General features: G+C 33.5%; 1 protein-coding gene across 1 annotated transcript; it reads right to left on the minus strand.

Moving 5' to 3' along the window:
- Nucleotides 1-5,847: 5,847 nt before the first annotated feature.
- Nucleotides 5,848-235,135, minus strand: KLHL1 (kelch like family member 1). The gene is made up of 10 exons (XM_004282153.3): nucleotides 234,958-235,135; nucleotides 223,092-223,228; nucleotides 194,428-194,624; nucleotides 141,631-141,843; nucleotides 103,657-103,843; nucleotides 75,331-75,555; nucleotides 42,793-42,955; nucleotides 26,660-26,872; nucleotides 17,778-17,949; nucleotides 5,848-6,938 (listed from the first exon to the last, which is right to left on the minus strand). The coding sequence occupies exons 1-10, from the start codon at nucleotides 235,032-235,034 to the stop codon at nucleotides 6,879-6,881; spliced, it is 1,644 nt and encodes a 547-aa protein (XP_004282201.2). The 5' UTR covers nucleotides 235,035-235,135; the 3' UTR covers nucleotides 5,848-6,878.
- Nucleotides 235,136-288,358: the final 53,223 nt, after the last annotated feature.

The following is a 288,358-nucleotide window of genomic DNA, read 5'->3' on the forward strand; positions in this document are numbered from 1 at the left end:
GCTATAGCCAATCAAATAATTCCCTTTCTTTGCTTCTGCACCTCCTCTATATGTCTTTCTCTTAGCTCCTATTGGCTGAGCACTCCTAACTACTTCCAGTTTGGGCCTGCTTGCTTGGAATCAATTTTTGCTGAAATAATTTCTTAAAGTTTTTATTATGCCTCAATTTATCTGTTAACTACACAAACATTTTAATTGTATCCCTCAGTTTAATACAAAAGGTGTTGATGCTGTGGGTTTGATTTTCTCCATCATTTATATACCAATTCTAAATCTAACTCATTTTGAAAATTTAAGTTTCTCAGTAAGCAGGGGAAGAGGTTTGATCTTCTAAGTGTTAAAAAGAAAACCATAGGCCCAAAATGGCATCATTTGTGCTAAAGCCCATGATACCAAACCTAGACTTAATACCTAACCTAACTGTCATATTCACCTTCTTCAGAAATGTAATTTTAATCAAACAGTTTGGAATTTTCTGGTCATCACAAATGAGGTAATCTGTCAGGTAAGCCTTTACATCATCTCCCAGGGAAAGAAGAGGCAATCTGCATGATAAAACCTGCGCTGTTCCCTTCCCCAAAAAAGAAGACATCCTGGATTAAAAATAATTATTTCCCTTCTTTTGTTAATATCTCCCTTGCCCTACCTTCTTCCTATAAAGCCCTTCCATTTTGTACAACCCCATTCTGAACTCCCCTCTAGTTGATAAATGGGGTGCTGCCCAATTCATGAATCATTGAATAAAGTCAATTAGATCTTCAAATTTACTAGGTTGACTTTGTTTTGTTTGTTTGTTTTTTTTCGGGGAAGATGTTCCTAGAGCAATGCTGTTTATTTACTTTTTTATTTTCTTTAATTTTTAAAAAAATTTATTTTGTATTTTTTTTTTTTACATCTTTATTGGAGTATAATTGCTTTACAATGGTGTGTTAGTTTCTGCTTTATAACAAAGTGAATCGTTTATATATATACATATGTTTCCATATCTGTTCCCTCTTGCATCTCCCTCCCTCCCACCCTCCCTATCCCACCCCTCTAGGTGGTCACAAAGCACCGAGTTAATCTCCCTGTGTTATGCAGTTTCTTCCCACCAGCTATCTATTTTACGTTTCGTAGTGTACATATGTCCATGCCACTCTCTCGCTTTGTCACAGCTCACCCTTCCTCCTCCCCATATCCTCAAGTCCATGCTCTAGTAGGTCTGTGTCTTTATTCCTGTCTTACCCCTAGGTTCTTTATGACATTTTTTTTTTTAAATTCCATATATATGTTTTAGCATACGGTACTAGACTTTCTCTTTCTGACTTACTTCACTCTGTATGACAGACTCTAGGTCCATCCACCTCATTACAAATAGCTCAATTTCGTTTCTTTTTATGGTTGAGTAATATTCCATTGTATATATGTGACACATTTTTTTTTAACATCTCTATTGGAGTATAATTGCTTTACAATGGTGTGTTAGTTTCTGCTTTACAACAAAATGAATCAGTTATATATATACATATGTTCCCATATCTGTTCCCTCTTGCATCTCCCTCCCTCCCACCCTCCCTATCCCACCCCTCCAGGCGGTCACAAAGCACCGAGCTGAGCTCCCTGTGCTATGCAGCTGCTTCCCACTAGCTATCTACCTTACATTTTGTAGTGTATATATGTCCATACCCCTCTCTCACTCTGTCACAGCTTACCCTTCCCCCTCCCCATATCCTCAAGTCCATTCTCTAGTAGGTCTGTGTCTTTATTCCTGTCTTACCCCTAGGTTCTTCATGACATTTTTTTTTTCTTAAATTCCATATATATGTGTTAGCATATGGTATTTGTCTCTCTCTTTCTGACTTACTTCACTCTGTATGACAGACTCTAGGTCTATCCACCTCATTACAAATAGCTCAATTTTGTTTCTTTTTATGGCTGAGTAATATTCCATTGTATATATGTGCCACATCTTCTTTATCCATTCATCCGATGATGGACACTTAGGTTGTTTCCATCTCTGGGCTATTGTAAATAGAGCTGCAATGAATATTTTGGTACATGACTCCTTTTGAATTATGGTTTTCTCAGGGTATATGCCCAGTAGTGGGATTGCTGGGTCATATGGTAGTTCTATTTGTAGTTTTTTAAGGAACCTCCATACTGTTCTCCACAGTGGCTGTATCAATTTACATTCCCACCAACAGTGCAAGAGAGCTCCCTTTTCTCCACACCCTCTCCAGCATTACTGTTTCTAAATGTTTTGATGATGGTCATTCCGACTGGTGTGAGATGATATCTCATTGTAGTTTTGATTTGCATTTCTCTAATGATTAATGATGTTGAGCATTCTTTCATGTGTTTGTTTGCAGTCTGTATATCTTCTTTGGAGAAATGTCTATTTAGGTCTTCTGCCCATTTTTGGATTGGGTTGTTTGTTTTTCTGTTATTAAGCTGCATGAGCTGCTTATAAATTTTGGAGATTAATCCTTTGTCAGTTGCTTCATTTGAAAATATTTTCTCCCATTCTGAGGGCCAGCTAGCTGGGGGTTACTTCCCAAGCAAACTTGAATTTGTCATCTCAAGAGAATTGAGGTGAATAAGAATCACTGATTGATTGTAAGCCAGAAATTTGGCTGCTACTTGAGTCCAGGAATTACTTCTCTTCTCTCCAGTCTCAGTAAGACTGAAACAGATTACAAAATAATGGGCATAGTATGAACATATACTTTCCCTCGCATCTTCCTTTTTAAAAATTGTAGGTCTTCGTAATTGGAACTCTCTGCTTATCATATATGCATTTCACCTAGCTAACTGTTTTTCTGCTGGGGCTTGGAGGGAATCGAATGAGTAGCACCCTCCTCCTCATCTAGTTTCTGAACCCATTAAAAAATTAGACAAAGTGAAAGCAGATGAGAACTAAAACATTACTTCTATTCCTGATAAAATTTATCCTGGAGTACATGGATTAAATATGAGAACTAGATAGGATTGCTAACTCCCTAGTTGGTGCCCTTATTGAGAAAACCAGAGAGGGAAATAGAGTTTGCAGAGAAATAGTGACTGAAGTTGGTGTTTCTCAAGGTTTAACAAGTCACATTAGGTATTTTGTTAAAAAACAGGATCTCATTTAGCAGCTCTGGATGGGTTTCAGATTTAGCTTTTCTAACAAACTCCTAAGTGATAGTAAAGTTGCTTATCCGGGAAATATACTATGTCTCCTAATGTTAGATAGAAAAACAACTGGAGGGAAAATACACTAATATCAATCATTAGGACAAATACAATGAAAACTAAGAAGCTTAATTCTCCCTGTTGAAATAAGGGAAGAGATTTTCTTCCCTTTTTTTTTCTCAGAGCATTTACTTTAGAAAACTTGTAATTCTGAGTACTTTCTCCTCTCTTTGAAATGTTTATAAATCCTCTTAAAAACTAGATAGGACTTTTGTCAGCATTATGACTTAAGGATGTCTTTCTCAAGAGCCTGGAAGCCATTTCTTTGAAATGTAATCCTCAAGGAAGACAGCACCCTTATTGCACAGCTCCTGTGGGAGGGGAGGAGTCTATCTAGTGGGACCTTAATCCAAGTTGCAAAATTACCTACTGTCACAAAGTTTTGAGAAGTGTGCTTTTCCCCCCTCTGGATAAAACTAATTAGTTAACTCAGATGGTCACGCCAACTACTGGGTAAAGTAAGGATGAACTTGTGTGACAAATAGTGCTGTTCAGTCCTCTTACTTAAGAAGTAGATATTGATTACCTGGAAAAAATATGTCTAATGAGTTGTATCTGCTTGGCTGCATGGAAGGGTGAGATTTCTCTCTATCTTTGCAATCTCTTAGTATGTTGCCTGTGATGTGTATTAGATTCTGGTTTCATGCTTATTCAATAATAAAAAAAAGTTTTTTCTAGTACTTTTGTGGAGAGGTTTTCTGGATTGTAGAAGTTTTTTTGTTTGTTTTTAATTTATTTTCCCAACATTGTCACCCATCTACTGCAATACTACTGGTTCACTATCATTTCAATAAATACAGTACTACACAGTCTGAGGTTGGTGGCACACACAGATGTGAAGCACTGACTATGGGACTTGAACATCTACAGACTTTGGTATCCAGGGCAGGTCCTGGAACAATATCCCCATGGATACGGAGGGGCAATTGTATATTATATATTCCTATTATCATTAATAGTCATCTTTAACATTGAAAATATTTGTAGATTATTCTAAGATTATATAGAAGTATTTATAAAAATAAGTTATATTCTAGAGATATCAATGCAGTAAAAAACCTGAACAGTAACTTAGAAAAACTATCCTCATTGATGGTATTTTCTATAAGTCTTTTATTTAAGTATGCCTTATTAATTAAACAGCCAAATAGTAAATCCTGTCTTTAGCAGAAATTTTACCCCAAAGGGCAGTCTTTAGCATAGCTGAATAAGGACCTGCATAAATTTCATGCTATGCATCTTTTAACTACATTTAAAAAATCACTGATACTTCCTTAAAACCTTAACAGTTGACAAAGTTTCAAGAATCCTGGATTGGAGTCATGGCAGGGTAAATGGTAAGTCCTGGAACTCATGTGAACTTGGTGGACAATATACTTTTCAGTAAATGGTACGGTAATATCCCTTCTTCCTATCTCATATAAGCTTAGAGTTTATTGCCCAAACTGCTTTTCAATGTCCTTGTATGGTAAATTGGGTGTGTACACTCATGGTATGAAATATAAGAGGCAGCAGGCTAATATGATAAACATATAGAAAATGGTTGAATGCAGCAAATTTGGGGAAAATTCCTTCTAAGGAAAAAAAAAGTTTGTAAAAATATTGATAAATTTATTAACCAAGTTTTAAGTATGACCACCACAAAGCTTTACTGATTAAAAAATAGATATACACCATTTTATCTTTCCCTCTATTTAACATTTCAGAAATAAATTGTCCACCTCAGTTAAATAATATTATCCGTATGTTCTATGCATTGAAGTAAATATGTGGGCAAAGAAGTTGAATATACTTAACAATTCTAAACTGTACAATTAGAAATGGCTAAAATGATAAATTTCATGCTATTCATCTTTTAACTATGATTAAAAAATCACTGATACTTCCTTAATATCTTATATCATTTTTCTGAAATGTGACTAATAAATTTGATCACATATACATGTTGGGAAATTTTAGATTTCCTAATATTTCCTTGACATAAACTATCAATATTTTCCATGGATATTAATTTCAAATATTTTTCCACTACCCAGTAATAAAACTCAATTTCATGTTTTACATTGACTCAAAAAGAGGGATTTTCTTGACTTTTCTAGCCCCTGCATGATTATCAGCACTTTCATTATGGGATGGGCATTTTCTAAGCACTATTGTTAGCTGTCTCAAGTGAGTGACTATAAAAGAAAACAATAATTAAAGATCACGTTTGCGGGCTTCCCTGGTGGCGCAGTGGTTGAGAGTCCGCCTGTCGATGCAGCGGACACGGGTTCGTGCCCCGGTCCGGGAAGATCCCACATGCCGCGGAGCGGCTGGGCCCGTGAGCCATGGCCGCTGAGCCTGCGCATCCGGAGCCTGTGCTCCGCAACGGAAGAGGCCACAACAGTGAGAGACCCACGTACCGAAAAAAAAAAAAAAAAGATTGCATTTGCTGTCAGCATAGTATTTAGGAAGAAATAAACCTGTGTTTTGATGAAAATATATACTTCTTGATTTTTGAAAAGTCGAGCAATAAAACGACTATTTCTTGTCAATTTTTTACTCAGTTCTGAATTAAAATTTATTGAAAAAAATACACTGATAAAAGTAAATTTTCTATTATTTATTAATTATATTTAAAATTTACATGGACTATTAAGGACATTGTGTAATGTTTCTACTATATGCTTTAAACAATTACAAATATTGGCATAAAATAATGTGCATATCAATGTAACAAGTTTGAAAAGTGGGGAATGAGAATCTGAAGTCTGCCTTCCTTCTAACAATGATGATTAACACTCCAAATGAATGGATCATAGATTTCTCTCTCAAATTTCTAAGATTCTTTATGAACAAAATTCTAAAGGACTTCAACATGCAATGGAGATATATATATATATATATATAAAACATTCAGAATAACTAACTTCCATGCTTACACTGAACTCATCATAAGGCAAAAGCCTATAATTGTACTAATTCTTTGGCTCAGTGTGTTCAAAAAGCAAAGCAATGTGGTAAGCTTAATGAAAAAGATCCTTTGTGTTTTCCAGCTTCAAATTGCTTATACAGTTGCAATAAAATCCAACCATCCTCTCAGATTATATATGCAGCTCTGATTTGTTTTCTGAATGCAAGAGACAAGCATGAATCTGTTTCTCTAGTTCATAGTTTAGGAAAATTAGGAAGAAGCATGTTTGTTTTAATAAACATCATTCCACCTCCTGGTATGATCACATCTGAGTAGGAAAATAGTAAATTGATCAAATTCTGTCCGATGAAATATCATGTCTTCTACTCTTGGCAACCTCTTGGTATCTCCACAGATTATAAAACAATTGAATGAACTGTGGTCATGAAATTATCCATGTCACAAATCTCGGTTTCTCCTTTTAATTGCTTAAGAAAAACAAGCCTTTGGTAACGCTAGTTACTGTATGCTACAATACAAAACAAATTACCAATAACCATTCCTGAACTAATACATGACCAGATAGTGTTCCCAGAGCAGTTTGTTTTCTTGTTTCCCATAATTCTGTTTGATCTTTTATTTCTTTTGACATCAGTAGGTAAATCTACCAAAATCTTTGTTCTTGAAGAATTTTCATCTCAGGAAGTTCTCATTCTTGCCCTCTGATATAAAAATAACCACTCCAGCAATTAAAATACATCCAAATAAAAATAAGTCAAGGTTGCTTGATGACTACTACACAGGCACCTGCTCTCCCAATATTCAAGGAAGCCATCTGTTGAAAAAGATGAAACACAATTTAAGACAAATTTTACTGTCTTAAAATATACAAATTATAATGTATTTAAACCACTCATTCATATGCATGAAAATCATTAATAAATGTGCTTATCTTTTCCCAATTTATCCACAAGTAATACAATATAAATGGAAACAATGAAAATGACATTTACATAAACGAATAATATGTATATTGAATTTTTTTAAACCTGCAATCGTTTACAGAATTTTTAATGAAACTAGTAAATTCTTTAATGATTTTTAGTGAAATGAAGCTGTTTAAGAAAAGTTTCCAGCAAAGATTTATTCTAGAGCTTGCATGGACACATTTATGATGATATTTCATAGTGACAGCTTGGAGTATATTTTAGATGAAATAGCTATTTCACTATTGAAGTCATTGTGAAGTTATTTCCCAAGATTTTATACTGAATTAAATGTGTTATTCATTCATTCTAAACAGAGACATACAGTGATATAGCTTCAATATTTTGTTATTAATAGGCCATAATTACAATTGCTACAGGGTCTATTTTTTTAAAAGTCTACATTATGCTTGTCATTGAAATGAGAACTGAGATTTTTAAAATAATCCTGAATATGAAATTGGTTAGAAATATATTAAAACAATAATTTTTACAAAGTTTGTAATGAAAATTTATTCCATAGAGGTAAACTAAGATTTTAGTAATTTGAACTTTTTCATATCAATGATTTTTATTACAGTTTTCTAAGAATAATTTATGCACATAAAAATATTAGGTAGATGAGAAATTACAGGATATTATTTCAAAGAGAAAGGAATAAAATGTAACAAATAAAATAGCTATGAGCAAGATAACCTCAGATCACATACATTATCTTATTGATTGAGAAAGGACATGGTCTCACTCTCTAAATATGAAAATTACCATCATTATCTAATTATCTGTTAGTTCTTTTAACTGTGCTTATTGTTACCTGCCATCCCCCTTGCAGGTTAAAAATAAAAACAGAAACAAAAGCAAAACACCTTCCCATGTGACTTTTTTTTATTCCTTTCATTTAATATCCTAGTTTTTAAAAAGCTAATATAACATCTCTTGTCTTTTTCATAGATATTTGCTCAAAATGAGTAGTTAAAAGGGGCATGTGATATATTGATAGCATATTGTGTGTTAAGAATAATTTTTATATATCACTGTCACCTTTATAATCCCATCATATGTTGTCTTCTCTGTATGACAGGCATGTGAATGGAGTGTCAAGAGACAATATGTAAATCTGGTAACATCAATGTCTACAATCTGAAATATTTCTGACTCCAAAATGCACAGTTTCCATTGCCGCTCTTTTAGTTTCCAATGATTTTGAAACATTGTTTCACATCAGAATCATCTAAGGGACTTTTACAAAGTATAAGTACTCAAGGCCCACCATTCAATAGGAATGGGATGAGTATTGGGTAGATGTATTTTTGAAGTTTCCCAAATACTCTCTGACATTCATTCAGTACTGAAAACTACTATGCATAGTTTCTAGGTGAAGTACAATGTACATACTTTCACTTTATGTCTGTATCTACATTTGCATCTATAATTCTATACATGCTTGTATGTGTGTGTAAAAATGAATATCTGCTTTTTTCCCCTGAGTTTACTATTCCTCCTGTATTTCTTTTACCAGTGAATGCCACCACTTTCTACCCAGTTGCTCAAGACAGGAACCTAGAGCACATCCATGACCCTTAATTTTACCTCCCTCAACCTTGCAGGTAAATAACCATCAAGTCCTATAAGTATCTCTCCAACGAACTTAATTATACCCATTCGTACTGTCTTCAACCTAGTTCAGGTTACAGTTTCACCTTGAGTGTGAAGGGGAGCAGAATATGCCACTCTAGGGTATCCCACTTTGGCATATTGATTATTTTGAACTAAAGGTACTTGAGAGATGCCGGACACAGGAGGGACACTCTGACCCTCCTTTGATCCCTTAAAGTAGGAGATAAATCTCCCATGTGAAATGGTACCCTCATCTACCAGGAGGGTAGAGGCATATTGATCACCAGACATAGGGAATTTAGGGCCAAGAAGGCTGTGTAAACAAACCTTGTAACTTCACCAATTTCCTACCTCAGTCTCAAACCACTTTGTCTACTCAGTTCTTCATGAATTTACTGTTTCTTTGTCTAAAAAGTATCAAAACTTCCTGCTTTGGTCACTTCTTTGAGTCTCATGTATTTATGGGGTTTCCATATGTACAAAATTAAATTTGTTTTTCTCCCGTTAATCTGTTTTATGTCAATTTAATTATTTCATTAGCTGAAGAAACAAGAAGGAAAGAAGGAAAAATTTTCCACCCCTACAGTGGATTAATAAAATATGTCCTAATAAATTTCTGACTCTGATCTTGCTTTCTCCTAATCGTTTTTCACTTCTCATCAAGTGCAATCATTTTAAAGCACAATTCTGATGACTTACTTTCCCTGTCTAAAATCCTTCATTAGCTCTCCTTTAGGTTTATGGTAAAGTCAAGATTCTATAACATGGTTTCAGGTCCTATATGATATAGACACAATTTATCTCTCCAAACTTACTGCTCACCTCTTTATTTATTGCCGAATGAAACATGCTATGTGTTCTCCTTCCTGCGGCTCTTTAAAAATTCTCTTCCTTAAACCAAACCACTCCCTATATTTTTATCTGTTTAACTATTACTCATTTTCTATGCTTCACTCTACATATCATTTTCTGAAAGATTTCTCTATCCAACACACTTAAGTTCTATCATAGTATTAAGTATTCCCCTTACCCCAGCATTTATCATTCTATTTTAAACATTTGATATATTCTACAAAAATATATTTTAAATATTTGAGACCTCTTCCCCTTTTCCCCCTTGGTCCAGTTTTATCTTATTTAATACATATTTTAAACAATCTGTCCTGTTCTCTCTCCAGGGTTATACCTTTCAGCCTTAGTATGATAACCTAAAAAGGTTGGCATGAAACCAATTATTAAACAGCAACTGAAAATTTAAATATCTCACCAGGCTTCTCTGAAACTCATTCTAAGCATCTTACATATCTATTATATGCAAATAAACTAAATCCACACACAACAGAGTAAACTGAATTGCAAAAATAATTCACAATAAATTTATTTAAGAAACATTCACATATCTCTCACCCCATGCCAGCAACTATGTCAGGTTTTGGAGATATGACAGTAAATGACACACTATCACTGTTTCTTTACAGCTGCAGGTCAATGCAACAAGACAGCACTACAACATTGTGAAAGGGTGATTTTAGCCAGGCTAGGGGAAATGGAAGTAAATTTTTCTTTCTATGTCTTGAAGCACATATTCTTTTTTCAAATCAAATGCAAAAACACAAAATAACAATGTTAAATGACAAAGTCAAATTTATTTAAAACACAAACAAACACACACACCTGCAAGCATGCATGGGTTTGTTCTCTGTGTAACTATTAAGACATGAATCTGACAAATACTCTCTAATCTATTTACATTATTTCCAATTCTAGCTAGCTTGGGAAATTTTCCAAACATACATTGTTATATATTTTAATATATTTGCTTATTCATTCTAATGCTTGGCCATTTTATGGTGCCAGTAGTAAATGAAATAACCAGATGATATTGTCCATTTATGGGGTATGTGAAGGGAAGGTGACAGGCATTATCCAGCAAATACCAGAACTTTCTCTAGTGGCCTGGAATTTCAAAGGGATTTTGTGTGGATTTGCTGATGGTCCCTTGAGAGTCTTAAAAATACAAATAATGATAAGATATGGATGTAAAATCTTAAAGTAATTAAGAGCTTTAAAATTAATGTTTATTGTACTAAAATAAAGTTGTTATAAAACATTTTATATATATATATATTTTTTTTAATGCAGCAGGTTACTATTAGTCATCAATTTTACATACATCAGTGTATACATGTCAATTCCAATCGCCCAGTTCATCACACCACCATTCCCACCACCCCACAGCTTTCTCCCCTTAGTGTCCATACTTTTGTTCTCTACATCTGTGTCTCAACTTCTGCCCGGCAAACTGGTTCATCTGTTCCATTTTTGTAGGTTCCATATACACGCGTTAACATACGATATTTGTTTTCCTCTTTCTGACTTACTTCACTCTGTATGACAGTCATAGATCCATCCACGTCTCAACAAATGACCCAATTTTGTTCCTTTTTATGGTGGAGTAATATCGCATTGTATATATGTACCACAACTTCTTTATCCATTCATCTGTTGATGGGCATTTAGTTTGCTTTCATGACTTGGCTATTACAAATAGTGCTGCAATGAACATTGGGGTGCGTGTGTCTTTTTGAATTATGGTGTTCTCTGGGTATATACCCAGTAGTGGGATTGCTGGATCATATGGTAATTCTATTTTTAGTATTTTAAGGAACGTCCATACTGTTCTCCATAGTGGCTGTATCAATTTACATTCCCACCAACAGTGTAAGAGGGTTCCCCTTTCTACACACCCTCTCCAGCATTTGCTGTTTGTAGATTTTCTGATGGTGCTCATTCTAACTGGTGTGAGGTAATACCTCATTGTAGTTTTGATTTGCATTTCTCTAATAATTAGTGATATTGAGCAGCTTTTCATGTGCTTCTTGGCCATCAGTATGTCTTCTTTGGAGAAATGTCTATTTAAGTCTTCTGACTATTTTTGGATTGGGTTGATTGTTTCTTTAATATTGACCTGCATGAGCTGTTTATATATTTTGGAGATTAATCATTTGTCCATTGATTCATTTGCAAATATTTTCTCCCATTCTAAGGGGTGTCTCTTCATCTTGGTTATGGTTTCCTTTGCTGTGCAAAAGCTTAGAAGTTTCATTAGGTCCCATTTGTTTATTTTTGTTTTTATTTCCAATACTCAAGGAGGTGGATCAAAAAAATCTTGCTGTGATTTATGTCAAAGAGTGTTCTTCCTAGGTTTTCCTCTAAGAGTTTTATAGTGTCTGGTCTTACTTTAGGTCTCTAATCCATTTTCAGTTTATTTTTGAGTATGGTGTTAGGGAGTGTTCTAATTTCATTTTTTTACATGTAGCAGTCCAGTTTTCCCAAAACCACTTATTGAAGAGACTGTCTTTTCTCCATTGTATATTCTTGCCTCCTGTGTCAGGGATTAGTTGACCATAGGTGTGTGGGTTTATCTCTGGGCTTTCTATCTTGTTCCATTGATCAATATTTCTGTTTTTGTGCCAGTACCATACTGTCTTGATTACTGTAGCTTTGTAGTATAGTCTGAAGTCAGGGAGTCTGATTCTTCCTGCTCCGTTTTTTTTTTCCCTCAAGACTGCTTTGGCTATTCGGGATTTTTTGTGTCTCCATACAAATTTTAAGATTTTTTGTTCTAGTTCCACAAAAAATGACATTGGTAATTTGATAGGGATTGCATTGAATCTATAGATTGCTTTGGGTAGTAGAGTCATTTTCACAATATTGATTCTTCCAATTCAAGAATGTGGTATATCTCTCCATCTGTTGGTATCATCTTTAATTTCTTTCTTCAGTGTCTTATAGTTTTCTGCATAGAGGTCTTTTGTCTCCCTAGGTAGGTTTATTCCTAGGTATTTTATTCTTTTTGTTGCAATGGTAAATGGGAGTGTTTCCTTAATTTCTCTTTCAGATTTTTCATCATTAGTGTATAGGAATGCAAGAGATTTATGTGCATTAAGTTTGTATCCTGCAACTCTACCAAATTCATTGATTAGCTCTAATAGTTTTCTGGTGCCATTTTTAGCATTCTCTATGTATAGTATTATGTCATCTGAAAACAGTGACAGTTTTACTTCTTCTTTTCCAATTTATATTCCTTTTATTTCTTTTTCTTCTCTGATTGCCATGGCTAGGACTTCCAAAATTATGTTGAATAATAATGGTGAGAGTGGACATCCTTGTCTTGTTCCTGATCTTAGAGGAAATGCTTTCACTTTTTCACCATTGAGAATGATGTTTGCTGTGGGTTTGTCGTATGTGGCCTTTATTATGTTGAGGTAGGTTCCCTCTATGCCCACTTTCTGGAGAGTTTTTATCATAAATGGGTGTTGAATTTTGTCAAAAGCTTTTTCTGCATCTATTGAGATGATCATATGGTTTTTATTCTTCAATTTGTTAATATGGTGTATCACATTAATTGATTTGCATATAATGAAGAATCCTTGGATCCCTGGGATAAATCACACTTGATCATGGTATATGATCCTTTAATGTGCTGTTGGAGTCTGTTTGCTAGTATTTGGTTGAGGATTTTTGCATCTATATTCATCAGTGTTATTGGTCTGTAATTTTCTTTTTTTTTTAGTATCTTTGTCTGGTTTTGTTTTCAGGGTGATGGTGGCCTGATAGAATGAGTTTGGTAGTGTTCCTTCCCCTGCAATTTTTTGGAAGAGTTTGAGAAGGATGGGTGTTAGCTCTTCTCTTAATGTTTGATACAATTCACCTGTGAAGCCATCCGGTCCTGGACTTTTGTTTGTTGGAAGATTTTTAATCACAGCTTCAATTTCATTACTTGTGATTGGTATGTTCATATTTTCTATTTCTTCCTGGTTCAGTCTTGGAAGGTTATACCTTTCTAAGAACTTGTCCATTTCTTCCAGGTTGTCCATTTTTCTGTCATAGAGTTGCCTGTAGTAGTCTTTTAGGATGCTTTGCATTTCTGCAGTGTCCATTGTAACTTCTCCTTTTTCATTTCTAATTTTATTGATTTGAGTCCTATCCCTCTTTTTCTTGATGAGTCTGGCTAAAGGTTTATCAATTTTATTTATCTTCTCAAAGAACCAGCTTTTAGTTTTATTGTTGTTTGCTATTGTTTTGTTAATTTCTATCTCATTTATTTCTGCTCTGATCTTTATGATTTATTTCCTTCTGCTAACTTTGGGTTTTGTTTGTTCTTCTTTCTCTAGTTTCTTTAGGTGTAAGGTTAAATTGTTTATTTGAGATTTTTCTTGTTTCTTGAGGTAGGCTTGTATAGCTATAAACTTCCCTCTTAGAACTGCTTTTGCTGCATCCCATAGGTTATGGATCATTGTGTTTTCATTGTCATTTGTCTCTAGGTGTTTCTTTATTTCCTCTTTGAGTTCTTCAGTGATCTCTTGGTTACTTAGTAAGGTATTGTTTAGCTTCCATGTGTTTGTGTTTTTTACATTTTTTTCCCCTGTAATTTATTTCTAATCTCATAGCATTGTGGTCAGAAAAGATGCTTGATATGATTTCAATTTTCTTAAATTTACTGAGGCTTGATTTGTGACCCAAGGTGTGATCTATCCTGGAGAATCTTCCGTGCACACTTGAGAAGAAAGTGTAATCTGCTGTTTTTGGATGGAATGTCCTATAAATATCAGTTAAATCTATGTGGTCTATTGTGTCATTTAAAGCTTCTGTTTCTTATTTATTTTCATTTTGGGTGATCTGTCCATTGGTGTAAGTGAGGTGTTAAAGTCCCCCACTATGATTGTGTAACTGTCGATTTCCTCTTTTATTGCTGTTATCAGTTGCCTTGTGTATTGAGGTGCTCCTATGTTGGGTGCATATATATTTATAATTGTTGTAACTTCTTCTTGGATCGATCCCTTGATCATTATGTAGTGTCCTTCCTTGTCTCCTGTAACATTCTTTATTTTAAAGTTTATTTTATCTGCTATGAATATTCCTACTCCAGCTTTCTTTTGATTTCCATTTGCATGGAATATCTTTTTCCATCCCCTCACTTTCAGTCTGTATGTGTCATTAGGTCTGAAGTGGGTCTCTTGTAGACAGCATCTGTATGGGTCTTGTTTTTGTATCCATTCAGTAAGCCTGTGTCTTTTGGTTGGAGCATTTAATCCATTCACATTTAAGGTAATTATCATTATGTATGTTCCTATGACCATTTTCTTAATTGTTTTGGGTTTGTTTCTCTAGGTCCTTTTCTTCTCTTTTGTTTCGCACTTAGAGAAGTTCCTTTAGTATTTGCTGTAGAGCTGGTTTGGTGGTGCTGAATTTTCTTAGCTTTTGCTTGTCTGTAAAGCTTTTGATTTCTCCATCTAATCTGAATGAGATCCTTGCCCAGTAGAGTAATCTTGATTGTAGGTTTTTCCCGTTCACCACTTTAAGTATATCATGCCACTTCCTTCTTGTAGAGTTTCCGTTGAGAAATCAGCTGTTAACCTTATGGGAGTTCCCTTGTATGTTATTTGTCATTTTTCACTTGCTGCTTTCAATAATTTTTCTTTTTCTTTAATTTTTGCCAATTTTATTACTATGTGTCTCGGCATGTTTCTCCTTGGGTTTATCCTGCCTGGGACTCACTGCCCTTCCTGGACTTGGGTGGCTATTTCCTTTCCCATGTTAGGGAAGTTTTCAACTGTAGTCTCTTAAAATATTTTCTCGGTCCTTTCTCTCTCTCTTCTCCTTCTGGGACCCCTATAATGCAAATGTTGTTGTGTTTAATGTTGTCCCAGAGGTCTCTTAGTCTGTCTTCATTTCTTTTCATTCTTTTTTCTTCATTCTGTTCCACAGCAGTGAATTCACCATTCTGTCTTTCAGGTCACTTATCTGTTCTTCTGCCTCAGTTATTCTGCTATTGATTCCTTCTTGTGTAGTTTTCATTTCAGTTATTGTATTGTTCATCTCTGTTTGTTTGTTCTTTAATTCTTTAGGTCTTTGTTAAACATTCCTTACATCTTCTCCATCTTTGCATCCATTGTTTTTCCGAGGTCCTGGATCATCTTCACTATCATTATTCTGAATTCTTTTTCTGGAAGGTTGCCTATCTCCACTTCATTTAGTTGTTTTTCTGACATTTTATCTTGTTCCTTCATGTGGTACATACCCCTCTGCCTTTTCATCTTTTCTATGTTTCTGTGAATGTGTTTTTTTGTTCCACAGGCTACAGGATTGTATTTCTTCTTGTTTCTGCTGTCTGCCTTCTGGTGGGTGAACGTTATAAAACATTTTAAATACCACTTTGCTCTTTGTAAGATAATTTATGATCCAAAAGAGTGTAATAAAATACAGGTGAGGGAAAATGGCCTTTAGGACGGTTTTACCCATTACTACTACATTCATTATTTTACTTTCAATTTTAGAGGAATTATAAGCATAATGGCTCATTTCTATAAATATGTAATGAAGATATTATATCATTTATATGCCCATAAATTTCCTTTATTTAATGTTCATTTGTAAAAGTAGCACATTTAAAATATATATCACTGAACTGGTACATTTCCTTAGCAAGTCAACAGTCATAGCAGTGCTCCTTTTGTAAACACTAGGGACCTAGGAAGGTAAGGAATTAAAATATATCTTCTAAAATCTCAGTGCAATAATTACAGCTTATTTTATATTTGCTGCTCTCTGGATAAGGAATGCTTCTTTCTCACAATTAAAGTAAAAAATAGAATATCACAGGACCTAGTTCTCCAAATTCTTGCTGTTTGTTCCTCCATTCCACCTTTTTTCTTCCTTCTTAGCCAAATGCCTCTTCATTGGAATCAAAGGATTTTCCCTTGGGGAAGAGTAAGGTTCATAGGCAGATACCTTAGTCTGATCATGTGGAGTCTGGTTTTGTACTTCAAAGTCAGCCTATTTAATATTGTAGTTGAACACATATCACCAAAACTGGCACAATCAAGGAAGTTATGTATCTTTAAAAGTAAACATTTTTTCCAAGAAATTTACTTCAATCAAATTTTAGTTAATTTCTATGACCAAAAATAAAGCCTTCTATACATTAAGGAATAAGAGGAGATGAGGTTATTATCCTGCTTCAACTAAGTAAGACTTTGGAATTTAACTGCATCCATTGATGGAAAATTGGTCTGTTTGTTTGTTTAAATTGTTTCTCATTTTTAAGTTTCTGATAAAGGAGTGAAATAAGAAATATTGAAAGATTTGGCAAAGAAAGAAAGAAAGGAGAAATTGAATATAATGACAAAAGTCTGAAAATATACCCATTCTCTTCATTACAAGCAAGGCTATAGTAACTGTACAGCATAAGTTATTTTCCACCATAATTAAGTTGTCCTCCTCTCATCTTTCCCCACCACTCACACACACCCCAACACAAATAGTCCAGATCTTCGACCAGATTGGGAGCTTCTCTGAGCATGATCCTAAATCTCTAACTACAGTGTATGTTTAAAGGCTAACCTAAGATCAGCCAATTATTTCACTCCATCTTCTTGGCCAAAGTGTTTGTCCAGGAATGAGTGCTTTATACGACAGACCATTCAGAGCTCTTTGCTGTTTGTTTTTGGGTTTCTTTTGAACAAAGAATTCTTTTATTTTCTGATTATGGCTGTGAGGATTCCCACTTGGAGTTTCCAGCAGCACCACCCCATGGAAAATTCTCTCTGCAGTGAGTAACAATCAACCTAACAAAGATAGTCAAGCAAAAATGGGAGGCAGAAAGTTGATTTCTGCAGGTTTCCATTCTCTTATTTTTGTTATCTCTAAAACCAAATATTTTAAAGATGAGTTTTTGTGAACCAATATATTCCACTTTCATTTTTTGCTTCAGCTAATTAAAATTCAGTTCCTGTCTCTTGTTATAACATAATAAAGTGGAAATCTCACTGAAGCATGAATGTAACTTTCTAATATAAATTTTATTGAAGTATAGAATACACAAGAGAAAAGTACACAAAAACATATGATTTAATAAACTTTTTACAAAATGAAAATGGACAAAATCAATCATTTTGAGTTCAGAGTAATTTGACTAGATACATTGCTGTATGTACCCCTCTCCTCCAAAGGAAGTAAGTGAAATAAGTTCTTATATGTGAAGTAACTTATGCTGGCAACAATCTTACCTGGGTCCATTCATTAGTTTGTGGATCATAGGATTCCATAGTGTTGAGGTAAGTCTGCCCATCATAGCCACCAACAGCGTATAGTCTGTCACCAAGGAGACAGACACCAACAGCATCTCTGGGCATACTCAAAGGAGCCACCATGGTCCATGTATCTGTTTTAGGATCATATCTAAAATGTAAGGATAAAGGACATAACATACTCTAGTCACATTGAACTTTTACTATATTAATGATGCCCTTTCAAAACAAGCCATGGAAAAGAAAACTTAACTTTTTTTCCTAAAAACTCAATATTTAAGCAGGTTTTCAGGAACCAATATCCACAATGTCTGGCTTTCTATAGTTTAAGGTATTTTAAAAACATACCTAGACTCTTAATTGGATGGATGCTGAGTCATCTTACAAAAATGAATATCATGATTTCTTTCCACAAGGAAGTCAGATATGTAAATAACTATTATTCCACAGTAGAATGAGGTTCTTTAAAACAGGTACAAGAAAGTGTTATGGTCATGAAACAGAAGTAATGGTTAAAAATCTGGGACAATTATGAAATACTTCACATTTGAAGTCTCCTTTAAATGAGATCTGAAAATCTATCCTAAATTTGCTAGAAAGAAAGAGATATTTTTACAAAGGAACACAAGTGTTAATAAAACTGCATGGCCAGCTTTGTGGAAAGTAGGTGTGCAGTGTGGCCAGGTTCAAGGGTATGAGAAGAAGCAATGCTTAAAAAGGTGGTTTTTGGGCTTCCCTGGTGGCGGAGTGGTTGAGAGTCCACCTGCCGATGCAGGGGACATGGGTTCGTGCCCCGGTCCGGGAACATCCCACATGCCGCGGAGCGGCTGGGCCCGTGAGCCATGGCCGCTGAACCTGCGCGTCCGGAGGCTGTGCTCTGCAACGGGAGAGGCCACAGCGGTGAGAGGCCCGTGTACCGCAAAAAAAAAAAAGGTGGTTTTTGATCAGCTCATGAATTGCTTGATTCCCAGAGTAAGAAAGTATTTTGTGCTTACTCAATAGGAAAATAGGGAACCACTGAAACTTGAGGAAATAGGTACAACATGAACAGAGCTATCTTTTAGTGATTATTACTCAGGATTCACTGGAAGAGAGAGATTGGTAAATCAAGAGATTGAAGCAGAGGGTCCAAGTATTATTATTGAATTTTAACCAAAAATAATTAAATTTCCAGAAAGTCTGATTACCATACATTACATACAGATATTTTATGTGTTGGATGGTAAGACACCAAAGAATTCCTTGGTGAGTGTGCTTTACTTCAGCTAAGAAGGAATGATTAAGCCACCTCTTTGCCTTTAACCTACAACTGCAGGTTCAGATACGAAAACATCTAGTAAGAGTCCAGTAGAGGAAATATAAAAGAAGACTAGATGACAGCAAATTTATTCCTAGTTCGTTTTTCTACTCCAATCTTGTTATGAAATTTTAATGAAAAAAATAAACAAACACAAACAAGCCAAAAAACCCACATACAGTTTATTGAAAATAAAGAAGGTTGTTACAAAAAAAATGACTGGAAGGACCCCAAGGATCTGGAATTTATATTTTGGAGAGAATATTTCTCCAAGGACATTACATGCATTTACACACCATGTCTGGAGGAGTTGTGACAGTCAAGATGATATATGTGAGATGAGAGATTGATTGAATGCCTGAAAATCAGGACCACCTTAAAGCACAGGCTGTCAGGCAAATAAAAAAGTAATTTTATATGCTATAGTTAATAAGTGTAAAACATCACAAATAGGTACAGGCACACATAGACACAAATGCAAATATGCAATCCATGCTATCAAATCTTTAAGATATTTAAACTTCTACAATGAATATTTTGAAATGTATAAACATAAAAACAGAGGACAAAAAAAAGGAAAGATGAGAAAAGAAAAGACACCACAAGGAATCATATTGTACAATCCACAAAGTGGAACATTTTGTAAGATACCTGACTGAAGTTTTCAGGTAAAAAAAACCCAGTAATAAAATGAATTACTAAGAAGAAGTAGCTGTTCTAAATTAAATGTGACTTTAAAATGTAACAAAATAAAGTGAATGAAACTTACTTGGATACCAATTTATAGACCAACTATTAAAAGATGTTTAAGGCATTTTGGAAATTTTAATTCTGGGTATCAGATTAAAATAAGAGATTTTTAAAATTTTTATTACTTGTGATAATGACATTGTGATTATGCTAAAAATGTAAAGTTCTGATCATTTTCCATTGTTTGTTTCTGGGATGAATTCATAAGGGTTTTGAGCTAAAGTAAAGAATTACTTTAAAACACTTCAGGAAAAAAAATACTGTAAAGGTGAATGGATGAAGTAATTTGGTGATGGTTGTTGAATCTGGGTAATGAATACGGGGAGTTGTTTTTTACTTTTCTGTCAGGAAATTTTTGTCATAAAAATAACTTTAAAAGGAAGAATGTATAATACTCCTAATTTCAGTGAAACATGAACGTTCTTTATATTTTATTCATTTTCCAATAGAAGCTAGTCTGCCTTTTGTCACAATCACTTCACTTAAATAGCTTTTCCTAAAGTCCTATTTTAGTCCCTATGTAATTATTATTGAGCTCTATAGGATTTTTTTCAACTATTGTCTACATAGCAGACTTTATCACTTTGCAAAAAGGCAGAAGAACTGAGAAAAAAGCTAACAGTAACAGCACTAAAGAATAATAAATGCATTTCTGAAGGCTTCTGAAATTTTAAATGAAGCTCATATAATGAAGATATTCTCATATACTCATACTTCAGGGAAAATTAAGAAAACACTAGTATGTCCTATATCTAGGTACACATTTAAAATAATATCCTACACTTTGAAATAGATATCATTCTTTTCACATTTTACAAAATTCCTGAAGAAAAGTTAAAAAATTTAGTGCATTCTCCTAGAAGATCCAAATCTTTGAATTAAATATACCTGTTTTCAGTGGTAGGTAACATATTTCATGTGTTTAATAGCAATCTTTTAATTTATATCTGGCAATGGTGATGATATTTAAACATATATATTGCTAGAAAATCAAATCAAACCAAACCAAAAGAAAAACTGAGTCCAAACTACCCCCTCCTACACACACACTCACACACACTCTCTCTCTCTCTCTCTCTCTCAGATATTTATGCAGTAATCACACTAATTCAAAATTACCCAGTAATGGTTATCCTTGTCCTCACATTAATGAATCTAAATTGATTTTTCTGTATTTAGAACTCCGTGGATTTACCTCTCAGCTTGGGGATACACATAATTGTTACCCCCCAAATGAAATAAACAGCATTTTTTAGCTTAGGGAAAGATCCACAGATGTATAAGCTCTTTCCAAACAATTACTAACAGCGAACTTTATCATTATCTGTTCATGTTTTTGACAAAATTTTGTTCTAAGCATTCTTTTTTGCCTCAGGTTGCCTGTTTATAAAAAGAAAGAAAGAAAAGAAAAAGCAGGTGCGGGGTGGCTGCTGTCTTTTTGCATTTAGGCTGTCTGCCTTTCCTACGTCTCACCTTGGCCTTCATGGTCAGAATGTGAGCTCTGCATCAGGGACTCTATTAAAGTTTCCAGCCCTCAGGAAAGAGACGCATCCGTATATAGTGGCTAAAATTGGCTGTAAAATGAAAACTTGCCAAAGGCATATGACAACCACAGAACAAAGTTAGTTTCTCATTGAAACTCCCGCTTGAGGTACCATTACTTTTTCAAGTATTGTTATTTCCACAATTAGAAGATAAAAAATTATCTTATGTTTAATGGACAATATAACTAGATTTCTGCTCCCCCTTTCAACAGTTTTTGCTTATTTTTATACAAACATATTTTTAAAAGTTAATTTGATTTAAACTTTTCTATGAAGGTGTATGAAAAACTCTATTTTGATTAGGTCATATTCCATTACATCTACTCTTCAAGGTTGAGGGGAGGAGAGATGAGCTGGTGACAGAACCGGAGAAAGCAAGGACCCACTAAGCAACTCCGACTCCTCTCAGGTGTAGCTTTCTCATTAAAGTTTTAAAAATTATTTAAGCTATTGTCAATCAACAGAACATGGAGCATACACAGAAGATCTTAATGCTAGTAAAAACTCACTTTTAAAATATATATCTTTAACAGTTCAAAACTAAGGAAAATAGATTCTTTATGTAATTATTTTCTCTACTCATATAATAGAAAAATTTACTAGTGCTGTGAGTCCAAATTATGTATTTTTAAATACCTTTCTCAATGTGAAAATGAATTTCAGAGTTCGATACCAGCGTTGATAACCTTCCATCTACATACGCCATCACATGTTTCATCTTTTCATGTACATCTACCTTCCACAGAATTGTTCTCCTTCCTCCAAAATTTGCAGATAAATTACCATGATGTCAGCATTCCAGACAGAATATCCAAGAACAACAGATTACTCTGTCACTCCCTGTGTCCAGCTGACCACTTCAAAGATAACACTTGCCTCATAAGCTACTGAGGCAAATATTAATCACAAATATAAATTAGTGTGGCTATGGTATAGGTTAATAATTTTTGCATCTACTTATAAAACAAGGGCTTTATATACATAGACTGGATCTCCATCTGTTGTATATATTTCTACCAGAAATTTGAACATAATTTGTTATCAAAGAAGTAGCAAAGATTATGCATGCACAATAATAGAAAAACAAAGGCAAAAAAAAATATTTTCATGCTGCACTCATTTGGCTGGTTCCAACAGTAAGATCTTAAGAAGAATAAAAAGAAATATTTATTATAAAGTAAAATAGTGCCTACCTAACATTTTAACTTTAAACAATTCAAGGAATTACATTTTTGTAGAAAATTTAGGATCTCACGTATCAAAAATGTGAATTAATATATTAATGTGCTACTTAAGGCCTAGGATAGCATCCATAATTTAAATAAAAAGTAAGTCTCTCCTTTATCATCTCTCTTCAGTGTTCAGAAATTCTTGGATTATGTCTAAACCAAAAGGATGAAATGAGAAATTAAGAGAAATGAAAGAATCCAAAATTCCATACTTGCTCTATATATTAATGTTTATGGTAATCTGAAAAGAATTATTAAAGTAGATAATGTAGTTATCCCTGTATGTCAGACAGCATATCTTAAATTATTTCATTTTTAACAAAGATCTAAAGATGATAAAAATAGAGCCATACCCTGACAGTAATAAGTTAAATACTGTTATTTTAGATGACTTTTTCTGTTATGACTGGAGTATATTTTGGTAGAGTTTGAACAAAAGTTGTACATTTATTATAAGTTATATATCAAAATTGTGATTATTGTTAATAGTGTTTGGTTGATAAGATATGATGATATAATTTTCAACAAATATATGATTAATTGCTTAATATTTTAGTCTCAATCAAAAATTTTCTGTCTGTTGAAGATATGCCTGAAGTATATGTAAATCATGAATCCTCAGCCAATGATGATGGAAATGGGTGTTCACATGCAAATAGAGAAGAAATAAATCAATATCTATCTACATATCTTTCCATCAGTCCATCCAAACATCCATCCATCCATCCATCTCTCCATTTATCCCTTTTAAAACCTGTCTATCTTTCCTTCAATCCATCTGAACATTCATCCATCCCTCTATTATTCCTCTTAAAATCTCTATCTATCTATCTATCTAACTATCTATTTATCTATCTATCTATCTATCTATTTATCTACCTACCTACCTATTTACAGTATACCTCATAATGTTTTCCTTGTGAGAAATTTGACACCTCTTTTTCTTGTTGTCTGACTGATTTAATAAATGCTTGTTAAGTGCTTACTCAGTGCCAGGAATTGAGCCAAGTGGAGGTGTATAGGCATAGATAAGACAATCTTGGCCATCACATAGAATCTAGTTTAGTGGAAAAATTGATGTAAAACAAATAATTTTTTCATTATGTTGATAATTCGTACAAAGGAAAACTCCATTGCACTTTCAGGTCAAATCTGTATTATGAAAAGTTTCCTCAGGCTACTCTAAGGGGAAAAGATTGGAGGAAGCAAGAGTGGATATTACAAAGGCAGGTTTAGGAGTTTCCTTTAATGTTGACATCTCTTTCCTATCAGGTCTCATTACTGGGATGTAGATTCAAGGGCAAAGGTGGTCCTGATCTCTTATTAGCCAGCAGTGGTACTGATGGCTTTGAGCATATTTTCTGATCCATTGCGTGATTTCCAGCTTTGTGATCTCAAAGTTCTAATTATTTATTTCTTTATCTCTTTTTTTCTAATACATTTTAAGCTCTATTTAGTACAGTGAAAGCACACACAGAACAGTATTTATTGAGTAAGTGAATAGATGAATGTGCTTTTTCTAATGAATTGCACCTTCTGGGTCTAAATTCTGCTAGAACTTACTGCATTTTTGCACACTGCTTTTGTCCACTAAGATTCTCTCACTAGGGTGAGGCTTGGTTACAAAATTAGCTTTTACTGTTCCAGCAACTATTCTAAACTTCATGTTCTTACTCAGTCTCTGCTTTCTTATCTGTTCTGATATGAAGTACCAATGTTCCTTGCATTTAAGAAAGCCTGACTTTACAATTTTTGATAGGTGCTATATAACTGTACTTTGCTACTTTATAATACCTTTATACTTCTATAAGAAATCATTGTCATATAACAACATTTGTCTATCTACTTATCTGTCTATAAAACATAACATTGTACACTACCTGCTATTCCTAATGATTTGTTTGCCTATGATTATATACTAAGAAACATTCCTTACATTACACATGCAAGGTAATTCTACAGGGGTACCATTATGTAAAATCATCAATATAGAATATATCTTATAGAAATTGTAAAAAATGCTGTTATCTGACACATGGTATGAGCTCAGATAAGAATCATGATGATGCTGTGCTTCTGCATTACCTAAGTTGTTCATCCCCACTGCACTCCTATAACTTAAAATAGTTATGCTTAATTAAATACAATTTTGCACCATAAATGTATTCCTAGACTGAATTCTTTATGCCTCTGTTCATAAACAACATTTTAATGCATTAGAGAGTAAACTTAGAAAATAATGTGTATGAAATATCATTTTATTAGTGGCATTTATATATTTGCCATAAAAGTAGCAGCCTCATCATATTCACTTTCTTTGTCATTGTTTCCCAAGAATTTAGCAAAGGAAAATGTGAATAACCTGCCATTCTAGTAACAGTATTTTTTAAATAAACGGTTGCATGTTTGTGTTTATAAAAGTATACACTTATTAATTTGGACTCTGACCACTGTCCTCACTATAGCACCTATAGTTCCTAATTTCAATGGACAAGAGAACGTTGAATTGCAACTGTGGTAAGCTTAATGCCATCCTCTATGTATATATAGCCATAAATCTACAGTCCATTTCACAGAGTAGCAATATCGTTAAACATTTCTGTATTTTATCCTAGAAGTGGCTTCAGTTTGAACAGAGCCTGTTCACTAAAAGCTATCTCTTGCCAATGGCCTTATTCTCAGTAAAAATGTTCACGTATCCTGAGAATAAATTATCATAAATGAGAGACAGCCCCTTTCTTCCAATGACTCTTCCACTATCAAGCATGGATATAAAGGATTTGGTTTCTTGATATTAAGAGGAAAATTGCTGTGGTCATCAGTGTGATCCTCCAGACACCTGTTCCTCTCCCAGGTACCAGGTCAGATACTGTCTTTCCACACTCTGAAGTTTTCTGTGGCCATGTGACTAAGTTGTCATCAAAGTATCAACAAAGGAGAATTATATTACTTGAAGGTTGAATCTTTAGGAATGCATAAACAATGTAGTACTATTCTCTGGCTTTTCCCTTCTGACATGGAGACCAGCGATGTCCATATTTTAGCTTATATGTCCTTTTCGGTACTAGAGTAATAATATCACATGGACACACAGCATGAGAAAAAAGAGCATTATAGTATTAAGTCACTAAAACTTTTGAAGTTATTCATTAAGGTAGAATTACTTATCCTATCCCAGGTGATAAAAAATATTATCCTCAATACTTCCTAATCTCACTTCCTCATGTATCAGCATGTTTCCTTATGTAATAGAAAATATCACTATAAGTTTCTCTAACTCTCTAATCCTTAATTCACATGACATAAAAGTGCTAAGAGATCCACATCCACTAAAGAGAATTCAGCCATAACCATGCCAGGAGGTGTGTGGATAGTTGGACCAAGACTGAAGCCAAGGTAAATTTTCGCTCCAGCCTCTGTGCACCTGACATTTTTAGGAAGGAATAAAAAGAAAATCTATACTTCTTCTATACACCAGGATAATACGCAATATAGTTCTAATACGCTTGTCTTACATTAAGAAAGGTATGGCATAAAACAAAGTTCATAATTCACCTTTACGAATTTGAAGAGAGTAGTAGAACAAATAAGACAGGATGAATAGAACAGATAAATAATATATCCAATTTTTAAACAAAAGAATTATCAGACATTCATGCATTTTAAAAATTATTTAAAACTGTATTTTAATTGACCTTTTAAAACATATTAATGGGAAGTTTAAAGATAACTTTAGAATTATGTGAAAATAAATTGTAGGGTTTTAAAAAATATTAGTTGAAAAGAATGGAAAAAAAGAAAGAAGGAAGGAGGGAGGGAGGATGAGGAAAGAAAAAATAAGGTAAGGCATAAAGTGGTGTGTGTGTGTGTGTGTGCATGCACGTGGGCACGCGCACGAGTGAGAGAAAGAGAGAGACTAATAAAGCAGCTCTAGGAGTTGAATTTACTTTCCTAAATTATGCAGATTTTATAATCGCTTGCATTAGGTATCAATGTAATTCGCATTCTTTCTTTCACTATAACCGTGCCTTGGGGTCTTACCTTTCTACGTAATCTAGCAGCCGAGAACAGTGGTTTGAAGCAGGAGCATCATGACCTCCTACTGCATAAAGAAAACCATCACATGTGGCCACTCCAACACCCCCTCTTCGTTTACACATTGGAGCACACATGTTCCACTTATTTGTGTGAGGATCATAATATTCCATTGAACTCAAACAGGAACTTCCATCACGACCTCCAACTGAATACAACCTAAAAACACAATTGGACAAACATGATTTAGTATTACAGTCTGTATGACCAAATGAAGGAAAGGAAAAGTCCTTTACAAATAAATTTTCAATCACAGCATGATCCTCAAATGTGTTCAAAATATATTACTTCACATGGAAGTTTTTGTTAAAGGAACATTATAACTAATTAAGTATACCTGAATCCCATGATTTTAATAAGCTATATACTAGATGAAATTAAAATGATAATTTTCTAACCTCTTTATTTCTAGAATGTTAGATTAAAACTATTTTTGTGTAAATAATTAAATCATCTAATACATTATTTTAATAAATATCGAGGAATGCCTATTTTAAAATAAGATATATTTATCTTCAATTTTTCTTAAAAATGAGCATAATCAGAAGAAAATCGATTATCTTACTTGTTGTTCAGCAATTGATTTTGCTATTGATTTTGCCAGTAGGTAAAACATGCCTACTTCTTGTGTTCTGTATTCACAGTTTAGAACACTAAATAAATAGAATAATTTAAACACATACTGTCATAACACTAGCTTTCATAATCAGAGCCTATACTATAGCTAATGTGTTATCTGGATAGACAAAACTTTATAGGAAACAATAGTACAATGATATTAGCCTGATTGAATATTGCTAAAACTTACTTGATACACTTATTTTGCTGTTTCATTACTGAGAAGTATGATAGGAACCCAGGAAAAGACATATTACAGCACACATGGTACTTAAAATACATTCATAGAATACAAAAGCAGAAATACATCATCTATTCCTAGTAAAAACATTCTTGCTTATTTAATAATAGCCATGAAGATTGTATCACAGAAAGGTACAGAGTTGAATTTATTTATTTACTCATTTATTCAACACATAACTTTGAATGCCTAGTATATGTCACACACCATCCCAAATTTTGTGAATATATCCATGAACAAAACATTAAACAATTCCTTGCACTCAATTCTACTAGGAGCGATATAGACATAATACACACAGTAAACACATGTATTATATACTACTAAGGGCTGTAGTCACATAGAGCAGGGAAGTGGGGTCAGGAGTGCAAATGGTGGGAGTGGGAGTTGTAGTTACAAATTTAAATATATGATCAAAAAAGGTCTCATTGAGAAGGTGATGTTTGCCCCAAATCTTGAAGAAGATGGTAGTGTTTGGAGGTGAGTTCAGGAATTTCTCTGGGGGAGAAGATTTGAGGTCGATTGAACAGGTTAGTGCAAAGTTCCAGGGGCAGCAAGGAAGCCAGAACAGCAAGAGCAGAGATAGTGGACGGGGTAGCAGAGGAGATGATGGGTGGGGGTAAAGGGTAGGCCTCACACAGGTGTTTAGATATTTCTCTAATGTCTAAAGCAAATGTAGACATTTTCCCTAAGTGAAACAGGAAGCCATGGGAGGATTTTGAGTAGAGCAATGTTATAACTTGTTTATGGTTTAATAAGATTAGATGTCATGAAATTTTTGCTTTACTAGTGGACATTATGCTTAATATATTGGTAAACAGACTTAATTCTAACTAAGTAAATGCATAGGAAGACATTATTACTTAGTATATAAAATAGTTTAGGCCTTAGATTTAAAAATTCCTCCTCTAATATTCTTTAGTAAGTCTAAAATATGATGTTTAAACTGACTTCAAATCCTGGAGATATTTTTAAGATGTTTATGTTTCTCTCAATGCCTGCCATGAAAAAATACTTTTGATTGCCCAAGTGTTCCCATTATGGATGTAATGTTTCTTTGCTTGATTACTCACAAGTTGTCTGGCTGGCTCTCAGTCTTGCAATATGCTGAAATTAACCAATAGGAGCAATTTAAAGGACAAGTATTGGACAATTTAGCTTGCAAAGTCACCCAGAAGTAAAATGATTATTCACTCGGAAGTTTTTATCATCCTAAAAACTTGTTCATGCTTCACGAAATCTGAACTTTATTTGTGTTTCATTTAAATTGAAGATCTAACTCAAAAGAAGTATGCTATAATATTGAGATATTGTTATTAAAACTTAGCAAAATAACTTTTTGCAGAGATTTTATTTATTGGTTAAGTATCTTCATGAAGGGCACCTAGCACAGTCCCTGGTACATAGGTTACATATAAGAAAGGTATTCCCCTTTTTATTTTCTATTGTTTTAATGGAATGGTTGACTTCAAGCTACTGTGTTTATTCATACACATTATAGTGACAAATTATACTGTTGCTTTATCTGAACCCAGCATTGCTGATACTAAAATAATTCTATACAATACTTTATCACACTTTTTTGAAATTATTAAAGAATCCTTACATATACAAATATATAGCTAAATGTGTATTAAAATAATGATAATTAATTAAACATATTGCTCACATTATAGAAGTCAAATGTCGAGCCTATTAGCATAGCCTTGTACTTGAAAAGAAAATGTAACTTAAATTTCACAAGTTACAACATCATTGACTTTTTAATATAATTATATATATATATTATAAACCACTATTTATTCAATCTCTCTGCCTTTTGTGTGAACCCTCTCCTAATAAAACTCAGTAACACATGGGTTTATACAAAAGAAATTTATGTAACACCTCTATAAAAATGATATAATATCTGACAGTTTTTTTGTAAAATAAATGTTTGATACATCATAGCTCTTATTTTATAAATTATTTACTAAAGCCTAAGCTAGGTTATCAGGGTTTTATTTCATTTGGTAAATGTCCCTTTTAATGTTCTTCCTATTATATAGTCTACAGATTAACAATGAAATTATTGTAATTTTGATAATGTAATATAAATTATTAATACTAGAGCAAAATTGGTTGAAAATAATAAATACACTACAATTTTTTCCTCAAAAAAAGCTTTGCAAAAGAAATGAGAAAATTGTAATTGTATAGAATAGATAATAGTGTCCTTTGGGGCTGCTTTATGGAGTAATTATTAAAACCAACAGATGCATTTCAATACTTGAAAATATTTTGCAGCTAGAATAAATGTTGCAATGTACACACAAAAATTCATGGACAATTATCCAAGGTTATCTTCTCAGATCTCCTCTTAATATCTATTTAATCATAGTTTAGACTGATTCCCTGTTTTGTTTTACTACAATGACAAATTAGATGTTGAGAATATGAAGAGCAGAGAAGGATCTGTTACTAGAAGTAAATGCACTGACAACATAAGAAGTGACAGCTGACAGTTTCATGGCAAGAAAGGAGCCATGATATTTTAACTTAGAGTTGAAAGATGAGTAGAAATTTGTAAGATGAAGAAATAGGGGAAAGCATTACATACAGGGAAAGCATTATGTGTAAAGACAAGAGACATGAAAGGTCATAGCCAGTGAGTGGCAAGTATGTCATATTGGTGGAACAGGTGGTAGTAAAGGAGGGGAAGAAGAGAGATGGCTGGTAGGATGAAAAGGTTAGACTGAGAATGAAGGGGATTGTATGCCATGCTATGGAGCTGGAATTTCATTCAGAGACAATGAGAAAAGGGCAGAAAAATAACATTCTTAGGAGACATCACTATCATAGGTCAGGTTGCTGTGAACATTGACCTGTATATCCTTCCTTGCATGCCAAAAATTGGCAGGAGGTCAGAAATACCCCTGACTTAAGTAAATGCTTCTAGAATTTTGCTGAGAATGAATGAGTCTTCCCTACCCCTTTCATTAACTTATGTGTTTATTCAGCCTACAGAAAAGTTTTATATAAAGTTTAGCAACAAAGTCTTCCTGTTTTGAGATCTAGTTGCCAGGTGCCCATCTCAGCACCATGTATTTTATATTCTAGTACAGGTATACTTCATTTTATTTATGCATGATTTATGCATTTATTGAATTTGATTGTGCTTCACCTTATTGAGTTTTGCAGGTATTGCCTTTTTCTTTTTTTAACAAATCGAAGTTTTATGGTAATCCTGCATTGTCAGATGATGGTTAGTACTTTTTGGCAATAAAGTATTTTTTAAATTAAGGTATGCAGATTGTTTTTAAAAACATAATGCTATTGCACACAATGAACTATGATATAGTGTAAACATATCTTTTATATGCACTGGGAAACCAAAAACTCCATGTGACTCCCTTTATTGCAATATATACTTTATTGTGGTGGTCTGGAATCAAACATTCAATGTCTTCGGGGATGCCTGTCCGTACAATATGGCAGTAGGAAGAAATAAATTCTGTATTAGTTAAGATATGGGTTCAAATGTATGTAAAGTGGCTTTACAGGTAGGAGCTGAGACCCAGGCTGCTTCCAACTTTCAACCTATCATCTGTAGGATAAGACCCTTTTTCAAAAACTGTGAAGAGTGAAATTTTCCCAGGCCTGAAAGCTAACAAATTAGCCTACCACAGTTTCATAGATGCTGGTAAAAGACACAAGATTCTGGGATCAGAAAGAAATGACTTTGTTTCTCATGCACAACAGATAGAATGAGCTCTATGTTCACATGGGTTTCCCCTGTCCCTCCAAATCCCACCAGGGTGATACAGAGAGATTCATGTGAATGCTTATTTACATAGAGGACTTTTCTCACATCTGGAGTTTAGGAACTGCTAATCCTTAAAGGGGCTGCCAGCAAACCTGTCCAATCATTGCTCTGAAGGTAGATATTATCTTTATTATTGTGTTCCTGCTCTCTCAAGGAACAAACCTGCTCTCTGCCCAAAAGAAAGGCACTATCTCTACCTTCCAAAGCTGTTCGATTTACAAATATCCTTGAAAAGATGGTGAAAAACGTTGCTAATATTTTTGCTTGGAAAATGTGCAGGAATGTTAAAAGTCCATGGAGAATTGTCTACAAACCCTCTGGTCCTGAAGGTGGAGTCCTAGCTATCACAGTCACAGTTCAAACAGAAGGATGAAGGAAAAGTGGAAGAAGGAGTGCATCCTCTCCCTTTAAGAATCAATCTTTTAAGTTTCACTACTCACTTTTTACATCCAGTTGGCCAGAACTTAGTTACATGACAATACCCGACTGATCAGGTGCTGGGAAATGTTATCTTTATTTTAGGTGGCCACTTGCCTAGCTAACAGTGCTGTGCATGCTGTCATATAAAAAGGAATGAATGACTATTAAGAGCCAATTATAACCTTCTGCCACAGCACTAGATCTTTTCCAGCCCTGTGTGCCACTGTGCATTCTGTCCTAAGTACCTTGTTACTATATAGGGTGGGTTACTCTTCATTCATCGCTCATTAATCAATTCAGGTATGTCTCCACTAGAAAGTTTTTTTGATCCCACTTTGTCTTTTCCCCAGAAATTTAATGTTATTTATAATCGGTACACTAGGGAAATTTATTTAATATGTGGCATATCTTATCATTGGTACATAACTTCAGGAATGGCTATAGAAAGTGCAGTATAACACATTTGATGCAAATCTCTAGATCCAGAACTTTGTTTGATCCTTTATTTCCTAATTGATGGAGAACTCTTTCATCTGATCCCATGATAAGGCTTGTCATTCCTGCTATCAAAATACTCCTGCATGTACCTTTCAGTGAATAATTTCCATGAGAGGTACTAGTTGAGTGCCTGAGAGTACAGTGAGTGGGATTTCAGTAAGCTTACACATCAGGCTGCTTTTGTTCCCACTTACTAAGAAATGTTGGTACATGTAGCAAACTCAGTCTGAGACTCTGTTATTGTGTGTTGGTTTGCCATGGTTTCAAATTCACTTATTTATGACCAAAAAAAAAAAATGAAGTTGTTTTTAGAAGTAAAGTTGTTTTGATATAAGAATGAAGTAACTTGTGTCTGGATGTCATCATCTCATCTGCCCTTGATTGATAAGCACTTAGTAGCTCAGCTGCTGAGGGGCCCAGCTGGGGGCTTTTCAATAAAAACTTGTGGAGAAGCAACTCTGGCAAAGGGAACATTTAGACTATAAATACAGAGAGTTTGCGAAGGCTATCCCAGAGTTTCAGTCTGGACAAAGCTACCCTTTGCTAATTTAGCTCTCGGAAGATCTTGGGCATTAGTTTCTGCTATGATAAAGGAGACTTCTTTATCAGCCAGTGGTGATCCCCAGGATTATCAGCCTGTCTGTCAACACCACTGCCATCGTTCCCTAGCAACATGTTCTAGCAACTGAGGGACTTTTAATTTTCCACTGGCAGCTGCACATCAGCTCTTGGTTGGCAAAACCAAACCGCCTCTTCCAGAAACCAAAACTCATAGAAAGAGTACACTTCAAGTAAATTTGGACTTTATTTCTATCTTCTCTCCTTGCCTGGAACAATAGTGTATTTAATCTATCATGGGTGTCTTATTTCTTTATTAGCTTATTAAGAGACATGACCCTGTATGCTATTGGTTTGTGAAATTCCTACAGTGAAGCTGTGTTTAAACTACTGGCAAAGACAATCTCAGTCCCTGAGCATAATTTGCTGCCCCAAACAAAACGGACTTGCTGTCATTATAGCATATGTTTAACAGAACACACTTACCTTTATTTATTAGAATGTGCCTATATTTCCTAAGAAATCTCTGACAATTATAAATACAGAAATTAATTTAGGTTAATGAATTTCATCCCACCCAACTTAGTAGGATTTACTAACCCAAAACCTGGTAGAAATGGTCACTTCAATTTTAATCCCTCCATGTTTCCTTGCCAACTCCCACTCTACACCTATTACAATTCTGAATTTCTTTCTTTTGATGTTTCTTATTTCCCTTATTAATATAATGTAAGCTCTCTGAGGGCAGATTTGATTTATTTTCTCTGATATATCATCATAGCAAGTACCTATTTGTAAATTTTTAAAAAATGAATGAAGCAAGCACTCATATCCAATTCTTGAAAAAGAATGATGTATGAATGGAAGTTGTCAAAGAAAAGGCACCTGTTTAAGTTCCGCTGAAATAAGATATTGACATATTGCAGAGAAAAGTATCAATCCTGTGTCTTGGGAACGCAAAAGACGGAACGATTATTTTTAAATTGGTGAATTTTAAAAGGGTTAATAGAAAAGGTACAGATTAAACTAGGCTTTGGGTGATGGAGATATTACAAATAATTTCATTTAGGTTTTATTTAAAGGCACATCTTAATATATTTTTAATGCTTTTTTACACTATTGTTCTCAAGTACAATAAACTGAATTATTTTTGTACCAGTCTTGCCACATGGAATTTAACACACATAGAGATCTAGAGTTGTGTTAGGCTGTCACTCCAGAGAGTTTTCAAATGTATCCAAAGACCAGATGAAAATCTGGGGAGAGAAACTAAATGGACAGTGGACAGTCACAAGTTATTAAGAAAAAAATGGAAGGGAAATATGGGGAGAGAGATGAGTATGTAAAAATGCAGAAGAGTGTGAACATCAAGCCGTTCTTTATGTTTGGGACATAGGGTGGCTGTAAGGCAGGTGGTTAAGAGAGAAGACTGGAGAAGGAAAGAGAGGTCTGTTTCATAAAACCACTGAATTCTAAATTAAGGATTTTGGCAGTAGTTATGCTCAAGTAGGGAGCCAAAATGAATTGTCTTCTTGAGATAGGCTGGGTCTTGAGACCATTGCTGCAGTGCTTGCACCTGGACAAATGTCTCCTCTAGCAGCAAAATACAAAGAAAGTATAAGGGACTAAAAATAACTGCATACATGTACGGTTGGGGCAAATTATGAACAAGAAGATACAAAAAAACAAAAAAAACAGGGTGTTGGGAGAAAAAGCAGGGTACTGCATATACATCTTGCACATAGCACCACCATGGGGGTGGGCAGACCACCCAAGCCACCTCTCCGGCCCAATCCTTGACCCACCCATATCCCATATAAAGAAGCAGCTTGCCCTGCCTCATGGAGCAAGCAAGGAAAATTGTTACTTGTTTTCACTCCCTCCTGCTGCAGCAAGAACCCCAATAAAGCCTTGCCTGAATTTCTTGCCTGGCCTCTTATCAATTTCTATTGATTGAGGGGGCCAAGAACCCTGGTCAGTAACATTCTGTTGCTATACATTTTAATTCTGAGGCATGATTTACCAAGTAATCCCTATGAACCACTGGAATGCATCTCAGCCAATCTACTTTTGTGATGAGATTCTAATAATTTTTTAGTTTCCTTGAGCAATTATAAATTATTCTTCAGCCAGAGTGATTTTTACAAAATTGAAATACAACCATGTTGCTGCCCTTTTTTAAACCTTTTATAATATTTTTACCTTAGCCAAGTTGCTATGACCTAGAGGCTGGCTTTCTATCCAATCTATTGGGGCCACTATTCCTCATTATATTTCAGCTAAACTCAACTTTTCCACCTTTTGTTTGCAATTCACACTCAGGAACTGAACACAGCTTGTTCCTTCTCATTGCAGTTCTTCCTCACTTTCTGCAAATCTGGTAAATCAATCCAGTTCCAGCTTAGAAATCATTTCTTCCAGAAGGCAAATCACAAATCTCCTAAGCCTATTAACAGCTCTCAGTGAGACTCAGCAAACAAGTGATTTTTTTTTAAATGTGTGACTCTAAAATAATACAATTTTAATACAAACTGCTTGTAATAGGGAAGAACAAATCTGACTCCATATTAAATCTGTTTCTATTACTTTAACCTTTGTATTCTATTGCTTTTGCTTGAGTTAAGAATGTTGCCTATAGCTTGAAATATATGAATTGGCCCATTTTCAAAGCTCTGACCTTTAAGGGTATGACACTTTTCCATTCATATAGAGATAAAATGTTGCAGAACAGAGATTAACATTTGTCTTGCTGGTGGTTTACAGGAACATCTTGGCCTGACCTATGTGGAAAACTGCAAGAACAAAGGATTCCTGTACCAAGAAGTGCGCAACAACCAACAATGCCCCTTCCTCACCTTGCCTTTAAAAATTCATTGCTGATATCCTTCAGGGATTTGGGGGTTTTGGGGGGCATTAACTACCCATCTCCTTGCATAGCCCTGCAATAAACGTTTCTCTGCTCTTAACTCTGATGTTTTGGTTTGTTTGGCCTCACTGCCTCAGGCACATGAACTTGCATTTGGTGACATGTTTATCATAGGAAATCTTTTACAATTTGGGGTTCATTTTTAAGAAAAAGAATGTCAAAGTTTGGATACAAAAATAGAAATGGTCTTAGAGAGCACCACGTAAGTGGCAGAGCTTGAGGCATAATAAGATACAGTGCTAGATATTGGGATGTACTGGAGAAAACAATAGACATGACTCCTGTTCTCATGATATTTCAAACTGTATAAACTTCAGACTGCACAGAAATAGCAGCTTCTTCATGTGTATTATTAACATGAGGTTTTGAATGACTGAGTAAATCAGTTTTGCCATGGTGAATCATGAAACAAACACAGTTTTTTAAATCTGTTTTGCAGATTCTCCAAGGACCAGAGCATACATTTATTAAAATTCAGGACTATTTATGGATGTGCTCAGGCAGTATGAGTATCTGCTTTTTGAGCTTACTCAGGAAATAAAGGGAAACAAACCGGAAAGACCTTTTAGTTACAAAGTAAAGCTTGAAAGAACAAAGCTAAGGCACAGAGCAAATAAGAAACAAAAATAGTTACTAGTGTAGATATTATTTGGAGAGTCTGAGGTTTTATATGGTCACTCTCCACACCAGAATGTCTATTTACTGTTTTGTTGTATTCCCTTTATGCATCAAGTAAGTCTGTGGCTGTGCTGGCCTAAGATGATATATCTACGACTTAGGTTAATCTGTCTCATTGGATGACTGACCAAAATGTTCCATAAAATTGATATAATTTTGCTCTTGAATACACCAGAATATGCTCATTAATTTTAAGCCATGAACCAATGCCTTGTTTTTCCACAATAAAGGTATCATGAATGATCTAAACTCAAGAAGGCTGTTCACCGGCTTTTATTAGCCTTAATTGGGAAAATTATTCAAAATAATATTCAGAGAAGCAACAGTCAGGTTAGAATGACACATTAGTGAGAGGTGAAAATTAAACAAGAGGTAAAAAAAGTCATGTCAGTAGAGGTAAATAAAGTCATGTCAGTACAGGTGAGAGAAAAATAAACAACTGTTTATTGAATGTTGAAACAATTTTCTGATGTGGGTCTGAAGTGAAAGGTCACTTTCTAGTGATTATGTTTTTCTCTGAGTAAAACAGGAAAAGCAACCAGACATTAAGAGAAAGTCATTAAACCACAGAATTTAGAGGCCATTAAATCACACTCAAGGGAATTAAAAAATAACCCAAATGAGGTCTATACTATTCTGATTTAAAGGAGAAAGATTATTTGAAGTAAAAATGAAATAATTCCAAACATTTTCATAAAATAGGGTTAAAATTTGGGAAAATGTACTTAATTAAAATGTAAACAATTTTAAGAACAAAAACTTTAAATACTCTCACACTCTGATATTTGGTATGAAGAATGTTGTTAGAGTAAAACATGATTTCTTAGGATATTAAATATCCTAGCTGACCAAAAAGATACAAGGACCACAAAATGATACAAATGATGAATTCCATATAAAGCTAATTTAAAAGGGAAGAAACTGGATTAAAAAATTCAGTTATAATAACATGTGAAAATTTGCTACAAGACTATCCATTAAATATTATATTTATTAAATTTTTTATTCCATTTATTTCTGATTAAGTTTGGAGATTTGTAACAAAACACACACACACACACACACACACACACACATATATATATATATATAAAGATATTTCACAGTAGAATATTAAGGAAGGGTCACAAAAATATAATGCAAAGTAATTATAAAAAATCTAGAATAAGATAAGTAATATATTAAAACTTTAAAATAAGTGTGTGTGTCTTGGGTGTGTTGTGTGTGTTGTGTGTGTATGTATGCCTTCTCATTACAGAATAATGTAACAAATGAATAATATAAGGAAAGGGTAAAGATGTTTCTCATCTTTGTTGAGCAAATTTGCTGTCAATGAGATACCCATTTCCTAAAGGATATAAGAGATGAATCTATATATTAGCATCAGTGTAAGTGGTGAGGAAAAGTCACTAAATGTACTCTCAAAAGCAATTTAAGAAAATATACATTTAGTGATTCAAGAGATTTTTAAGGTAAAACAATAAGAGAGTATCCTCAATTGAAATAAGATGAACATGAGGCAGAGAGGAAAGAGAGCTGTCAAATAAGTATATCATATATGGAAAATTAAAATAAAGATTATGTCTTCACTGGAAACAGTAAAATTCATAAGCAAAATGGCAATGATTAACAATAAAATATAGAAAAAATTTCCCAAGTTAAATGGAAAAGAAATAAAATGACTGAGGAGAAAAACTGTTTATGGGAAAGAAATCAGTGCTCAAAGACACACAATCATTAACATAAATACATACTAAAATATATATCCCAAAACCAAAGAACTAGAATAATGGAAAAGGAATCAAACAAAAACCAATCCTCAGTAGATAAAAACTTTCCTTAGTAAAATAAAGACATGATTGAGATTGTTCAAATGAATCTCCAAATAGTAAGTTAAAAGAATGAAAAGGAGCCATCAGGTTATACCCTGGTAAACATTTTGAAATTGGAGAAGAACATGCCAGTAGTTAAGCTCTTATCTCGCAGCCCCACATTCTCTCTCCTGTACTCTGATTTTTGATATGGGGGCTGGAACTCTGAAAACCACGTTTCTGCTTTGCCACCTGGTTCCTTCTTTTAGGATGTGACATTAATGGATGCTAGAGGGAGACTGAAAGACTAGAGGAGGAAGGGTCTTGCTCCTTTCTGCTCATTTCCTGTTCCTGTGTCACCCCATCTTTTTTTCCTGCATTCAATTGCATCCAATTGCCATTTTGCAGAACTTGCAAAATTGGCCTTATTGAGACCACTCAGAGCCATCAACACTAGCAGACTGGCACCACTTCCTCAGAGCTTCGGGTCCCAGGCCAAGGGGCCCCTCTTTCATGTCAGAGATGCCAACTCTGGCTAAGCAGAGCTCCAATCACAAATATCTGGATTTCATCTGCATAGGGGCTCTCCTCTGATTTTCTAAATCTTAATAACTACAATCCCTTCTTTTGTTTTCCAACACTAAGGGTGGTAGCTCTTTCTTTTAGTTGATACATTTATGATATAGTGTTCTCTTGTTGACTTTTTGGTTAACTAGTTAATTTTTATATCTACTTAACAAATCTTTATATTAGATTATCTTTATATAGAATCACTGATAAATAGCTGGAGTGGTTTCTGTCTCTTGACTGTACCCTAACTGATAGAAATATAGTCAAAACATCTATAAGAATGAGATATAAAAACATATTAAAGATGAAAAACTACTGGACTTACCACACATCTCCCTAAAAAAAAAAAATGAAAGAAGATAAGTAAGTATATAATATCTACTTAACAATAATGATACAAGGCTGTGACATTAAATTACTCAAGTCAATTTACAATAAATGTGTGAAAACATAGGAAAATTCCTTTTAGACATAAAGTTTCATAAATTATATAATCAACATATCCTTCCTGGAAAATAATAGTAGTAGTAATAGTAATATACTACTAATAATAAAGTGAGATACATTTACCTAGAAATAATTTCTAGAACATAAGAAGAACTCTACAAGGCAAAATGAAAAAGACGGAAACCCAAATGGAAACAGGAAAAAGACTTTAATATATACTTCAGCCAGAAGATATAAAATTGTTAATAAGTATATAAAAGGTGCACAATCTCAGTCATTAACTGAATGTGATAGCATTATCCACCAGAATAGATAAAACCATAAAAGATAAAAACTGGCGTTACCAAATCAGTAGATGCATAGTATCTAGATCTCTAGTACAGTGTGAATATGTACAAAAATTAGGAAAACACTTTCAAAATCTTCTGGGAATTATCCCTTAAGGCTGAGCACAAGAATACCATACAGCCTAGCAATTGCAGTTCCAGGTCTACACTCAGCTAAAATTTGTACGCATGCTCACAAAGGACATATATAAGTGAGGATGTTCACAGCCAAACTATTCTTAATAAGCAAGAAATGGAAACAATTAAAATGATAATTTTGATATATTAAAGAAGAATAAACTGCAAAGACAATTATTAATACTATATTTTGTTAAATTCTGAATTTCAAGACATATTAAATAAAACTGAGCCAAGTATAAATTAATGAATAAGAAAAGAAGAGGGAAAACAAGTATAACTTCACTCTATGCACACATTTGATTAAAGATAAAAACAAAATCAAATAATGATACTGACAAAACCTAAGATAAGGCAAAATTAGTAATAATGCTAACACCTAAAAATAACAAATTAGGAGGTTAATAACAATACAAAAGAAAATATAACAATACAAAATAGATTATTATTAATAGTCATAGGGTTACAAGTAAGGTACAACTGTCTTCTGCTAAATTTTAAAATCTCAGTAAAATGTAACTTTTAAAGGGAATATATATGATAATATACATATAATTTTTTCTATCATTTGTCATGTTCAAGAATATATACTTCCCATATTTGTAGATACTTATAGCAGATAAATTGTAGAAATCTTCTCAATTCATGTTATGATTTTATTATGATAAGAAAAGCTTCATATCGTAATGGAAAATATTATGAAATGTTTTTCAAAAGATACGTAGATCAAACATAGATGAAAAATCATAGACTATAGAATGCAACAAATTACTAAATGAATAATGCAACATGGATAAGTTGGTTTTATTTTAAGTATGCAATAATGATTTACAATTATAATATTTATGTAAATCACCATATTAATAGATCAAATAAGAAAAATATAATTTTATACATTTTTAGAAAGAATTTAATAAAACATTATACCAAGGTTGATTTTTTTAAATAAAATATCCATTAGTGAAACTACAGGTAATGACAAGATCTTGCCCTTGACACCACATGGTATAAGTATCTCAAATAGCAACTAATATCACACAGACTATAAAGTATTAAAGTCTTTCCAATTAAAAGACATAAACGAGGTCACCCAATATCACTACTATTTATGTCACTATTCTAAAAATAAAAGCAATACAATAAAAAGGAAATAAACATAAACATTAAGAAGGAAGAGACAAAGTTTCGTTATTAGTTTACCATATTTATCTTCCTAGAAAATCTATTATTATAAATCAAAAAAACTGATACATGGGGCTTCCCTGGTGACGCAGTGGTTGGGAGTCTGCCTGCCGATGCAGGGGACGCAGGTTCGTGCCCCGGTCCGGGATGATCGCACATGCCACGGAGCGGCTGGGCCGGTGAGCCATGGCTGCTGGACCTGTGCGTCCAGAGTCTGTGCTCCACAACGGGAGAGGCCACAGCAGTGAGAGGCCCACATACCACAAAAAAAAAAAAAAAAAAACCCTGATACATGCATTTAGTAAAATGGTTATCATAAATATAGATACTTAAACTTTCTTCTCCAGTGTACTATAAATGTATAATTATTAATACATACAAATATATAAACCAAAATATAATATCTAAAATGTTCAAAAATACAAATAAGTGTAAATAAAACTCAGAAAGAAAATACTAAACCTATACCTAAATTAAAACCACTAAAATACATAGCGACTAATTTTAAGAGATAAAAGTAAGATCACATTTTCAGATGAAAAGATTTCAAATGTATAGATCTAACATTTTCCCTAATTAATATGTAAACATTTATTTCCAGGAAAAATCCTAAATGAATTCTCAGGAAGTATACATGACACTAAGAATATAATTTTAGACATCAAATAAACCTAAATGAAAATTGAAGCCCAACATTCATTAAACATGTATATCTAGTGAAAAGAGAAAACAGTAATGTATGTAATTTTAAGAACAGTAAGCAGTTTGGGATAGTGTGCAGAGTGGTTTAATTTAATAAGATTAATAGTAAATAACTTTCTTTGTGGACAAATTTTGAGATGAAACCTGAAAAATGAGAAAAACCCAAGCACGTGATGGTGGGTAGGAACAGCATCTCAGACAAAGAAAAGAGCACATTCAAAGGGACTGAGTTTGGTTAGAGCTGCTATATTTGAAGCAAAGATAAAAGGGCAATTTGGCTGACATACAGAGAAAAAATGTAGAATAGGCAGAAATAAGATCCAGTAGGTCCCTTTAGGTAAAGATAGGCATTGTGTTCTAATTGTAAAGAGAAGTTCTTGAAGAGGACTGAAATATTACTTGCATTTGTTAAGCAGCTGTGGCAGCTTTAGCAAATGGACTTCAGGGGAAAGAGAAGTAAACAGATTGGAAGCTTTTGCTGTTGTTCAAACCAGGGGTGTTATTAGCTTTTTTAGGGCAGAGTTTCTCATGGCAGTGAGAGGGAGTGTATTTTGCCATCCCAGAGGGTATATTAGGCAATGTCTGGAGACTTTTTTGATTACCACATTGGGCAGGGTGTTGCAGTTGGTATCTAGTAGATAAAAGCCAGTCTGCTGCTAAACACTGTACAATGCACAGGACAGAGCCCTGCACCAAACAAAGATTTATCTGACTCAAAATATCAACAGTGTTGTGTTTGAAAATTCCCCATTTAGGGTGATAGGAGTGGAAAAGGAGAAAAGTGAAGAGACATACAATCATGCAAAAAAATATACTAAGTACCAAATTTTTAGTAGTCTTTTGCAGGCTCCTCAGACTATTTTACCAGAAAGGATATAAATATGCAGATCTTTAGTTCACATAATTCTCATGAAATATATGTGATACTTAAAAAAAAACAGTTATTGTAAAGAAGTTTTGGTTTTTATTTTATAAGAAAGGACAATCAGAAAAATATGCAGTCTTGATCTGTCAATGATCCATGAAGACTAAACTTAAAAAAAAATCAAAAACCAAAGATTTAAATATTTTATCGAAACAGTTTACTAAATGTTATTTTTAAAACAATATTCACTCAAAAACTTTTTTTTTTTCAAATAAAAAAGGAAAGTCTACTCACTTGCCATTCAATGCTGCCACACCAACTGTGCTTCGGGCAATTGACATACTAGCTACAAATGTCCACTGCTGACTCTGAGGATCCCACCTCTCCACTGTGTTCAGATAGCTCCAGCCATCATGGCCTCCCACGGCATAGATAGGGCCTTCTAGTACCGTCACACCTAAAACATGGAAGAAATGAAAACTGAATGGATTTATTCCACAGTGAGGTTCTAAAATCAAATTAATAGTAAAAATTATGATGCCATTCAGAATAGGTTCTAGCAGTTAAGAAACATTTGCAACTCCCTCTTGTGAGAGCACCGGAATCACAGCTAACTGCTGAACAATCATTGACAGGAAGTCACTGGAACTCACCAAAAAAGATACCCTACATCCAAAGACAAAGGAAAAGCCACACTGAGACAGAAGGAGGGGTGCAATCACAATAAAATCAAATCTCAAAATTCCTGGGTTGGTGACTCACAAACTGGAGAACAATTATATCACAGAAGTCCACCCACTGGAGTGAAGGTTCTGAGGCACATGTCAGGCTTCCCAACTTGGGAATCTGGCAACAAGAGGAGGAATTCACAGAGAGTCAGATTTTGAAAGCTAGCAGGATTTGACTACAGGGCTTCAACAGTACTGGGGGAAACAGAGACTCCACTCTTGGAGGGCACACACAAAGTAGTGTGCCCATCAGGACCCAAGAGGAAGGGGCAGTGACCCCATAGGAGACTGAAACAGACCTACCTCCTAGTGTTAGAGGGTCTCCTGCAGAGTCAGGTTGTGGCTGTGGCTCACCGTGGGGACAAGGACACTGGCAGCAGAAGTTCTGGGAAGTATTCCTTGGTGTGAGTTCTACTGGAGTCAACCACTAACCCTGCCAAAAAGCCTGTAGGCACCAGTGCTGGGTGGTCCCAGGCCAAACAAACAACATGGAGGGAACTCAGCCCCACCCATCAGCAGACAAGTGAATTAAAGTTTTACAGAGCTCTGCCCACCAGAGCAACACCCAACTCTACCCACCACTAGTCTCTCCTATCAGGAAGCTTGCACAAGCCTCTTAGATAACCTCATCCACCAGAGGACAGATAGCAGAAGCAAGAAGAGCTACAAACCTGCAGCCTGTGGAACAAAAACCACATTCACAGAAAGACAAAATGAAAAGGCAGAGGACTAGGTACCAGATGAAGCAACAAGATAAAACCCCAAAAAACAAATAAATGAAGTGGAGATAGGCAACCTTTCAGAAAAAGAATTCAGAATAATGATAGTGAAGATGATCCAGGACCCCAGAAAAAAAATGGAGGAAAAGATCAAGAAGATGCAAGAAATGTTTAACAAAGACCTAGAAGAATTAAAGAACAAACAAACAGAGATAAACAATACAATAACTGAAATGAAAAATACACTAGAAGGAATCAATAGCAGAATAACTGAGGCAGAAGAACGGGTAAATGATCTGGAAGACAGAATGGTGGAATTCACTGCTGTGGAACAGAATAAAGAAAAAAGAATGAAAACCAATGAAGACAGCCTAAGAGACCTCTGAGACAACATTAAATGCACCAATATTTTCATTATAGGGGTCCCAGAAGGAGAAGAGAAAGAGAAAGGGTCAAAGGAAATATTTGAAGAGATTAGAGTTGAAAACTTCCTTAACATAGGGAAGGAAATAGCCACAAAAGTCCAGGCAGGATAAACCCAAGGAGAAACACACTAAGACACAAAGTAATCAAATTGACAAAAATTAAAGACAAAGAAAAATTATTAAAACTAACAAGGGAAAAATGACAAATAACATACAAGGGAACTCTCATAACATCTGACTTCTCAGAAGAAACTCTACAAGCCAGAAGGGAGTGGCATGAAATATTTAAAGTGAGGAAAGGGAAGAAACTACAACCAAGATTACTGTACCCAGCAAGGATCTCATTCAGATTCGATGGAGAAATCAAAAGCTTTAAGACAAGCAAATACTAAAAGAATTCAGCACCACCAGACCAGCTCTACAACAAATGATGAAGGAATTTCTCCAAGTGGGAAACACAAGGGAAGAAAAGGACCTACAAAAACAAACCCAAAACAATTAAGAAAATGGTAATGGAAACATATATATCAATACTTACCTCAAATGTGAATGACGTGAATGAATTAAATGCTCCAACCAAAAGAAACAGGCTTGTTGAATGGATACAAAAACAAAACCCATATATATGCTGTGTACAAGAGACCCACTTCAGACCTAGGGACACATACAGACTGAAAGTGAGGGGATGGAAAAAGATATTCCATGCAAATGGAAATCAAAAGAAAGTTTGAATAGCACTACTCATATCAGATAAAATAGACTTTAAAATAAAGAATGTTACCAAAGACAAAGAAGGACACTACATAATGATCAAGGGATCAACTGAAGAAGATATAGTAATTATAAATATGTATGCACCCAACACAGGAGCACCTCAATGTATAAGGCAAATGCTAACAGCTATAAAAGAGGAAATTGACAGTAACACAGTAATCGTGTGGGACTTTAAAACCTTCCTTTCACCAATGGACAGATTAACCAGTCAGAAAATTAACAAGGAAACACAAGCTTTAAATGACACAATAGACCAAATAGATTTAATTGATATTTATAGGACATTCCATTTGAAAACAGCAGATTGCACTTTCTTCTCAAGTGCACATGGAACAATGACATCTTGGGTCATAAATCAAGCCTCAGTAAATTTAAGAAAATTGAAATCATATCAAGCATCATTTGCAACCACAATGTTATGAGATTAGAAATAAATTACAGGGGAAAAAAAGGAAACAACACAAACACATGGAGGCTAAACAATATGTTACTAAATAACCAAGAAATCACTGTAGAAATCAAAAATAAAATAAAAAAATACCTAGAAACAAATGACAATGAGAATATGACTACCCAAAACCTATGGGATGCAGTAAAAGCAGTTTAAGAGGGATGTTTACAACAATATAATCCTACCTCAAGAAACAAGAATAATCTCAAATTAACAATCTAACATTACACCTAAAGGAACTAGAGAAAGAACAAACAAAGCCCAAAGTTAGTACAAGGAAAGAAATCATAAAGATCAGAGCAGAAATAAATGAAATAGAAATTAACAAAACAATAGCAAATATCAATAAAACTAAAAGCTGGTTCTTTGAGAAGATAAACAAAATTGATAAACTTTTAGCCAAACTCATCAAGAAAAAGAGGGAGAGGACTCAAATCAATAAAATTAGAAATGAAAAAGGAGAAGTTACAATGGACACTGCAGAAATACAAAGCATCCTAAGAGACTACTAAAAGCAACTCTATGCCAATAAAATGGACAACCAGGAAGAAATGGACAAATTCTTAGAAAGGTATAACTCTCCAAGACTGTACCAGGAAGAAATAGAAAATATGAGCATACAAATCACAAGTAATGAAATTGAAACTCTGATTAAAAATCTTCCAACAAACAAAGTTCAGGACCAGATGGCTTCACAAGTGAATTCTATAAAATATTTAGAGGAGAGCTAAAACCCATGCTTCTCAAACTCTTCCAAAATATTGCAGAGGAAAGAACACTCCCAAACTCATTCTACAAGGCCACCATCACACTGATACCAACATCAGACAAAGATACTACAAAAAGAAAATTACAGACCAATATATCTGATGAATATAGTTGCAAAAATCCTCAACAAAATAATAGCAGACAGAATCCAACAGCACATTAAAAGGATCATACACCATGATCAAGTGGGATTTATCCCAGGGATGCAAGGATTCTTCAATATACACAAATCAATCAATGTGATACACTATATTAACAAATTAAAGAATAAAAACCATATGATCACCTCAATAGATGCAGAAAAAGCTTTTGACAAAATTGAACACCACTTATGATAAAAACTCTCCAGAAATGGGCAAAGAAAGAAAATACTTCAACAGAATAAAGGTAATATAAAACAAACGCACAGCAAACATCATTCTCAATGGTGAAAAACCAAAAGCATTTCCTCAAAGATGAGGAAGAAGACAAGGATATCCGCTCTCGCCACTCTTATTCAACATAGTTTTGAAAGTTCTAGTCACGGCAATTAGAGAAGACAAAAAAATTAAAGGAATACAAATTGGAAAGGAAGTAAAACTCTCACTGTTTGCAGATGACATGATATATACATAGATAATCCTAAAGATGCCACCAGAAAGCTACTAGAGCTAATCAATGAATTTGGAAAAGTAGCAGGATAAAAAATTAATGCACAGAAATCTCTCGCATTCCTATACACTAACAACTAAAGATCAAAAAGAAATTAAGGAAACAATCCCATTCACCCTTGCAACACAAAGAATAAAATACCTAGGAATAAACCTACCTAAGGAGGTAAAAGACCTGTACTCAGAAAACTATAAGACACTGATGAAAGAAATCAAAGATGACACAAACAGATGGAGAGATATACCATGTTCTTGGATTGGAAGAATCAATATTGTGAAAATGACTATACTATCCAAAGCAATCTACAGATTCAATGCAATTCCTATCAAATTACCAATGGCATTTTTTACAGAACAAGAGCAAAATATCTTAAAATTTGTATGGAGGCACAAAAGATCCCAAATATCCAAGGCAATCTTGAGGGAAAAAATTATGAGCTGGAGGAATCACACTCCCTAACTTCAGACTATACTACAAAGCTACAGTAATCAAGACAATATGGTACTGGCCCCAAAAGAGAAATATAGATCAATGGAACAGGATAGAAAGCCCAGAGATAAACCCACACACCTCTGGTCAACTAATCTATGACAAAGAAGGCAAGGATATCCAATGGAGAAAAGACAGTCTCTTCAATAAGTGGTGCTGGGAAAACTGGACAACTACATGTAAAAGAAAGAAATTAGAACACTCTCTAACACCATACACAAAAATAAACTCAAAATGGATTAACAACCTAAATGTAAGAGTGGACACTATAAAACTCTTAGAGGAAAACACAGGAAGAACACTCTTTGACAAAAATCACAGCAAGATCTTTTTTGACCCACCTCCTAGAATAATGGAAATAAGATTTAAAAGCTCTTGCACAGCAATGGAAAATATAAACAAAACAAAATGACAACCCTCAGAATGGGAGAAAATATTTGCAAACAAATCAATGGACAAAGGGTTAATCTCCAAAATGTATAAACAGCTCATGCAGCTCAATATTAAAAAAATAAACAACCCAATCAAAAAATGGGCAGAAGACCTAAATAGACATTGCTCCAATGAAGACATACAGATGGCCAAGAGGAACATGAAAATCTGCTCAACATCAATAATTATAGAGAAATGCAAATCAAAAGTACAATGAGGTATTATATCACACCGTTCAGAATGGGCATCATCAGAAAATCTACAAACAACAAATGTTGAAGAGAGTGTGGAGAAAAGGGAACCCTCTTGCACTGTTGGTGGGAATGTATATTGATACAGCCACTGTGGAGAATAGTGTGCAAGTTCCTTAAAATACTAAAAAAAGAATTATCATATGACCCAGCAATCCCACTACTGGACATATATCCAGAGAAAGCCATAATTCAAAAAGACACATGCACCCCAATGTTCATTTCAGCACTATTTACAATAGCCAAGCCATGAAACACCCTAAATGCCCATCGACATACAAATGGGTAAAGAAGATGTGGTACATATATAGAATAGGATATTACTCAGCCATAAAAAGGAATGAAATTGGGTCATCTGCAGAGATGTGGTTGGCCCTAGAGACTGTCATACAGAGTTAAGTAAGTCAGAAAGAGGAAAATAAATATTGTATATTAAAGCATATATGTGAAATCTAGAAAAATGGTACAGATGAACTGGTTTGCAAGGCAGAAATAGAAATGCAGATGTAGAGAAAAAATGTATGGATACCAAGGGGGGAAGGGGGAATTGGTGTTGGTGTTGGGATGAACTAGGAGATTGGGATTGACATATATATACTAATATGTATAAAATAGATAACTAATAAGAACCTGCTGTATAAAAAGAATAAATAAAATAAAATTCAAAAAAAAAAACCAATTACAATGAGGTAGAAACTCTTCACTATTAATTGAATTTTTTCATTCAAGTGAAAAAAATGGAATCCAACTAAATATTATGACCTAAATGCTTTATGAAAGATAATACATTTCCTTATTTATGACCATGTGAAGTAGCAAAATCTAAAAATCAGAGATGATGCATCTTGTGCCTCACATTTTGAAGATTATTTCTACACTGTTGTTTAAAGTACTTTATCGCTTTAAGCAATGCTGCATTAAGCAACTTAACATTATCAGTTTGAATTTGAGGTTAGGGTTCTCTGTGCTTTGGCTCCCCATCACTTCATAATAAACTTATCTAAAGCTTAGAAAATATGATGCCTCTTATAAACTGAAATCATTAAAAACTAGCAATTAAATTAATTATGAGTCATCAATGGGACAATATATACAACTTTTATATACTGTTTTTCCAGTCAATTCACTTCTTCATTAGATGGGTTTTCTTAGATCTTAAACAGTTGCTAAATATTTACATATTATGTTAATATTGATTGAAGTGATCTCATTCAGTCTCATTCAGTGTAGGGAAATTCTGGTGAATTTTCCCCAAAGTTCAAAATCTAATGTCAGATTGTTAAGAACTCTGAAGCATCTGTGACTTTATCCTATTTGCTAGCTGACAAGGTAAACTGCCACAAATGTATGTATATTGAGAGAAGACACAAGACTCCTGAGTCAAAGAGGAAAGGTAGTTATTACCCATAGCAACAGCAATAGTCAGAGAATCACCAATTTTTTTGACTGGTTCTTCAAGCCCCAATTCCCACAGGGTGATGCTAAGAGGGCTTTAACATTTCCTTCAGCTTGACCAAACTTTAGACAGGTTTCTCCTGCCTCTAGAGTCCTGACCTCACTTTCCTTAGAGAATTTACTTTGAACAACTTGTAATTGAAAATTATAAGTTCTCTGTCCCTTTGAGATGTAAATCTTTTTAAAAAACCTCTTGCCAGTGTTACAGCCACAGACGCTTTTTCTCAAGGACCTGGGAATATAATCTTCAAGAAAGATAGCATCCTCATCTCCCAGTTTCTGTGGGAGAGTAAGGGCTTAACTTCATCTGACACCTTGCTTCAAGTTGTAAGTCTACCTCTTGTCTGGAATGTAGAAAGTTTACTTTACCTTTAGGTAAGGTCAATTAGCAAACATAGATTGCCTATGATTCCCCCACTCACTCCAGGTCTCAAAAGCTCTCCCACCTTTGTTTTACTGGAGGTGAATTTAGCCTCAATTCTGGCCTTTCTTCCTTCTTGCAATAACCTTGAATAAAGTCTTTCTTGTCTGTTTAAATTTGTCTAATAAAATTTTTGCTTTGAAAAGCATCAGGTGAAACCTGTACATGCAATGGGTTGTAAGTAAAGTTGAAGTTGAAAGTTGTAAGTTGAAAGTAAATTAATTTATAATGGGCAATAAACTTACATGCCCTTTACTCTGGAAGGAGACATTATCTTCATGCTTTTAAGTATGCCTGACTTTCTCTTTGGAGATAGGAACTATCTTTATCTTCCTAGTATTTCTGTTAATAATTTGGTGGAGGGGCGGTCACTGCTTTGCTCAAAAGCTTTGCAGAAATATGAAAGATCCATGGAGAATTATGTCTCAACACTGATGTGAAAGTAAAATGATGCTTTTTAATTATTTAATTCATTCATTTAACTGCTATTTATTGAATGTCTATTATGTGTCAGGAATTTTTCTTACCACCAAAGACACAATGCCAAGAACACATAGGTGAACAAGACAAAGTCCCTACCCCCACTGAGCTTATATATATTTGTCAATGAATATTTAGCTAAAATGGATTAAGTACATTACTCACAAAAGACCTTACTTAGAGTGTTTCCAATATCAATTCCAAATCAATACAAGAAGAAAGAACAAAGGAGACAGAAAAGAAATGGTCAGATAGGTCGGAGGGTTTTCCAGAAACTTTTGGTATCTGGAAACTAAGCATGAAGAGTGATTCCAGGAGGGTGGGTCAATTATTTACCTGCATATTTCTGGCCAACTACAAATTTCTATTGGATCTGGAGAGACAAAAGTTACTGCTGACTTTGAAAGTAGGTTCTGGACCAGTACTGTACAAGTTTTAAATCATTCTGGTAACTACTTATTCAGTTATAACTCTAAAATATATTTGATTTGTGACTTATTTTAAAAATTTTTTGAGGTTATTTGATTTCATAAAAATCATTTACTCATAAAGTATAACATATACAAAATACAAAATTTATAAGATATTTTTTCACACGAACAACACCGCATACCCATCATCTACATTGTTTCCATACCAGAATACCAACTTCCAGTCACTAAACTCCATTAAAAGGTAATAATTTTTCTGATTTCTTTCCGCCTATAGTAAGTTTTTTCCCCCTATTTTAAATTTACAAATTAACACATTTAATATATTCTTTTTTGTGTGTCAAAGACTGAAAGTTCATGTCCCCTCAAAATTCACATGTTGAAATCCTAACCTCCAATGTGAGGTATTAAGAGGTGGGCCCTTTGGTAAGGGTGATGAGATCATGAGGGAGAGGCCCTCATGAATGGAATTAGTGCCCTTCTGAAAGAGATCCCTGAGAGCTCCCTCACTCCTTTTGCCATGTGAGGACACAGTTAGAAGATGGCTGTCTGTGAACCAAGAGCAGGTTCTCACCAAACACAGAATCTGACAGCACCTTGATCTTGGATTTCCCAACCTCCAGACTGTGAGAAATAAATTTCTGTTGTTTATGCTCAGTCTATGGCATTCTGTTATAGCAGCTGAAACTTAGACATTGTGTCTTCCTCCTTTCAAGTTATGTCTATGACATTGATTCAGGTTGTTAGGTGAGGCAATCATTTATTATTTTCCATTGCATATACTATTACATTATATGAATAAGAAACTTTTATAGGTCCATTTCATTTCTGATAGAAATTAGTATTGTCTCTAGTTTTGATATCTGCTTCTCAAGTCCTGGCTGCCTTGGTTTATCTCTGATGTCTTCAATAATTTGATATATGTATTTTATTCATCATTCACAGTTGTACATGTCTAGAAAGCTTACACAGACACTAGATACTCCTTCAAGGCCAGAAATTCAATGTGTATGTTTAAGACTTCTAACTTTATTTTTAGTGCACAAATTTAATAAAATAATGTAATCAAATATATTAATCTGTCATTAATATTTTGGCCTTGGTTTATACATGTGTTTTTAAGATTTTCCTCAAGCTCTACCACTTACATAGGTAAATTTCTTAATCTCTCTATATTGCAATTTTCTCATCTCTAAAGTGAGAATAGTTATAATAATGATTTTATTGTGTTGTGGTAAGGATTATATGCATTAATGTATATAAAGCACTTAGAACAGAATCTGATACATTATTGCCATTCAACTTTTGTAAGCTATTGTAATTGCTATTATTATCCTCATATTCAAGTCTTAGGAAGATATAAAAGGAAACTTATAGAAAAGGCTATATAAAAGTCCTATAAGCATATATGTTTGATATAAGTGGTAATCAGAATAATCAGGATATAAAAATAAAACATGTTTGAGAGAAAGTTTTTGACAACCATACTTTAATTTTTTTTTAATTTAAAAGTGTTTCAATATCGAACACTGTTAAGAATATTGGGAACTAATATTTTTATCATGAAATTGTCATTTAGGAATACCACTTTGGAGGGAAATTTACCAATACTTAGTGAAAGTATTATGATCTAGCCTTTACAAAAATTTGAAATATTTTATAATTTAAAGTTGTGATTATGAGAGAAAATAAAATATAGTAATTGAGGTATAAGAACTAGTAAATATTTCTTACAATAAGTTAAGAAAGATTTAGATAAGCAATTAATCTATTAACTTTCTCTAAAAAAATATTAGAATGTATCCATATCTGCTGCTGGAGATAAAATAGAGCTTACATTCTAATGTGGAATATAGAAAATAGGAACACAGACATAATTGAACGATTTTATATATTAATATTCTTTAAGTAATCAAGGTATTTTGGGTGAGAATATCAGGGCCAGGGGCAGTAAAAAAGGCAGAAGAGTGTTGGCAGCTCTGCCACTGGAGTGTAATTGCCTGGGCTCAAATCTCAGTCTATTTCTACCAGCTATGTGATACTGGGAAAAAAATACCTTAAGTTTCTTGTATATCAGTACCCTCATTCCCCAGGAGTACCTACCTCAATTATTTGTGGTGCTCAGCAAATAACAAGTTGTTAATAATTTTAGTTGTTATATAAATAGAATGGACACTATGGTCTCCCTTAGTATAAGTCATTAAAGCTGAGACGTTAAGAACTGCAAGCGGGATGACGGAGTAGTTGTAAGGTGTATCATCAGCCTCAAAACTTAAATTCATATCCCAAACATCTCTACTTATAACTTAACAGTTGAGCAAGTACTGTATACCCAGGATTGTGTGATTTTTTCCCTTGCAGAAGGATCTTATTAAGCAGAGTGAATAATTAGGCCAGAATAATTTCAAAATGATACTTTCAATTTCTTCATGTTTACTAAAAATATCTTTGCAAATGCAGTAAAACAAGATTAACAATGCAAAAATATTTTTCAGTAACAATATTAAACCTGCATTAAGAAAATAATAATCTAATAGAAGCAATGGAAATATTTAATGTTATTTTTTGTGTCTCAAGCCAAATAATTGCATGATTACTTCTAATAAAAAATTTTAAATATCTTTTTGATGTTTACTGTTACCAAAATGTTCTTTTTCCATACATATAATAATTTATATATGTTAAAGTCTAGCTCTTGCACATATTACTCCTTTTGAAAATTCTGCAGTAAAATATTAGAATTTTTATGTAATTTTTCTTCAAGATAGTTCAATGAAAGTAGAAAACCATTCTTAATTTTCAAGTAAGATAGCACAGTTAAAGCTGAACATTATCCATGTGGGTTTTAGAGCACAAATATATACAATGGACATTAAGACCTTTGAATATAGAGAGTAATCTTGGGAATGGTCATTTGGTCCATTTGGTCATTCCCCCAAATATTTTTACTTAAAAGCAAAATTTATTGCTTACATAATTTACCCCAAAATATTTGTTTTACTATTTCTGTATTAATAGAATCAGAATCTTAATTTGTTCTCCTGAGAAAGAAATTATCCTTTTTCTCTATCCTCATTAATATTATCCATTCAAACTATTGCTAAATTTATTCTAAACTCTCAGTCCTTCTGATTTATAGAGAATACATGTTGTAATTATGCAAAATAATTAAATCATGGAACTAATTTTTAGTATTGCTTTACTGTTTACATATTTACCATTAATTATATAATTTAAGAAGCACAAGCCTGTGAAATATCAGATTTCCTTTTGCCTAGGTGGAGAATATTTAGTTTTAAATGAATAGTAATGCATTTAAATTTATTTTGACTTAATCATTATGTTGAATAAATTACTATAATATTGCTAATTATGTTATGGAAGTCACAAAATATATCTAAATCATCAATGGCTTCACAATATGCATATGACCTTCTGGACATAACTTATTTTTGATTTCCTTTCTAAAATCATTTATTAAAGTCATCATCAAGGAAATAGTAGCACCAAGTAAATATTTATAACTAATGATTAGGATGACATTTCCACCGCCATCAAATAGTTTTACTTCAGAAGCAATGAATCACCAAGTAATAGTTCATAAAAATGAATATTTTACAGTTGTTCTGTGCAAAGAAATAAGCAAAAATAACTTTCATAATGGGAATGGGGAAATAGATAAGTAAAATTATATATGTTTTATACACATTACTCCATAAAATTTTCCCAAAGATATTAAATACATCTCTCTCTCTCTTTCTCTCTCTCTCTCTCTCTCTCTAGACATATATATGTAGATTTTTGCAATCCTACAAAATCATATATATAGAGAGAGAGATATATATTAAATACATCTTTCTTTCTCTCTCTCTCTCTCTCACTCTCTCTCTCTATATATAGAGAGAGAGAGAAAGAGGAGAAAGACCTTGTGAAAATTTCCCCAATATTATAAATGTATGTAATATACAATATATACAATACCTTCTATATGAATCTATATATATAATTATGATGTAAAATATAAATGGATTAATACAAATATGTTTTTAAAATGTTGACCACAGGTAGTACAAAATGGAATAAGTTACTAGGAATATTTTTCATGCAATCCTACAAAATCACTTAAGCTTAAAATATATATTATTTATTGGGGCTTCCCTGGTGGCTCAGTGGTTGAGAGTCTGCCTGCCGACATAGGGGACACGGGTTCGTGCCCCAGTCCGGGAAGATCCCACATGCCATGGAGCGGCTGGGCCCGTGAGCCATGGCTGCTGAGCCTGCGCGTACGGAGCCTGTGCTCCGCAACGGGAGAGGCCACAACAGTGAGAGGCCCGCGTACCACAAAAAAAAAAAAAAAAAAAAAGGGCTTAGGAATTTACCCATTGCCTGGGAAAACAGTTCTCCTCCGTATTTGCAAGGGATTGGTTCCAGGACTGACCCTTCTCATACCAAAATCAGAGGATACTCAAGTTCCTTATATAAAATGGCATAGTATTTGCAATAACCTACGTACATCATCCCATATACTTTAAACCATCTCTAGATTGTTTCTAATACCTAATACAATGTAAATGCTATGTAAATAGCTGTAAATACGATGTAAATGCTGTGTAAATAGTTGCCTGTTCACACAAATTCAAGTTTTGCTTTTTGGAACTTTCTAGAATTTTTTTCACATATTTTTCAGTCCTTGGTTGGTTGAATCTGCTGATGCAGAACCTGTGGATATGGAGGGTCCACTGTAGGTGACTGACATGAAGGTGATTTCCAAGCCATAACCTGAGCACAATATTAATAAAAAGTCACTGTTAGAGCATGGAATTAGGTGCAAAAAGTTTTGAGTATCTTTGTAAGAGTAAGTCAATTGCTTCATCTCTTTGAGCTCTTGTTTTCTAATCTGTAAAAATAGTGATAGTAATACTACTCATCTCAAGGAGCTGTTGTGGGAGTTAAACGAGAAAATGTACTTAAAATTCTTGGGAGGGTTTTTAGCACTTTTTTTAAAAATAAAAAGTAACTTAGTTTAATGTGATTTCATGTACCGAGGATCAAAAAACAGGGTCAAGGTCAAAACTTTGTCTAAGAACAAACATAGACATGGTCTGGATTCATATCAGTCCAATCGCTTTTTACACCATTTTTCTGATAGTTCTCCCTTTATTATTCTTAGTTATAAATTCTACCTAAAATATTGATATTTTACACTTATTTCTAATGTTTAGCAATTATTTCGATTCAACATCAAGTTAGTGCTTTAAGATGTTGAATAGTCACTATGTTTTTATTCATACTGATTTATGGAATATGCAACTATTTATATTTGTCACAAAAAAATAGGAAAATTGATTTTGATTGTACTGTATATAATTAACAGTCTTAATGAAACATAAAATTTTTATCATATAGATAAAACAAAATGATAGGCTGTATTTTAGGGAAAAAAATAATGGCTACTATTGTTTAAATAAAGATAAAAACCTTAAGAATAAAACCAATGTTATAGATCAAAGCATTTATCTTTTTATTGACAAACAGTGAGAGAATATATACATTTAACATGAGATAATGTATTAGCAACAATGTAAAGTTTTATTCATAAAAGTATAAAAGTTCTAATTATATTGTCCCTATTGTAGAATATGTCAACATATTGAATAAATGTATTTATCATATGGTTTTGCTTCAATCTTTATTGAGACCCACTAGTTAATATTTGAATTATTCTTATCTAAAATAAGGGTTGGAGAAGGGGCGGCAAAGAAGAGTGATTAGTTAGCATTTAAACAACTCTAATCAGAAGTTCAGATTCAGGTGTGGACTATTACAAGCACATCATCTATTTTAATCCTATACTATTTTTTCACATAATTGATAATAGAAATTTTCCGTCACTTAGTAAAATGAGTGGCCTTTAAGATATGTGGACTAAGAAGAAATACTTTGCAAATACTTCTGCCCTCATGTCAACATGTTATATGATTATAGAAGGTTATAAATTATAATTATAATACATTGTTCAGTAGCCTGTTCAAGGTCAAAGGCTTTTTCAAGTATGGTCAAATATGGGGATTTGATCGCTTAGTTTAAACCAGTTTTAGCTGTATTCCACTACAAAGAGCTGTACTTTGCTTAGCTTATAAATTAAGTGGTGTGTTTTTGTTAAGTGGTGTGTGTTTGTTTGTTTCTGCCTGATTTGTAAGAATTTGATTTAACACATTGTTTTTCTATTGACACAGAAAGTCTGTGGTAACAAAAATTACATTCCACAGCTACCTACAACTACTGAAGCCTACAGATAGCTACTAAAGAAACTCCAATATTTATATTCTAAAGTTAGGATACTTATAGAAACCATTTATATATAAATTAATTTGTATTCCCCTAGAGACAGACATCATTTTGTGCTATGGGCAAACATACATATTATGTGACACGGTTTTTATAGTAAATTTGTTACTTCTTTTTAAATTTGATAGCATAAAAATAAGCATATTTTTTATAGAAAAGTTTTAAAAACCTCAATAGTGTGGTGTACCTATAATAATAATGCACACATTTAATTTATAAATATAGTATTTCCCTTATTTAAGCAAACCCAAAGAGAAATTGTCCTAGAATCAAAGGTCAACAACTACTAGATAAATGGTTTTCTGTTACCTTGCTAAACCCAAAGCAATACGAAAGCAGGATAGTGTTTCTTCACAATTTTCTCTCTGGCACTCAAGAAAGTTTTTGGGAGTACATTTGTTGAATGAATAAAATTTAGTCTGAAAGTTTACATCTAATTTAATAAAACATCAAATTGAACTTAATTTATCTGTAAATGATGTAATAGACTCAATATTAATAGCTAATGGTTTTCCAAAAGTACAAGTGAGGCAAATATTTTTATTGCAAAAATAATAAAAATGTTAACTTTCATAAAGGAGTCTCTATCAAATAAAGGAAAAGCTTGTTGAGCACTCAAAAGAATAGTAACAATGCAGCCTTATTCTTTTTAGATACTTGGAGTCCTAATAATTAGGACCCTTCAGGCTAAGGATAAGGATTAATCATAATGTACTATTTTTTGGTAAAAATATATAAAACTTTTAGATATATATGGTTGCAAGATGTATCAAAATGTCTAATTAAGAGACCTTTAATCAAATTTTGACATGAGAGTACAAATATACAGTTACACAAGTATACTTATGGAGATATCTTAATCCGTTAAGATATACTTACAGATATATAGATATATATAGATATATATATATATAGAGATATATATATAGTGATCCACCTTCTTAAAATTCAAGACATTGTGTTTTTTGAGTAGTACATTAAACTGTTAATTATTCTGTATTTTTGTCATTCTTTAAGAATGTTAAATAGGGGGGATTCCCTGGTGGTCCAGTGGTTAGAACTCCCTGCACTCACAGCTGAGGGCCCAGGTTCAGTCCCTGGTGGGGGAACTAAGATCCCACAAGCCACACAGCGCTAAATAGCTCAATCTGGCAAAATAATGGAAATAATTTTTGCCTTATTTTCTCCCTTCTTCCAAGCATAAAATGTAGTATGAGTTATTTTTTGCATTGCCCCTTCTTTTATCCCAAAGTTTAAAGTACAATGTGACTCTAACTGATTAAAAATATATATACTAGCCTAACTCATTCCATTCGATTGTAACATATTAATGCTATAATATTTTCTCACATATTGACTTTTGAACCTGCTATCTCTCAGGAATCATTTAACTGAGGACCGTTGAATTATCTTTCATTGTAAAAGCCATCTTAGCATTAAAGTCACTTCCAAACACTATTTGAATTTCTACATTTAAAACTACCTTTTAGCTGAAACAATCAAGGAAGAGAAAGTTGCTGGGACATCATTTTTCATCTTTATTGTTTCTTTGAGCAGTGGTTTCATGTCCTGTGAAAAGGTAAAATGTTTTTGGAACGCACTTTTTTCTGTATTAAATCTGACAATCTATTCTCTGTCTTAAGCAAAGAAAAGAAAATACACAAAGGATTTGTATTTAAATGTTTTCCTGGTAGTGCTGAATGATGAAATAATCTCATGAAACTAATAGATAATTCAATACTAAGGGCACAAGTAGCTCCTTGTACTTGGCATTGCTAATGCACTCAAGCCTTAGTATTTGGTGTCTTAAAATGTTTGGTGTATTACACAAATGACATCAAAAGAGGCAGAGTGAGTCTACACTGTTGGTCAATTGCCATAAAAAAAGGTCATTTAAATGAAATATATTTTTTTGTATACCTAAAGATTACAGGCCAAAAACTCAAAATGTCCCCTTAGTAAAATAACAAATAAGAGCATGTTCTTAGTGTCAAAACATTGGCCATATAACATTTTTTTAAATAAATATTTGGTCTTAGAATAGCAGCAAATAATTCACAATCTCTGGACTTATATGAACAATGGTTCTAATGATTTAGGAATATTCTATTAAATCATCTAACAAATATCATATGCATGCATATCCACAGAATTTCAGTTGGATACTTATGTGTTCATTTAAAATATTTTAAGCCTTAATAAATTTATGGCTGGAATGTATAGTCTTTTCTACATTACATGAAAAAAGAAAACAATTTTTATAAAATTATAATCTATATACACACTTGAATGTGAAATGAATTTATATGTAATATAATCCCATTAGTAATTCCCATAAAAAAATCAATTTACAACATTTGTTTACTAAAGCAAAATATGACCTTAGAGTAAATGTTGATAATTCTCATTGAGAAAGGAATTCCAGTGAGGCTGTTGAAGCTTAAGGCTCAGGGCCCTTCCTTCTGTGGTCCAGAAAGGGGTTCTAACAATGTATTCAGGTGGTGATTACATTTTTCTTTCTTAAGGAAAGTCTCATCTTTAACCCCCACAAAACGTGGTTCACCCCGAGACTCATCATACTTACTGTGAAAAATAAAGTTGATTTATTCTAGAAATAGTACTATACAAATAATCAGAATGGGGTAGAAAATCAGGGCAAAAAACAAAGCAAAAGAAAACAAAACAAACCCCAAATCTGTGGAGAATTCCAAAGCAACCTTTGCTACTAGTAAGTTGAATAAACTTCAGCAAGCTACTTAATCTTTCTGGTCCTTGGTTTTCTCATTTGTAAAATTAAGATTCTGGAGTCTCTTAACTACTCTGTAGGTTTAAATATCTATTAGTCTATATAGTTTTTTTGTTTTGATTGCTTTAGTGTCCCATTACCACCAGCACATTGAGATGGAAATTATTAAAACTGAAGACATTTTTCTATTAAATGTGATTTTAACGTGAGTTTTAAATTGGAACATGGAAGATTAGTGTGATCATTCAGGTTGAAGACATATATAAAGAAAGATAAAACGTAAAGTAAAATAACCTCTCCAGACAAACCTACAAAAGAAAAAGCAAGCAATAAATTAGCAGTCATAACCAAAATAATAAGAACTGAACTGGTACATTTTCTGTAGTTGATTTAATATTTTTCCTTCTCAGTTATTAGCTCTTTCTGTGTGATTCACCTGAGTGACCAAATTGCCCTCTCTAAAAGAGAGTCCGATCTTATTAATTTTCTATTCAATATGAAAAAGATATAAGGTGAATTTATACCTTTATTATTTGAAAGTTTAGCTAAATTCAAATATACCAGGCCAATCATGAATGAGAAATTACTCAAAATAAATATTTCATTATTACATTTAAAATTCCAATTAAAACATCATTACAGTGTGGGATTGTAGAGGTCGTATAATGTATTCTCCTGCATCTCTTATACTTCAGCTTAAACTTAAAGGATATTTGTTATATTTTAAAATATATCCATGAGATAATCCAACATCATTGAAACCAATTTGTTTTCAAATAATTTTGTGGTTTACTACTCAAATATTCTATGCTTTCTTTTCACATTTGTGTTTTTACATATTTTACCTTGTTGCCTGAAATGTATTTTTTCTTCTTCAGTTTGACTGACTATTAATTATGGTTCAGTTTTGACATCATCTCTATTTAGAATCCTTTCCTAACTAACCTTCTGACTTAAAAGAGTTTGATCATAACACTCTTACTTACTGTACTTATAGCACTTCTTTTTAATTGTCTTTTAACTTTTTTGGTCTCCCTACTGAGGTGTAGGATCCTTCAGTACAATATCTCATTCATCTTTTTATTCTAACATGAGTATTGTAGTATGTAGTAGTACAATTTTAATGCTCCTTGAATGTTGGAATAATTTAACCAATGAACATTGTCACAAAACTCTTCTTGTATTTAACTAGACTAATTCTGATAGCCTTATATTTAACTTAATACCTCAACTTACTATTGAAAAATTAAGGTGATTCCAAAATTATATGAAATAGAGGGAGATATTTTACTAAAACTAAGTGCTAAAAAAGATAGCAAAACAAGCAAAGAAAGATAAAATAGAGGCAAATGTGAGATTGCTACAAAAAGTGCATACATGTTTGTTATATTAGACTGCAAAATTAATTCTAGACATTATAACATTTAATTCACAGAGGAAAACCTAGTTACATTATCTACAATATTCTTGGGATAAAAACTAACCAATTGCTCAGGAAGAGAAAATTAATACTCTGACTCAAATCAAACAGGTATATTTTTCAAGCTTTCTCAATAAAGAGGAAACTTAGTATTCAGATTCTAGTTTCAAGGATCAGTGTTCTAGAAGATCTTCTATTAGCCTTTAGCATTTATCAAAGTACAGTGTATTAAAGGGAATTCTTGCTACTCAGTCAGCAAATTTTGACACCATTGCCAAATACAATACCACGTAGAAGGATAATCTATGATTCTTGACTATCTAAGAGACAGGATATCCACAAATAACAGAGGAGCCATGTTGAAGATCAGTCACACATTTTGTGATATAAAATTTTACTTTCAGAAATGAGTAATAAAGTAAAAGATTATTACCTAACAAAGCACAGAATCACTGTGATTGGATAGATAATTTTTATTTGTAAGAGAACATCTGCAACTATTAATATAACTTGTATGTATAATACTGAAGGTAGTTCTTCTTTCTTACTCATCTCTTTTTCCTCAGCACAAATGGGATTCTTAGCACTAAAAAGTCTTCAGTAAGTGTTTATTCAAACAGAAACATATTTCATTGGAAAGACACCAGGGGATATCTAAGCTTAGAATTCAACAAGTGATAGGACCATAGAAGACTAAATGTATAATGAGGATATTTCACTGATACTTAGAGTTCATAAATCACAATATATAGGGTCATATTCTGTTGAGACAGGTCTTAGAATTTGTTGTTTCTTTTCTCTTCCTTCATCTTTCCTTCCTTCTTTTCTCCCTTCCTTTCTTTCTTTTTTTGCTGGCATTACTAATGTTTTGTATATGATATTTCCAAGAGGAACTGATAAAATGAAAGTAAAGGAATAAAAGTTCTAAAATATTCTTTAAAACTGTATACACATGTCTATGTCTATACCATATGTGCCTAAGTAATAAGAAAGTTGTCCTTATGACTTTCTGTTTACTCAAATATTAAACTTTCAAATGAAAATGGTAGCTATCTGCTCTAAAAACTTCTTGTTATGTCCTATATCTTGTTCAGAATTTCCCTATTTTTTCAATCAGATATGCAAAAGTATTTAAAATTGTGGGTCTGTGTATATATTTGTGTATGTGAGTATATATTATCAAAAGAGTTAAATATTTTATTTGTATCCTGAACTTACTCCATTATAATTTTTCCTCTCACAATACCTTTTTTTAAATCTGATACATAAAACTGAATGGGCAGTTTTGAATTTTGTTGACTTGTGAATATTGTATAACTTTTAAAGCAACCTAAGCCTTCCTGGTCTTGTGATGAAAGCTATTTTTTTAAGTAAAAGAGACATGAAGAAGACAAACATACTGATATAATTAAAGAAACAGAGGCTAAGTTGAAGCAAGTGTTCCTTCTAAGACAATGAAAGCTGACAGTTTCAAATGAGATATTCTAGTCTAATGGGTTATATCACAAATAAGTGGAAGGTTTTATTTGGCTGATATTTTCTTCAGTCCATTCATTACTTGTTGTTATAAGTCCTAAAAGCCAGGGAAAAGACTGATAATAAATGTCACTTTGGGTTCTCTTTCTTCATACATACATTCAAGAATTTTATTAAGTTAAATGCTTGATATTGTTTTGAAAATGTTCCTTAATATTTTAATTTTTACATCATATTTCTCCTGGTTGGTTTATGAACCTCATTTTTTTTTGTTTCCCTGGCAGGTGAGCATTTCTGGATGCATATAAACAGATTTCCCCTGCCACCTCCCACCCCATCCTCAGTTCTGACTGCAGTATCCTCAGATTGCTTTAGTAATTTTCCTTTAGTCAAGTATAACAAGCCAGAAGTGGAATTGAACTTCTTAGAAACAAGAAGGAGGACAATCCAGTACCATATATGGACGGCCCAAATCTTTGCATGTGGGAAACAGTCCTGTGTTTGCTCTTTGCAAAGAGACAATCTAATTACTTATTTTTTCCCATGAGGTCAAGAACTCTGTGAGTGTACAACAGTTTATTCTCTACCTTTCCTGACAGTGAAGGAGATCTTCGAATCCTAACATTAGAATACTAATTTGTCTTAAGACAGTCCTTTCTTTTTTCACTATCAAGTTTGTGAGAATAGATTTTGAGGTTCACATCCTTGCTGAAATCAACAGAACCAAAATGTCTGAAGATGCCCTTCTTTTCTCCCTTAATACTTGAGTAATAGTTTGACTTGACATAAGTTGAAAACCTTTGTCCATCAATAGCTATCAAAGGACACTATCAAGAAAGTTAAATTAGAACCCATAGAATGGCATAAAGTATTTGCAGATGTTATGTCTGACAGAGGACACATATATAGAATATAAAATGAAAAATTACAAATCAACAATAAAATAAAAAATAATCTAAACAAAGACTAGCTAAAATATTTGAATAAAAATTTATCCAAAGATACAAATGGCCAATAAACACATGAAAATTTTCTCAAAATTATTCATTAGAGAAATGTCTATAAAACCATGAAACACCACTTCATGTACACTAGAATCATTATAATAAAAGAAGAACGAATAGTAACATGTGTCAAGGATGTGGAAAAATCGGCACCTTCATAATTGCTGAGGAGATGGAAAATGGAGCAGCCATTCTGGAAAAAGCTTGGCAATTCTTCCAAAAGTTAAAGTTGGAGCTACCATATAATTCAACAATTTTACTCATATGTATATATCCAAGAGAATTGAAGATATATATTCATACAAAAAATACATATGTGAATGTTCAGAGCAGTTTTATTCATAATAACCCCAAAGTGAAAACAACCAAAATGTCCTTCTATTGATGATGTATAAATAAAATGTGGCAGGGAGACCTTCAAGATGGCAGAAGAGTAAGACGTGGAGATCAACTTCCTTCCCACAAATACATCAGAATTACATCCACATGTGCAAAAACTACTACAGAACACCTCCTGAATGCTGGCAGGAGACCTTAGACTTCCCAAAAGGTAAGAAACTCCCCCACGTATCTGGGTAGGGCAAAAGAAAAAAGAAGAAAACAGAGACAAAAGAATAGGGACGGGACCTGCACCAGTGGGAGGGAGCTGTGAAGGAGGAAAAGTTTCCACACACTAGGAATCCCCTTCACTGGCAGAGACAGGGGGTGGCTGGGGGGAAGCTTTGGAGCCACGGAGCAGAGCACAGCAACAGGGGTGCAGAGGGCAAAGCAGAGAGATCCCCACACAAAGGATCAGTGCCGACCAGCACTCACCAGCCTGAGAGGCTTGATTGCTCACCTTCCTGGGTGAGTGGGGGCTGGGAACTGAACCTCCAGCTTCGGAGGTCAGATCCCAGGGAGAGGACTGGGGTTGTCTGCGTGAACACAGCCTGAAGGGGGCTAATGTGTCACAGCTGGCTGAGAGGTAGTCTTGGACAAAGTCTGGACCTGCCTAAAAGGCAAGAGACCATTGTTTTGGGTTATGGCACGAGGAGAGGGGATTCAGAGCACTGCCTAAACGAGCTCCAGAGACAGGCGCGAGCCATGGCTATCAGTGCAGCCACCAGAGACAGGCACGAGATTCTAAGGCCGCCGCTGCAACCACCAAGAAGCCAGTGTGCAAGTACAGGTCACTATCCACACCTCCTCTCCCGGGAGCCTGTGCAGCCCACCACTGCCAGGGTCCCGTGACTCAGGGACAACTTCCCCAGGAGAACACACGGAGCCTCAGGCTGCTGCAATGTCACACTGACCTCTGCCACCGCAGGCTTGCCCCACATCCATACCCCTTCCTCCTCCTGGCCTGAGTGAACAAGGGCCCCTACTCAGCTGCTACTTTAACCCTATCCTGTCTGAGCGAAGAACAGATGCTCTCAGGCGATCTACACAGAGACGCAGGGCCAAATCCAAAGCTGAGCCCCTGTGAGCTGTGAAAACAAAGAAGACAAAGGGAAATCTCTCCCAGCAACCTCAGGAGCACTGGATTAAATCCCCACAAGCAGCTTGATGTACCCTGCATCTGTGGAATATCTGAATAGACAACAAATCATACCAAAATTGAGGCAGTGGACATTGGGAGCAATGATATACTTTTTTTTTTCCTTCTTCTCTTTTTGTGAGTGTGTATGTGTATGGTTCTCTGTGTTATTTTGTCTGTATAACTTTGCTTTTACCATTTGTCCTAGGGTTCTGTCTGTCAGTTTTTTTCTTTTTTCTTTTTACTTTTTATTTTTAGTGTACATTTTAGTGCTTGTTATAATTGGTGGATTTGTTTTTTGGTTTAGTTGCTCTCTTCTTTCATTCTTACTTTTTTTTCTTTGTTTTTTGTTACTTTTTAATTTTTTTAAAAAAATTAATAATTATTTTTATTTTAATAACTTTTCTTTTCTTTTTTCTTTCTTTCTTCAGTTTTTCTCCCTTTACTTCTGAGCATTGTGGCTGACAGTCTTGGTGCTTCAGGTGGGTGTCGGGCCTGTGCCTCTGAGGTGGGAGAGCTGAGTTCAGGACATGAGTCCACAAGGGATGTCCCAGGTTCACATAATATCAAATGGTGAAAGCTCTCCCAGAGATATCCATCTCAACACTAAGATCCCGCTCCACTCAGCGACCAGTAAGCTACAGCACTCGACACCCTATGCCAAACAACTAGCAAGACAGGAACACAACCCCACCCATTAGCAGATGGCTGCCTAAAATCATAATAAGGTCACAGACACCTCAAAACAAACCACCAGACACAGACTTGCCCACCAGAAAGACAAGATCCAACGTCATCCACCAGAAAGCAAGCACTGGTCCCCTCCACAAGGAAGCCTACACAGCTCACTGAAAGAACCTTAGCCACTCTGGCAGACCCCTAAAACAACAGGAACTGCAAACCTGCAGCCTGCAAAAAGGAGACCATAAACCCAGTAAGTTAAGCAAAATGAGAAGACAGAGAAACACACAGCAGATGAAGCAGCAAGGTAAAAACCCAATAGACCAAACAAACAAAGAGGAAATAGGCAGTCTACCTGAAAAAGGATTCAGAGTAATGATAATAAAGATGTTACAAAATCTTGGAAATAGAATGAAGAAAATAAAACAAACCTTTAACAAGGACCGGGAAGAACTAAACAGCAAACAAATAATGATGAACAACACAATAAATGAAATTAAGAATTCTCTAGAGGACTCAATAGCAGAAAAACTGAGGCAGAAGAATGGATAAGTGACCTGTAAGATAAAATAGTAGAAAAAACTACTGCAGAGCAGAATAAAGAAAAAAGAATGAAAAGAATTGAGGACTGTCTCAGATACTTCTGGGACATTAAATGCAACAACATTTGAATTATAGGGGTCACAGAAGAGAAAGAGAAAAAGAAAGGGACTGAGAAAATATTTCAAGAAGTTTTAGTTGAAAACTTCCTTAATATGGGAAAGGAAATAATTAGTCAAGACGAGTAAGTGCAGAAGTCCCACACAGGATAAATCCAAGGAGAAACATGCCAAGACACATATTAATGAAACTATCACATATTAAATGCAAAGAAAAAATATTAAAAGCAGCAAGGAAAAAAACAACAAATAACATACAAGAGAATCCCCATGAAGTTAATAACTGATCTTTCAGCAGAAACTGTGCAAGCCAGATGGGAGTGGCAGGACATATTTTAAATGATGATAGGGAAAAACCTACAACAAGTTTACTCTACCCAGCGAAGATCTCATTCAGATTTGATGGAGAAATTAAAACCTTTACAGACAAGCAAAAGCTAAGAGAATTCAGCACAACTAAACCAGCTTTACAACACATTCTAAAGGAACTTCTCTAGGCAGGAAACACAAGAAAAGGAAAAGACCTACAATAACAAACCCAAAACAATTAAGAAAACGGTAATAGGAACATACATATTAATAATACCATTTACCTCACATGTAAATGGATTAATGCTCCAACCAAAAGACATGGACTGACTGAATGGAAAAAAAAAAAACAAGACCCATATATATGCTGTCTACAAGAGACCCAGTTCAGACACAGGAACACATAAAGACTGAAAGTGAGGGGATGGAAAATATATTCCATGCAAATAGAAATCAAAAGAAAGCTGGAGTAGCAATTCTCATATCAGAAAAAATAGACTTTAAAATAAAGACTACTACAAGAGACAAAGAAGGACACTACATAAAGATAAAGGGATCAATCCAAGAAGAACATATAACAATTGTGAATATTTATATACCCAACATAGGAGTACCTCAATACATAAGGCAAATGCTAACAGCCATAAAAGGGGAAATCAACAGTAACACATTCAGAGTAGGGGATGTTAACACTCCAGTTTCACCAATGGGCAGATCATCCAAAATAAAAATAAATAAGGAAACACAAGCTTTAAATGATACATTAAACAAGATGTACTTAATCGATATTTATAGGACATTCCATCCGAAAACAACAGAATATACTTTCTTCTCAAGGGCTCATGGAACATCCTCCAGGACAGATCATATCTTGGGTCACAAATCAAACCTTGGTAAACTTAAGAAAACTGAAATTTTATCAAGTATTTTTTCCGACCAAAATGCTATGAGACTAGATATCAATTATGGGAAAATATTTGTAAAAAATACAAACACATGGAGGCAAAACAATACACTACTTAATAATCAAGAGATCACTGAAGAAATCAAAAAGGAAATCAAAAACTACCTAGAAACAAATGGCAATGAAAACATGACGACCCAAAGCCTATGGGATTCAGCAAAAGCAGTTCTAAGAGGGAAGTTTATAGCAATACAATCCTACCTCAAGAAAGAAGAAACATCTCAAATAAATAACCCAACCTTACACCTAAAAGGATTAGAGAAAAAAGAACAAAAATTTCCCAAACTTAGCAGAAGGAAAGAAATCATAAAGATCAGATCAGAAATAAATGAGAAAAAAAAATGAAGGAAACAATAGCAAAGATCAATAAAACTAAAAGATGGTTCTTTGAGAAGATAAACAAAATTGATAAACCATTAGTCAGACTCATCAAGAAAAAAAAGAAGACTCAAATCAACAGATTTAGAACTGAAAAAGGAGAAGTAACAACTGACACTGCAGAAATACAAAGGATCATGAGCGATTACTACAAGCAACTCTATGCCCATAAAATGGACAACCTGGAAGAAATGGACACATTCTTAGAAGAGCACAACCTTCCGAGACTGAACCAGGAAGAAATAGAAAATATAAACAGACCATTCACAAACACTGAAATTGAGACTGTGTTTAAAAATCTTCCAACAATCAAATGCCAAGGACAAGATGGCTTCCCAGGCAAATTCTGTCAAACATTTAGCAAAGAGCTAACACCTATCTTTCTCAAACTCTTCCAAAATTTAGCATAAGGAGAAACACTCCCAAACTCATTCTATGAGGCCACCATCACCCTGATACCAAAACCAGACAAAGATGTCCCAAAGAAAGAAAACTACAGGCCAATATCACTGATGAACATACATGCAAAAATCCTCAACAAAATACTAGCAAACATAATCCAAGAGCACATTAAAAGGATCATACCCCATGATCAACTGGGGTTTATCCCAGGAATGCAAGGATCCTTCAATATACTCAAATCAATCAATGTGATACACCATATTAACAAATTGAAAGATAAAAACCATATGATCATCTCAATAGGTGCAGAAAAAGTTTTTGACAGAATTAAACACCGATTTATGATAAAAACCCTCCAGAAAGTAGGCATAGAGGGAACTGTCCTCAACATGATAAAGGCCATATATAAGAAACCCACAGCCAAACTCATTCTCAAAGGTGAAAAGCTGAAACCATTTCTACTGATATCAGGAACAAGACAAGGTTGCCCACTCTCACCACTATTATTCAACATAGTTTGGAAGTTATAGACACAGCAATCAGAGGAGAAAAAGAAATAAAAGGAATCCAAATCAGAAAAGAAGAAGTAAAGCTGTCACTGTTTGCAGATGCCATGATACTACACATAGAGAATCCTGAAGATGTTACCAGAAAACTACTTGAGCTAATCAATAAATTTGGTAAAGTAGCAGGATGCAAAATTAATGCACAGAAATCTCTTGCATTCCTATACACTAATAATGAAAAATCTGAAAGAGGAATTAAGAAAACACTCCCATTTACCATTGCAACAAAAAGAATAAAATACCTCGGAACAAACCTACCTAAGGAGACAAAAGACCTGTATGCAGAAAATTATAAGACACTGATGAAAAAATTAAAGATGATACAAAGAGCTGGACAGATATACCATGTTCTTGGATTGAAAAAAATCAACATTGTGAAAATGACTATACTACTCAAAACTATCTACAGATTCAATGCAAGCCCTGTCAAACTACAAATGGCATTTTTCACAGAACTAGAACAAAAATTTTCAAAATTTGTATGGAATCTCAAAAGACCCCGAATAGCCAAAGCAATCTTGAGAAAGGAAAGTGAAGCTGGAGAAGTCAGGCTCCCTGACTTCAGACTATACTACAAACTACAGTAATCAAGACAGCGTGGTACTGGCACATTACAGAAATATAGATCAATGGAACAGGATAGAAAGCCCAGAGTCAAACCCATGCACATATGGTCACCTTATTTTTGATAAAGGAGGCAAGAATATACAATGGAGAAAAGACAACCTCTTCAATAAGTGATGCTGGGAAAACTGGACAGCTACATGTAAAAGAATGAAATTAGAACACTCTCTAACATCATACACAAAAATAAACTCAAAATGGATAAAAGACCTAAATGTAAGACCAGACACTGTAAAATTCTTAGAGGAAAAAAGAAGCAGAACACTCTACGACATAAATCACAGCAAGATCCTTTTTGACCCACCTCCTAGAGAAATGGAAATAAAAACAAAAATAAACAAATGATATGTAGTGAAATTTAAAAGCTTTTGCACAGCAATGGAAACTATAAACAAGATGAAAAGACAACCTTCAGAATGGGAGAAAATATTTGCAAATGAAGCAACTGACAAAGGATTAATCTCCAAAATATACAAGCAACACATGCAGCTCAATATCAAAAAAACAAGCAACCCAATCCAAAAGTGAGCAGAAGACTTAAATAGACATTTCTCCAAAGAAGATATACAGATTGCCAACAAACACATGACAGGATGTTCAACATCATTAATCATTAGAGAAATGAAAATCAAAACTACAATGAGGTATCACCTCACACCAGTCAGAATGGCCATCACCAAAACATCTACAAACAATAAATGCTGGAGAAGGTGTGGAGAAAAGGGAACCCTCTTGCACTGTTCGTGGGAATGTAAATTGATACCACCACTCTGGAGAACAGTATAGAGACCTTAAAAACCAAAAAATAGAACTACCATATAACCCAACAACCCCACTACTGGGCATATACCCTGAGAAAACCATAATTCAAAAAGAGACATGTACCACAATGTTCATTGCAGCTCTATTTACAATAGCCAGGACATGGAAGTAACCTAAGTGTCCATTGACAGACAAATGGATAAAGTAGATGTGGCACATATAAACAATGGAATATTACTCAGCCATAAAAAGAAATGATATTGCGTTATTTGTAGTGAGGTGGATGGACCTAGAGTCTGTCGTACAGAGTGAAGTAAATCAGAAAGAGAAAAACAAATATTGCATGCTAACACATATATATGGTATCTTAAAAAAAAAAAAAGGTTCTAAAGAACCTAGGGGCAGGACAGGAATAAATACGCAGATATATATAATGGGCTTGAGGACACAGAGAGGAGGAAGTGTAAACTGGGGCAAAGTGAAAGAGTGGCATGGACTTATATATACTACCAAATGTAAAATAGATAGCTAGTGGGAAGCAGCTGCATAGCACAGGTAGATCAGCTCGGTGCTTTGTGACTACCTAGAAGGGTGAGATAGGGAAGGTAAGAGGCTGGTGCAAGAGGGAGGAGATATGGAGATATATGTATATATATAGTTGAATTACTTTGTTATAAAGCAGAAATTAACACACCATTTTAAAGCAATTATACTCCAAAAAAGATGTTTAAAAAAAATGTGGCAAATCCTTACAGTGGAATATTATTCAATCAGAAAAGTAATGAAGTACTGATACACGATATGAAACTGATGAACCTTGAAAAACCTTACGTTATGTGAGAGAAACCATACACAAAAAGCCACAAAATATGATTCTGTTTATATGAAATGTCCAAAATTGGCAATTCCATAGAGACAGAAAATAAATTAATTTTTGCTAAGGGGTGTAGGGAGATGGGGCAATGACAAACGACTACTATTGGTTACAAGGTTGTTTTTCAGGATGATAAAAATGTTTTGGAATTTGATAGTGGTGATGGCTGCACAATTCTGTGAATAGACTCAAAAGTACTCAATTCTATACTTTAACACTTAATTTTATCTCAATTAAAAATTAAACAAACAAAAGTAAAACAACCCCTACCATATATTTATCATACAACATGGAGCATGGCATATAGAAAACCCATAATATACACTAGCTATATAACTGTTTTATCAATTTGTCTTAAAATGACAATTGCAAACAATGGATTGTAGTAATGTCTTTTTCAATTTTATACACTATAAAGTGTGGTGGGAAAGAATTATGTGTTCCAAAGACATAATGCTAAAATAAAAACTCAGCATATTGAGACAACTGTAGTCTTAATTATCTTCATTCTCTAGATAAATGCATTACTCCCTGATGTCACAGACTTAACATGAATAAAATTTTATATGCTATTTTATCCAGCACAAGAAGTGTTCTTCATTTACCGGTTGCTATGAAAAATTTTTGGCCACATATTCAACCTTAGCAACAGAAGAACTCACGTGGCTTTCTCGCATAATCACGTAAAGATTTTTTTTTTATTATTATTATTTTTTTGCGATATGAGGGCCTCTCACTGTTGTGGCCTCTCCCCTTGCGGAGCACAGGCTCTGGATGCACAGGCTCAGCGGCCATGGCTCATGGGCCCAGCCGCTCCGCGGCATGTGGGATCTTCCTGGACCAGGGCACGAACCTGTGTCCCCTGCAATGACAGGTGGACTCTCAACCACTGCGCCACCAGGGAAGCCCAGGATTTTTTTTTTTTTCAAAGAAATCAAGTTGGGGGAAAGCTATATAGGTCAAAGAAATTATTTTGAGTTTTTATTTTATATTTTAAAATTTTACTTTAGACTCTAGCTCCTTGTCACTTGAATGTATAATATGGGATACATAGACAATATTGCAATCTCACTGCATACCACAAGGTAGGTATTTTTTAACTATGGCAAATAAAAAGGTACATTCTAGTTTCTGAACAAATAAAAGACTAGTACCGATGGCTGTTGGTTTACACTCAAACCCAATATTGGTTATTACACTGAAGGAAGAGTCATTGTATAGTGATTAGAGAAACAGAGTCAGTTGTTACTTCCTGAGTGAGACAAAAATTCATGACACTGCCTTGGGGGAATAACTTGGAGGAAATTTTGATTTGTGTTCTTTTTCCTATGCCATATTGTTCTCTTCAAAAGAGCTATTGTATCTTGCATACTGCCAGGCAGTGAATCAGCTGTGTCCATGCAGATCTAGTCATAATTTTTTGATAACAAGACTTTGCTGTCAGTCTGGCTTCAACTAATTGGACCTTGGATTGGCATCCAAGTCAAAGGCAGTTTTCTATGTACTGGGCATTGCTAGCAATCTATGAGGCACTTTGAGCTGAGAATTGTCCCAAGAAATGATGCCCTATGCCATAATTTTACCTATTAATTCAATCAGGTATGACCTTGGGGAGTACTGTAGTAGAGAATTTAAAAAATACTGACAGGAAACAATAACCATTAGGAAGTAAATCACAGAGGAGTCAATGGCATGAGATATGGAGAAGAGGTGAGCTATTTGATAATGGAACTGAAGTAGAAGATAAACAAGAGAGGCTTAAGCAAGAAAATAGTGGACTACTAGAGTTGGTATTGGGTCACTAAAATTTGTGAGAAATGCTGTATTATATATCAGATGTGTTTGATACTTGGGTCGTATAATTTTCTATACAGCCTTACTTCCACAATGGATTCTTTACCAAATAAGACAGACTAAAAGACAGTATCTAAGATTACCATCTTGCTCAGCACTTGTTCCTAAAGGGTCAGCAGCCTATGTGATAGGATTTGAGGCAAACCATAAACTTATATACTTTAAACATCTAAAATTATACCACTTAAGGTGTATTTTTGGTGAAATGTTTTCAAGTATGTTCTCTTGATATACAAATATCCTACGTAATTGAACTCTAGAATTCCTTAATAGAAAGGAACTGAATTGTCTAAAAAAGGAAGAAAGACATTAAATTCCAAAAATTCCAATACAGTGTGTTTATTATCTATATTTCCCCCAAACAGGAACATAGGTAGTTATATAGCTTGCTAATAAAAGCAATACATAGAGCTTTTACATGGACACAAAAGCCAAAATTCTTCAATATATTTGAAAAAAATATATAAGAAAACTTTTATATAATATTACCTGGGAAAAATGATTTGCTGTTCATATTTTCCATATTATAATTGGGGACTATATGATTTAAAGTATTTATACAATTTTTATTTAAAACACAAACTTTTAGAGCTTGAAAAAGTTCCCAAACATTTATTACTATTTCTTAATTTTGCTAATGAGCAAACTGAAGAAAGAGGAGGTAAACCAGAAGAACAAAAAGGTAAGTTGCTTTAGTTCAGAGCTATTTTATTTATTTTCATTTAAGAAGTTTTCTTAGATGATGGCAGACAAGAATAAGAAATGCAGTGCTGAAGACCTCAAAGTTGAAGTATCAATATTTGTTTTTGAAATGCTCTATGATTTTGCTTACCTATGAATGTCTAAATCAGTACATTTGTAATTAAACTTCAATATCTTTCTAATGTGTATTTCTACATATATGAAAGGTACTTAGTCAACTATCTGGTCTATTTCAGGTCTTCAAAGAAACTAATTAGCACTTCTTACAATCCATATAATAAGAAGTACAAATTCAGGAACTATCTTTATTAAATTACTCTTTTTTTCAAATATTTGTATAGGACTTTACAATTTACAAGTGATTTCATATTCATTATCATCATCAGGAAATGGTGGCAAATCAGGAAATGGAGGCTCATAGTTTAACTGCTGGGCCCAATCATGACAATATCAAATGGTAGATTCAAAACTCACACCCAGAACTTCTGAATCCAAATATAGTTCTCCCCATCTCCAAGTTACTCCATAATAGAGATCGATTGAATCCTATCATATTGACCCCTGGTGCCTATTGATGTGTCACTCTTTTTCTAAACCTGTGTTGCCCGCTCTCCATGGACCTTTCAAGGTGGAATCAATTAAGTGCAAATATATAGCTCGATTTGTCTGTCCAGTAATGTGGGAGCGAGCCACCTTAATTAAGTTTTCCTCAATTCACATTAACTGTTTCTTCCTCTAGGCTGCATTACTCTGGTCTCTCCATGATAGTTCTGCATTGTTTTCTTCATACCAAATGAATTTTACATGTTGTATGAATATCATACTGTGAAAACTTTGAGAATAACTTGATATCTACTCATCTTGGTATATTTAACATCACTCTCAACAGTTTATTGCATATTGGTCAACACAGGAAAATATCAAGAATTAAAAATATATATATGCTCCAAATAAGCCCACAATTTACCTAAAATTAATGATAATTGATGACAGTAATACTATATTTTAGCATACACTTTTACTATCAATAAAATATTTTCTAAAAATAATATCAATAAAGTAAGAATCTTACCTAGACCATGCCTATGTGTTGACATTGGTGGTAAGACAGTCCAAGTCTTGGTTTTGGGGTTGTAACATTCAACACTGTTCAGTGTCTTTAAACCATCTCGACCTCCAATTACAAAGAGTTTGTCATCAATAACAGCCACACCAAACTGCAGTCTTCTGCCGTTCATCATCCCTGCCTGGATCCACAAATTTGTTCTGAGGTCATATTTCTCTATGGTTGTAGCTCCTGATAAAACATAAAATCACATAGTCACCATTTACTACTAATCCAAAAAAGAATCTTCCCAAGACACTGTACAAACTAGGATGCGAAAACATTCTTGTCATGTTCATTTTTCTTGAAGAAAAAAAATGGCAGAAAAAAGAAGTAATATAAGTCCTTTTTTTCTCTTCTTGGCAGACACTAATGATTAAAGTAGACACATATGTTCAGCTTGTTTGAATTACATAATGGTCTCATGCTAAACTATTGATTCAATAGAATCATTGTTGGGCATGACACAGTTCTGTGAGTAGATTTTACAACTTCCTTTTATCACTGTTTGCTATGAAAAATGCAACATAATCCTAGCTTGAAAAGACATTTATTAAAGCCCTTTTAAATAGCTAAGCTATGTATGTTATCTGTATAATTTCTTAAAGTGAAGAGAAGTTAATAAATTCTTTACCAAATTTCTCTTTAAATTTGTCTTATGCCTTAAATAGCAGAAGGGTTTAAAAGTCAATTTTAAGATATGTAAACAAATGTCAGCTGTGCTTTTTTTTAAACCTTATTTTTAAAAAATGCATTTGGGGAATAGCAATAGAATTTAGAGACATAAAATGATCTTCTATCCTTATCAACTCTTAGAATCTCTAAACAAAATAGCTTATCTTTCCTAAAAGCTTTTTATGTATAAATTTGAGAAATGTAGTAAATCTGACTAATAAAATAGAAATCAAAAGAATAAGCTAAATTGCTGATGAGGTATGTTTTAAGGGATTCAGTTAAACATTTCACATTAAAAACATTTACCTTGAACTAGTTCACAACTGTTTATATGATAAAATATAAACCAGCAAACACTGATCTTGCTTCAGTGTTTGATCTTAATGTTTACACTCACATTCAGCTATGTTTCATTTTCAGTGATTAAATATCCCTACATTTACAAGTCAACATTCTTGCGTACTTTCATTTATGCACTAAAGATCATTTTACTTGTAATGTATTACAAGTTTGCAAACTAGGGAAGACATTCCTCAGGGGACTTATTTATTTTGTAGAACATAACCAGCAATGAACCAAATAAATATAAACAACTTGGCAGGAAAAGTTTTGCTAATTGAAGTAAAATGGTATAATTTATGCTCAATTTTTATTCAAAAGTGACAAAGCTGTAATAATATAAATGCTGAGTTAGAATGAATTAAATCTGTTTTTTTGAAGTTATTAAATATATGAGCTAATTTTCATACAACTAAACATTAAGTATTATAAGACTATTATTATTTTTAGAGTAAAAATAAACTGGAATATTCATAAAAGTCATTTGATACTGTTTAGTAACATAAGATAAATTATTTAAACAAAAGTGCTTCTTTTATGCTTAAATGTATTTATGTTTTATTGATATGTTAAATGTTTTATTCAAATATGTACAAATTGAAATTCCAAGGTGAACTAAAGTGTTAAATAATTTCAAAGTCATGTGAATTCTCAAAGCTTGATAGCATTGGGATTCCATGAAATGCCTAACTAAAAATTAAGAGTTGTATGCAAATACCTCTCTCTTATGACTAACTCTTGACAAATCATGGCAAAAGAAATAGGGTAACCTAATACTAATTAACACAATCCCAAGAGACATGTATTTGCAGGTCTGGAATTAAATATCTTCCACTACTTTCTTCTCCAAAACCTTGGTCAAATTCTTTGCATGGTGTTTAAGGTACATTCATCCTTCTCAGAGAAAATCATTGAGAATGTGTGAGGTTAAGGGCCTCTAAGCAATAAAAGGTGTTGGTATTCAAAGGGGAAAGTGAGGACTTGATTTGAGTTTCAAAGTTTCATTGAAACAAGCTAGATGTGTTTTCAACCTCAACACATGGCAGGATTTTTTACTTTTACAGTGTTTTTCCTCTAGCTGCAGTTTTCAGAGGTGAACTATACATTTTATCCTAAAGTTGCTACATCAGAAATAGGAGTGCATTCCTGCTTTCCTTTTTTTTTTTTTTTTTAAATTTAGAAGCTGTGTTAATTTACTACGGCTGCTGAGAAAAATTATCTCAAATTTAGCAATTTAACAAACATGCATTTATTATCTTACAGTTCTGGAGGTCAGAAGTTCAAATTACATTTTGTGCTAAAATCAGGGTGTTGGCAGGGCTTTCTTTTCTTTCAGGAGGCTCTAAAGAAGATCTATTTTCACTCCACTCTTCAATTTTGCTTAGTCAAAAAAAGTTTCATAATAAAAAATAAAGATTTCTTGATTTGTAGAGCTTACTTATACTAATAAATAAGTTGATTATTTTCTTATTCAGACTGTAATATAAATGTTTTGTCTAGTTTTTAATGATCACAAACTTAAAAATATGCTTGCTCTTTTTCTAATGCAAGTTATTAGTGATAATATTCTTTAAGGTATTTTCTCACCAGCATACTTCATTAGTTGACTGTATAAACTTCCCAACTGTATTATACTTTTAAAAATGTATCAGTTTGTTTGTGAGTTCTGTTGTTTTCTTTTGCTTATAAGAGTGTATGTATTCCCTTGGTGGTTTCCTGAGTTAGAGGAAGGACAAAGCCATTCTCTCTGAGCAATGTTACTCTGAGCTGTTCCTTAAAGTAAAGGCAATATTTGTCATCACATAAATTAAAAACAGAATATGAACAAGAGTGGGCTACTGTGCTGGTAAGTAATACAGTTGAAAGAAATAAATAAGGAAAGTTTATTTTAAGACATAGTTACTCTCGGGTTCATGAAACCATCTCTAGTTATCTCAAATGCCTGCAAAGCAGAGGCACAACTCTAAAATGTGTGACTGCAGGCACAATAGCATCCAGATTGCTTTCATAAACTCTCTGTCAATAATCTGAATGACCTTGGAAGATGGCCTCCAGCTGCAGATGAGAACACAGCCTCGCCAACCCCTTGTTTTCAGCCTTTTGAGATCTTGAGCAGAGAATCCAGATGTGCTTTCCTGGACTTCTGACTTACTGTGAGCTAAAAGATGGCACTTGTTTTAATAAGGTCTTTATGGCAATGTGTTATAGCAGAAATAGAGTTTACTTTAATTTGCATTTTAAAAATTTATAAAGTATCTGTTTTCCAAGTTCAATAACATAACTAGAAGGTATTGATACAATATGACTACAAAAATGATTTCCTCACGACAAAACAAATAGCAGGCTCCTTTCTCAAAATATAAAACGGAGAATAAGTGCTCAAGATGTTATTAAAGTGTGGTTCTGGGTCTCTTTGGAGTTGTTCATTCATAGAGCCAAATGTGATTATTTGGAGAAGAAAAATAGGAATTAATACTTGCACGTTCTATTTTGGCATTACAGACAGCAGGACTTATTCCATATCTATAATTCAAATAATTAACAATCTTACTTATCTTGAACACAACACAGAATAAAATGATAGGAGTTTTCTGAACAGACACAACAGATGCCACAAAAATATCCAGTAAAGAAGGTAAAGCTCTTACTCAACTTAACAGAAAGGACCTCAGGTATTCTCACAGAGCCTTTTTACTATAATTTAAACACAATGTTAATAAGCTTAGTTACTTGATTTTCAAGACTTTTTACAAACCTACAAGTCAAAATGATCTGGGGGAGTTGAAAGAAGCAATAGCTGATAGTGAAGGAATAACCAGAAAAAAGAAATATTGTTTTAACTCAAATAGAACAATCATTTATAGCTGTTAAAAAAAAAAACACATTATATAATGACTAAAGAACATTTTGGCCCAATAATAATGGTGATCCTGGTGCCATCAAATCATTTGGAAAAAGTTAAATTAGTCAGATGTATCCTTTTTAAAAAAACAGTAAATATTGAGAAGGATTCTGAAAATTTTTTAAAGCAAAAGATATGTTTCATGATACTTAACATAAGACATCAAGCTTTAAAGAAGGTATTATTATAAAAATTACTTATTTCTTGAATTTTTCATAGAATAAAATTTTCATTGTCTTTCATGTATCTGCATACTTATGAAAAATATAACTTCGAGATAACATTCTTACACTTATATAAAAAAGTATTATTGCAGAGAAAATATTTTTCAAGCACAAATAAAAGTCTTTACTTTTTAGATAATTCGTTATATTTTATTAGGATGGCATTGTAGCATTTCATAATCATCAAAATACTTTCATGTGCACCAAATAAACAACCAATGAAATTCTACATCTCCCCAGTATAAATATTTGTAAAATGATAATAAACTGATAAATAGCTATGTACAGACACTCCCCGACTTTCAATGGTTTGACTTATGAATTCTCTGACTTATGATGGTGTGGAAGTGATATGTATTTGATCGAAATTGTAAGTCGAATTTTGAATTTTAATCTTTTCCCGGGCCAGCAATATGCAGTACAATACTCTCTTGTGAAGGGGGGCAGGACAGTGAGCCGCAGCTCGCAGTCAGCCATGTGATCACGAGAGTAAACAACTGATAACTCTTACAGCCATTCTGTTTTTCACTTTCAGACAGTATTCAAAAAACTACATAAGATTTCCAACACTATACTATAAAATAGGCTTTGTGTTAGATGATTCTGCCCAACGGTAAGCTAATGTAAGTGTTCTGAGAATGTTTACGGTGGGCTTGGCTAAGCTCTGATGTTCTGTAAGTTAGGTGTATTAAATGAATTTTCAACTTACTATACTTTAAACTTGCAATGGGGTTATCAACATGTAATCCCGTTGTAAGTTGAAGATTTGTATAGAGACATAAATGTATATATATCATTAAGCTTAATGCTAGATTTTGAAGTACGTATATACATCTCAAAACCCAAGCATTTTGTTTAGTTTATACTAATTTCACTAAAATCAAGAAATAAAAAAGGATGCCAACTTCTTGGCTCATAACCAAGGGAAACAAAAGTATGGAATATCATTTTAATTATTTGTATTTCATGTAACAGTCCACCTTAATAATTAAAAATTATTATCTTTAAAATCTTAGAAAAAAAATTAAAATTTCTGGAAGTTGGCAAATAAGTAAAATACAAAAATCCATGCAATTTTTAAAAATGAAAATAACCAGATTGTGTACAGAACAGAAGAACCTATTTAAATAGCACCACTAAAAGTAAATTATTTAAAAATAAAATCAGCAAAATAGGTTACAAATCTAGATAAAGAAAAAAAGTAAAACTCTGTTGAATAATATCAGTTTGAATGAATACAAAGAATCATACTAATTTTGAATGAGATGGTTTGTTATTGTGCGAATGATAATTATTATCTTATAATCACAATTTATATAATAATATTTGTACAAGGTATTTATAAAATTATACTTGTGTTTCTCTGGAAATTTGAAAGTCAAATATTAGGATATACATTTTTAAAAGCCAGACATTCTCCAATACAAAGGAATCTTGAGGAAATAATGGCCTACCAGATATTAAAAAGTATTGTGTAACTAGAGATTTTAAAAAGATGGCTTTATTATGAATGAAAATGGCTATATTAATAAATATGAAAAGAAAGCCAGAAATAACTCTAATACATGTGAGTGTAATATAGTAAAAATGGCTGTTCAAATCAGTGAAAAAACATTTTATTATTCAAATAAATAGTGTTAAGATAACCAATTGTCCTCTGGAGAAAAATAAATAACTAGAGTCCTGCCTTACTCGTTACACCAGAATGAGGTTTAGATGAGACAGGGCTAGAGCACAGCACACAGTGCCACAGAAATAGCGTATGTGTGGTTCTTTTCTCAGGGCTCCACATGCATTAACAGGGACGGGAATTTTAAGTAACCTGCCTTCGGTCACACTCTACTACAACCTTAAACATCCTAGAAGATGAAAACGTAGTTGATGAACTTTCACTTCTAGGTGGGCCTAAGATCAAAAGTCCATGAGGGAAAGCATTAGACCCAGAAATTTTAAAGTATATATATATATATGATCACTAACCACCTCAATATAAAATATAGTTACATCAAAGATAAACCAATTTAAAAAACCCAAAGACTGAGAACATTAACAACAAAAATGTTTTATAAATATAACAAGGAGTGAATTTCCTTGATATGTAAAAAGCTTATATAAATCAAGAAGTAAATTAGAAACATTAAAATAGGAATACACTAATGAAATTAGCAGGTAATTAATAGAAAATCAATATGAATACCATGTAAATGTTGAAAGATTTACTTAAGCTTTCCTAAAATTAAATAATAATTTTATTAAATAATCTTAATAATTTATTAATAATCTTAATAATCATTAAATTTACAAAAAATTTAGAAAATGTATAATTTTGATATTCACATCAAAACCAACTGGTTGATATTAAATCAATGCAACTATTATGGGAGGTGTGGAGTGTGTGCATGTGTGTGTAATAAAATACATGGAGCATTTAGGAAATGGAGGAAGTTGAATTTTTGATTTGTAACTTCCTATTTTAAAGAGTTTGCCATAAATACATCTTAGTTCTGTTATTAAGATACTAATTCATTATTTTTAAAAGCAGTTTTTGGTGTTGCTAAAGATGTCATAGGAAAGAGACTTTAAAAAAGTAACTCAAAGCTTGTAGTTATTATTTCTATCATTATTACTAAGCCACCTTTTTTACAGTAAAAAGCTCATGTATTAAAATAACTTTATAGCAAAAGAACACATTAAAACATTATTACAAGTATACTTTATTTTTTCATTTTCTTAATAACTGTTCACTGAACATAAACTCATACTACTTGAAATTTTCCAATTATTTATTTTTATAACTAACATTTGCATAAATTAAACCAAGCCCTTGTTATTTATATTATTATTAAAATACTCTTTTAAGATACTTCTTAAAAACCTTTTGAAAAGTTTAAAAACTTTTCAAAATACTTTCCATATAATATTTATTAGAATTTTTCTACCCTTTTTGAATGAAAGAAAATGTCAGCACTTGTGAATGAAAGGAAAAATGACTATTATGACAACTGAGTTCTAGTTGTAGTATTACTGAGTGTATGACACAAACAAAAGTCACTCAAATGCCTTTTCATCAGTATAGTAAAAAAACATGAGCGCTCATTGATCTCCACCTAAACTATAAACTCTTGGAAAGTACATTTTTGTCTTTTTCATAAATGAGCACCCACCCTTACAAAGATATATTAATTGAAGGCTCTCTATGACCTACTAAGGTTTATTAAAATTGAGGGTTTATATTAGTACCACATTAGGTGAAAATGCAGTGACTTCTACTTATGTCTAAATATTTTGTTTGTTTTTGCGGTACTCGGGCCTCTCACTGTTGTGGCCTCTCCTGCTGCGGAGCACAGGCTCGGGACACGCAGGCTCAGCGGCCATGGCTCACGTGCCCAGCCGTTCCGCAGCATGTGGGATCTTTCCGGACCGGGGCACGAACCCGTGTCCCCTGCACGTGTCCCCTGCAGTGGTTGAGAGGCGGACTCTCAACCACTGCACCACCAGGGAAGCCCATGTCTAAATCTTTTACTTCTCCTTCTCTGTGAGTTTCTATCATGGAAGTAAGCTGAGGTAGCCCTGCGAACTCTCTCTTTCTTTGACAGAGAAGAACCACGCATTGGAGGATTAAGATCTAGTACTTATGAAACATGCATAAACACACACAGGCTTTTTTCCCTGTGGGTTTGTAAAAGGAGACTTGATTTAGAAAAAGAATGTACTTATGTATTGAACATTCACTGGGAGATTGATCAAAAAGAATGTACTCACTAAAAAGAATTTATAATTATGATGGCATTTTATCATAATACACTAATTTATTACTCAATCCGCATTCATTGAAAGATGTACACAATGTACAGTTAAGTGGTGCAAATCCTTTGACCACTAAAAGGCAAAATAAAGTTTTTACTAGACTAAATTTTGAAGAATTTAACTTATAATTTTAACCCTGATCCATCCTCAGAAGAGACACTGGAAATGGTTACAGCCAAGATAGTCACTAAGCTTTGTGTCTTTCTAGTGAAGATGAGCCCATGAAAGAAAACTTCACTGACAAGCGATTCAATTTTTAACTGAGAGAACCTTCCTTCACTCTTTATTACAGAACATAGCTTCTAGGAGCTGAAAGTCCTTTGTCTGCAGACTCATTGAGAACAATGTAAACAACCAGAATTTAATTTAACACATGAGCATCTTTCCTGATTCTAAAGACTGTCAAGGAAGCAGTTACCTTGACTTTACTTTGTTCTTCCCCTGAGACCCTTGGGGAAGAGGTATGGTTCTTCCCTAAAATATCTCTTAGCAGCCTGATAAGTCAACACCTATTCCAGAAGAAAACTCTTTGTGTCTGTAAAACAAACTGGGTTTAGGCTGACATGACGTTATTCGTAATTTTGAGTTGTTTCTACAGCTTGGTGCAAACTGATGACCTTGAAATGGTAATCTCCAATGATATATTTCAAGTTCAATGAAAACGTACTGAAGTGGAACTAAAGTGACTGAATGGAGTTACTGAGGCAGACATTAAATAGTAGTCCTCAAAAGGGTAAATATGAAAGAATAAGTTTTCTTTTATTATATTGCTCTTCTTCAGAAAAAGTCATACAGTATTTTAAAGTTATTTCCCCCACCTAACTGCAAATGCTTAAATTTCTCTGGCACAGTATTGTAAGTGAATCATTTTATTAAAGCCATATGATGATCACTACTGAGCTAAATGCTTTAGAAATTATCCAGTTGTAGAACTGCAGTATGAAAAGCTGTTTTTTAAAAGTTCTTGATAGTGCAGTTTGTTCAGTTCAAGCCAAGGAGTAAAAATCAGGTCAAGATGGTTAATTCCACCTATCTATTTCAATTTCCATTTTTGCCTTTCAACAATACAGGCAATGATGGAAAGTGTGATGAGACAAATTCAGGATAAAATGATCTGGCCAAGTCCTTTGAATAGAAAGAGAGAAATATCAGTTCATCCCTACAGTTAGATAATTTAAAAATTTTACATTTATGAAAATCCAAGGTACCCATTAAATAGTCAAACATCATAATATGCTCAATAATATGCTCAATAATAAAATGATTCAATAAAATAATTTCAAGGAAATTTTTACTTCATAGTTAAGAATTAATGCTTTCTCTCCTTTTACATTTTTTTTCACCAAGATTCCTGTTATTGTTAACTATATTAAAATTTGCTTTGAGTTCACATGAAAGATGTAGAGCTGTCTGATCAGACACCTGGTTGTTAATGAAAATCAGTAATTGACATGTGGCTGCAAGAAGGCCATTAACAAGGAGGCAATGCAAACATGTAGAATAAAGGATGGTTTTAATTCTTTCTCCTGTCCACTCAGTCAATCACAATCTAAGGGAAGAGTCACTGCTATTGTTGTCTTGACATGCCATCAGCATGCTTGACGTATATCTTTAACTAGGCTCCAATTGGTGTTCACAGTTAGCATGCATAAGGTAAACAGAACGATGTAATGATACAGTTTTCTTATTTTTTTTCTGTTTTACCTCTAAAATTTATCAATTTGAAAGATTCTCAACTTTTAACTCTTTGTTAACTCTTTCTTTGGAACTAAATAGTCTCTTATAAATGCCTTAGTCTAAGCTTGAGGGACCCCTGCTTGCCTGCTGCCATGCTGGATGCAGGACAGCAGAGTGGGACTGCCTTGTGTCAAAAAGAGATCAGTGCCTCTCAGAATCTTGATTCCCCTTTAACCAAAGCCAAGGAGGGCTTCTTATTCATACACTTGTTCCTGTCAGTCTTCTACCCTAACATTCTAGTCCTCTTTCTCTGCAGTATGATCGTACAATATCTCCTCAAATATAGACGGTCCTAGCTTTGCATGGTTCTGGTGTGAATAAATTTCATTTACCATGGCTTAGTTAAATAAAACAGCCCCTCCCAATTTTAGTTACCACAGCATATTAACTGTGAATCACTGCATAAAATACAAACTTTGCTACTAGCTCTTCAGTCCACAAATCACTACTTAAACAACAGATGTACCTCATGATCAGTAACAAATCACCTCACTTTTTCCAAAGCCTGCAGGTGATTGGTCATTGAACTTCTGTTGCTGAGTTCATGCACAGACCCCTGTGTTGCTTTTTTGTCTCCTATGATAAACTCACTGTCATTTAAAAATAAAAAAAGATAATTGAAGAAAGTATTTGCCAACAAAGAAGTTAAGTGGAGCATATAAAGAAAAAGGTGAGAACACTGAAAGTGATATTACAGTAGATACACATACTTCCATACCCAGTTGGTTGAGGATAGCTCCTGGAGCTTTGTTTGCACAGTTGGGCTTCCTGTGTAAGGGTCATGCAGTCTGAGCTTGCTCCCAGCACCTCAAAGAATGCTCCTAAGAGGATAAACAGGTAGACCAGAAGGCTGCTTATGGTGGGACATTGTAAACATGTACAGAAACTGTCCACTCCAGCTGCCAATAAATTAGAGTTGGGTCAAGGGAATATACATTTGGCACCACAAGTTTCCTAGAAATATGATATGGAGATTTATTTTCTGCAGTAACAGAGGTTGGAAATTTTTTTTTTCCATGAAGGGCCAGATAGTAAAAAACAGAGCCTTTGTGGGTTTCCTTATGGGTCTCTTTGTTGCAACCATATGGGCATTATAGAGTGAAAGCAACTGTAGACAATAGGCAAACAAATGAGTGAGTCACAATTAAATTTTATGGGCATTGAAATTTGAATTTCACAAAATGCTAATATTCACTAAATTCACCATGAAGTATTATTCTTTGTTTGATTATTTTCAACTCTTATAATGTATAAACCAAAGCCATACAGAACAACCGGTGGGTTAGCTTTGGCTTTTAGTCCATTGTTTGCCAGTCCTTACTCTTAAAATACCAATAAAATATAAATATTTGGAGAAAAAGACACCCAACAAATGTTTATTGGTCATAATAAATCAAAGAACTCTTCCTTTTAGAAAAACATTTATTAAATTTTCATATAGCAATTTGTATATAAGATTTAACTAATCAGGGTGGCCTTTCTCAGCCAACCTTCATAAAAATAGCAGCACTGTTCCCTTATCCTGTTCTTCCCATCCCCCTTTTTTTACTTTTAGTTATATTTCTTGATAACTAGTCATTGCATAAACTAAACTAACTTGTATATTTGTTCTTAATCTGCTGAATATAATTTAAACTGCAACAGACCAGGGACTTTTGCTGTTTGGTTTACCAGCACTGAGAACAGTGACTGGAGATTAGTAGGTGTTCAGTGAATATTTGTAGCAGAATTAGATAATCCAAAAAGATGAATTAATAACCTGGGAACCCAAGAAATGCTGGGGAACTGGCAGTAGAATGGATACAATTGTAACCCAATTTCATAATTAGTACTTTCCAATTTGGGGGGCAGAGATTTAAAAAATCAACAAAATCTATTTTATTTTCCTAATTTTGGGAAAAAAGTAATATTAACAGAACAATCAGAAAGTCACATTTTCTGTTCAACACGTGAGTACCTATAAAAATTAGTTTAATTTAATAGAATTATAATTAGACTGCCAAACATATGAAACCATTATTATTCATGCCCGTGCTTCAAAGGTAGACCTAGGCAATGGTCACCCTTACAGATTCCTGTAAAGAAACCACTTAAAAGGAAATTGTAATTATGTACAACAAAAAATACCTCTGACTAGAATGTAATGACGATAGATCAAGTAAAGATTAAGAATAGTATAATATGTGAACATAATTTATTTGTATAATTGGTATAAAACATATTTATTTGATTATAGTAAAGAATAATAGCTGTTTTAAAATTCTTTTAATCTGATAAATATTAAATTGATACTGACATTGAAATTTTGATATATATAAAATGTAGAAAACAATGGTTAATATATAGGGTTAAAATATATATGTGCAAATCAGATGTGCAAAAGCATAACTATATTTTTTATAGGTATACACATGTTGTTCATTAACTTCCTTTCAAAAGGAACTTTGTCTAAAAGTCAAAAGCTTACTAATGAGACCTTTCTTGGCTGGATTTGTTCTGTGAACTGTAAAAGTCTTAACCCTGAAAACTAGAGTTTTAAATGTGAAAAAATTTGCCAGCACTGAATAATATGTAACATTTCAAAAGATTACCTCCACCATTATTTATTGAGTCAGCATTCAGTTAAGTTTTTTACATGTGTCCTTGTCTTGATATTTGTCATGGTATCTCAAAGAGGTATGTGATATTATTGTCATTATATATATGAGGAACACCAACATATGGAATACTTAATTATGTTGCTAAAGAATACAAGGCTCACACAGCTCTGTTATAATTTTACTAAAATAAGTAAACATCACTCATCAAGTGGTATTTGGGGTTGTTAGTGAGGAATTAGGCTTTAAAGTCTGTACACCAGCCAAAAGTCCTAAAATAACTAAAATTGTTTTCATTAAAATCCCTTACATTTCTACTGAATGCACATTAATATGGACTTAGACAAATATACACACAGATATATAGCTGTACTTTGAAAAGTTTAAATTTAGTATGGAAACATTCTTTGTTGGGTATTTCTTTGTTGTTGATACAAAATAAAATACCTAGTTTTCTTTTGTATAGTTTGTTCTTATATAAAATTAAAAGTAAGTAATTAAATGCATAATGGTACTCCCAGCACAACACAGATACTGGAACTTTCTGAGGCATCAGCATTTTCACTTCTCCCATCTCTTGCTTACTCCAGAGAAATTGAGGTTGACATCACACCTCATCATTGAAATGATTATCTCTATCTCTCTCAGCAGGTATGGTTGGATTCCTTGAGTAATATGTATAGTTAATATGACTCAAGTGTAATAGAGTAAATTAAATGTGCTTATTCCCTGTGATATTTATTCATGAATTTTGCTCTTGGTATTAAATCATCTCTTGATGGGTATATCATTATGTGTATAGATCATTATCTACAAGTCTACATGAGCATTTCTGAACCACATTAGTGCTGCATGATCTTAAAAGGAAATTTTAAAAGTCAGGCATCAAGACTACCTGAGTGTGAAACAGAAATAACATAAAATTCTTCAAAAGCTTTGACATTAAATAAAAATACATCTGATAATTCCAGTATATCAAAGAATATTTCATATGCATTAAAAAATCCCCAAAAGCCCAGGTTGTTATCCAACATGTGAAATGTTATTACTAGTAGAACAAAAAACATGAAGAAGCAAATAGGTTTAGTAATGAATAGCCATAGAGAAAACAGCATATTTTTGTGAATTATTTACTCATATATTTGTATGGTTTTCAAGAAGCAAGAAGATTTTTTTCATGATTTCTTTTCCACGCATATTTTTTGCAAGTCATGTTATAATGTCTATAACATTGGTTAATGTATCTCTTATTCATGAAAGTGCAGTGGTCACAAAATGTTACTTGTACATGATTGCTCACAGCAGTTTTACCTATAATAGCTAAAACTGGAAATATCCCAGGTGTTCATCAGCAGGAAGCTGGATAACCAGCTTACTATTAAGGAATTCAAAGGAAAGAATAAATTATTGATACACATAACACCATGGTAGAGTCACCAAAGTATGCTAGTTGACAGAAAGTTTAGATAAAGGCATATGAAATGTGTGATTGCATTCATATGAAGTTTAAGAATAGACCAAACTATTTTAAGCAGAAAGAAATTCAGAGAAATGGTTGTCTTGGAGATGTGGAAGCTGGGGACTAACTAGGAAGGGATATGAGGGAGCTTGCTGAGGTAATGGCAATGTTTTCTATCTTGTAAGGACTTTGAATTACATAAATATATGTATTTGTCAAAATTCATTTAAAAGTACATTTAAGATTTGTGCATTTCATTGTATGTTAATATTGTCCAAAAGCTCTAAAATAATATTGAAATCTAGTTAATAATATGATGATGTGTCCAGTATGAAGTGTACTTATGTCTACAACCTTGAAATGTATTAAAAATATGATAGATGAGTAGAGGAATAATAGTTGGATAAATATGTGTTAAAGCAAATGTAGCATAATTTTAACTGTAAAATCTAGCTGAGTATGTGGAAGTTAACTGAATGATTCTTTTAAGTTTTATATATGTTCAAAAATTTTGTATTATTTTGGGAAAATGAAAACAGATGTATTTAATATAACTGGATTGGTATAATAAAAGTGGCAAGAACACAATGCTAAGATATAGATGAGGGATAAATAAGGCTAACTGAGAAGCCATGGGTGAGAGAATATTACAATAGGGTTAGACAAGCAAAGAAAGAGGGATAAAAGGAAAAAGACACTGAAGCATCAGATAATATATATATGTGTGGGTAGTACTGCAACCAGTGTGGTGCTTCATATCTGAGGAAGTGAGTTGTGAAATTTGGTAAAGATTAAAAGTATCCTTCAAGACATTTATGGTGGAGAGAAAAATAGGAAAAAACTGCTGGTTAAATTTGTAATGATAGCTGGTGAAGGATAGATGTTGCACTGGTAAAGAATATTGGGCTCTTCCTGGGGGAAGGGGGCCTAATGAAGGTTTTTATTTTATTATTTTATTTATATCTTTGTGTTTTAATGATCATGCTAAAAGCTGTGATAAGTTACTTTGGAAATAATGAGCTGTATGAGTACGATTGGAGAGAGACTGGAGGTAGGGAGATCATTATCTAGTTTAGTAATGTGTTGTCAGGAAAAATGGTCCATTTGATAAACACATGAAATACCCCAGGTTTGCAGGCATAAGATGACAAAGCTTCAACTAAAGTAGTAGAAATGCTGATGTAAATCAGACAGTCCCTGATAACTGATTAACTATAGAGAGCAGAGTAATTCTGACAACTAAAATTTGAAGCCAAGTTAGATGGAAGTACTAATAGTAGGGTATAGTCTAGATATTAACAGGTTTTTTTATAGTAGGAAATATAATTACCTGTGTTGAATTATAGAACTTTTTATTTAATAAGTATACCATGTATTTCAGCCTAGAAATATTTAATCCCAGAAAAATAGGATTTTTATATTTCATATCTAAAAGTTGCTTTTTTCATATGGATAATTTTTCTTTGAGGAAATAATATACACATAAAAGTTAAATTTTAAAAAATGGGTATTTTAGAGCATATTTAATTTTTTCAATTACTTTCTTTTGTATTTCTTAAAATAATAAAATAAGGTTTATTTACCTGTCCTGGAATTTTTTCTTTATCCTGTACACTAGAGAACTAGTTCCAAACTTCAGTAAAATTATAAATAAAAATCACATATTAAGAATTAAAAGTATGTCGGAATTTTATGCTGATATTTAAAAAAGTCACTTTGAGCACATCTCATCATTAACAGGTTAAAGGTGGGAAAAAAGGGTAGAAGAAAGATCACCAATTTTGGAATTACACAGATACCTAGATTTAAAGTCTACCTTAATTTTAACTACTTACTAAAAGGTAAAAATAAGAAGTTTCTTAACCTCTGTCAAAATCAGAATGATCAAGAATATACTCTCAACCTAAATTTGCTGTAAAATGTAAATGAAATTTTGTATATAATGGTGCTTGGAAGTTAGTAAAGCACATGTTATTGGGGGGGTGTTGGGACAAGATGGCAGAATGGGAAGATCCTGGACTCCCCTCCTTCCACAGACACACCAAAATTACAACAACACATACAGCAACTATTTCTGAGAATGACCTGAAAACTATCAGAAAAGATTTTCCACAACTAAAGATAAAAAGAGGAAGCCACATTGAGATGGTCAGGAAGGGTGCAGATGCAGTCTGCCTGGGACCCACACCCCCAACACTGGAAACCAGGGACAGGAATGATATCACATTTGTGGTGGTCCTCCCTGAGAAACAAAGCCTCGAAACCCTACATGAATCTCCTGAACCCTGGGGACTTGCACTGGGAAGACAAGCTCCCACAATGTTAGAGTTTGAAAACAAGCAAGCTTATGTCCAGGAGAGGCAGAGGGGTATAGAAAACCAAAATTTGCTCTTAAAGGTGCATGCAAAACTCACTTTCTCTGAGACCCAACACAGAAAAAAGCACCTGAGTCATACTGAGGGGATTTATTGATTAATTTTAAGGTGTGTTTCTGAGGGACTGGGAGCTGTTAGAACTTTCTCTGGGTATAGAGGAACTGGCAAGGGCCAGTCATTTTTGTTTGTTTGTTTTTCCATCATCCTCTACCTAGCTGACCCTGTGCTGGTAGGTGTCATTTCTGACTCTCCCCACGTAACTTACTTGCACAATTCAACCCACCCCAGGTTCACCTGTGGACCTGACAAAGGCAGTGCTCCTCCAAAGTGGCCACCTACCAGACCCAATAACCACTTTCAGCTGGCAGCAGAGACCATCCAAAGCAGCTCCTTTCACCACCAGTCCTGGCAGGCACACTTGATTGGCAGTACAGCCTATCCAAGGTGGCTCTCCACCCTGACAGACTTGGCAGGTGCCCTTGACCAGCACTGATATTTCCCTGAAGGTGATCTCACACCAGGAGCCAGTCACACACAACAGAGTGCATGCAACATTTGTGACTAGGCCTTTCAGCCAGATGCATGGCAGGTCAGTCCCACACACTAGGTATATCCACAACAATCACAGCCCAACCACAACATGAGGGCACATGCAGCCCACACAGGAGAAAATCCTGGGTCACCTGGTTCTGGCAACCAGGCAGGACAGTGCTACTGGGTCTGATAGGACACCTCTACTCAAAACCACTCTTTCAAGACCAAGAGATGTAGCTGATCTACCTAACGCATAAGAACAAACACAAAGAGTTAGGAAAAATTAGACAAAGGAATATGTTGAAAATGAAAAAACAAGACAAAGCCTCAGAAAGAAAAAATAGCTAAATAGAATGGAGATAAACGATCTTCCAGGAAAAAGGGTTCAAAGTAATGGTCATAAAAATGTTCACTGAGCTCAGGAAAAGATGAAGGAACACAGTGAGAACTTCAATAAAGAGATAAAAATATATATAAAAAAAAACTATACTAGAGGGAGTCAACAGCAGATTAGATGTTGCAGAAGAATGGATCAGTGTAAAAGACCCAATCAGGATAGTAAAAAGAAAAAAGAAACCAAAAGATGAGGACAGTTTAAGGGAGCTCTGAGACAACACCAAGCATACTAACATTAGTATTATAAGCTTCCCAGAAGAAGAGAGAGAAAAAGGGACAGAAAAACTATTAGAAGAAATAATGGTGAAAACATCCCTAAACTGGTGCAAGAAAGAGACATTCAAGTCCAGGAAGCACAGAGAGTCTCACAGATGAACCTATACCATGACAAAATTATATAATCATCTCAATAGATGCAGAAAAAGCTTTTGACAAAATTCAACATTCATTTAACATACAAAAACTCTCAACAAAGTGAGTGTAAAGGGAACATACCTCAACATAATAAAAGTTATATGTGACAATCCCACAGAAGCATCATACTCAATGGTGAAAAGCCAAAAGTATTTACTCTAAGATCAGGAAGAAGATAAGGATGCCCACTCTTTCCAGTTCTATTCAAAATATTATTGAAAGTCCTAGCCACAGCAGTCACACAAGAAAAAAGAAATAAAAGGCATTCAAATTGAAAGGAAGTAAAACTGTCACTGTTTACAGATGACATGATACTATATTTAGAAAACCCTAAAGACTCCACCAAAAATATTGGAGCTTATGAATTCAGTGAAGTAGCAAGATATAAAATTAAAGTACAGAGATATGTAGTGTTTTCATACACTAATAATGTTCTATCAGAAAGATAAATGAAGAAAACAATGTCATTACAACAGAATCAAAAAGAATAAAATACCTAGAAAAATTTAAGCTAAAACATGAAAGATCTGTACTATGAAATCTATAAGACACTGATGAAATTGAAGACAATACAAAAAAATTGAAAGATATAATGTGCTCATGAATTGGAATAATTAATATTGTTAAAATGTCCATACTACCCAAAGCAATCTATGGATTCAATGAAATCCTTACCAAAATACCAATGGCATTTTTTCACAGAACTAGAACAAATAATCCTAAAGTTTGTAGGGAATCACAAAAGACCCAAATAGCCAAAATAATCCTAAGAAAGAAGAAAAAGACTGGAGGTATTATGCTCCCTGATTTCAAAGTATACTACAAAGTTATAGTCATCAAAACAGCATGGCAGTGGCATAAAAACAGAAACATAGATCAATGGAACTGGATAGAGAGCTCAGATATAAACTTACACTTATATGCTCAATTAGTCTATGACAAAGTAAACAAGAATATACCATGGGGAAAAGACAGCTTCTTCAACAAATGTCTTGGGAAACTGGGCAGCCATATGCAAAAGAATCAAACTGGATCATTTTCTTACACCATATACAAAAATAAACTCAAATTGTATTACAGACTAAAGTGTGAAACCTGAAACCATAAAATCCTAGATGAAAATGTGAGCAGTATGCTTTTTGACATCAATCTTAGCAATATTTTTTTTTTGTATATGTCTCCTCAGGCAAGGGAAACAACAGTAAAAATAAACAAAAGGGACCACGTCAAAGTGAAAAGCTTTTGCACAGGGAAGGAAACTATCAACAAAAAGAAAGACAACCTACTGAATGAGAGATGATACTTGCAAATGATATATTCAATAAGGAGTTAAAATCCAACCTACATGAATCCAAATCATAGAATTCAATATCAAAAACACAGCCTGGGCTTCCCTGGTGGTGCAGTGGTTGAGAGTCCGCCTGCCGATGCAGGGGACACGGGTTTGTGCCCCGGTCCGGGAAGATCCCACAAGCCACGGAGCAGCTGGGCCCATGAGCCATGGCTGCTGAGCCTGAGCGTCCAGAGCCTGTGCTCCCCAACAGGAGAGGCCACAACAGTAAGAGGCCCACGTACCACAAAAAAAAAAAAAAAAAAACCACACAGCCTGATTAAATAATGTGCAGAGGACCTGAACAGACATTTTTCCAAAGAAAACATATGAATGACCAGAAGACACATGAAACAATGTTCATATCACTAATCATCAGGGAAATGCAAATGAAACTCATGAGATTTTGAGATCTTACACCTGTCAGAATGGCTCTCATCTAAAATACAACAAATAACACATATTGGTGAGGATGTGGGGAAAAGGGAACCCTTGTATACTGTTTTGAGGAATGTAAATTGGTGCAGCTACTATGAAAAACAATATGGAGTTTCCTCAAAAAATTAAAAATAGAACTTCCATATTACTCAGCAATTTCACTTCTTGGTATTTACCTGAGGAAAATAAAAACACTAAATCAAAAAGATATATGCATCCCTATGTTCATTGCAGCATTATTTACAATAGCCAAGATATGGAAACAACTTAAGTGTCCACAGGTAGATGAATGAATACAGAAGATGCAGTATACATATACAACCGAATAATACTCATCCATAAAAAAATGAAACCTTGCCATTTCAAAAGCATTGATGAATCTAGAGGATAACAGGCTAAGTGAAGTAAGTCAGACAGAGGAAGACAAATATTCACTTATATGTTTACTCTAAGGAAAAAATCAAATGAACAAACAAAACAAAAACAGGCTCATAGATACAGAGAACAAATAGCTGGTTGCCAGAGGGGAGGGAAGTGGAGGGTTGGGCAACATAGGTGAAGAGAATTAAAAGGAAAAAACTTCAAGGTAAAATAAACATCACAGGGATGTAATATACTATATAAGGAATTTAGTCAATAATACTATAATAATATTGTATGGTTATATATGGTTACTAGAGTTAACTGCTGTCATCATTTCATAATGTGTTTAAATGTGAAATCACTATGTTGTACACCTGAAATTAATATAATATTGTACATCAACTATACTTCAATCAAAATATGTGTATAAATCATTGATGAAATAATTTTATCATTCCCAAATGATCAATTACTAAGGATAAATAACAGATTCACAATAATTCTTTTTTCTTGAGGAGTACTTCTGGGAAAGTTATTCAGGTAATGGCAATCTTTTGTTTACAGTTTCCCTTTAAAATCTTCCAAAGATTATAAATAAAGGAGAATTTCATAGTTATACAAAGTTTATATTGATAAATAGTATATATACACACACATACATGTGATTTTTCATTTTGGATATTTACTAAAATTAGCTAAATAGGTTGTAATTTAAGTATGGCAGATATTTACTGAAAGCCTACTCTAAATAACAATGCTTTCTGATGTTAAGAATGTAAAGTTCCTGTCTCCAAGTTGCTTATAATTTAGAAAAGGGAATTAATCTATTATATTAGAACAAATATGCTCATGAATTTATACTTGTAGTTCTGAATATTTGTTAACAATGCCTCAGATCCAAGATATGTATTGATTTCTATTTAAGCTCAGGCATGAATTTGAATTGTATTTGCTATGGGAAGAATATGTAAGGATTCAATCAAATTGTTAGTGAGTCATCATCTACATTGTAATCAGATTGCTCTAACTTATTACATGATATAATATAATACTTTGAGGTAGAATTATTATCTTCATTTTAGAGATGTGGAAGTTACATGTGAATATAGTATTACCAAATTTGTGAATATTCAAACACTGTCAAACCATGGAAACATCAATGGTATACTTTATAAATATGTAAAAAGTGGGGAAATGTCAGGTTTGCTAATAGTTTAATTCTAAACAAAATCCGTACTCTCCAAAAAGTATAGGGCATAAAACAAGTAAAATAATCTATGGAGGAAAAAATCAGGATACAAAAGAAAAAGGAGGCTTCTGCTTGATAGAGAATGGAAGACACTCCAAAGTGCCCTCTAATTAAAATACCAGTAAATCTGGGCAAATTGCAATAATAACATTAATTTTTTGCATTGCTGGACTTGAAAGTAAGAAAAAACTCCAAGAAAAAAACTTCAGCCAAATAGCTGAAGAACAGTGAGGTGAAACCTGGGATAGAGTTTGCTACCCGAGTACAAAAGATAGCATTTCCTTGGAGTGGATGTCCACACCTACAGTAAGATCTAGAGCATCTGCTTTGGGCCTAACATGAGGTGGGAGAATGATCCAGAGACTTTACATTAAGCCTGGAGCATTGAAGAGGACTGATAAAGCTGTATGTCACTGGTGGCCCTGGTTCTTTGTTAAAACTGACTTATGCTTGCTAGAGGAAAGTGTGAAAAGATTTTAATGTAAAATGGAACCCAAAAATATGAAATAGATAATCTCACGCATGCTCCCTGAGGGAGATAACACAAGAACCGAGAAACTGATTTCCCACAAATGCCTGATTTAAAGACCAAAATTTACCAATGACCGTCTGCCAAGAATCTCTCCCCATCCTCAAGCCAATAAACTAACTTCTTGGACTCTGGCTGGAGTCTGCCCTCTTTGCATTCCTTGCCCATAAATACAGCCTGCCCCAAACCCTCAGTGGATGAGCCTGTAGCTTGCTAGAGATTGCATCTCCAGAATTGCAATTCCTCTGCTATTCCTGGTGTCAGAAACAACAAACAATAGACTTAGACTCTCAAGCTTTTAGATGTTGGAGTTATTAGCTACAGAATATAAAATAAACCTGTGAAATATTTAAAGAAATAATAGATTAAAATTTTCAAAAAGCATGTAAGATGAGAACATCAGCAACATTATCATATATATCTCAAAAAAATTCGAAGAGAAGTTTCATAAATGGACAATGTTGAAATTACAAATTTGCAGGGGCCTCTGCTGTTAAGTATGGATTAGCTTGTATCAAATAAGCTATCTCCATAAGAATAACTATAAAGTGATAGTCTTAGAATACAAAATTTAGCTGTTTAAAGACATTAGAGATTAAAAAAAATGATATCAAACACTTAGGAAGACAAATCCCAGATAGAAGGGATGAGAATTGAAATGAGGCCAACATCCTTTGCCATTTTCCCCTTGGGAAATGGCTGATTCACAGGCAGCACTAGGCTGAGAGTCCTTGAAGCACTTGTTGGCCCAGGCTTGTTGGTAGCCTTATGCAGCTGGGGAGACACTAACTGTAGTTCAGGGCAACCAAGGTAGTCAGGACTTTAGACTCAGAAAAAAGAATGACAAGGCATTATTGCTTGTCTTCTGGGCACTTACTAATTTGTAAGACATATACAAGGAGAGACAGAAATCCAGGCAGAAAATGGAAGCTAAGATGCTAAAAAATTAGAACTGGTTCTTCTGAGGTGAAAATAAAATGGCATTCAGGGCCCAGTAAAGACCAATGACCTTGGTATACATACAGAAAGCAAACAAGGAGTAGGGCGACCCTCACAGATACTACATCTTAGCCTCAAATTATCTAATGCTTGTTTGGAAGAAGGTGTTTTGCTCTTACTTAAGTGTCTGTCAAAAGGAAAGTTATCTCTGAGAGAATTTAAGGTTGTCCATAGCCTCTATATATTCTCATACACAGTATTCATCATTTTCTCCAAAACTGCCAGGTATGCTATGCTACATACTAGATGTTTACAGCAAACTTGTAAAATATTTAATTATTCCTTATAAAATAGACAAAATGAGAAAAACACCTCAGAAGCTATTTCTATTGAACTTTATGCCAAATACTGTAGGCAATTAGTTCAAGAAACTGAAATAAAATATGTAATAATTGGAAAAATAGCAAACTAAAAAATATGTCACTCTTCAGCAGTATATTTGATGATTAAATACATAAAAAATTGAAATTACAAAAATATTCAATTTCATTACTAAAAGGAGAAATATAAATGTAATGACAAGAATACAGGGTTCATTATATTATTTTTTCTACTATTATGCTAAAATTTTTAATAATAAAAAGGGTTTTTAGACAGAAAATTTGTTGACAAGGCCCTAAAAATGGCACTATTTCCATAATTTAGTGCTACTATAAATTCTTAAAAATTTTCAAGAAAGAAATCAGCTCATATGTCACAAAAGCTTTACCTTCCCACCCAGTAATTTTCCAGCCAGTTATCTGTATAAACACTCAAAGCTTAGGAAAAACTCTTAACGTATGCAGATACTAGTGATGGTGTTATTTATAGAAAATAAAATGGATTATTCCACCAAAGTGTTTTATAATAGGATTAAGCTCAAGTAAACCGTGGCATTTTTAATGTGAATAAGAATTAGTAAGGTACTTGAAATGATGTATTTAAAAAATTTAATGAAATATAAATTTACACATATAATATAATTAATAAATAAAAGCAACAAAATAATAATTCTTAGGTATGTTAATAAATCTAAATATGCCTATATTTTGATACCAGAGAGAGATGAAGACAATTGTAAATAGGTAATCTCTGTATAAATGTAGATATAGAGTTATGTCTGTATACAAACATGTATACACACACACACACACACACACACACACACACACACACACACACATGCACATTTACAGAGAAATTTGGAAAAGAAAATATGCCACTCTGTTAACAATGGTAACAATGATTATATTTAAGTTATAAGCTCACAGTTGGTTTTCCTTTTCTTATCTATACTACTGTATATTTACCAGGTTTTCAATATATGTTCATAATTAGAATGAAATAAAATGAATCTTCAAAAAATACAATTTCTATGAGTACAAAACCAAATTATTTTTACTTGCATGGAATTTTCTAATAATCAACCAACATCAGAAAATAAATTCAATAGACTTTTTGATACAAATATTTTCCAGTAACCAATAGCACCAAATTTTATTTCATAGCTTACATGAATCATACATTAGTGTGAGACATTTCAAGCACTTGAGAATAAGCAATTAGTGTTTTACTTTTAACTCAACCTTCTAAAGGATTTATGATGATTCCTATGTGATTTGTAATAAAATTCTTACCAAAATGAAAGCATATTTATTGGTACAATTTACTGCATTGTTTTAAATCTGCATTTGATTTCAGTTGAAAACATTTAAAAAATTTGTCCTCCTAATAAAAATAGTTTTTAAAAATTCATTGACTTTTTCCGTATTTAATTTTATGTCCCCTCATTTTTCATTCATAGTAGAACAAACATTAATAAATATATTAATCATTTTAATTGTCCTTAAATATGCTATAAATTACTACATCGTTAAAAACTTATTTTTCAGTATTTTCCAGTATGGCAGCGAATTAAATCATACTTTCCAAGAGATACTGCTAACTTCATTTATGACTTGATTCTTTTCTCTCATACAATTCATGTGATTCCCAACTCTTAAATGTTGTTTGTATTGGTATAAAAGGCATTTAATTTCTACATAATGCTAATCATATAAATTCCACTGATATGAATATCTTGTTGTCCTATCTTCTTCCCTATGTCACATTACTATTATGTCATAGAACCACTATAGTCCATGCCTCCAAAATTCCTAGATGGCTTGGCCTTAGTCCATAATGTGATAAGGAAAGTCAGCCCAGGTTGCTGCTGAGTTCTCTGATGGTTTCTTTGGCACTGAACAAGCATGTTGGAATGCTGTGTATTAGTTTAGCCTCTTTACATTTAATCACTGTAATTGTTACAGAAACACAATACAGTATTGAGAAAAGATAAATTAGACTAGAGATTTTAAGTGACATTCATGGATTTGAACAGGCATCTCTCTGATCGCAAAGACTACTTTCTTCACTCGGAACATCACCTGCTTTCTATGATGTCTAGATTTCAATTCAGAATCTATCATTCTTATCCTTTCCCTGAAATCTGCTGTGTCTTTCCTCTACTACCATGTGGCTTTCATTTCTCCACTGGCTATATTTCAGCCATAAAGGATTTCTCTCCATTTTTAAAGATATCACTCTTCTTTAGCTGTAAACCCTCACATTTGATTTATCTCTAGTCTGGAATTCACCACCACACCTACTCTGCTGCTCCAGTAATGTGCTAAACTAATGCCTAATAATTCTTTAGATTTCAACTAAAAACAGCAACAACAACAAACACTTTCTCTGTACTTCTCTACTCTTCTAGACTAGGCTAGGTTGGCTCCCAAGCATTATACTGATTTCACTTGCAATTCCATTCCTGTAACACTCATTTTATTCACAAATATTTTGTTTACTATTTGCTTTCCTAGAGTAACTTGGAAGCTTTGTGAGGTAGGGGTAATATTCATAATGTTCACAAGTTCTTAACACAGAGCCGGCACAAAATAGATGTGCAAAAAGTGCATCATTATAGGATGCATGTATGTGTGGATATAAGAAGAAAGGAGGGGAAAGGAGAGAAAAATGCTCTGAATTTTCTTAATATTTACAGAAAATCTGCAAGAGTTGTACTCATAGTTTATCAATCCCATAAAATATCATACAAATCCCAGTAACTGTGGAGCTGAAGAGGAATTCAATAAAATGTTTACATAGCCTTATGAGGCACAATATGAATATGTAAATAATTCCAAAAAGCACACTAAATATTGCATATCATTGTATTGTATTGTAACATACTGTATTATATTGTATTGCATTATTTTTCAAATTAGTCATGCAAAGTAAATTCCAATGTTTTGCTATATTTTTTCTTTTGATTTCCCTGCCTCTTTTTACATTTTAATTTTCCTCATTACCTTTAAAGAAAAGAAAACACAATTTTAAGATAAAATCTTAATGCCTATTTAGAGAGAGCACAAGTTAATAAAGGTGTAGAAAACAGCTTTTAAGCAGTAAAAGCACAATGCAAATACAAGGGATTAACTTGAAAATGTCCTAGTTGTTCTTTAAATCTCTTGAAACTGGTAAAGTTTCTGCTGCAGCAGGAAAAGTAGGTTCTCTGAGGTTTGGTAATGTCAGATTTTTATCTAAGTTATGGGATATATTTAATATCCAATTCGTAGAGTGCAGAGGATATGGTAAGAATTCCTAAAATTTCCTTCAATTTTTTTTCTATTTTATTGCTGATTTAATCAGGAATATCTTTTTAAATCCCTTGTTTTGTCACACGCTTTTAATCTTCTGGACTACTGGATAAGTGGAACAATAGCTAAATAATTAGTAGTGTTCAATTATAAAATGAAAGATTCAAAATCCCTAATAAAGTTCAATTTCTTAAGAATTTCTTCAGCCTCAAAAGACTGCTGTGTAAAATTAGACAAATTCAAATGCTGACAAAGAGCTTAACTCAAAAGACCCCCCCATACTCGTATTATTTTATGCTATGGTAATTGTATTTAAAGTCGTTAAATTTAAAAATTTAAATTAGTCATGTCTTTTGGCTCTTCATAGCATAGTGATTTTTATACTAATGTTAATTTGTTGTTTATTGCTCAGTCCTAGTCACTGGCTGGCCTGATTTCATCAATGTTCTTTCTTTATTTTTTCAATGATATGTGCATATTTACAAATGGAATTTATCTTATACAGGCATTCATTCTGTAGAATGCAGTGTTCTTGAAAAGTAAATGTCATTCATTAGACCTTAAAATTTGATAAACATATATAACATCATTGTCCTTTTATTGATATTTACTTTTATAGGTAAAATGAACTTATTAAGATGTTACAATAGGGCTTCCCTGGTGGTGCAGTGGTTGAGAGTCTGCCCGCCGATGCAGGGGACATGGGTTTGTGCCCCAGTCCCGGAGGATCCCACATGCCGTGGAGTGGCTGGGCCCGTGAGCCATGGCTGCTGGACCTGAGCGTCTGGAGCCTGTGCTCCGCAATGGGAGAGGCCACAACAGTGAGAGGCCCGCGTACCGCAAAAATGTTACAATAAAGTTTGTATGCTTCTGCTCCAAGAGATGGCAAATTATATCACGTGCTGTGTGTTATTTAGTATTTATTACTCTCATAAGGACTACATGGATACAGGTTAATAGATTTGTTTTCTAAGCTTGAAAAACATTTTTGGGGACATTTCAATATAATTTCTGGCTATTTTTGAGAGAGATTTGTATCTAAGATATTTTGTTTCACCACTTTATAAAAGAGGGTGTTAAGCACTATATCATTTAGAGGGGAAATTTTTGACTTGGTCTCTTAAATAATAACATTAAAGAAAGAGCTAGAAGTGGAGAGAGACAGGGAAGGAGGGAGATTGATGCCATTTCCTTAGTTCTTAAAGTGTCAAGTCATTTACCCTTTTTAACTAATAGTTAAGCTCTTGAATATATATGTTAATATTTTAATGCTCGTTTAATCTGATAATCACTAGAAATCCATAGCCCAGCAAATAGGAGTAAATCTTCAAAAAATTAAACTAGTGAAAATCATTTTATAGCCACAGATATCTTCTTGGCAAATAAAAAATGGGAAATGTGTGTTGTTCTCTATTGATTACCTGAATTGTTTCCCTTTGCCTCCTATTTTGGGATCTCACTTCACAGTAGTTGAGGTAAGTTCTGTTGCTTCCTCCTGATTCTTTAACAACAGAGTTCCTTTAACAGAGCTTGAATATGTGGTCATACTCTATGTTTGCCAACTGTATTTTGTACATGTATAATAAATGTATTATGGATAATTATGTCACCTATTAGACGCAAACATAGGACACTTACATTATTTGTCTTGTGTACTTGTTCAGGAAAATTAAGACACATAAAAAAGGCTAAAGAGAACAAACATTCATGGAGATTTTCCCACTAACTATAGAAAAGTAAGAACAAAACCTTCGAATGTATGTATTTGGTCTTAAATCATTCACTTCCTTGTAAGAGTAAAAATGGTAAAAAAAAATTTAAATTTGTAAATGATACCTGCCATAGTCAGTACACCCATTTATAATTGTCTACTTCTTTGTCTGGCTTCTGTATGAGATTCTAAACCCCTCAAAAGCAGAGACTCGCTCCTTCATAATATTACTCTCAGCAAGCATGTGGCTGGCAGATTACATTTCCTTTACTTAGAATAGAAATACATGTTTCAATATATCCAACAAATTATTTGGCCCGTGTTTTCTAGGTACTTTTAATCTCTTTTTCATTTCATATGAAGTCTTGTACATAATGCATGAGATAAAACATTTAAAGATGAGTAAGAAGCAGAAGCAGCAACTACAGATTGAAAAAATGGAAAACTGAGAGGTGTCTTAACTTTTCCCTAAATCTTAAATCTTAATGAATAAAGCTGTGATTCTGTGAAGTTTGTTGGTATTACACAGGTTACAACCATAAAACCACGTCATGGTGTGATACAGTGTGTGTATTACTAAAGATCTAGAACTAAATACCTTTGTTGTTATCCATTCCTCCCACTGCATACAGAGTTCCAACTGTAGATTTTCTAGGTTTAGTTCTTGGACTTTGCATTAAAGTTCTTCTTTCTGGCAATAGATGGTATTTCATTGCTTCCAGAATCAGCTTTTGACATTCCAGATCATTCTTAAATAATGTATGGTTTTCTAGGTCAGCCAATATCTGTGAATAATGCACAATCACTGTTAATAATGATTTTTATAGAGATGAGCATAAGCTATCAAATGAAAAGTAGAAGAGGGATGTAAAATATAATAAGAATTAATTACACTGACAAATAAATATGAGTAAAATGCATGGCTTCCAAGAGAAACAGAACGGATATTATTTTTGATTCCATATTATTTATTATCATTTTACCACACAGAGTATAAAGGTACTTCTAAAGATCACATTTTCAATTCCCTTTCCTTTTCAAGAAAGCTGTTCACAAGTCAAATATAGTAGCCTATTTGGCCATAAACATGTCTGGTGAAGTAAATTAAAAAATAAAGTTCAACAAATTAAGTCCTAACAAGCCTATCATAAATATTCACATATTTACTTTAAGATGTTCCAAGTATAGTTTAAATCCCTTTCAAACCGAAAAAAATCTCAATAAAAATAAAAATTTATGCCCGTAACATCTTTTTAATTATGCAAGCAGTTGAAAAGCTGTACATCAGACAAAGTAATAGTTTCCAGCCATGAAACTAAAAAAAAATTTACCAAAAATGCAGCACCTGAGGGAATAATAGAGTGAGACCAGAGTTTTAAGTTCTATTATGTCTCCCTTTTACTACAGAAGGTTATCATCTCTACAAATTATTTTCTGTACATTTCTTTGAATGTAACCAAAGTATCTTTAATTTTCCTCTCTCTGTCCCTCTTTAGATTTTCTTTTTCCTTGACTGTTTCAGTATCACATTCTCTTCTTTTGTTCATGAATCCTGTTTTACTTCAAGTGAGTTAAATCTATCATATGGATTTACAAAATTAATAAGTAGAAAATTTAACATTGACTCACTGATCTTTTCGTCTACATTGATAAGACACTGTACCACATTGGTACACAAATTTATTGAGTGAATAAATTAATAAATGATAGCAGCATATAATTAATTGATTTTAACACTATAATTTGAATCTTAAATAAAGTTATTTAACCATTGTAATAAATAAATTACTGGTGGAGATGTCAGAAAGAATATAAAAACACATAAGATACTCATATATATAAGACGTGGGAAAGATAACAGAATGGCTCTGAGGCTGAATAAGGAGTATAACATATTAGAATTACCAGATACTTTGGAATATAGAAGGGAAGATGTTTAGTTAAAGTCTTGCTTATGCTTCTCTTCTTATATATTAAAACTTTAGTTGCCTTCCTACCCATTTCTTTCTTTTTTAAGGGACTACTATTTTACTTGTAAGATATTAATGAATAGAAACCTTAATGAAATAGAGTTGGGGGCTCAGAGGGGGAGCTCTCATACTCTGAGACAATAGTAGAGCCAACAAAAAGAAGAAAGACTCGCCTTCTTTCATGGCAAGGACTCAACCCATGAAAAGCCAGGAACGAACTCATTTGTTTGCTTAAGGGAACTATTATAGTTTTTAAAATTCAGTAAGATGATATATACATTGATGATAAAGCTGAGGCTAAAAACATTGATTTTATCATCTTTTTGGATAGCTAAATATTTATATATTTCTAAACACTCATACAATGTATATAAGGACTATTTCAAAATGTTTATGGATAATATACAGTTATAAAGAAATGTATGGAATCCTGTAAAAATAAAGTATCAGAGCAGAGTCAACTCTGAGAGCCTAGGTTTAAAATACTTTCAAGTAATAATTTCTAAAAGGAAATGAATTTCTCAATGTTGATAGATGTATGCATAAAAATATATTACATGTTATTTATTTTAAAGTATATCCTAGAACTTGAAAAAGAATACATACATATATATTTATAACTGAATCACTTTGTTGTATACCTGAAACTAACACAACATTGCTAATCAGTTATACTCCAATTTAAAATAAAAATTTTAAAAAGATGCAAATTCAAAAAAAGAAAAAAAAAAAGAACTCCTTAGACCTAGAACTTAGATATCAGACTCCCTAGACCTCACTGCATGTGTGGCAGTCCACTTGGTCTTGAGTAAGGCTTGTCTTAAGTTTCAAAATCTCCATTTATGGGCAAACACCTCCTCTCCAGGCCTCTTCAAAGCCCACCTGGGCCTCACATGTCTGCACGTATTATAAATGGTTAAGAAACAGAGAAGAAGCCAACAGATCACAAACTTTTACATAGAGAGGTCAGCAGAAGGATCAACCATTAGAAAGACAGTGAAGTTGGTTTTGAATGAGTTTAAAGCATCTCTGCTTCATTCTCTCTCCAACTATCCAAACCACACTTCCTGGGGCTCATGAGTAAGGTGGGCTGGCACTCCTCCCCTGGGTCCCCTTCATCCCATCAGGAGGCTGCCAAGTTTGCTCTGGCAGGAACCACACCCACCAACTTCTCCCTGTTTAGTATCTCTGTTCCGCCATCCCCAAATGTCAACTGTCTAATCTGATGAACAGTTTCTAAATGTGAGAATGCCTTACTCAGGAAACACATGGTTTATTTAACTCGAGCCTTCTGAAGACAGTGGCCCTGTTTTTCTTGTTTCTCCCAATAAAAATCAGCTCATAGCAAGCCAAAAAAAAAAAAAAAAAAAAAAAAAGATCTGGAAGATATACAATATAAAATTAAAACTTATACTTTATTTCTGTAAAATGACAGATATTCTGTACTTAAATGATATTTTCCATTTTATTAACAAATCATTTTGTAAAATTTCTTAACTTTAGTGTACCCAATCATTTGAAAAAGTTATTTATTTTGAAAAAAATTGAATTCTTCATAATCTCTGTACTTATTACTGTGTGTTTTCAAACTATTACTTGTAACTATTTCTCACTTATGAGTACTATATGACTTGTGTCTGTATTTCATCTCCCCTGACATTTTTTAGGATTATTCCATCCCAAATTCAGGCACAAGTTCGGAATAATAAGATGGTTAAGCTATCCTTTAAACTTGGACTATCTTTAGATTTTCTGCAATGATCCAAGATTAACACAAATTTTTCTCCTCACTATACAATGGAAGTTAGTTTTGTTTTTTACATTCTTAAATTTTTGAATAAAATTAAACTACTGTAACAGTTCCTCTGCTTGTTCCACTTAGAAAAAATATCAATATGTTTCAATAATGGTATACTACTTTGAAACATAGTCATGTTTATGTACAAGAATTTGTACAGTAATTGTCTATAAATCAGATTTTATTCTTAGGATATTATATACTAATACCCTTTCCAGTCAAAGATAATTATAGTACAACTTAGTTTACAAGAAAAATGTCCTTGGAAGTTTGTCAATATCTTCAGTTAGATATGTTCTTACGCTTGGGATAAAAATTGACTATGTCCCTATGAGTTAATTGTGCATTAAACCTCAAGAAAAGATCTCACTATGTGCAAAATAATGTTTCAGAATATTTTGTCATGTAGAAAATATGTCAGAAATAAGAATATCCTTAGACTTAATATGAAGGACAGCATAGGGTGTATTAATGATTAAGACTGTAAAATTCTAGGAAGCTGATCCATCCGAGGATCCATGTCAGCTAGGCAGTCACTTTGCAAATATGATCTACCTCTCTATAACATTGGTAGTTTATCTTTGTGAGTAAATAATGACCATCAAGTTGTAGGGTAAACCTATCGTGGCAGAAGAGAACTGGGTCAATAAACATATATGCAAATCTTGTGTATGATATTCAGAAATGACTAACATAAAATACTAGAATAATATATCCCTTAATAGCTAGAATACTCAATAGTAACTTTGTTAGTTCCAGTTGCCAGAAATGTTATAAATTTTTAATTAGAATAAGGATGTTCTTTGAAATTGTTTATATTAAACATTATTACTTTATTTTTGTACATTCTTCTTAAAGTTTACTGGCTTTATCACTAACTTCACTTTAATTAGGAAAAAATGAAAAGAAATACAATTATTTAAACAATACTTCTTTCAAATGACCATTACATTTGTTATTAAAATACAAATAGTTTTGATTGTTAATGGTTTGAGGAGTTGAACCACATATTAGCACCATAAAAATATTTAATGCGGAGGACCTTTAAGATGGCAGAGCACTAAGATGTGGAGATCAAATTCCTCACCACAAATATATTAAAAATGCATCTATATGTGGAACAACTCCTACAGAACACCTACTAAACGCTGGCAAAAGACCTCAGACTTCCCAAAAGGCAAGAAACTCCTCACATACCTGGGTAGGGAAAAAGAAAAAACAGAGACAAAAGAATAGGGATGGTACCTGCATCTCTTAGAGTTAGCTGTGAAGGAGGAAATTTTTCCACACACCAGGAAGCCCCTTCACTGGCGGAGATGGGGATTTGGGCAGGAAGCGGTGCTTCGTACTGACGGAGGAGAGAGCAGCAACAGGGATGCAGAGGACAAAGTGGAGAGATTCCCACAAAGAGGATCAGTGCCAACCAGAACTCACCATCCTGAGAGGTTTTTCTGCTCACCTGCTGGGGTGGGTGGGGGCTGGGAGCTGAGGCTCAGGATTTGGAGGTCAGGTCCAAGGGAGAGGACTAGTGTTGGCTGCGCGAAGACAGTCTGAAGGGGCCTAGTGGGCCACAGCTAGCCGGGAGGGAGTCTGGGAAAAAGTCTGGAACTGCCTAAGAGGCAAAAGACCATTGTTTCAGGGTGCACAAGGAGAGGACATTCAGAGCACTGCCTAAACGAGCTCCAGAGATGGGTGCAAGCCACGGCTATCAGCATGGACACCAGAGATGGGCGTGAAACGCTAAGGCTGCTGTTGCAGCCACCAAGAAGCCTGTGTGCAAGTACAGGTCACCATCCACACCTCCCCACCCAGGAGCCTGTGCAGCCCGCCACTGCCAGGGTCCTGTGATGCATGGACAATATCCCCAGAAGGACACATGGCACACCTCAGGCTGGTGTAACATCCTGCGGGCCTCTGCTGTGCAGGCTTACCCCGCATTCCATACCACTCCCACACCCCGACCTGAGTGAGCCAGAGCCCTCTAATCAGCTGCTCCTTTAACCCTCCTCCTGTCTGGGCAAAGAACAGATGCCAGAGGGCAACCCACATGTAGAAGAGAGCCAAATCCAAAGCTGAACTCCAGGAGTTGTGTGAACAAAGAAGAGAAAGGGAACTTACTCCCAGCAGCCTCAGGAGCAGTGGATTAAATCCCTCAGGAGCAGTGGATTAAATCTCCACAATCAACTTGATGTACCTGAATCTGTGGAATACCTGAATAGAAAATGAATCATCCTAAAATTGAGGTAGTGGACTTTGGGAGCAACTGTAAACTGTAGACAAAATAGACTTTAAAATAAAGATCATTACAAGAGACAAAGAAGGGCACTACATAATGATCAAGGGATCAATCCAAGAAGAAGATATAACAATTGTAAATATTTATGCACCCAACATGGGAGCACCTCAATACATAAGGCAGATGCTAACAGCCATAAAAGGGGAAATCGACAGTAACACAATCATAGTAGGGGAGTTTAACACTCCACTTTCACCAATGGAAAGATCATCCAAAATGAAAATAAATAAGGAAACACAAGTTTTAAATGATACATTAAGCAAGATGGACTTAATTGATATTTATAGGACATTCCATCCAAAAACAACAGAATACACATTCTTCTCTAGTGCTCATAGAACATTCTCCAGGAAACATCATACCTTGGGCCACAAATTAAACCTTGGTTAATTTAAGAAAATTGAAATTGTATCAAGTATCTTTTCTGACCGCAGTGCTATGAGACAAGATAACAGTAGCAGGGAAAAATCTATAAAAAATACAAACACATGGAGTCTAAACAATATACTACTAAATAGCCAAGAGATTGTTGAAGAAATTAAAGAGGAAATCAAAGAATACCTAGAAACAAATGACAGTGAAAACATGATGACCTAAAACCTATGGGATGCAGCAAAAACAATTCTAAGAGGGAAGTTTATAGCAATACAATCCTACCTCAAGAAATAAGAATAATCTCAAGTAAAAACCCTAACCGTATACCTAAAGCAGTCAGAGAAAGAAGAACAAAAAACCCCTCAAAGTTACCAGATGGAAAGAAATCATAAAGATCAGATCAGAAATAAATGACAAAGAAATGAAGCAAACAATAGCACAGATCAATAAAACTAAAAGTTGGTTCTGTGAGAAGATAAACAAAATTGCTAAACCATTAGTCACACTCATCAAGAAAAAAAGGGAGAATACTCAAATCAATAGAAACAGAAATGAAAAAAGAGAAGTAACAACTGACATGCAGATATACAAAGGATCATGAGAGATTACTATAAGCAACTATATGCCAAAAAAATGGACAACCTGGAATAAATAACAAATAAACAACAATGACAAATAAATGACAAATAAACAAATTCTTAGAAAAGCACAACCTTCCAAGACTGAACCAGGAAGAAATAGAAAATATGAACAGACCAATCACAAGGAATGAAATTGAAACTGTGATTAAAACTCCTCCAACAAACAAAACCCCAGGACCAGATGGCTTCACAGGAGAATTCTATCATTTAGAGAAGAGGTAACACTTATCCTTCTCAAACGATTCCAAAATATAGCAGAGGAAGGAACACTCCCATATTCATTCTACAAGGCCACCATCACCCTGATACCAACACCAGACAAAGATGTCACAAACAAAGAAAGTTACCGGCCAACATCACAGATGAACATAGATGGAAATATCCTCCACAAAATACTAGCAAACAGAATCCAACAGCACATTAAAAGGCTCATACACCATGATCAAATGGGGTTTATCCCAAAAGTGCAAGGATTCTTCAATATACTCAAATCAATCAATGTGATACTCTATATTGACAAATTGAAGGGTAAAAACCAGATGATAATCTCAATAGATGCAGAAAAAGCTTTTGACAAAATTCAGCACCCACTTATGAAAAGAACTCTCCAGAAAGTAGGCATAGAGAGAACTAACCTCAAAATAATAAAGGCCATATATGTCAAACGCACAGCCAACATCATTCTGAGTGGTGAAAAACTGAAAACATTTCCACTAAGATCAGGAACAAAACAAGGCTGTCCACTCTCACCACTATTATTCAGCATAGTTTTGGATGTTATAGCCACAGTAATCAGAGGAGAAAAAGAAATAAAAGGAATCCAAATCAGAAAAGAAGAACTAAAACTGTCACTGTTTGCAGATGACATGATACTATACATAGAGAATCCTAAAGATGCTACCAGAAAACTGCTAGAGCTAATCAATGAATTTGGTAGAGTAGCAGGATACAAAATTAATGCACAGAAATCTGTTGCATTCCTAAACACTAATAATGAAAAATCTGAAAGAGAAATTAAGGAAACACTCCTATTTACCACTGCAACAAAAAGAATAATATACCTAGGAATAAACCTACCTAAGGAGACAAAAGACCTGAATGCAGAAAACTATAAAACACTGAGGAAGGAATTAAAGATGATACAAACACAGAGAGAGATATACCATGTTCTTGGGTTGGAAGAATAAGTATTTTGGAAATGGCTATACTACCCAAAACTATCTACAGATTCAATTCAATCCCTGTCAAACTACCAATGACATTTTTCACAGAACCAGAACTAAATATTTCACAATATTTATGGACACAAAAAAGACCCTGAATAGTCAAAGCAGTCTTGAGAAAAAAAAATGGAGCTGGAGGAATCAGACACCCTCACTTCAGATTATACTACAAAGCTACAGTAATCAAGACAGTATAGTAGTGGCACAAAAACAGACATATAGATCAATGGAACAGGATAGAAAGCACAAAGATAAACCCATGCACATATAGTCACCTTATCTTTGATAAAGGAGGCAAGAATATACAGTGGAGGAAAGACAGCCTCTTCAATAAGTGGTGCTGGGAAAACTGGACAGCTACATGTAAAAGAATGAAATTAGAACACTCCACTTCCTATGACCATACAAAAATATAAACTCAAAATGGATTAAAGACCTAAATGTAAGACCAGAGTCTATAAAACTCTTAGAGGAAAACATAGGCAGAACACTCTATGACATACATCACAACAAGATCCTTTTTGACCCACCTCCTAGAGAAATGGAAATTTAAAAAAAAATGAAAAATGGGACCTAATGAAACTTCAAATCTTTTGCACAGCAAAGGAAACCATAAACAAGGTGAAAAGACAACTCTCAGAATGGGAGAAAATATTTGCAAATGAAGCAACTGACAAAGGATTAATCTCCAAAATATACAAGCAGCTCATGCAGCTCAATATCAAAAAAACAAACAACCAATCCAAAAAATTGGCAGAAGACCTAAATAGACATTTTTCCCAAGAAGATTCACAGATTGCCAACAAACACTTGAAAGGATGCTCAACATCACTAATCATTAGAGAAATGCAAATCAAAACTGCAATGTGGTATCACCTCACACCGGAGAATGGCCATCATCAAAAATCTACAAACAATAAATGCTGGAGAGGGTGTGCAGAAAAGGGAACCCTCTTGCACCTTTGGTGGGAATGTAAATTGATACAGCCACTATGGAGAACAATATGGAAGTTCCTTAAAAAACTAAAAATAGAACCACCATATGACCCAGCTATTCCACTACTGGGCATGTACCCTGAGAAAACCATAATTCAAAGGGTCATGTACCACAATGTTCATGGCAGCTCTATTTACAATAGCCAGGACAAGGAAGCAACCTAAATGTCCATCGACAGGTGAATGGATTAAGAAGATGTGGCACATATATACAATAGAATATTACATTACCATAAAAAGAAATGAAATGGAGATATTTGTAGTGAGGTGGATGGTCCTGGAGTCTGTCATACAGAGTGAAGTAAGTCAGAAGGAGAAAAACAAATACTGTATGCTAACACATATATATGGAACCTAGAAAAAAAATGGTTCTGAAGAACTTATGGGCAGAACAGGAATAAAGACGCAGATGTAGAGAATGGACTTGACACGGGGAGGAGGAAATTTAAGCTGCGATGAAGTGAGAGAGTGGCATGAACATATATACACTACCAAACATAAAGTAGATAGGTAGTGGGAAGCAGCCACATAGCACAGGGAAATCAACTCGGAGCTTTGTGACCACCTAGAGGGATGGGATAGGGAGGGCGGGAGGGAGACACAAGAGGGAGGGGATATGGGGATATATGTATATATATAGTTGATTCACTTTGTTATAAAGCAGAAACTAACACACCACTGTAAAGCAATTATACTCCAATAAAGGTGTTAAAAATATATTTAATGTTTTTTAATCCTGTGTGCTTACACCTAGACACTACTCAAACTTCATTTTCCAAGAATATTTATATGAATTTATTTCAAATGCTTGCTATAAATTGGAAATTATGATTCTGAAAATATTGCTTCATTAAAATAAAATGTACTATTCAAGTATCCAGATTTTACATTGGTTTTCCAACCTCCAAATAAGAAAACATTCAAATAATTGTCTCCTTTCTCTATAATTACCTTAATGTGTCAAAGACAATACTCTCTTGGCTAGAATCTGTCATGATTCTCTGCAGCAACTTGCATGTATAAATACTACCTTAAATTGTAACACTGTAACATTTCTTTTATAAGTAAACAAAATCAAATGCACAAATTTGTGCTGCACAACCTACTCTTATTACAAAGAGGGCACACAACTCTAATTTTGCAGTAAGAGTCAAAAAAATCTAATTATATATAATGTTAGTGGCTGAGAAGAAAATAAACTATATTCTAAGGTATTCCTTAAGTAAGAGTAATATTGCCTGAATGAAGACATAAGCTGAAAGGCACGGTAACTAACAGAATATGTACGAAGCATTGCAAACACATCTTTCTGTACCTTTTATCTGGTTAAAGTGTCCATTGGAAAATGGAATGCAATATTGAATAAACAGTTAAAGAAAGATGTCTAAACTTATTATGGACCAAAGAATGTATTGAGTCTTCTAAGACTATATCCTTGGGCAATCAAAGTTATGAAAACATTCTCACATTCATAAGAGAGTGACAAAATTTCATATACCTCATATTATTTCATAATATTTGAAACTGTTGTTTTGCTATTGGGTGTTGTGCTAAAATAATCGACTCACAGAATTTGAATCTATAAAACAAAATTGTTTACTATTAGAAGTGACAGTCCTTAGAAAAGAAGTGACAGTTTCATACATAGTCTTTCAAGTTTTCTGCTTGAAAAAATAAATAAGATGAATATTATCATATACTGTAAACACCAGGAAAAGTGATTTTCTACTTCAATGTCTTATAAATAGGGGATACACATAAAATATTTTCAGTTGTTTTTATTAAGCAGTTTCTAAGACATTCTACAGGGAAACAAATACTTAGTAGTCACACTGAGTGTGACCTTGAAACTTGAGCCTATTTAAGTCAGTGGAGGTGCTGGTCAAAGGAGAGAGTTCAGTTATGACAGAACTTTGTGGCGACACAATAAATAAACTCATAGGTAGGGCTGTCCCACTTCTCAAGGGAAAACATAAGTTGTCTTATGCCTAGGGAGGTTTTCTATATATTTCCACCTTTTCTGATAGACTTTCAAAGACTATAGAGAGGGAATTGGACAATTATGCTCAAAAGTTTGCCATGCAAATTAGTTGATTCACCGATTTTTTGTAGTCCTTCATCAGTTATTATTTCAGTATCTGCTTGCAACTGGAATGGTCTAAGTTTATGCAACAGTAAGTAGCTCAACCGTGGCCAGAACATCTGTCTGCACACTGAAAAATACTCATCTATATGAATAGATAGACCTGCATCTTACCCCTAAAATCCCATTAACATCAGTTGAAAAGAATTTTGACAAAGAATAGAATCATGAAATTTTAAGAGACTGAAATATCTTCTTGTTCTTTTTGCTGGCATACTGACGATTCTGGCTAAAGTGTGTGAGGACATTATTTTTATTTTTAAATACGTGAGAAAAGTAGACAAACAGAGGTTTTTATGTTCTCTTTCAGCCCTATCATGTCAAAAGGGAAACACAAATTACTGACATGCTAAAGCTTACATCTGATACATATGAATGATATAGCAGAAAGATTCCTTCTCCAGTTATTTGGAAGAAACCATCTATGAAGTGAGGAGCAGGTTCATTAATTTTATTCTGAATACAGAAATATTTGATTGCCTTGAGAAGAAAAATAATTGGCTAAGCTGACGGTACAAATAGAGAAGAATAATGACATAATCAAAACAAGTAGAGCTCATAATATTAACTCAAATGACAGTTCTTATTACCGATAAGTGAAATGGGTTTCATGCATTTATAATTTATGATTAACTTATATTTATTTAATATGGGTTTGGAGTTCTGTAGGTGGTTTGAAAGCTCAGAATTTCTAATACTGAAATAAGTGATCCTGTGCCCTGCATGAACATCACCTCCAACCTGACAAATTTTATTGCATCCTAAGTAGGCTCTGGACCTTGCATGCATGCATGGATTCATTCATTCATTTAGCAAATATTTAGTTAGCACCTATTTTGTACTGGGTGCTATAATAGATCCTGGATACCTGCAATCTCTCTTACCACTAATCTATTCTACTCAAACCCACCCTCCTCTCCCTTCTTAGAACACCTTCGTTAATTTACTTTGTCTAGGCTATATTCAAAACCATGTATTATTTCCTTATTGTTTGCACGACATTATTCAACAGCCTCAGACTAGCACGCCATAAATTCTATAACTTCATTTTAGCTATTCAGTCACTTTCCCCAATACCTTAGTGCACATTATTCTGTATTTCATAATTTAGCTCTTCTGATCTCTTTCCTCTCATCTGAACAGATTATGCCTTTAAAGAAAGTGATATTCATAATGCTTTTCCCTCTGGGGCTTCAATTAAAATATGATCCAATCTTCAGAGTCCAGTTTAAGTCCTATTATCAATACTTCCAGGAGGACTTACCTATTACTCAGGCCACAGTTGGCATAATTTTTTTTTATTGGTCATATCAGACTTTAATCAATTGCCATCTGTATAGTCACTTAAGGGATTCATAGTCATGCTAAGTCATAAACTTATAGGAAATCAGGGAACATGTCTGGCACTTCTTCTTGAAAACAACTAAGAGGGTTTCCTAGGAATTGTTTAATAACTGTTTAAGTTATTGATCATTTACTATGATTAGAATATCTATTAATTTATTTTAAATAATATATTCAGTATTGAAATTTGAAAATATACAATGTATAGGCAGAAATATATTGAATATCACATCCGAACTTATATAAATTAAAAATATTCACAAATATTTATGGTGCTTCAAAATTATCTTTGCTTAACAACCAACCAAATATCTGTATTTCTAAATGATTTATCTCAGACCCAGCTGATGGTTTGCTAATTTTCAGTCATGGTCAATAGCAAAATTCCATTACACAAATAATTTGGGATCTTGGACATTATGGTAAGGTGATTTTGACACTTAACTAAGAAGCATTAAACTTGAATGTTCCACTGACAATTCAAATTCACATATTTAAATCTGAACTTTCCCATTATCACTCTTCTTTCTGTATTGGCTTAAGCCTTCTACTTTTTATTGATTGTTTAGGGTATTTCTTTACCTGTACTTCTATTATAAGATATTTCTGTTTAAGCTGATTCAAAATATTTTGGAAAATATGGTATCAATAAATAATTAGTCCTCAAATTTGTCTTCCTTCCTGAAATACTGATCCATTGAAAATTCTATTTAGCAAAGTTTCTTATCTTTTCATTCAACTCTACATCCAAAGCGTCAACAAATATTATTGATTATTATAATATTGCCTAAGACTCTTCCAGTCCACTATTCCCTTTCCTTTCCAAAAGCCACTTCTCTGGTTGACAGTCTTATTAGCTCTTTTCTGAGTTTTTGAGAAAGATTCATAATTTGAATTCTTATATGTGGTACAAGCAATCACATACAGAATTAATACTACTCCCACATACTGTCCTGAAACATATACATTCAAAATTTACTGGCTTGATATCTTGTTTTAATGTCTTGCATTACAATTGAAAGTATTTCCTAATGTAACTTTAAGCACCTAGTTCAGGCTCATTTCTCTTTGTACCTCCAGACTAATTTTCTACTTTGACAAGGCTATTCTATTTACTATCCCCCATGTGAACAATTTCTTTATTGCATCTTTAATGTGATTTTAAATCTTTGTACTATCTGACTCTTAGGTGAGAATAGTTGCTTTACCCTGTGTAAAAAGTTTATGTCTTTTTGTATATAAATCAATATCCTTAGGACTTAAACTTGATCTCTAATTTCCTTAATTCATGATTTAGTACTGTATTGTTTACACTTTGTAGTCACCAGTAGAAAAAATATACTGCTTTTATCTTGCTTGTATGGTTTCATATGTATCTCATTCTTAAATATTAACTGCATTTATTTGAATTTTAAAGGTGAAATTAGTAGGAATATATCTTTATAAAATTCTGTTATTTGTGATCATATTTTGCAGGAGGATAATTGAAAATGAATGTGTTCAAATGTGTGCAGATTCATCATGGGAAGCCATTGTTTGTATTTATGCTTCTTTTAGATTTTCCACAAAAACATTTCTGACTGAGAAACACAGATCACAGTAATTGGTAAGCCATCTTTGCCATCTCAGTGAGGAATCAGACTCATATTGAGAAGAATGGAAATTGTACATTTGTGCTTTTTGAGGACACCATGACACCTATGAAAGAGATTTGCATAATCTGTAGCACTGGATTAACTGAAGGCATTCTTAACCTTTGAGCTGCATGTAGTAATAACTTTCAATATGTTAAATATGTATTGGGCTATGTGTGTTATAGCCTTCATGACAGAGAGATGCATAAGCCCCAGCATTTATTTTCAGAGATATTATATCTGAGAACATTATCAAAGTTTTTAATAAATATTTTGATACACCAATAATATTTATATTTTCTTAGAACAAAATCATAAATAGATATTTGTATTTGTCTTGATGCTTCCTTTTTCTAAACTCCCCCTTCCTTTCTAAAGATATCTAGCATGCTCCTATGTGCCTAGTCTCTATTATAAACCTTCCCTGGTGTGGACCATCTTCCAAGTAATAATTTACATGAAATTTGTGGATCACCTTTTCTTGCAAAACTCATGTATCTGCTAGTTACCAGTACTAAAAACATCAATACCAGGACTAAAAAGATCAATCTCCTAAAGAAAAGATAATCTTTAAATATTTAATTGTTACTAGTTGGATAGTTTTACTAATATAACATTAATTACATTTCAATACTAGCTATTATTTTCTGAATTTGGTGAACTGTATTATAGCCAAATGGGGTTCTCAAATCATAATATCAATTCAAACCATTCTGTGATAAGTAAAATGCTACCGAAAGATTAAAATTAATTGTGATATCCAGTGTTATCCTGTATTTCTGTAAGCTCTCTTATAAGAAATTTCTCTGAGTTAAGAGGTAACACAACACCCCCAGACTAACCAGGAATAAGAAGTGCAACGCACTAAGTATAAGGGTCATCCTCAAGTACACCTTCCTTGAGAGAGGTATATCTCCAAGTGGCCAGACACTATATCCAGAAGAGGTAAATACCTTAAGTAACTGAAGAGATTGCATTCATTTATTATTTGGAAAACTGGCTTTCCCAATTTCAATAATAATGTGAACCTGGTATTAAATTTTTGTTTAGCCCTATCTCAATTACCTTTAAATAAAAACATTCTCTTTTCTCTCACACTAATTATATCAGTCAGTATTTTACTTTCCTCATTTCACTAAGAGAAGACGGAGAGAGAATTTTAATCACCGCATATTTGCAGATTTCCAGGTTTCTTTAGACTTACTCTGATCAAAGCCCAACATACATCCTTTGATCATCATCAGTGAAATAAGTTCCTGTGAAAACATCAAGGTGGATGCATCTTGCAAGTCAGTCAATAAGGGATTAAAATAATTCTCCCAAGTAAAGCTAATTCCACTGGGCATACACTCTGTAAAATTTCTAAAGTTTGGATATGAAATGAGTTGTTCAAACATCCTGACTGAACAAGCTTCAGGGACAAGGGAAAATAGAAGCTTATTAATCTTAGTACTAAAGGCATTAAAATAATTGAAATGTGTCAAACCCAATGCCAGACATTTTAGGGTATGTAGAAAGTAATACATCAAATCCTAACTTAAATAATTTATAACAGAATTTGTATTAGAATGGAGTAACCTATAATATAATTTATAATAGAATGTATAATAGAATGGAGCATATGGTCATTACAGTATTTTCTAGTACTTACAGTTTAGCAGAAGTGTATTAAGCTGTGTTGAGAAGACTGATAGATTTTTATCCAACAGTCCAGTTTTCAGTTGGTTAACTTTTTCAAAACAGGAATCATTAAACTACTTACCTTTCTGTTCTTTACAGATAACCCTCTTGGACTTGCATAACAGTAGCAAGTCATTGCAAGAAGTTACATTAATCAGTTTAATGTATAGATACATACTGGAAGAGAGTTGTTTAAAGTGATATTCACCAGATTCAGAGAAATTCCATTTCTGGGCATTTGTCCAAAGGAAGTGAAAGCACTAACTCGAATGAATATATATATATATATATATATATATTTAATTCAGTCTTATAAAAGAAAAAAATCCTGCCGTTTGTGACAACATGGACAGATCTTGAGAGCATTATGTTAAGAGAAATAAATCAGACAGAGAAAAAAGAGAAATACTGTATGATCTCACTTATATGTGGGATATAAAAAAACCCAAAAAACAAATAAAAAATGAACATGTAGATCCATATAACACGTCGGTGGTTGCCAGAGGCAAGCGGGGGAGGTGGGAGAAATGGATGAAGATGGTCAAAGCTACAAACTTCCAGTTGTGAAATAAGTAAGTCCTGGGGATGTAATGTACAGCATGGTGACTGTACTTAATCCTGTACTGTATATTTGAAAGTTGAGAATCTCAGGACCCAGATGACAGTGTGGGGAAGAGAAGCATCTCTGTCATTGTAAACACATTTGAGTGTCCTCCTTCAAAAGGCATCATCTGAGGGAGGAGGAAGATTGGGGTGAGACCCTTGAGAAGGAAGAGACAACCCTAATAAGGACTTTGGATTCCGAATTTACTGAGTAGTCACCTGAAAGTCATAGTTGTGAACCATACAATTTTTTTCTAACTTTCTATTTTTTCTAACTATTAAGTATAAATTATTCTGCCATCAGGAGGAATAGAAGCTTAAAAACAAGAAGAAATCAGTTATAAAAATTAAATAACTTCTTTCTTTGTAGAAATATGAGTTAAAATGATTACTTCTGACCTCCAGGAGAATACAATTAATTAACTGATGCAATAAACACTCATCATGTTCATACTGTTTTAGAGGCACTGTCTTAGGAACATAATCATAAATAGAATTCTTTTCTGAGCTGCAAGGCATCATAAATTGCAAAGAAAAAGAGATGTAGCTGTAAGAATATAACTAAAACTCTTCTACTATTAGTAAAGTGTTACTAATAAATACATAAAACAAAGTGCTCTAGGAAACAGGAAGATGTGATTAACCAATTGTTATGTGGTAAAGGAATATTTACAATAGTAATTCTTCCTTAAACTGAATTGATAAAGATAGATACCTCATTGCCAAGGGTGAAAAATGAGCAAAATTTCATGAATTTTAATCCTTCATATATAAAATGTGGATAATGTCTTTTTTACATTCCTCAAAGCATTATATGTGATCAAGTATGTGAAAATATTTCATATATATTTAAATCACGTAACATTATTTAAAATTATTATTCAAGTTTTACTAATTTTAAAATTTAGAGAGAACCTAAAACAAGATATATAATGTAAAACAAATTCATTTTTATCAGATTTTTGAAATATATTAATTCCTATATGATTCTAATTGGATAATTACATTGTTTCAGAATTATATTGTCATTCAGAATTACATTGTTTGAAAAAAACTTACTAATAGAATTCTTAATTGAAAGGAAGTAGTGAAATTTAGCAAAGTATAAGCTAGCTTTTCTTCTATGATATTCATGGGGGGTGCATAGTTTATAAATTCTAGTCAGTTTCTTATACCTTGTGGGTAATCTCATCCATATAGAGAATTCTAATAAAAATACATAGAGAATACTAAAATTCCGGGGAGAGAAAAGATGTTTCTTAATAGCAGTTCTAAACTATTTCTGAAAGTAATACAAGCCATTAAATATTATTCCATGTACTACTCTCTACATTGCTTTATTGTATCTTGACAAATAAGTGAAATCACCTCATGAGCCAAGATGGAATAAATTGTTTTCAAGTTTTAGTGTCCAGATTATCTTCTAGGGAAGTTTAAGTTTCCCTGCTTTAATCTCTCTACCTTCTTATGGTATTGTTTCTAAATTCTTATAGATGAATGCTTTTTATATCTACCCACATTTTGCTAATGTTTCAATTTATCTGTTGATAAATTTTATCAGTTTGAAAATAGCTTCAATGGTTTTCTCCTAATACATATCCATTCAGCATGTTACAAAGAAGTTTATGATTTCATATTTGGTCAAGATAACTTCTTATCTTGCCTTAAAAGAGAAGATAAAGAAGAGAGCAAATAATTGAAGGAGTAAGCAATGAATATTATTATTTTTTCATACAAACTATCACATATTTGATTCAAAAGAAGGAGCTATTGGGGAAGAAGAAATTTTCCTCTACCCTACTAGGTTCTTCTGGCTGGTCTAAGAATTAAACTTAGATTAACAGGAGAAAATCAAACAAAAGTTTAGTAATATACATACATGGGAGAAACCCAGGAAAACTAGCTCACCAAAATGGCTGAAGCCCTCACCTTAAACATCACCTTCAGCTAAAGACAGAAGAGGATATTTGAGGTTGTGGTTTGGTGTTTCAAAGAGGAGGCAGGCAATTCACATAGAGATAGAAAAGCAAATGTTTGGTAAATAAATGTTTTCTGGGCTATGCAGAGACTATGGGACACAGAGAGAAATTTTAACAATCAGTCTTTGCTAGGTGCTTCCCTGTCTACACACCTAGTTCATACTATAGTTATATGTGGTGGTGACTCCCTTCCTGGAACAGATCCTCTTTCTAGTACATTCTTTAGGCAGTTAGTGGGAAGGTCAAAGATTCTTTTGGACCTTAAAAATAATCAGCCTAGGGGCTTCCCTGGTGGCACAGTGGTTGAGTGTCCACCTGCCGATGCAGGGGACACGGGTTCGTGCCCCAGTCCGGGAAGATCCCTCATGCCACGGAACAGCTAGGCCCATGAGCCATGGCCGCTGAGCCTGCACGTCCAGAGCCTGTGCTCCTCAAAGGGAGAGGCCACAGCAGTGAGAGGACCACATACCGCAAAAAAAAAAAAAAAAAAAAAAAAAAATCAGCCTACGTTAATCTTCATGCCAAAGAGAAACCTCATTGGGGTGGCAAAGTTTGCTCTCCTACAGGGCCATACATAATCTTTGAACATATATCATGTAAGAAGATAATAAATATTTCTAGGGGGCTTCCCTGGTGGCGCAGTGGTTGAGAGTCCGCCTGCCGATGCAGGGGACATGGGTTCGTGCCCCGGTCCGGGAAGATCCCACATGCCGCGGAGCGGCTGGGCCCGTGAGCCATGGCTACTGAGCCTGCGCGTCTGGAGCCTGTGATCCGCAACGGGAGAGGCCACAACAGTGAGAGGCCCGTGTACCGCAAAAAAAAAAAAAAAAAAAAAAATATTTCTAGGTAACTTGATAGAGAAACAAATTACATACAAGTTGTGACTGGAGGGGAAAAATTGAGGTGGACAGAGGAAATTTGGTATTTATATATATGAATTATATAATATATATGTATATAAAATTTCAATGTTTTCACAAAAAAGGAAGCCAAATATTAGAAAAGAGGTAGACCCAAGAATAAAATCTTGAATTTGGGATTCCAAGGTTCCATTTTACCAAAATGCTCAGGGCATCATTAGGTGGTAGAGCATATTCTTTAATGCTTACACTTAAGATATATAAAAAATGCTTCAAGGTCCTTTCATTCAAATGTAGATTTTCACAAACGAGTTAATCTTTTAACAGTTGCTATTTTGACAATTGAGTTGGCATGTGTTAACGTTAATTTTGTTGTCATTAAATATTCCTTATGACCATCAGGTTATCACAACTCATTAAGGTAAGTATAAGCATAAGCTCAATACAAAGTGAGTTTTTATACTTGGTGTTATGGAATAAATTGTGTCTTATCGAAATTCATATGTTGAAGCCCTAAACCTCTAAATGACTGCAGTTGAAGGCAGGGCCTTTAAGAAGATAATTAAGGTTAAATGAAGTCATAATGTTGGGGCCCTAACCAGAGATATCTGTTGTCCTTATGTCCATATAAGAGAGGAAGATACACCAGAGCAGAGCACGTGCACCCTCCCTCCACCCCACCACCTCCCAGCAGAGAAAAGGCCATGGGGGAACACAGCAAGAAGAAGACTGACTGTCTGCAAGCCAGGAAGAGACATCACTAGGAATTACATTTTCTGGTACCTTGATCTTGTATTTATACCTTTCAGAACTGTGACAAAATAAATTTCTGCTATTTAAGCCACATAGTCCACAGTATTTTGTTATGGCAGACCAAGCCAACTAATGTACTTGGATAACAAAAATCTAAGCAAATTATTGTCATATTTTACTTGTTTTATTCTATATATATTGTCAGCTACCTTTAAAGATTATTTCCAGTTTTGCAATTTAATTGATAAAATGTTTTTTTCTATTATTGTGGAATTTCTTAAGAACTTGCTATCAGGTACATGGCACTTATTAATTGCTCTTATGCAATTGTGTTGCAATTTTCTTCATACTGTAATTTTTCTTTTTATTTGTGTTTTATTTTTCTGTCATATATTCCAACCAATCCTCAGAAAAACTGAAAGAATGGGATTTCGTGATTACATTTAACTAGGGAAAACAAAATTTTAGGAAAAATCCAAACCCAAGGCTCAGCCTAGAAAGCAAACAGAAGGGTAGAAAACTATAAATATGAGGGATGCTGAGTGCTGCGGAATAGAGGAAGAAGAGAGTATTAGAAGAAGGATAGACAGATGCAAGCAAAATGTTAAGTACTGAAAACATATTTCATTTACCTCATTATTCTCTGTTGGGAAAATTTGGGTTTGAATGAATTCTATAAAGAAAGTTCATGAAAAAGCCCTAAGAGGTGACAAATTTTGCATTTTTCATGTTGGTAAAAAAACTACTTCAACTTGCAAGACCGCTTTTATATTTGAAGTTATGATGTTTATCACATTTCGTGATTCCTAAATAAAATAATCTTTATCATTGAGGAAGTCCTGAATGAATGAATTATCTGATTTTGTTTCAGCCGTCACTTTGACAATGCAAATACCCACACTCCACATCTGTTGAATGATGCAAACAAACACCCACATTCATTTGTTCTTACAGCATTGGAATTGCCTTTCCATGCCGATTCCTCTCAGGACATCTTTATTTGATATTTTGCATTCACCTCAACTTAATAGTCAAAACGACTTAATGAACAATACAGTTATTTACATTTATATTTGTTTCAGTCAAAGGACAAAGTCATGAAACACCCATCTTGAGTCAATGTTATTGACTCAATCATCAATAACTCATCTTGAGTCAATGTTATTTTTTTAAAAAAGCATTCTTTTTCTGAAACAATAGCATTCTTTTTCTGACATTTTTTTGTTACTCTGGGAACTTTACACATGCAAAGAACATAGCCTTGTTGAGGATGTGAAAACTGTCCAGTCACAGCAAGGAGAAAAAGGCTTCACTTCTATTCTTCTAAAAGGAATTGTAGAGCATGATATGCTGTGCTATTAAAGTACTCAACTGACAAAATACTCTAAAAGAAAATGTTAGATTAATAAGAAAAATATTAAATATATATGTTCTTTTCATATGTAAATATATATATGAATATATGCATTGATTTATATATATTTGTACATAAATGTATACCTATACATATATATATACACACAAAAAAATAAAAAATAAAAACTGAAATTCCTGCACAATATACCAAAATAATTTCAAATTGACAAAATTTTAGTTGACTTTAGCATTCATCATGGTGAATTGTCATACTTCATTTGTGTTTTGTATGTTTTCCAATATTTTATCATAGTTTAACATAAAAGTTTGAGTTTAATTTTTCAGATAAATTTATTGTTTCAAGAAAAATGTCACACCCAGAAGATAAAGACTAGTAAAGTTCTGAGTAGTCTGTTTAAAATTTGACTATAATAGACATTGATGAACAACTATTTTTTTTTAAATCCTTTACATTGCAAGAGACAGTTATTAGGTACCCAACGTGTGTCAAATATTGAGGATAAGATCTTAAGGAACTTATAGTAGATTAGGCCATGTAAACACATACCTCTAAATAATCTGAATAAAATTTTACCAGGATTTCCCTGGTGGTCCAGTGGTAAAGAATCTGCCTTCCAATCCAAGGGACATGGGTTCCATCACTGGTTGGGAAACTAAGATCCCACATGCTGCAGGGCAAGCCCTCATGCCACAACTACTGAGTCCATGCACCCTGGAGCCCTCATGCCACAACTAGAGAGAGAAAATCTGTACACCGCAACTAGAGAGAAGCTTGTGCACCACAATGAAAGATCCCATATGCTGCAACTAAGATCCAATGCAGCCAAAAAAATAAATTAAATAAATATTTTAAAAAATAAAATAAATAAAATTTTACCAGTGCTAGGAATGGAGTTAAAACAGGGTACTATAGGGACTTCCCTGGTGGCACAGTGGTTAAGAATCCGCCTGCCCTTCTGTCCAGGGGACATGAGTTCCAGCCCTGGTCTGGGAGAATCCCACATGCCACGGAGCAACTAAGCCCATGCACAACAACTACTGATCCTGCACTCTAGAGCCCATGAGCCACAACTATTCAGCCCACGTTCCACAGCTACTGAAGCCACATGCCTAGAACCCGTGCTCTGCAATGAGAAGCCACTGCAATTAGTAGCCCACGCACTGCAACGAAGAGTAGCCCCTGCTCACCACAACTAGAAAAAGCCTGTGGCAGCAAAAAAAAAAAAAAAAAAAAAAAGACCCAACACAGCCAATAAATAAATAAATTTATTAAAAAAATAAAGCCTGAGCGCCCTCCTTTAAAAACAAAACAAAACAAAGAACAATAAGAGGAGCACCCATCTCCAAAAATGGATAGAAATGGTCAAGGAAGTGCCTCATAGGAGAGTCAACCCCAAGTTGACTTTTTAATGGTAAAGCAGGTAGTTAGTCAAACACATGCATGTCTGAGTATGAAGTTCAGGCTATGGATGTAGAGGTTAGAAGTCTTGTCATGTGCTAAACTAGAAAACAATTTTTAAAAATCCCATTGCTTTCTACAAGTAGATTAATAACTATAGGAAAGAAGATTGTAACAAAGAATGTAATGCTATGAATATTGTATAGTGTATAAGTATCTGATGTGTGTGTTCCAAAGCCAATGAACATTATAACTAAATTTGTGTTTAAAAAAATTCACTCTGAAAGCATTGTGAGGAATAGATACAGGTGGGGAAAGATGTCACTGGAGTTATGTAATTAACATAGAGTCCTTTCAAAAAATGATATGGCATAATCTAAAGACAATGATAATAAACAGGGAAAGGAGACTGAGAACTTTTTAAAGAAAACGTATATTTACAAAAAAAAAAAAAGCTTGGGGACACATGGAGTAAGAAGGCAATAGCGGTTGAGACGTTATTTAAAAAGAAAACACATGTCTAGGCTTCATTTCTGGACATGAGATCAGAACAAAATGCCATTCCATTCTCCTAAAATATTGATCAATCAGATGAAATGGACATTTATCATTTAAACAGATCTTTATATTTCAGACATAGCCTATTTATCTGACTAATTATATATATATATATATATATATATTTGGGATATTCTGAGATAAACATTAACACGAATGTATATTAGCATGAGGTGAAAACTCATGGTCAGAATCAAGTTACATCTTTTATTGTTATAATAGATGAATATTATGAGTGACTACTCCCTGAAACCAGATATCAGGTGTTCATTGTGATTAAATATTCATCACTCCTTAAATTCTTACCATATATTTGCCATCTCTTATTCTTAGCCTCCTTTTGAAAATAGTGCAGCACTTATGCTGAATTTGTAGCAAATTGGGAAGTTGTTTAATGGTTTGAAAAATCCCCACAGCTGACTGAGTCGAGAATAACACACTCATTATTACTTATGACTCTATTTCCAGGTCTTTATAAGTCAACTTATTGAATTCACTGAATATGCTGCTTTTCCAGTTCAGCAAAGCCAGTTTTGCAGGTTACTTTGTGGTAGACAGACTCATAGAAGTGGAAGAAAGCCAACTTCTTTAAATATAAGCACACTTTAGAACACCTTTAATTAAGGATAATTTACTCTAAATGAAAATCCAGTGTTTATTAACCTTTACCATTAAGAATTCCAAATCTTTAGAAAATAAAACCACCCAGAACAGTGCTTCCCTACTGTGTTCAGTAGACCATTCTTTCCATGAGACATCAATAGCCTTTACTTGAGATAAGTGCTCTTCAGAAAAATCAGTGATTCCATGAGTTAGAATTAAGTGAATTTCTTTATTAAGAAATTACTGTGACAATCTGTATTGCAAAATTTTAAAAGGGGCACAAGGTAAGATGGGTTTATAATTTTTTTTTAACATGAAACACTTTTGTGATAAATACCTTTAAATACTATTAATACTATACAGGACAAAATGCTGGGAAATGCTAGTCTAGAGCAAATCTTAGAAAATATTTCAGAAACCAAATGTAGAGGTAATAAGAAGGCTTAATCATAGAAAACACACCATGTTTTTGTTGTTGTTTTAGTAATTTTATAATTTCAGCCTCAACATTTGCCACTTTATCCTGTGGGAAATATGGGATATTTTAGTCTTCAAGATCACATGTTTCATCCTTTTACATATGTTTAATGTGTATTTAATCTGCCTAAGTATTGAATAATATATAACTCTAGGCTGCCTGAAGTACTAGAAGAAAAATAAAAGTGTTAACCATGGAATTGTGAAGGATTTGATTTTTTCAAAACTACCACAATAATAATGTATAACCTCAGTAACTGTATTTTATTAATAGCCATGTGGAAATAAAAAACAAGCAATTGATGATCTCCTTAACATAGTCTATCAAATAACTTTTATGTGAAATAATATTTAAAATATTTTAAGGAAATAAATATACCTTTAAATGTAGATGTACTGGTCAGGAATTCTATAGTACAATATATGACAATTTTAAAATAAATAATGAAAATATTAACTTTTAATCTATCTTCTCTTCTATTTTCACTTTTTGTTTGTCACTGATTAACTCTCCCCAACCACCTCCCCGCCACAGGTGTTGAAATTAAGTGTAATTTCAACACCTATTTACACCAGGGAAATGGGAAACATATATGTAGCCATGTCCTTGAAACCACACCAGAAGACTTTAGTGATAGACTAAGATGTATATGGTATCTATTTTTAAAAGCTGTTTTTCAGTCAGGTGCCATTATATTTATTTATTTATTTTAAGTTCTTTAGAAAAAAAAGAAATATTTTGCTTTAAAATTAATAATTAAATTTGATTATTTAAACATCTATTTATCAATTTATTATTCCACGCCAAATAAAGGTAGGTTTTTAGTGAAAAAATGAGTCCTCAGAAGTATACCTGAAATATTTAAAATATCACAATAACATTCTCAGAATACTGTTCTTTAATTAATTTATGACCAAAGAAAAACAGAGCATGTGAAACAATGATAAGAAGACTGTTAGAATTTTAATGATCAAAATTTAAATGCATTTTGAAAAAAATTATTAAATATTTTGCATGTAGTATTCTATTTCATACCTTTTCTACTATACTTGACTTTGGGTAATTTAACTAAGTTTCAATTTCCTCATGTATAAACTAAATATCTACAGTATAACAATATGTATGTAGTAAAACATTTAAGGAGATAATATGTCTAAAGCATTTAGTGTTATACCAGTGTATCTTACTACTAAATAAATCATAAAATAGACGTCATGACTACTGAAAATGTTAATCAATATAGACATACACAGATTATATATTTAAAAAGTACAATTGGTAGTTTAAAAATATAAACATGATTGTATTAATTTCATTAATTATGCAATAAAATACATTTAAAGACAGTATTTATATACAGAAGTAAATTATATGAATATATTTATTAAGATGGTTGTAATGAACATTGAGAAACTCAGTAAATAATTATATGATCATAAATTTCAAGGAAAACATTTATAGATAATAAAATATTACTTAATTGGTCAGGAAAACTTTTTCTTTGAATTACAATAAAACTAGTCTTTGTGATTTAAATTATCTAGCATTACACTTGAACTATAACACAAAAAAATTGACATATTCAGTATCTGTGTTGTCATTTCTGCTCTGGTGTCATGATGACAGTTTATATTTCAACTTGTGCTAAATGAGAGTCAAAAGATAATATTTTTGTTGGAAAGCTTGTTCTCATAGATGGAAAAACTGTCATTTGAGAGTTAGGATTCCTAAATTCCATTTTAAATGTATCTATAAGTTATTAAAATAAAAATATTACATAAAATAGTCTTTAATTCTCAGAACCTCAGATTCCACGGGCAAAATATTAGAGTGCTGGTCTTGAAAGTCTTTTAGGCAATACAAATCTGAGAAAGTAAGGTACATACACATTTTAGTATTGCATCATGTGATCATTCACTATCATCTTTGGAAATTGTGAAAAAATTAATTCTAAGTTGATTTGTATTGGTCTGGTAAGGAAGCTAACAGTGGGTAGAAAATGTTAGAGTAAACACAACTTCAAATTAACAAAGGTTAAAAAAAAGCTCACTAATATTTCATAAACTATTGTTTGGTTCAAAAAAGACAGAAAGTAATGTACCCACCTGATGAATTCCACTTGATGAGGTTAAGTGACAAAAGACTAACAAATAATTCTGATAATAGAAATTTCTGAATTGTTTTCATTAATTTAAATTGATCATATAGAAAGTAAATAAAATTTCCTCCAATTTTTCAGGATTTGAATTGGAAAATTTGATGTATATTTAGGAAATATTAAATTAACATGTGTGCCATTTGCTTAATGGTTAGAATATTGAAATTTCATAATAAATTTTTGGATAAATAAATTTTTAATATTTATGCAAAATAATATATTAGTATTATCACTTTTTAACATTAGCAGGTACTGTTATTTTTTTAAATATTATTAAAGAACAGCTTTTATTTTGGGTGACCTATGGGCATTTTCCATTTAATTAGAATGGAAAAGAGTATATGTGCCTAATTCTCTGGGTAGTCATCAATGCTGAATTGCTCTTCTCTAGGGGGTATTTTTTTTCCATTTTCATAATCATTAAAATAATAAACTGTTTAATTTGTCTGATACTCTTGTAAATTGAAATCACAGTAGTAGTTATTTCAGTACACGTTTGATAAAATTCAGTTCACTTGTGTTTTCTTCCCATAGATTATACTTTGCTTCCTTTCCTCTTAGGAATACTTTAAATTATAGAAGTTTGCAAAGTAATCTTAACAGTTTATTTTTTAAGTTTTTTTTTCTTTGGCATTTAAAAGTTGTAAATGATGAGTTAGGAAAAAATTACTACAATGGAAGGAATCTATATTTCATGAAAGACCATTTATTTGGTGAGCAAAAGGCATTCTTCAAGTTGCTTTTTGCTTTACATTAGTATATTTTGAAAAAATGAAAAGTTCATGAGAGCTTTGAAACATTATGAATTTTTTTTCACATAGGGAGGCATGAATATCCTAATTCTCTATAAAATTATCTATGTCACAGAATTTTGAGCAGGCATCAATTCTTAGGAAATTAAAACCTATTTTCAATCGTACAATGTTACTCTCAGAAGAGATATTTCCATCTTCTCCTTGCCCTGATGTGGAAACCAAGGTCTAATTAAATGAGATATACTTTCCATGATCAAACACTGAATTAATGTCAGAGTCAAATGTAGGATCCACCATTGCATCTGCTCACCTACACACATCTGCACACAGATATCTTTTTCACTTGTTGACATAGATAATTTTCCAATTGTCTTTTCTAAAGCCAATCTATCCATTCGTGCATGAAATCCTACCTACTTTAGTACATTCAAAGAAAATTTTCCAACAATTCTTCCCTCTCTCTTACATCATCAAATTCCCCTCTCTTCTGAATCACAACTGTAAGTATACAAAAATGCTTGGCTCCACTCCCCCAGCTTCACATTTGTCAGTTTATTAACTCTCACTTCCAAAATCATCCTTTTAGGTTGTTTTGTGAAAATGGGTCCTTTAAATAATTTTTCTTTGCCAACTAGCACTATGGTAAGCATTATCAGTAGAGGACGCTGAAAAGATATAGCAGGAGGAAAGATTTTGTTTCCTGGTATGAGCCCACTTATCTGCAAGTTCCCCAGTACAGTAGGGTGTCTCTTTTGAGACATGTAGGGGGAAGATTTCTAGTAAGTTCTGGAGAACAGGTTTCTATCAAGTCTTGCCATTTGCTTTACCACAGTGACTCCTCTTCCATCCAGGAAGCCATGATTGTTCCCTCTTCAAGGAGGTCCAGATCTCAGCTCTGGGGGTTGGTATTAGCCTTATAGGTAGTAGCTACTCTTTATATCTGATATTTCTGTATTATTTAGAGTTCTCTTAATTTCTTACTTTTCAATCCTTCTTTACTCTAAATATAAGAATTAATGATTCTTTATTTAAATTTTTCATGCTGAAATTTCAATGTTTGTTTCTCACCAGTGGATCCAGGCTGACAAAACCAGCCACCTTTAAGCTAATTTTTCAGTTCAGTTTTGCAGTTTTAAAGATTCTATGTAGTTACTCTTTTAAATTCTAGTTTTCCCATGTTTGCTTAGCTCTATTCCACAGAAACAAATCTTGTCAAAGTCATCAATGGCTTTCAATTTATTAAGTTCAAAAATCGAGTATTGGGCATCAGTCTATTTGACCTCTCAGCAGCATCCACACTCCTTTATGTTGGTTTATTACCTGAAATTCCAGGACATTAAGCTCCCTTGGTTTTTATTCTATTTGATTAGTTACTCCATTTCAGTCACTAGGTTCTTTCTTCTTTTTATCTCTAGTTTTGTAATGTTTTGATGTCCTAGAACATCATTCTTAGTCCTCTTCTTTTATTTATCTATACTCACTTCTATGGTGAGACCACCCCACATCATGTCTTTATCTTTGCCAGCAGTTTCCTAGTTTATATCTCCTGACCATTTCTCCACAACTCCTGAATGATGCATTCAATGCCTACTCAACACATCCACTTAGGGGTCTCATAGAAATCTTAAAAGTACATCCTTCCTCATTGGGGCTCAAGTCAAAAAACCCTGGAATCTCTCTGATTCCTCTCTTTTTCATTCCCCCATCTAACCAGCTCTACTTTAAAATATATCTAGGATGAAAACACTTCTCACTATCTTCATTGCTAGTAACTTATTACCATCATCTGACCACTTCAAAAGCCTCTCACTTCTAAATTGCTATCACCTATTAACTGATTTCCATTTTCCACTCTTGTTTTCCTCCAGTATGCTCTCAACACAGCAACAAGAGAGAGTCCATTGACTTGTATACATTAGATCAGACTCTCCTCTACTCAAAACCCTGCAACAGCTTCCATTACACTTCAAGGAAATGCCAAAGTTCTTAGAATAGTTTCCTAAACATTTAATGATTTGCTTTTTCACCTTCTCTGAATTCTAGCAACTCATCCCTTGCATCACTCTGCTTCAGTCCTGAAAGCTACCTTATTGTTCCTCAAAGAGTAACAAGCAAAAATATTTTCTAAAAATAGCAATGTGGACAAGAAGATGCAGGAATGTATGTATTTTATGTATATTTCAAACAAATCACTTAACAAAATAAAAGAATAATTCTATAATTGGATCAATGTAAATTTTCTCTTCTGAGGCTTTAGCCTTGAGATTTGCCAAAAGACTCAGTGTTCATAAGTCTAAGGATCCGATTTTAATCTCCAGATTTCATCTCTATAAACTCCACTTACTAAAATATTAAAATGTCTTTAATAGTTCATTAAAATTTTCCTAAATCCTAAATTAAAATCACATCAAAATCTGAATGATTTAAATGGCTTTTGCCTTATTACAAATGTTCCACAATTTTTCTTAGTCCTCTTACAAATTAATATATTCCATTTAAATTTTATCATTCTTATACAGTAAGCATGAACAAGAAATGAAATTCTCTTTTTAATGTTTAATTGAGAAAAATAATTGTTCTTGCACTGTGTGGCCTCTTGACAAATTTTGTGTATATTATTTAATATGCTTATATTATTTAAAATGTTTATGAACTAGTATAATTTTTAAGTTCAGTTTTTCTTTCCTCATTAAATGGACTTTCGCTTTCTGGTTTATTACGCTAGATGTGAAAATGAAACCAAGCTTTCTTATAGCCATTTTATCTTTAAATACACCACTGACTTATTTATGTCATTCTGATAAATTTATTTTATTATTATGTCTAATAGAACAAAGAGATTAGAGGTTATATCTTATTCAAGATTGACCTTCCATTGTCCATTGAATAATGGATTTTTAGTAAAGTCTAAATCAATGTGCTATGATCCCTCTTTATGACCATGTTCCTAGTATCCACTGTTAGCTCCATGATAACACACAAATGCAGAGCTTTCTCTCACATTACAGACAAATCATACATCAACAGAGAGTTAGAATAAATGAAGCTAAAATTCCTAAGACTTAACATAAACTTTCCATTTGTTGATTCAACAAATACTTATTGAGTATCAACTATGCCAGGAACTTTGTGAACAAGAACTTCAAGTCTGATTTTCTGAAAAATATAGTTATAAGGAAAGAGATGAAAACAAACTATGACTAAGCAAGAAAACAGTAGATGAAAGTGCTAAGAAGACACATTTAAGGTGAGATGTATTTAATAAGAAAGAGTCAGTCATGCCATGATGGGGTGAACACCTTTTGGCAGGGAGGGACCAGAAAAGGGGTGTGATGGGCCATTCTACCCAGCAGGTAGGAATGTGTTATCCCTGGCATTGTTTAGAATTGCCAAGGTATGGTAGTGATAAAAGCTCACCGATGTTTAGTCAGTTTTATTGCTGTCTTTAATTATCTCTAGACCATGTCTCCCCTTTCATTGGTTACCCCTTAGAAAACTGTATCACCACCACCCTCTTCTCTTGGGCGCCAGGGTTTCTAGTCCCCAGAATCAGCTGGTACAAATGTACTAGAGAAGAAATAAACCTGATTTGTTCAAGAAACAGAAAGAATATCAGTGTGCCTGTAGGGTCTTGAGAACTGGTAGGAAATGAGATCAGAGGAGTGGTCATGGGACTGTTGATGTAGGGCCTTGTAGGACAGGGATATTAGAATTTTGTTCTAAGTATCTAAAGCTTAAGTTTGAGATGAATTGATTCATACTGTAAAAATTCTGTTTGCTTGCTAAATGAAAGTTATGGCAGTGGTTAAGTATAAAAGTTAGAATAATAAATAGCAGGCTATTTCAACTGTACAGGAGAAAGATATTGGTGTCTTGTTTTAGCATGTGGTTGTAGAGATGTAGGAAAAAAAAAACAGAACAGATTCAGGATTCAGGATATGGTTTGGAGGAGTGCAGTCAAAAGGACTTCCTAAGGAAATGAAGGCTAAATGCAATGCAAAGTAGAGAATTAAAAATGATTCTAGGATTTAGGTCTGAACAACTAAATGTTTGGTAATGATATTTACTGAGAAAGTGGGGGTGGATGGAGTCTTGGGACTTTGAAATCTTCCATTTTGGACATGTGAAGATTTGAATAGTTGTTGGATATCCAATGGGAGATATCAAGTAGTTAATTGGGTATTTGAATCTATCTTTCAGGGAAAGTTTAGAGCTAGAAATATACGATCAGAATTTATAATTGACTCCCAGATAGTATTTAAAAGTATGGAAGTAAATGCTATTCTTGACAGAAAATATGGTGTCCTAGGTCATTTCAACATCAGAAAGCAGAAAGAATTAACAATTATCATTGAGTAAGAATGGCCAGATTGATTGTGTCAAAGGCTGCTGAGAAGCCAAGTAAGATGAAAACAAGTGAGATGTGGGAAAAATGACAACATGGAGGTTTTGGGTGATCTTGACTAGTTCAAAGAACTGTTATAGTGAATTGAAGAGAAAAATGATGATTACAAGTAAGTAGATTTAATAACTATAAACGATAACTACATATTTTGTTGGAAAAGGGAACAGGGAATTGGAGTAGTTGGTGGAAAGGAATATGAGAAATTTTGTCTTGTTTTAATATGTCTGAAGCAACACATCTTTGTAAGTTACTTGGAATGATCCAATATAGAGTAAAATTCATAATAGAAAATATAGAAGGAGTCATAGCAATAGGGAAATTTCAGTATGAAGAAAGATGTGATAAAAACCAGAAACAGTGTGATCAGCCCTTGATAAAGGCAGAAACACTTGATATACTGTAGCAAAAATAAAGGCTTTCAGAATAGGTTACAACTCTCCTCCACTGGCTTTACCTGACCAAAGGGTGTAATGTGAATGTATGAGTTTATGCGTGTGTAAATCGTTTTTTACATTAACAATCTGTTGACTTAAAACTTACTGAAATAAAAAGGTTTTGTACTTTCTTAATGTTGTAACTTGAACTGTGAATGTCATAGTGGGTTAAAAGATCATGAATCTAAATAGTATTTAAGAAAAATATATAAGATTTTAGAAGTATACATTGTTTGTGTTTCTGTTTTAAAGACACAGTTTTCAAGGTCTCTTTTGGAGAAGAATAACATTATTCCACAATTTTTTAAAACTCTTATACTCTAATTTTATGGAGGAGACTATTTCTTTGATGATGGCCCGGTATAATAATTAACAAATCAGACAGCGAGCAGATCAGAGAGAGAAAAAAAAGAAAAAAAATGAAAAAGTAACAAAGACTGGTAATGGATTATGTTAATGTGTTTGATTGATTCTTTTTGCATTACTCATTTGTAAGAGTTAAGAGTTTTTCTTTTTTAAAGAAGTTAAGAGTTTTTTCCTTCTTAAAGATAAGATATATAATACGCTAAACAGTGGATGTTATACTGACAAAGGTAGAGAACTGTTGGATTTATCAAGGAGTAGTTTATCTATGCTTGCTTTGGGGAAGTAAAATCAAATAAAACATAAATTGCTCAGAAGTATAATCTATTCTGTATAACTTATGCTGTGATTTATGACTGCTTTTTTTTCTATTTATTCACTCTTTGTCATTTTGCTTGCTTTTCATTAGGTTTTTTAGTTGTGGCTGTAATTTTTACAGACAACAGAGTTTTTATGTCTCTGGTATCTAATCAACTGTCACATTTCCAATGGGGTAAATGATTGAAGACCTCTCCCCTCTTGAATTGCTGTAACTGCCATAAAGAACCTTTTGGAATAAATTTATTACAGATTTGCATAAAAATAATTAATTCCTGTAAGACAGAGGTAGCATCTGTTTCCTTAATTTAAACTCTTTAGTCTCCTTGTTATTTTTTAAATTTTTTTATTATTTGATTATAAATAATATTCCTCTAAACCTAGGCAATATTTTATTATCCATTGCAACTTATTTTTTCCTTTCACATTTTGCTACAGAAAATAAAAGTAAATGTTTATACACATAAACAGACACTACTATTTATTTATCTTAAGAGTCAGTAGGTATACTTATTAGAACATTGTGAGAAAGGGTTCTCCTTGTTGTCTCTAAAGAGATAAACAACACCAGTTCTAAGACATGAAGCAAAGTTTATCTGTATATCTCCAACCTTTTAAATAATTTCTGTGATAAAACTGAATTTCCCTGAAGACTTTTGACTTGATCATACATGGAACTGTACTTTTTGAGAGCACCATGCTTCTACTCTCTAAATCACTCATTAGAAAAGTACACAACAAAATGGATACTTATGTATACTTTTAAAATATGTATCTAACAAATAAATATATATGTACCTATTACAAAGATCCATTTTATGAAATGAGTTAAAACCAGTGGAAACAATAGTTACAAAATGTTAAAATGTGTTGTTTATTGCATAGCGACATGTTCTTTTATTGCATCTTTGAAAAAGGAAATATAGAAAAATAAGTGAATCAAATTGAGTAGCCTCCTTGTGATATGTATATTTGTATACATAATCACCCATTCTTTTAAATGAAATTTCCATATTTTTTCCAATTCTTTTGAAATTATAAACCTCCTTGGTATCCAAGAAAAACATGAAAACTATTATGCAAAATTCTGTTCCTTACTTATTTAAAAAGCTAATAGAAATCATTCACCACTTCTTAGAGTATATCTCAATTATATATTTCTTTGATTTTGCCTTTTCCTCTGGTCCTTTCTGTTGCAAAGTCAATTGAATTTATTTCAGTATTAGCTATTCTATTTCAATAGAAAATAAAATAGGCATTATTACTTCTGAGTTTTTAAAATGTCTTTTCTTTCATTCTTTTCTGAAGCTCATTTTGTCTACTAGTGTTCTCAAATAAAATCCATATTCTCTACTAAAATTTACATCTTCACTTTGTTTTTCTATACCAAATTAGAATAATTTATACTTCATAATAACATACGTTGATTTTTGAATAATAGAGAATATCAGAACTTAAGAAATAACTTCTATAACATAATGGGCTTAGTAACAAAAAACATGAGAATGCAGATTGTAGGACATGAAGGAATGGAAATCTGCTTAAGTGAAGTGGGTTAGTTGCCTCATGATTATAAGAGCAGACTCTCACTATAATCTACATTTATTCTTTGGCTCTAATCAATCCTTTAACATGTTTTCTTTGTTGCTAAAGTTTCTGTCATTGTCTTTATTTTCACTTTTTTTACTCTAGAAATTTTTTCATGCACTCACTAAATAGAAATAGAAACTCCTAGCTATATAAAAACTTGTAAGTTATTTAGTTTAAATTAATCCTAGAAGCTTTCATTTTCTCCTTTTTTTGTTTGTTTGTTTTAAACACCTCTAAATTTTTTTGCCTTTCCACTCTCTCCTTGGTCAGTAATTACTATGTTTTGCTTAACAATACACATAAGAAGTTCATACCTGGTCTTCCAAATATTGTTCTGTCACTCACCTGAAACATATCATTCACATCTCTATAGCAATTACCTTGTAAAAAGATAAGCCAAATTCTTCTCTCAAGTCTCCTTCAAAAATTAGTCCAAGGACTATTTCTTTTTGAAAATAAACCCCTACCACACTAGAAAAATGTAGGCTCTTCTTCATTTAAATACTGCTAGTATTTTAAAATATAATATTGTTTTGTTATATAACAAAAACATTTTGTAATTATATATTATATATAAATATGTATATAATATATATAATATGTAATATAATTACATAGGTAATGTAATAAGACACACAGTATATACACACAAATCACTTGAAAGTTAAAAAAAAAAAAACACTACACATTAAGCACTGTCAGAATTAAGGACAAAACCCATATTTACTGGCTCCCAAACCCAAGAAAAAAGTGTTTTCTGGTCATCATATGGCTTTTCTTAAGAACCTTGAGATGTTTAGTAGCTTTGAAAATTCATGCAAAGGCTGGAAAATTCTAGATTTAATTAAACTTTTTAAAACTCTGGCTGGACATTGAGGTAAATAGGAAACCATCTGCAGAAATAAACTTTGCACTTATTTCTCATCAGTAGGAGAGGAAACACAGTATTAAACACAATTAGAGTAGTCTGAGCTCTACAGTTCACTAGAAAAATGATTATAATGTCAATTCTCAATTTATTCATTTGTCAAAAAATAATAATGATATTTACTGCATAGGATATTATAGAAATTAAATGAGAAAAAATATATGTTTGGTGACTGAAGAAAGAAATAAATGCATGTTAATTCCAATTCTGCCACTCTTCTTCCTTTCTCAGGCTTTTAATAGGAATCTTGAGAATTGCTGTATTCAGAACATTTTAATGATCTTCAAGTTTAGACAACAAATAAGGAAACAACATACATTCACAGTAGTAATATCCCTGTGTATGTGCATATCTGACTAGCCTAGATTTGCAGGAAAACTGGATTTTTCACTAGCTCTATGACCTTTGAAAAATCACTTAACTTCTTTGAACCTGTTTATCCCTCTGCATAATATAATTAATAACCCCTACCTTGCAATTGTATTTTTTAAGATTAGAAATACTGTATGAAAAGTGCTTATAATGACATGTAATTCATTAATAATAGTTATGGAAGCAATAGCCCCTCCTATATCTAAAGACATTTTTATGAAAAGAAAATGTGCTTTATTTTTCCCCCTGCACCTATGTTGCTTCAAAGTGTATATAAAGTTATGTTTGTAATGTACCCAGCTTAAGAGATGAGAAATGGAAAATAAATATATGCTATATTTATGCCTATTGGACACTGTGATGAGTTAAACTTAAAAGTCTTTTACTAGTTAGTTTCACCAAAACATAATAATAATTTATTTTCTAATATTAATAAATATTGTTTCACTAATCAAGATAAAGCACCTTTACCAATCAGAATTAAAACCCTATGTGTAATGTTTAGCCTTAGGAACAAATGAGTCAATAGAATGTACATCTCTATTCTGATGTAATCGTTTAGATGAGATACACATGTAGGAGCAGCTCCCATTTTTATTGACAAAAGAGTGGGCAAGGAGGGTATGAAGAAAAGGCATATCATGAAAAAAATGGAGCCCTGGCCACATTCTTGGCCTCCTCTCGTATGTGTCATATTATATATGACGATTTTTCAGTACCAATTTAACTCCAAACTCCCAACATTTCAGCAGACAGGTGAAATGGGTGGGCAGGATCAAAGGGACCAATTGCCACATCATCTATCATTGGTTAATGGCTATCTACCTATTATTGGCTAATAGTGATCATTGGCTATTTCCATCTTGAGAGAGGATGCCCAAGCTCTGAGAATATGTGGTATCAGAACCTATGTTAGAAGATTCAGAAAAATCCAGTGCATGGCTTTCCAATTCATTCTTTGTCCCATTACCAAAATAGATGTTTCCCTTCCTTTTATAAGAGCTTGGTGTTAGGACAAACTTTTATTGAATATAATTTGTTTAGGCAGGATTTCCATAAATTTTCTACTTTTACTTCTTTATTTATTTTAGTAGCCAAATGAAACACAATTCTTAATTTATTCATAAAACTTCATTTGTTTCCCAATTTTGGCAAAGTGTTTTTTTTTTTAACTTTCCAATCTTAATATGTGACCCAGCTCCCTCTCTCTTCTCTTGTTACTAACATGTTATACTTGCCTATTGTTGTTTCCCGATTTCCTAATTCCCTATCTTACATTCTTAGTAATATGTGGATTATTGAAAATGTTGATAGTGATTTTAATTCAAATGAACAGGCTCTTAATATCCCTCATAAGAAAGGTACACATACACAATTTTATCTATCACTTCAGAGGTCAGAGCCACCTTCAAGCTTATGTTTGGATACCCTGAGATGCCAGACGCCCTGGGTTAACAATGTTGTGCATGGATAATTTTGCAACATTACAAGTTATTTTAAAGACAGAAGACTCTGAATCAGGGAAAATTAATTACTCTTCTTCTAAGTTGAGAACTTGGTGTTTTATCAAATGACCTGTGTCCTACATACCTCATCAATAAAATGAGGTGATATTTTCACTTGGTGTGTGTATTCTTCTTAGCTCCAATTATTAAAGGTTCCATAATTCCAATTGCTAAATGGTATTAATTCATAACTCTTTACTATTCAGTAATATATCTTATCCTTCTATAGACATTTGAAATTCCATGCTTTGAACTTTTAAGAATACCGTAGGGATGGCCACAGAATATGTATATTCATCAGAGAATGATCATATTATTGTATCTTAGGTCAGATAGATGATAGCTTGATAGATAACTAGCTGGCTAGCTAGCTAGCTAATTAGGTAGTAGATAGACAGATATGTAGATAGATCAATCATCAAAACAGGGAAGCAGTGAATTAATAATTGCAATGTTCTAAAATCTTTTTTTTTTTTTTTTTTTTGTGGTATGCGGGCCTCTCACTGTTGTGGACTCTCCCGTTGCGTAGCACAGGCTCCAGACGCACAGGCTCAGCGGCCATGGCTCACGGGCCCAGCCAATCCGCGGCTTGTGGGCTCTTCCCGGACCGGGGTACGAACCTGCATCCCCTGCATCGGCAGGCAGACTCTCAACCACTGCGCCACCAGGGAAGCCCTAAAAATCTCTTAAATATTCTATTAAGATTAAGTATTTTATATATATTATCTAATTTGATCCTCATAAAATTTTGCGTGGTAGTACAATTTGATTTGATAGATGAAGAAATTTAATTTCAGAGAAATTGACATTCTTATAGTCATATAAACATGACTCAGTAAGTGGTGGAAATGGAATTCAGACCATGACCCATGACTCAGCATTTTCCACCAGCAAATTTACCTTAAAAAGAGTGTTTGATTAAAACAAACAAACAAAAATGTGAATAAGTAGTAAAACATGGGTTGTAATGTTTAATTTTAACACAGAATTTTTCAGTCAATCGTAGGTACGAAAACAGCATCCCATGTAATTACCTGAGGTGGAAGCAGGGGCAGTCTTATAAAGGCCAGAAGCATACTCAAGTCATTGCATCTCCTCTGCATGTCATATTTGACCCACATCATTAATGCATGGAAGATGGTTTCTTCATCGGGGACATTGACATCATCACTGGCCAGGAGTTTATGGAGCTCCTCAGCTGGAAGCAGTAAAAACTCTTGATTTCTCATAACTTCCATTATGTTTTCCTACAGGGAGAAAAGAGCTTGGCATAAATTCGACCTTGGTTTTATTTAGCTAGCACAGCACCTCAGAAAGAAATGAGAAAAGTAGTCATCAACCTTTGTTCTCATTATACCATAATCCTTGAGACTTAATCCTTCAGAAACTAAAAGCTGTTAAGATGAAAGCATTGTAATTGTAATTGAAGTGTAAATGTATCCAAGACAGCACAGATCTTGTAATAACTGGAGGATTATAACGTTGAGCTTTGTTCTGCAGGCAGAATATAAAGTGATTAAACGTTCAAGTTTCAAGAGGACTGCTAGGTAAAATTTGGTGAATATTAAAAGAATAGAATTTCAACTTTTAAAAAACTTGACTACATATACATCAATCAGAAAGTGGGAATAAAATAACACAGAAGTAACACTGTAAGATGCATCATTGTTTATTCAGAAAGGGAAAAAGAGAAGAGGTAGGCCATAGGTATCACAAAATGCCATATGTTTCACCCTTTTATTATCTCTCAAACCTCCCTCCTCGCATGACAGTTTTTCTGGCTTAATTCAGAGTCCCATTTGTTTTCTTGCAGATTGCTGCCATACTCACCTAGTTACTCTGCCTGATTCTACCCTTAGCTTCTCTACTTCAATGTGCCCATGGCACTACTCTAAAGTTTTTGTTTCATCTTGCTTTTTTTTTTGTTCAAATCTTTTGGTTAAACACACTGGTTCTTCACAATCTGACCTCTTCCTTATTCTAACACTTCATTTCCAAACTTACTGGCACATCAGCCACAAAATTACTCTACCTTCATTTTGCCTTATCCTCACTCCATTGCTTAAAATGACTATTAGCCACCTTGTTTTCCTAATTTGTGTCATTTTTCAAGATTCAATTCAAAAATTAAATATGGATAGGATATATATATACATATATATATATATATATATATCCGGTGTTCTCTGTTCACTCCCATTTGATTTGGCTGCCTCACCTTCTATTCATGCACAGTGCATGCTGTTTACATCTATGACACAGCAGTTACCAAACTGCTACCTAATCTTTGGTGCACTTAGGAATCTTATCACAAGCTTTAAGCTCCTTGAGACAAAGACTTTGACATTTAACCTTTCATATCTAGACTCTGGACATAGCAGGTGAACAGTACTTGTTGAATAGATATATTGATCCTTGTAGAGAAGAATAGATTTTGGAAATAGTACAGAGCAGTGCAGTGTTTTTCAAACACTTTTAAAAAACTACTTGTCAAAAATCTTCTTACATTTCATCACAAAGTCTTCTGTGTCTGATAAATGGTTAGAGGAGACAGAGATTTGACTGTTGGCCTTCACTTGTGTTCCACCTTCTTCTGTGTCGCCTGAGACAACTCCAAGGAATATATAACTAAGGCTTCTCAGATGGTAGCTTTAAAGCCACAGTTGTGGCAGAAATCTCAGTAGGATGGTTATTTTAGGGTAAACCTGAAGTAGAGTGGGACTAGATCTCTTCCCCAAAGGGCATTGTGACTATGCTAAAACATAGCAGAAGAGTCAGCAAGTGCCCATTAATCTGTATGTCAGAGCAGATTCAAACCCATTTTCTGAAGAGACACTTGACCTATGTTATGACTGTATCCTTAGAAATGAATCCAAGGCTTGAAGTGCCTTCAGCTTTCACAAAAGCAGTCAACTTTACTTTTAGGTCATTGGTTATTTTCTTTACCTTTAAATGACATCACATAATAGCTGATTTCATGAATTTTTTTTCACCCCCTGTGTTTCTTCTGTGTCTAATACTGTGCTGTGTAAATTATAGATGTCCAATAGCTATTTACTTAATGAATGAACTGTGTGCCCTGAGATTTAGTGCCACCAAATTTCTCTAAAGAGCTACAATAAGATAAAGAAGTTTTTGAAGAATCTTTAAAGGACTTTTTGTCCATCTATTTTTCCAGTTATTCAAAAATCTATGTGTCTATTAAACTACACACAGAATTATATAGCTAGACCATCAGTATATAGCGAGGGGTACCATAAAAAAGCAGCTCTATGAAACTGTCAACAGTGTCTATCATAAAGATATTGTTCGAGACATATTTCATTATATTTTACAGTGTTCTCTTTATGATGACCCTTGGGAGAAATTTCTTTTAGGTTTTAGTAGCAGGAATAATTGCACTTCTCCTGAGTAAATTGGTTTGCTTTTATCATGGATGCTGTAAATTATGAAATTGATCAGATTTCTCTTTTTATTTGGCCTCTAGAAAACTTAGAGTCAAATTGAAATCTAGCTGATAGGAAGGCTATAGCCTTTTATAATTTGATTTCTTTTTCAGACAGTTCTGACAATAGCTTCATTTAATATCACTACGGCAGATTTTCTTTTTTCTTCTTTTATTCTTGCACCTAATTTAGATTATATTCTTATAATTTTGTATCTTTATAAATTATACTACATCTTTTGGAAACAAGCAATGTTGTTTGTAGATATTGCTATAAATAAACTGGGCATTAGAAGACAGTATCAGATATTACTGAATCTATCACACTGATGCATAGATTATATTGCCTTTTTTTCTTTATATACGTTGGAGTTCTAAAGGTCTCTTAGCTCTTTTTTCTTTTTTTCTCCATCAAAACTCCTTTGAATGATATCTTGCCTAATATTCCTGTGTTATTTGCAATCTAGCTTCTGGAAACTATTTTATTTTCATTATCTTTTATTCACTGAAGAATAAAAAATACCAATTCACACTAGTTTCCTTATACATAGCTAATTCCTTGTTGTCTGAGAAGATCAAGTAATGAGAAGCATCAAAACTCTTTGGCCTGTTTACTTTTTGTACAATACCTTTATTTTAAGTTTATTCAATCATTCATTCTACACAGACTTATTGAACACCTAATATTTGGTCCTGTATAATTGTAGTGAGGAGAACAAAATGGATGTGCATCAAAAATCTTACCACACATGGGACACCTAGACAATGTGCAAAGCCTAGAAAATGACTGTCATCAAGTCTGTAAAAGCTTGTTTTTCAAATGGACCTAGAATATTAGGTAGGAGTATAAATTAGAAAATAAGAAACAGAAAGAAATGTATTCTGACCGGGGAGACCATATGAACAAAGGCACATAATATGGTATGAAGTGCCATGTTGGGTATGTCAACGTGATTGACAATGAACGCAGAAAAAGTCATAGAAATTAATATTGAAAGTGTAATTTAGACCATATAATGGAATAAGTTTATTGTAAAACTTTAACAGTCTCTCCATTAAATGGGAATATCTGTGTACATACATCTTTTTTTTTTACATACATCTTTTACATATAGCTTGAAATATTCATTTTAAAGATTTTACCACCAAATTTAAGTTGCCACTGCATAAGATACAACATAAGACAATAATCCATATTAATTACATAAATAAAGACTAAAGTATACTATTTTTGCTACTTCATAATATTTTAAATAATTTTTCTAGCTATAAAAATTCATAGTTTTGTTTTATTCTAAGTAGACAGATATTACCATTTTTAATTATTATTTCCTGAATTTGACATAAATGTATTTTCTAATATTCATTTCCCTCTGTCTCAATTCTATTATTGTTTTTCCCTCATCTTATTGTTGCTAATATATCAAATAGCAGTAATTCATTTGATATTCCATTAGAAATTCATTTTTTTACACCATTTAAAAAGTTAGATAACAATTAATGGTAACATCAAGTCAAGGAAGATGTAAGTAAATTCCTTCAATTGTCACATTTTAGTTATTGGTTTAGTTTAAACTATGGATATTAAAATGTATTAATGATCAAGTAAGTTTAACATAAACTTTACTGTTGTTCACAACACATTATCTACTTATTATGGTTAACTCAAGGAAAACTCACTGCTATGAAAGTCTACTGAGATAAAACCTATGTCTCACCATCTTGCACTTTGCAACTAGTGGTCAGTTAGAGGAACCTCCCAATGACTGTTTTAAGCATTATGGTGGGAAGGTTAATCCTTTGACAGACGAGTATAGAATCTCTGGCTTGATTTCAAATCACCAGAGGGTGTGGAATTTATTTAATTGCCATTTAAAAAGTTATTGGTTAAGAAGATGAATACTTAGGAAGCTCATACTGTCAAATAAATGGAAAACTGAAAGGCAAGCCTAGGAATTGGTTACATCTTCTGGTTGAGGCATATTATCTAAGTATGAAAAATGTAAATTTTTGGTCCAAAGTTATAGGATTATAAAGTTATAATTCCATCAGCATCCTATGTCAGCAAAGCTTTGAGAGTTTCTGATACATGTATCATTCTACTATTGTCAGGAGATTGAAACATGCATCTCTTGACTCCTGAAGCAGTGTCTTTTCTGTTACAACATGTACTGGATTGAATAGTGTTTCCCAAAACTTCAAGTTCATTGGAACCTCAGAATGTAACCTTATTCGGAAATGGGGAATCATTACAGATGTAATTAGTTAAGGTCTTACTGGATTGGAGTGGACCCTAATCCAATGGCGGGGTGCTTAGAGGAAAAAACTAGGAGAGATATAGTCATACAGTGAGGAGAACCCCACGAGAAGACAGAGGAGACACAGGGGGAAGAAGGCCATGTGAGATTGGAGAGACAAAGATAAAAGTAATACTGACACAAGACTAAATAATGAAGAGAGCTTTACCTCCTCTTTCTCAAACTCACATGGTATCGTCTTCCTGGACAGAGATTCTTCATAAAATCTAGTCAAATTATATTGAATATCAATGTCATTAGTGTACGTGAAGGTTAGAATAAAATCCTTCTTCAAGAAAGAGCTAGATTGCAACCCTTGTATAGTGGCTACATTTCCTCCTACCTGTACCATCATCTCTTTGATGACTGAAACTGGTCTTTTACCTGTATATATGTATTAAGCCAAATGGAAACTCATTTTCATAAGGCAGACCAAATAGGAGTTGTTTGTTCACTTTTTCTACTTTACTATAAGATTTTCATAGTAATTCTTTAAAGGACAAACTTCTAGTGTAGAGAAAGTTTCATTAGTAACCAAAAACTGAAAATCAAAATGAAAATAATATAGCACTTTAGCCTATTAAGGTTGCAGTGATTTCAAAACAATTATGAACAGTACTTCTGAAAGCATGAGTTGATATGCTACCTTTGAAAAGTGATTGTCATTGTGCATCATGACAATTTAACCCAAGAACTCCAGTTCTAGGAATCTTTCCATACATATATGAAGAAAAAAAAAATATATATATATAGACACACACACATATATACACACATATATACACATGTGTATATATGTATATATATATGCTCAATTATTCAATACAGCATTACTTAAAATAGTAAAAAATATAAAAAGCTAATAAATAAATTTTCCCATCCCAAAAATTGACTGAAAAATAAAATAACACAGTGAACAATATTTCACAGAAATATAATTAAAAAATTCACAATTTGTATGAAAACACAAAAGACCCCGAATAGCAAAATCAATCTTAAGAAAGAAATATGGAGGGGGGACCTTGAAGATGGCGGAAGAGTAAGACGCGGAGATCACCTTCCTCCCCACAGATACACCAGAAATACATCTACACGTGGAACAACTCCTACAGAACACCTACTGAAGGCTGGCAGAAGACCTCAGACCTCCCAAAAGGCAAGAAACTCCCCACGTACCTGGGTAGGGCAAAAGAAAAAATGAAAAAGCAGAGACAAAAGAATAGGGACGGCACCTGCACCAGTGGGAGGGAGCTGTGAAGGAGGAAAAGTTTCCACACGCTAGGAAGCCCCTTCGCGGGCGGAGACTGCGGGAGGCGGAGGGGGGAGCTTCGGTCCACGGAGGAGTGCACAGCAACGGGTGCGGAGGACAAAGCGGGGAGATTCCCGCACAGAGGATCGGTGCCGACCGGCACTCACCAGCCTGAGAGGCTTGTCTGCTCACCCGCCGGGGCGGGCGGAGCTGCGAGCTGAGGCTCAGGTTTCGGTTTCGGACGGAGCGCAGGGAGAGGACTGGGGTTGGCGGCTTGAACATAGCCTGAAGGGGTTAGTGCACCACGGCTAGCCGGGAGGGAGTCCGGGGAAAAGTCTGCACCTGCCGAAGAGGCAAGAGACTTTTTCTTCCCTCTTTGTTTCCTGGTGCGCGAGAAAGGTTTAAGAGCGCTGCTTAAAGGAACTCCAGAGATGGGCGCGAGCCGCGGCTAAAAGCGCGAACACCAGAGATGGGCGGGAGACGCTAAGGCTGCTGCTGCCGCCACCAAGGGGCCTGTGTGCGAGCACAGGTCACTCTCCACACCCCTCTTCCGTGGAGCCTGTGCAGCCTACCACTGCCAGGTTCCCGGGATCCAGGGACAACTTCCTCGGGAGAACGCACGGCGGGCCTCAGGCTGGTGCAACGTCACACCGGCCTCTACCGCCGCAGGCCCACCCCGCACACAGTGCCCCTCCCTCCCCCCGGCCTGAGTGCGCCAGAGCCCCCGAATCAGCGGCTCCTTTAACCCCGTCCTGTCTGAGCAAAAAACAGACACCCTCCAGCGACCTACACGCAGAGGCAGGGCCAAATCCAAAGCTGAGCCCTTCTGAGCTGTGAGAACAAAGAAGAGAAAGGGAAATCTCTCCCAGCAGCCTCAGAAGCAGCGGATTAAAGCTCCACAATCAACTTGATGTACCCTGCATCTGTGGAATACCTGAATAGACAACAAATCATCCCAAATTGAGGAGGTGGACTTTAGGAGCAAGATTTATGATTTTTCCCCCTTTACCTCTTTTTGTGAGGGTGTATGTGTATGCTTCTGTGTAAAATTTTGTCTGTATAGCTTTGCTTCCAACATTTGTCCTAAGGTTCTATCCGTCCCTTTTTTGTTTTTCTAAATAAGTATTTTTTAATTCAATAAGTTTATTATACTTTATTTTATTTACTGTATCTTCTTTCTTTCTGTCTTTTTTCCTTCTTTCCCTCCTTCCTTCCTTCCTTCCTTCCTCCCTCCCTCTCTCCCTCCCCCCTTTCTTTCCTTCTTTCCTTCTTTCCTTCTTTGGTTCTTTCTTTGGTTCTTTCTTTCTTTCTTTCTTTCTTTCTTTCTTTCTTTCTTTCTTCCTTCCTTCCTTCCTTCCTTCCCTCCTTTCCCTATTTCTTTCCTCATACTTCTACTAATTCTCTCTACATTTTCTCCCTTTTATTCTGAGCTGTGTGGATGAAAGGCTCTTGGTGCTCCAGCCAGGAGTCAGGGCTCTGCCTCTGAGGTAGGAGAGCCAACTTCAGGACACTGATCAACAAGAGACCTCCCAGCTCCACATAATATCAAACGGTGAAAATCTCCCAGAGACCTCCATCTTAACACCAGCACCCAGCTTCACTCAATGACCAACAAGCTACAGTGCTGGACAACCTATGCCAAACAACTAGCAAAACAGGAACACAACCCCACCCATTAGCAGAGAGGCTGCCTAAAATCATAATAAGGCCACAGACACCCCAAAACACACCACCAGATGTGAACCTGCCCACTAGAGAGACAAGATCCAGCCTCATCCACCACAACACAAGCACTAGTCCCCTCCACCAGGAAGCCTACACAACCCACTGAACCAACCTTAGCAACTGGAGACAGACATCAAAAACAGCAGGAACTATGAACCTGCAGCCTGCAAAAAGGAGAGGCCAAACACAGTAAGATGAGCAAAATGAGAAGACAGAAAAACACACAGCAGATAAAGGAGCAAGATAAAAATGCACCAGACCTAACAAATGAAGAGGAAATAGGCAGTCTACCTGAAAAAGAATTCAGAATAATGATAGTAAGGATGATCTAAAATCTAGGAAATAGAATGGACAAAAGGCAAGAAACAGTTAACAAGGACCTAGAAGAAATAAAGATGAAACAAGCAATGATGAACAACACAATAAATGAAACTAAAAGTACTCTAGATGGGATCAATAGCAGAATAACTGAGGCAGAAGAACGGATAAGTGACCTGGAAGATAAAATAGTGGAAATAACTACTGCAGAGCAGAATAAAGAAAAAAGAATGAAAAGAACTGAGGACAGTCTCAGAGACTTCTGTGACAACATTAAATGCACCAACATTCGAATTATAGGGGTTCCAGAAGAAGAAGAGAAAAAGAAAGGGACTGAGAAAATATTTGAAGAGATTACAGTTGAAAACTTCCCTAATATGGGAAAGAAAGAGTTAATCAAGTCTAGGAAGCACAGAGAGTCCCATACAGGATAAATCCAAGGAGAAATACCCAAGACACATATTAATCAAACTGTCAAAAATTAAATACAAAGAAAGCATATCAAAAGCAGCAAGGGAAAAACAACAAATAACACACAAGGGAATCCCCATAAGGTTAACAGCTGATCTCTCAGCAGAAACCCTACAAGCCAGAAGGGAGTGGCAGGACATACTCAAAGTGATGCAGGAGAAAAACCTGCAACCAAGACTACTCTACCCAGCAAGTATCTCATTCAGATTTGATGGAGAAATTAAAACCTTTACAGAAAATCAAAAGCTGAGAGAGTTCAGCACCACCAAACCAGCTTTACAACAAATGCTAAAGGAACTTCTCTAGACAAGAAACACAAGAGAAGGAAAAGACCTAGAATAACGAAACCAAAACAATTAAGAAAATGGGAATAGGAACATACATATCGATAATTACCTTAAATGTAAATGGACTAAATGCTCCCACCAAAAGACACAGATTAGCTGAATGGATACAAAAACAAGACCCTTATATATGCTGTCTACAAGAGACCCACTTCAGACCTAGAGACACATACAGACTGAAAGTAAGGGGATGGAAAAAGATATTCCATGCAAATGGAAACCAAAAGAAAGCTGGAGTAGCAATTCTCATATCAGACAAAATATACTTTAAAATAAAGACTATTAGAAGAGACAAAGAAGGACACTACATAATGATCAAGGGATCGATCCAAGAAGAAAATATAACAACTGTAAATATTTATGCACCCAACATAGGAGCACCTCAATACATAAGGCAAATACTAACAGCCAAAAAAGGGGAAATCAACAGTAACACATTCATAGTAGGGGACTTTAACACCCCACTTTCACCCATGGACAGATCATCCAAAATGACAATAAATAAGGAAACACAAGCTTTAAATGATACATTAAACAAGATGGACTTAATTGATATTTATGGGACACTCCATCCCAAAACAACAGAATACACATTTTTCTCAAGTGCTCATGGAACATTCTCCAGGATAGATCATATCTTAGGTCACAAATCAAGCCTTGTTAAATTTAAGAAAATTGAAATTGTATCAAGTATCTTTTCTGACCACAACGCCCTGAGACTAGATATCAATTACAGGAAAAGATCTGTAAAAAATACAAACACATGGAGGCTAAACAATACACTACTTAATAATGAAGTGATCACGGAAGAAATCAAAGAGGAAATAAAAAAATACCTAGAAACAAATGACAATGGAGACACAATGACCCAAAACCTATGGGAAGCAGCAAAAGCAGTTCTAAGGGGGAAGTTTATAGCAATACAAGCCCACCTTAAGAAGCAGGAAACATCTCGAATAAACAACCTAACCTTGCACCTCAAGCAATTAGAGAAAGAAGAACAAAAAAAACCCAAAGCAAGCAGAAGGAAATAAATCATAAAAATCTGATCAGAAATAAATGAAAAAGAATGAATGAAACAATAGCAAAGATCATTAAAAATAAAAGCTGGTTCTTTGAGAAGATAAACAAAATAGGTAAACCATTAGCCAGACTCATCAAGATAAAAAGGGAGAAGACTCAAATCAATAGAATTGGAAATGAAAAAGGAGAAGTAACAACTGACACTGCAGAAATAAAAAAGATCATGAGAGATTACTACAAGCAACTCTATGCCAATAAAATGGACAATCTGGAAGAAATGGACAAATTCTTAGAAGTGCACAACCTGCCAAGACTGAATCAGGAAGAAATAGAAAATATGAACAGACCAATCACAAGCACTGAAATTGAAACTGTGATTAAAAATCTTCCAACAAACAAAAGCCCAGGATCAGATGGCTTCACAGGCGAATTCTATCAAACATTTAGAGAAGAACTAATACCTATCCTTTTCAAAATCTTCCAAAATATAGCAGAGGGAGAAACACTCCCAAGTTCCTTCTATGAGGCCACCATCACCTTGATACCAAAACCAGACAAGGATGTCACAAAGAAAGAAAACTACAGGCCAATATCACTGATGAACATAGATGCAAAAATCCTCAACAAAATACTAGCAAACAGAATCCAACAGCACATTAAAAGGATCATACACCATGATCAAGTGGGGTTTATTCCAGGAATGCAAGGATTCTTCAATATATGCAAATCTATCAATGTGATAAACCATATTAACAAATTGAAGGAGAAAAACCATATAATCATCTCAATAGATGCAGAGAAAGCTTTTGGCAAAATTCAACAGCCATTTATGATAAAAGCCGTCCAGAAAGTAGGCATACAGGGAAATTTCCCAAACATAATAAAGGTCATATATGACAAGCCCACAGCCAACATCATCCTCAATGGTGAAAAACTGAAAGCATTTCCACTAAGATCAGGAACAAGACAAGGTTGCCCACTCTCACCACTCTTATTCAACATAGTTTTGGAAGTTTTAGCCACAGCAATCAGAGAAGAAAAGGAAGTAAAAGGAATCCAAATTGGAAAAGAAGAAATAAAGCTGTCACTGTTTGCAGATGACATGATACTATACATAGAGAATCCTAAAGATGCTACCAGAAAACTACTAGAGCTAATCAATGAATTTGGTAAAGTAGCAGGATACAATATTAATGCACAGAAATCTCTGGCATTCCTATATAGTAATGATGAAAAATCTGAAAGTGAAATCAAGAAAACACTCCCATTTACCATTGCAACAAAAAGAATAAAATATCTAGGAATAAACCTACCTAAGGAGACAAAAGATCTGTATGCAGAAAATTATTAGACACTGATGAAAGAAATTAAAGATGATACAAATAGATGGAGAGATATACCATGTTCTTGGATTGGAAGAATCAACATTGTGAAAATGACTCTACTACCCAAAGAAATCTATAGATTCAATGCAATCCCTATCAAACAACCACTGGCATTTTTCACAGAACTAGAACAAAAAATTTCACAATTTGTATGGAAACACAAAAGACCCCAAATAGCCAAAGAAATCTTGAGAACGAAAAACGGAGATGGATGAATCAGGCGCCCTGTCTTCAGACTATACTACAAAGCTACAGTAATCAAGACGGTATGGTACTGGCAAAAAAATAGAAAGATAGATCAATGGAACAGGATAGAAAGCACAGAGATAAACCCACACACATATGGACACCTTATCTTTGATAAAGGTGGCAGGAATGTACAGTGGAGAAAGGACAGCCTCTTCAATAAGTGGTGCTGGGAAAACTGGACAGATACATGTCAAAGTATGAGATTAGATCACTCCCTAACACCATACACAAAAATAAGCTCAAAATGGATTAAAGTCCTAAATGTAAGGCCAGAAACTATCAAACTCTTAGAGGAAAACATAGGCAGAACACTCTATGACATAAATCACAGCAAGATCCTGTCTGACCCACCTCCTAGAATAATGGAAATAAAAACAAAAGTAAACAAATGGGACCTAATGAAACTTAAAAGCTTTTGCGCAGCAAAGGAAACCATAAATAAGACCAAAAGACAACCCTCAGAATGGGAGAAAATATTTGCAAATGAAGCAACTGACAAAGGATTAATCTCCAAAATTTACAAGCAGCTCATGCAGCTCAATAACAAAAAAACAAACAACCCAATCCAAAAATGGGCAGAAGACCTAAATAGACATTTCTCCAAAGAAGATATGCAGACTGACAACAAACACGTGAAAAAATGCTCAACCTCATTAATCATTAGAGAAATGCAAATCAAAACTACAATGAGATATCATCACACACCAGTCAGAATGGCCATCATCAAAAAATCTAGAAACAATAAATGCTGGAGAGGCTGTGGAGAAAAGGGAACACTCTTGCACTGCTGGTGGGAAAGTGAATTGGTTCAGCCACTATGGAGAACAGTATGGAGGTTCCTTAAAACACTACAAATAGAACTACCATATGACCCAGCAATCCCACTACTGGGCATATACCCTGAGAAAACCATAATTCAAAAAGAGTCATGTACCAAAATGTTCATTGCAGCTCTATTTACAACAACCTAAGTGTCCATCATCGGATGAGTTGATAAAGAAGATGTGGCACATATATACAATGGAATATTACTCAGCCATAAAAAGAAACGAAATTGAGCTATTTGTAATGAGGTGGATAGACCTAGAGTCTGTCATACAGAGTGAAGTAAGTCAGAAAGAAAAAGACAAATACCGTATGTTAACACATATATATGGAATTTAAGAAAAAAAAAATGTCATGAAAAACCTAGGGGTAAGACAGGAATAAAGACGCAGACCTACTGAAGAACAGACTTGAGGATATGGGGAGGGGGAAGGGTGAGCTGTGACAGGGCAAGAGAGAGTCATGGACATATACACACTAACAAGCGTAAGGTAGATAGCTAGTGGGGAGCAGCCGCATGGCACAGGGATATTGGCTCGGTGCTTTGTGACAGCCTGGAGGGGTGGGATAGGGAGGGTGGGAGGGAGGGAGACGCAAGAGGGAAGACATATGGGAACATATGTTTATGTATAACTGATTCACTTTGTTATAAAGCAGAAACTAACACACCATTGTAAAGCAATTATACCCCAATAAAGATGTTAAAAAAAAAAAAGAAAGAAAGAAATATGGAACTGGAAGAATCAGGTTCCCTGACTTCAGACTATACTACAAACCTACAGTAATCAAGACAGTATGGTAGGGGCTTCCCTGGTGACACAGTAGTTGAGAGTCCGCCTGCCGTTGCAGGGGATATGGGTTCGTGCCCCAGTCTGGGAAGATCCCACATGCCATGGAGTGGCTAGGCCCGTGAGCCATGGCTGCTGAGCCTGCGTGCCTGGACCCTGTGCTCTGCAATGGGAGAGGCCACAGCAGTGAGAGGCCTGTGTACCGCAAAAAAAAAAAAAAAAGACAGTATAGTACTGGCACAAAAACAGAAATATAGATCAATGGAACAGGATAGAAAGCCCATAGATAAACCTACGCACATATGGTCACCTTATCTTTGATAAAGGAGGCAAGAATATAAAATGGAGAAAAGACAGCCTCTTCAATAAGTGGTGCTGAGAAAACTGGAGAGGTACATGTAAAAGAATGAAATTCCCAAACACCATACACAAAAATAAACTCAAAATGGATAAAAGACCTAAATGTAAGACCAGACACTGTAAAACTCTTAGAGGAAAAAAGAAACAGAACACTCTATGACATAAATTACAGCAAGATCCTTTTTCACTCACCTCCTAGAGAAATGGAAATAAAAACAAAAATAAACAAATGGGATGTAGTGAAAGTTAAAAGCTTTTGCACAGCAAAGGAAACCATAAACAAGATGAAAAGACCACCGTCAGAATGGGAGAAAATATTTGCAAATGAAGCAACTGACAAAGGATTAATCTCCAAAATATATAAACAGCTCATGCAGCTCAATATCAAAAAAAAAAAAAAAAAAGCAACAACCGAATCCAAAAATTAGCAGATCTAAATAGACATTTCTCCAAAGAAGATATACAGATTACCAACAAACACATGAAAGGATGTTCAACATCATTAATCATTAGAGAAATGAAAATCGAAACTACAATAAGGTATCACCTCACACCAGTCAGAATGGCCATCAACAAAAAATGTACCAATAATAAATTCTGGAGAGGGTGTGGAGAAAAGGGAACCCTCTTGCACTGTTGGTGGGAATGTAAATTGATACAGCCACTATGGAGAACAGTATGGGTGTTCCTTAAAAAAATCAAAATAGAACTACCATATGATCCAACAATCCCTCTACTGTACATATACCCTGAGAAAACCATAATTCAAAAAGAGTCATGTACCACAATGTTCATTGTAGTTCTATTTACAATAGCCAGGACATGGAAGCAACCTAAGTATTCACTGACAGATGAATGGATAAAGAAGATGTGGCACATATACACAATGGACTATTACTCAGCCATAAAAAGAAATGAAACTGAGTTATTTGTTGTGAGATGGATGTACTTAGACACTGTCATACAAAGTAAGTCAGAAAGAGAAAAACAAATACCGTATGCTAATACATATATATGGAACTTAAAAAAAAAAAAAGGTTCTGAAGAACGTAGGGGCAGGACAGGGATAAAGACGTAGGTGTAGAGAATGGACTTGAGGACATGGGGAGGGGGAAGGGTAAGCTGGGGCAAAGTGAGAGAGTGGCATGGACATATATACACTACCAAACGTAAAATAGATAGCTAGTGGGAAGCAGCCGCATAGCACAGGGAGATCAGCTGGGTGCTTTGTGACCACCTAGAGGGGTGGGATAGGGAGGGTGGGAGGGAGGGAGACGCAAGAGGGAAGAGATATGGGAACATGTGTATATGTATAACTGATTCACTTTGTTATAAAGCAGAAACTAACATGCCATTGTAAAGCAATTATACTCCAATAAAGATGTTAAAAAAAAAAGAAAGAATTATCAGAAAAAAAAAACAAAAAACAGTGAACAATAGAAAATGGGATAATTGTACAATTGGTGATTGCTTATGCAAATTATGGTATATCCACTGTACTTAACTTTATACAACCATATAAAATTATGTTAATAAATATTTTTTAAAGTGAGAAAAAGAAAAAAAAGTAATGCTGCCATAAGCCAAGGATGGCCAGGAACCACCAGGAGCTGAAAAAGCCAAGGAAAGATTCTTCCCTAAACTTCAGAGAGAGCCTGGCCCTGCCAATATCTTGACTTCAGACTTTTAGCCTGTAGAACTGCAAGAGAATAAATTTCTATTGTTAGAATATACCCGGTTTTGGGTACTTTTTATGGCAGCCCTAGGAAAATGACACATATCATAAGAGAAAATTTAAAATAGTTATGTTAAAAACTCTCACATAAACCTAAGAAAACATGGTAATTATTCCCAATCTTTTAAGTGATCAATTCTAGGCTCTTTATTTTATAGAATGATTCCTTTAAGAAATATTAGGTTTCCCATGAGCCAAGGAGCATCGGGGACAGGAAAAAGTGGTCTACCCTCAGGATCAACTTCTCTTTATATATGCTTTTTCCACTGCCTCTATGATTTAAACTTTCTAAAAATACGCGGCAGGGAGAGGCACCTCTCCCAATTATCAATGGCTAAGAATAACACTTACCTTAATGTTGCTACACAGATTTTGCTGTCAAGACCCTTTCAGGTTAAAACCAATTTTCTTGGGCTTTTGGTTATTTGGCTTCTGTGAATTTTTAATGCCTGTGTCAAAGTTGCTGCCTGAGCTCTTGAGCACTACCTGAGAGTTCAAAAGGAAGGGATTCATTAGGAGATAATAACACCTTGTTATTTTACAGATAGGAATGCTGAGGTTCAGAGGGGCTCATACATAGTCATATCATTAGTCAAGATATGGCTGAGAGTAGGAATTCAGTCTTTCATCCTATTATATTACCTGGGCTATCCATCCTTCCATTAATTTCCCCTTCTGGTTCTCCTCTGCCCATATAGTTTGGACTTACTGGTTTACTTTGATCTATGCAACATGCTTGCACACTGATTCCTGAGTGCTAACTTAGATCTTATTTCCAATTCTTTCTTGGTGTAACTGGGTTTGATGATATGGCTTGGTGACAATGGAGAGTCAATAGATTACCATTGACTTGGAGAGTTGGCCAAGATTTAGATCCCAACTCTGCTACCCACTGGCTGTGTGTTAGGAATTTGGTTCCTTATCTGTAAATGTGGATAAAAATAGTATTCACCTTAAAGCACTGTTGTGAGGATTAACTGTGAAGATTAAATACATTTACTGTTCTTAGAAAAGTAACTGACACATAGCAAATATTATATAATCATTAGCCATTAACTGTTCTGCATCAGAATTTCCCTTCCTTTCAGGCTCTTATTGGTAGTTGTATTCATGTTCATATCTCTTTATCTCCTCTATTTTCTTTACTGATCATTCAGTCAACAAACTTTTATTGAGTGCTTTTTCTATGCCTCGTATGTTCTTAATACTAGGAATACAGAGCCAAAAAAAAAAAAAAGAAAAAGAAAAGTTCTGGCTTCTAAGAAACTTATTTTCCAATAAGGTGGACAATATGATGTTAAAAGAGAAATATATACTTTTTATGGCAAGAGAGAAAAATATGAAAGATTTAATGGAATCCAATAGTTGAAAATGCAAATAGAATAAAGGAGGCCAAAGAGGAGTTTGAATTAGGAGATACACACTTTTTTCTCTCTGGAATAACAATTCCCAAGACAAGGAAATGTTTCTCATAGAATCATAGATTTGGAGAGTACTAAAGAAATGTTGATGTCACCTGGTCTAATACTCATATCATTATCTAGCAGGGTTAAAAATAGGAATTTCTGCGACTTCATATAATCTCAAATCGGAAACAATGTTTGAAGTCACTTAATTTAATGGTCACGGTATGTACTTCTGTGTAGTTTACCCAGTGAATATTTTCAGTGATGGGAAACCCACTGCCCTAGAAGAAAGCTCATATCATTGTTAAATAGCTCTGTCAGAACACCATCCTCATTTTGAAGTAAAATTGGCTTTCTTGTAATTTTCTCATATTAATTCAGGGCAAATATACTATTAATATTCTATTGATTGGCTTTATGAATACTTGAAGATTGATTTTTTTTTGTCTTATGTCTTTTAAAGGCTACAGAACTATTACTCTTAAATCTATCTAAAGGATCTGAATCCTCAAAACCAGGAAAGAATGCTAAGTAGAAAGTACAATTTTCACTGAATTTCCCCTGAACTACCTGCTTTCTTTTCTGTACTCCTTCAGAAATAAAAACAAATTAAAAAAATGTTTTTCACAGACTATATTGCTTATTTACATACATCTTTTTATCTTTCCCAAGACATTTTCTAAAGGCAGGAAAACAAATATGAGGCAATCACTGTCTAAAAACACATTTCAATAATTCAATTTATCTCTGTGTATATATATAACATATATACACTCATATACATATTTTATATATATATATATATATATATAATTCAGAAAAGAAAAGAAATGTTTTCAAAGAGTTGTCAGTGTGTTCAACTCTTCTTTTTCTTGTCAATTTTGTTATCAGTGCTTAGGAAATGACATAAAATTGAATTTCTTTAAGACTTCTCAGATCCAAATCTGCCAGACTAAAGTGAATGGTTGCCAGTTTTATTAATTCTTTTTTTAAACATCTTTATTGGAGTATAATTGCTTTACAGTGTTGTGTTAGTTTCTGCTGTATAACAAAGTGAGTCAGCTATATCTATACATATATCCCCATATTCCCTCCCTCTTGTATCTCCCTCCCACCCTCCTTATCCCATAACTCTACGTGGACACAAAGCATCGAGCTGAGCTCCCTGTGCTATGCAGCTGCTTCCCACTAGCTATCTAATGAGATAGATATACATTTGGTAGTGTATATATGTCCGTGTCACTCTCTCACTTTGTCCCATCTTACCCTTCCCCCTCCCCATGTCAAGTCCATTCTCTATCTGCATCTTTATTCCTGTCCTGCCCCTAGGTTCTTCAGAACCAATTTTTTATTCCATATATATGTTAGCATATGGTATTTGCTTTTCTCTTTCTGACTTACTTCACTCTGTATGACAGACTCTAGGTACATCCACCTCACTACAAATAACTCAATTTCGTTTCTTTTTAAGTTGAGTAATATTCCATTGTACATATGTGCCACATCTTCTTTATCCATTCATCTGTCAGTGGACACTTAGGTTGCTTCCTTGTCCTGGTTATTGTAAATAGAGCTGCAATGAACATTGTGGTACAAGACTCTTTGAATTATGGTTTTCTCAGGGTATATGCCCAGCAGTGGGATTGCTGGGTCATATGGTAGCTCTATTTTTAGGTTTTTAAGGAACCTCCATACTGTTCTCCATATTTGCTGTATCAATTTACATTCTCACCAACAGTGCAAGAGGGTTCCCTTTTCTCCACACCCTCTCCAGCATTTATGGTTTGTACATTTTTTTGTAATTGCCATTCTGACTGCTGTGAGGTGATAATGCATTGTAGTTTTGATTTACATTTCTCTAATGATTAGTGATGTTGTGCATCCTTTCATGTGTTTGTTGGTAATCTGTATGCCTTCTTTGGAGAAATTTTCTGTTTAGGTCTTCTGCCCATTTCTGGATTGGATTTTTTGGTTTTTTTAATATTGAGCTGCATGAGCTGCTTTTATATTTTGGAGATTAATCCTTTGTCAGTTGCTTTATTTGCAAATACTTTCTCCCATTCTGAGGCTTGTCTTTTCATCTTGTTTATAGTTCCCTTTGCTGTGCAAAATCTTTTAAGTTTCATTAGGTCCCATTTGTTTAATTTGTTTTTTATTTCCATTTCTTTAGGAGGTGGGTCGAAAAGTATCTTGCAGTGATTTATGTCATAGAATGGTATGCCTAAGTTTTCTTCTAAGAATTTTATAGTGTCTGGTCTTACATTTAGTTCTTTAATCCATTTTGAGTTTATTTTTGTATACAGTGTTTATATATTTATATAGTAATATATATATTACTATATATATTAATATCTATATTTATCTAATATAAATATATAATTGAGATATACTAACAGCTGGCAAAGATCTCTCTGATTCTTTAATGTACTAGAACAGTGGTTCTCAAATTGTTGCATGTATCAGAATCTCCTGGAGGCAGGGCTGTCTAAACAGTTTGTGACACACAATGCAAAGTGAAGATGCAGAGCCTCTTGCTCAAAGAGCAGGAAAAAGGGCTATAAAAGGTACACATAAAGCTTTTTATTTTCTTCCACAGAACTTTGATTTGTCATGGTGCATTTTATTTGTTATTTAAAGTCATTCTAAATAAAGAAAAAATAAAACTTTAAACTACTAGCATGAATTTTACTCCTGATCTTTATTTTGTGCAATGTTAGTTTTAAACGTCAGTAGCAGAGAATTTAAGTCACATGCAGAAGCACCGAAAGTACACAATTTGTATTTTGTGGTTCATCTCTGAAGGGTGACCAGAGTTGGCCAGAAGAAACAGAAGCTTGAAAGTTTGGAAGGAGAAAGATTGTATCCCCTCAGGCATGGAACCAGCCTGAGGTGGTGCTCCCATGTATGGGAAGAATCTCACAGTTGCTTGGGGCATTAATATCCAGCTATTGACTTGACAAATGCTTTTTCCTCAATTCTCATTATCAGGAAATTATCAAGAAAGAACAAAAGGAGTTTTTCTTTATATGACAAAGGTGGAAGTACACTTTCATAATCTCAGAGCTCTAGTTATAATTAAACTATATTCTCTGTCCTGATATAGTCTGCAAAAACCTTGATTGTCCTGACATTCCACAAGGCATCAAAGCTATCCATTCTATTGATAATATATATCGTCATGCTAACTGGATTCAGTGAGTAAGAAGTGATGAGTATTCTAGATAACCTACTAAAACACATGTATGCCAGAAGCTGAGAAATAAATCCCTATAAGGTTTCAAGGATCTGCTGTATCTGTAGACTTTTCAATAATCTCATGGTCTAGAGTATAGTGGGGGAACTTCTCCATATAGAGAGAAAGTCACTGCCCCTCACACAACCAACCAGTGAAAATGAGGCACAGAATTTATTAGGTTCCTTTGGATTTTTAAGGTACATAAGAATATGATTCAAATCTATTTGTTGCTTGGTTCATAAGGCTATTGGTTTCTAATGGGGTTAGTGTATGCAAGTCCTAGTTGTTGGGTAAGTTTCCCTGCCATTTGTGCCATATGACTGAAAATTAGTTCTGGGAATATCCATGGGGGATAAGAATGTGGAGAAGAGAACTAGCAAGTCTCAGTGGTAAAACCATGGCTCAGACTTCTAAAGTTCTGTAGCAAGACTACACTCTGCAAATAAGATTTGCTCTCTGTTTGAAAAGATAGCTCTTGTAACACTATTGGGTTCACGTGGTAACTGAGGATATTACCGTGGAACATCCAGAGACTGAAAACTGTTTTGGTGTTATTAAATCCATTGGATAGTAATGTGAAGTAGGCATAGCACCCAGCTATCATAGAATGCAATTTTTAAAAGGAAACACTGCCTTCAGAACAGGCTCAAATAGGTCTAAAAGGCACTAGTAAGTACATTCCTCAACTCAAATGGGGTTCCTCACAATAAATTTATGAAAAAGAAAGAATTCATTCCCAGTTTAGGAAAGGGTTGGCATGGTACACTGGTGTTAACCAAGATAGTGATGCAAGAAAATCTTTCTCATAGGCAAAGCTTTGAACAGTACACTTGGATGCTCAGTCTAAATTATACATGGACTTCTGAGAACAGGCAAATAGCTTTGCTGGCTGGGGAAAAGCCTAAAAGGAACAATAGCAAAAGATCAGTGTCAAAGAGATCTGGAGTAATCTTATGTCAGTAGAGCCATTGGAGTGATCATAAACTAAGGATCTTTCTTGAATGTTCAGCAGATAGCATCCATTACAGAGGAGGCTCTCAACAATCAGGTAGACAGAGTTACTTGTACCATGGACAACAGCTATCCCAATGTTCCTACAATGGGCCCACAAAGAGATCACCAAGGTAGCAAGGAAGAAAGCTATGCCCAAGCCTGAAAATATGAGCCCTCTCTCAATAAGGCTGATCTAGATAAATCACTGTGAATTCCTAATATGACACAATTAATTGGGGAAGACAAGCTAACCAGCTGGTGAGAGTGGATTACATAAGTTCCCTTCTATGTTGCAGGAGACTGAAATTCATCTTTTCTGAAATAGACACATACTCTGGACTTAGGTTTACCTTCTTTGTCCCTCAATATCATCTAATGGTTTAGGGAATTCCTAATCCATTGATATAGTATGATTGACAAAATTATGACTGAAAAAATTTCCTTGGTAAAAGGAACCTCTTTTATGGTAAGACAAGTATTACAATGGGCTTTAGAATACGAGATTCATTGGTCTTATAATATCACCTGTAAACATCTGGCCTTAAGAATAGTAAAACATGTTATGGGTTTGGATAAAGCACCAGCTTTGGACACAGCACCATGCATGGTGGAGCACGTTCCTCCAAGGTATAGTATATACATTGATTCAATGCTGGTATTTAATCCCACATCCCCAATTATTAGAATTCATGAGCTAAGGAAATAAAAGGTAGATTTAGGATTAGCCTTTCTCAGCATTACTCACTTATGAAGGAGTGCTTTACTTCTCTACAACTAAAGGATTTCTTGAGCAAGAGATACTAGGTTCTAGTAGAGGGGCACTTTTGCCAGTAGACGTTGTTACAGTTCCACTGAACTAGAGTCTGGGGTTACTAAAAGGACAAGCAGAATTGGTTAACAGAATTTTGGAGTGACAGAGAAATAATGTACATTAGTGCAAACTCGGACCTCTGAGAAACAGAAGACGAGATGCATTGGAAGATAATTCCTTTCCTTTTATCTCCTGAATGAACAGATCTGAGACACAGTGATTGTTTGGGAGACATTCTCATAGTTCAACTACAAACTGTGTTTTATTGTTAGTCTGTTAACAACTTAGAAATGCACTACCTTGAATTTTCTTTCCCTGCTTCCTAGCCTACTTTTTCTTTTCTTCTCAATTTTGTAACCCTGTGATTGCATATCCCAGTAAAGCCTTAGCCCATTATGACCACAAAAACAAATAATAAACTCATGGAGCATTTACATTTGTAAGATACTGTGCATGCAAGCAGGTGAGTAGAACGGAAATAACATTTACAAAGTATTAATTATATGTGGAGGCTTCTTTAGTTGCTTTATATTACAGTGTTTTTGTTCACATATTTGAATACCTGACTGTAAAGATATAAGAAAATAAATTTTAAAATACATCATTAAAAATTGTCTAAAGTAATAAAAATAAGTGCTATTAATATTTATCTTAAGTCAGGCACTTTACTCATATTTTCTTATTTGATCTTCTTTATGCACATAAGTAATGAGGCTCATAGAGATTAGGAAATGTATCCAAGGACACATATCTAGATAAGCAGCTAATTTAAACCTAGAATTGTATATTTTTAAGCCATTCCTCTTTGCACTTAACTTTGTTTCTTGGAATGTCATTAAATTATCAAGGACTAGGGTAGGTAGACAAATTTCCATGAATGAGTTGGCTAATGAATTAAACATAATAATGAAAGAAGAACTGTAGCAAATTGGAAAGATGGAAATGTGTATGGTATGCCTGGGAGATAATGACAATTCTGGTCAGGGGTAAACAGATGACATATTTTGGAAGAGCAAAAGAAAACAAAGTAGACTAAGCAGAGTGAGATAAGGTACAAGTGACTTTGAATGCCAACATAAATTTTGACACTAGTTTGCAGTTTGGTAGCCAAATATATTGATAATACCTTTGGCAGAACATCTGGTAAAGCACAATAAGTTCTTACAACACTTGTTGCTATAGAAGTGATAAGACACAATATATGGGAAATATGTGGCAGGAAGCTAGAAGTATAAGTTCATGAAAAGTTAAGTCTTGGATAGACAGGATCTGGAGTCATTTTAATTGGGGAGTTGAATTCATTTTATAGTTTGGCTAACATTGCTGAGCTAAGGATAAAGAAGAAAAAGAGATATCCATGATACAGAAAAGGCAAGCAAAAGAAAATTTTAAGGAGAGTTTAATTAACAAAACTGCAAATTATTGTAAGTTCAAAGGGAATGAAAACAGAAAAACCCATAGATTTGCCATTAGTATCCTTAAAGAGCATTTCCAGTCAATTGGTGTTAATAAAAGCCTGGCTGTAGGAAATGAAAGCCTGAATGGTGAATACAGTGCTAGCAGAAGCAAAATACACTTTGGAGAACTATAGCACTTAAAAGAGAGAATTCAATACCACAGTTTTACAATGGTATTTATTTTTTGTAAAGATAAGGCCCATCTACTTGACTAAATCCTCAATAATTATCTCAAAGCCTGAAACAACTTAGGCGCTCAAAATATTTCTTAGAATAAATGCATATTCTGAGCCTTTTGCAAAGCAAACAGAGAGCCTTTGAGGAGAAACTGAATACAATCATGAGAAAAGAACTGAAATGGGGGTAAGGAAAAGGCAGAAGCAAATGAGAGATTGTAAAATAAAATGCTTCCTACACAAGAAAGAGTAATAGTGATAACTTTAACCAAAACTTCAAAAAACTAGTCAATATTTTAAAACAGTTCCCTGGACTTTAGTTCTCAGAATTTATTACTGAACACATATAGAATTCCAAAGGATGGAGGGTAAAGAAATATGAAAGTACACAGACCAACACAGAAATAAAATTGAGAGAACAGCTATAATCCAGGGAACACAGTATAAAGAAAGTACAGATCGCATATGAAAATATGCTGTTGAAACATAGTGGTCTTGTATCAATGATCATGATACTACGTCTTTAGTTTTTCTTGTTCATTTAAAGGAATGTTTACTACATGCCCATGTATTTAAAGAGAAATACTCAAAATTATCAGCAAATACCATTTTTAGTTTAGATTTAATAAAATAAATGTAATGCTATATAGTTTTACACTTTGATATACAGAACAGAGAGATTTTTTATTTTTTAAATTGAACACTAAAAAAGATCTTAAAAAAGATTTATGAAAAATAATTGTTATCATCATCATTTCATGAGAAAAGTGCATTAAGTTTAGAGGTTTAAACTTTGCTGAAGTCAAGAAATATGAAAGTTGAAGAATTCTTGACAATTCTTGTTTAAAGTTATGAGTCTCAACTCGGGTATTTTTAGGTACAGCTGAAATTATCATTGTGAAGATTCTCACCTTGAGAATAATAGGATATGAATTTTAGAAGAAATGTACATGTATTTCAGCTGGGTTTCTGTTGTGCAAACCTCTCTTCAACGTTCTTATAGATCTTCAACATAGTCATTCTTCCCATCATTGGGAACTTTCTACCAACTGACAGAGCTGACACTATTAAAAAAATCTTTATACTCAATTCAAATCATTCTTCTTGCATCTTATTCCCATTGGCTCTGGTACCATTTGAGGACATAACTCCATATAATAATTAAGCAACCCATAATTTACACATGTTAGTCTCACAATAGCTCTAAAAAGTAGAAATCTGTTTGACCATCTATGTTTGCCATTTGAAAAAACTCAAGCATTGGAGAGAGAGTTTAAGCAAATAGTCCAAGTTTACACAGCTTGTATGTGGTTGAGAAAAACATCTGAGGATTTTAATTCTGGCTACAGGATTTACACCTAATCATTAAGTTATATTGTCTCTCACTATGGCTTAAATAAAATGCTGCTGAAATATATTGGGCTTGATATGATCATGATCAATTATCATAATATGAATTTTTTGAAATTTTTGGAAGATTTACAACCAATGGTTTGTAGTTAATCTGTTCTTTGTGTTGGCTCCCATAACTGTACTTTCTATAATAATGGAATGCCTTACTGAAATAGCTAGAGAAAATAAAACTGACTATATCATGGCTATCCTGAAAAAATAAATTGACAAGGCAATTAAAACTGCTTTCCTTACCTTCCTTCCACTTCAAGTAAATTCAATTTGTTTCCTACCTCTAAACCACGTAGAACACACAGAAACACTTATCTAGATTGGTTCAATTGCAAGTGTGTATAGATTATGTTCATCATAAGTCTCCAAGCAATGGCCTTGACTAATTCAAAAGAATGTAGATTCTCAAGTGTGGTGGGCAAATCATGTGTTTACATGCAGTAACAATGCTGATGATATGGCAGCGCTGTTTGACTTTGATAACTTTTAACTACTATCTTTTAATTCTGAACTCAATTTTTAAAATTACATGAGAAGGGGGACACCATGCAATATAGCTTGGGACTGACCTTTCCTCTTTATGTTCTAAATTGACCAAATTCTGGGACTGGTTAGATATCATTTACAGCTATTAATATTGAAATGTGGACATGATGATTTCTACTTTTCATCAATTTTAAAACATTTATTGATTATCCACTCTGTGACAAGTCTATATATCAAATTCTGCACATTAAAAAGGAAGTAAGCCTTTGGCTTCAATTAGCCTAGCCAATACAAAATCTTGGATTCCTGCCAACTTCATATCATTTGAAATGGTTTGTAACTACAATAAACTTTTAACTTCATCCTTTAAATTTCTAAAATATTAAATATATTAATACTCATTAATATATTGGCAAGGTAGATAGCATGATCTTGCCCTTTTAAAGATAAGTAAAGTGAGTCACAATGAGGTTTCTTGCCTTGAATAACTTTCCAAAGTGGTCATATTAAAAATTCAAGCATTCTGCTTCCAAAATCCTGTCTTAATCCCATGTCACGCTATCTTCTTGCCAAAATAATCCCTGAGTTTTAGAAATTTACACCATCACAGTGCCCCAGGAAATTATTTAACAAGATTGCCACACTAATCAACTGATGCCCCCAGATTAACCCAGTGTACCGAATTTCCCAAGGAACTAAAATAACTGGCATAAGAATCTTGATTAACAAAGTAGCCTCACATAGTGGATTTTTAGCAGGTAAATACACTACGTGTTTTCTTTCCTTCTTAACATCCTAAGAGAATTGCCACTTATTAAACAGTCACTGAGGTTTCACAGGATTCAGTTAATGAGTGTTTGACAAGACTGGACATTTTTTTTTTCTTTTTTAACATCTTTATTGGAGTATAATTGCTTTACAATGGTGTGTTAGTTTACTTTCTGCTTTATAACAAAGTGAATCAGTTATACATATACATATGTCCCCATATCTCTTCCCTCTTGCATCTCCCTATCCCACCTCTCTAGGTGGTCACAAAGCACCGAGCTGATCTCCCTGTGCTATGTGGCTGCTTCCCACTAGCTATCTATTTTACGTTTGATAGTGTATATATGTCCATGCCACTCTCTCACTTTGCCCCAGCTTACCCTTCCCCCTCCCCGTATCCTCAAGTCCATTCTCTAGTAGGTCTGCATCTTTATTCCCGTCTTGCCCCAAGGTTCTTCAGATGATTTTTTTTCCTTTTTTTTTGAGATTCCATATATATGTGTTAGCATATGGTATTTGTTTTTCTCTTTCTAAGACAGGACATTTTAATTATGGTAATGAGGCTATTTCTGTGACTCAAAGATTCCTGAGAGAACTTTCATTAGCTAAAAACCATCAGAAGAGTCATGGAGACTGTCTTTGATTTTATTCAGTGGGTTAAGGAAAAGTGGACTCACAAAGTAGGTTTACAGGGGCATTTGTGAGAAAACTCTCTTTTTATTGTCCCTTCAAGGCCCACTTGATCAAGGTATGGGCTGTATTTGTAAATTAACATGCAGGAAAACAGGGCTGGAACAAAACACTTTAATATTAAAGTTGTCTTGTAGTGGTGATATTTTGAGTGTTTTTCTTTCATACTTTTTCCTTGGTTTTGGATTTTCCAAATTTCCTGGAAAATTAGCATTTTTTGATAATGAGAAAAAATTATAATCTCAGAATTATATTTTTTAATCTTTATTTTATCTTGGATACAAAACCTTTATAAATATGGTTTAATTCTCATTCATTTATTCTCTTTGGTACTAGAATACAATGTTAATACCAAAATTTCTATCCTGATTTTCATACATGACACTTTCTTCATTTGTAATGAAAATTCATTTGACTGCAATTATTACACATACTACTACCATTCTGTTCCATCTTATCAAGTCTACTTAAATCAGTTTAATTCTCAAGGGACTGGAAAAAATATATTTCATTTGGATTTCAGGTTATACTAGCAAACTTCCTCAACTGTTAAAAATATTACTTTATTACCATATTTTGATATCATCTGTGCTATTTTGCAAGAAATTAGTTTTTATTGTTCTGATTTAAATATTTATTTTCACATTCATAATTCTATGATTTTCAAACTTTCCTTTAAATCTCAGAAAGATAACATATCTTTGCAATTTCTATCACATATTTCTTCACAAAGTGCTGCCATAATCTTTGCCTCATTAAAAAAAAAAACAGTTGATAGATTTTTAGAGTTGGTCCATTGGTGGCTGACATTTGTGGGTAAAGCTCTAAAACACAATTTAAAAACCATTCGTTTATTTGAACATGTAAATAAGTATACATTAAGTATACATTACACATAGATTCACCTTGGCTACTAAAGCTATATTGTGCTATATTGGTGACTAAAATACCATGAGCAGCATTGACAAGGGCACTACAAGTTTCTAATATGGCAAACATCTATGGCAATGTTCTGAGCAGAAGATATTTACAGTCTTCCTTCTATTTACATGGCAATTGCCACATTTGAAAAATTCCTAGAAACATTTAATTCATATAAAATATTAATAACATTTTGTGTTTATACATAAATTTTACTGTTAGTTTCAGATAATTCTGAATATCTGTTTTACTTACATGAATGCTTGGCTAGGTATTTGAAAGTCATGGGTAGAAATGGGCAATTCTTCATTGTGCAGGACTAGCAATGTAGCAAGATAGTTAATTGCAATTTAGACAGCATATTCTGTGGGAAAAATTGGAGAGGATGGAGGACGTAGATATAACCAGAAAAAATGAAATTAAATGAAATACAGCATTGCTAAAGAGTGCTTTGGGGGCCTTGTAAGGATTTGGAGCTTTAAACTGTAAAGAATGGAAATCAATTCAGACAATACAAGGTTTCTACATAAAAGAAGATTCTATTAGTAGGATGCAAGATATATTAGAATGAAGCAACATGGATATGGAGAACTTTTTAAGGCATTTCAGAATAAGAATTTTCATACATAGAAATTATTTAAACAGTAGGAATGAAGAAGAGGGAGGAATCTATTTCTGCCATGAGCTTATTAAACTGTTACCTTGCAGATGGTGAAACCTTTATATGAAATGCCAAGAGTTGGAGAGAATTTGTTAGAGAACACAATTAGTTCAATTAGAACATACCAACTATCAGTAGTTATACACAGAGATTGAGAAGTGAGCTCTGGAGCTCAGAAGTGAGGTCTCAGTTTAAGAATAATTATTGAAGCCATAGGTCATGGGTATACTGAGAGAGAGTATAGATTAGTAAGAGAAGAGGAGAAAGGCCAGAAACTTAGGAGTGGGAGGATAGAGAGAGTAGCCAAGGAAGTACATAGAGAAACATTTTCAAAGAGCAAGGAGAATTAGAAGCTGCAGCCGAAAGTATAGGTATAAGTTATTAGTGTTGTAATTTAAGTCTGAATAGGGTGAGGGAATGGTGTGAAAGAAGAGTGGACATAAGAATTTGTTCCTTGGCTAGTTATCCTTTCTTCCTAAGATCTGAGTCAGCATTTCAAACAGTCAATCTATATACTGGGAAGTATAACAATTACACAGTTCGTTTAGTCCCTAAATTTATGATGTGAAGAATTTGAGGAGGAAATCGTGAAAAACATTTTCACTAAAATAAAAGATCCCTTTGTTGACAAAATGAAATATGTATAACTTGTACAATTACATGTGAACTAAAAATAATACCTATTCATTATACTACCTGATTTAGACATCAATTTCTGAAGCTATAGGGGATGTTGGTTTATATTATTTTTGTTTCCTTTGGTAAATAAAGGTTGAGCTGCATAATAAAAGAACTTTTATTTATCAATATTTCTTCTGAATTCATCAACTAATACAGAGTTGATTACACAATTTTACCTATCATTTTACAGTGTTAAAATAGAGTGTTTGCCCTTTTTTACACTATGGTATTTTCCATATATATTAAAAATATTAAAAAATAATCTTCAATATTAATGTACTATACATGACACATATTGCTAATTTAAAAGTATTTATTCTATTTAAATATTTATTCTGTATTAAGTTCCTGAATATGGCTTCATCTAAGTTATGACAACTTCTAATTATTTACTTATATTAAATAATAGAATTCTATGTATACACACACACACACACACACACACACATATATATATATATATATAATTCTATTATGTAATAGAATAGGGGAATAATTCAGTGGATGTTCAAGATAGAGGGAGAAAGAAAAGAAAAGGAAATAAAATTGCAAGTTAGGTGCTTACTTGTCATATTTTAACCCAGAAGAAATATTAACTGCCTCTGCTTTATGGTGAAACTTGTGCAGAATAAGCATACTTTTACATGCAGAGAGAATTTATTCCAAATGAATCTACATCTACATAAATACTGTTTCTAGAGTGAAAATATCACCCTGTTGTAAAATATTTCACATAATATTATTCCATAGAATTTTCTTTAAAAATTACAGTGTAAGGGAGGCTAAAACAGTGAATACCTAAAGTCCACAAAATATCAATAAATTAATACACCACTATTGAGCAATCCAAAGCAAAACGTATTCAGACTTTGCAGTCATTATTGTTTTTCTGATGGAGAGAATCAAAAAGAAAATCTTAGCTTAATGTCCAGATGTTTTCTCATTACCTCCAAAATACTTTCTCAGTAGTTAGTTGATCAAATAACAATGATATGTATCAATAAAATTATCCTGTTCACTGCATGAATGACTTTTTTGGGTCTCAGAAATAATTTTTAGATTTTTTTAAATGAAAGATAAATCTTTACAGTTTAGGATACAGCTAAGTGATGAGGATAACTCACAAAACTATATTTTTAAACACTCTGAGTTTATTAATGGCATATTATGAAGCTAGTAAAAGCACCATATTAAACCTAGAAATTATCAGTAATTAATATCTTACTATATTCTTTATTCATTGCTATTGTTCTTATTTTCATCTTCCTTTCCTTTTCCTTCTCTTCCCTTCCCTTCCCTTCCCCAAGTCTCAGATCTGGCATGAAATTATCTGTGGTTTTCCTTAAATTCCTCAGAGTTACAGGTCCCTTCCTTTGTGGGCCCCAAATAGTCTGGCAAATTCCACAGCACTGAAAACTTTCTGCAGTAGATAAATATTGTCATATTCAACATTGTATCACAATCTATAACAAGGGGCCTGGATGACAAGGTCTTAAAGTATATTTATTGCACCACTCTCACCTCCAAAATTTAAGACCAGTTTGGAAATTTTTCAGTGTTTTTGCAAAACATGTGGTGAATGGTCAATACACCACAGATAAATAATTTTCTAAGTTAAAAAAATTAAAAGATCCACGTAACAACTTAGATAAAAATGAAATATAACACTTAAAAGAGTAGGTGAAAAATAATGATTTGATATCAGTGAAGAACAGCAATGTGAATCATTCAGAATTTGGGATTGGAGTCAACCCAAAGGATGCAAATATGAAAGAACTTAATTTCATTTACTGAATACAACATTTGGCCATGCCTAAAACTCACCCCCACCTTTGGCCTTTTGAGTTATGTGAATGAACTTTCAATTTGGAATTTCTCTCTTGTCACCAAAGAATGACCTGCTTCTTTTGGAATAGAAATTTTGCTATCTCACTCCACTTTTTCCCTGAGATGTTATTTCACTGTCTCTCAACTCATTTGAAGTTGTTTTTATAAACCCCTTGGCAAATAATGTGACTGGCATCAACTTTTCTATGAGTGAGTTATATAGCTTTGAAATGTTAGTTTCAGGGGTTTTTTTAAACTTTTTTTTTAAGTTAAAAGCTTCCTGACTGATTTTCACATGGTATTTCCATGCCAGCCATGCACCAGGTGCCACCATCTTGGGAAGTAATAGATGGCTGGGTCTGGGAAAGCACAGGGATATCATATCTCCCTGTTCCACAGTGCTAAGTCACTGAGTCTGCTAGGATCTCCTGTCTTCCTGCCCTCCTTTCCTTCAGCTACTATTCACTGTGGCTGCCCACTGGCTTGTTCCTGGAGGAACTCCAAGCCCCTTCAGTGCTGTTATGAGGTTATCCACTTGCTGTATAATCTCCCTCCAGTTATCTCTCCAAGGAAGCAGCCTTATCCTTGTAGGGGACAGGACCAGGTGCTGATTGTGGCAGCAGGTGAACAAGATGTGCCCCAAGTGTGGGGCCTCTTGGCCTCAGTGTTCTCGTCATCAGAGATCAGGTCCCCTAAGACCAGCAGCTACTCCAGCATGGGGATAATGCACCTTACAAGCTGGAGCTCAGGTGCTTCTTCACCCCACTGCACTTCCGGATCACACAGTTTTCATACCCCATCCAAGGTCTGGTTCAGATGAAAACCTTACCAACCTTCATGTTGCTCTTTATCTTCTTCAAGATTTTGAGATCTCCCCTTCCCCTCTCGCCAAGTTGCCCTCCAAATCTGGGAAAATCCTGGTGTTTCTTACACAGCCACTTTTTCAGCCAGGTCCCCCGACTGGGCTTAGTACTGCTGAAGGGTAAGGAAACCAATGTGCTTCTCCAGGTGCAAGGGTGGAGGACTCTCCGAGTCCATCAGTACCCGCATGCAGGGCACCTTGAGGGCCTGGGAAGGGTGTGGGGCTGGGTTGGGTTTCCCCTGGGAAACTCTGGGGACATAGAGGAGCCCTCTGCCTCAGGTGGGAAGGGAGGGTGTGCCTTAGGAAGGGAAGGTGTGCCAAGAATGTGCTCCAGATCTGTCGCTTTATTCAGTTTTGTTTTTCAATATGGCTTTGCCATGTTTTTTAATTTGCTGACTTATTTTTTAAAAATAATTTGTAAATATGGCTTATATTATTAAGAGTATTTTTTTTAAATTAAAAGCTTTAAACATTTTCTCCAGAAATGCCACTTACATTTTATCTTGTATCCATGTATTTTTAGAAATGCACTGTTTATTTTTGCCTGGTCATGAAATTGAATGTTGTATGAGAAAGAAACAAAGTGGATGATTTCTCTCCCACCCTTGTTTACCTCCTTTTCTTTGCTAGAACTTCATGAAATGATATCTCATAGAGTCAGTTTATGTGAGCCAATTGCAGATGTTTTTGATAACCGGCCATGCTTCATCAAACCACAAACGTAATATAGTTTAAAGTCAACCACAACAGTACAATGCTCTTAAAGGTCAGGCTCAATGGGATTTAGTTTTCAATCTTCATCAGGTGATTTTTGCCTCTGTAACCTTTCCCAAATCCTTCTCCTTTCTGAGTCTAGGTGCAGCCATCTCATAAAGGAGATTATTACAATGGCCTATAGCAGTTCTCCTGGTTTCTGGTGTGTCCTTTCTTTAATCAATTAACTATATTCTCCTCTCCATCATCTTTGTAAAACACTGTTTGTGGCATTCTCCTACCTAAAAGCTTTTCAAGATTCCCGTTCAATTATAGAAAAAAAATCCAAATAACTTATTATAATAGTCCCTTCACAGTTGATTATGTCCTACTTTTCCAGCTATTTATTCAGACACGATTTCTCATATGTCCTGCAAACATATAAACTTTTCACAATTTCAACAATATTTTGTACCTCTTATGAATTTTTGGAAATACAGCTTACAAGTCATAGTAGCATGTGTGTGAAATATGAAATCTGAAGACATGAACAAGCTTGTCTTACACCATCATGGACTAATTTGGCATTTTGACTCAGGAGTAGCAACTATTTGAGGGCTGGTTATTTTACTTTAAATGTTTTGTTCAATGAGAATCGCTCTAGAAATTATATTCCCTTTCCTATAATAAGTAGGGTATTCTTTCAAAGCATCTACATATTTTACATGCAATATGTATTTCCTCAATTTATCTGTAGAATATATGCTAATTGTTAAAGATTATGATGATGAGTTTGATGGCTACTATTAAATGGAAACATGTGTATCTGGGACTCATAGGTGCCCAGGACGGATGCTGTAAATTTTCTGAAACTGCATGGTCTTTTCCACCTGACATAGTGTGAATTTTTTCCATAGAGTTTAAACTTGTTGCTTAGATGGTTAATTTGTGCTTTTTATGCGTGTTTGTTTGTTTTGTTTTTTCTTTTTGTTGTTGTTTGGCTGCAAACTTTCTTGAGTGGAAAAGAAACATAAGGCAGGTGGTAGAAAAATGCATGCTGGGTATGTTAATGCCACAGATTTTGTTCTAGAAACAGATGGAATCCCCTACCACATAGGCAAGATCAGCCCTGCAGTGAGGTCTAGTAGTAAGTTAAGGAGAGTATCCTGAGACTTCAACCTTGCCCAGTGTCTGGGTGAGAAGCCAGGGCAGCCTGAAGCAACCATCACCGTGCAGCACCCAAGACAATCTACTCAGTCTATTTGACTTTCTGTTCTCTATTTGGCCCTGCCTCATCCTCATGTTTAGGTTATAATTGGCTAAAAAAGAAGTTGAGTATGTATCTTTCAGCTGTGCTTCTTCCATTATTCCAGTTTAGCTGATAGAGCATAAATGGAGTATCCTCATTTCTCTTATGATCCAGCAATGTCCTTTCATGTCTTCAAAGTATAATCTACCTTCTGACATAATTCCCCTGCTTGTATCTTGATACAAATGAAAGAAGATATATGTCAAATTGGTGCTTCCCTTTTACATTTGGCCTAAATTTACTTATTTGGCAGCTTTCGTCCTTCACAATTTACATTATTGAGTTACAATACTCTAACTCAAAAGTAGATACATTTTCTTCTTTATTTCTGTTCTTTTTCCATTCATTTCGAAGTTTCATAAAAGATGCTGTGAAAACAGTGCTTACCATCTTTATCAGAATTCCCATTCATTTAAAATATATGTGAGATTGTCACCTGCCCAATTTTAGAAGACAATATGTGATTCCTAGGTTAACATCATTTTAAAAGAGAATTAGAAAAGTTAAATAAATGTTAAAAGTTATAAAGCATTAGTCCATTAGTGTTATTTTTAACAGATAGGCAGTACCCATGAAACGATTATAATAAAAGTGACATTTCTAAATCAATGTCACCATGTAGAATCCTACATACAATGTTATTTCACACATATCAGAAGGTAAAAGAGGGTAAAAATTAGACTAAAAATATCATTGGATTGATAAAAAGATGTCTAAATTGATGAATAATATAGTAAGACACAAATGGGCTTTCTTGGGTATTTATTTGTGCTTCACACATATCAGAAGGTAAAAGAGGGTAAAAATTAGATTAAAAAAATCATTGCATTGATAAAAAGATGTCTAAATTGATGAATAATATAGTAAGACACAAATGGGCTTTCTTGGGTATTTATTTGTGCTTGTCTGGACATGTCCTTAAAAATATTAGATTTTACATAAATTTATGACAACCTTGAGCTCTTTATATTATGGAGATGTATACAGATATGCCTTTTCATACTAAAATTAGTCACAGAAAAAAGGTAACAATAAATGTAAAAGATTCTTGTTCATTTAAATTTTTCATTCTCAAATGTTCTTAAGAGAAAAAGAGAGAGGTCAGCAAACACTTGTTTGTTCACATATTATCTCGGACATAAAACACCTCACAAATATTAATTCTCCTCTCTATGCACTCATAAAGTAAAGGTTGTACAGGAAATTAACAGAAACACTAAAAATACAAATATATAAAAAGTCATGTGTTAACCCCTATCTCATTTTAGCATATTCATAAAGTCTATTTCTGCATAACAATTAATGACTAATGCTGTTTCAGCACCAACTTGGCAGATAACTAGAAAGCTTCTGTATGTTAAAATGTAAATGATCTTACTGACCAAATAAAAAGGGACATATATTTCTTTTCCATAAGAAAATCTAGCCAATAAACAACTAAAACAGGGTTGCAATTGCAATAACATTTTCTTTGGAAGAAACTAAAAACCTCTTTCTTCAGTAAAAAGAAACCTTATCAAACATCTTACTAGAAATCTGATAATGTAAGGTACCTAGCAAGATAAGTCACCTGTGTTGTCTGCAAGACGATTTGTAATACGTGTTTCTATTGATACAGATGTAATCCCTGTCCTTCAAAGAGAGAGCAATAATGCACTTCTAGTCAGCTAATCTCAGTCGTGCACTTCAATGTCTTAGGTGTTTCAAGTGAGATAAATGCTGCTGCATATGGACTGAGAGTTGGCATAGTTTAACAAATCCAGGTTTATAATTATTTCTGAAACTATTTTACAATGTTCCAAATCCATGTGACAAATCTGTCTTAAATTTCTTTCCTCCCTATTTGTTGAAACTTGGTCATTTCAAACTCAATTTGAAGACAAGCTTTCAAATCCTAACCTTGTCCCCATGCTCTCCTTTCCTCAATATTGAGTCGGAATTTTATTTCCCCTTTTCCTTCATTCATGTTTTCACTCTATTATTCATTCATTTGTTCAATCATTTAATCAAAACAACGTTAAGTTTTAGGTGAAGTAGACCAATAGACTCTAGTTTTTTAAAATTAATGTCTAATGGAAATTAGGAATAAACAATACACACAAAATGTAATAAGTTCTGCAATAGATGTAAGAACAAAGTTACATGAAAGAATAATAAAAAAGTTTGGGAGAGGCTAGTTAGATACCAGATTATAAAAACACTGTATGCTAATAGTTTATACTTAATGTAGTTTGCGGGAAACCACTAAGGAATCTAGCTGGGAGCAGATTTAATCAGATTTAGACTTAAGAAAATTAACCACCTAACTTAAGAAAGGTAAATAATAAAATGCTTTTTTACCTCCACTGTAAACTATGATGTATTACAATTCTTATAAGGCTCAAGAATGACAAACATGATTTTACTGGTGAATTTCCATGTTTAATATGTATATTACCTTTTTTTTTTTAAGTTGCATGTTAACCTGGTATAAAGTATTATCTCTGCTTTATGCTTTGAGTAAAAAGCCAAAAAAAAAAAAAAAAAGAAAAGACAAGTTAAATTGTTACCCCAATATGTACTATTACATATGCCTTTTCTTTTAGAAAATGTCAATTATAATTACTATTCTCACACAAAAAAGAACAAGCAAAATAAATAATGTAAATTTTTGGGATATGTACATATGTGGTAAATATGTTATAAAGAGCACATGTCTTAAACACAACATGCTTGCTGTTCTCAAAGGACAGTGTTGACCACTGAGGGAACAACAGGTAGAAAGGATTTTGAGGAAGCCATACTGCAATGGGGGTTCAAGAAATCCCACATTGTGGGGATGGTGATCTGATTTGGACAGGTGCTAGATTTCTTGTACTGATGTTGTGATTGTAGAGAAATTTTAAGTGTCTATTTGAGGTCAATCAAAAATTACATGCTTGAGATGCTCTTATTTACATTTTATTATTTTTTAAAATGCCAATCAGAATTATTATTACTATTATACTACTCTTTGAGGTGATCTTAGGAGTTGCTGATGGAAAGGAAGACACTCATATGGCACTAAAACAGTTGAGGAAGAATCAAGATATAGGGAAGGGTGTTAGTGAGAGACAGTACAGTGCAATAGTTAAAATTACAGACTTTGAAACTAACCTCCCTAATTTGAATTCTGGCTCCATCACTCACTGAGTGAGGTACAGTGAGTTAATGAAATTTTCTTTGCCTCAGTTTCTTTGTAAAGATACTACCTATCTTATAGCATTGTTAGGATTAAAATAGTTAATATATGTTATATACTTAGAGCATTGTCTAGCTTATAGTCATCTGATTGTTAATATTATTTTGGTGAAATTGTGAAGAAATTTTAATTCCTTGCACTTCTTTTCTGTTTTCTATATTGCTAAGGAATATTATGCTTCACTTGTAAAATAAGTTTCATGTATGTCTGTATATCATTTTAATGTCATATCAGAACATTGTATAATAGTCACCATTGAAGAATTATTTAATTTACTAGGAGAATATACCTTCATTTGACTTACCATTTCTAAGTTGATTAGGGCTTAAACTCTGTGAAATTACATATTAACTTGAAGAGTAATGATAGACCAAGTTATTTCTGCCTTACGGAAAAGATAAACCTTAATGCTTAACATTTTATTGCCTTGTGTGACATTAATCAGGTTTGTCTTTAACATTGCAAATTTATTTCAGTGTTCTTTTTCTTAGTGATTTTGTCATCCTTAAACTAATTTTACCATCCTGCTTATGTTCTCATTCATGAGATAAATACATTTTTTGTCATTTGCTCAGTATATATTTGTCAGAGTCATGGTTTTTATTTTGTCTATGTTAAAGCCATGTTTCAACTTTTTCAAAATGTATACCTAATTATTTATAAGTCACTTTTGTCACTTTCCCATCTTGTATAGTAGTAATAAGCAAAAGTAATAACCCCAAAAAATGCAAATATAAAATAAATCTCAATAACAAATTTAGTAGTGTTGGAAATTAGGCAATCCTTTTTTGGATATGGACATATTATTATAATATTTGGGAAGCTTATTTCCTAATCCCCTAAGAGCAGTCAAGTTGTCCTTTGACCCTCAGGGAATCATTGCTTCTATATTTTATTCCAGAATATGAAGGCCTGGGGGATTTACTGTGCCCTAAACTTCAACATCATTCTGCAGCCTACTCCCCTCTTTATGCCTATTGAAAAATTTGAGAGCTCTCATTTTTTCAGTTTAGATCAAAAGGAATTCTACCACTATGAAATTGTTTAGTACTGGTGACATGCAGCAAAGGTTTTGTTTTGGACTCTGCACAGGCTTGTCTTTCTCCCTCCAGGTAGGATATTTTTGAATGAAGATATCAGCTGAGACTCAGATCAAACAAGCTTACTCAATTTCTTTTTGGGCTTACTTTGTGGACTGCCTGTTCTTCATTAAACAGTATGTCTTAAGTTGTGAGTGCATGGTGGGAGGAAGAATGTGGAGCAAGTGGGTAGAGAATAAACAAATATTACTTAATTCTTGATTACCCCCAAATCCTTTGGAAGTTAATCTCCAAGAAAACTTGCTCTTCATGTCACTATTAAAAGACTTCCCAGACAACTAAGCTGAGCCATCTCCTTTCAGCCTTTTCTCATTGTTAATCATTACAGTGACCTGAAAAGTGTGCTGTAGAGTGGATGGAGATAGAGAAGTGAAGAGAGAGAATAACATGTTGGTTAGAATGTGACAATACAAAGAAAGACATGACAATTTAGGCAAAAGACATTTAATAGAAAAAATAATCATAATGCTAGAGGATGGTTGAGATTAAAAAGACAAGTGGAAGAATTAGTCTTGAATAGTAGAAGGGACACCTATTCTTCCAAGTTTAGAAATAAACTTAGGTGTGTTGATAAAAATATAATAATGCTTTTCATTAGCCTTGCACTTCACATATTTGGTTCATATTTGACGTTTATTGCATCTTTCCATATTATTTATCCTTAAACTAAGGCCCAAATATCTGCTTTCTCCATTTCTTTTTTAAAAAATAACTTTTGAAAAGTTACCTTCAGTTTTGGATAATACATTTTTTCAATAAAGTAATATTATGACCATAGTCTTATAAGTATAATCTAGAGCAGTGATACAAAGCGGTTCATACTTGTTTTCTAGATTCAAAATTCAAGGTCTACAATTCATTAGCTGGGTGACTTTGGGCAAGACATTTAATCTTGTTGTGTCTTGGTTTTCTCATCTGTAAAATAAGAACAATAATTTTACTTATTTCACAGGGATGTTGTGTTAATATGTAAAACCATTTATGCCAAATCCAGGGAGTGTCCTCAAGAACTTTAACTAGCATTATTCTGTGTTCGGTCCTTGGCATTTCAGAAATTGTTTTAATACTTCCTTTCTCCATGGTAGATTAATAGCTGAAGATGTTGAATACTATAAATATAAATTAAGCATATAATTAAAGAAAATGTCTAATTTTATTGAATGCATCATGTTAAAAATCTTGTATACATATGTGTGTATTAAAATATTATATATTATATATATATATACTGCCATCAAGAGACTAATAATTATGCTGTATTTGGCTAAAAAGATGATAAAAGATCACAAACAACAAAAGAAAAAAATAGATAAGCTGGACATTGTCAAAATGAAAACCTTTTGTCCTCAAAGAATACCATTAAGAAATTGAAAAGACAACCCACAGAATGGTAGTAAATATTTGCAAATCCTATAGTTGATAAGGGACCTGTATCTAGAGTACATAAAAAAACTTTTACAATTCAAAAAGAAAAAGAAAAATAGCAATTAAAAATGGGCAAAAGAGCTGAACAGATATTTCTTCAAAGAAGATATACAAATATTCAAGAAGTACATGAAAATATTCTCAATTTCATTAGGCATTATGGAAATGCAAATCAAAACCACAAGACATCATTTCTCACTAGCATGGCTAGAGTCAATAAGAAAGTTAATAAAAAATCATTGGCAAGGACATAGAAAAATGGAACCCTTACACACTCCTGTAGGGAATGTGAAATGGTACAGCTAATCTGAAAAACAATCTGGCAGGATCTCAGAATCTCTAACGTAGAATTATCATATAACCATTTCATTCCTTACAAACCCAAAAGAAATAAAAATATTATGTCCACACAGAAACTTGTATTTGAATGTTCATAGCAGTATTATTGATAATGGTCTTAATGTGTAAACAACCAAAATTTCCATATACTGTTGAATGGATAAGTAAAATGAGGTAGATCCATACAATTCAATACTATTTGGCAACAAAAATAAATGAAGTACTGGCATGTGCTATAACATAAACAATTCTTGAAAACATTATATGAAGTGAAGGAAGCCACTCTTAAAAGACAATGTATTGTTTAATTTAATTCCTATGAAATGTCCATAACTTGAAAATCAATATAGACAGAAAGTAGATTATTGGCTGCTTAAGACTCGGAAGTTTGGCATGGGGGTTGGAAAATGACTGTTAATAGGCATGGAGTTTCTTTTTGAAGGGATGGAGATGTTCTAAAACTGATTCTGGTGATGGATACACAATTCTGGGAATATATAAGAAAGTATTGAATTGAATTCACACTTAAAATTGGTGAATCATTTGGTAGGTGAATCATATATTAATAATGCTCTTTGTGTGAAACATAAAACATTTGGAAACAAGAAAGTAAAATATTTTTTCATTCTTCCACAATCATTTACTAATCCCATACTATTATCAGATAATGTTCTACTTGTAGATACATTAAGGTTTAAATACTTAATGATAAAAATGGCACTTATCGGGGCTTCCCTGGTGGCGCAGTGGTTGAGGGCCCGCCTGCCAATTCAGGGGACACAGGTTCGTGCCCCGGTCTGGGAGGATCCCACATGCCGCGGAGCGGCTAGGCCCGTGAGCCATGGCCACTGAGCCTGCGCGTCCGGAGCCTGTGCTCCGCAACGGGAGAGGCCACAACAGTGAGAGGCCCGTGTACCGCAAAAAAAAAAAAAAAATGGCACTTATCTATATTATCTAGAAATTCATTTACATTTCATGGAATTTCAGATTTGACAAGGTATCTGGAAAATCATAAGGCTGCAAAAGACTACAAGGGATCAGTATGGTCTCAAACAAACTTTATCATTTTACAGTGAATGAGAGAGCTCTCCAGTGAATTGTTCAAAGACACACAGTTTCATTAAACATAGTTTAAACTAAGTCTTATAATTTTCAATGCAATTTTTTCCGTACTTTACCTTCTTTTTTTGCCCTAGAGGTATTGAAACTCTCAAATGTCTCAATTGTCAGCAATCAAGTGATCACAGAAAATTTTGAAGCTAGTTAAAAGTATGGGATTGTTGGCCAAAATTAAAGCAGCCTAGACTTTCAGGTCATGTTTTAAAGAAGGGCTTGAGAAAATATCTAGTTTATCCACCTGGTTGGAGTTACTTCCACAGTGTCCGTGCCAAGAATTTGACCACTTTGTTCCTGACATCTCAATCTATCCTTTCACAAATAGTTTAAAAAATAAACTTCAAGGAATGTCACACATTGTAAGACATTATTAATTAAAATTTTAGGTTACAATCGTTAATGTTAAGAATATAATATATATAATATCTTATTTTTACAAAATCTTAGTCGTAGCTTTGAGTTAAAACAACAGAAACTAATATTTGCAGAGAATTATGTATGTTTCATAATCTAATTCTGATATGTTATATTGGCTTTTTAAAGTAAATAAAAGGAACTCTAGATTACTATAGCGGTTTTTGGTTTTTTGGCCAATAGGATACATCTATATTCTACTAATCTTTGATATAGAGGAATACCATTGAATGAAGAGTTGATGGTTAACCTATATTATACTGTTCACCCAAACTGAATCTTGGAGTTAGTAAGTTTTTCATCTGTTGATCTTTCAGAAAATTTCTTTTATTTTGGCCTGGAACCTGAAGCTTCATTGATTCCCATCTCTATGGCCTTGGCCCCCAAAGGATGAATTTACTATTGGAAGCTTACAGATTTTGGTGTTGTTTAGCTTAAGTTATGGTTATTGCCAAGTTTTATTTGTACTAAGCTGGAATACATTACTCATATTTCCGCCTTCTTGAAATGAAATAAGGCAGGGCATTTTATGATTTTAAAAGTAAAAAAAAAAAAGTGTCAATTTACTATGATGAATTTCAAGTGAGTTCATCAAACGGTCCATATTTTATTCTAAATGCTCTAGTAAAATAATATTCTTTCTTATGCCAAGTGATGTTTCAATCTACCGACAACTAAACCATCACAAATCACTAAAGACTTTTCACCTATTGAAGCAAGCTGTTCAAATGTATACCACATCGTTGGCCACCTACGAACCAAGCTTTAGAGTCTTTGACAACACTTGCAATTTTCAAATTTTTTATATTTAATGACATCTTTTGCTATAATCTTTCTGAAAAGCTAAGAATATACAACTTGCCACATTCTTAGTCCAAAGAAAAAGAAAGTACATTATTGCATCCTCAAATGACATCTGTTAGCGCATATGACAAGGCAAACCTAACTAATGAAGATGATATCCTAAATGTTTTCTATATTTTCTTTATGCTTTTTCTAGTTCTGTGTCAAATTTGTAAATTTTTATGATATAAAAGTTAATATGATAATGATGAACATAATACAAGTACACATACGTGGAAAATGTCAATTTTTGAAACCACGTAAACTAGGGTTATTACAGAGTTTGCTACTTAAAATACAGTCTTTCTTCTGATTAATACATGCAGTCAATGCTGATAAAGATGTCTACTTGTATATGTAAATGTATGCATATATGTCTTAATCAGTGACTACATATAATAAACTCTAATTTTAACTTCATCAATTTTCTTCTAGTTCAACTGCAATACATTTTTTTGAAAAGAATGTACTTTTTCTACATTTCCTGTTATCCTGTCTCTTCATCACTTGGTTATCTTTATTTATTCTTATCCATATACCAGAAGTAACAATAGAAACACTATTTAATAAATTGATAATTAGGTTATTCTCCTTTCAAATAGAACTGGAGAAGAAACTGAATTCCATCTCTATCCATATATTTGCAAATCTCTTCATGTTCTTTTAACTGTAGAACCAATTAACATGAAAATTTTCTTTAATAAATGCTTAGAGTAGTATATCTGGCTTGAATAATATCAGTCTTAAATAAATCTACTTAGATTTATTATTGATGAAATAGTCCATTTTGTTTAAAATATGTTTAATCTTCATTGTTTTCCAGAAAGTCTTTTACTAATATAAATGATATGGCTCTAACAAAACTAAAATATATTTTTATGTTGTTCAAGTAAAGATTGTCTTATATAAAAAAATACAATAAGAATAATTATAAATACTTATTGGAATAAAGCCCACCACCTAAGTATACCATTTATTGAATTTACTTAGATCAGGATCTGAATTTCGTTTATCAAACCTTTGCCAATTTCTGCTTACAATATCATTATTGACCAGGGGATTTTTCCAGAAACTAATGCCTGTGGCTGGCGATTTTTATTTTGGCCAGCCAAAAAATTAATTCTGTTATTTCACTAATACTTTGTGGGTCATTACATTCAATAGTTACACCTGACACACCTGTACATTCTTCTAATTTTTGTGAAATGTTGTCTTGAATCCACTCTTCTATAGAAGCAAAAGAACATTCTCCAGCACCATGAGTTTCATTTTCACTTTCCCTATCAGAATCAATCACTAAGTATTTTTGTCTTTTTGTTGGTCTAATATTAACATCGTCTGAATCAGAACTATATTCTGAAGAACTATCATCTTCTGAGACACTAGTATATATGTTGCTTGGACAATCAGAGAGAGTATCTGCATAAAATTTCACTGAAAAATTCTTCTTCACTCAAAATTTCACAACGCGTCATTTTTGAAACTCTTACATTTATAATACACATAAGATTGGAACAAAAACCTAACGAAGCAAAATGTGAATGATAATGACGATCATAAGTTGTATAATGAACGCTTGATCAATTTTAAGCTCTAACAACTTCACAAGGTGATGTTAATTGTATCACTCTCTAAAAACGTATTGATACGTCTCCAGTCGATAACGTTTGGGTAACAAAAGAAGTATTAATACATCTCCGGTCAATAATGTGCTATTATCCAGAAATTTTTAATGATGATGTGTTATTTTATATAATCTGAAATTATATACAACAATAGGATACATTTGGCCCACTATTAATTCTTTGTAGTATGTGCCTTTTCTGTTAAACCACCAGGTTTAATATTTATTCCTGGATAGCGTAGTGACCTTCAATGAAAATGAAATTTAAATATGAATAGCTTTTATTAGAAATACTAAAAATATTAAATATAGACCTTGAATATGAAATAGGTCCAGTGAAAACTTAATTTAAAAATATACATACACAGTAGGTGGAATAATGTTACCTGTTAAACAGTTTTGAAATAGCTGATAAAAAAAGCTAATGAACCCTAAAGATCATGGTACATCCTGTATGTATTTATTTATTTGTACATACATTTTAATAAAGAGGTATGAAAAGTAAGTTTAGGCACCATATAAATATTTTTAATTATCACAGAATAGAGATAATATACATCACTTTAAATTATTAATATTCAAACAATTTCATTTAAGTTGGTAAATTTTTGACAGTATTTCAAATTATTAATGTATAAAACTATTCATTTACTCTTTCTTTCAAATATCATTTATCATGTGTCTACAATGAGTAAGGTGCTATCCTAAGAACTAAGAGTATAACAGTGAACAAGTAAGATGAAGTTTGTGGAACTTATGGAACATGCAGTCTAGCTCTGTGCAGAAAATTTAATACATTAGAGTAACTTGGGATCTGGGAGGAACATCTGATACTCTATTAGAAGTTATTTTTCCCTTGAATTGTGTTTAGTTGTACAATACGTTTCTGAAAATATTTTTTTTTTTAAGGAAATGATCTGCCACGTCTCTATACAGCCCTGTGTACAAAGGGCAAACTGGGCTTCCCCTTAGGCAAGGATTGATTTTAGCATATTTCTTGTGAACAGTAATCGATCCCTCTTCCTTTTATTCCTCTTTTAAAAAAATACTATTTAAGATCTTTAAGCACAAGTATAGTCCTTAACAGAAATGACACTGAGAGAAAAATTGAAAAGGGAAACATAAAAAAAAAATTAGTTCCATGTTATGTGATTCATTACCTCAGCAAATAAGTATAAATACTTTATAAGATTAGTTCATGATGTGCAAATTTTTGTAATAAAGTGACACTTTCATATACATACAAAATCAGACTTTTTCACAGGCGTCTAAAAAATCAGAACAAAAGCAAATTATTGATTTCATTGTTGAAGAACTGTGATTTACAAAATGAAAAGACACTGTAGCCAAAAATTTCTGGGTTTTCCTTCTTCTGACATCACCTAGGAAGCCCTTTTTGAACTATTTTAATAAAGTAGAAATATTGGGACTTCCCTGGTGGTGAAGTAGAAATATTATTTATCACAGAAGGAAATTCTTTACATTAAATGATTGAAATAAACACTAAGGAACACTTATGAGTTACTATGAAAATCCTTTAGATGTGGGTTTATAGGATATTTTTTAACACTATTGTTCCTTCTTGGAATTTTGTTAGTTATATTGTTGCTGCAGAATCAATTCAAGACATATAGCAACTCTATAAAAATTTAAATCTGCTACAATAAAAAATAACTAATACTTTTTAATAATTTTAATAGTAGATTTTGTGTACGTGTGTGTGTGTGGTGTGACTTTATAATACAGCTGTGTGCTGAATCTTTGTGTTTTAGAAGTAGCTCAGTAGAAGGAATAAAAATAAAATTAAAGTATGAAAATGAAAGAATTCTTACAACGAATGGAATGTTTTTCAAGTAGATGAATATTATCTTCTTCACCATTATCAACAACAACAAAGCAGAAGGATACATTTCTTAAAATAGACTGTCTTTGATTTGAATATGAAAGCCTAAAATGGAAACATATTTGAAGAGCATCTGAATAGAAGAAATGGACTGTGCCTAAAATGATCCCTTAAAAAGCTTATAATTTTCATAGGATCCTCTGTGATTATGCTTAATTAGTCTTCAAAACTGTCATAAATGCACATTTCATTGTGGTTATTTTCTAGAATCCTAACAATTACAAAGTTCTATATAGTCAAACTGCAATTACATGAGTGAATAATTACTTGTTATAATATCACTATTTATTATACATCTCTATCAGTTTATCTGGTGTAATCTGAATATCCTCTTTGTGTACAACACTAAACAATTTAAAGGCAATTTTTAAATTGCCAATTTTTAAAAACTCCTCCACTCAAATCAACTTCCAATCTTAGACAATAGACTAGAATTTTACCAATTCACAAAAAACTCACAATTTTACCATTTGTGAGTTAGAACACAAATGAAAACTGCCTTTGAAGAGTTGTCAGTCTAATTTAGCAACAAAACAAGTAAAGAAAATCATACACAAAAACAGGACAAGAGGAAATTCCTTTCTACACAGGCCTCCACATACTTCCTTACTGCTTGTGAGGATTAAGTATTGGTGGTAGTTGTCCTCCGAGCCACTCATTGTACTCACCCAGAACCTTCATTTCTTATCAATTTACAAAGAAATTCTGAAAATCAAATTTGGCTAATTTTCAATGTGACACATTTATATACTGACTTAAAATCATTACTCACACCATGTATGTATATGAGATACTCAAAGGACTAACACAAAGTAATGAATGAAAGGAAAAAATGAATATTCAAAGCAATTTTTAGTATTAATATATCACATAGTAGCCCTGAGTAAAATATGGATGAAGTGAACTTTATTTTGACAATGTAGAAAAGCAAAGACATTTAAATTTCATTTGTTCTACCAAAGCAAACTCTAATTTATGGCTTATTAGAAGGGTTATTGGTAAAGATTTTTTAAAAACCATGCTGCTGGCTAGAAACCATGAGAAATGTCAGGTATTTCAAAACCATAAACAGAAACCACATAAATAAAGTTTGTCCATTTTCTCTGGCATTGCTTTAAGGGCTATGAAAGACAAGTAAACCATGTACAGGAGATTTTAGAGTCTGGACTCTGGAAGGGTCACTGCTCTTATCCTGAGTCTGGAAGGCTTTATTCTCCAGCTCAGAAATGCCTACTTTTCAAAGCTACTGATTGAACATAGCAAACTCTAATTAGTCTTATTGCCACTGCTTCTGCCTCTAGCACAAACACTGTGGAATGTTCCAAGTCATGCTGGTAGCACTGAGCAGAAAGTGAAGGTGAAGTGAACAGGGGAATGAAAAAACTGAGGAGCAAAATATTCATGGAATTCTTTGGTCTCATCTATGTTTCAGGTTTATAGTGTCCATTTGTCTCAAGTAATCCATGTTTTGAAATATCCTGGATATCAGAAATCTAATTTGATATACTGGATAAAATGTAAATTTATTAGCATATTAGATAGAGCTTGAAATTTGTGGTAAGATAGTACCAGGCTTAAATCCCCATTCTAGCATGTTCAATCTATTACTCCTGAGTAGATTATTTAACTTCCTAAGTCTTAGCTTTGCCATTTTTAGAATGGATATAACATACCTTGCAGGAGTTGTGAAAGGATTAAATTTCAAAACTTTGTTTAACATGTAGAGCAATGCCTGATATATACTATATACTTAACTCGTGCATCACCAGCACCAGTAGTGCTAAGCATTGACATCAAACAAAATGGCAGAAGCTAAAGCTACCTCATTTTCTCTTTTTCTTTCTCACTCACCCAGTACGTGTGTGTAAATATCCATGTAGACCTCTAATGAAGTACTAACATTATTCTTATTCTTTCTTCTTGATTTCTTCTAATGCCAATCTGGTGATTAGTCAAAATTAAATCTTGGCTCATACTTGCTCAAAAACTTTCAATGTTATACCATTATTTTAAAATAAAAACACAAATATATAAAAAAGTCTCCTTAACCCTGCAAAATTTTGTTCTGCCAAAATCTCAAGGTCATTGTCTCCACCTCTTCTTTGCCTTTCCCACCATTCCATCACACTTGAATTTCCTTAAACAGAACAAAGCACCTTCCCACCTCAGATCATTGGTACATGCACTTACCTATGTCATGAATATTCTTTAAGTCTTCATTTGACTAATATCTGCTTCATCCTTTACAACTCAGTTTTTACATCACATATTTAAAGAGGCTTTCCCTGTTTCACTCTCCTATAGCATCCTATAATTTTCCTTTGTAGTATTTACCATACATATAATTATCATTCATGGTTATAATTTCTTTGCTCCAACATATTCATCTTGACTGTAAGGGCAACTTATGCCTATTTTGGTCACCATTGTATCCCCAGGCCACCTTCTACAGCTCCTGGTACATAGCAATCAGCAATCACTACCCCCTTCAACAATGAATGCTATGTACAGACATCTGTCTAGGTTTCCAGGTTATAGAAAGTTAAACAAATGCTACCACATTAATGGTGGAAGTAAGTAATAACAACACTTAACAACAAATATATGATATAAAGGTGGGAGTTAAAGTACTCTACAGGATATAAAACAGTGTGAGGAAATAGAGAGTTTTGAAGGGCAGGTCACTTTCAGTAGAATATTCAGATATGAGATCTCTGTGGAAGTGACGTTTGAGCAGAAAGCTGAATGAGGCAGAGAAAGGATATAAATATTTGGTAGAAGAGTGTTTCCGGCAGAAGGAAGAAAGAACAGCACAAAGGTTATCTGGTGATATTATGCTTGTTATAGTCACAAAACAGCAAGAAGATCAGTGTGGCTGGAATTGTGTGAACAGGGAAAATAATGATAGGAAATATGATTGGAAAGAAAGTTAGAAAAAGACCATGGAGAGTCTCGTTGAATGACTGAATTCAGGAGTACTGAGAATCACAATTCTAAATATCTATGAGAACTGAAGAAATTAATTAATATATTAATTTCTGATAGGTGCTGATAATTTACAGGTGCTGATAATTTGTTGGGACAAACTGAATCTCAGTGGAAAGAATTGTTCTCTGTCACAAAAGTTGCAATATAGTTGTGAAGACCAGCCATAAAGACATAAAAGATAATTAATTGCATAAGAAAATTTATGGTGACATCATATAATCCTAAGGAAAGGAAAACTAAGAATTTAAATGAAGGAGAGAATGTCATGAAAATTTTTAAATATTTCTTAGGCATGGATGAACTTACCTGGAAACTGAGGGGTTATTTAGAATTAGATACCAGAGATTCCAGACAAGTAAACTATTGTGAGTAAAGTACAAGGGAATTTACAGCACATATTTAGAAGAGGTGAAATTAATTCAATGCATTTTTAGAAAAAATGCCCAGGTAGTTGTTCAGAAGTTAGGTGTGCAGAAACATGCCTATCAAAATATGGAGTTTAAACCTGCTATTTGTGGGTATGTGTTTAAGACATTGTTGAACTAGGAAAGCAAGCCACTCTGTGTTCTAAGTAAGACAGATTTTGGATAGGGAATTTGAGACCTAAATGGTCTTTGAAAGGGCCGTGGAAGTGAAGGTCAGGGAACTTTCTGCTAATGATCTCAACCTTCAGTTCAATGTGAAACGTTCTGAAAAGTACTATGCAAAGGCACTGAGTTCCTCAAGAACCTTCCATCAACTGTCTACAGTCTTCCATCAACTGTCTCAGTCTACAGCAGTGAAGCCAATTGCTTTTAAGGGCTCACTTAGAAGTTACTTCAAGTTTCCATTGTCCACATATCTGCCTGAATCTGCGTGTGGAGAAATAATGGCTTTTTCTCTTCCACCTTCTATACCTTACCTGAATGCCTCTTAAGGCAAACTCTAAACCAGAACTGTATGGAGAGAGGATTTCTTAAAAAATGAAGATCCAGGAGTCTCCTGTAAAGGTAAAGCTGACCTTGGAAGGAAGTAAGGCTGATGATCAGTAGAAATAGATAAACCAGCATAGAAAGAAAAATCAGAAGACTGAAGTAGAAGTTTGTACTACTAAAATGAAAAACAGAATGAAAAAGCACTTAAACACTACTGTTTTAAATGAAAGCTCATTCTATCACATACATGAAGATACCTATTTTCATGCCCTGATATTATTCAGCCACATGAACCAAATTTGTTTCAACTTTTCTTCATATGACATGGTTATAAAATGTTTATTATTCTTGTTATTCTCATCTATTTCTGTTTGTCACTCTCTAATATTTTTAAAATGTGATGTCCAGAACTAAGAACAGGTCTCACAATGAACTCTGTCTAATAGAGAACTATTTCCTTCAATTATTTTGTTGCTATCTGTATATTCACACAACCAAAGTTTAAATTAATGTTTTAGAATATATTTCACACTTCTGCCTAATATTGAGCTTGCAATCAGAATTTTCCAGTATTTTGCACATGAACCACTGCCAAGCAGGGTCACCTTCCCTGAATCAATTTTGGAATCATCACACAAAATCAATAGCTGAAGCCAAATAAATAAGTGAAATTTCCAAAGGAAACATAGCAAAACATATAAAAAGCAAAGACATACAGACAGCAAGTTAAGATCTGGATGTTGAAGATCAAGTTCATATCTAAAATATTTTGACAAGGAAATTGAAAATTAGAAAAGAATGTTACTTATGAAATAAGCAAAGAATGCATATTTAGATGCAATAAATAAATTAATTCAGTACCAGAGGTAGTAGGAAATCTGAGATGATTTGTTACTGAAGTAGTTAAGAAGAAGAAAAAAATAACATAATAAATTTGTTCAAAAAACACAAATTAAGTAGATTAGATGAGGAGATATGCAGGAATAAACACAGATCAGAAGCAAATATGTGGTGAGAAATTATAATACCAGATACAAACGCTCACTGTAAAGTGTTAGAACTGAGAGAAAATAACGATCTAGGAAGACAACTGGTCAGTAAATTTTCTTCATTAAAATAGTAACCCAGGAACATTGGGAGAACACTGGAGCTTCATGTTTCCAAAAGAATTTGAAATCTTTTTAATTTCAACAGACATGACACAACATGTGATCAATTCATAGTCTCAAAAATAAATTAAAATAGTTATTTAGAATGTTGAGTGTCTTAGCTAGAACTCTTATATGTTTCTGTTTTACACATATTTTACTACAGAATATAAATTTTAATGTGTTTAAAAATATATTGTTACTATTGTGTGATAAATTGCAGATCAGTCCAAGCAGCTGCAAGAAAAACATTTTTATTACTAAATTAATAATTTCGAACTAGACCAGAAGGAACCAATATCCCTCTGGATATGGAGGCATATTGTTCTTTGGCTTAGCTAAGCCAGGAACTCCTAAGAGTAATGAAATGTGCATAATTAAATGACTGCAGTTAGACTTTGATATTTTGGTTGATGAAGTATTTGTTTACATTGATTTTATACGCTTCATATAATTTCAATAGTAGTACTGTGCCCTGTCATGGAATATTTTGAAAAAAGAATTTGAAAATAGAATTACAAAGCATGTATCTCCTTCCTTTTATTTCTACATTTTCATTTAATTTACTAATCTGCTTAACAGATTAAAGAAGAAAATTAAAATAATATTGAGATTCTGTCTAAGAATAACAATGAGAAGACTTTTAAATGGCTGACTGTCTTTAGTAATTTGAAAAGGTGTTAAAGCTCAAAATAAGAACTTTTAAATAAATAGCAACTATAAAGCTTAATGAGATTTATTTCATATAAATTCTTCCCTTGAGGTGAAAAGAGAAATTTCTATACTTTACAATTGGTTGTTTCAATAATAAAAATCAAATCATTAATAATGTTAATAATAATAACAATAGCAAAAATGGCTAACATTTTATATAGAGATTGCTACATTCCAGGTACTGTATTAAATGATTTTAGAATGATTATTTCTAGGGTATGAAATAATGGGTGTGAAATTGTTGTAACTGATTACTCAATTCTATAATGGAGATAACATTAAAAGAAACACACTACGAAGTACACATACTTAAAGTCTAAAATTCAAATGACTTTTAATATCTCTTATAAAGCTGTTAAAATACCTACACATATACATACTTTGTATATATAGCAAAAAATTAAAGAGAAAAATACGAAATAGGCTTATAGTATTTTAGGACTATTAACTGACTGATATTCAATCAGTTTAAACTCTTTATGAAAATAGTACAGAAAGTCAAATTTTAAAAAAAAGTAGATCAGTTGATTTATATATCTAAATATTTTCCCTTAGTATACTAGTTCCCAGGAGTTCTGAAATCCAATATTCACTATAACAATAAATAGTTTAAATATACAGTATAGATATGATTTTTTTCTCCACAAATCATACAGGCAAATCTATACCTAACATATCATGCTATGATAAAAAGTGTATTAAATATCTGGAGTGCCATAACAAAATACCATAGACTGGGTGGCTTAGACAACAGGAGTTTATTTCTCATAGTGCTGAAGGCTGAGAAGTACAACATTTAAGGTATAGGCTGATTGGGTTCCCTGGTGAAGGCTCTATTCTTAACTGGCAGATGGCTATCTTCTCACTGTGTCCTCACATGGTAGTGGAAGAAAGGAAGCAGATTCTCCAGTGTCTCCTCTTATAAGGGCACTAATCTCATCATGAGGGGCCAACCATGATGACTTCACCTAAACCTAATTACCTCCAAAGTCCCCATCTCCAAATAACATCACATTTGCAGTAGGACTTCAACATTGAATTTTGGTTGATAGAACTCAGTCCATGGCAGAGAGGTTGTTAGAAAAATTCAAAAGAAAAACTTCTGTGGCATAAACTTCTAGCTCTTAACTAGAAAGAAAAGGGAAAAAATAGGGCAGCTGTGGAAGTGGATGCAAAAAGATAAATATGCCAGGAGCAATTAAGAAAAAAATCTTTTAAGCACTATTTAACATCCCGAGTATCAATATCTATATCTATATTGCCTATAAAATGTAAATAAAACTATAACAATAATAAAGTCCATTGTGTGATGTCATTTTTTACTTTGAGATTATTAAATATTATATGGTACATTGTGTCCCATGATAAAAATGTGCCAAAGATGCAAAACTAATTTTAAACTTTAAAAAGATTTTTAACACAACAGTAATTATTTTAACCTCTGATAATACAGCTATGTCTCTTTTATTTAAAAATTAAATTTCCTTACCATTGTGTAGCTGTGGGCCACTTTCATTAATTCAATACATCCTTGAGCATCTGCAAATGCTCGGATTCCTAAACAGTTAGATGGATGCAAGAGCTTCATGAGGAAATGGCAGCACACTTCTACTACTTGAGGAAGCTGAAGAAGGGAAGCTGCAGCAAGAAGGTTTTCAATGGTTTCTTCCTTTAATTCCAAGCAACCTAAACATTAAGTGAAAAGAATTATGAAACTGTTCAAAACATGAAATAACATGTACCATTCTATTACTCAAAACATTAGTCCAGTCTTCTAGAAATGATCTGAACCTAAATTGATAATCCAAATAAATATAACTCATGAAAAGCCAGAAATTGTTTTCAACATCTTGCATTTCTTAGTTTGTGTAATGTTCAGAATCATGTAGTACATACAAATGCAGCTTCAACTAAAATATCTGTATCCTATTGAACAGGAATTATGGTTGTTCCTTTGGTTGTGGATTAGGAAAGAAAAAAAATAGAAATATTTCACAATATATGACTACAAGCTTAGGAGAGCAAAGATGCACTAACATTTTCTGACAATATATGTGTATAAGAATATGAAATACCTATGTATGGATAATGAACATATGTATATGTGTCTATAAATACCTGTGTTGTATGTTGCTAATATTGTATTTAACTCATTGTGCCTATGATTATAATTTCCTATAATTTTTCTTTCTTTTTGGTCAGTTAACTTCAAAAATTAAGCTCTTTAGTGTTTCCCCTTTTTTCTAACTATTGGAATAACTTATTAAATAATGGAGCTATTCCTGGACTGTTTATAAATCTCATCTGTGAAAACTTCTAGGCTGAACTATTTAGGTTATATTTCATTTAGCAATTCAACACATCTTTAATAGGTATAGTTCCATTCAGATTTTCTATCACTATTGGGTGAGGTTTTCTAGGTCATACATTCTCAGAAATGGTTGATTTCATCTTAATTTTTGTGACACAGATGGCTACTCTTCACTAGAAATATCTCCACTCATTTTTCCTGAACACAGGGTCAGGCCACATACTGTCATGACACATGTCAGTGGATGTGTGTTGCTACCACACTGAGGCATTTATGATGTGAGTGTGCTTCATCCCTACTCTTGCTCTTCTACCAGCTAACTGAAGACAGAAAAAAACCCTCGTGGATAGAGGCTACACGGGAGCAAGAAGCCTGAGCTCTGAATCCATGCCCAGTGCTATGAGCTTCAAACAGCAATATTCAATGTTTAAACTAATAATACTCCCAAAATAAACTCAAGTTCATACTTGTGTATGTACTTGAATGCAATCCCAAGTGTCTAAGTTTGAAACTCAAGTGCAAAACCATAGGGAAAAATAATTGATTAACCTTTATTATTAATATGTTGTCATCTAAATTAGAAGGATATTCTTGCCAGCTGAAATATATTTTCTAACTTTGTGATGCTACTGTAATTTTTTCTTAGATATCTCCTTTTTCCATCATTAGCATTTATTTTTATGACATGTAAGAGAAGTTGTCTACTTTCAAAAATTCAACTTTCAAGGACAGAATATTTATTAAGAAAAGTCTCATAAACAGAATGCCTTTATTTTTTCCCACACCAAAGTTTTTGTTCTGGATTTTTTAAAACTTACAATAATTTGCAAGAATAATACAATAAGCAGTTAAAAACCTTTCACTTAACTTCACCAAGTGTTAACATTTTGCTATATTTATCTATATGTGTGTGTGTTTATACTGTAGTTGCTGAATAATTTGATGGTACTTCTAATCAACCTGTATTTCACCCCTGAATACTTCAATGTGTCTCTAAGAACAGAGCTTTCTCCTACATAGCCACTCATGAATGTAATTCTTTACACTCACGAAATTGATACAATAGTATTTGCTATAATGCAAATTTCCCCAAATGTTCAAATAAGATGATTTAAAGATTTTATTTTTAAATTCAGAATCTAATTAAGTCTCATTACATTAACTTGTTATGTCCCTTTAGTTTTCTTTAATCTAGAACAGTTTCCCAACTATTTTGTCATTCACATTTACGTTACTGAAGGGTTCAGACCAAATGCTTTGTAGAATTCCTCAATTTAGGTTAGTCATATTTTTTCCCCATGATTAGATTTAACTGAAAACTTTTTGGCAGGAAGACTGTACAGGTGATGTTGTACCCTTTTCAGTGCTTATATATAGAGAGGTCCATAATGTCAGTATATCCCACTGTTGATGGTGTTAAATTTGGTACCTTGTTTAAAATACTGTCTGCCAGATATCTTCATTTTAAAGAAACTCTTCCATTTATACTTAATAAGTAATCTGTTGGGTGAGGGACAACTTTGCTTTCAAACATGACATTTCACTCATAACTTAACATGTTTAACAGATGAAGAGCATTATGTTTTATTTATGAGTTTCATTGAAAGAATAAGAGAGCAAAGGAATCTAATGCATATTTCAAAGTATCACAAAGGATGTGATGAAGAAAAAAGAAAGGTAAAGTGGATGCAATAAATTGAAAGGAAATTAAAACTCTTTTTATTACATATAAATTTCCAATTAAATTAGCTATCTAAAGTTTAGTTTGGTATAAAAGAGAGACACTATCAATAATAAAAGTTATTAAACTTTCAAGATTCTAAAAAATGCACAAGGACCCTGTTCAGATATTATCAACTAGTAGAACATTGAGTATCATGATCAATTTGACAGAGGAGACATTTGCCAATAGTAATAAAATTATCTAAGGTGTTTATGTTTCACATTATCAATAACTTTTTCATTCAATAATAATGTCAAACAAAATCTTCATCTGCAGTTGAAGGATTCATACCAGTTTAAATGATTTTAAGACTAATTATATTAGTGCAATTATAGATATATATGTTAAAGTTTATGAATATTATAGTAAACATCAAAATAAAGTATTCTACAAATTATGGAAACCTATATTTTATATAAACTTTAGCTGATTTACAAAATGTATACCTATACTTATAAAAATAAAAAAATATAAAATATAGAGGAGCTAACATGAATACTATAAAATCTGTTATTATTTACAGTTGATTATAAGCATAATAATTTTATATATATATATATATATATATATATTTAAAATGTCATGATTTAAGACCTTTGGAGGAATTTTACCTAAAAGTTTTCAGTAAGATTATCAAGAAGATATTTGTATGCTTTTTAGCATAGATTATATGAAAATCAGCTTAAAAAGGATATGGTTTCAGTTGGTATGGTTTTTATAGATTCCATTTTTGTTGTGATTTCAGAACAGTGGGAGAGTGATTTTCTTTAATTTTAATTGATTAGTTATTCTCAATAACATCTGTTCAGAAAAGAATTAACACAACAAGCCTGAACTGCTCTCCTTGAAAAGTCCTACTTGCAATATTTGCCCTTGACTAGTGCCTGAAAACTTAGATTTCAAGAGGGTTCCCACCATTAAGTAATATAAATGGCTCACTGTGCCTAAACTGTTTGTGTAAGCATTATGGTTTATGCTTAACAACTGCTTTCCTTCTGGGAGTCTTGAATTTTGGTATATACTAAGCAGAGGTTGCCTATGTGATTAGCCCTCAACAAAAACCTGGGACTCCAAGTCTCTAATGAATCTCCCTGTTGGCAGCAACTCACAGGTTTCGTCATAACTCTTTGCAAAGGAAATTAAATGCCTCCTGTGCTATTCCACTTGGAATGCTGACCTTGGAAGTTTGCTCCTGGTTTTCCAAGAACTATGCCCTGTGTACCATTTCCCTTTCCTCATTATTCTTTGAACCCTTTTGATATAACAAATCAGAGCCATTGGTTTGTCTGTATGCTGAGACTTGTGAGCCACCCTCTCATGAATCATCCAACCTGGAGGGTTAGTCTTGGGGATGTCTCAACACAGCATTCTAATTAGAATAGTTGGGGTGGTGGGTGATGTTTGAGATATACTGTGCCCACGTGTTGGAAGATACAACATTGCTAAGATTTCAACTGACCCCAAATTAATCTATAGATTTATTATAATCATATTTAAAATCCAAGCAGACTTTTTGTAGAAATTGCAAAACTGATCTAAAGTTCCTATGTAAATGCAATGACCTAGAAAAACCAAAACAATTTTGAGAAAGAACAAAGTGGGAGTAATGTCACTACCAGATTTTAAGACTTTTTACAAAGATATGGTAATTAAAATTGATTGCTATTAGTCTAAGTATAGACAATAGATCAATGGAAAAGAATAGATTCTAGAAAGATTTTCAAAGGCTCAAAAAAATTCAACTGAGAAAGGATAGTCTTTGAATAATGGGTACAAGCAGGTAGGCATGTACAAAAACTTGTGTTTTAATCTGTACCCCACAAAATATATAAAATTTACTCAAAATTGATCATAGTCCTAAATTTAAAACTTAAAACTACATACCTTCTCTAAGAAAACATGGGAGAAATACTGTGACTTTAAGTTAGTTAATGATTTCTTAGATAAAACATCAAAAAGCATAATCCACAAGAAAACATGGTAAATTGGACTTTATAAAAATCACTACAAGTGACAATAGTAAAGGAACAAAAAGATGAACCATGAATGGGAAAAAATGTGTGCAAAATCATATATCTGATAAAGTACTTGTATCCAAAATACATAAAGAACACTCAAACTCAATAATAAAAAAAATTTAATGGGCAAGTGGTCTAAACAGACATTCCACAAAAGAAGATACATGAATGTAAAGTGCTCAACAACATTACTGTTTAGGAGAATGCAAGATAAAAAGCACAATGATATACCACTACATATACATTAGAACAGCTGGTGGAAATGTGAAATGGTATAACCATTTTGGAAAACATTTTTACAATTTCATCTTTCAAATGACTCAGCCATTTCACTCCTAAGTATTTACCCAAGAGAAATAAAAGAATGTGTCAATATAAATCCTTCTACATGAATGCTTATAGCAGATTTATTTTGTAATGACCAAAACCCTGAAAACAACCCAGACATTCATCAGCAAGTGAATGGATGAAAAACTTGTAGCCTATCCATTTACTGGAATAAATTAGAAAGAACTATTGATATGAGCAACATCATGGTTACTTATGCTGAGTGTAAAATTATGCTGAATATAAGAAATCAGATGAAGATAATGCTACCATCCAATTTAATTAAAATTCTTAAACATCCAAACTTATCTATTGTGAGTGACATAAATCAGATCATCAGTACCTGAGCATGGGTTAGGGTTGAGGCGAGACAACAAGATGGATCATAAAAAGAGATGACAGATAAATTAATTATCCTGACTATGGTAATGATTTTATGTATGTATAAACATGTCAAAACATCAAATTGTATATCTTATATATGTATAGCTCATCGAATGTAAATATTCATCAATGAAGCTTTTAAAAAATACTCAAATGTTAACAAAGATGATTTGAATTGACTAGTACCTGTAAATATTTTCTGAGGGCTTTAATTCAAACTTTACTAACAAAATCACAAAGATAGAATATTATAATTTAGAGAAATTGTGGTTATGTGTACAATTTGTCTTAAGCTTACAATGTACAGGACACATTATTATAGTCATGGAAACTTCATATATACTATTACCAATTTAAAATACTTGACCGAATTATTTTAAAAATAATCTTATAAGTGTAAACCTAACATGTAAAATGGTGTGTGTGTGTGTGTGTGTGTGTGTGTGCACATTAGTATATTTACTTTCCCAATCAAAGTGATTCATAGATATTATGCAATGGTTCATAGATATTATGATTCATATATATTATGCAGTGAAATAAGCTATAGGATATATAAGAACAAATAATTATTCAGTCCAAATTCAAATACTGGATCTAATATTGTACTTTATAATAATTTAGGTAAAATGTCAGCAGGGCATCTCACCATCCTTTCCTGTTAAAAAAAAAAAGAGAGAGAGAGAGAGAGAGAGAGAAACTAAATTTTCACAGGTTATCTATAGGCTAATTTTTAAAAGTTACTTAGTGGTAATTTTGGATGTGAATTTGGAGGATATGAGCATTGTTTGTGCTATTTTTTTCAACTTGGAATATATCCAATGAAAGGATCCATTTGTAGAAAATCAGAAGGCACAAATGGAATATTAGTTAGTGTTGAGCTTGAATACACACAAATTGAGCTACCTCATGCATGATATATTCTTTGTAACTATAACCTGGTTATTTCTCTGGCAGATTTAGATGGTAAAAAGGCAAAAATCTGTGAAGTATTTGACTTAAAATAATCCTAAAAAAAGATATGACTACTGTTAATGGAAAAAAAAAGTAATTCTATACATCCACTCAAAGTTAACTTTCAAGGCATTAATGTTCACAAATGGCTTTAGACTTACTGAGAGGGAAAATCTATGATTTTACTTTAGGTGACATTGAAAATTGGCTTTAAAATATCCAATGACATTTTAGATAACTAAGGAGCTATAAGTATAGTAAAAGAAAACCCTGAGAAATTTTTCTAAAATAATAAGAAATTATTTATAATGTTTCTTGACAAGTCCAGAGGATGAGGCTGGTTGTCCCCAGAACTGATTAATTGAAGGGCTCAACACATCTTTAGGAAACAGCCATCCTTTCAAGAGCCTTACTGTTTCCCTCATGGTTGCCATAGTTGCAAGCTTCAAATTCAGACAGGAAAACACCCATCAGAAGAGAGAGTATTCGTTAATGCATTGATACATTTCTGTTGCATCAGTGAAGAAATCTTTACTAAAAGTTCCCCAGAACTCTTTCCTTATGTTGCCTTGGCAAAAATATTTATGACATGACCATGCCTTAACCCAATAATTAGCAATGGGGTAAAACCCCAATAACTGATTTTGACCTTACACGAATTACATTGATAGAAATGAGTCACTCTCCCTTAAGTTAACTGGGGGAATAAGAAGAGACTGACTTTTGAATATGGGACCTCTAATGTGTCCTACATTATCTGCAGTCTCACCTTAAGTAAATGACAAAGCTACTGAGCATTCCAAACATGTATCAGTGGACTCAAACTCTGATTTCCTACAAGAGAATATAGTTAAATTTACACTATATTAGCATGAAAATATGTAAAATATAATTGGAAGAAAATCACAAAGATTATAGAAGAATATAAATCTGTGCTGTTCATGTTTTAATAGATAAGTTGTATTCTATTAACAACTATGCTGTATAACCATATTTTATGTATAAATTCAGTTATATTGAAAAGATAATGCATTTTACCAGATAAGTGCAAGAACTGCCCATAAAACCCATAAAGTAAATTAAATATTCTCTCTATATATTTATGTGTCTACCTACATATCTATCTCTATCTTTAATGGAAATAAAGAGAAATAATATGATACATTAGAATTAAAACAAAGTAAAAAACTGATATTTTAGTAATTTGTAGGGGTTTAAAAATAAACTTTTTCTTAAAATATTTTATTTATTTATTTGTTGACATTGAGTTTATTGAAATGATATTAAATGTGTAAAATCTCCATTTTACAGAAAATGAGACCCTTGTAGAATTAAAGAGCTGGTAAATGATAGCATAGAACTCAAATCTAAAGCTAGCTTCAAAACCTGTATCTTACTACCCTGCTTCTTACCATGAGTACTTGGAGAGCAGGTATTAAGTTTTGATCAACTCTAAATCCCTAGCACTTAGCTTAGTACTAGGTACAAGTATAAAAGAGAAATTAAATTACCTATAATGTCACCACCTAGTATAACCACTATTAAAATATTGGTATATTATATTGACAAGTACACACTGCTATATTTAAAATAAAATGCCTTTCTATGAAAAAAAATGTTTTCAAAGAATACTGACTCAAGTTGAAAAATGTTCACACTGTATTAAAAAAAGATAAAACATAGGTAATGTGATCAAAATTTTATAAAATATTATTTATTTATACACATCTGTTTTATATATATGCACATAAAAAGATTGAAATAAAATACTTTAGATTTACAGAAAACCTGCAAAGATAGCCGAGAGATTTTTCATATAACACATACCTGTTTTTCCTAGTTAACAACGTATGATCCACGTGTTAAATTAATGAACCAACATTGTTATATTATTATTAACCAAAGTTCAAACTTTACTCATATACCCTTACTTTTTTACCTATTATTCTTTTTTCTGTTCCAAGATCCCATGTAGAATACAACATTTCATTTAGTCATTATATCTCCTTAGGCAACACTTGGCTGTGACATTTTCTCAGACTTTTCTTGTTTTTAACGACTTTGACAATTTTGAAAGTATTAGTTAAGTATTTTGTAGACTGCCCCCAACTGGGATTTGTCTAATTATGATTACACTGGGAATAAGGGCTTTTGGTCTCGTCACATCATATCAAGGGTGCAAATTATCAACATGACATCACTGTTTATGTCAATTTTGATTACTTGGTAAAAGTATTTTTTGTCAGGTTTCTGAATATAAAATAACTCTTTCACCCACTTTTCCATACCATGCTCTCTGGAAGGAAGGCCCTATGAACAGCCACACTTAAGGAGCAGGGAGTTATGCTCTCTTTGAGAGCAGATTAATTACATAAATGATTTGGAATTTATTTATTTCCTCAATAATTTATTTATATAAATACATTCCTAGGGTTTTTTCAGTGCTTCACAAAAGGCAGGAGAGTTAAGGAAATTTTGGTTTACATCATTTTATTAAATTTAATAGATTTACATATCTTTCTAACAATTACCAAAAGAAATTGATTTTTACTGTAATTTAGACTTTTGCTGCTATCAAATTATTCCTTAATCTAATATGCACCACATTACTGGCACTCTGGTATACTCCCTCTCTCTCTCTCTGTCTGTCTCTCTCTTTTCTCTCTCACTCTCATCTGTAGGGAAATCCTGATTGTCATGTGAAAATTATAGCAAACCAATTTTAGAAAAAAATAATATATACTTGGGAAATTCTATAATCTTAGAGCTTATTAATTAATAAACAATGTCTTACATGCATTCTAGCCACAAGAAAAGCACTGATTATGCTTTTTGAGTACTAAACATACCTCAGCGTTCTTGGGCTTATTGTCAGAAAAGTTAAGGAAATATCTGTGGGTCAGTAAGAAAGTAGTTGTGAAAGCAAAGACCATCATTTTCCCATTATATCTGTACCTCATTTTCTTTAGGAAAGTCCACTGGGAGTCAGGCCAGAACCAAAAATGTCAATAGTTCTCATTTACTTAAATTGTTTTAAATCTACTGTCCTTACATATCCATCATTTGGAAGAACAAGGAATTGTTTGCTGAGTAAAAATCTTGACTTTTTCTGAATATTCCCTTGACCCACATCCATGCACAGGTGTTTAAATTCCTTGACTTTAAAGATAGAGTGTCACCCCTTATTTTCAGTGTATCATAGTTTGTAATTCCGTCCCTAATCAACTACATAGAATTTTTTCCCACTTCCAGTACTTGCTATAGAGTTTAATCTAAAGCAGACTGTCACTCAATACTCAAGCAAATTTTGGTTATGAGAAAAAAAAATCAAAAAGAATCAACTCATAGTTATACAAGTTATCCAAACATCTACTCTAGGTAACATAATTTGGCAACCTGTGTATCAGACCTATCACAAATATGTTCATTTGGCCACTACAGAATTTAATACTTTAGAACACATTTACATGGAGCATGTACTCTTGAGTTCAGCATAGATAACAATCTCTTCAAATTAAATGTACACTGAACCCAAAAGAGTTTGATCCAAGGATTTTATTATTCTATTGTTTAATACATGAAATTATTAATAACATGTTTTTGGACATTATCTTTTGAACTTGAATCAGCCAACAGAAGAAAGAGCTCATTATCATATCTACTTTTGGTACATTAGTGAGGATGTCTGAAGTACATCATTGTGTCTTACAAATATTCAAATACTCAAAAATATTCCTCTCAAATGTTAATATCAGTAAACTGTGCTTAACTTGAGAAAATATTAGTTTCTATTTTATAGCATAACTGTTAGGCTTCTTTCTTTGCCTTGGTGACTGAGAAACTAAAACAAAAGATTGATATATAATTTCTATGAATACAAAAATAAAAGACACTTAGGATGCAAATCATACCTTGGTGTTGCATATTTGAGTTTGATTGCCTTTTGTTTTAAGGTCTTTTGTATTTGAACTTCAAAGTCTTATGTACCATGGATACTTAGGAATGAAACTGTGATGAGAGTTATAATCCTGTGGCTTCTGTAAATGACTTTTGGATTGTTTTCTTCCTTTATTGCTCTACTTCAATCAAGAAAATAGAGGGGAGATTGAAAGGGATACGTATAAGAGAATAGAACTTCTCATTAGACAGATTTTGCAGCAACAGTACTTACAAGTTGCTACAGTATGTTCTCAAACAACAAGGTTGAATTGAAGTTAACTACAAAGTTGCTTTATCTTGAGTGAGTAAATATTTTAAGCACTCACATGGATGGCTGTGTAGTGGAAATTAAAAAGTCTGCAGTTTTTATATTTTATTCTCTGACCATCTGCCCAGATTGGGAGTTCTACCATCCTGTCTGTGCATAAGGCCATCCTACTCACTTCCTCTGCACTCCCAGGCTTCTGAGTTGCCAGATTGTTTCTGTTTGTTTGTTTAACATACAATTTTCTTTGGAGTCCTATCTTGGCTCTCAAAATATGCTTAATATGTTATTATGTAAGTCCCTTTTTGTTATCAGTATAGATCAGTTTCAGATATTACTATTTTCATTTTCTGACTATAAGCATTCATGTTTTTCTTTAAATCATCACATCTAACAATCCATATTCATAACCAATATTTCTTAGCCCAATGAATGAGAAGTGTAATAGCTACAAAGTGTTCCTCAGCAAGTACACAGTTGATCCTCAAATAAGCATGAAATCCTTTCCCAAAGCATTACCATATGTTACTAACATGTTAATTTCCCCCACTTATGTATTTTTTTTTAAAAATTTTTGTTGAAGTACAGCTGATTTAACATGTTGTGTTAGTTTCAGGTGTACAACAAAGTGAATCAGTTATCCATATACATACATCCACTCTTTTTTACATTCTTTTCATGTATTGGTCATTACAGAGTATTGAGTAGAGTTCCTTGTGCTATACTGTAGGTCCTAATTAGTTATCTGTTTTATATATAGTAGTATGTATATGCCAATCCCAATCTCCCAATTTATCCCTCCCCCTATAATTCCCTGGTAACCTTAAGTTTGTTTTATACATCTGTGACTCTACTTCTGTTTTGTAAATAACTTCATTTCTACCCATTTTTAGATTCCACATATAAGTGGTATCATATGATATTTGTCTTTGTGTGACTTACTTCACCCAATATGACAATGTAGAGGTTCATAGATGCTGCTGCAAATGGCATTATTTTATTCTTTTTTATGGCTGAGTAATATTCCATTGTATATATGTACATTTTTTTTATCCATTCCTCTGCTGATGGACACTTAGGTTGCTTCCAAGTCCTGGCTATTGTAAATAGTGTTGCAATGAACATTGGGGCACATGTATCTTTTTGAATTATATATATGCCTAGGAGTGGGATTGCTGGGTCATATAATAGTTCTATTTTTAGTTTTTTAAGGAACCTCCATAGAGTTCTCTATAGTGGTTATGCCAAGTTACATTCCCACCAACAACGTAGGAGGGTTCCCTTTTCTCCACACCTTCTCCAGCATTTATCATTTGTAGATTTTTGATGATGGCCATTCTCACCAGTGTGAGGTGATACCTCATTGTACTTTGATTTGCATTTCTCTAATAATTAGTGACGTTGAGCATCTTTTCATCTTCTTTTTAGCCATCTGTATGTTTTCCTTATGAAAATGACTATACTACCCAAAGAAATCTACAGATTCAACGCAATCCTTATCAAATTACCAATGCCCTTTTTCACAGAATTAGAGCAAAAAATTTTACAATTTGTATAGAAATGGAAAAGACCCTGAATAGTAAAAGCAATCTTGAGGAAAAAAAAATGGAGCTGGAGGAATCAGGCTCCCTGACTTCAGATTATACTACAAGGCTACAGTAATCAAAACACTATGGTACTGGCACTAAAACAGAAATATAGATCAATGGAATAGGATAGAAATTCTAGAGAGAAACCCACGCACCTATGGTCACCTAATCCATAACAAAGGAGGCAAGAATATACAATGGAGAAAATACAGTCTCTTGAATTAGCTTAAGATGGCGGAGTAGAAGGATGTGCACCCATCCCTTCTTATGAGAACACCATAATCACAACTAACTGCTGAACAACCATTGACAAAAAACCTTGGAACCTACCAAAAAAGATATCCTACATCCAAAGACAAATGAGAAGCCAAAATGAGATGGTAGGAGGGGCACAATCACAATAAAATCAAATCCCATATATGCCAGGTGGATGGCCCACAAACTGGAAAGCAATCGTAGAGTAAGTATCCTATATATGAATGTTCAGGAGGCAAACTTTCAAAGATGCAAACGTGCATTAACATGTCCAGTCACGTAAGTTAGTTCACATGTCTGGAGTACGTTGTCACGTTCATGCATCCTCTGCAAGTGGTTGTGCTTTTGTGTACTTTGCTGCACAGTACTTCATAGAATACAGCAGTGCAGTATCTTTATTTCAAGGCCAGGATATCCAGAAGCAAGCATAAAAGCAGCAGTGATGTAGCTGGTACTGATAAGAAGAGCCAGGAATTGGAGGCCAGAGAAAGGATGAAGAGAGACAGAGGAAGAAGAAGTAACTGAAGAATGGAAGAGATTCACAATACAGGAAATGGCAAGGGGATTTTCTTTATTTGAGGAGGTACTGTTAGTTTTTGAGGCACGGGACCCGAATGTAGAATGGAACACAAAGGTTGCAGCAGACATTTAGAATGCAGTCCAGTGCTACCATGTCATCTATGACAAGAAAAAAATGAGCTACTTCCCAGACATCACTGGATTGTTTTTTCAAGAGGGTAGATAGAATTGAATCCAGCAAAGAACCAGAACCTATGCCATCAGTGTCAGGCATGAGTGAAATTGCAGCTTGCCCTCCATCTCCTATTGCTTATGGTTCTTCAGCTCTACCATCTCCCAGCTCCTCTCCCTCCTTCAGTCAGTAACTCTTCTTGCCTGTTCACTCAATGCCAGCACCTGTATGCCAGTTGTTGTACTGTACTACTGTACTTTTCAAGGTACTGTACTGTAAGATTAAAAATGTTTTCTTTATTTTTGTGTTTTTTTTAATGCATTATTTGTGTGAAAAGTATTATAAACCTATTACAGTACAGTACTATATAGCCGATTGTTAGTTGGGTACCTAGGCTAACTTTGCTGGATGTATGAATAAATTAAAATTATGGACACGGTCTCAGAACAGAACCCATTCGTATGTAGGGGACATACTGTATGACAGAAATTCTCCCACTGGAGTGAAAGTTCTGAGCCCCACATCAGGCTTCCCAGCCTGTGGGTCCAGCAATGGGAGGAGGCATCCCCAGAGAATCTGGCTTTGAAGGTCAGCAGATTTGATTGCAGGACCTCCACAGGACTGAGAGAAACAGAAATTATGTCTTTGGGGGGTACACACAAGTCTTGTGCATACCAGGACCCAGGGGAAAAAAGCAGTGACCCCATAAGAGACTGGGCCAGACCTACCTGCTAGTATTGGAGGGTCTCCTGCAGAGGTGAGAGGCTTCTGTGGCTCACTGAGGGTACAAAGACATTGGCAACAGCAGTTCTGGGAAGTACTTATTGGTGTGAGCCTTCCCAGAGACTGCCATTAGCCCCACCAAACAGACTGTAGACTCCAGTGCTAGGTCCCCTCAGGCCAAACAACCAACAAGGAGAGAACATGGCACCACCCATCAGCAGACAAGTGGATAAAAGTTTTACTGAGGACTGACCTGCCCACCACCAGTCCCTCCCATCAGGAAGCATGCACAAGCCTCTTAGATAGCCTCATCCACCAGAGGGTAGACAGAAGCCACATGAAGAACCACAGTCCTGCAGTCTACAGAATGAAAACCACAATCACAGAAAGTTAGACAAAATGAAATGGCAGAGGATTATGCCCCAGGTGAAGGAACACGATAAAACCCCAGAAAAACACCTAAGTGAAGTGGAGATAGGCAACATTCCAGAAAAAGAATTCAGAATAATGATAGTGAAGATGATCTAGGATGTCAGATAAATAATGGAGTTTGAGAAGATGAAAGAAATGTTTAACAAAACCTAGAAGAACTAAAGAAAAAGCAAGCTGAAATGAACCCTTGATAACTGAAATGAAAAATACACTAGCAGGAATCAATAGCAGAATAACTGAGGCAGAAGAACAGGTGAGTGATGTGAAAGAGTGAATGGTGGAAATCACTGCCATGGAACAAAATAAAGAAAAAAGGAATGAAAAGAAATGAAGACAGTATTTTTGGACAACATTAAACCCACCAACAGTCACATTACAGGGGTCTGAGAAGGAGAAGAGAGAGAAAGCACCTGAGAAAATATTTGAAAAGATAATAGCTGAAAACTTCCCTAACATGGGAAAAGAAGCAGTCAACTTAGCCCCACTAGTCCAGGAAGTGCAGAGAGTCCCAGGTAGGATAAACCCAAGGAGGAACATGCTGAGACACATAGTAATCAAACTGACAAAATTTAAAGACAAAGAAAAATAATTTAAAACACCAAGGGAAAACAACAAATAACATGCAAGGGAACTCCCATAAAGTTATCAGTTGATTTCTCAGCAGCAAATCTGCAGAACAGAAGGGATTGGCACGATATATTGCAAGGGATGAAAGAGAAGAACCTACAACCAAGAATACTCTACCCAGCAAGGCATTCATTCAGATTTGATAGAGAAATCAAAAGCTTTACAGACAAGCAAAAGCTAAGAATTCAGCACCACAAGACCAGGTTTTCAACAAATGCTTAAGAAACTTCTCTAGGCGGGAAAGAGACCAGAAACTTAAAACAAACTGGTACTTAAATAGATTGCTATATCAAAACCTTGCCAAACCAGCAAACCAAAAATCTACAATAGATACACACACAAAAAAAGAAAAAGCAACCCAAACACAAACACTAAAGATGGTCATCAAACCACAAGAGAAGAGAACAAAAGAAGAAGGGAAGAAAAAAGACCTATAGAAACAAAAACAAAACTATTAAGAAAAAGTCGATAAGAATGTACATATTGATAATTACCTTAAATTTACTGATAAATAGATTAAATGTTCCAACCAATAGTCATAGACTGGCTGAATGGATACAAAAACAAGACACTGTATATTCTGTCTACAGAAGACCCACTTCAGACCTAGGGACACAAACAGACTGAAAGTGAGAGGATCAGAAAAGATATTCCATGCAAATAGAAATCAAAAGAAAGCTGGAGTAGCAATGCTCATATCAGACAAAATAGACGTTAAAATAAAGACTCTTATAAGTGACAAAAAAGGATACTGCAAAATGATCAAGGGATCAATCCAAGAAGAAGATATAATAATTGGAAATATATATGCACCCATCATAGGAGCACCTCAGTAATATAAGGCAAATACTAACAGCCATAAAGGGAGAAATCGACAATAACACAATAATAGTGGGGAACTTTAACAATCAATTTTCTTCAAAGGACAAATCATCCAGAGAGAAAATCAATAAGGAAACACAGGCCTTAAATTAGTGCAGATGGACTTAATTGATATTTATAGAGCATGCCATCCAAAAGCAGCAATGTACACATTCTTCTCAAGTGCACACGGAACATTCTGCAGGAGCGACCAAAAGCTGGGCCAAAAAGCAAGACTCCGTAAATTTAATAAATTTAATCTTTTAATTAAATTTAATCTTTTCTGTGAGATTAGAAATAAACTACAAGTAAAGAACTGTAAAAAACACAAACACATGGAGGCGAAACAATATGCTACTAAGCAAGAAATGGATCACTGAAGAAATCAAAGAGTAAATCAAAAATTACCTAGAGACAAATGAAAATGAAAGCACAATGATCCAAAACCTATGGGATGCAGCAAAACAGTTCTAAGAGGGAAGTTTATAGCAATAAAATCTTACCTTGGGAAACAAAAAAATCTCAAATAAACATCCTAACCTTACACCTAAAGCAACTAGAGAAAGAAGAACAAACAAAACCGAAAGTTAGTAGAAGGAAAGAAATCATAAAGATCAGAGCAGAAAATATATGAAATAGAGACAAAGAAAACAATAGCAAAGATCAATGAAACTAAAACCTGATTCTTTGGAAGGATAAACAAAATTGATAAATTTTTAGCCAGACTCATCAAGAAAAAAAAGGGAGAGGACTCAAAGCAATAAAATTAGAAATGAAAAAGGAGAAGTTACAACTTACACCATACAAATACAAAGGATCATAAGAGACTACTACAAGAAACTGTATGCCAACAAAATGGACAGCCTGGAAGAAATGGACAAATTCTTAGAGAGATACAATCTCCCAAGACTGAACCAGGAAGAAACTGAAAGTATGAACAGACAAATCACAAGTAATGAAATTGAAATTGTGAATAAAAATCTTCCAAGAAACAAAAGTCCAGGACCAGATGGCTTCACAGGGGAATTTGATCAAACATTTAGAGAAAAGCTAACACCCATCATTCTGAAACTGATCCAAAAAATTGCAGAGGAAGGAAAACTCCCAAACTCATTTTATGAGGCCCCATTATCCTGATACCAAAACCAGACAAAGATACCACAAAAAAAGAAAATTACAGGCCAATAACAACTGATGAGCATAGACGCAAAAATCTTCAACAAAATACTAGCAATCTGAACTCAATAATACATCAAAAAGATCATACACCATGATCAAGTGGGATTTATCCCAGGGATGCAAGGGTTTTTCAATATCCAGAAATCAATCAGTGTGATACACCACATCAACAAATTGAAGAATAAAAACCATATGATCATCTTAATATATGCAGAAAAAGCTTTTGACAAAATTCAACACAGATTTATGAAAATAACTCTCTAGAAAGTGGACATAGAGGGAACATACCTCAACATAACAAAGGTCATATATAACAAACTTATAGCTAGCATCATACTCTACAGTGAAAAGCTGAAAGCATTTCCTCTAAGATTAGGAACAAGACAAGGATGTCCACTCTCTCCACTTTTATTCAACATAGTTTTGGAAGTCCTACTACGGCAATCAGAGAATAAAAATAAATAAAAGGAATCCAAATTGGAAAAGAAGAAATTAAATTGTCACTGTTTGCAGATGACGTGATACTATACATAGAAAATCCTAAAAGATGCCACCAGAAAACTACTAGAGCTAATCGATGAATTTGGTAAAGTTGCAGGAGACAAAATTAATGCACAGAAATCTTCTGCATTTCTATACACTAACAATGAAAGATCAGAGAGAGAAATTAAAGAAACAATCCCATTTACCATTGCAACAAAAAGAATAAAATACCTAGGAATAAACCTACCTAAGCAGGCAAAAGCACTGTACTCAGAAAACTATAAGGTACTAATGAAAGAAATCAAAGACTACACAAACAAATGGAAAGATATACCATATTCTTGGATTGGAAGAATCAATATTGTCAAAATGACTATACTACCCAATACAATCTACAGATTCAGTGTAATCCCTATGAAATTACCAATGCATTTTTCATAGAATTGGAACAAAAAATTTCACAATTTGTATGGAAACACAAGAAACAGCAAATAGCCAAAGGAACCTTAAGAAAGAAAAATGATGCTGGAGGAATCAGGCTCCCTAACTTCAGACTACACTACAAAGCTACAGTAATTAAGACAGTATGGTACTGGAACGAAAACAGAAATATAGAAAAATGAAGCAGGATAGAAAGCCCAGAGATAAACCCATACACCTGTGGTCAATTAATCTATGACAAAGGAGGCAAGAATATACAATGGAGAAAAGATAGTCTCTTCAGTAAGTGGTGTTGAGAAAACTGGACAGCTACATGTAAAAATGAAATTACAGCACTCCCTAAGACCACACACAAAAATAAACTCAAAATGGATTAAAGACCTAAATATAAGACCAGACACTATAAAACTCTTAGAGGAAAACATAGGCAGAACACTCTTTGCCACAAAGCACAGCAAGATCCTTTTTGACCCACCTCCTAAAGTAATGAAAATAAAAACAAAAATAAACAAATGAGACCTAATGAAACTCACAAGCTTTTGCACAGCAAAGGAAACCATAAACAAAACAAAAAGACAACCCACAGATTGGGAGAAAGTATTTGCAAATGATGTGACCAACAAGGGAGTAGTCTCCAAAATTTACAAGCAGCACATGCAGCTTAATATCATCAAAACAAACAACCCAATCAAAAAATGGGTAGAATACCTAAATAGACATTTCTCCTAAGAAGACATACAGATTGCCAAGAGGCACAAGAAAAGTTGTTCAACCTTACTAATTATTAGAGAAATGCAAATCAAAACTTCAATGAGATATCATCTCACACCAGTCAAAATGGCTATCTTCAGAAAATCCACAAACAATAAATGCTGGAGAGGGTGTGCAGAGAAGGGAACCCTTCTATACTGTTGGTGGGAATGTAAACTGGTACAGCCACTCTGGAGAACAGTATGGAGGTTCCTTAAAAAACTAAAAAAAAGAGCTACCATATGATCCTGCAATCCCACTCCTGGACATATATTCAGAGAAAATCATGGTCTGAAAGGATAAATGCACCCCAATGTTCATTGCAGTACTGTTTACAATAGCCAAGACATGGAAGCAACCTAAATGTCCATCAACAGAGGAATAGATAAAGAAGTTGTGGTACATTTATACAATAGAATATTATTCAGCCATTAAAAAGAATGAAATAATGCCATTTGCCGCAACATGGATGGACTTAGAGAGTGTCATACTGAATGAAGTAAGTCAGACAGAAAAAGATAAATATCATAAGATATCGCTTATATGCAGAATCTAAAAATAATTGATACAAATGCACTTATTTACAAAGCAGAAACAGACTCACAGACTTAGAGAATGAACTTATGGTAACCGGGGGGAAAGGTGAGGGAACGGGATAGTTAGGGAGTTTGGGGTTGACATGTACACACTGCTATATTTAAAATGGATAATAAACAAAGACCTACTGTATAGCACAGGGAACTCTGTGCAATATTATGTAACAACCTAAATGGAAAAGGAATTTGAAAAAGAATAGATAAATGTCTATATATAACTAAATCACTTTGCTATACACCTGAAACTATCACAACATTGTTAATCAACTATACTCCAATATAAAATAAAAAGTTAAAAAAAAAAAAAAGACAGTCTCTTCAATAAGTGGTGCTGGGAAAACTGGACAGCTACATGTAAAAGAATGAGATTAGAACACTCCCTAACACCATATACAAAAATAAACTCAAAATGGGTTAAAGACCTAAATGTAAGGCCAGACACCATAAAACTCTTAGAGGAAAACATAGGCAGAACACTCTTTGACATAAATCAAAGCAAGATCTTTTATGATCTACCTCATACAGTAATGAAAATAAAAACAAAAGTAAACAAATGGGATCTAATTAAACTTAAAAGCTTTTGCACAGCAAAGGAAACCATAAACAAACAAAAGACAACCTTCACAACAGGAGAAAATCTTTGCAAACAAAGCAACCAACAGGGGATTAATCTAAAATATACAAACAGCTTCTGCAGCTCAATATGAAAAAAACAAACAACCCAGTCAGATAACGGGTGGAAGATCTAAATAGACATTTCTCCAAAGAAGACATACAGATGGCCTCACTTATGTATTTTATTTTGAAGCCATTTTGTAAAATGGCAAATTTAAATTAAACAAATATGTAGAATGAAGTTTGTACTTCAGGTCTAAATACAGACCTGTACTTCAGGTCTGTAACTTAATTTGATAAATAAAATAATCTGTTAAAAAATTTAAAACACATCATATTATATAAAAAATGCCCATTTGTCATAAAGTAGACTACATAACCCAGGAAAACTCTTGACAATAATTAATGACATATATTTCAAAGTATTGGTACATTTTGTAGACATGAATGTATCAGGAATAAAAATGTTATATATTAAATACATGTTAAGTGACTTTTACAATTCTTCTCACAGGAGTGAATTTCCATTACTAGTCTAGATTTTCTTTATTGATTTTTTTATTCTGCATTATCCCCTTCTCTACCTACTTATAAACATTTCTCCAAAGAAGAAAAGACAGGGTGGGAACCATGCATCAGACATTAGACTGGCATGAAAGCCATTTGAGTAGAGTGTTTTCTCTGGTTGAGGAATATGAGGGGAGTGCGGTCATAGCTACAATGTGCCTAAGCATGTTCAAGCACACAGTCTAAAGGGTCAGGGATAGGATATTCCTTTAAGATATCTTGAGCATGAAATCTACTTCTGGCTGAAACTTGCTTTCCTTGTTGGGTAGCCCTTACCATCTTTTATCTGAGGGAGAGAAAGCATTTAAAATTAAAGTGTTTGGGGTTCTCATTATAAATTCTTTTCTCAAACATGAAGAGGAAGTAACTCCTCACTAAAGATGGCAAATCAGGCAAAGGATAATTTATGGAAATCTTAAGAGGGGTGTAGTGACTGAGGTTGTTTTGTTTCCTTCTTTTTTTTTCTTTATTGTTTTTAGTTGTGTTTAGTTGAATTTAGATACAATCTACAAAAAGTATCAGCTCTATCAAATTTTAAATGAAAAGTATTGAGAAGTAGTTAAAATTCAACTAAAGGAGTATTTTAAAAGGTACATATTACTTAGAAACATATGAATTTAGTGCTTCAGTTTTGCTAATTGCAAGATAAAGCTGAATATTGTGAGGCATAACTGAGATGTGTGTGGAACGTGCTAAAATACAAATATTAAACATGTGTAGTGTTTTCTTTTTATAACTTCTTATTTAGATTAAAATAATAAAACAAAATTGCAAAATTCTGAAATTGTGAATGTCCAAGACTGAGGATTTTTTAAATAATGCTATAAACAATCACAAACAATTCTCCATTTAGGTAACATCTACATACTTTCCTCAGGTTATACAGGATTTTATGTAAAAGGAAATTAATTATAAAGAAAAATTATATTTGATGACCGTTGATACTAGGTCAATGTAAGGCCAAATTTGTCACACAGTGTGGCATAGCATAAGTACATATAAGCAGCATTCCCTTTCATATTAATCGGACAAAATGTTGAGTAACTTTACAGCTAGTAGAAAGAACATTAATATGTCACTGGGAAAACTAGACTGTGGTTTCACATCTATGTTACTTTGCTGACCTCTGTGTTAGGGTGTTTTCATTTCTGTATCTGACAATAAGATTTAACTATCCATCTCAGAATGTTGCTGTGTGGATCAGCTGAGATAAGATAAGACAAAATAATAAAAGTAATACATGATAAAAATGCACTTCAAACATATAAGGTAGCAAAATTATAAGTCGGTGGTTTAAACAAAACATGTACCACTAAAAATGTACATGAATCATACATATGAATGTGAAATCATATTGTAATACTGAAGAATATAATAAATTGGATTCAAAAGTTATGTTTGTTGAACAAAGTGATTATTCCCTCCCCAGTTCTCAGTCTTTATATTCAGTTTTTATAACAGATTATACAAAGGACTTGAAAAGACTTATAAAAATACCTGTCATGAATAATCATTATAATTGAGTGCTTACAATATGCTAAGTATTATGCTAAGCCCATTTAATTTTATTAGTTCATTTACTCCTTAAAAGAGTCCTCTCAGCCATTATTATTTTCCCTTTCTTATAGTTGAGTTATTTTAAGACTTCATAAAGCTAAGTAATTTAACTAATATCCCAAACTGTAAAATGGGGGAGGCCAAGGGCTCTAATCAAAATTCTTAATGAGAAGTAACAAATAGTAGCGCTGATTAGAATAAATGCCCAACAATCAGAATGAACATAGGGCTGCCTACATCATGATGAATTCTGGTTGAATTACTTCTGGCCAAAGAAGCTCTCAGATATTTCCAATGTTAAATTCAACACACTACACTATACATAGGTATGCCCCTTCAAATACAACAGAATCAAGTGTACAGATATTTTGGGATTAGAGTGAAGGTAAACTAATCCTGAGAAAATTTAATCCAATATAATGTTAATGACATAAGAATACATAGCATCAACCCCGCCCAGTTGGTATAGTGGCCTATGATTCAGTTCATGCCTTCATAGTATCCAAAGCAAAGGAAAATGTAAACAATTATAAGGTTGAGAACATCAATAAAATAAAATAAAAGCAGATTTTTAAAGAAAAGTTGATTACAAGACAAAACTTGAGATATTTTCCTTACTTGGAGACTCAGAAAGTAAATGTGAGTTACAGTGCAGAAGAGATGAAACCTTTCCTCTATAGTGACTAAATATTAAGTTTCACACAGCTATTTCATTTTCAGTCTGTCTATGAAATCCCATAGCAAAAAGCAAAACTGCAGTTCAATAATAACAACAAAAATTACACAATATTCACAAAATATACATCATTTAAAATTATTTTACAAAATAATGTTCCCTCAATTAATTTTATATTATTCAGTGTTGTGCATGCACACAAACACACACACACACACACACACACACACACACACACACACACACAAGGTTCCCTGGTAAAATAATGGCAATATACAACTGAGTTATTTTATTTTGTTTTATTATTTTTATTTTTTTCTTGTTCATTAATATAGGTTATTTCAACATCCTGTGAAAATTATTAAGTCAATATTTTTAATTATTTGGTAACAGTAATATGTAAAACCAGTCTTTAAAGGCTCAATTTCTTAAATGGAGAACAGAATTTTCTCAACTAGTAAAAGCCCTAAGTTTAAAACTAATATTCTGCTAATGTGCTTGCATATTCATGCCACTTGAATTAAACCAGTAATAAAAATAAAACAATAATTTACTTTTAATTACAATAAAAATTATGAGGGAATTTAGAGTATTCAGTCCAGGCAGAACATATTGATGTATAATTTTCAATACTAAAGGAGAACATTAAATATCTCAGCTCCACGTGTGTGTGTATTTATTTTGTTCAAATGTTTGGCAGTAAGTAGAAAGTATTTTACCATTCCTTAGCATGTACTAAGACTTTAATTTACTTCAGTGACACATAAACCTTTTTTTTTTTTTAAAGATGTTAACTCTTCAGTATGATTTTTTTGCCACTTGGCAGTTTAATTTTCTACCCCTCTTTTTAATACCACTGCTAGATGGACAGCTTCTTTTATTTAAACCTTGTCCTTATCAGTTCCCTACAGGACCTGACACTTTGCTACTAACCCTTCAATCCCATCTTCCATCTTTGTTCAAACTCTATTTCCTTATGCATCAATGAACACAGTGTATTTTTAAGTATGTCAGGATAATAGGGACTATGTAAGAGATAAACTGGAAGGAAATTTCTATCAGCCTGAAGCAACTTTAAAATACAGTGAATCCCAGAGCATCCTTTTCAAATATATTAAACTTCCTGTTTCATTTTCACAATGTGATCATCAAGTTTTGGCTAGAATTGATATTCACACAATCAATATAGTAGCCTTCAAAATTGGCTTTACGACATTCTCTAATGAGGAAACACTAGGCTGTGTATATCTAAAAGGATGTTTATACCAAAAGAAGATAGCAAAAATTAATTATTTGAAACCCTGTATTGGAAAGTCCCTTGAAGGCAGAGAATGTGTGTAATTCAGCATATTGTCTTCCAGAGCCCATCATAGGGCCCGGCACATAGTGGGCATGCAGTAAAACTTGAGAGGCATTCAGTGTAATCACGCAGCAAGAACTATCAGGCATTCATGTGCTGAGGTTGTCAGGTATCACTGGCTCCTGCAGAGAACCACTAGAAGCACTAGACTGGGAGGAAGTATGAATCAAACCTGCAGTGAGCCACTATCTAGCAATAGGGGAGTCGATTTAAGTTACCCAAAGTGTTATGAGGGCAAGATAGTCATAAGCCACTCCAAGGAACTCCATTGTAACTAATACTCTACAAAAGGACATTGATTCAGTAGAGATAATACCATTCAATTTGTGCTCTGACATTTTACTCTAGTAATAGATTACTCTAGTAATAGTAATAGATCTTACTACTGATCTTTGTCAGGTTACTTTAGCTCACTGAATGGGTTGCATCAAGAACTTCAGAGTCTCTTAAGCATTGAAAAAAAAAATCTGTCCCTTCATATTAATTCAAAGGAGACCAACAAAGTTCTGATTTATGCTATGATGATTTTGTCAATGCTTATCTGAGATAGCAAATATGTAATTCTCAATAAAAAGTAGTTTTGGTGCCTCTGCTTTGTGTCACATACTTAGCTATAGAAAAATGTTCATTTGTAACATTTATAATGCTCAGGATAGAATTTCTAAAGTTCTATACATCTCTAACATTTTAAGTAATTTGGAAGTTGAATGATGAGAAAATGTAAACATATTTTTTCTTTTCTTCTCTGATTCCATCCTTCTGAAGATGTTCTGTAGAATAATTCCAGAACAACCTTGACTTCATTATCCCAATCCACAGGCTTTATTGTAGATTAAACAAATAATACTCCAGATCTTTATTCTAGATGAGTACAATTACAGAATTGAAACACCGTTGCATGTAGGAAAATGTTTAAAAAGCTGTTTTTAAGTATGTTTGACTCTATACAGTTGAGAATGCCATTAAGTGGATATTGATACATAGATCTTACCAGTTTTGAAAACAAAAGTAAAGAGCCATTTCACTCCAATAAGTCTATTCATTACCAAATTTGTTTAAAGGTTTATGTCATTTTAATCTGTTTCAATTTATATTTTATTTTGTAATCCCTAGTGTAACCCCCAACAAGTGCTCACATATTTTTTAATTAAATTATGGTTTGATTTTGAAAAACTGATATACTATCTTATAATTACATATTCTCTGGATTAAAACTAAGTATTCAAACTTTAAATTTAAGACACCAATGGTAAAAGGACACTATTTTATAACATACACAGTTGCTAAATAGTCCTTTGTTCATATAAATGACTAAGATCTCACTCAGATTTCCTAATAAATAAACTACAAAGAAAGCCCAATGGAAAGTTTTAAAAAGAAGAAATTAAAGTTAATCAAGAATTTAGAAAAGCGATATGAACTCTCCTGTTAGACATACAATTCTTTCTAACACCAGTGGAAATGTTCATTTCCTTTTCATTCCTGAGCTATTATAGTGTGTGAAAAAATTGACCTTATAGTACCTTTTATTTTAAGTAGTTTTGATACTGTGATAATTAGTCATCATTTTTATAATTGTATCTTTAAACTCCATACTGTCAAGAATGTTTTCTTTAATGTTGTCAACACAAAGACCTTGTTGGTTTTCTTTATTCTACCTTACATGTTGCTAGTATTAACCTGCTTATTATTATATATATTTTCCTTTAGAAAAAAATCTAATTTTGTTTGAGCTATTACCCAGCAGTCACCCCTTTTTACCCAGGTCATTCTTCCCAATTACCACAAAAAAAAATTTCTAAATATTTGCTTTGGTTCTTATTGAAGCTCTGCGAGGCCCCTGGTCCCATCCTTTCTCATTCTAATTTGATGGAGTAGGAAAAAAGAAAGGGAAATAGAGAGAATGTCTCCCACATCTTACATGTACAAATTTTACCTTATGAAGTCTTTAAAGAATGCTTCCTCTTTCTTCAAATCAAAGATTATTAAACTCTATAATCATTGAAGCTTACCTCTGTTAGCAAGTTATTCCAAGCTACTTTACCCATTCATTATTTTCTTTAATTTCTGAGATAAAAATTAGCTACATATGATTCTTTCAAACCTAAAAGACTTTCCAGATCTCATGGAAAATTTTATCTGTTTAAATCATTTCAAAGTCTCTTACCCATCTCTACGGGTGCAGTACTTCTACAGCTAGTAGTTAACTGTCAATTCTTGACATAGTTAAGCCTCCTTAGTTTCTCCAAGGCCTCTCAAACTTCAGAATTCAAGAAAATATTCCCAATTGGATGACCCTTTAAGGAACTCACTGTTCATTCATTCTTTCCCTTTTCTGTGATGCATTTATTTTTAGCTTTCTACAAAGGAAAGCTTAGAGATCAGCTAGCAGGTGAGCTAAATAGACACATAGAGATACTTCCTATTTTTCCCTTGCTATACCATTGCTCACTTGATCTCTTCTATTGTTATAATTTCTTACATTGCATATAGCAAAAGACAAGGTACATACTTTATATTGTGGCTAGCCCCCCCATATTATGATGTAAATGATTTGCTCATCAAGCACATTTCTATAAACTAACAATTGGAAATTTATCAACTACCAGGGAGAAATGGTTATGGGAGCAAAGACCAGAGTGGCAGTGGTAACTTAACAGCAGCTTTGTATCTGGTCTGCCCTCTACAAAGCAGAGAAAAATCTGGGTCATTACATTCAGCAGGGAGCTTTGAAACACCTTCCAACTTTTTGCTACACGATGATAAGTGTCTTTTGACCTAGTTTTGCACTTGAGAAATGCAAGGCTGCCAGGCCATGGAGGCTGTAAGTGTTGGATCTATGCTTTTATGTTGCTAGAAGGATTCCTAAAGTGTTAGCTTTGTGATTCTTCTCTTTCCAAGAAACAGTAATATGGTTATGTTTTCTATCTCTTGCCTGGGAGGCCAATGATCTTTTATACTGTTATTTCAGGTTGCATGCAAATTGAAATTGAACAAGGTGGTCTTAAAGTCCCCTCAGCTTTACTAAAATTTAGACAGTCTACTTCCTGACTATAGGCCTTTGATCTCCCTTTTCTTAGAGCAGTTACTTTAGAAAACTTGTAATTATAAACCTTTCTCTACCTCTTTGAGATGTAAATTATTTTAAAAAATTAAAAAACAAAAACAAAAAACTGGCCTCTTGCCAGTTTTACAACCCAGGAATGTTTTCATCAAGGACCTGGAAGCCATCTGTTTGAAATGCCAGCCTCAAGGGAAATAACACTCCTATCTCTCAGGGTTTTTTTTGGAGGGGGTTGTTGGGAGCATACTTTAAGTGGGCACTTTGCTTCAATTTGTAAAACTACCTTCTTTCAAAAAGATAGGACAAAGTTTACTTTTCCTTTAAGTAAAGCCAATCAGCGATGGCCTGTGTTCTCTCTTTTACCCCAACACTTAAAAATCCCGCCCCCCCACCTTTGTTTCAGCATTATTAGGTAAAGACTGAGTTCTGGTCTCTCTCCCCTATTGCAACAGACTTGAAGAAAAACTTGCTTACCTGTTTAACTTTGTCCATGCAAAATTTGCTTTGACAAACTATAATTTAAAAATTACTGAGGCTGGAAAATGTCTAAGTCTTTCCATTACGTTGCTGCTTTGTGATTCAAGCATCCAGAACATGTGCATTTTTCTTTCCAAAGAGGTTTCATTTACTAAGTGTAACATTAGTGTAGCAAACTCCTCTCTGTGAGAAGCTAAATCCTCCAAGAGGACAGATTCCCACTAGTTCCACAAATTTTCATTCTAGTGGCTGATCTTCACAATGACATCTCTCGTTTCCCCGTAACCAGAAATGCTGCAAAAACACATCTCCTTAAATTAGGGTCCTGCTAGTTTGGTAATCAGGCTCTAGCTTCTCTTTCTTTCCTCATTTCAGGCAAAATGAACTATATACCACTTCTAAAAAATATTACTTCAATCCATACTATTTGCTTTTGCTTCTGTCACAAGATTTTAGTATAATATGTCCCCTTCTGTTATTAATCTGGAAAGTTATTAAAATGTTTTAAATGAATGTGAGACATAATAATGCTCTGAATAGCAGGTTTTATGCCCTCTAACTCCCTCTTAACATTTTGTATTCTATCATATTTATCCCTTGTCTAACTGTTTTCTCCACTTGGACTGTGAGCTTCTGGAGGGCAGACATGGTTTATTCACTAGTTTATTCTCCAGAGATACAGCTAATACTTGCACATTGAGCAACATTCAACAAATGTTTGCTAAATTGGCAAAATTATTTGTGCTAATTTGTGCTAATATGGTGCAAAGACCAATAGAAAGAAGAGCATAGTAGATCAGGAGAAAAAGCTTCCAAAATAGCCATTTTCACAACTCTAGTTATCTTCATTTTCCTTTTTAACTAAGTTTGCCAAGTCCATTTTGTGAAGGATTTAATATTGAAATAAACACATTACAAGAAAAAAAATAGTTATTTGAACCCATCATTTCCTTAAAGAAAGAAAATGAAAATTTTCTTTCTTAATGCTCTAAGTTTGACCATAAACAAATTCATAGTTAATAATTAATAACCTCTCTTCTCCTCTCCCAAGCTCATTCCATTGACTATTATTATAAACCAGTTTAAATTCTTTGTGGAAGAGTGTAGAGCATATGTATACATATGTACATTGATGATTTCAGTGACAAATGAAAAGGTAGTCTGATTTTTCTCAACTAAAAGAAATGAAAGATACATGCTCAACAGGTTTTTTTTTAAGCTTTAAAACCTGTGTTCAAATTCTAACATTCACAAGACATTAACATGAAACTATAATTCTTTTACTGTACCTGTATATGCAAATTGAACAAGGTCCCAGAGAGCATTTGGGTCTATGCCTTCCATCTTGATCTCCTCTTGCTTGGCTTCGCAAACATCACTTGTAAACATGGCAGCAAAATAGTCGGAGACTGAGCTCAGAACAAGCCTGAAAGAGTCACAGGATCTAATTTAGGCCACGAATGTAAGTGTCAACAAGAATGCAGTGCAGAGGACTCTATCTATCTATCTATCTGTCTATCAATCAATCTATCATCTATCTAGCTAGCTAGCTAGCTGCCTATCTATCTATCATCCATTATGTGTACATGTATCCTCTATCCATCTATCTGTTTATCGCCTTATGAATTGCACTTTTAAAATCTGATTTAGGAAATTCTGCTCCAACTTTTGGTCACAGAGCATTGTCTTACATTTTCTTCTATAATTTTTAATACATTTTTTTCTTTCACATCTAGATCTTTCATCCTTTTGGATAGGATTCCAATTTTATTTCTCTCTACATACTCATCCATATTTCATGAAATTACTAAAGAATTTGATTTGTCCCAGTGAATTAATAGAGCCAACTATATTGCAAATTTGAGTCCTGAATGTACAGTGATCTGTCGCTGACTTTTTTCTTTTTTTGCTTATTTGCCTATTCTTGTGCCAATACAATACTTTTGTAATACTATGATTCTAAATAGTCTATAACCAATTAAACAAATCCTCCCTTTTAATTTTTTTCATTTAATTATTAGTGGAGTTTTATTCTTCATATAAAATTTAAAGTAAGCTCTTCAAATAAATTAAGTGGAATTTTAATTAAAAATACACTGAATTTCTGATTTAATTGAGGATAGTTGGTATATTTATTATATAAAGTCATCCAATACAAAAATATACAATATCTCTCCACATATTCAGAATATCTTGTCTGCTTTTTATTCAAATTTTAACTTTTTGTTCTAAAATTGTCTTGTTTATTCTTTTTTGATTCTTATTTACTTTAGAATTTTGTTGGTATTATGTACAGTAACTTTTTAAAAAATTCTAAAAAATTCTTACTTGTTGATTTTTGTTGGTTTAGAATTCATTAGCTGGAACTTTCATGTATCCATCTTTTATCTAGCACATGTACTGAATTATCTTATTAGTCCTTTTGATTCAACTGCTTTGTCCTCTAGGTAGATTATTATATCATCTGCAAACAATCTCATTTTGACCAATTCCTGTTAATTCTCTATAACTCCTTTTCTTTTGCTTTTCTTTAAACTTCATCCAGGACCTCAGTGTTATGTTAAATGGCAGCTGTGCCAGGGGAGAAAATTTGTGTTATTCTCTACCCTAAACGAGTCACATCTAGGGTCTCCTTTCAGCAGTATGCTTGCTGAAAGTATTAGTGTATAAGCTTTACCAAGTCAGGAAGACTCCTTTAATTTTTAGCTTTGCTAAACAGATTAAAACATGTGGATGCTAAAATTCATAAAATGCCTTTCTTCTGAATCAAAATTATTTTTAGGATTTTTCTATTTAAATCATAAGAGAAATGAACCTGCTATTTTCTTTTCTTGTATTTTCTTAGTTGCCTCTTTAATCAAGATTATACTAGTCTCATAAAATGAGCTGACAGCTTAAACTCTTTATAACTTTGTATAACAACTTACAGAAGAAAGTAAATAATTTTTCCTTAAAGATGTTCTAGAGCTTACTTGAAGAAAATCTTAGTTGGGCTATTTTGGGAAAAGGTGACATATCAATCCAATTTCAATTTTTGAATAAGCCAAAAGGCTTGTTTATATACTCTTTTTCTTCATCAATTTTTACATTTCACATTTCTCAAGAATTAGCCCATTTGATCCATGTTCTGAAATTTTTAAATGTTTATTATTAATAAAATTATGTTTAGGTTTAATTCTATCATTCTACTCATTTATATATTTTTTATCTGCTCCATTTATTCTTTTGGCTTTATTGTCTTTATTTCATCTCATTCATTTATATTTTAACTACCTCTTTTTCTTACATGTATGTTTGCATTTTTTAAGGTGGTTGCTCTTAAGTAGGCACCAGAATTTTTTCTATAAAGAGCCAGATATTAAGTATTCTAGGTATTAAAAGTCATACATATCTTCTCTATCACGTTTTCCTTTTAAGAAAATTCAGTCAATGGAAAATGTGAAAAGGAATTTTAGCTCATGGTCCCTACAAAACCTACCTGCATGCCAGATGTGGCCCCTGCACTGAAGCTTGCTAATTCTGTCTAGAGATTACAACATTAATTTTTAACTAGTAACAGTCTACCATCAAGTAAAATTATCCTACTTTGTGAACACTGTAAGAACCTTACAGCAGCATAATTTCTTTTACTCCTTCTTGCTCAGTCAAGAATCTTTTTAAAGAAGAATATACATGTGAAAGTAAAAAATTATTTTATATATACCCCTTTCTTCACCATTTATGAGGCTCTTTATTTATTTCTATAGAAGCAGGCATCAATCTAGTATCAATACCCTTCAAGAGGAAGAAACTTCTTTAGTATTTTTTGTAGTGCAGGTCTGATGGCAATAAACTCTCCCAGCTTTCATTTACCTGAAAATGTCTTTATTTAGCTACATTGATAATATAAAGTTAGTTTCACTTGATAGAGAATTTTAGATTGAGATAACTTTTTTCTTTTGGAACTAGAAAACTAATATTCTATTATGGTCAAGACTCCATTGTTTCTAATAGAAATCAGTTTTCATTCTTATAATTGTTTCCCTGATTTACTATGTCCTTTATCTCTAATTATTTTATTTTTTTCTCTTTATTTTAGGATTTTAGCAGTTAGACTATTACACCTTAAGTTACATAAATGTGGTTACTTAGTATTTACTCTTCTTATCATTTTCTGAGCTTCCTGGAGAGGTGGATGGATTTTTTCATCAAATTAGAAAATTATCTGCCAATAATTCCTCATTTTTTCATCCAATTCACTCTCTAACTCTTTCTTGGACACTAAATACATATGTATTTCAATAATTGAGAGCGCATTACAGGTTGTAGAGTGAGTTCAATTTATACTCAATTTTTCTTTTACTCTGTGTTTTATTGCAGATGATTTCTAGTGAGTTTAATTTTTCCAAATCTCTCTTAATTTTCCCTTGCTTTATTTATTATATTCATCTCTTTCTATAGAAATTTAAAATTATTTTTCATAGTTGCTTTAATGGCCTTGTTTCCAGGTTGATTTTCATTGACTGATTTTTCTCTTGACCATGGATTACACTCTCCTGCCTATCTCCCATGTGTTGTAAATTTCAGTTGTGAAATGGACATTGTGCCCACCCCCGCCCCCCAAAAAAGTAGAAGCTAAGAAGGGAGCATTACTTTAGTTTTTAGTTATTTTTATTTTTTATGCCACAGCTATTTGATAGCTTTAAAAAAATGTAAGTATTTCAATTTTCTATGATTTATTATTGTTTCAATGACAATGAAGATTTTTATATACTTTAAAATCCTAGGTGGAAATATGCTTTAGAATGAATGAGTGAAATACTTGACAATATGTTCTTATTCTAAATACATAGAGAATTATAAAAAAAAAACACCCAGAACTGAACTGTAGTTAAGAGGTGTGTTTTAAACAGTTGTTTGAATTAATCCTGAAACTTCTTTCTATTTAAAGTGGATTCAAATTAGAAGTATCAGTATGTTTATGATTCATAATATTTTTTAAAATAGAAATACTTGTGTTTTTTGTGCATATGCATATGTATGTACATGTGTACGTATATTTAAGGTTCCTTGGAAAAAGAACAAACCACAGATCTGTAACTGAGGAAGTATAAGATGAGCTTAAACCATCTTCTGTTCCAGAATTTAAGGAAATGTTCAAATAACAGAGACACATTAAAAGAAATAATGCGATGCTTACATCTGTAAGCTAAACAACTTAATAGTAAACTTTGGATGCACTTTTCTTTCTAAGAAAAATGTAAGGCAAAGAAGAGGAGGAAAGGTCAATACAAGGCATGGTTTTCATAATTTTCAAGTCAATATTTTTATATTTTATTCTGCAATTTTATCTGCTATATATTTTATTTCTACATAAGTAGAGGGCATGCTCAATGTTAACTTCAGCAAAGAGAGACATCCTTTTTTAACTGGAAAAAAAAAAACCCTCAGTATATACTTCATGAATTTAAGAATGGGATTCATGATTTTAACTATTAATGCCCAGGGTGGTAACATGTTAGAAATATTTAAAATTACTTGTTTGCTACACATTTAGGTGGACAATTAGTACCTAAATGTGTTAACTCTTTATATTCTCAAAGTTTGACAAAATAATTGATACAGGTATCTTTAAATATTTGTTACATACTGACTAGATAAATCAGTGTCAAATCAGTTTTATCAAAAGAACTGAATATAACATTGTATGATATGAAAGTAAACTATCATAAACCAGATATATATATATATATATATACACACGTATCTTTTCTAGAACGTAAGTAATAATATATTGACATAAAGTTAACCAGTTTAATTTTAATCATATAAGGGCTTTATTTAGAACCAGGTTACATCCATGTAGAGGAAAGTATTATGAGACCTATAGAATTCAATCTTAAATAATTACATGAAATCTTCTCCATCGGCTATAAAATACAAAATACTGCTAACTCAATAAGAGAAGTACAGAAGAGTTTATACTGCTTTTAGATTTAGTGACACAACATTTGAGTTAGATGTTAAAAGAGGGATGCAATGCATAACAGAAAGTAATATCTTTATAGGTACCTATATATAACTTCTATTAATGCAAGAGAAGCAGGAGTGAAAACTGCATAAATAAGTGAATGCGTGCAACCTCTCTGGAAAAATCTCTTATTAAGGTCACTACAAATTTATTTCCTTTCAAAGTTATTAAACTTTTCTAAGTCCTATTCCAGTTTGTTGTGGAGTTTGACCCTGTGGGCTTCCCACACCTTCTTTTTTTTTTTTTTTTTTTTTAGCGGTGCGCGGGCTTCTCACCACTGTGCCTCTTATACCCAGGCTCTCCTCGGATTCTTTGACTCTCACAGTCTTACTTATTGACCCTTTCATTGCCTCCAGGTTTTTTTCTCAGCCTCTAAATTTTTGCCTTAACACTCACTATCAGAATCATCTTTGAGCATGGTCTTAATTATAATTTTATGGTGGTTTTAATCTAACATCTTATCTCAAATGCTTATAGAAACTGCTGACCAGATAGCTCAGGAGCATACCAGTGTACCCTCAACTAAACTCAAAGTCTTCCCTGTGAGGTCTCTTTTATTTTTACTTCCCGATTGTAATTGATGCATCACCAACATATTGAATTTTCACAGGAGATATTGTCATCACTTATGTCTTCTGCTTTGTTGCCTATATCAAATATGACAAAAAATCCATCTTTCCTTTTCTATTGGACTTTGTGGTTCTGGTGGCCAGACCCTTTTATGAGGCACACCAATGCCCCCAGCACCAGTGATGTTGGCACCTAACTGCTCCCTGTTGCCCCTTCTCTGTAGAATTGCACTTGCTCCAACAAGAGCTCACTTCATGTGCTTCCTGATCCTCTTATCTCATCCCCCAGCTTCCACAACCTCCCCCTACTCTCAACCTGTGGGTGGGCCCAATGATGATGACTAATAGAACCAAGGTATAAAATACTGTCCCTTTTCCTCAGGGTATGACTAACTCTGAAACAAGTCTTGCTCCAGAGCATCTCAGGAGTTCAAGATAAAACAAGGCTGCTGCTGAGACCACATGCTTGATTTGCTCCTTCCTCTGCCCTATCCTGCTCTTCTTCTGAAAACACTCTTTAAATAAATCCTGCATACCTGAACTCTGGTCTCCAGCTCTATGTCCAGGGATCCTGATTTATGTCACTGTTCAAAATATTTCTCAGTTCATCTCTTTTTCTATGTTTATATAGTTCTCATTTCATGCCTGGGTTAACTATAACAGCTTCTTAGATCATTAATTAGTTTTTGCTGTGCCCATCTTTTGTATATTTTAAAGCTGTACCATTTTTCAGAGCTGTCTTTGTAAATTATGACAAGCAGTCTATCATAGTTATTAATGCATTACTTCTGTAGCCAGACTGCCTGGGTTTGAATTTATTTCCACCACTTATTAAATGTATAATTTGGGTGAATGCCTTAATTTCTCCATATTGTATTCTATAAGAAAAAAGTGGGGAAAACAATTTTATTCCTTTTCAGGGCAAAATGGATCAATATACACAAAACACTTCAAACATGGCTTGGCACATAGTCAACATAGTGAGTGTTAACTAGTATTATTATTATTTTTTATTATTACTATTGAATTGATTATGTTACTCCTCTCTCCAAGAACCTACATGAACTTTTAATTATACACATCATTTCAAATACAAACTTCTCTATGGGATTTCAACCACTATCTATCATAACCACTTTTGTCCTACTTTTATGGCTTAATTTCCTAGTATTTTCAATACAAATTGTTCCACTTTCACTAAGCTGGTACCTTATAATTTCCACAGCCAAAAATTCTTTATTTCTCTCTTTCCCATACAATTCTTACTATCTAAAATAGAATACTTGTTCTTTTTCACTAGGTTGAACTCAAACACAATTTCTCTAAAAATATTTTCATAACACTCTGCCATATATTATTTGTTTCCTTGTTTGATTATCTCTTGCACTTGGAATCAAAACTATAAATTTCAGTTATAGTTACTTACAAGTATAATAATTTCCATAATTGTCCTATGGGTTCTTTTTTCCTCCTCAAGATAATTGGAAGCTTCATGAGGAAAATTATCATGCTTTATAATCCTCTTGCATCACCAATAGAGCATAGACCAATGCTACAATACGCTTTATAAACATTTATTTTAATTAATGCAAGGAAAGATGCTTCATGACTGCTGAATATTCATAGTGGGTATAAAGAGGATATTAAAATGATGTTGAATTGATGGGGAAAAAAGCAAAGCAAAATATTTCAGATTCTCTTTTCTCCTCCCCAGCCCAGTTTTATTGAGATATTATTAACACATAACATGTGAATTTGATACATATATATAGTGAAATGGTTACAGCAATATTTTTATGATTGTTATATCCTATTGATGGATTGATTGTTTTATATTATATAATGACCATGTTTGTCTCTTGTTACCATTTTTGACTTAAAGTTTACTTTTTCTGAGATAACTATAGTTACCCCTGCTCTCTTTTTGTTTCCATTTGCTTGGAATAACTTTTTCCATCCCTCCACTTTGACATGATATGCGTCCTTAAAGCCGAAGTGAGTCTCTTGTAGGCAGAATATAGTTGGGTCTTATTTTTTAAGCTGTTCAGCCAATGCTATGTCTTTTGATTGAAGAATTTATTCCAATTACATTTAGAGTAGTTATCGATAGGTAAGGACTTGTGATGTCATCTTATTGTTTTCTGGCTGTTTTGCAGGTCCCTTGTTCCTTTCTTCCAGTTTTGCTATCTTTCTTTGGGAGCAGATAATTTTCTATAGTGTTATGCTTTGATTCCCCTCTTTTTTCCTTTTGTGGTTACCATGAGACTTACATAAAACATCCTATAAAAATAAGTCTATTTTATGCTGATAACAATTTCAATTGCATACAAAAACTTTGACCTTTTACTTCCACTCCTCCCAGTATTTTGTTTTGATGTCACAATTTACCTATTGCTATACTGTGTATCCATTAACAAATTATTATAGTTATTTTTATTTTTAACACTTTTGTCCTCTAACCTCTGTACTAAAGTGATTAACACACAACCACATTACAGTATTAGATTATTCTTGTGGCTGGCTTAGCACTAGGGTAAGCCTGGAGCAGAGACCACCAGAGTCAGCCTGTAAACTGGAAACTTGGGGTCCAGTCTGAGGGTTTGTTCTGACAAAGCAAGTGTGGTGCTGAGAAAGCAGAGAGTCTTGATCCATGGGAACCAACCAAGACTTTGGGTCCACAGGGGCAGGTCTGGAACTGGGGTGAACTGAGAAAGTGGAGATATGGGGCCTGGCCTGACACTAGAATGGATCAAAGCCTGGGTCTCTAGTAGTTGGTTTGGTTGGGCCCAGCCAGAAGCCTAGGTTCAAGGAACCCCCTTGTAATCTGGGGTGAGGGGCAGATTGGCATCCTGTGTCCATAGGAGCCCTTCTGGAGCCTAGTGCCATGGGTGATGCCTGGAGCTGTGGGAGTTGCCTGGAGTTACTGAAACCAACAGGCACTGGGACATGTTTTTTTTTTTTTTCCTGAAGCTTGTACAGAACTGTTATAAACTACGAAGCTGATTGAGAGATTTAGGTGGATGTTGGATTTAATATAATGGAAAAATGAATTATTCCTCTCCCATCAAAGAATATCTATAAATAAACTTTCCACCAGTAGAGAGAAACACTACTACTTGCCTACTCCTGAGTATTAACATCTAAGTTACTTCTAAAGTAATTTCTTTTCACTCTATTAAATATGTTTCTAAATACATCAATTCCCACTTTTAGCCTCACCTATTTCCTTGATACTTGTGCTCAGTAAAGAACATTAAAATAATAAATGTATTTTGAAATAATTAAATTCATTGTCAAACATGCACAAAAATGAAAACGGAATATGATGCCTCCTGAAATGCCCAGTATTTTGGTCTAAAGAGAAAATCTGTTTTGTCCCCATCACATATCATTTTAATTTTCATTAAGTATTTATTTGATCATGAAATGTTCATAATAAGAAGTTCAAAGACTTTATATGTTTATACATTAAAAATAATTCCAACATCTCTTTTATCCTGCCCAGCAACCCTGCTCCCAGGAAAAAAAAAAAACTTTATTGACTGTAGGTTGTATATGCTTCTACACTGTTTCTATGCACATAAAATTATAAGTAACATTATTTCCAACTCAGAGGATGTTAGCTATTTGAGATTTTGTCATTTATTTCTATCCACTGCACTTACTCTTAATAATGGCTAAAGGGAGAAAAAACTTTCAATAGCTTAACCATGTTTCATTATATATCTGTGCATTATGAGAGAGTAAGCCATGAAAACTCCTTAATTTTTTACTATTGAAGATTTGACTGTCCAAATTATTAATATTGATCTCGCCAGTCTAATTTTCAGCATCTGACATCCTTTATTACAGGCAGCCTACCTATCAAAATTCCTGTATTTAGTATTCACGGTTTTATATTCAAGTGTTTTGGTTCACTTATTGCTAATCAGTTATACTGGGCCATTTATGAGAAGTCTATATTTATTTTCGAATTTCTCTGAGAAACTGAAACACAGATAAAATCAAAAGTTTCATTATTTTTCATGGTGAAAATGTATTAATGTGTCATCTTAAGTATTGTTAGCCTTTCAGAATTAACCTACTTAAAAATATGCCTAATAATAACTTAAGGTACCTATACAGAAATGGCATTTCATAAATAAATTGATAGTTGTGACCTACATCATGTTAAAAATATATATACAATATAGTCATCACATAAACTAAAGGTTTTATGGAGAGCCCTTTAATGGTCATAATCTGTTAAATTAAATAAGAATTGATTTGAGAGTTTCAAATGACAAGATAATTAATATGAAAATAAATATACATGATCTTTATGAATGACAGTTTATGACATTAGCTTGCAGTGTATTTACTGGAAGAGCAGGAGATCTTAATGCAAATTATTTCTTTTTTCATTATTTGAACTTATTTTAACAGTCCTATATTTTTCACTGCTAATGAGTGCAACATCATATATATTTTGCCCAAGGACGATACTCAACTGTGTTAATCAAAATGTAACAGCATGACTTAAAAATCCATTCATTACTATTACTAAGATGATTATTTGTTTAAAACAAAGATCTAATTTTGCATTAATTACAGTTATTTCATTTTGCAAAAGTATAAATAAGGAGGTGCAACATGTTTCCAATTATTGAAAACAGTGCTTGCTTTTTTCAGGTGTCCCATAAATATTTTCTCACATATTTGTTAAAATACGTTTAACTTAGAAACATAAGTATGTAATTTACTTGTTAAAAAGATAGTACTTAAGTTTTAAACCATGGGGTAAGAAAATATGAATCCTTATTTAAATAAATTTAGTGGAGAGTACAATTTTTCTTATATTAAGAAAAACATAATTAATATTTGATGATATTTAATTTAATATCTGCTAAATATACAAAATATTTAAATGTTTAGAATAATATGTATATAAATAATACATTGCTCAGGTATTTTAGAGTAATTTAAACCAAGAAACAAATTTATGTCTTAGTCATATGGGTTATTGCAAAATAAATGCATAATTAAATACATTATTTACAAAATAATATTAACAATCTAGATAAGAGTAATAAACAATGTAGAATATAATTAATATGGGGGAATTCAAATGAGAAATACTAAGTTATTACCAATAAAGCCAATAAAATAAGATTATACGTATTATATAAAGTTTTGTTCTTTAAAAAAAAATTAATGAGCATTTGATGTGTTAACATACTTTTGAGTTGAGTCCCTCTATCTTCTTAAACAAATATATAATTATATATAAGTTAAATAAAATATAATTATTTAACTAATGTGCAATTTAAATGAAATAAACTTAGCTACATTCTCAAATTAAAACATCTCTTACTATAGAATTTTTATCTAGATGCTATTTTGATGATAGCTCAGAATAATTTGCATATTTGCCATATATATTACAATATTGAATGCCTCCATAATAATGACAATGTAACTGCTCTCTTGCTAATGATAATGCAATTTCACAGAAGTGCTTGAAAAATAAGTGCAAATATTATATCATTAGAATTTTTGCCATAGTTAGCTGACAGATTGAACCCCATATGACTTACATGAGTTAGTTAATGTCAAATGTTCTTTCCTATGCATTTCTAGTGTATTTCTTCAAAGTTAATGTCCACATTTTAACATTGCTATCGTAATAAAAATATAGCCTTATTTTTCTGGAATCCTTATTTTCTAGAATCCACATTTAGGTCCATATATATTATCTAGATAATATAATTTAATTTAAAAAATATAGGGAAAATGGGTACATTGAAAACATTTGTTATACAATTAATTAAATGGCATACAACAAGGTAGTCTAAGGTAATTTGCCCATATGTTCAACTATTTAAAATAATAAGTATCAAAAAATTAAATTAAAATTTTTTTACCTAAAATTTCAAAAATTAAATAGAAAAGCTGAATAAAAAATCAACATCAAGCTTAATGAAGTTTCAGAAGTAAACTGATATCATATCAATATGATACAAAATAATCAGATATCTAGTTCATGTATCTTAGAATTATCAATCATAAATACATAAGGGATGTTTGAAAGTGTATTAACCTTTAAATATATTGGGCCTTATGAATAATATTAGTATGTCACAAATTAAAGAATTTTTAATCAATGTAAAATAAAGATGTCACTATGAAATAGGTTGACTTTCCTATTTGAAATAAATAATGTATACCCAAGATAACCTGCCTTCCTTTCAATTTTGACAGAAAAGCATATCTCATTTCAGACTTTAGGTACATCCTCCTAAGTTAAAATTGATTTCCAATTAGTATGATTGTGAATCAATAAAATGAAGTATTTTTCAACCCTTATTAGAAGTTTTATTTTTGAATTATTTATATTTGCTTTACTTCTTAAAAAGATGACTTAAAATGGCATTATAACTCTCCACAAAAGGAAATAAGAGTAAAAGAAAAATACCCAAGCTTTCTTAGAAATGTGGATTCTTAATTTTCTAGTTGCAGAATATTTTGCAATCTACATAACAGACAATCATTCTAAACATATGAATGCATATTTCCAAAAAAGACAGATTACTATACCTATGTGCAGGTATCTTTCGGTTCCCAACAATCAGGATAACATCACAGAGTTGCTGTTGTTTCAAGTAACTTTCCATTTTTCTGAAGGTTTGCTCAGCATGATGCACAGCCTGATAGAATTCTTCAGAGCTACTGGAGTCCACATCACTTTGAGGTGTCAGAGAATGGCTAGTTGCTGAGAGCCTGAAAACCATACACAAAAAGAAGAGGTTTAGAAAGTGCCACCAACTGTCCAGAACTACATACAGAATTTTAGAATTTTATAGGAAAAATCAATACATCTCTCCTTATGTTCATCATTATTAATATATCAGAAAAATGCATTCGGTGTTAAATGATTTGTTCTAAGAAGCAGTAAATGAATTGTAATTTTTTTCTCATCCTAAAGAGATTTAAAAGATAGGTTATTTGTATTTGTTAAGATAGTAAATTAGTAAACTTGAAAAACATCACAGAAATGGTAAATTACAAACATGCCTATTCTAAAATTTATTACTAATAAAATGTTAATTTAATCAATTTGACATTGAGGTAGACCATCTAATTATACTATTCTAAATTACTATTCTTGTGAGGTTGTAGTAAATGTTGCCTTACAGAAGTAGGCAATTTTCATTGTGAGGAATTATAAAACATGGTTTGTAAAAAAGATTGACAAAAATTTTAAAGTAAGTTGTTTCATATTCTATATCCAACTGATTAAACAAAAACATACAGAATGTATTAGCTCAGTATTAATATATACTTAATCATATATATATATATATACATACATATGTATATATATGTAAAATACTTTAGGATTTCACAATGTCCATGATACTTAAGTTTGGCTACTACATGTATTAATATCATAGACTGTTTCACAATGAAGACTTTAAGATACCATATTTCATATCAAGAAGACTCTCAATATACTTAGATGCATGATAGGCTCAGCAGACTCAATCAAGTGCTCTGATAATAAATCCTTAAAACAACTTACAAATGAAAATTTATTAAGTATATAACAATAATAATGAAGTAATGACTTATTTCAAGATAAGTAGTAACATGGAGAATTTTGCTTCCAATTACAATGCAATAACATACTGCTGACTAAACCCCTCACCAAGGACACCAGAAAAAATTACATATAATATCAAAATAACTATTGGAATATACTTATAGCTACTAAGGACCTGAAAGAACAAGATCCCAGAAATAAGCTAAACTCATGGAAGTCAGCTCAAAATTCTACACAGCTTTTTCTTTCCTCCTCAAGGTTTCTACCAACTGTAAGCAGCATATTCTGAGAAGCTCAGAAGCTAATAATGTGGCAACTAAGAAGAACTTCTGGTGGTACCATGGGGCTTGGGGGAGGAATGGATATTGGAATTATAGGCCTCAAAAATAGCCAGAACTTGAGGGCAAATGAGGGGACATAAAGAAGGAAAGTTCAAGTAAGGCCGCTATTTTGTGCCACTTTTCCCCTAGTGGTATTTGCTTATTCCTAAATGTGCTAGACAAGCAGAAAATAGTTTAGGTGAGGTTGAGAAGTTAAACAGAGTTTGAAAGATAAAAATTTGAATTTAAGGACCAGCAAAGACAGGGGACTGTGGTATAAAAATGGGCTTTCAACTGAACTCCCTGAAGAACTATATCTTAGAGATCAGGGAAAGTGGAAATAGACAAGGTAATACAAAGGGTGAAACCTAGATTTAAATCAATGAGATCTCTAATTGCATTAAAGTGATCTAATGTAAATGCCAGCAGTCAAAATAAACCCTCTTTAGAAAGAGTTAACTTCATCCAGACTCTATTATTTCATTCATATATATATATAAATACTTGACATTAAAGAAAAAAATAGCAGGCCTATAGAGAAAGAAGACATAGGGAGAAAAACAGATATTAGAAACATGTTCCCAGGTGCTTCAGATATCTTTAAATGGATGGATCCACAGTTGGTTATTCAGTAGATGTAAAAATAATTGTCATTAATATGTTTTAATATATATGACAAGCTGGAGGATTTCACAGAATATTAGGCTCTATAAAGATAAAATGGAAATAAATAAGGAAATTGAATTAATGATTTTGGTAAATGCACTGAGCTGGTAGATGGAATGCAAATGAAGAACATAATGATTTGAAAATTAAGTAGAAAACATTTAAACTAAAATATTGAGATAAAAAGATAAAAAACAATAGTTTGGAAAACAAATGAAACATGGTAAGAAATTATAAGATTCATGCAATTGTAGTCTAAAAAGCAGGGGAGAGACATGATGGGGCAAAGGCCATCTGAAGAAATAATGGCCAAGAGTTTTTGAAAATGTGTTAAAGACATCAAGACACAGATTCAAGATTCACTATACACCCCATGATAAAACAAAGAAAGCTACACACCACAGTAAAGTCAATGAAAAACTAAAAAGAAAATAAAAAGACTTCCACCAGAGAACAGAAAAAGTGATCATTCTCCCAATTCTTTTAATGAGGCAAATATAACGTTGATACAAAACCTAAAAAGGATGTTACAAGGAAGGAAAATTAATGGCCATTGTCTCTCCTAAATATATTTATAAAAATCATAGGCAAAATATTAGTAACCAAATACCTTATTAAGAATGTTGTAGCTTGGGAAATGTTATTGGGAAAAAAATTTAGTATACTTTATTTTCAAGTCACTCAAGTTATGATGGGTGCAATATTAGAGCAAATAGTGAAAAACAGAATATCTTTCACTTTCAGTTTTAGAGCTTGGTGAGACCATAGACATCAGATGAAACAGGGCATAGAATTTGACAGGATTTATTCAAAGTCAAAAAGCTAATTGCTGTCAAGATAGCCTTCTTTTACATAATCTAGGTACATTAACAAATCTTGATTATGACATAGACATGGTCTTTTTCTGAAGAATTTGAAAATAATTTGAGAATAAGCCTTAAAAGAACAGAGAGCTGGAAACTAGCCTCAAAAATAATTCTTTTTAGGGTTCACGCTCATGCCTAGATTTTGTACCTAAAATTTCTCATGTTTTGCTTCTCCATATTATGTATGAAAATGATTCACTTCTCTTGAAAGTTAGTTAATCTGCCAGAGTAATAGTTATGTTGGTTTGTCTCTATTTTCTCCTTATAAAGTCACTGTCACAGTGCTTACATGTTTCCTTATAAATCATTTCCTGATCTCAGAACTGAGTAGGGTTTGTTGCTCTTGAACTTTTGTTCAGGATCTAAAAAGGTGTTTCAGGATGTGTATGATTTTAAAGTTAAAGTTCATTGTGTAATTAAGACCCATCATATATCTAGGCTTATTATTTTAACAAATGTTTAAAATTTTAGGAAATAGAGATCATATCTTTACAATGTTTCCTATAAGTATTAAGAAAGAACCTGACATTGGATTATTTCTGTTATTGTCTAACTTTTATTTCTTCAGCTTAAATAAACTTTATAGTCTCTTTCCAATCTGAGAGTCTCTCAGATGTTTCGGTCTCACATTGTAACTTTTCTTTTTTTTTTTGCGGTATGCGGGCCTCTCACCATTGTGGCCTCTCCCGTTGTGGAGCACAGGCTCCAGATATGCAGGCTCAGCAACCATGACTCATAGGCCCAGCTGCTCCATGGCATGTGGGATCTTCGCAGACCGGGGCACAAATCCGTGTCCCCCGCATCGGCAGGTGGACTCTCAACCACTGCATCACCAGGGAAACCCTGACATTGTAACTTTTATCCTTATTGTGACCCAACAATATAAAGCTTCTAATTTTAATAAAGACAGTTTTAAAAGTCCAATATGACTTCTTCCCATCAGAATTTAAAGATACTAAAGATTTCCCCAACCTATGATATGTAAAGCAGTAAAACAAAGAAAAATTTTTCTTGACCTTGTGAAAAGAACTATGTCAGGATGACTGAGATATGACCTGAGAGCCTGCACATTTGCTGCTCATGTGAGGCTTCTGCTGAACCCTGTAAATTAAAGCTGATAAGTAATTGCTGAGAACTAGACTTTGTCTAGCCTAACAAAACATAACTTTCCCTAGTAACAAATGAGATGCATTCCATAAATCAATCATATGTAAAGAAAGATTTTCCCTCGAATCCAAATTCTTGGTGAACAACTTGTGTAAGCCTGCATTAACTTCCCACTTTTTCCTATTAAAAACCCTTGCCCATTTTCTTCTGATGGGACACCATTCTGATTTTCTCCAGAAACTTTGATCCTTGAATTGCAATTCTAAGACCCCCATATAAACTACCTCTTTGTCTTTTTATAGTTTGCGGTCCTTTCAGCTGATATTTTTGGTGTCAGAAGTGGGATGCAAAATGCTCTTCCCCCCATCTCTGAAGCTGATGTAGATCTGAGCAAGGTACCTGTGTGAGTCCTTTGTGCTCTGTCACATCCTTTGTTGCTCTGGACCTGGGTCATAAGTCCCCTTGGTCCAGAACCTCCTTCCTTGGTTGAGGTTTAGATCATTATCCTTGGTGTCTTTTATTTGATCGATCACATGAGGGATTGCTCTCTTTTGGTGAGTGCACTATAATGGGACGTTTACAGTCTAAGACTGTTATGAGGGAGGATTATCTCCTATCTGGGACTCCTGCTGGGTACAGGTACAAAAAGTATGGGGCTGCCTCTTGTGCTTACCTAGGTAAATGGCAATGGTATAACAGAGATGACACAAAATTGAACTGGCTACAATAGGGAACTTTTGAAATTCAAAAATTGGTCTTTTCTGTATTTGTGCATAATTAGAGGCTAAAGGTCTGAAACTAAACAAATAGAGTGGGAAACCTATTACAATTGTAATACTGAAGTCTCCCAATGAACTCATGAAACCCAAAAGGTCTGTGAATCTAAAATTGCTTCACTGCATTTGGCACCACTGGGGCTCCAGCAATCCAAGTAGTCATACCACCTCTGTGCACTGTCCTCACTGGGGCAGACCCAAGAGCTCCAAGTCAGCCTCAGGACAAGACTCCTATGGGTAGACCATGCACAGAGGTGGGGATAAAACCAAAGCTGAACCCCAGGAATGGGGTGACTAAGGAAGAAGATCAATCTTTACATCAGCTGTACAAGCTATGGATTAAATCCCCATGATCAGTTAGGTAGACTCTGCATCTATGGAATATCTGAGTAGACAATGAATGTTCCTACAAATGAAAATGGTCTAGGTCTGGCAGCTGTGGACTTTGGGGACAACCGCAGGCAGGAATTGGGCATGATTGGACTCTGAGTGGGGCCCACAGCGCCCTCAGCAGGTCCAGAGACCAGCCCAGAGGCAGAAGAGGGCCTCTTGCCGAGGTGGAGGTGGGCTGTGGCTCATGGCATGTGCAAGAACTCTTACAGCTGAGAACCCAGGGAAACATAATTATTACTATTAATTTGATTATGTTTTGTCTCATTCTGTTTTTGGTTCTGGCATTTTTTGTTTGTTGTTTTTGTTGTTTTAGTAGTTTTTCTTTTATTTAGTATTTTGGGATCTTCATGTTTTATAACGTATTTATTTTTTAATTTATATTTTTACTTTGCTTTTCTGTTGTTCTGTGTTATTTTCCTTTATCTTTTTTCTTCTTCTTTTTCTTTAATATATTTTTAATTTTTTTAATATTTCTATTTCTACTTTACTTTTCTGTTGCTCTGTGTCTTTTCCCATTTTATTTTAGTCATTTTTATCAGTTTGTTCTGTTTCCTTGCTTTATTCTTCAGTTGGCACACTGCTTTGGTTTGTTTTTAGGTTTTCTGTTTTTCTTAGTTCTGATTCTAGTTGTCTGATTTCACTTTTGGGTTCTTCTGTTTGTCTGGTTGTTCTCTTGCTTTTTGTTTTATTTGGTTCTGTTTTTGTTTCTTTTGTATGTGCATGTTTCCTTGTTTCTTTTTTGTTTGATTTTTCTTTTCAAATCAATTTTATTTATTTATTTTTCATTGTATTGGGTCTTCATTGCTGCATGCGAGCTCTCTAGTTGTGGTGAGTGGGGCCTACTCTTCATTGTGGTGTGCTTCTCATTAGGGTGGTTTCTCTTGTTGCAGAGCGCATGCTCTAGGCATGCAGGCTTCAGTTGTTGTGGCATGAGGGCTCAGTAGTTGTGGCTCACGGGCTCTAGAGCACAGGCTCAGTAGCTGTGGCGCATGGGCTTAATTGCTCTGAGACATGTGGGATCTTCCCAGACCAGGGCTCAAACATGTGTCCCCTGAATTGGCAGGAGGATACTTAACCACTGCATCACCAGGGAAGTCCCTGTTTGTTTGATATTGTCTTTACCATTTCTCTGGGGTTTTGTTTGTCTTTTTTTTTCCTTCTTTAGTATATATATATATATTTATATTTATATTTATATATTTATTCATTTATATTTATATTTCTACTTTCCTTTTATGTTGTTCTGTCTTTTTTCTCCTTTCTTCTTTTCTTTTTTCTATCATTTTTGTCAATCTGTTTTGTTTCTTTGCTTCATTCTTCAGCTGGCACTCTGCTTTGGTTTATTTTTATGGGTTTTCTGTTTTTGTTAGTTTTCTTTTTAATTCTTTGATTTCGTTCTTGGGTTCTTTTGTTTGTCTGTTGTTCTCTTGCTTTTTGTTTCATTTGCTTTTGTTTTTGTTTCTTGTGTGTGTGTGTTTCCCTGTTTCTGTTTGTTTGATTTTATTTTTACCATTTGTCTGGGGTTTCATTAGTTTTTTTTTTTTTAATTTCCTTTATTGACAGGACGAGCAACTTGCAGGGCCTTGGTTCCTCGACAAGAAGTTGGACCTGAGGCTCTGGAGTGGGAGCACAGAGTCCAGGATGCTGGACCACTAGAGAATTCCTGGCCCCAGGGAAGATTAATCACCAAGAGCTCTCACAGAGTTTCTACCTGAATCTAAGACCCGGTTCTACCCAACTGCCTGCAACCCCCAGTGCTGGACACCTCACACCAAACAACAAACAAGACAGGAACACAAACCCACCCATGAAGACACAGACGGCATAAAGTCATACTAAGGTCACAGACACACCAAAACACACAACGTGACATGGCCCTGCTCATCAGAAGGAAATGACTCAGCTCCACCCATCAGAATGCAGAAACCAGTTCCTCCAATCAGGAAGCCTACACAAAACATTGGATAAACCGCACCACCAGGGGCAGAGAACAAAAGCAAGAGGAGCTATGACTCTGCAGCCTAGGGAAAAAAAGAACTAAAATACTGTACATAAGTCAAAATGAGAAGACAGAGAAATATCTTGCAGGCAAAAGAGCAAGAAAAAAATGCACAAGACCAAATAAATGAAGAGGAAATAGGCAAACTGCTTTAAAGATTTCAGAGTAATGATAGTAAAGGTGATCCAAAATCTTGAAAATAGAATAGAGGAAGTACAAGAAATGTTTAATGAGGAACTAGAAGAACAGAAAAACAGTAACGAACAACATAACAACTGAAATTAAAACTAGTCTAGAAGGAATCAATAACAGAATAACTGATACAAAAGAACGGATAAGTGAGCTGGACAATGAATGGTGGAAATAACTGCTGCATAGCAGAATAACGTAAAAAGAATGAAAAGAAGGGAGGACAGTCTCAGAGACCTCTGGGACAACATAAGTGCACCAACAATCAAATTATAGGCATCCCAAGGAGAAACCCACAGAGACACATATTAATCAAACTAACAAAAATTAAACACAAAGAAAAAATATTAAAAGCAGCAAGGGAAAAGCAACAAATAACATACAAGGGTATCCCTATAAGGTTAAGAGCTGATATTTCAGCTGAAACACTGCAGGCCAGAAGAGAATGGCAGGATATATTTAAAGTGATGAAAGGGAAAAATCTACACCGAAGATTACTGTACCCAGCAAGGACCTCATTCAGATTTGATGGAGAAATCAAAAGCTTTACACACAAGCAAAAGTTAAGAGAATTCAACACCACCAAATCAGCTTTACAACAAATGATAAGGGAACTTCTCTAGGCAGGAAGTACAAGAGAAGTAAAAGATCTACAAAAACAAACCCAAAATAATTAAGAAAATGTTAATAGTGACATACATGCCAATAATTACCCTAAATGTAAATGCTCCAACCAAAAGACACAAACTGGTTGACACAGAAACAAGACCCAGTTATATGCTGTTTTCAAGAGACCCACATCAGACTTAGGAACACATATAGACTGAAAGTGAGGGGATGGAAAAAGATATTCCAAGCAAATGGAAACCAAAAGAAAGCTGGAGTAGCAATACTCATATAAGACAAAATAGACTTTAAAATAAAGACTCTTACAAAAGACAAGGAAGGACACTACATAACAATCAAGGGATCAATCCAAGAAGAATATATAACAATTATAAATAACTAGGCACCCAACATAGGAGCACCTCAATACATAAAGCAAATGCCAACAGCCATAAAAGTGGAAATTGACAGTAACAGTAACAAAAATAGTGGGGAATTTTAACACCCCATTTACACCAAAGGACAGGTCTCCAAACTGAAAATATATAAAGAAACAAAAGCTTTAAATTAAACATTAGAACAGATGAACTTAATTGATATTTGTAGGACATTCCACGCAAAAACAACAGAATACACTTTTTTCTCTAGTGCCCACAGAACATTCTCCAAAATAAATCACATCTTGGATCACAAATCAAGTTTTGGTAAGTTCAAGAAAACTGAAATGGTATCAAGAATTTTTTCTGACCACAATGCTATGAAACTACATATCAATTACAGGAAAAAAAACTGTCAAAAATACAAACACATGGAGGCTAAACAAGGTGCTACTAAACAACCAAGAGATCCCTGAAGAAATCAAAGAGGAAATCAAAAAATACCTAGAAATAAGTGACAATGAAAACACAGTGACCCAAAATCTATGGGCTGCAGCAAAACAGTTCTAAGAGGGAAGTTTATAGCAATACAACACTACGTCAAAAAACAAGAAAAATCTCAAATAAACAGCCTAACTTTACACTTAAAGCAATTAGAGAAAGAAAAATTTAAAAAAAATTAGCAGAAAGAAAGAAATCATAAAGATCAAATCAGAAATAAATGAAAAACAAATGAAGAAAATAGCAAAGATTAATAAAATTGAAAGCTTGTTTTTTAGAAGATAAACAAAATTGAAAAACCATTTTAAAGATTCATCAAGAAAATAAGGAAGAATACTCAAATCTACAGAATTAGACATGAAAAAGGAGAAGTAACAATAGACACTGCAGAAATACAAAGGATCATGAGAGACTACTACAAGCAACTATATGCCAATAAAATGGACAACCTGGAGGAAATGGACAAATTCTTAGAAAAGTACAACCTTCCAAGACTGAACCAGGACACAATAGAAAATATGAACAGACCAACCACAAACACTGAAATTGAAACTGTGATTAAAAATCCTCCAACAAACAAAAGCCCAGGGTCAGATAGCATCACAGGAGAATTCTATCAAACACTTACAGAAGAGCTAACACCTATCGCTCTCAAACTCTTCCAAAATATAGCAGAGGGAGGAACATTCTCAAACTCATTCTATGAGGCCACCATCACACTGATACCAAAACCAGAAAAAGATGTCACAAAAACAGAAAATTACAGGCCAATATCACTGATGAACATAGATGCAAAAATCCTCAACAAAATACAAGCAAACAGAATCCAAGAGCACATTAAAAGGATCATACACCATGATCAAGTGGGGTTTATCTCAGTAATGCAAGGATTCTTCAGTAGAGCAAATCAATCAATGTGATACACCATATTAACAAATTGAAGGATAAAAATCATGTGATCATTTCAATAGAAGCAGAAAAAAATTTTGACAAAATTCAACAAGCATTTATGATAAAAAACTCTCCAGAAAGTGGGCATAGAGGGAAGTTATTTCAAAATAATAAAAGCCATATATAACAAAACATAGCCAACATCATTCTCAATGGTGAAAAACTGAAAGCATTTCCTCTATGATCAGGAAGAAGACAAGGGTGCCCACTCTCACCTCTACTATTCAACATAGTTTTGGAATTTTTAGCAGTGGCACTCAGGGAAGAAAAGGAAATAACAGGAATACAAATTGGAAAAGAAGCTAAACTGTTACTATTTGCAGATGACATGATACTGTACATAGAAAATCCTGAAGATGTCACCAGAAAACTATTAGGGCTAATCAATGAATTTGGTAAAGTAGCAAGTTACAAAATCAATGCACAGAAATCTCTTGCATTCCTATACACTAATGATGAAAAATTTGAAAGAGAAATTAAGGAAACATTCCCATGTACCACTGCAACAAAAAGAATAAAATACATAAGAATAAACCTACTTAAGGAGGCAAAATACCTGTATGCAGAAAACTATGAGACACTGAAGACGATAGAAATAGATGGAGAGATGTGCCATGTTCTTGGATTGGAAGAATCAACATTGTGAAAATAACTATACTACCCAAAGCAATCTACAGATTCATTGCAATCCCTATCAAACTACCAATGGCATATTTCACAGAACTAGAACAAAAAAGTTCACAATTTGTATGGAAACACAAAAGACCTCAAGTAGCCAAAACAATCTTGAGAAAGAAAATTGGAGCTCAGGAATCAGGCTCCCTGACTTCAGACTATACTACAAAGCTACAGTAATCAAGGTGGCATGGTACTGGCACAAAAACAGAAATACAGATCAGTGGAACAGGGTAGAAAGTCCAGAGATAAACTGATGCACACACATATGGGTACCTTATCTTTGACAAAGGAGGCAAGAATATACAGTGGAGAAAAAGCAGCCTCTTCAATAAGTGGTGCTGGGAAAACTGGACAACTACATGTAAAAGAATGAAATTAGAACACTTCCTAACACCACACACAAAAGTAAGCTCAAAATGCTCAAAATGCATTGAAGATGTAAATATAAGGACAGACACTGTAAATCTCTCACAGGAAAATATAGGCAGAACACTCTTTGACATAAATCACAGCAAGATTTTTTTGACCTACCTCCTAGAGTAATGGAAATAAAAATAAAAATAATCAAATGAAACAAAAGCTTTTGCACAGCAAAGGAAAACATAAACAAGATGAAAAGACAATGGGAGAAAATATTTGCAAATGAAGCAACTGACAAAGGATTAATCTCCAAAATATACAAGCAGGTCATGCAGCTCAATATCAAAAAAGGAAACAACTGAATCTAAAAATGGGTGGAAGACCTAAACAGACATTTCACCAAAGAAGACATACAGATTGCCAACAAACCCATGAAAAGATGCTCAACATCATTAATCATTAGAGATATGCAAATCAAAACCACAATGAGGTATCAGCTCACACCAGTTAAAATGGCCATCATGAAAAAATCTAGAAACAGTAAATGCTGGAGAGTGTTTGGAGAAAAGGGAACACTCCTGCACTGTTGGTGGGAATGCCACTATGGAGAACAGTACATAGGTTCCTTAAAAAACTAAAAATAGAGCTACCATATGACCGAGCAATCCCACTACTGGGCATATACCCTGAGAACACCATAATTCAAAAAGATACATGTACCACAATGTTCATTGCAGCACTATTTACAATAGCCAGGACATGGAAGCAACCTAAGTGTCCATTGACCGATGAATGAATAAAGAAGAGGTGGCACATATATACATTGGAATATTACTCAGCCATAAAAAGTAATACAATTGAGTTATTTATAGTGAGGTGGTTGGACCTAGAGTCTGTCATACGTTGTGAAGTAAGTCAGAAAGAGAAAAACATATACCATATGCTAACGCATATATGTGGAATCTAAAAAAAAATGGTACTGATGAACCTAGTGGCCAGGCAGGAATAAAGACACAGATGTAGAGAACGGACTTGAGGGCACAGGGTGGGAAGGGGAAGCTTGAACGATGTGAGAGAGTAGCACTGACATATATACAGTACCAAATGTCAAATGGATGGCTAGTGTGAAGCTGCTGCATTGCACAGGGAGATCAGCTCTGTGCTTTGTGACCAACTAGAGGGGTGGGATAGGGAGGGTGGGAGGGAGGCTCAAGAGGGAGGAGATATGGGGATATATGTATACATATAGCTGATTCACTTTGTTGTACAGCAGAAAGTAACACAACATTGTAAAGCAATTATACTCCAATAAAGATGAGAAAAAAATAAATACATAAAACTGCTTCACTTCAGGATACTGTTTCTAAGCTTATTACTGCAAATAATGATCTATGCTCTCATCTAGACACCCTGGGAATGGGTCAAGAGGCCACTTCCTCCCTTCCTTCTCCTTGGGCCCCTACTTACCCAGAACTTGCTAAGCTACCATTTTATGTTTCTTTTATCCTTTTTCTTTTGACCGTGCCATTCGGCATGCGTGAACTTAGTTCACCAACCAGGGATCAAACCCGTGCCCCCTGCAGTGGAAGCACAGAGTCTTAGCCACTGGACCACCAGGGAATTCCCAATGCCATTTTATCTTTCTTATTCTCCTCTTCCTCCTCCAAAAATCTCCCTACCTTATAGTTTCCGGACAAACCTTTCCCTTTTTCACTACTTAGAACCCTGATGGTACCGGCTATCTGGTAGAATATAGGCCTTGATCTCTTGCAGAATTATGGGCCATAGTTAAGGAATTTCCCAAGGCCACTGAGGACCCCTTCTGCTTTTCAGAAGGACTTAACCTTGTGATACAAACCTATGATCCAGGATTCTCTGACTTGTATCACCTACTGAGCATTTTAATCAGAGAAAACCAAGCCAGACACTGGCAAACTACTGCTGCCTGGTTTCACCCTTTAGATGATATCCATAGAAAGAACATCAGTGCAGTAAGACAGGCTTCTTAGTTAGCTTGAGCCCTTCATGAAGAAATTCCTTGGGCTTTTCTCATCCCATTGACTGAGGAAAAATTCAGACTCTACACAAACACCTGAGGAAACTGTTCGTGCTTATCACTCATGCCTAGAGATAGTACTCTGGGAAAACTCTGCTACTTGCTAGGGAAAACAATGCTCAAATCCTCTTTAATTCAATCTTTGTTGGGGGATTAGATGAGAAATTTGGATTGCTGATGAAATGGGCACAATTAAATTGGAAAACAATGGCCTCTCCTGATCTGGTCAATTTGGGTAATCAGCTATCTATAACAATCAAATGTACAGAAAAACTTAAGACCACTAATATTGATTTACAGCTGCAGCAAATGGAAAGACTGAAATTCTCAAGGGCCCCTTCTGGGATCCAAGTCCCTGCCACTATTATAAGCTGCCAGGAAGAGGAATTAACCAAAGTTAAAAAGAAGGCCTTATCATCAGCCCAAAGCCCCTTGTTCTGACCCTTTTTAGGATATCTGAAAAGTGTCTGACACTGAAACACCGAAAAGTGTCTCCCTTTCATACGTACTCATGAATAGGGATGCTCTGAGGAAAGTATTGGGGTCTTACCAATACTCCCACTAATACCATGGGGAGAATAGGACTTTCTTTATAGGACCCAATGCTATTACTGCTCTTGTAGACACAGGAGTAACTTTGTCTGTCTTGAACCCCACCAGCTTCAAGACCCCCCTTCCTCAGAGTATAGAAAAGGTACAAATGGTGGGAGTTTCCAACACAGATATGAAGGTAAGAAAAGCTCCTTTGCTTTCTGAGAGATAGGGTCTTTTCAGGGAACTCACCAGTTTCTTCTTTTTCTTTCTGTACTTTTTGGGCTGAGACCTCCTGCAAATATTACAAGCTACTATTTCCTTTTCCCCAAAAGGGGAAATACACTTACAAGTCCTTGACCCCTCCAGGTCTACTTCTAAATCTAGTCCTAATATTGAGATCCTCATCCTTGATGCTGTCTTGTCAATTCCCAATCACAAGGATTTCCTAGATTCAGTTCCTCCTAACTTATGGTTCACCTTTTCAAATGACATAGGACATATTTATTCAGCCCCACCAATTAAAATCCAGGTGGATCCTAATAAACCTTTGCCTCACTTCTCAGACCTGAGGCCCTAGAAGAAATTTGTCCTGTTGCCAAGGCACACCTCCAAAAGGGCCTCATAATTCCATGACCCAGTCCCTGTAACACATCAGTCCTTCCCGTACACAAGCTTCATGATCGAGTTTGGCATTTTGTTCAAGATTTTTGAACCATAAACAATATGGTATAAACATAAACAATACCACCTCTCCCTGTGGTCCCCAACTGTCATACTATTTTCAAGTTAATCTCTCGAAACACATAGTCCTTTACAGTCAAACATTTATGTAGTACTTTCTTCAGCATTTCTATACATCCATATAATCAGTATTTGCTTGTTTGCCTTTATGGGAGTAGGATGTCACTTTACTTTATGCCTCAGGGCTACATGGAAAACCCCACTTATTTTTCACAGATATTGAAGCAAGACTTGGCCAATGTAAATTTTGCCCACAGCTCTACTTTACTCCAATATGTTGACAAACTTTTGTTATGCCTCAGGGATAGCCTACACCTCCTCACTTACTAGCACACAATAGACATAAAGTCTCAAGGGATAAGCTCCAATTGTTCAAACCAAGGTAAGATATTAGGTTTTCATAGGGACAAAAGAGCCATTCTGCTCTTTCTGCAGTCACTCAAGAAACCATATTGAGGGTACTGATAAAATGATAGCTGGGGAAAACAATACTTTTAGAAACCTTCTCCCACAGTAACAGTCGAAATATGTCAGAGTTGTCAGATCTGACCTAAGTATAACCCAGGAAATCTTATTCATGCTCCTCAAGGCCACTTTCCTTGGCTTCCAGGTCCCTTTGCTATCTGGAAACTGGATTTTATCCAGCTGTCTTCCTTTCAAGGATACAAATATGTTCTGATGATGGTTTGCATGTATTCCCAGAATCCTTTCCTTGAAGATGAGCCACTGCCCTTGCAGTGACCAAAATATGGTTGGAAAGGAATATCCCTACTTGGGGAATTCCCTTGGAGTTACATAATGTTAAAGGTATCCATTTCACTGGACAAATTTCAAATGCTGTTTGTGAAATCTGGCCTATTCTACAACATTTCCACTGTGCCTATCAGCCTCAATCTTCTGGTCTAGTGGAAAGAACCAATGTCATTATCAAAACTCAATTAGCAAAACTCTCTGAGGCCTTCAGTCATTCTTGGCCTAAATTGCTACTCATAGTTCTATTAAGTTTAAGATCTACACACTTTGGAAAACAAACTGTCACCTTTAAAAAAATTACTAGAAACCCATGATTTTTGACTGAGGGTTAAATGAGCTCCCTTTAGTCAATGGAGATCTTTACTTTATTGTTAAAGTCTCATTAAGGCTGTAAAGAAAAATGAGCACTTGGCTGAAAAATCTTTCCACAGTGGGGTCCCAGGAGACCTTCGTATAAAACACCACAATTTACAACTGGGGGACTATGTGTACTGTAAAAGATATCTTGTAAAGGACTCCTTATAGCCCAGATGGAAGAGACCTTATCAGGTACTTTCAACGAACCTCTGTGCTGTTAAACATAAAAGAATTGCATCTTAGACATTTCCCATTAAAATAAAGGCTTCCCTACCTGAGTGGACCTCTGAAACAGCTAGAGAATTAAAGCTGAATTTGAGCAAGAAGTGAAGCAGATGGCACCTGATGCAGACAGCTCTTCCAAGACTCTGGACTAGGCCAGTACTCTGCATGATCCCCACTGATTAAATCTCTCTCATAACCTTTGTTCTAATTGCTGTCATCATGGAACTGCTATATCTTCCTCATTATATAATAACTGATGATACATCAACTTGCCACTCTCCTTCTTATACTCTTTTTCATAGACAAAATTTTCAAAGAATGAAAATTTTTGTGAATGGATTTATGCCTGGAACGAAAGTTTAGAGGAAGTGACTCTGGTCTTTTAGTCCTTTGAGTTTACCTATGAGAGACTGGATAATTGAAGTTTTGGGACTCCTCCTTGTAGCTACAGGTTTATTGATGCTCCTTGCCCTACGACATACAGTGGATATCCTCTTTTGGTGGTAATTCTATGAAAACCATTGATATTGCCTTAACTCTGCTGTGAATAAGTCCCTGGCTCCAATTCTTGGCCATTTAATTGATCTGTTCAGCTTGGAATTATTTCACTAACCAAGGGCAGGAGCCATCATTACTCCCCTTTATATTAAAATGGTTGAATTTCCTTAGGATAGTTCTTTCACTAGAGTTATGTTATTATTATCTCTCTTAATATCCATCCAGACCCCGTATACCTGGGAAAAATAATGCCTTTTTCTGCATTTCCTGAAGTCTAGTCACTGGAGGAAATCTAACAGATGGTTGGATACCCCATCAGTACCCAAGATCACTCACTGAATACTGGGATCCTTGGCTGCCTTCAATCTTGCTGGCATACCACCACTATGGCTTATTCAGAATTCATCTGCTCTCCCAGCATACCCTGTTAATTTACTCGAATACACAGCCTCCTTTCCTTGTTTGATCAATAGAACCAGAAACACACCCATCCCCCACCCTTGCAAAAATTCTCTAGAAATATTTGTTCCAAGTGACCCTGCAATTACCTGGAAACATTGGATTCAGCTTTAAAACACCTACCTTTACCTCACTATGTAACAGCAAAACATATTCTTATGATAAGCCTTTTGTATTCCAACAAGGACGTCTTCTAGGCTACTCAAATAAAACAGACCCATGATTTAATTTCACCTTTGACACCTCCTTTCCCTATGCTCTACCTGGCTATGTCTTTATTTGTGGTTGGAATACTGCCCCCAGGTGATGTGCTCCGTGGTGGTACATTATTCTGGTTCCCCCCAGAATCTGTGATTCTCGATTTGCAATTCTAAGATCCCAAATAAATTGCCTTTTTACTTCTTTACAGTTTGTGGTCCTTTCAGTTAAAAACCTCATGAATTACTAAAGCCATAGCTATTCCTCTCTACTTCTTTTCACAACCATATGTCTTGAAGGTATTGTCTGAACTCATCTTAATCCCTGACCCCGAATGCTCCTCAATCCATTGCAGTCTTACTTCTCCAACCACCCATCTAACGAAACTGCTTTTGCCAAGGCATTAGTGTCTTTTCTTGTGGCTTTATTTATCTTTCATTTTCATTTTTTAATTGCAGAGAAGTGACCAACATGCATTCCTATCCCTGTGCTAAACAATTCTGGCCTAAACATCATTTACTTTCCCTGTTCCAAACAACCTGAAACAAAGCATATTTTCCTATTTTTGTGGTAAACAATATTGGGATTGGGCAGAAATAACAGCTCGTGGACTAGGACATAGTTACTTCTGGAAGATTAGACTGTGAATTAACTTTAAAAAACCTAAAACCCCCCAAGTTACCCATCTGTTTTCACTTTAAGATGCCTATCTATGTGCCAATCCAAAGCTATTACATCATAAATTCTGCACATTGCCAACCAGCCCCCAGGCTTCACTGCCTCCCTGGTCCAAATAACATATCATGTGTTATAAGTTCCTATCTAATCTGATACTTTCTTCAACTTTTAATACCCTTCAACTCAATCTTTAATTCTAAGCATACCAATTAATTCCACATCCTACAATATATCACACTTCTTTCTTCTACGCTTTCACATACATATTTTTTCTTTACCTGAAACTTTCACAACACATTGACATTCTCTTGAACAACTTTACTCCTTCAGAGATCAGTTTAAATATCACTTCTTTCAGAAATATGTCTTTTGCTCTTCATAGCTTGGAGCGTTGTGGTTTACCCTGATATGTTAACTCCCTAGTATGATTTAAATGTATCTCTGGCATACAGAATATTTTAGGAGTCCAATAACTATTTGTGGAATAAATTAGTTATTTAATTTAATTTAATTTTTTTCACAGAACACAAGAATATATTTTTAGTAAAGGAATTTATATCTCAAAACCTAACAGAGTGCCTGGCATACAAAAGGTAGTTGGTAAATGTTTGTGATTTGCTATTGTTGAATTTTGAATAGCTTCCAGAGCTCAGGAGAAAAAAAGCATACATAACTACTATAACCAGAATAGATACTCTCAGGCATTCTCTCACAGTGCATTTATGTACATTGTGAAAATACTAAAGAGTAAACTAAATATACTGCAGTAAATACTTTAAAAATACTTTAAACAGATATTTTGATACATTTATTTCAAACAAGGGACGCTAAGACTAGATCCCAGCATTATTATTATTTCTTTAATGTCAGTGACTAAGAGTAGAACTAAAATGGCAAGATATATTTGCAAGAAATGTTTTGTTTCTCTTGAGAGATGAGTTAGCTTTTGTTTTGAGAGAATAATTTTAAAAACATTTCTACAATATCAAATGAAATAATTACCTATGCATAGTTCTTGGGCAAGACCTGAAAGTAGTGAAAGATGCTTTTATTTAAGTGAAAAAAAAAAAACTGTTTTAGCCCTACAAATTTAGTATACACTGCAGAAAATGTATATCACTTTATATTATGTTTTCATTAGGGAAATATTTATTTTAACTTTTAAAAATATTTCTTAGTGAAAATTTAAAAATTTGTTATTTTCCTCCTTTTGCACATTGCTTAAGTATTTTATATGAAGCACATTTATTTCAATTTTAAAACCATAAATTCATTATTACAAACAATATCAAAGATCAAAAACTGACAAAAAATTCTCAGAAAATAAAATACAATACTACATATGTATTTAATCTCAAAAGCCCTCCACTCACAGTTAATGTTTTATTATTTAAAAAAAAAGAAAGAAAGAAAAGAAAAGGGAAAACATTTAGATAAATTAATTAATTTTAAAAATCAACTTTGTATTATTATAACACTAGAGAATGAAACATCATCATCATATATTGGTATGAAAGAGTAAACTAGTGTTCAAAATAAATGTCTGGTTATTTTAAATTTTCAAATCTTCCAATTATCCCCAAAAGAGAGGCTCAGATGCAGGAAACATAATGGATAAAGTTCAAGAACCACATGCTACTATTTAGAAACAAGAAAAATGAATATAGTTATTAATGTTGCTTCTGGGTACAATTTTCTTTTATAAGGTAACTGGAATTTTAAGTAAGGCTTTTTATCAGAAGTATTGAAACACACACACACACACACACACACACACATTGGTAAGACAGAACAATAAAAAAAGAGAAATAAATTATGAGCCAAGGAAAAAGTATATATATTCAAGACTCCATCCATCAGTGAATTCTGAATCTCAATTAATTTGCCTGTAAAACAGAATTACAATTAATAAAGTTTCTCATATTATGGTTTGTGGAAATAAATAAAACATACATTTAAATTTGCTTTGTCACTTAAACCCTTAAGTCAATTTCCAAAAAAATTACTAAATGTGGAAATGTAACCAATAGTATTTGTGAAATAAAAAGAGAACTTTTATGAACTAGATGCATATCAGTACAGTGCAACATGTTGCTTGAAAAAGTATACCTACTTTAAATAATAAATAGATATATAAAATATAAACAAAACAAATAATACATGTGTGGTTTTCCTGTTAAAATTTTAAATGCCCAATTCATACATATATCTTTTTTAAATTAAAAGTATTTTTAAAATGTTTGAAATGACAAAAGTAAAATATTTAAAAAAACATTAAATTCAGAATAAGAAAAATTGTGTTTGAGGTCTTGATGATAATGGTTGACAAATAAACCACATTTAGATCCTGAAAATCCTAAACACACAAAAAAAGGGAAAATCTAGGAAGAAAGGCAATTTAGAGAGAAAGATTCATGCAGTACGAAATGCTATAAAATTCTGAAAGTGCTTCTAATATGAAATTCAGTTGGAAATTGACATATTAATGATTAAATAATGCAAGTTCTGCTTTGAGAAGATATACCACACACCAAAAATATTACAATAATGTGCTAATTTTTATAGACAGGTACCGGGAAATAAAACAGTAGCAAAAGATTCAGAAGGTATCAGATTAAGGTTGACCTGGGTAAAATGAATTTATGTGGTTTCAGAGGATTCAGAGGAGTGGCTGTAACATCTGTTATGGGCTAATGGAAGTCTGAATTAATAGAAATCCTAGAATCTGTAATGCCAACATTTCCCAGTCATATTGTAGAAGAAAGAAAATTGCTTATGAATATATCATTCCATATTATTTATATCATTTCATATAAATGCTTATATGGAATGATACAGCCCATCTATCATGGCCAACCTGTTTAACCATAACTATTGGATGGCCTAGGGAACATTCTTTTCACCATCAAGAAATTTACTGACAAGGAGACAAATAGCATACTTTTAAAATTCTCTGGTAAGTAAACTATAGGTTCTGATGACAAAAATTGAGCTCTTTGAAGTCAATGGCAATAGTGTACTAGATGATGGTACCTAAGAATCCAAGACAATATGGTTCTATTGTCATATACCACTGACAGTTGTCCAATCAAGCTTGCCACTTGTTTTGGTAAGTAAGGTTTTATTGGAACACAGCCACACCTGTTAGATTATGTATGTCTATGGCTACTTTCTTGCCACCACAACAAAGTCGAGTATTTTGCCTCCTGGAGCCAAAAAAATGTTTACTATCTTGCCCTTTATACAAAAAATTTGCTGGTCCCTATTATGATCATGGGAATGGAGGAGTGATCAGTAGATTTTAGTTACCTAAAAACATCTCTGGAAGAAACAAGTTTATTATAAGGTGTGAATTAGATAGTCCACTAAGTTATTATTTGGTCTATTTAATCAGAAAGAGTGATTTCTTTTGTGAGCAATTTGAGTTTAATCATCATGGTGGGATTTTTATGCTCTCTCCTGAAGTTACTTTATTTAAGTTATTTCACATTCAGAGCTTTTTCACAGATTATAAGACTGTTTTTCTAGAAATGACCCTGAAAAACTGCTACAAATCTGAAATGGAAATTTTTATCCATGTTTTCCCCAGACATTAGGCCCTAGACACTAGAAAATGAAAAATATCAAAATATTTAAGTAGTTTTTAAATGTTCTCCCTGAATTTAAGCAAGCACCTCACAACACTTAAAAACTACCATATCCATGAGAAAAAAAGGGAGCCTCTGAAAACCAGATAATAAATTGTGTACTTGCCAAAGTCCATATCCTGGTGTGTTTAATGGGCTGATGGATTCAACCTGCAGTTTTTTCCTCAGTCCCAGAAAGAATAGTTGAAAAAGCTGTATTCAGAAACTGTCCCAATTCACAAATTTCCTACTGGTTTCCTGACCCACAAAGTCAGGACTATAAGGAAGAATGTGTCAACTGGACTACCACCACCCACCTGCCATTTTAGTAAAGCTAAGGCTGTACTGTATTGAGAAACAATTTGCAGATATTAATGCCACATTAAAAACTTAAAATATGAAAGGATAAAGATTCTATTATATCCCAAATTAATTAATTCATTTGATAGGTACAAATTCCAGATGGATCTTGAATAATAACTAGATGACCACCAACGCAATCAGGTAATGATGATAATTGTACCTGACATTCCAGGTGTGATATTTTTACAGAAGGAGAACCAACAAAGCTCCTGACACTTAGTATGCAGCTATCAATTTGGCATAACATTTTTTCTCAATGAACATTATTAGGGAAAGTGGAACTTGTTTACCTTATCCTAACAGAAGCATCAACATCACCTCAATGTCTTACCACAGACAAATGACAATTCTCTTCCCTTCAGTTTGTAAGAACTTTGATCACCTCGATATCCCATAAAACATTGCATATTTCCACAACATCTGTGATATTATGGTCATTGGATCGGGTGGGTAGATAATAGTAAGTGTGCTAGATGTCTTACTTGCCAGAGGATAGGAGAAAAATTCTGCAAAATTTAAGGGGCATGTCACATTGATGAAATTCTACGGGGGTACAGTAGTTGGAGCATGTTAAGAAATTACCTTTAAAGTGAAAGACCTTAAGTGATTTACCTTGTACCACCTGTCACTAAGAAAAAGACACAAAGTTTGATTTTCCCTTTTGTTGGAGATATAACACAAAATTTAAGTGCTCTTTACCCATGAATTTGCTAATAATTTCACAAGTTTACCAGCTTTGGATGAAACCCAGGGCAAGAGAGAGGTCTGCTGCTGGTTCAAGCTGTTGAACAAGCTGTTCTGCTCTGAGAATCATATTACTCAGAAGATCCAATAGTGGTAGAAGTGTCTGTGGCTGATAGGAATATTACAGGGAGCCTGTGGCCAGCACAATCAGAGAATTATAGCCCAGAAATACTTTGTGAGCAAAAACATAATTCTTCTTCCAAGAAACATTCTCTATTTGAGAATCATCACCTGGTTTACTATTGGGTCATAGAAGAGACTGAATGCTGACTAGGAGACAACTATGATCTTACTAGCCCATTATGATTTACAAAATCATAATAGGTGGTGTGTTTATGAACATTCTACTATTATATAGAAATGGTATATATGAGAATGGGCCTCAGTAGTTTCAGAAGGAAATTGCATACACATGTGGCTCACACTCCCTGGTAACTATTTCTACTGTTTTATCACTTCTACCTCAACTAGTACCTAGGAACTTATATTAATTTTCTTTTGCTAGTAACAACCACAAATGTATAACCTTTAAACAATGCAATTCCCAGGTATCAAGAGTCAAGATATGGCTTGGGTCCTCTGATCAGGGTCTTAGAATATTGCAGTCAAGGTGTTGGTCAGGCTACCTTATTGTCTCAAGGCTCAACTAGGGAAGAATCTGCATTCAAGCCCACTCAGGGTGTTGCCAAAATTCACTTCCATGTGTTTGTAGAACTGTGGCTTCTTGGTAAATTTCATCTGGATGATGCCCTAATCTCCCAGGTCCTCAAGTCTTAGAGAACACTATCAACTCTTAAAGGCCACACACAAGTTTTATAGGTCATTCAGTTCTTTCCCACACGGGCCTACTCAGTATGGCTGCTTTCTTCATCAAGTCACCACAGAAGAACTCTAAATTCGAATTGGAAGATGGCATCTTATATAACATAACATAAATACTGGAGTGTTAATGCATAATCTTTGCTCTATTGTATTGGTTAGAATCAAGTCATAAGTCATTTCCATACTCAAGGGGAGGATGATATACAAGAGTACAGTTATCAGAAGGCAGGGATCACTGATGATTGTCTCAGTCTATATGTGCCACAGACCTCATGAGGAGGAGCCTATGGCCAGGAAAGGTAAAATCATAGATCTGTTTTATGGATGAGCTTGACATGTGTGGTCTCTGCATTTATTACACTAATAATACGTGGAATTTTTGCTTACAATTATTAAAACTTTGGACAGTAAAAGTTTGGAAATCTTATTTTCAAATGTAAATTTTCCCCTGACCAATTAAGGCTTTTAATGCCACTGAATCAAAAGGCAAGAGGTTACTCTATTGGTCAGGATGGTTAGTCCCAGTTATTAAGGAAAAACTGGGTTGCTTGTAAAATGTGGCTAACGAGAACTATTTCTGGAAACAAGGAGACTGACTGAGGTGCCACTTAGCAATCTTATATCCAGGAATAAAGATCAGTGGAGAATTTTGACAACCCATTCAATACAGGAGCATTAAGGACTCAAAACCTTCAGCAACAAAGCTTTGGCTTACACCACCAGGTAAATAACTCTGACAAAATTGGTATTCAGAAGATAAGATGTATATGGAATGGATGGGGAGACACAAGAAGTTAGGATCAATAACCTAGGTCATTTATCAGCTACAGAATTCACCTTCTTTCACTTTCCTTGTAAGGACATTGTGAAGATACAATGGTTAGGTATGCCACAGGTTTGGTAGGACATTGATCACATTGAAGATATTCACACTTTATCATTAATGATTGGAAACAAATTCTGTTTTGGCCCTTATCAAACATCAAAATACATGTATAACTAAGCTAAATATAATCGTATTGATCAATGTTATTTATGATGGTATAAAATTCCAAAGAGAAACTTCTTCTAGAAAAAAGAAATTTATGTTTAAATAACAGTTAAATCTTTAGTGGTAATTCAGTATGCTTTAAATATTCAGGTTTTAGGAAAAATTATTCCTAAAATATAAAAGCCATTGAAAATATTTCAGCCCAGAATATATATTTTTTCTTTTTCTAAATGGTAAATGTTTCCAAACAACATTTTCCTCCAGTTATCAGGCTCTGACTATATTTGTAATAATCATTAAAAATTTAAAATAGTAATGATAATAACAGCTAACCTATATTAAGCATGTATAATGTACCAGGTATTTTTAAAAGTGATCTACATATTTGATCTACAACTGTTTTATTCCCATCCTATAGGTTTGAAAACTACTACAAAGAGAACTAAAGTAGCTTATACAAGGAGTTAGACATGAAAGCTTTCAAAAACGATATGAGAGACCCATTCTGAAAGAATTTCTCTAGGATGTACTCAAGTAGAAGCTTAAATAACCTAGATTACAAAAGATTATACAAAATGATCATCAAAATACCAGTAAAAATGATAAATTGTGACAACATAAATAATTATTAAATAATAATATACCTTTTACAATAAATAATAGCACATAAAATCCCTTGGAAGACTTAGAAATTGAATTTGGGCAATAAAAATGAAATTAGGCAAATATTGCTATCATATCTTGGTAGAAAATAAAAAAATTATAAATGCATACAATGATATAAAAAGTTAAAAATATGTGGTGAAATGCTAAACTTAAATCTAAAATCACTAGAATAGATATATATAGCTTCCTAACAAGTAAAGAACTTAGCCTTCTCCTATTCCACACCAAAAAAAAAAAAAAAAAAAAAAAAAAAAAAAAAAAAATCAAAGGAATTTGAACCATTCAACAGAAGGCAGGAAAATTTTTATTGTTAATTACAAAAGTCATGGTAAATAATAAACACAAAATAGAACATCAAGAATGATTAAAAATATTATATTCAACAGAGTAAATTAGAACAAATATGGGTATAGACATAGACCTAAAAATAGAACTAGACATGCACTTGCAACTACACCCAAAACTTAACCTAATCTATACCTAGACCAATATCTACACATACACAAACACATGGCTATGCCAATTGTTGATTAATGTAGTTACTGAGATACATGTAAAGCAAAAGGACATTAAAAAGTTGAAATTACAGAAATGGAAAAGCATTTATGAGGCAAATAGTAACAAAATAAAGAGATGCTAGTATCTCTACTATCAGACGCACAGAATTTATGGCAAGAACCATTAATGAAGAAAAAGAGGAATAAAAACAATCTCTCCAGGAAAATCATAAACATGAAAGCAGCTAAAATAATTTAAAATGGATAACACCAAAATTTCTAGAATTTTAAAAACATTAAGACCACAAAGTGGGATGTTTAAAAATATTTCTCCCAAAACTAATAAAATAAGAAGAAAAAAGAATATATAGACAAGTTGCATCATATCTTTAGTGAGATTGATTTAATAAATATATAAAGAACTTTGAGCCAACCAAAATTATGTCTTCTCACTCAAGTTTACAATTTCATTAAGAACTGCTTTGTATTACATAACAAATAAATGACACTAAGCACATTCTCTTATCACAGTGTGAAAACACTAGAAATTAAGAAGAAAATATAGCTAAAATGTTCATCCCCTAAAAAATTTAAATGTATAGTTTAAATAATTATTGAACTAAGAAGAAATCAAAGATGACAGTAAAAATTATTTAAAAATAAATACAAGTAAATTGCATTTAGAATGCTTATATATAGAATTTAAAATCTCACACATTTTAAAGGTAAATGTAAATGTACCTTTAAAATTTGAGGTAAATGTAGTCTTGCATATATTTATTAAAAATAAGATAATGATAATTGTGAATATTAACAAATTTTAAGTTCTAATATTAAATAATTGGAAAAAGAATGAGAAAATAAAACAAAATAAAATTGAAAAAAATAATCAGTAAAGATAAAAACAGCTTACAGAAACAAATTTAAAAAATCAGTAGGGCTTCCCTGGTGGCACAGTGGTTGAGAGTCTGCCTGCTGATGCAGGGGACACAGGTTCGCACCCCTGTCCAGGAGGATTCCACATGCCGCGGGGTGGCTGGGTCCGTGAGCCATGGCTGCTGAGCCTGCGCATCCGGAGCCTGTGCTCCGCAAGAGGAGGTTACAACAGTGAGAGGCCCGCATAGTGCAAAAAAAAAAAAAAAAAAAATCAATAAAAAATAGAAACCAGTATCTTAATAAGATGGATAAAAACAGAAAAACAATTGGCAAGTGTGGTGAAGAAAAAAATATGTTATCAGAGAAGATAGAAATAGAAAACATAAAAGAGAAAAAAGAATAAATGTTACATGAAGACCAGTGGGAAGAGGCATATTTAATCATTTGTTTAGCCATTTATTTTGGAGAAAGTTATGAAATAATTCAGATAAATTTTAAAGTTTAATAGAAATGGCTAATAATCTAAGAAATTAGTATGCAGGAAGTATTACTTAAAAGAACACCCAATTAATCAAAAAATAATTGAATAAAAGAAAAAATTTTCTTAAATATTTACCTTATATGAACATACCAATCCTAGGTAATTTAACTTATGAATTCTGCAACCATTTAAGGACCATAGAGGTCAAACGTTATACAAATTTTTCTCTTTCAGGAAAAACAAACATGGAAAACCTTGTATTTCATTTTGAGTTTAATATAATTGGATTCCAACTACAAAGGGCAGAACAAGAGAAGGCAAGTATAAGCTAAATCTCATTTATGCAACTTTGTATTTGGAAAAGAATATATTATGCTAAGTTTGGATTATGACAAGATTGCATGAATGTTTAATCATTAGGAAGTCCGTATATGTAACAGATCACATTGGTAGATTTTAAAACAAACGTATCACAAAACCACCTAAGTAGATCCTGAAAACAAAAACTATTTGATAAAATGCACTACTCATTAAATTTGTTTAATTAATATCTACCAGAAAACTAGAGCATGCGTTATACTTAAGTTTTAAAAACATCTGAAAATACAGTTAAAGTCAGCAACAAAGGAAATGCGTGTGCTATCTGAGAGAAATAACAAGCCAGAAATAACAGCAGAATCACAGAAAATCAAAACACTCATAAATTAAAATTTTAACCAACTCTAGGTAAATATATATGATAACTTGGATGAAAATAACAATTTTCAAGGATGATATAATTTGATAATGCTAACCCTAAAAAACCAATTTACATAGTAGGTATAGAGATATTTTCTCCAAAACTATTTCCAACAAATGTTCCTGGTCTAGACAATGTTATGGACAATTCAAAACATCCAAAAATTAAATTCTTAAGATAAAATAAAATATAATTAATATGGTCTTAAAATACTACAAATATATAAAATAATTAGGAATTAGCCTACTTAAAAATATAAAAATGTATAATTAAATACACACACATACAACACACACAATTATGAGAATAACTGAATATAAAGACAATTACACCATTTTCCTGAATAAAAAGTTTAATAGTATACTGATGTCAATTTCAGTATGCCACCATACTTTATTATAGAGTTAAGCTGATTTTCCAGTTCATCTGAAGTTAGCCAAGGTAATTTTGAAAAAGAATAAAGTGATACATACACCAATATATATATATAAAATGCTGTGAGAGTAAAGTAATTAAAATAGTCCCAGGCATAGTCAGACAAGAAGCTAGAATAGAAAGAAAATGATGGAGTTATGTATACAAGTGAACCCAATCATAATAAGTTGGCTGTTCAAATCAGTGACAGTCTGTAGTCAGGGCAAAGGAGATGTTATCAGACTTGACCTCTTAAACAGGTATAAAATCAGACCAAATGCTCAAGGTAACCATTTTCAGATGTGGAGAATAGACAGTGCTGGACTGCAATCTCTTTTGGAAGGAAAACATACAAGATGAACTGTGCTCTAGCTCTCTACCTAAAGGTAATTTTTCAACTGTGAAGTTTAAGGTGGAGCTTAAGCACTTTGGCCCCATTAAGCTGAGGGGATATAAACTGGAGTTTGGGCTAGTAAAACAGTAAAATTTATGGGCTAGGGCACTGGAAAGGAGGGCTTAATCCAGAGGTTTGGGTGGGAAGTGTTGCGTTGAGAAGTATGTGGGATGATTCTCTATAGAGCCTTGGCTCAAATTTGGGCTGCACATGAGCAGGGTGAGACTTCAGGAGGCCTAGCAGAGAATGGCTGTCTCAGGGCTAAGAGCAGAGATTCTTGTGGTCACATAGGACTGGGAGCACTGCCATTGGAGTTTTGGTTCAACTAGAGCAGGATTGATTGTAGTACCTGGCGTTCCTCTGAGGCACCAGAAAGATCACATCTTAGGAGTAAGAACCACAATAGAGTAAGAGATACTCTACACCCAATGATATCAAGATAGGCTACCAGTAAAATAACTGATTGACAGAACACTCTTTAAAAGAAGGCAACATAATGTATACTCCTTGTTATACAAATACAATGTCCATCATACATTTAAGTATTTGTAAATATGCAAAGAAGAAAAATATGCCAAGAAGTCATGAAAAAAAGCAGTCAGTAGAAAAGGGCTATAAAGTGACCCAGATGTTTGAATAGGAGAGAATGGCTTTAAATAAGCTATTATAATATGTTTAGGGAATTAAAGTAAATTATAATCTCAATGCATGAAGAGATTTGAGAAATGTAATCTAACAGAAAAAAAAATTCTAGAAATAAAAAGCACAATATCTAAAATAAGTGAGGCAGGTGATTGGAGTTGGCAAAAGAAAGCATCAGTGACAATCAGAAAGGAAAATAATTTTGAAAAATTAAAGAGAGCTCAATAACATGTAGGAAAATATCACGTAATCTACCTTACTGATATTGGAATCTCAGAAGACAATGTGAGAGAGAATGAGACAGAGAAACTAATTAAAGAAACAGTGGTTAAAATGTTCCCAAATTTGACAAATACTTAATCTAGAGATCCAAATTATCTCAATGAACCCCAAGAAGGATAAATATAAAATAAATCCCAAGTAGCCACATCAAATCAGTGACAAAAGTTCAGATTATTCAACAAATAATCTTGGAACAACTTGCTTTACATTAAAAATAACTCAGTATATTGTATAGTACATGATTTATAGCCATTATCTTATAATAACTTTTAATGGAGTATAATCTGTAAAAATACTGATTACTATGCTATACATCTGAAACTAATGTAATATTGTAAATAAACTATACTTCAATAATTTTTTTTAATTTTAAAAAAGTATTGAAAAATTAAAAAATAAAACAAAATAAAATAACTCAGGTCACTACCTGATGTCATAAAATTCAGATACGTTAAAATGCTAAGCATGAAAAGCAAAACTATTAACAAGAAAAATTAGTGGAGGACTTCTATATATGTACTTATATATTTACTTTTATATGGTTTGAGGGGTTGCATTCTTAAGCAAGCCATGAGTTCCAGATGTCTTAAAGGGAAAAGGACAACAGAAATATTTTAATGATCTTTATGAGGGAAAATTCCATAAACATATTTAAGTACTAGCCACACACTTGGAGAAATTATTTAACTTGTATAACATACAAAGGAATGATAACCAATTTTCAAAGCACTTCTTAAAAAAAACAATAAAAAAGAAAAATAGACAAAACATATTTTTATTCAATTCAAGAGAGAAAAAAATCACAAATAGAAAATATATGTGAAAATAAACTCAAAGAGAAATAGCAATTATCAACACCAAAATTATAATAAAATGTTTTATACATAGTACTGGAAACATTTTAAAGTATTGACAATCAAGTAATATGTAAGCTTTGCCTGGAAGCATGATAAGAGCATTTTTTGATGAATAAGGGGACTAATAAAATTTCAAGGGGAAAAAATGAAAGAGTCAGAGAAAAGTGGATGCTATGTTCAGATAGAAGGAAGCGATCCAGTGCACTTAGATGTCCATGGAAGTATGTTGAGAGTAGAGGTTGAAAATCTTTCAAATGACATATTAAAGAGATTAGAAACTATCTTTTAAGTTGCATCTAATGAGATGTGTTTCATGAAATACTTTTATCATGAGATCAAAATAGAGGTGATCAATTTGAAGACAATGCTGCATTCACTGCCTCCATTTAGAGATTCATATTACACTTAAAAATAAGAAAGCATATGAAAAGAAATAAAATGAGCTTAATTTTTTTAGCTCTATTCTCCCAAATACATTTATCTTTATGATAATATTTAATTTCTGTTATATTTGTTTATTTTTCAAGAAGGAGAGTGGCACAAAGGTTAAGCCATATTAATATTTCATGGAACTTGAGCGCCACAGAACATTTTGGAAAGAGCTATTTCAAGTAATTAGCCATTTAAAATCTGGGGAGTGAGATAATTGTATATATAGATTAGAAAGAGGGGAGATTGCAGACAGGGAGACTATTGTAGTAATCAAGGGGAAAAGTTATACAGACCTGAACTAGATAAGATTTAATACAGAGAGTGTTAAGAGAAAGGACATGGACTGAGGAGATATAATGGAGGTAAAATCCTACAAAACCTGAAGGTCAATACATGCATTTGGGAAAACCTATTTTTAGGTATTAAATAATATTCAATAGCTTTTATACATGGATACTAGTTCATATATACTTATTATAACTTTGACCTGGGATCCACATTTAAGGTCGAATAATGGCCAATATGTGGTGTATGTTATAAGTTTTAAACCATTATTCTAAATAGAAATTTATTACCCAATGATAGCCAAAGTACAGGAATGGTGAAACTATTACTGTGTAGAGCTGACAGATAGGAAAACGTAGGACCAGAAAATAAAGACTCACAGACAAATGGTAACATGAAAACTTTTGACTAACCCATGAAATGGTAGACATCCAAAATTATGTTGCTTTAAGTTTTGTCCTGGACCTCTCTTTGGTCATAGAAAAGCTTTTAGAGGGTTACATCTTGGCTGTATGTAATTGTGTCCTCATTTGAGGATATTAAAATTACTAGTTTTTAGCTTTTCAACCTTCTTGTCAAGTTCATGTTTTCTTTGTTTTATTATTCTCTTTTCTGGTGATTTAATGTAATTAATAACTTTAATATTATCTATCTATTTCAGCATAACATTTCTATGTGCACCAAGACGTTACAAGGCATATTCAAAACTATCCAATTGTTCTTAAAGAAAAAAAAAAATCATAGTGATAATGTCTCTATTCAAATGTTATAATTGTTTTCCACTTTTCATTTCTCAAATAATTTTATTATATGAAATAAAATGATATGCTGGGGTAAACAAAATCAAAGTTAGTATATTAGCTAAAAATATTGTTAACTAAGAAACACTAAATTTGATAATCACTTTGATACTTACATTTATAATTAAAATTGCTGCAAATACATTTTATTTCATTACTTTTGCATCAATACATATTCCAAATATTTTCAAGTAGGGAAGAAAGGACAGTTAATGTAATGTCTTACTTAGAAAATAATTTCCTGTTATGCAGGTTTTTAGAATGATAATGTGATTGCAAAAGCCTTTGAAATTAAGAGGCATATCTATGCCTTAATGTATCTGCAATATCTCTTCCTTAAGAAGTCATAAAATTAATTACTAAATCAATATATCATATGGTGTCCTATGTATATTTTCAATGTTTTTGAGAAAATAAATCCAGAGAAATATTCTACATACAAATTTACTAGGTAACTGAAGCTAGAAATTCAACTGAGCTCATTTTTTTTCAGACATGGCAAATAAAATTGTTAATGTCTATATTATTAAAAAATGTATGTGTCTATTCTCCACATAGTGCAAAATAAACGAATACTCTCTATATCTATACCTACATATGTATATAAATTTAAATTAGATGGTTCCTAAACAGACTTAGGGCAAAGTAAATATTTATTTCCAAAATAAATAACCAAAATGATTTGGTCAATTTTATTTTATTATTTAAAAAAATTTTTTTTGCGGTATGCGGGCCTCTCACTGTTGTGGTCTCTTCCGTTGCAGAGCAGAGGCTCTGGACGCGCAGGCTCAATGGCCATGGCTCACGGGCCCAGCCACTCCATGGCATGTGGGATCTTCCCAGACCGGGGCACGAACCCGTGTCCCCTACATCGGCAGGTGGACTCTCAACCACTGCACCACCAGGGAAGCCCGATTTGGTTAATTTTAGAAGTACAAATTCTAAAGAGAATTTGAGAATTAGAGACTTTGCATGAGCAATAATAAAAACTACAGAGATTGTTTTACTAAAGTTAAATTTATTAAAATTAACATATCTTTAAAATATTTAGATAAAAGTTTATTAGTCTACTATTAATCATATGTAAAATTTAAACAAATTATATGTTTTAGTGATTAAAAACAAATGTTTTGCTTATTATAATTTGATTAAAGTATTTTACATTTTATATGAAAAAATACCTGAGAGTAGCAAGGAAATTTATATAAAAGAATAATAATTAAGGGGGTATTGCTTTATTGGTATCAGAATAGTCTCTCAATACTATGAAATCAACATAGTATTGACATATGTTAGTAAGAAATAATAGAAATCCATAAATATATGCCAGTATCCACTAATATATTAGGAAATTGGGAAATAAAAGGATTACACATTAATTACTCAGGCACTAATGACTAGTAACTGGAAGACCTAAAGAAAGATACTCACAGTGTCTTGATGAGTTAAATTTAAAGAAAAAAAATTACTTAAAATATTGATAAAACAATATCAACAATTTAGGATTTGGGAAATCTTCATCAAGACTGAAAGCACAAAAGAGGAAGATCATTTCTATGCATTGTTTTTAATCAATTTCAGAACATTAATGGTTCTGTTTTCAAAGCAGAAGGACTGAATTACTATCTTTGAGAATACCATAACTTAAGAAAGAAATTTTAACATCTAACATAATACAGAAAATGTATTCAAAGACATAAATTTTTGCTGTTTTTTGTTTGTTTTTGTTCTAGTGATTGAGTTATATATATATATTTACATATATATATATAAAATTTTCCATTATAGATTAATATATAATATTGAGTATAGTTCCCTGTGCTAAAAAAAAAAAAAGAATTGTGACAGATGTATGTTAGCTGTTCTTTCTTTGACACATGTGTTATATTTGAATGTTAGAACAGCAAGTTTAAAATCAAACATTCTATGACTGACAGGAAAAAAAAAGTTATGAAGATAATTTTAATAGTTCCCATATATCCCACACCCAGTTTTCCCTGTTGTTAATATCTCTCAATATTTTGGTTTATTAGTTACAATCAATGAACCAGTAGTAATACATTATACTAATAAGTCCATACTTTATTCAGATATACTTAGTTTTTTACTAACGTTCTTCTTCTGCTCCAGGATCCTATCCATGATACCCCATCACATTTAGTCAATGCTTCTTTTTAGGCTACTTCTGGTTGACAGTGTTTCAGACTTTCCTTGTTTTGGATAGCTTGACAGTTTTGAGGAGTGCTCCTCAAGTATTTTGTAAGATGCCATATATTGGAATTTGATTCTTTTCTCATGGATAGACTAGGATTATCAGTTTGGGGAGAAAGATCACAGAGGTAAAGTTACAAAAAATCAAAGGTAAATACCAAAAACATGGCATTACTCTTGATATCAACCAGGACCAGCTGGCTGAGGAAGTGTTTCTTTATTGTAAAGTTATGCTTTATTCCTCCCTGATGATTTAATTTTAACTTTGATTGGCAGCTGTGCTTATTTTCACCAGTCCAGGTAGATACCAAAATTCCACCATTATGATACATAGAGTCTGTTTCTCCTCTTGTTGGAAAAGGGAAAGCTTGGCAAGCCTATCAACTTTATTATTCCCTTAGCTTGACTATCGTCTTCAGGTGGATGACGTTCAAGTAATGCTTATATGACTGGACAATATTATCTGTCATCGGTGGGTGAATAAGGCACTACTATTCTATGTGTATGCTCATTACCATTTTGAGCAGCCCAAACAAAACATTAATATGCAAAACCATTGAGGATCATGTGGTAGTTTCAATCTCTTCTCTAGAGAATTAATTTAATAAATCCAAATTTATTTTACAAAGGGGAGAAGTTTTAAAGACTTTAGCATAGTTGGACTTTTAGTAAGCAAACAAGTTGCATTATATTAAAAAGTAAATACATAAAAGATGGAACTTCACAATCTAACCTTTAAGACAAGATATAACCTATCCACTTATAGACATTTTTTAATCTTTGAGAATGGTCTCACTTGAATTTTTTTTTAATCTTTAATATACTGAACATTCTCACTTCTTCCAGACACATCCTTTTAACTCCCTGACCTCCAGTCACCAAGATCTACCTTCAGCATTTTTTCTAGAATCTTTACTCCTCTTTTTAAACAATAGAATCTCAATTTTCCCATTATGAATAATGCATTTGTGCTGGCTAAAGGCAGCAGAAGATTTTTGTTCAAAACTGGAAGTGAGGCAGAAAACATAGGGTGACTGTCAAATTCAGAATATAGTTATCCTTTTTCTCCTTTTGTCTTCAGTTATATAAAGAAATAACAGACTTAGGGACAGAAGAAGGAAGACAAAAAACAATAGTAATAAACCTAACCCGCCCTCCCTAAATAGGGATTCCGATTCCCCCTGTACTTCAATCAAAGAAAGAAATCTTCAGTTCTTCTCTTCTCAGAAGCAGAGAAAGCAGGAGAAGAATATCTTTACTCATAAGTGACAATAAAGGCAATAATAATGATAAGATACAGGAAGAGACTTGCACTTGCTAAATTTTGAAAGGAGGATAAGGGGACAAGAAAACAAGATGGATTGGGACTTCAGGAGAAAAAAACGTTTTTGAAAAGACAGAGGGTCCTTTGTGGGGTCGTTGTGAGAAAAGGGAAGAAGAAGAAGAAAGGAGAGGGCACTCACTTGAGATGCTGTTATCCGGCCTATTAAACTTGAATGGGTTGAAAACCTGATTCTTTGGCATTAAGGTTCATATACTCATAAAGTGTAAGTTAAAACAAAAACAACTAAATCAAACCTACTCATTCCATATATATTGTTTAGATTCACTACTACAAACCTTCAATAGAATTATTCTTTTTTTTAGAATTACTTGCACATATTCAGCTCAGCCTCCAGGAAAATAATTGACCTAGGGAGGGAAAGAGTCCCTTTCCCCAACAACAGCAGGCAATGAGGGCTTATTTAGGGTGAGATAAGGGACAAGAAAGCGTCTACCTCAAGAAACAGATGTAGATAGAGAGATTGACTAAAGTCACTATCTCCAGAGGAGAGTTACAAATATAGAAGTATTAAAAGGTAAAGCAATAAAGGTATTCATTGAAACTAATGAATGTAGTTAGGGTCAGTGTCCCCTGATTAAGTAGAGCAAACTTGTGACATTCTTCAGGTTGGGTTAATTCAAACATTTCTGGAGTTCTTACAGACTTCAGGACATTGGGCTAAATACCTGGTATACCAATCTAAACACATGTTATCCACTTCTCTCCACCTCATTTAAGACACAGCAGAGTATGAAATTATTATTGTTCATTAAAAAAATCTTACCAGTCATTTAATCAATTTTTATTTATTCAAATTACATTAAAATGTTCTGTGGTTATAGAAGAACATACATTCTTAGAACTTACAGTGTGGTGAAGGCAACAGACACTAAACAAATATATTCATAGTATTGGGGTGTGGATATGGGCCAAGAAATAAGATAGAGGGAGAAGGGGTATATGAAACGTCTGAAGAGAAGGATGTCACAATTTCAGTATCAGATATTTTATTGATAAATATTTCCTCAATGATTAAATGTAATTTTCTTGGTTAAAATGAATTAATCATTGGTCATAACAAAAAGGTGCATTTTTAAAATTTCTCAATAAAACATTTTCTATGGGTACTAGTTATAAAATAAATATTTTAAATGTATTGATGAATTCAATGTGTCAGTTAACATGATGTAAAATAAACATATTTGTAATATTTTGTGGGCATTTATCTTATTTGAAGAAAATTTATGAGAACAAAAATGGAAAACTGGTGACATGGATAAGGATTAAATTTAAGTACATTAGAATAAATTATTTTTTATCACGTATTCCTAAAACATCTTTGATTTTATGGCTATAATAAATTTTGTTTTCAGTTACTTAACAGGCATAAATATTCCTTCAAGCATTATGTATCTAGAAGATGTCCATTTCTTTCATTATACTTTAAACGCAGTATTAACCTGACTAAATAAAAATTTATTTATGCATTAGTATTCTCCAAGGTTAGACATTAAATCAAATTAAATCAATTACATCCACATGTAATAACTTTCTTAGTGGCTTCTTCCACTCACTCTTGTGAATTATCAAGACTTATTGGTCTCCACTGAATTTTCTATATTAAAATTCTGTGGCAATGTAAAAATTAGTGTGGATAATTTCCAATCTCAAATGTAATTCTAATTGTGCAACCTCACATCTCTATAAAACTATCAGCCGTTAGATATTAAGACAAACATATTGCTTACATTAAAATTAGAAAAACAGAATAGTTTGCTATAATAACATAACATTTGAGAGTCAGCTTTGATTTAACATCATTTATACCAGAATTAGATCAGTGTTAAACATATGAAAACTTGTATTTTCTTAAAATGTGTGAACAAAATAACTGAAGTTCAATATTAGATGTTTGTACATAATCTAGGGGAAACACCTAAGACATAGTCTACAATGTTTTGGAGATTCAGGAGAGTCTTCAAGAAAATAATTAGCCTTGAACTAAGGCTCAAAAGATATGCAAATGTATATGATAGAAGGGATGGGAAGATGGGCTATTTCAGGGAAAGGAATACCCATAAGCAGGAGTAAGGAAGTATTAATACCATGAAATTCTGCAGGAGAAATTGTAATTAACTGATGGGAAACAGAAGCAAGTGGTAAGTTCTGAGAGATAAGCAGGGTTCAAATCATGAAAAATTTTAGTTTGCTTCTGTATTTATTCTGTGGATGAACCTGAGCCATTCCAGAATTTAACTCTTTCAACTTTCATTTTAAAACCATCCTAAATATCTGAGAACTCTGTGACAATGAGTGGATTCTGAGTCCTGGATCTGTTGCCCATTCTGCAGTGCGTGTAGCTCAAGAGCCATAAGTGTAGAAAACAGAAACTGCAAAATACTTTGAGTTTTGTTTTTGCATTCACTTTCTGTTGTTCCATTTACATGGTTCTACTTCATATTCTCAATTTATTGATATAAATAATACCATGTAACATTTTATTTTACTTAGTTGTTTTAGATCTGACTTTTTCAACTTTGAGAGTCAAGGTTTGCCTTTTACTCATCATAGTACACTGAGCAATTAGTTATTCAAAGAAAACAATATGTAGCTTGTGCTTAATATTTTGAATAAATCAATATTTTTACTGGCAACATTTTAATTGAATAATGTATATGTAGGAACTTCTGTTTCAATTAATTTATTTCATTCCACTCAATATTTATTTTATTAAATTGAATTTTAAGTTTACAGTATTAGTTTTTACTAAGAGATAATCTAAATGGCAGTATTTTGGAAAATGATTGTACTATTTCTATAGCAATACTCTAGAGGATGTTAATTATTTTTGATATATCCTACACAAAACCCCATTTCTTTTACACTACATACCAGGGAAAATTTTGCTTACTTACAGTTTGTTAGAGTTGAGACACTGACAAGCTCATATTTAAAATGTAATTAGAGCAAAAAATTATTTTCAAATAATTTAGATATAAAAAATCTAGATTCCATGCCTAAGAAATGTTTCTTATTCTATGTTTCATTATTTACATTAATAATTAGATTAATAACCAGTAATAAACTATAGTTATTATTTACTAATTTGATACTTTTATAACTTAATAGTGTGAACTCAAAATGCATAAATATCTAGTTTCAAATAGTGTATCACTTGGGTTTTAGAAGATCCTGGCTGTTTAGGCCTAGAATGTGTTAGTTACAATTTAGTGTTTCTTATAAAATTATACATTTATTTTAAAGAAAAATAATAGGTGTTCCATGAAAGGGTCACCATACTTAAATTTTTTAAAACATAATTTGTACCCTTTTTTTATTTTGATATACATTTATGTTTATAACAAAAGAACAGTAATTATTAAATAAGGTAGCTTAAATTACAAATTTTTCTGCAAATATAATAAAGTTGACATGTAGTCAAATGTTAATATTTATAATATGTTGCCAAATTTCACATAGTTTATTGTATAAAAGGCTCATATTATAGGATTCTGCAATAATTTGAATCATCATATTTCTTATTAGAAGAAAAATAAGAAATTCTGACAGAAAATCTGAATGGAAAATAATAAATTATTCTCTTAAAAGATTTGTTAGAAGAAAATATCTTTTATAATCATGAAATTTAGAACTATAAGTAAGAAGTGATTGAAGATAAATTGTATTTATTTTCTTAATTAGAATGATCTGAACAATCATAAGATATTTCCAAGTTAATCTTACATATGCCCAAATTCCTCTTCTTATTACTTTTAAATCAGAATACATTACCATATTTGATTATGGTTAATAAAAATTGATAGCATTATGAATGATAAGCATAAGAGCTATGACACTATTGTTAAAATGTAGTTTTAGGAAAATTACCTGATTGCAATTAAGAATCCAGTGTTTTCTCAGATTTCATAGGTGTTGCTGCTGATAATTTAATCTATAAATAATATAAGCATCTATCAACAAACCCTGATATTAATTAGAATGGGAAAAATATATTTGAAACTTGTCATATTGTGGTAAATAAGCATGTGCATTTGATTTGAAAAATATCTACTTCTAAGATTCACAATAAAATTATAGAAGTTAGACTTCATTATGTTTCTTCTAATACTATTCTGCTGAAAAAATAACTTTTCCTGGAAATCACACACAGAGGCACATATATATCTATGTAAGTACACATTATTTAAGTGAATCCTACATTCTGAGTTTCTGACATATATATGGGAAATATCTACTTTAAAAACAGTATAACCTAGAATAGATGATGATGGGATTTAAGTTGATGTATTTTTGAATAATACGAAGGGAAATATCAAAAATAGGCACTTGCATCTTTTTATAATTCAGCTAGGAGTGTGGATATGAGATCGGCTTTTGCCTGTAATTTATTTAAACTTTGTTGATGAGCCATTAAATAACAAAGAATCTCAACTTGTCTAGCACTTCCTAACTTTACACATTAAAGTAATTTTAAAAAATAAATATTTACAGATCATAATAATTTATTAGAACACAGAACAAGAAAAAAAAACACAGATACAGATGTATCCACTCACCACGGGGACAGTGAAGAGATCTTTGCTTCCCTTAAAAATTTTATTTTTATTATTGTATATAGTGCAACATCTTATTAGTTTATTCAGCTGCTTATAAACTATAATAATGTATTTCTAGCTATGAAAAAGAAAGCTTATACTCTGAACATGTGGCAATTCAAATAATGAGCTGAATAAGAGAAAAGACAGTGTGAAAGATGGAAAAATAAATAAAATTTGAATTTTATTCATTTGAATAAAGTTGAATAAAACAAGCAAGTGTAGATTTCCACTCAGAGAGTGCATGCTCAAGCTCTGAGCAGGAGTTGGCAGGAATAAACATCCTGGTCCCTCTGATGGTCTTAGTTCCACATGTTTCTCTCAGGGAGAGAATATTTTACATAAGCTAAGATACATATTTTTGTGCCACCTGACTCCTAACTACAGACTAGGTAAGAAATCTGATGTTGAAAAAAACAGCCTCAACAACAAAGGTAAGTTTTCTTTTTGAAGAAAAATCAGATAGTTTCAGACTCATTGAGAAAAGTGTGATGCTTTCTTAGGAGGTGTTGAAACATATTTTTAATGGTACAGTTTTTAATGTTTACATTACTAGTTAAGTTTAAAACCTATCCCTATACAAGTTGCAACTTTCTTCACTCATTAAAACAAAATGTTAAGGAACCATAAAATTTTTTTAATGAGGCATGATGTCTTCTTGTATTTTTGTCACATTTCCAACTTCTTGTTTTTGTATTTGTATTTCTTGTCACATTTCCAACTTCAAAATCTTCAGAAGTATTTATTTTAGAGTATCATTTTCTGAAGTGTCAGATGACATATAAAATTTATGATGTTTACGACTCCATGTTGAAAATGAATGTAGTGTGGCATTAATAGATATTAGTTTATTCTGATATGGGGGCTTTGTTATTCTGTTTTCCTGAGTATCATGGTATACTCTTCTTGTAAGAGTTCTAGCTTTAAATTTTCCAACTTCAAAGTCTTCAGAAGTATTTATTTTAGGTATCATTTTCTGAAGTGCCTATTACACAGCTTAATCATATTCTCAATTTATTGCATTGAAAGGCAGGTAGTCATGATTGTTTCATAGGTTTCATTTTGAATGTTTATTCAAAAATAAATATTTTGGGGCTTCTTTGACTCATAGAGGGAGTCCTCATCTTTTTAGGAATAAAGGTTATGAGAAACGTCAAGATGTTTAATTCACTTGAGAACATGCACTTGTGTCTCATAGTTAGCTTTCACACCTAGGGTCCTATATTTACAAAGTCTTAAAGATTTTTGTAATTTTTGTGGACATATAAGTATGTGTCTATTTTCTGTGTCTGATGATATGGCTCTCATATTTGGGTACACTCATGTGCACAGCTGGCTATTCACTCAAATAAGCATGTACCTAACCATATACATTAAAAATCTACTGAGGACAGAAAAATTGATCATTTATCCTAATACCTCCTCAGTATCTTCCAGGGTTCTCTCACCCATAATTGTATGGCTCTCATTTACATTGACAATTATTCTCCTCACACTACTTTCCTCTTTTCTCTTACACAGATGTTGATAATAACGATTGATTATTTATTGTTTTAGTGACTTGAAGAAAAAACTCTATCAAGTATTTGAATTGCACTAAATATATATGCCAAAAGAGATAGAAATTTAATTTTTCATTAGTATGTCTGCCATTTTGATGTAATCAAATTAATTAGTTCTTATTGATTTAAAAAATTGTATACCTACAATAGAAAGCAGCCTCAAAAGTGGATCAATGTTATAACAATCACTCTCACAGTACAATGTACTTCATTCACTCTCTTAGATTTTTAATTTGTCATTAATTTTCATGATTATATGATGCTTTATCTAAAAAAAGTGAGATAACATTCACTGTCTTTCTTAAATTTACCTTATTTTCAGGATTTTGAAAAATCCTATCTATTTATTCCATAAGCATGTGAAATTTTAGATACTGAAAATAAAAACATTAAAAAATATATGCAAGATACAGCTTCTACCATTAAGAAGTTGGTGGGAAGACAAATAATCCAAGGCAACAGTGCTTTTAATGACAAATATACAATGTGCCATGACATCAGAAGGGTGGAATTTCATTTGATTCAGTCTCTGGGGGTGAGGATTAGGGAATATCAATCAAGTGTTCATGGAAGAGAAGATTCATAAATTCTGTTTTAAGAAATCACTAAGAGTTGCATAAGTAAAGGGTAAGGAAGTGATGTGATAGGCTTCTCAACAAGAAGAGCACATTTAAAAGCTCAGAAGTTAGATGAAATATTGGGGGAACCTGAATTATTTTCCTTTGACTTAAGAAAGTGGCTTTTGTGATAGAAAGGCAGGAGATGAAGGGCTCACAATACTGAAATAATGACCGAAATTCTACTACCTTCCAACAACTTGGCTATGGGCTGCCTCTAGCTCTTGAGTAGTGAGCCAGCAATGGAGAAGAGTAACTAAGGGTTGCTGCATCTTACTACAATGTAATTGTCATCTATTAAACCTCTCTTCATCTGAACTTCAATTTTCTCATCTGTAATGTGAAATCAATATGCATATTTTGTTGCTGTTTATTTTTTCAGATACTCATTTGTTTATTCAGAAAATGCACATTATGTGATTTTACGTATTTACAGCAGTAAACAAAAGAAGTAAAGTTCCTGTTCTCATGTTGCTTACCTTTGAGATGAAAGGAAGACAAGCCAAGTTGGGAAAAATATCAAGTAGAAGAATAAAGCTGGAAAAGAGAAAGAAAGTTACCATTTTCTGGTAAACTGATGATTTAAGAGTAACTTAAGGAAGAGAGTAAGCAGAATATGTATATATCTGGGAAGAGTGGTTGCCCAGAAGAGAAAAAAATGAGTCAGGAGAATGCTTGATGGTTTAGAAATAAAAAGGAAGCCTGTGTAGCTGGAGTGGAAGAACAAGGGAGATTTCTGTGGGAGATAAAATCAGAAAGATAGCAAGAATCTTGATTCCATAAGTTCTGTAGGCCTAGTAAGATTTTTGGTAAGATGGAAAGCTATTACAAGTTCATGCTTTAGAAAGTTCACTAGCTGCTATGTGTAGAAGAGATTCCTTGGACAAAGGTGGAATCAAGGTGACCAATTAGAAGCCTGTTACAAGAGACCACTACAAGTAAGAATAGCAGTTTGAATTTGGATGGTATCAAAGAAGTTAAGTGTTTGGGATATTTTCCAAAGGTACTACTGAGAGAGTATGTGGTTAGATTGGATGTGAAGTATGAGGGTAAAAAAAGGAATACAGGATTATTTAAAGGTTTTTTACCTTAGCAACTTGTGGAATGATTTTGAACCATACCTAGTTGAAAAAAAGACAGGAGAAATGAATATAAACAAGAGTTCAGTGTCAGAATATAGCCAAGTGGCAATGTCAATTAGGCTATTGGATATACATTCTTGAGTTCTGGGGGAGTTAAGAGTTTGAGTAATATACTTGGGTACCATAATTTTTATTGACAGTATTTAAAACCATGCCACTGGGGCAGATCACATAGATAGAGAACACATGTAGCAAAGGTAAAATGTCCAAGAACGGAGTCCTGAGAAGAACCAGCAAATGAAGCTAAGAAGAACTTGCCAGAGAAAAGTTAAAGACAGAAACAAAACAAACAAACAAAAACAACTGTGAGATATTGGTGTCTCAAAGGGCCAAAGAAAGAAAGTTTGATAAGATGAAGTTCATTAAATATTTTGATAGATCCATTAAGATAAGGATGGAGACATCACCATGGAATCTGGCAATATTTTGGATTGTATGCATCAAATAAACAAATAAATAAAATGAACTCCTTCAGGCAAATGCCCAATGGTGAGTTCCAGTCAAACTTTTCCTTTCACTGTCTCTATTATTATTTTCACTGACTTCCCAGAGACATCTTCATTGACAAAAAAAAAATAGGTAATTTCTAATGTTAAAAGCTTGTTTCTCAAAATTTCTAAATTATTCTTTTTATGTTTCCCTTTTAAATACTTCTCTTAATCATAATATTTATATTATTAATTTATAGTCCTTTCAGCAACAGGTGTGAAAACTAAACAATGTGTCTTAAAATATTCATTAATTTGTAATTTTTTCAGCAATGTGTCTATGAGCCTGAGTGTCGAAAGATATTCTGCCGTAATCCCTTCACTGGCTAGTCTGCATTCCATAATGTGAAAACAAAAGTACAACTGAAATCCTCATAATGGAATTACAGACACAGAGTTGCAAAGCAGTCCTTACAAAAGAAAATGAAGACTTACAGATTATTTATGCTAAGCATGCAGAAAAATTCAAAGTTAAAGACAAAAATTAACCCAATTGTAGACCTTGTAATATCATTAATTTCTAGGCTCTTAAAATATTTATGAACCAAAATATTTGAAATTCATTTTGGAAATAAATAAAATTTTTAAAAATTCTTCACTTTTTGTTAATTTTCCATGTTCTATTTATTTCCTTCCAAAAAATTAAGACTATCTTATTTTCCTGTAGTATCCAGCTGAAATATACAGCATATGAATGTAAAATCAACAAGTTTTCTAATCCTAGAGTTATTTCTATTTTTTCCAAATTTGATGTACTCATTGAAGAAAATGGGGAGGGATAACTGGAAAATAGAGTTCATTTTTGTTTCCATCACTCTATACTGATGATTTAATTGAACAATTTAGTATAAAATTAAACCAAAACATTTATTTTAGGCTATCATTTTCTATATGCATAGAAAGTACAAATAAGTCAAATGTTACCTAGAATATAGCTTAACTTAAAAGTTAATTTTGTATAAATCTTTTAAGTCAAAATGTGTTTGGAGTGCCAAATAATTTATCTTTTTTTTATTAAACTAGTAGAAATGGTATCGTAGATGATGCTTACATGCAGTGAAAATATAGGTGATTTGTGAAAATTCTTTTCTATTGAGAGTCAAATGATTTTTCTTAGCTTTGCACATGACATATCTCAACGATAGCATTGAACTAGGCAATACACTTTGAGGTCATGTTTTTCTTTGTTTTTCCATTAATAGATAAGTACTAATTGATTAATTGTTATCTTGGCTATACCATCTTTAACTGTAGTCCTCATAGAATGAATTAATGTTTGTCTATTTTTCATACTAAAGTCATAGGCCCACAACTAAATCTGGATAATGACAGTAAAAAAAGAGGGCAGGACTGCCACTGTCAACTAAAACCCTGAATTGTGCACAACATACAGCCCTACGAAGACACCACTCATGTATTCTTCATTCACTTATTTTTGGAGCCAGTGTGGAGTTTACATGTTTACTAAACATCCCCTTGATCAATACAGGCTGCCAGCATTCTTTTGGATTATGCCACATAAAATTTTGCAATATTTTCCAGTTTGCAATTACACAAACTTGATGAGTGTGATTTCTAAACTTTGGCAGACTAATAGATAAAACTATTGAATAATCAAACCCAAGGAAAGAACAGTTTAAAACCTCCCATCATTCCCTTCTTCAACAGTTTTTTATAAAATTATTCAAATAATAACAAATATTCTTTCATATGCACTTATTGTTTTACTTTATCTCTGTGGAAAAATAAAATATCTTCATGAAATAAAGATACATGCTCTATCACATTTATTTGGTTGTTCAAATTAATCTAGCAAATCATGAATAATGACCACTGATTCCTAGAGTTCACAAAACCTTAAAATTCTTTATTCCATTTTTCCATCTTAATGTCAAGCTTATTGTAATATAGTCTGAAAACATTTTCCTCCCTTTTGGAAAGCAGCATATTTGTTTTTCTTTAGCCTTATGGATTCTTTCCTGATTGTTAATATGCTTCAAAAAATATGGAGACAACCTCATTTGAAGGCTTAGAATTTTAGTATAAAATGTCTAGACCAGATACTAAACATATTTTGAGTATTTATACACTTTCCTTCCTTGCTGATATTTTATTTGCCCTAGCCAATGGCTTTTCTGCCTTTTCCATCTTGAAAAGCATCTTTTCTGACAGCGAAGAAGGAAAGAAAAAAAAAAAAAGAGGAAACGAGGAGTTAGGTTTCTGCCATCAGTCATTAACATTGGCTGGTGGTTCCAAGAGATGGGTCAAGCCCTATCTTGAGAGTTTTGCTGTAAATGTTACTGTTCTTATTATTATTTTTACAAGTGCAGATCCCCACTTGAAAGAGAAGACCAGATAAATAATGTTGCATAAATCTTTTTAGGTAAGATAATCCAGCTCTTGAAAAAGTTCAGGCTTAGAACTCACTTTCCCCTTCAAATATTTGTTACTCTATTCAGGCAAAATTTAATTAAATTTTGTTACTTTTTATTATTCAAATTGTCTATAGCGTTCTTTGAAGGCTCTCTATATTCTTCCAAATGTAGAGAGCAAATATTTGTTCTCAATAATCATATACTATGTGTAATACTGGTAGAGTCACTATGAATTTATTAATACTGGGTCCAGAATTATATTTTAAAAATTCTATTAAACTTGAAAATTTCATAAATAGCCCATTTTTCCAGAAAAATTTAATGGTTATGAAGCCTTCCACATTTTGTTTTATTTTGTGTTTAGTTGTCCTATTTTGTATAATTCCCCACATTTTCCTTTGCCATTTAGGAGCAAAAGGTTTGTTTCTGTTTAGCATTTGTCTTCTTTCCCAACAGTTTGTATTTTCATTATTTTCCATGTTTATTGCTTTAAGTTCATATTCTCTTAGCTATTTTCACCCTCTAATGTCTACCTTTTAGAGTGGAGTCTTGAAATTGTAGTTACCTACATCTTTCACTCTCCATTTTATTAACATATTGATGGATTTCTACTTTAATTTATTGACAGAAATTTAAGTTTGTTGGTTCTCAAGGCAGATTTTGCTTAAGAACATTCTCCTGCCCATAAATTCCAGGAATGTCATTTCAGAGGGCTGGTTTGGTGGCCTTTGGAAGGAGGAAGGTAGGCACAAAGATATAATTTGTATGGTAGTAGGTATTATGAAACCTGTGATTGTGCTAGAAACTCCTAGAGATTTTAAAAACTCCTCTCTATACCATACTTTTTATATTTTTGACATATGACAACTTACCGTTTGCCTTTTTATTCCTCATTTAAATATTATTTGCACGTAAATTCTGGTATATTGTTTATAATTCACTTTTATGATGATTCTTAGACTAGATATGGAAACATAACACTTAAAAATATTAGGAAATGAAGATCAAGAACACCAAATTCTGGTGTCCTATTAATTTGTAAGTAAATGAAGAATAAATATAGTCAAAAACATCCTTAAAGACAAAATACCACTTCAATGTACAACACTGAAAAGAATTCTCAACATTTTAAAAATATTTTTTGACAAAAAGAGAAGAAAGGAAGTTGGAGAACCCATCAAATGCCACTTGTGATTACATGTTAGATTGTTACTCTGCTTGACTGTAGAGGGGTTTCTCACAAGTCTTTTAATTAGTCTGGGGCATAATAAAGCTTTGGTCTCCCACCACAAGGTTTTCCTTGTTGGTAACTTGGGGGAAGGGCCAGATGGTAGTGTAACAATAGCGCAGTATTCTTATCTTTATTTTATCAGAATGGAAGTTACCTCACCGATTTGAAGCATTGCTCTCTGCATTTGAAAAGCTTATAACTGTTTTCTGGTCTCTAATAATTTGGGTTTTCTTCCAAATTGGTGTACAAAATGAATCATGTTACATAGTTTCCTATAGGAATTCAGTATCATATTTGCATTACAATATTATAAAATATTTGAAAACTGATAAATAACAAATTTCTAGGATGTATTAATTTTGCACTAGTAGGGTAGAAGCTTGCTATATCACAGATGCCTATAATGAAGTTTGAACTATAAATATAAAATAGATTCCATACCTGTAAAATATAGGCTTCTGCATGTGGTAAATTCCAGATTTAATAAAATAAGCCATTTTATCTCTACTTGTTATAGACACCAAAAGCTGTGATTTACAATTAGTTTATGGTATATAACCTAAGGTTTATAACTGCAACAAAACAATTCTCTGCATAATAGCTTGCATTTACTTGGTGGCTAATATATGGAGAGCTAGAAATCAAATTTGAGGAGAGAAAATATATTAAATATTAGGTTGTCTCTAGGGATATATATTCCAAAAGTAAAATGCTAATAAAAAGTATTGGTAAAGAATATCAAATAATAAAATATGCCTCCATTTTTCAGATGCTTATGTGAATCCATATGTTTGAATGAGAAAAATTAATGATTTTATCCTGAAGAACTGAGACAAAAAATGAGCTGAAAAGGATTGATATTTCTAGTGTTAATATTAATTTTCTGTTTAAATAATAAGATATAATCCAGTTTCATAATAATCAAAGTTAATAAAAAAAACTCTATGAGGAAAAAGGAGAGTGAATACTGAAGTTAAAATGAATGAGCAACTTTATAAAAAATCGATCATTGTATGTTGCTGTAATATTCATTGTCTTTTTTTAAAATAAATTTATTTATTTATTTATTTTTGGCTGTGTTGGGTCTTCGTTACTGCACACGGGCTTTCTCTAGTTGTGGTGAGCAGGGGCTACTCTTCCTTGTGGTGTGCAGGCTTCTCATTTCTGTGGTTTGTCTTTCTTGGGGAGCATGGGCTCTAGGCACACAAGCTTCAGTAGTTGTAGCACGTTGGCTCATTAGTTGTAGCCTACAGGCTCTAGAGTGCAAGGTCAGTAGTTGTGGTGCACAGGCTTAGTTGCTCTGCAACATGTGGGATCTTCGCGGACCAGGGATCGAACCTGTGTTCCCTGCATTGGCAGGCAGATTCTTAACCACTGCGCCACCAGGGAAGTCCTAATATTCATTGTTTTTTGTTTGAAGAATGTCAGAATACTCTGGTGCAGTCCTAATAAGAATTCTAATAGCATTTATTAGATGAAAAGGGTTAAGAGGAGGGCTTCCCTGGTGGTGCAGTGGTTGAGATTCCGCCTACCGATGCAGGGGACACGGGTTCGTGCCCCACTCTGGGAAGATCCCACATGCCGCGGAGCAGCTGGGCCCGTGAGCCGTGGCCACTGAGCCTGTGTGTCCGGAGCCTGTGCTCCACAACGGGAGAGGCCACAACAGTGAGAGGCCCGCGTACCGCAAAAAAAAAAAAAAAAAAAAAAAAATGGTTAAGAGGAAAAGTATAGAAATGTTATATTTTGAGAATGACAGCTAAGAAAATCATCGCTGGTTCTGTCAAATTGAAAGCTAGTGAAAGAGAAGAAAATGTAAAGTAAAGTCAGAGAAGGAAATGTAAAGTCAAGTCTCGGTGTTTTTCATACTTTTTATAGCATCATTCATGCATTTATAATGAGAATCTCTACGATTCAAAATGTTATTCCAATTACTATGGAAACTTTATAAAAAACAGTGTGTTTAAAACATTAAGACATACAAAAATGTAGTATGAATAATGATAATGATAATGTTGGGTATTTATAAATTTTCAGTTAGCTTGCAGGGCTAAAATATAGAAGAGCTAAAGAAAATGAACAGATAGTCAAAACATTCATTTTCATGGGAAACAATATGCTGGTAAACATGACATTTTAGCTTATTTTCCCCTTTATTTGGAGTAGTTTCTAGAAGTATGTATTGTTGTTTCACAGTATTTTAAACAATTTTAGAGCAATATACACAGGATTATAATACATACTGAATTACTCATAAAAAATTAAGAAAAACAAAAAATATTTTTAAAAATTTAGTTTAAAGTAATTTATACTAATTACACTAATAAGAAGTGATTCACAAACATGATCCGAATTCATCATTGAACTGGAAGCAGTAGGGTATATACATACACACATACATACATATACACATATTATATATTTATTATAGAATTGAAATATAATATTCTTGAAAATATTTTTATTCCTTGAAAAAACACTATCTCATACATGGCATCATTTCACTTTTATGTCACCCCTGTTTGGTAGACCCTTAAGTGTTAAATGCTTTAATTTTAGCGATGAATAAAAATATGGTACAGAAATGTTAAATGATTTCTTGCATGTTTTGATGAAGATATTAGTTTCAGAACTCAGAAATTTTCTAAGGAAATGCACTGACCTTTATACAAGTAAGAGCACCCTAAAAAATGCAGGTCAGTACTGACACTTCTCTGTCTTCTAAAAGTGCTGTACAACTTCACCCCAGAAAAATCTCTTACAGTCCTCTGAAATTACTCTAGCCATCTATGACAACACACACACACACACACACACACACACACACACACACACACCTATGACTACTAAATCCTAATGTTAAAAAAACAAAGTAAACAGGATTAAAGGTATGGAAATAAAAAACAACATTATGTAAGGCTGAAGTATAATATTGTGGCTGAATCTCAGAGTGCTTTCTGGGTAGGGGCAAGAGATAACTGTAATAAATTAAAGGTGGGGCTGAAATCATAAAGTTATTTATGTGCAAAGTTTTTTAAACGTTTAAAATTTGTCTTGAAAGCTATGAGTAAACATTTTTTGGGGAGCTAACATAGCAACTAACCCTGATACAGCATTTACTTTATGTCATGTTTGCACATGTTAATATAATTATCACAATAACCCCAGGGTATAGATGTTATGACTATCCCCACTTTATAAATTCAGAGGTTGAGGAATAGGAGATAAATAAATTGCCAATGTCACACAGCTATAAAGTGGAAGAGGCAAGAGTTGAACTCAGACGGAGGGGATGTAGAGACTGCGACATGTCCTATTTCTCAAGACTAATTAAGTAGCTGCTGCAGCAGTACAAACCAAAAGTAATGAAGACTTCATCTAAGCAGATGGAGAAGTGAACTCCATGGGGATTGGTGTCAAGTTTTAGAGAGTGACAGAGTATTTTCAAGTGATTTTGAAGTTTAGAGCTTAGGTGACTTGTGGGATGACTGTGCCATTTCATGAAACTGGAAGAAAGGAAAAAGAAGCAGATTGGAAAAATATACTTAGTTCAGTTGTTGAATTGTGGAGTTGGAGGTACATATAGGTAATTCAAACAGAATAAAGTTTCTGATGATTTAAAGAGAGGTCTGAATAGAAAAATAGATACTTAAGACTCAGTAGTACACAGTTAGGAGTTGTAATGAATAGTTAGAATATGGTCATGTCAGGATATATTGTAAAGTGAAAAAAAAAGGAAGGACTTTGGGGTTACCAATAATAAAAGGATGAGAAAGCATTGAAGCCAGAAAGACAGGAGAGAAACAGAAGAGATTGGTGCCACTAAAGCAAACGGATGAGAGAATTTCAAACAATAAAAAAATGAAGAGAACAGTTGGTTAAATGCTATAAAAGTTGATGGAACACTTGAAAATAAAATATTCACTAGAATGTTTTATGTCACTAATAGATTAAAGGCAATTTTTCAATGTTATGTGATGACCTGAAGTCCGATTCCATAAAATGATATTTGAGAATGAAAAATTCCTGCTTAACTTAAACCATGAAGAAATGCCCTGAGGGCTAGCCAGAGAGAAGCATCAAATACAGGGAAGGTTATTTGTTTTAGTGTTTTGAGACAGAAGAAACAAGAGGTGTTTAAAAGTCCATAGAATAGAACCAGTAGGAAAGGAACATGTTGAAAATCTAAAAAGAAAAAAATGGAGTAAGGTTGGAGACAGGAACACAAAGGAAGACATGGTATCCAGAACCCTGGAGGAAAGAGGTTCACAGAATTGAGGATGCCATTGAGAGTTAAAGAAGGATCCAAACTCAGGCATTTAGCACCTAGGACATAAGAAGAGAATTTCCTTACCTGCTGGCTTCACTTATCTCAGTGAAGTAACAGGTACTGTTATGTTCAAGGAGCAGGGACTAGTGGAGGGGCATTGGATTTGGTGAAAGAACAATAATAAACTAATACATTGACTACTAACTCCATGTTAGATGATGTGCTAAATATTTTACAAATATTATGTTTTTAAATTTCACAACTATTTTCAGAAGAAGGTGCTATTATTACTTCTGTTTTACAAATGATGGAATTGAGACAGAGAGATAAATAACTTGCCCAAAGATAAACAGTTTTTATATGATGCTGGAGTGAATCTGGGCAATTTGACCTCCTGCCTTCAACTATTATATTATACTGTCTATTGAATATTAAAATTCTTTAATAATTTAAATGGAGAAAAAGATCTGTTTAAGGAAAACAAATTATTTCTCAGCACCATCAGTAGCTAAACTAAGGTATAAGACAAATAACTGTAATGGCACCAATATGCAAAATGGTGTGACTTCTCCAGAATGCTTCACTAGCTGAGGTGGCTTAAAGGAACACTAGTTTTTTCTGCTCTTCTTCCTCTACTTCAGTGTTTTCACTTTAGTCCTTCAAAACTCACATAACCACTCTGCTTTTTTTGTGATCCCCCTTGCCTTGCCCTTAAATTAAAGATTAAGCATTTTTCTTAGTGTGTAGAACCATGGATGTATTTATCATACTTACCTGTGTTCTCATCTTTGGCTAACTTAACTCTTTCCACTCTATCCTGAGACTACCTGGAGGGCAGGAACTGTACCTTTTATCTCTTGATTCTAGTGCAGAACTAATCAAGTTACAAAATGGCACTCAACACAAGACACAAGTCTGCTGAATGCATTATATATACTAAAATGATGTTATTGATACATCAACACACTATTAGTTAAAAGCATTTATTTGTATATTTTGTTATTGTTTTATCATGATAATGGATTAAGGTGATTCATCTCTCTCTATCATCTATCTATCTATCTATCATCTATTTATCTATCATCTGTCTACATATCTACTGTCATCTATATCTATCTACCTATCTATCATCTATTTATCTATCATGTATATACCATCTATTTATCTATCTATCATCTATCTACCTATCTATCTACTGTCTATCATCTATATCTATCTATCATCTATATCTATCATCTATTTCTCTATCATCTATCTACCTATCTATCATCTCTATCTATCTGTGCATCTATCTATGTATGTATATTAATTGACTTTGTTTTTACAACAGTTTTAGGTTCACAGCAAAATTGAACTGAAGGTACAAAGATTTCCTGTATACCCCTGCCCCCATACATACATAGTCTCCTCCATTATCAACATCCCCCACCAACAGTGGTACATTTGTTACAACTGATAAATCTACATTGATACATCATCATCACTCAAATTCCATCCTTTACATTAGGGTTCACTCTTGCTGGTGTACATTCTGTGTGTTTGGATAAATGCATAATGACATATATCTGCCACTACAGTAACATGCAGAGTAGTTTCACTGACCTAAAAAACACCTCTGTGCTCTGCCTATTCATTCCTTCCTCTCCCCAGTTCCTGGCAACCACTGATCTTTTTACTCTTTCCATAGTTTGGTCTTTTTCAGGATGTCATATATTTGGAATCATATAAGTACATAGCCTTTTCATATTGGCTTCTTTCACTTAGTAATATGCACTTAAGTATCCTCCAGGTCTCTTATTGGCTTGAAAGCTCATTTCTTTTTAATACTGAATAATATTCCATTGTCTGGATGTACCACAGTTTATCTATTCACCTACTGAATAACATCACCTCCTAAGGATTCGTAGTTGTTTCCAAGTTTTGGCAATTATGAATAAAACTGCTATAAACATCTGTGTGCAGTTTTTTGAGCAGGCATCCATTTTGAAATCCTTTGGGTAAATACCAAGTAGCATAATTGCTGGATCATATCTAAGAATATGTTTAGTTTTGTAAGAAACTGCCAACTGTTTTCCAAAGTGACTGTATCATCTTTCACGCCTATCAACAATGAATCAGAGTTCCTGATGCTCCATATTCCCAACAGCATGTGGTGTTGTCAATGTTCCTATTTTCGACCATTCTAATAGATGTGTAGTGGTATCTTACTGTTTTAATTTCCATTTATTCTCTATTTTTTTCTTTTTATACACCTTTCACCACTTCTCCCACCCCCTACACCCTGTCTCTGGCAACCACGAATCTGTTCTCTGTATGTATGGGCTTGGTTTTGTTTCTGTTTTTGTTTAATTTTTAGATTCCAC

This window comes from Orcinus orca, chromosome 18 (genome assembly GCF_937001465.1).
Source record: "Orcinus orca chromosome 18, mOrcOrc1.1, whole genome shotgun sequence".
Classification (NCBI taxonomy): domain Eukaryota; kingdom Metazoa; phylum Chordata; class Mammalia; order Artiodactyla; family Delphinidae; genus Orcinus; species Orcinus orca.

Coding starts and splice junctions, on each gene's coding strand:
- KLHL1 (XM_004282153.3), bottom strand. CDS start 235,034: ATGGAAAGTTACTTGAAACAACAGCAACTCTGTGATGTTATCCTGATT. Junction 42,956..75,330: donor AACACATAGGCATGGTCTAG/GTAAGATTCTTA, acceptor TCCATGTTTTAG/GTGTGACGGTACTAGAAGGC. Junction 26,873..42,792: donor GTGGCAGCATTGAATGGCAA/GTGAGTAGACTT, acceptor TTGTGTTTTTAG/GTTGTATTCAGTTGGAGGTC.